At 44.3% G+C, this 288,358-nt stretch overlaps 1 long non-coding RNA gene across 2 annotated transcripts; it reads left to right on the top strand.

The window, feature by feature from the left end:
• Positions 1–19,857: 19,857 nt before the first annotated feature.
• Positions 19,858–226,513, top strand: LOC144770107 (uncharacterized). Of its 2 annotated transcripts, XR_013598797.1 has the most exons (4): positions 19,858–19,957; positions 198,735–198,808; positions 225,819–225,916; positions 226,280–226,513. It is a non-coding gene; the product is annotated as an uncharacterized LOC144770107 (long non-coding RNA). The 2 variants fall into 2 exon arrangements; XR_013598799.1 differs by lacking the exons at positions 19,858–19,957; positions 198,735–198,808 and adding an exon at positions 225,654–225,732.
• The last annotated feature ends 61,845 nt before the right edge of the window (positions 226,514–288,358 follow it).

The following is a 288,358-nucleotide window of genomic DNA, read 5'->3' on the forward strand; positions in this document are numbered from 1 at the left end:
CACGCAGTCACAGCACCAAGGGAGGGGGGAGGGATACAAGTGTATGGAGAAAAGGAAAATCGGAGGATCGTCAAGGGGGAAACGAGGGAAAAGGGTAAAGGACAAGGGAATGGACATAACTCCACTCTATAGAAGTCTTTAACACCTTTATAGAAAAGTGGCAGCGCAAGAAATGTTTTTATTATGGTAAACAGAATCACAGACCAGAGTTCAACTTAGGAGTCCTGTATTACTGCAGGCCTTTGGATTTTCTCCTTAACTCTATTCAAGCATTTCACGAGCCTAAAGTTTAGCTGAATGCCAGAAGAGTCGAATCAGGCAATGCCTGTCTGTCTACAATTGTGCAGCCATCTGATGTTAAATGATGGCTTTAGCAAGGCTTTACGGTCCTCTAAATGCAAATTTACAAATGCAAATTTGGTGAGTTATTGTTTCCGGTGTCGCAGTGAGTCTACGGTGGTACATGTGGAAGCGATGGAAGGCAGCCCAATCGATATTTTAGAAAAGGCCTTTTGATATGGTCATTGGTGCCTTTGCCTGGATAGGGCGGTGGTGTTAAGGTTTTGTTGGTGGCTATGCTTAGCTATGCATCTCTTCACTTGGAGAAGGCATCTGTATTCGCTTATTTGCTTTGGTGACAAAAGTATTAACTTGAGAATAACTTTCTACTTGGTCTCACTGCCGCTAACTAACGCTAACGCCAGTTAGCAGCAGTTTTCTCAACCCAACCTATCTCCAAAAGCTAACGCCCTGTTAGCGATGTATTTACAATACGTCGCTACATGGCGATAGTTTCGGGTACCCGCAGTGAAATCTAGTGTGAAGGCGATACAAATTCTGGTGTTAGCTGGTGAAAACTGACGAAAGACCCATTAGCGGCAAAAAAAGTCATGTTAGTCAGCCAACGCGACTTTTTTTGCCTCTAAAGGCAAAAATAGCTGATAAGTCAACCTCCAATGAAAAATAAGAAACAAAACCAATGGAATGCAGAACGGAGCATCCAGGGCCAAATGCAGCAAAGATAAAAAAAACACCCCTACCCCCCACCCCCCAGCAGCCAGGATGACCAGCCAGAGTCCCAGGGGAAGAGGAAACTCAGGGCTACAATCCTAAAAAGAGGTGCATCTCTGGGCAAAACCAGTGATGTATCACTTATCATTGCGCACTCCTTGAAACACCATGGAAGATAGTAGTAGTTCAGTGTGCCTGGAAGTGTGTTTCTTAGATTGTAGTGGAGATTTGTAAATGCCTCTTGTCTTGCCAGGGTTTCTTTGATCAGGCCACATTTCTGTGTCAGCTGGGCTGGTGACAAATAAATTGGGAGATGGAAACTACCTTATATAGCCTAATTACCAGTTTGTCCAGGTGGATGGTGTTTCTGCCTCTTAGTGCTTCACTGCCGAAGGCTATACTAGGGACAAGTTGGGCTTGAGTAATCTCCAATAGGGGTATATATAATGATGTCAAAATTGTCGACTTTAGGCGCTGAAAAGCGGCTGTGACAGAGTCAGTCACATTCGCTCCATATACTGCTTGAAGGAGCCCTGTCTGTCTAGTAAGAGACTGAGATATCTATATTCAGTCGCAATATCAATTTCTTTGTTTCCTGAATACCACTTTGGGGAGCCAGGTGGAAGCTTGCCCATAATCATGATTTTTGTTTTACCTAGATTGATCTCCATAGTGGCTGTGACATAAAAAAATATGATGAAGACTGACTTTTGTCCAGCTGAGTAGGACTAGGTAATCTGCATACATTAGGCATGGGTGCTCCCCAGCTTAGGGGCGTGTGCATTGATTTGGCTTAGAATGGGTGGAAGATCAGCCAGGAATATATTGAAAAGCGTGGGGGCCAGCCGCATCCCATGCAGGTAAGAGCGGTGGGGCAGTGGGGCTGGGTGGGGGGGGGGGGATTTTGATAGACAATGATGAGGGAAAATTAAATTTTTATTTAATATTCCCTTCTCATTGTCCATTAAAATCCCACCCGGCCCTACCGCTCTTACCTGCATGGGCCATGGCTGGCAGGGGCTAAAACACATCATGTCTCAGTCCTTGATAGGTTTTAATCTTTCTAGACAAATGGGTGCTGTCTTCCAGCTTTATATTTTAACCAGGTGCCCATATGCAGGAGTATCAGGGCTTGCAGTAAGGAGTGAGGCATGTTCCAGCTTGATAGTTTTCCTCATAGTTTACTCCGGTCAACTCGGTCAAATGCCACCTTCCAGTCAATAAAACAGATGTAGAGGGACTGGCAATTGATCTTGTGTTGGTCAAAAAGGAGCAATACAGTTAGTATATTTGATGCTGTGCCCAAGCCCTTTGCAAACAGTGTTTGATTGAAGGGTATTCAGTGCTCTATGGTAACCCATACTGTTAGTCCCTCAAGGAGACAGACGGCAAAGTATTTTGGTCGTTGACAGGGGTGGCATTGTTGCTTCCCTTGAATATTGGAGAAATAATTGATCCTTAACAGGAGGCTGGGGTGATGGGTAAATTTGTAATACTGGCAAAGACTGACATTAGATTGTTGATCCAGAATGATTTGTCTTCTTTAAAAATAGCTGACGGGAGGTAATTAGGAATAGCCAGGAACCTGTAGCTGATGGTGAAGCAGGAGGCGTTGTGGGAGAAATAGAGAGTGGAGTCTACATAAGGGATGTGCCACGAGCACCGAGGTGGCCACTAGAAATGCTGATCAGGTCAGATCATAAATTATTTGTAACCTACCGGTTTGTATATCTGAAACCATTTTCTATGTGACCACATGAAAGCCATCTTGTTATTTTATTCAGAAGCTTCCAATATCCTTACAATTGCTAGGGACAGAAGTCCTAATCTCAGACACTTATTAAACTCATAAATAGCCTCTATTCTATTTTGAAAGTCACAAGACATATATTCCCTGATGGACTATGGGCAAAGAAGACACAAATTCTGGAGGTACAAGGACAGAATGAGACATTAATATCAATACAACTCAATTGGCGGTATCTAATTACAGAAATCTGCAAGTCCCTAGTAACACATTCAAGGATTTTAAAAAAGCAAGGCCTTACACAAAGGTAGCTTAATATTCTCAGTAATTTATATGTGTAACTTTACTCTTACATTTTATTTAACGTTGCTCCTTTTGGCTATTTACAAAATCAGAGTTTAAAGTTACTCTAAGTGTAGATTTACACATCTCCAACTCCTAAAAAAGGTTATTACAGCCAAAAAGGAAAAAAACAATAGTAAGTCCGGTACCACACATGTCCAACCGCTGATATTGCAACACTCTATCATAGAAAATAATGGAGACATGGACGCAAAATAAAACTTCATCGGAAATAATGTTAAATTAAATACAATTATTTAGAATACTTACAAACATAAATAAATACAATTTCATGTTAAAGAAATTTGGGAATAAAACATAATAGTGTTTAATTAAGTGTATCACTCTTTTTGTATAAATTAATGTAGCATTATGTTTTATTAAAATATAATTGAACTATACATCACTGTTAATAATTATCAATGGTTCTTAAAAATATTTTTGCTTTACTTTTTAATTACAATTAGGAACTTATATTTAAAATATTGATATTAATTAAAGATGCCATTCAAAATTAAGTTAATAGTGCTCGAGCATTTTATTTCTTCTACATTAAAAATTATATATATTTATCTTACATAAACATTTAACATAAATATATTTTACACATTCATTCAAATAATGTAATACACTTTTTTTTTACATTTCCTATGCTTTATAGTAGGGAGATTTCCACCCTGACTCTGGAGTCGTTAAAGTATAGGGACATATAAACAATTTATTTCTATCAATACCAAGGGTGAAGGCATAGACAGGAATTAACAAGTTTGATAAACGTATGATTCATATTTTTGTGGGAGCAAGTTAATATTTGTTTTTATAATTACAGGACAAAATAAAACTAAAGTGGGAATCAGGGATTTACCTGAATCAGGGATTTGCCCATAATAGCAATGAGTGAAAATGAGATTGGTTAAACGGTATTATCAGTATGTCTATTCATGCAATACTTGGGAAAAACACAGCAGTGTTAGTATTAACCACTTGGCTGCTCAGGATTTTCCTCTAGAATGCTAAGCTCTGTTTTGACATTGTGGATATTTAATGCTCAAACCTTCATGTCTTTTTTCCAACAAAAGGCATCAGACCAAATGTGTGTCCTTTTATCCCACATGCTGGGAACTCCAAAGATATCCAAGTACCCAAAATACAGGTAATTGTTTTTTTGTTTTTTTTTTGGGGGGGAGAATGGGAAGGAAATAAGTGTAAATATGTTTCTGAAAAATGGCATCAACAGTACGTTTGCTGTACTAAGATCACCATCTTCTCAGTTTTCAAGAAACAGCTGAGTTGTTTCAAGGGACCATGTTTTTACCACTGTGTTTGCATTTTTTTCAGTGGAATTCCATTTTCCTACATTTTGTGGTTTCAAATACTTGCAGTTTGCGGAAGAAACAGATGTGAAACCACTGGATGAACTCAGAAAACTATACATGTCTGAAACCTAGACAACATTTTAAATTCAGTAAGCAGACGCGTGCTCACACCGACCTGAGCCATTTCCAAACCCTAGGGACACTAAGCCCAGAGGCCACATATCCACTTTTAATGGGAGGGAGTGCAAGACCTGCTCCCCAAGCCTTTTCATGCCCCAGGCATGCCTACCAATGGGCCGCACTTCAACTTGAAAAGAGAGGAGACATGGGCGTCCCCTCCATGGGCCTTATCAAGGCCACAAGGAACCCATTCCAAAGTGCCGTTTTAAGTTTCTTTGACGGTGTGTGCCATTTTCATACACGGGTGGGCACCATTACAATTTTCCTGAGACGCCATCTCCCAGGACACAGTCTGTTCCCTGGCTGCAGGAGAAAGGGTAGGGAAGTTATTTGTGCTGCCACCCGATGGGAGCAGAAAGGTGCTCGGAATGGGTGGGAACACAAATGTTTCTCCAAACCCACCCAAGTTCTCAGGGCAGGAAAACATAGAATTGCTCCTGCCTGATAGGAGCAGAAAGAAAGGTTGGTCCCACCAGGAGTGAGCAATGCATGCCGTCTCCCATCACACACAGGATGCATGCTGGCAGGGGACTTAGCAGGGCTGCTGGTGCCATGGGCCTCCCCCTCAGCTCCCAGGTGACTAATGTTGTGGGGTGCCCTGGGTGGGCACAGAGGGCATCTCACTGTGAAATAAAATGTGTCTGGCTCCTGCATGCCTATCATGTGGCCTACAGTAGGAAAAATGTTGTGAAGTGAACCATGTGGGCTCCGGAAAACACCAAGTTAAACATAATAATGAAAAAAGGATGGGCTGGCATCTGCACAACCTCATTAAATGAAGCAGCTTGCATGGAGGCAGCGAGACACAAGGACCCTGAGCCTCTCCTCACAGTCCACTACAAAAAAACCTGTGGGTGACCCAGTTGGGAGTGGGACACCCATACAAAGAAAAACAGAATAAAAAAAGAAGAAGAATAAATAGGTATCTGGAGCCGCTCATTTATTATTGACTACTCCTGGCAAGGAGCATTTCAGAATGCCATTCATGGGCTAATTTGCATACTTTGGCTGCATGATGGTGCCCCAAATAAGCCAGTAGCTCCATTTTATGTTTTTCAATGCTATGGGGGCCGCAGGCAGTGCAGCAGCCTCTTACAAATACCATAAATAATATTAACCCTGTTTTTTCTGGTGTCCATAGAACATGACTCCAGGAACAGTTGATCATTAATGTAGGCATTCCCAAAGCTGGAGCTTTTGTTCTTCAGCTCGGGAATGTATGGATCCTGTCTGGGTTGCTGTATGGTGGCATTATGTGACCTAAGGAGTGTAAACGAAACGCACTGCAACTTGTTTAATGTTGATTTGGTTATAAATGCTTTATTTGACTGTTTATTCGCAGATATTGCTATGACTCCTTGACAAAACTAATAGGCATGTCTTTGATATACAAAACCACTGAAATGTACCACTTTTAGGTATCTCTAGTAACTAAACTAACTACAAATTGTGCCCTTGCCATGAAAAGTGTTTTTTTTTGTGGTTCATATAGCACAAACGTGACCCGTTTTGCGACAGAAGCAAGCATCATAACACACTCATGAGTTTAAACATTACACCCAGTGGTCAGGAAAAGATATGTGCGCTTATAATAATATCTGAACCTTAAAGAATACGTTGCATTACATTTTTTTTTCCACAAGCGACTGAACACCAAAAACAAAGAACTCAATTTTACAGTTTGGCTGAGCATCCACCTCTGTGTGTTACATGATTGGGGTCTCTGAAAGAGGTTGTATAGATCACAATGAGCTTCATTTAGGAAGTCTTGAGGGGTTAACGGATTATATACCCATAGGGCACAGTTGATGATAAATAATCAAATGATTAGGTGATTGCTCTGTAGGGAGTTATTGAAGAAATTTACCCATTAGGAAGATCTTAGCTTCCTTCTTAAATCTTGATGAGGACTTTATTCTTCTAATGTGTGGCTGTAGCAAATTCCAGATTCAAGGAGCAGCACCTGAGAAAGCTCTGTCTCATGTTTTCTTCTTCAGGAAGAACAGCAGTTTCAGAAATAGTTAATTGGCACTCCAGGAGTACCTTTCTCCTCCAGATATCACAATTTTCTGAGCTAGATATGAAAGTGTTTTAGAGTATAACGCCTTGTGCGTGATACAAGCCAATTTGAGTTGTATTCTGCCTTCATATGGTAGCTAGTTCAGAGCCTTTCAGTGCTGAGAGATGGGATCACATTTTCCAGAGCCTGTTATGATTCTTACAGTTGGGTTGAAACAGGCTTTTGGCAGGGCTGTTGAGCTCTTGGCCAGATTAGATAGAGTTGTACTCCCATATTTGATCCTCGAGATGACCTAAGTCTGAACTGTCATTTTAAGGTCTGATGTGTCTAAGAATGGTTTCAGTTTTCTAAGACAGCTCAGATGAAACCAGGCGTTTTTAGCCAAGGAGTTGATGTAGGTTTGCCTGTTGAGCTTCTTGTTCAGCACGATTCCTAGTGATTTGGTTGAGTTCACTAAGATCGGGTGCAGTTAAGCACGATGACCAATTTGGTCCATTCCTTTATGTCAGAAGAGCTTTTTTTGGGGGGGAGGAGTATTAGTAATAATTCTATTTTTCTTTGCACGTTTAGTTTAAGCTGATTACTTGTTATCCACTGAATGTTCATCTTTAGTGCTTCGTTCATGTGTTGACTTAGGGGGCGTGGCTTGGCCAAGCTGCGGAATGGCTGCTTGCTAGAACAGCTCCGACGGCCGACCGAAAAATCCGCTTATAATACGCTCATAGGCATGCTGGACCGGCCCTAACTTGGCGAAAGCAAAGCAGACGACATCCTGAAGTGCTGTTGGGGACAAACCGGGCACCCGACTGACCGCTGATAGTGCGGGTGCGCTCGATCTCCGTAATCGCCTGAGGCCTGGAGCGTGGAGGTGGAGCCGGGCCCTACATTTTGGCGACGTTCGGAGGCTATTGAGGTCCGTTGCGGACCGGGACCCGTGAAAAGCAGCCGGAGGCTGAGGGGACGTCTGATCTCAAAGCCCGGCGCTCCGGGAGCGGGGCCAAGCAAATCTACGGCTGGGAGTGTCGCGCTGAGGGCGCAGCCTCCGAGACGGTGCGGGAATCGGCAGCAGTGCCGCGAATCAACACCGGCGGTTGCCCTCGGGGCTGTAAACTCCGGGGCCGGACTGTCTGAAGAAGCGAATCACTCGGGCTGCCGGGCGGCTGCACCATCGAGACCGGCAAGAAAGTAAGGAGGCGTATAGCTTTGGTCCCCCCCTAGCGCTGTGAGCCCTTCATCTGGGAACAGGGGGACCGGCCGCCATTTTGTTTACCGTGGTTGGTGGCCTGAGATACTTGGGTGGATTGACTGGGGGCTGCTGCAGGTGTAAGAGGCATGAGGATACGGCGGACTGCCCAACAGGTTGCGGTGATTCAGCCGGCAGCCCTAGCTGGGAGGGCTCCTGGGGGCCCTTCAGGTGTGCTAGCCACTGATGGTTGGGTGCTGCTGCACGGAACAGATCGCGCCTGAGCCGAGTAGACCTCGCCGAATTCGAGATATATATGGTGGCAGTACCCCACATTGTCCTGCTGGGACGCAAGGTCTGGAGCCCGCGCTGAAGCTAAACTGGCCACAATCCCGTTGATCCCTGTAGAGCATGGTATTCGAGGGTTTGCATGGGCCACATGTGAACGGCTGCATTTTCTGTGGAGATTGGACTTGCATGGTTTGTTTGGCTGTCACTGAATCCTGGAACCTCTGGTGGACTGCCGGTGGTCGCAAATGAATGACGCCTGTGTATCGCATAGTTCCCTGATGGAGGCCTAGCCGTGCCAAAGCATCGATGTTATACCAGTGCCCACAGTCTAGCGGACAGTGCCCCGGCTGCACCGGAATAAAACCCTAGTGAAACCTGCACAAGCCCGGTTGGGGGGAGAGCGGTGGCACGAAGTGAATAGGCCGAGGCAGTTGGTGCCGCCCACGACAAGACAGCTTGGTCGTGCCGCGGAGGGGAATATCGCGACGCTCTTCGCGACGACTGCATTGTGCCTTGCGGACTGGGCACCTGGTGCAAATATGGGTAAACCAGAAACGCAGCAACCGAAAATAACCTTCGAAAAGAAATCAACCAAGACTGGAGACACAGATAGTAGCCAACAGGAGCAACCTATGGGCTCCACAGCGCCGTTACCACCTGAGGATGATATCCGCTCCATGTTCAAAGACCTAAAGACCAGCCTACAAGGCCTAGACACCAAAATGGACTCACTGGCTAAGAGAATGGATCGTATCACTCAGCGTATGGACAAACAAGAGGGACGAGTGAGTGTACTCGAGACGAGGGTCACCGAAACGGAAGAAGGTCAGACAGAATTAGACAAAAAATTGCGTGGCATGGATGGAGTGCTCCAGCTTATCAAACAAAAGAACGAGGATTTGGAAGCGAGATCGCGCAGGAACAAAATACACATTACGGGGATTGCGGAATCAACGGACATACAGAATATGGAAAAATACGTAAAGGAGATGATGAAGGAGCATTTTGGTCAGGAACTGTCAGCGATGTTCCTGATAGAGCGCGCGCACAGATCACTGGATCCGCGACCAAAGCCAGGTGCTCCGGCACGACCGATACTGGCGAGAGTACTAAACTACAGGGATCGAGACATAATATTGAAACTTGCCAGGGAAAAGGGTGATATACAATATAAAGGTAACAACTTGGCCCTATATCCGAATTTTACAATGCAAATTCAAAACGCCCGCAGGGAATTTCTCCCTGCTAAGAAAATCTTTCAACAGATTGGCACCCGCTACTCTTTGATATATCCTGCTAAGCTCAGAATACAGGGACAAGGCAAACCTATGTTCTTCACGGACGCCAAGGCTGCCCTTGCATACGCGAAGCAAATGGCAAAAGAACACAAGCAACGAGAGGCGATGCCGGACTCCCAGCTGGAGAAATCCCTTAGTGACATTGAGTGACGTCTAGAGGCACGGCACATTGAACAATCAGATAAGTGAATGTTGTAGATACCTGATGTGTATGTGGGGGGTGCGGATGCGGGTCGGAGCTCCCGTAGTTCTCAACACAGTTGATTCCATATATTTGTGCGGTCCAATGGTTGGGTGTGAGGTTGCCCAGCACTCTGAACTTCATACATGGGCTAGGTGTGGGCCATGGGCCGCATGCCGCATGTTCGGCCACCCTGCCATAAGTGCAGGGGAGTATAGCTGATTGGCTCATGTACCCCGAAGGGAAGATTCCCAAGAGTTCACAACCCTTGTTAGAATGGTATTGGGGAGCTGTGGGGGGGAGGGTACGGAACCAACCTAATTAGGGGGTTGGTGTGGGAGGGGAGGTTGGTTAATTTTTTCAAGTTTCAATTGTCACACATTGCACTGCCGTATTTGCATCCAACGATACAGTGGACTAGGCCATGGTCATACAAGAGATATTATACAAGAGCCGTAGATGCCTGATCCTAATGATGTAAATGAGAACGCTGTGCATATGGCGCCACTTAAATGTCTATCCTGGAATTTGAGGGGTCTTAATGACCGAAGGAAGGTGAGGTTGATACAGTCGTACCTGTCGAGGAAAGAGGTAGATATTTGCCTACTGCAAGAGACCCATTTACGGGAAGGTGCGCAGATACCCTCAAGAGTGCACGATGGGGCGAGATTGTGGCGGCTGGATATTCGTCCTACTCTAGGGGGGTTGCTGTCCTCATCCGTAGAGGGATCCCATGGAAATCAAACACAACCATATTAGACCGGGAGGGCAGCTTTATTTTATTACACGGTACGCTCTATGGCACTCCCACAGTGATTGTGAATGTATATGGCCCAAAAATCTGATAGCCCAGAATTCTTCTATGGTGTCGTTAATGCCAGTGTCGCTTTTTTGGGGCGGGGATTTCAATGTGGTACTATCTTCGGTGCTTGACAGGGAAGGGGCGACACGTGAACATCACCCTAGGGCTGCTCAGGCGTTGAGGAACATCATGCAAGATCTACACTTAGTGGATACATGGAGGGCATTGCATCCCACAGACAGGACAGGCACATGCATCACACACATCATAGAAATTCCTGGTCACGGCTAGATTACTGGCTAATGTAGAGGAGAATGCTTGTGGAGAAGTGTGGCTCACTGGTTAGAGGAGGCAGATCCTGAAGCAGAGGTCAGACCCGGGACCAGGGTTCAATTCCCGACGCAGCAGGGTCTTGAGCCCAAATATCCACGGACTCGATAATTCTCGTTTCGGTGCCTACTCGAATCATGGGTTCACACTCTGCAGTTCTGGGCATTAGCCTGCTTAATCTCCACTACGGCCCCCCCGCGGCGGGATGCCTGGCTTTCACCTTGGGGGAAGCCAGGACGGGTTCCCAAGGCAAGCGCCGAGATGCCTACGGGTAATCGAGCGCTATATAAGAACTAATAATAATAATAATAATAATAATAATGTCGAAGGACATTCACACACAAGTTACAGGCGCGGAGCACCCTCCGCGCACTTTTTCGGATCATGCTCCTGCGGTGGTAAAAATACGCATCCCTACATACAACCATTCACTTGGAGATTTCCATCAGGAGCCTTGCTTGATCAGGTCAGGTCTTCAGGGAGAGCCTTAGAGAAAAGGTGGAAGATTATTTCACGCTAAATGAGGGTACGATAGACACCCCCGGTACACTCTGGGAGGCATTCAAGGTGGTTATTAGGGGGGACTGTATAGCCTTGAAGACATGAGTGTTAAAAGACATATGTGCCACGCTTGGGAGGCTGGAGACGGAAATTGGTGCGCTGGAAAGAGATTTCCAGATTCACCCTTCTGCGACCACAGTAGCATTGATCAGAACCAAATTGACAGAATTCCAGGGCGAAGCGGAGAGGGAAACGGCGTATTTACATAAATATGCGCAGGCTAGGCGATATGGTGAGGGAGATAGGGCTGGGAAGACGCTAGCGGGGCTGTTACGTGCACCGAAAGGCACTGACTTTATCACAGAGTTGCAAACAGAGGATGGGGATGCCGCTCGCACACCGCGGCATATACTGTCCACAATGGCTACCTACTATGAACAACTTTATTCAACCTCTGTAAGCCCATCAGAAGAGGATATAGTGGCGTGCTTAGACACACTTGTGCTTGCATGGTTTAATGATGGAGCTTGTACAAATATGCATCTGCCAATAACAATTGATGACATACGACAGGTGATCAGTAGTATGCCGGCAGGCAAGGCCCCGGGGGCGGATGGCCTGACCGCCGCATTTTATAAAGAATATGTTGATCTCCTGGCTCCCCGATTATAGCATGTATACATGGAAGCAATAGACACAGGGAGCTACCGCCTACTTTAAGAGAAGCCATGATTGTTGCGCTATTAAAACCAGAGAAGGACCTCACTTCCCCTGACTCATACAGGCCTCTATCGCTCATTAACCTTGACGTGAAAATCTACGCCAAACTATTGGCGAATAGACTGCAGCCCATGCTCCTGCAATAACGTTACCAAATCAGTCTGGTTTTATACCTGGCAGGGCTACATTCCACAACCTGCGGATGCTGTTCGGAGTCTTACATTACCTGGCACCACAGGTGCAGGCAGTGGCGACCACCAAGGCATTCGATTCTTTAGAACAGAAATTTCTGTTTGTTTTATTGACTCGCATGGGCCTGAGTCTCCCTTTTATACAACAAATCCAGGTTCTATACAATAAGCCACGAACCAGAGTACGGATCAATGGTCAGGTGTCGGACCCTTTTTCCATAACACGTGGAACGAGGCAGGGGTGCCCACTGTCCCCGCTACTATTCGCTATCGCCACTGAGCCTCTAGCAGCAAGATTGCATCAACACCATACGCACAGAAGTATTGGCTTCACATCCAGAGGCCTCCTGATCTCTATGTATTCGGACGACATGTCCATCTACATGATGGATCCTGTAGACAACTTCAATCCACTAATGCGTGAAATTATCAAATATGGAGGTCTCACGGGCATTCAAATAAATTGGGCAAAGTCCACTATTCTCGCACTCACGGACGAGACGACACCCTGTGACACAGACTATCCACTACAGTGGGCGGAGTCCGGGATTCTTTATCTCGGCATTGTCATAAGCAGATCCGTACACGAATTGTGGCTTGATAACTGGCAAAGTGATGGATTGGATTGAATCCAAAGTGCAAAGTTGGAGGCGCCTCCCCCTGTCGCTGTTAGGGCGCATAGCGCTTACAAAAATGATCCTACTTCCCAAACTATTATATCTCTTCGAAAATATACCAATGCCACTTACAGTGCCCTTCTTTAGACGTTTGCGAACGGTGGTTCTAGAATTGGTGTGGGCGGGATGACAACCTCTGGTGTCCTGGAACTTACTGATGCTCCCTTTTGACCAGGGCGGGCTAGGACCCCTGACTTTGAATTATATGCCTACAGTGCGCAGGCGCAGTTCCTTCACTTCTGGCAACACCCGACGCCATTTCAGCCGCATGTCGCAAATGAGATTGACAGGTCTGTGCTGACTCCCTTACATGCGGCGGTGTACCAGCGGTATAAACGTCCACAAGGTGAAATCGACACAGTGGCAGCAACCAGATGGGCCTGGAAGGGTATTGCGAAGAGAGTGGGAGTAACAGAATTGTACACTCCCTCTATGCCGCTAGATGGAAATCCGTTGCTAACACCCATGACGGACAGGGCCACTACTTTGCGAGCTAAGGCGCATGGGCTGGAGAAGGGGGGAGACCTTTTTCCTGAAGCCACATTCCTGACGCTACAATATATGAGCCGGGGAGATACGGTTGGCTCTCGCAAATTGGTGGCGATGCTGCTGCTCTTGGCTAAGCGACAGGTGGCAGTGCACTGGAAGAAGGAGAGGCCGCCAACCGTTGCTAGCTGGCTACAGACTGTCACATATTGTAGGGATCAGCTGACCCGCTACTGGGAACTGCAGCCCTGTCGCTCCAGACCAGCTGACATCTGGGAACCGTATGTGTTGTGGTTGACGGTGGGAGGCGCAGATATAGCTGCTGGTATCGATGTCTGATATGTGCACTGTGGAGTATTTGCTGTAGAGGGGATGTCAGATTGGGTATATACACTGCTCAGGGAGACACCTGATATATGTGCCCTGTTCACTGACAGTCGAGTCCTGGTAGTTATAAATGGATGTAATGTGTATAGGCAGATGTGTTTAGTTAAGGGGTTGGGGGGAAGTTAGGAAATCTTCACATTAAGACATGACAATTGGGCAACAGCTTATCGTATTTTATATATTCATTTGCTTCATCCCAGTTGTTTCACAACTACCATTTGTATGAAGCTCTGTTTATTTATACACTACGCTGCCGAACCCCTGGGATGTCGGCGTACCAGCTGTGTAAAGTATTGCAGTATACCATCTTCAACGCTGCTGGCCCCCAGGTTGTAGGCATATTGCAGCTGTGTACATTTGCAACCACAATAAACATTGTTAAAAACTAAAAAAAAGAGATGTGTTGACTTAGTTGTTGTTGCACACATTTTTATAGCACATTCGCTAATAAGGCAAGATTGGATACTGGCCTGAAATTATTTGGGTCAGAAGAGTTCATTGTCATTTTTTTTTGTAATGGGGATAACTTGCCCTGTTTTTTGGCAGTTTGGTATGGAACGTTAAGACACAGAGGTGTTGATTATCGCAGGCCAGATGGTGATAACAAATCTAACGTAGAGGATCATAGAAGTGGTTATTTGGTTTTGTGGACGAAAGGATTTTGGAGATGTTGTCATCATATAAACTGAAGGTAGTCCATTGAGCTTCAAATTTGGACAATGCTTGATATGAGTGTGTTGATTAATCGATTTGTGAAGCCTTCAGGGGAGATAGGTTGATAGCGGCTGTTCTAAGCCCATTTCCCAAAAAACTGACTTTGGCTGTGAAGAAAGACAAGACTTCCTCACAGCTTATTAGGGGTTTTGCAGCTTCTTTAGAGGTTTTGCCAATGTATTCAACTATAGTTTTTACATTTCAAAGAGTTTCCAGGGTGTAATTTGAGCGTTCTCCAGTTCCATTCTAAAAAATGATTTTTTTGATTTGAGAATTCTTTTATTGGGGTAATGATGGGCGTTCTCTCCAATTCTGTTCAGTTAGTCTTAGATTTCCCCTTTCCTCATTTAGGGATCTGCTAAACCATGGTTTTTGTCTCTATCCGTGATTCTTCTCAGTTGTAAAGGAGATAATGAATCGATTACATCTGACATCGACGCATTGTAGTTGTATGTAAGTTTGCTGACGTTTATTAAATTAGAGGGTGGAGGAAGATCCTTCTTGCAATGTGCTAGCAGTTTCTCATAGACTGAAGACCTCCTAACCTTCAGAAGACTCCTCAAGACCTGGCTCTTCAAGCAGTAGCAGCGTTCCACCCCATAGCGCCTTGAGACCCTCGCGGGTATGTAGTGCACTTTACAAATGCTATGATTGATTGATATTGTATCCCTAATCCGTCACTTTAGTTTGTATCTCTATCCTTTATTACGCCTGGAATTTGGAAGGTAATAATATGGTGGTCTGACCAAAACCATGGAGAGTTTGAGATTAAATTGACTGCCTTTTCCTTTGAGATGATCCAATCTAGTGTAGATCCTTTAATGTAAGTTGGGAGATTGCAGGCTTGAGTGTGTGTTTTTTGGTCGGCTAGGAATTCTTTAAAGATATTCATCTGATTATCATTAAGATCATCCCAGTGCAGATTGAAGTCCCCCAGTAATATATTAGATTGGAAGAGTTTGCAGTGATGATTTCCATTAGGTGGTCTATGAAAGTGTCATTATTACCTGGGGCATGGTAAAAGGTGTTTAAAATGTACAGTTTATTTGTTTTGTTTCTAATGGAAAGTGTGAAATATTCACCGGAGTCAAGTAGATCAAAGTGTGATGGGGTAACTGAGAGATGGGGGCAGTTAATGCAAGCAATACCTCCCCCTTTTTTTAGTCTGTCTAGCTTCACGATGCTGTAATTTGAGGGAACTAATAGATCTAAGAATGCAGACGATGTTTTGGTGAGCCATGATTTTGTTAGGATCTCCTTGTCTACTTCTTGGCTAGAAAAATTAGTTTGCCAATGTCAGAGGCATGCTCAATGCTGATCAGCAGTTGAGTAGAAGGCCTACAAGGACTTCCCAGGATTTGAGTCTTGATTTAAGGTGGTTAGCTAAACTCTCTTCAGGATTTTGATGTTAACTTTCTACTTTTGGGAATGGCAGTTCTATTTATGTTGATTTTGACCATTCCAATATTGTTTTTGTCTTCCTTGCAGGGGAGGTTAAAGGCTTTGGGTGTTCACTCGTAGGATAGTAGTAAGGCTAAAGTTTCATCTTCTGATAAATACTTAAGTTGTTGGCAAGGGCAATATTGCCTGTTTGACAGCAACACGGCTAGGCAATGTGGCTTGCTTTGTAGAATGGCAAAACACACAAGATGATGGACGGAATGTTGCACAATGGCAAAACATTCATCCCCCAGTCACAGATCTGGGTTTAATCCATCGTTATTTTGCTCACTAAGCCACCCCAGTTCAGACATGGCCATATGCAAATCAATCTTAACCCTGTGCCTCATGGGAACAGTCCAGCCCGAACTGCCAAGCCATATCTTCCCTGGACCGGAATCAAGCATCCTAGGACCAGTTTCTGGATATATGCCGTCTTCAGCCAGGATAGCTTGACTCCAGTGGCTTAGTGAGCACGGGACCCATGTCTGGGCATACCCTTCCCACATAGGGTGAACAGCAAAACACACAAGATGATAGATGGAATGTTGCACAATGGCAAAACATTCACCCCCAGTCACAGATCTGGGTTTAATCCATCGTTATTTTGCTCACCAAGACACCCCAGTTCAGACATGGCCATATGCAAATCAGTCTTGACCCTGTGCCTCATGGGAACAGTCCAGCCCGAACTGCCAAGTCATATCTTCCCTGGACCGGAATCAATCATCCTAGGACCGGTTTCTGGCTATCAGCCGTCTTCAGCCAGGATAGCTTGACTCCAGTGGCTTAGTGAGCATGGGACCCACGTCTGGGCATACCCTTCCCACATAGGGTGAACAGCAAAACACACAAGATGATGGATGGAATGTTGCACAATGGCAAAACATTCACCCCCAGTCACAGATCTGGGTTTAATCCATCGTTATTTTGCTCACCAAGACACCCCAGTTCAGACATGGCCATATGCAAATCAGTCTTGACCCTGTGCCTCATGGGAACAGTCCAGCCCGAACTGCCAAGTCATATCTTCCCTGGACCGGAATCAATCATCCTAGGACCGGTTTCTGGCTATCAGCCGTCTTCAGCCAGGATAGCTTGACTCCAGTGGCTTAGTGAGCATGGGACCCACGTCTGGGCATACCCTTCCCACATAGGGTGAACAGCAAAACACACAAGATGATGGATGGAATGTTGCACAATGGCAAAACATTCACCCCCAGTCACAGATCTGGGTTTAATCCATCGTTATTTTGCTCACCAAGCCACCCCAGTTCAGACATGGCCATATGCAAACCAATCTTAACCCTGTGCCTCATGGGAACAGTCCAGCCCGAACTGCCAAGCCATATCTTCCCTGGACCGGAATCAAGCATCCTAGGACCGGTTTCTGGCTATCAGCCGTCTTCAGCCAGGATAGCTTGACTCCAGTGGCTTAGTGAGCATGGGCCCACGTCTGGGCATACCCTTTTCACATAGGGTGAACAGCAAAACACACAAGATGATGGACGGAATGTTGCACAATGGCAAAACATTCACCCCAGTCACAGATCTGAGTTTAATCCATCGTCATTTTGCTCACCAAGCCACCCCAGTTCAGACATGGCCATATGCAAATCAATCTTGACCCTTGACCTCATGGGAACAGTCCAGCCCGAACTGCCAAGCCATATCTTCCCTGGACCGGAATCAAGCATCCTAGGACCGTTTTTTGGCTATCAGCCATCTTTAGCCAGGATAGCTTGACTCCAGTGGCTTAGTGAGCACGGGACCCACGTCTGGGCATACCATTCCCACATAGGGTGAACAGCAAAACATACAAGATGATGGACGGAATGTTGCACAATGGCAAAACATTCACCCCAGTCACAGATCTGGGTTTAATCCATCGTTATTTTGCTCACCAAGCCACCCCAGTTCAGACATGGCCATATGCAAATCAATCTTGACCCTGTGCCTCATGGGAACAGTCCAGCCCGAACTGCCAAGCCATATCTTCCCTGGACCGGAATCAAGCATCCTAGGACCGGTTTCTGGCCATCAGACGTCTTCAGCCAGGATAGCTTGACTCCAGTGGCTTAGTGAGCACGGGACCCACGTCTGGGCATACCCTTCCCACATAGGGTGAACAGCAAAACACACAAGATGATGGACGGAATGTTGCACAATGGCAAAACATTCACCCCCAGTCACAGATCTGGGTTTAATCCATCGTTATTTTGCTCACCAAGCCACCCCAGTTCAGACATGGCCATATGCAAATCAGTCTTGACCCTGTGCCTCATGGGAAAAGTCCAGCTCGAATTGCTCTGACGTGAGTCCCATGCTCTCCACACCACTGGAGTCAAGCTATCCTGGCTGAAGACGGCTGACAGCCAGAAACCGGTCCTAGGATGCTTGATTCCGGTCCAGGAAAGACATGGCTTGGCAATTCGGGCTGGACTGTTCCCATGAGGCATAGGGTCAAGGCTGATTTGCATATGGCCATGTCTAAACTGGGGTGGTGTGGAGTGCAAAACAAACAATGGATTTAGGCCCAGATCTCTGTACTGGGGTGAATGTATGACATTGTTCTGCATTCTGTGCATTCTGTCCATCAACTGTTGTTTTTGCATTTGCTTTGTAGAATGAGCACTGATTTTTGAATGAGCTTGATTTTTGACAGAGAGTCTTCTGTGAGCTGTAATTTTCTCTTCATTTCGAGAATAGCATTTTGAATGCTCTAATATAGTTGGTTTGGAGTTTCAGAGATTCTAGCTCCATTGGTGTTCCCAGCAATGGATAGAGAAGTCCCCGGATCCTGAGCTTGTTTTGCTAGATAGCTCGATGCCCTTGTGAGAAGGGCTAGCTTAACCCTTCCAGTAGTTATTTTTCTATTCGGAGGAGTGACAGAGGGACCATTTCTATTATGGGGGCGGTGTCCAAGGAGCCTTTGGTGAAGTTCCATGATGCACTCTGAGTATCCTTGGTACCTGATGCTGAGGAGGTAGTATGCAGAAATTGTGTGGTTGATGAGGTTAGTGGTGCTGGTTTGCTGTGATGTTTAGAAGATGGCTGACCATTAACCTATTAGCTTTTTGGTGGTTGCTACCCTATGCCATGTGTTGAATGGGCATCACAATTGAGGGTATAGGGATGGACTTTCTTTGAGCACTGGTGATAAGCAGCTTTTGCTAAAACACGGTTGATTGGCCTCTGAGTGCGGGTGGTCACTATCCTGTGACTCTAACCTTGTAGAAGTGAACTAAGTGCTGGGGTTCTTGTGCTGTATTAGGGTCTGTTCTAGAGGGAAGACTGCTTAGAGGTGTATTTGTAAGACTTGTGGGAGAATTTTTATGTACCTGCTCTTTCAGGGTGGTAAAGTAGTCATCAAATTTCTTTAGATCCTTGTTAGCCGATTGAATAAGTACATTGCCATTTTATAGATATTTAGATCTGCTCTTAGGCCTTATGAGGCAGTGATCCGCAACTTGGTGCCATACGGAATGTTTCTAGTTTCATGTGTGTTTAATAATTTTGGTGTTGTTGCCTGCCATATCGCTATTTTTCTAATGAAGAATATTAGGTAATTTACTATGATGTCTTTTTTATGTTAAAGGACTGGTCGGAAATCAGTGTCTCTGAGTCCTTTCTCAAAAAATTGCATTTAAAGATTTTAGTTGCAGTCCTGGTGAGGATAGCGGGTATCATTTAGTGTAGAAGTTTCTGCCTGCTGTTTCCAAACATGATCCTGCCATATTGGGGAATGCTCTTTCACCTATTTTATATATATTTCTTTACCCTTGCCTTTCCAATCTGTCTTCTCAAAAAAGTGGTCTGAATGCAAAAGATACAAGAAACTAATAGGCTTTCTAAAAATTGCTAAGGATAATGCAGCAGACTCTCCAATAAATTCTGGACAATCTATTGGCAGTTGTTTCAATATGGCCTCTCTTTGCACATAGCCACCACTCTAGTCCTCTTTTCGTTTCCAGCCTAGGCTGGCAGTCCTCTTTTCCTTTTTATTTTCTAAGTGTTGGTCCTTTTTCTCTTGCGATTGCCTGAGGGCTAGCTCAGAGTTCGGCCATTTGGTCCTGGGCAGATCAGAAAAATTAAGAAAATGGCAAAGGAAAAAGGGGGTAGTGCAACAAAAGCAGATCGGTAAGAGTACTCCTTTGGCTCCATTGGTGGTTCTTGCAGTTTTATGGTAGCAGTGCAACATGCTTTATTGCTGTGGGAGCGCATGCTGAATCTGGAAGGAAAGAAGGAGAGGAGTGGTAGCTCAATGTCCCTTACGAAATGAGGCACAGACAATGTGCTCTGCCTCCCTGCTGTTTGTCTCTCAGGGGGCGGGGGAGCACAGCAGACAGCCGGGATCATCTCAGCAGTCTCTGCAGTCTCGGCTGGAACTCAGCTCCCTGTCTGCTGCAGTAGTGACAAGGCCCAAGAGCGTTTCTGGGCCTCGTGTTTTCGAGAGCCCCTAGGGAGTCAGTGGGGGAGAGCCCAGCATGCACTACGGATGCATCAGCAGTGAACTATGTGATTCCCCCCTCGGTCGGTATGCAGGTGTTAGGAAGGCTCAAAACGGCACACTCACTGGACTTGGAGCATGCCCTTGTGACTCTCAAAGAGTCTCTGTGGGTCAGATTTCTCTGGCTCTGCCACGTTTCGTAGTTCCTCGCGGCAGGGGAGGATGACCTTTAGGGGCGGCTGGTCTTCTGACTATGCTCTGATGAGAGAAAGTCATCGATATTGCACGTGAGTAGAGCGTGGGAATCTTACTTAAGTGATGTTCTAAGCTGGGGTGGTAGATAGTGGGGGAAACACAGGGATAACTACCGATTGGTTATGCAGAATCTGGGGGCTTCCTTGAGTCGCTCCTGTTTGGCAGCTATCTTTTTCATTATTGTTGTCATCAATGATGTCATTTCAGATGTGGAGTGATGTCATATGCCCCCCCGACGGCAGATTGGATGTTAAGACCCCAATAATTCATCAGAAGTTATACATGCTTTATTTAAACGTTTATTGGCAGATATTGCAACGATTCCTTGACAAAACCATTAGGCTGCCGAGGCCCAAGTGGGGACACATCCTAATGGCTGGGTGTGCCACCTTTAACTTTTCTTTTCTTTTTAGGCCTTTTTTCCTCTGGTGTCTAGTGAGTTTTCTGTCTCCCCTGGTGAGCAGATTGATGCAACGACACCCAATCTGCCCAAAGGGAGGCAGCATGACTGTTGCCCCATTCTGGGGAGAGAGTGCAACCTGATGCCTGGGTGGGCAGCATCACAACCCTTCTTTTATCTTCGGGCATATTATTTCTATTGTGTTTACTGGGCTTTCCATCACACAGAGAGCAGATTGTGGGTAAACTCCCCCAATCCACCCCTGGAGTGGATAAACACCATATGCCCTTTCTAGGGTGGGTGCACGGCATGAGGCCTGTCTGGTATGAGGAGGCAGAATGAGGAAAAAAAACAGGGGATGCAAAATCATGTGGTGTGGGTATGCCCGGTGCCTGAAATGACTGCCTCCAAGACTTCTCTTATTTAAAAAAAATCCCTAGTGTCTAGTGGGCATCTTGTCCCAGGGACCGATTGGGGATAAGCACCCCTTATTCATCTGCCAGGGCAGAGGCGGAAAGACTGTTGCACAATTGGTGGTAGCAGAAGTCCATGCCTAGTGAGTCCACTCCCCCCACAAAAATCAAACTTCCCTGGTTTTAGTGGTCTTTTTGCCCAACAGGGGAAGATTTATGATGAATCCCCAATTCTCCCCAGGGGGCAAAACACTGTTACTCCCATTTTGGGGTGGGAGCTATGCCCACTATCTGGTCAGGCCTCCAAAACCTTGCTGTTTTTTGGCACATTTTTCAGCTTTGTCCAGTGGCTTTTAGCCACTCATAGATCAGATTGGAATAAACACCCAAATCTACCCCCTGATGGGGCAGAAAGATGGTTTTACCCATTCTTGTGTTAAGTCATGGCCTGATATCTGGGTGGGCTGCCCCAAACCCTTTTTTGGGGCCGTTTTTACCTGGTGTCATATGAATAGTTCTCTGTTGTCTAGTGAGCTTTCTATGTCTCTGAGGGGCAGATTGCCGGTTCAAACCAGGCACAAAGAATAATATGCCTGTTTTGAGATGGGGTGTGGATCAGTGCCTGGATACGTCACACCCTACCTTCTTCAATAAAAAAATCCCTGATGAATAGTGGCTTGTCTAGGGCAGATGGAGAGTAAGCACCCCTTAACCATCCGCCACGGCAGAGATAGAATGGCGGTTGTGCCGGTTGACGGGTTGGGGAATGACACAATGCTTTGGTGGAATTTTATCCCAGGTTTCTAATGGCCTTTCTACCTCTTCTCCTACTAAGGGGTAGAAATACTGTTGCACCCATTCTTGGATGGAGGCATGCCATGGTACCGCTGGAGGCTCCTGTGCCCCTTCCTTTTTTAGGGCCTATTTGTATCTTGCTGTCTCATGGGCATTTTACACCCTGGTGAACAGATTGAGGTTAAAAAGCCATTACACCCATGGAGGGGGCACAGTGTGGCACATTATGGGGAGGGGGCTTGGCCCGATGTTTGAACAGGTTCCCCTATTGCTTCTTCTTTCAAACAAACATTTTTGGTATTTAGTAGGTTCCCAGCTCCCCTCCCATCTGGGCTGTTTACGTATATGCCCCAAAGTTCACCCACATGGGTGGCTGAAAGACTGTTTAGCCTCTTTGGGGAGTGGGGGCATGGTGCAATGACTTGGTGGTCTCATCTTTTTTAATGCCATACAAACCTTTTCTTGGTAACCAGTGGCCTTTCTGCCCCACCTGGTGCAGACTAGGGGTAAAGCCCCACTTTCTGACCCCCGGGCGGGGAAGAAAGCGTTTGTTGCCTATTTTGGGATGGGAGCTTAGCCAAACTTTTGGGTGGGCCCCCCACTCCTTTTTTACAACATTGAAAGAAATCCCTGATATCTAGTGGGCTTTCTGTCCCTCTGAGGAACAGATTAGGGATACAAAAAAACAGGCAGAGAGACTGCTGTGCCCCAGGGAGGGAGATGCACTAGCCCATTGCCAGGGATGCTGCTCCCCAATCAAAAAGAAATCTCTGCTGCGTAGCCGGTAGATCTCTGCTTGGGGATTGCCTTTCTGTGCTTATCCCCAAACAGTAATGCACTAGGGAGAAATATCACTGGATACAGAATATTCTTCCTTTTTCAATTTACCCTTTTCTTGAAATTGGTGTATTGATGGAAGTGAAAAGGAAATGAGTCCAATATGTCAGTGCCAGCATACTGATGGTTACTTTCAAGAAGAAAAAAACCAGCCTCAGCCTTCATGGGAATCTCTTTCTCAGCAACCTAAGCAGAAAACAAAATGAGAAATCCGTCTGGTATGATAACCAAAGGGTTTCCAGCCTCTAGTGTCAGAAATTGCTGGTCCTGCCCTTATAATAACTTGAGAGGCAGTGTGAAGGACGTGTCCATCACATCCTTCGCATTCAAAAGGTTCATAGTTTTTACTGGTCTCCTTCTCTACTGTTCCTTACCCCTGTCCCTATCACCTCATCTGGTCACATCAATACCCTGCTTATCTGTGAAAATAGAGGTGGTGCTGTCTTGAGGTAGGCCTTGCAGAGCATTATATGATTTTGAGTATAATGGAAAATCTGACAATGGTATGTTATATATTCCTATAAAGTGTGCATACGCCCATGGGCATCTTGGTGCTGGCAACTGTCAAACTGGATCATAGGTCTATAAAGACTCCGTATTTGTTTAAAAACAGCCATATTTGTAGATTATTCAGAAGTTTCAAGAGCAATGGAAGGCTATTCCATAGTTTGGCGGTGCAGTGGATAAAACTTCTGCCAGCCCACGATGAGCGTTTGAATAATTTAGGAACAAGTACATTTGCAGTAAATGTAGAGTGGATCATCCTAATCTGAGTGTACCATTTGAAACTCTGTTTGAGATATTCAGGGCCTACCTCATAACGATCCTTATGGGTAATACACAGAGCCTGAAAACAATATACTTTTTGATTGGCAGCCAGTGAAGCTTGTATAAGGGTTGGGATGCCAACTGGAATTTGGGAATGCCTAGGAGTACACAAGCTGCTGCATTCTGAAGAGTCTGAAGTCTGTTCAGCAAAGGTCAGTTTGTTATCAACCATAATACCTAGGATTCTTACCTTCCTGATGGGCATTGGAAGCGATCCTGGGTCTTGTGGCCACCACCTGGGAGACCAGAAGGAAGTGTCATTGCCAAACAGTAAGAGCTCTATCCAGAATTAAGTTTACGGCTATTGTTTTCCATCCAATTGCCCAATTTTATCTTACAGTCATGGAACCTATGGACTACCTCATGGACATCACTGGAAATGGAGAAAACAATTTGCCTGTCATCAGAATAAAACAGTAAAGAAAAAACAAACATCTTAATCAAACTAGCTAGAGGCAACACACATATATTAAAAAAGCATAGGGCTTAGCGACACACTCTAGGGAACACAATCAATCAGGGGTTTATAGAGTGCACTACTCACCAGTGAGGGTCTCAAGGCGCTGAGTGTGCAGGGGTGCAGGCAACTCCATGGACGTCCAAAGAGCCAGGTTTTGAGGTCCTTTCTGAATAGAAGCAGTGTCGGAATTCGTCAGATGCTGACGGGGAGTTCCCTTTAGGTCTTTGTCACGATGTAGGAGAAGGATCTGCCACTCGTTCTGGCCCTGTGGATGTGGGTGGCCGTGGTTAGGTCAGTGAAGGACAGGTTTCTCTTAGGGGCGTGGACGGAGATTCTGTTGTTGAGGCATTGGGGTCCTGTGTTATGGAGGGCTTTGTAGGCGTATGTGAGCAGTTTGAAGATTATTCATTTTTTGACGGGGAGCCAGTGGAGAATGTGGAGGTGCTGGGTGATGTGGTCAGGTCTTGGGATGTTGAGGACGAGTCTGGCTACGGTGTTCTGGATAGTCTGGAGTTTGCGAAGGACTGTTTTTTTTATTCCGGTGCTGAGCGCATTTCTGCAGTCCAGACTGCTGGTGATGAGTGCGTGGGTAATGGTCTACCTGGAGTCGGCGGATCCATTGGAAGGTCTTGCAGGGTATGCCGAGGATGTTGAAGCATGTGGAGGACACGGGATTGATCTGGTGGCTCATGGTGAGTCAAGAGTTGAGTAGGATCCCGAGGCAGCGTGCGTGGTCAATAGTGGTGGGTGGGTTTCCGAGGTGGCGGTCCATCAGGTGTTGTCCCATTTTGACCCAAGGATGAAGACTTCTGTTTTCTTGAAGTTGAGGTTCAGGCAGCTGCTGTTCATCCAGGAAGTGACGTTCTTTATTTCATCTTGGAAACTGTGCCTGGTGATGTTGAGTTCATTTGTAAGGGAGAGGATGTGCTGGGTGTCATTGGCGTCTGATACTATTTTGAGTCCATGCTTTGGATGATGGTTGCAAGTGGGGCCATGTAGACATTGAGGAGCATGGAGCTGAGGGAGGATCCTTAGGGTATTCTGCATCTGATCTCTGTGGGTTCTAAGAGGAAGGGCAGGAGTCTTATTCTTTGTGTACTGCCTGAGAGAAAACATCAAATCTAGTCTAAGCCAGTCCCCTGGATACTGGCATCGTAGAGTCTGGTGGCTAGTCTGCGGTGGAAGATGTTTTGAAGGCTGCTGAAATGTCTAGTAGTATGAGGGCTGCAGTGTGTCTTTGATCGAGTAGGGTGCGGCTGTTATCAGTGGTGGCTATGAGGGTGGTCTCGGTGTTGTGGTTGCTGTAGAATCTGTATTGAGAGGAGTCGAGGATGTTGTTGATTTCTATGAAGTACGTTAGCTGGGTGATGCTGACTTTCTCGATGATTGGTGGCGAAGCAGAGAAGAGAGATGGACCTGTAGTTTTTAGGTCTCGCGACCTATCGATGCGCACATGCGCATCGAGCGGAGCGAGAATTCATGTCGGCAAAATCCTCTTCAAACTAAGGGCTTTCAGCCCGGCGTTTTCTTGCAGTTCACGTGAATATGCACGAGCATTCACGGCCAGGGCTTCTCCTCCCCTAGCAGCACTCCTCCCACACCAGCAACTCCCCCCTCCCACACCAGCACCTCCCCTCTCTCTCCCCGCAAACACAGCCTTGCCGTAGCAGCACTCCTCCCACACCAGCACCTCCCCCCTCCCACACCAGCACCTCCCCTCTCTCTCCCCGCAAACACAGCCTTTCCTTTCATTTCTCCTCCCCCTCCCCAGCCCATAGCAGTTGCCGTAGCAGCACTCCTCCCACACCAGCACCTCCCCCCTCCCACACCAGCACCACCCCTCTCTCTCCCCGCAAACACATCCTTTCCTTTCATTTCTCCTCCCCCTCCCCAGCCCGTAGCAGCACTCCTCCTTTTGTTTGCCTTTTCCCACCTATCTATGCCTGTCCCTGTCTTACTGTCCGTGTGTCGCCACAAGCTAACTCCTCTCTGGTGTCTGAAATGTGACTCGCTCTCTTGTGGGCTTCTGCGTCAGCCCCTCTGTCATACACGGGGCTTGTGTGGTGGGGGCCTCAGGATCACCGTGTTCTCTTGCCGCTCTGCAGTTTCGACAGGATAGGCGCGCAGCTGCCCAGCGCGGCTTCCAGGGGTCCTCAATTGTATCCGGCAGAGTCAGCATATACCGGCTGGAATTGCATCCTGCATCGGTGCAAGCTGAGGCTGGAGCTGCAGAGGGGAGGGGGAGTCGAGCTCTAGGCAGAGGAGCCAAACGGTGGCGAAGCCCTCCAGCTCAACGGGGAGAGCTGGGACTAAAAAACAAGCATTGGCATAGCCAATAGGTCTCGCTTGTGGGACCTTATAAGTATTTTGTTTTGCAGCACAATATCCTTGTAACTAAATACTTATAAGGTCCCACAAGCGAGACCTATTGGCTATGCCAATGCTTGTTTAGGTAAGTTGGGTCTGCGGAGGGTTTCTTGAGGAGGGGTTTGACTTTGATGAGTTTCCAGTCGCCGAGGAACATGGCTGTTTCAAGGGTCAGTTGATTGAACGTAATAATTCTGTCACGATTGCAGACCTGTGGAAGATGTGCATTGGGCAGGGGTTAGTGAGTGCTCCGGAGTGGATGCTTTTCACAGTCTTTGCAGTGTCTTCTGTAGCAACAGGGTTCAGGTGGGGAGGGTCAGCTGGGTGGTTTTGCTGATGTTGTGTTGTCTGGTGGAGTTCTGGAGGGGGGTGAGAGTGTTGGCGATACATTAGTGAAGGTTGTTTGCTGCTCTGTTGGCATCTGGAGTGCAGCTTAGGGCAGAGGTGAGGTGTTCTTCGGTGATTTTGCTCCAGTTTCTGCATGGGAGGCATGGTGTGAGCTTGTGTCTGGTGGGTTTTGAGAAGGATAAATGGACGCAGTGGTGGTCTGTCCAGAGAGGTTGAGTGGTGCGACTGAAGCAAATGTTGTTTCCTACAGCGAAGATGGTGTGGGTGGGGTGCAGACGAGTTGCTTCAGTCCAATGTTAGCGAGATTCCCTAGGAGGGTGGTGGTGCTGGGGTCACTGATGTTATCTAGGTGGAAGTTCAGGTCTTCGAGAAGTAAGAAGTCTGTGGAGGCTAGGGCATAGGGAGCAATGTAATCTGCAATGGCATTGGTGAACGGAGAGCACGGTCTGGGCGGTATGTAGGTGAGTGCTCCGCAGAGTGTCATTCTGGGGTTAGGCTGGATCTGTAAGTGAATGTGTTCCATGGGGGGGCGAAGCTTCGGCCGAGTTGGAGTTTGTCAGTCGGAACGAGCTTTTGTGAACGATGGCAAGGCCTACTCTGGGGTGGTCTTTCCTTAGGATCTTGTATCCATCGGGGATAGCGATTACGATGTCAGGAGTGGAGCTGGCATTGGTTCAGGTCTCTGTGAGGCAGGTGATGTTGGGTAAGTGAGTGTTGAGGAGGTCCCAAACTTCTACTGAGTGACTGTGCAGGGAGCATACGTTGTGTTGAGTTTTAACGGGGTTAACCCATAAAACTACGCGACCTGGGTCATAATAGCACTACGTTCAAGAAAAGGGTTGTGGTAGTTCAGATTAAAACATATAAAGATAGACGAATCACCACAAAATAGTTTAAATTCTATTTAACAGAAAAAAAGATTTTGAATTCTTAATTCCATAAGAGAAACATTCATTAGATGCTCTTATAGTTCAAAGCATTAATGTTATTCAAAAAACCACTTAGGTATATTTCTAGTACATGTATTATTAACAGTGCTCACAATGTGATAAGGAGAAAAAAGGTTTTTGGGGTAATGGGGGTGATTGGATGAGTGAGGGACAGGGTAAAGCTATAGTGACATAGACACATTTGCATTTATATACAGTAGAACCTTTACAGCCTAATATTGGTCCATAGTTCCCCTATATTCATGACACATAGGTACATATGAATTGGTTGGTTCTATTCCTATGGGTCTGAGAGTCTGTAGTAGTCTACGTTTTGACCCATGTTATTGGGAGGGTAGTTTAGTTCCTCAGTATGGGATCTTCTTCAGGACAAGGTTGTGTGGGGAGCACTTGTAATAGAATGGAACTGTCAATCAACGTTCCTAGTTGGCTTTCAATGGCTCCTCTGTATTTAGCTGGACATTAGTCATCTGGGGTAGTGGATCTCCCGATGCGTGTTGCCTATTGTCAACAGGACAAAGTCTCGCTCTCGTCTTGCTTTCAAATGACAAAATGTCCAGCTAAATACCGAGGAGCCATTGAAAGCCCACTAGGATCATAGAAATAGGCTGACAGAGCGGAACGGCAGAAGAGCAGGCTCTTCCACTGGACCACCAGGGATGAGGCGCAGTCAATAGCCTGCAGGTGGAGGCTGGTCTCAAGCACCTACCTGGGTCACCAGAAGGTTCTTGGGGCAGAGCCTTAAAGACGAAGCTACAAGAGGGGAGAGTACTTACCCTAACAAAGAGGTCGGAAGTCTTGCTCACCTTGTCCTGCAGTGGCTGCCATTGAGTAGGGGTCGAGAGAGGGAGAGCAGCTGGCAGGCAGGAGCTGGAACATGCACAGGGGAGGGTTAATTGGGGCAGCAGTGGCGGGAAGAAGGTAAAAGGCAAGGAAAAAACAGAGCCAAACAGATATACAGGCAAAAAGTCAATGCCAGAAAGCAAAACAGAATAAACAGCAAATAGAAAAAGGCTGGCAGAGCAGACAGGCAGAAGAGCAGGCTCTTCCATTGGGCCACAAGAGGTGCAGGCAGAAGCCTGTAGGTAAAGGAGGGCCTCGAACACCTACCTGGGTCATTAGAAGGCACTGAGGGCAGTGCCTTAGTGACAGAGCTGTGCAAGGGGAGACCAGTTACCCTGACCAGGTGGACAGAGGTCTTGCTCACCTTGTCATGCAGTGGCAGCCATTAAGTAGGTGTCGGGGGAGGGAGAGCAGCTGGGAGGCAGGAGGAGGGATCGGGAACATGCTGGTGGGTAGAGGATGTGGGGGCAGCAGCGGAAGGAAGAAGTAAAAAGGCAAGGAAAAAATAGAGGCAATCAGAGAAATAGGCAAAAAGACAAAGTCAGAACAACAAATCAGAAAAAGACAGAATAAACAGCAAATAGAAAAAGATAGAGCTCCACTAGGAAGCGAAAAAGTGGTAAATAGAAACCCATTGAGGGCAACAGATTGTTCTCTGTCTGAGAGAAGGTGTTTAAGATGGGGATCCAGGAGCACAGTTTTGTTTACCATTCTGAAAGCAGCCAATAAATCAAGTAGGATAAGTGTGGTATTCCTGCGCCTGTCCAGTATTGCCCTAATTTCCTCCGAGGTCACAATCAGTGCCCATTCAGTACTATGGCTACTTCTGAAACTGAACTAAGATGAATCTAGGAGATGGTTGTTGTTTAAAAAAGATGATAGTTCCAGATTCATAGCTTTATCAACACTTTCATCAGGAAACAAAGGTCAAGAAATGGGGCAATAGCTACTGGATTCCTGATTCCTGAAGACCAGGCGCAGATTTCTTTTTTAAGGGTAGAATGGAGGCTTTTTTCCAAGGTTTAGGAAAATATCCAGATCTAAACATCTTATTGAAGATGTTAATAAGATGAGGAGAAATCGTCTCTGGGCAAAAATGTATTAGTGCTAGAGGACAGGGGTCAGATGGGGAGCCCTCTTTTACTGGTTCTATTAGTTTAAGTACCTGCTCAACAGTAAGATGTGTGAATTCATTTAATGTCTCTGTTGTTTTTGAGAGTGTCCCATCATTAGTGATGACTTAAACTAGATGCTTTTTAAGAAAAATGAATAGTAAACGTCTCCAACTTTAGTTAATTAATCTGTTTATCACAAAAGAATTGATCACTACCTGATATGTTTTTGTAATCTAAGTAAGCTAGGGTGTTGACTTCTGGAAAAGTGTGTGAGCTGAGTTTGTGGCTGATTCAATTTTATCAAGGAAGTAGGTTTATTTCTCTGCTTGTATCATCACCTTATAATCCCTGATATTTTGCTTGTATTTCTCTCTCTCATTTATGACGCAATTTTTCTCAATTTTTTGTCCTTGTCGAGCTGTTTTAGTGATCTTAGTTTATCAGTAAACTACATAGCGGAGGGTTTGTTTCTATAGGGACTAAGTGATTCTTAAGGAGCTAGTTGGTCCACCGCAGAGTCAACCCAATTAGTGTAGTTTCACACTGAGAAGTCAATATCACTTGTGTGTTCTGGTTGGGTTTCCAGTAAAATCTACTGTATCTTAGCTGCTTCAATTTTGTGTCAGGCCAGAGTTTCTGAGGTATGTCATGAGATGCTGCTGGGGTATGGTCTAACCAGTACCCTCAGCAAGAATATAACCGCCTTATGATATGACCAAGTCAATGGCAGGATGGTTATATCTGTCAATAGGGGGTTATTAGAAAAAATCCCATCTAACTGGGGAAGACCCAGGCTCATCAAAGTTTCAACTAAATGGTTAATGTCCCCACCTGTTTATGCTTCTGAATTAAAGATAAAATCCCCTAGTAGGGTGAAATTAGATGAAAAAGAAAAGATTCCATCAGAGTACTCAATGATTGAACAAAGGTGGTTCTCGAACCAAGGGGGTGGTACATTCCCATCCCTTTGAATGACTTATTCTTAGATATATCTATGCTAAAAGAAAATGCCTCACAAGCATTGGAGAACACCTGCAAAAATTTTGCTGCCATCTGGTTGCCGTGTATAATTGCAAAACCCCTCCCCGCTTCAGTATTTATTCTAATCTGAAAAATGAATATCCTGTTTGGATAGCAGAAACTAAATCCGGACCTGAGGTGGGATCTGACCTGGTTTTAGTCACAGAAGCTATTACCGGTGCATAATGTTCAATAAACTCTGTCAAAGTTTTGACAAGGCAAACAGTGACCTCACTTTCCGAAATTATACTATCATTATTCTTTACAATGGGGAAGGTGGCTTCCAGCCTAAGTAATTGGGTTAATATTTGTGGTGGGTGGCTTTCCAACTCAGGAAATAATCACAACTATTTATAGGATGCCCCCTCAAAGTCACTAAATTAACCTGATCTCAATCTCATGATAGTTACTGCATAGAGCAGATAGGTTTTACTTAGGACAATGTGTAAAGTGTGTTTGCAGAAACAAAAGAGTTATATAGTCACAACACCAAGATCTAAAAGCCCCAAATCCAATTAGAAGAATAGAGTAACCTTTAATAAGTACATTTACATAAAAGTGATAGAAATCCAATAAGGGGAACCTGAGATATGAATTATTACATTTTTAAGAAAAATAGTGGCAAAAAGCACAAAGTGCCAATGGTAGTCAATACAGATGGGAAGCAGGAAACTAGGTGTAATTTGAGGTTGACAGCAATGGAGCCTGGCTAGTATACACCAACCAGATTTGGCCTGATTTTACCTTGGCACTCACAGCCTGAAATATATATTGGAAGGAAGCATATTCCTTCACAACAGGGAAATGCCATATGACCGCCTGCCTGATTTAGATGGGCGGACAGAAAGGCTTTTTTACGGCCTGTCAACTCCAGGAAAACACATGTGGTAACGGACAGTAAAAAACAAACAATTACTTCCTTGTCATTGGAGATAGCTCCCTGCTTCCAGACTTTCTGTTTCGCAAGTAACAAAATATATAGGTTTTAAAGACAGCTATGTCGACTCGATGAACCTGTTCATCAAGCTTTGAAAAAGCATTGGCAGAAACTGCTGTTACAGCTGTTCCTGCCAGTGCTTCAGAATAAACACCAGCTTGGTGGTCATTTCTAAATTTGGCTGTCACTCCATCGCTATGACTGGGTAAACTCCTTTCATCAAAATACAAATTTCCCCCTTGATCTTTTTTCTGAAAGGCAAAATATTTCAGTAGCGAAAGGCAGCAGACTGTATCTGAGGAACTCACAACTTTTGGGAACAGAAACATTAGGTGGTGATCCAACATGAGAGGTTTGCTTTCTTATAAATAACTCAAAGGAGGCAATTTCAAAATAGCTATGAGTGCCTCAAACAATTTTCTGTGGTCTATGGAGGTCAATTTCAAATTGGTTCTGGTTTAGTTAAAAGCCAGGTCAGCAAGGATAGGATGGGGAAATATGATAAAATGTCCTTGTGCCCGACATCAAAATTACAGCTGCATGCATGTAGTGCTGCTTTAATGAGAGCATGTGGAGTTTAAGAATTCCACCTGGGATGGACTTTCCATAGTAAAGTCTTGAGAGGACAAGCACCTATGTGATTTCTTTAATGTTTTGTTCTGGAATTTCTTTCAACTCCTAATAGAGAGCTGAGTTATAGTTGAGCTAATGTTTCAGAATTTATGACGTGTGCTTGCCGGTTTAGGTGTGTGTCCAGGCAGAATCCAAGTGAATTCACAGAGTGCATGATATTTGGATTGGAAATCTTTGAGACATTCTTTTATTGGAATGCTGCTGTGGGAATGTGGGAAGGGGGGGGTGAAATGAAGACAATTCCATTTTTATTGAGGTAAGTTTCAAGTGATCAGCAGTGGACCAAGCTTGGATCATGTTAAAGTTTTTAGATAGATTTTCTACATTTTAGACTACCTGATTATCATCTGAATAATAGCTGATTCTTGGTGTTGGATAGGCTCCAACATGTAAACAACCGGATGATGTAGATGTTGGAAAGGGTGGGAGGGATTAGGAGCCTGGGGGAACTCCTTGTCACAGGGGTGATTTGTCAAAGACAAATATATTGATCTGCGTTGGCTCAGATTTCCAGATATGATGTGCACTAAACTACTAATGCCTTGACAGTAGTAAGAAGGGAAGTCATGCTTTGTTGTGTAGAAGATTACCTACATATTCAGGAAGAGTAGAAGGCAATATACTCTTTAGTCTAAGATGCACAGGATGCGTTTCATTACCTTTAGAGTCATTCTGTGCTGCACTAAGCTTGGAAGCCCGACAGGAGCTCATACAGTAGCTCATTTTCCAATGTGAAAAACTAAGCTGCCTTTTAATACAACATTCTTACACTGTAACAAAGAAGGGAAGGAGGGAATGTTTGTTATGGTTTGCAAGACGTTTGGGTCTTCTTGCAAGATCTCTGTTTTTATTAATAACAGAGAGACTTGAACAACTTTGAGTGTCTCCGAGATGATTTTTTGGACAGAGATGATTTAATGATATTGAGTGAGGTTGAGGCTATCAATTCCTTGCTTTGTTTCACAATGGAGAACGTTTTAGGTTGCCAAATGGAGGAGTAGGGACAGGGTTTGCTGATCTTGAAAATAACTCTCCTTTTCTGATTTCAGGTCAATTTAAAGCTGTGTTGAGCATAAAGCAAGTTGTCTAGTGATTGTTCTTTCTTTTGTCCTGGACACATTTGCAGAATTATTTGCATTTTATTTTGATAGAATTTTCTATTGTGGAGTTGGCTATCTCAAAAAGCTTTTTGGGTTGGTTCTTTACCCGGTCTGGTTCATTTCCAATTAATCAAAATTTAGTTTTGAAAATGTTTTGTTTGTAGATTGTTTGTAGATTATTCTTTTTGATTTCAGTGAAGCCAGGCTAGTAGTTGATGAGTTTTTCCTCCATCTTCTTTGATCATGCCCCAGTGTTATACCCTTTGTTTAGTTTTTTTCAAGAATCCTGTCACTGGAATTTTAGTATTTCCTCCATTCAGGATAGGAGCTAGCACATCTACTATATCTGTCATAGCATATCAGTAGATAAGGGCATTGGTGTCAGAGAAGGAGTGCAAGAGTTGACATTTGAATTTGAATTCTGAGGCTAGTCCATCTTCTTTTAAGTTTTTAAGTCTCTAATCCAAATATTTGGTATTTTGGGTTGACAGCTCGTAGTGGGTACAGGTGAGTTAATTAATAAGAGAATGGTCTGACTAGTAATATGGGGTTGATGTTCACTTTTACCGAGACTATTGCTGCCCCAGACCGCTTCACCACCGGCAGGGAACATGGTTTCCTAGTATTTGCAGTGGTCCCAAAACGATCCCACTGCCCTACTTATAATATCACGGTCAGACCACTGGTGCGGTGGTCCACAATCATCACCGCACCTCCACCACTGGTTCGGACAGCTGAATTCGAAATCAACCCTTTTAGTCTATTTTTCAGGGTTCAGACTCCTCCAAAAGAACAAGGGACCCACAAGGCTGGCCACCTTCTTCTCAAGGTCCATCTGAAATACATTTACTGCTGCAGAGATACTCAAATCTTTCTCTCAGCTTGACAGATTTGTCCTGGTCCTCCAGAGGTCTCTTTCAAGTCCCATGTTCCAGAGGTTTTAGGAAAAGTCCAGTTATACATAGCCAAGAGTACCAGGAACTCAGCAACAACACCCAGCTATGAAACCTGCACATCTTTTACCACCCAGCAGGCATGAACGACCCTTTCACTGACCACCTCATAGAAATTATCACAGCTAAGAGCTCCTCCAACACCAAAGACATTTTCTCGGAGATTTTAACCTGCACTGGAACGATCTCTAGGATCCTCATGTCAACGCCATTAAAGACCTCCTGGCCGATCAAGCTCTAACTCAAGCTTGCTCACTCCCAACCCATTCGAAAGGGGACACTCTTGACTAGATTATCTATAAGGAGGCAACCATCAAGCTTATCTCTATAGACCCCTGTGACTGGTTTGACCACCACGCCATCGCCTTCCTTCTACCTGGCACCCACAAGATAAGAACACCACAACCGGTGCTTCCTAAAAGTTGGGTCAGAGACACAAAGAACATGGACCACAAGGAACTTGAGATCCGCTGCAAATCCGACCCCCCCCCACATATCACATCGGTCAGTGGCCTCAATGATCACTACTCTGCAACGATGTTAAGCATTCTGGATGACTTAGCCCCTCTTAAACTAAAAAGAACTCAAGTCAAAGATAGAAACCCATGGTTCACTGGTTCCCTCAACAACGAGAGGAGAGCCCTCCTACAAGCCGAAAGAATCGGGAGACAGCACCCCTCGGCCGCTCACCTAAAACTACTCCGCCAGGCCAGAAATACATACAACAAGAACATCCTCAACTCAAAAAAAGTTCTTCAGAGCTGGTCAAACACCAATCGAACAAATTGACCAAAACAGTGAAAGAAAACCCCAAGTCTCTCATCTCATCTGAGGAATTCTCCTCGTTTTTCGCAAACAAAATCAAAACCTTAGGTAATGAACTTAGTGCTGCCTCACTCTCTCTACCAACCCCTGACCTTCCGCCTCCACAGTCCTCACCTAAGAATCTAGCACACTGGACCGACTTCTCACTCTACGACGAAGACTCTGTAGCCAAAATCCTTTCCTCCTTAAACCCGAACAACCATTTCAATGACCCGCTCCCTTCAAACTGTCTTGCAACCGCCGCCCAATCCATTATTCCTAGCTGGACTGCAATAATGAACGCCTCTCTCCGGCAGGGATCAATTCCGGACTCTCTGAAAGCGGGCCAAGTCCTTCCCATTCTGAAAATGCTGTCGCTGGATTCAGCCTCCCCAGACAATTTTAGACCGATTTCCAACATTCTTCTCTTGGCTAAAGTGCTGCAGAAGTGTGTGCAACTGCAGCTAAGTCACCACATTAACAGCTTCCATCTACTCGGTGACTGCCAATCTGGTTTCTGACCTGGACACAGCACGGAAACCACCATGCTCCACATCGTTGATGATGCCCTACAAGCCCTTGACCAAGACAAAGCCTGTCTCCTAATCCTCCTGGATCTATCTCGGCCTTTGACACGGTCAACCACGAGATGCTACTTGAACGCCTCAAACTTAGGATGGGATTAGATGGCCTTTTCCTTGACTGGTTTAGTTCCCACCTCCGAAACCGATCTCAGAGATTCCTAATCAACGGCAACCTGTCCGCTCCCTCCTTGGTCACGGTGGGAGTCCCTCAAGAATCAACGTTGTCCCTGTAGTAGGGGAAGTAACGAGGTCCATAAAGATGTAAATGAAATGTATAAATGATTTAATAAGATCCACAGAGAAAAGCTGGTGTCCCCATCAAGGCTAGCAGGTAACTACCCACAGAAGCCCAGACATGGAACACCGTCAAACAAGGAATCTAAATGGAACAATAGTTTAAAGAGAAAGTACACAGAGAATACAACAGTCCCCCACCCTTTTCAACCTCTATTTAGAACCTCTTGCCAAATACAACATATCCTCTTACCTTCACTCATCCATTAAGAAAAAAAAAACTAAAATTCACAAAGCAGAACACCTACAACAAATGGTTTGAGCAAGAGGAAAAAAAAAGAACAAGGAAAATATTAAAACAAACTAATATCATACATCGTCACAGAAATAATCTTGCAAATAAGCAGGAGGTCTCCTAAGCCTTCGATTAGAAGCGTTGACGTCAACACCAGGGTCAACACGTACAACATCCTTCCCCTTTATAACCATCCCACCATCGTCATGTTGTTTAAACTTCTTGGACAAGGCCACTCTCCTGAGATTCCAATGTTCTCCATTGCTCAAAGTTATGAACCTGTTATGAACAGATTTTACTTTGAATGGACCTCTTAATTTTGTTAAACCCCCAGTAAAACGTCCAGGCTTCACTTTCACCAAGTCATTAACCGAAATGTTGTTCCTCCCACACGTGACTTCTCCACCACTCGTGCTTGCCCCACTCAAATTAGCCAAACCAATGCAATCCTTCATCCAAGCAGGAATGAGTTTGGTACCAGCCACACGTCTCCTCGCGAAATCCATCTCGAAGTCTCTATCTGCTCAATTACACCTTGCTCCAGCATTTCACACAACATTTTCTTAACCTCACTCCTAGCTATTATTGGTACCTTCCTAACCTTGTGCTGCAAGGGTACAGCATCCGGTTTTAGCATGATCTTGTGCACATATCCCTTTAATTCACCAATCTCTTCTTTAAACAACTCCGACATACCATAGACAATAGACTCAGTAGATATCTTATTTACCACCATCACTTGCTCATTCACCCTTGGATTTATTATTATATGAAGATCATATTGGTGTCCCCACCCTAAAATCCGAGGTCCATATTGTGCCACATAGACCTTACCCTTCACAGATCTACTCTTAAATATAATGTCAGTAAGCATGTACCCAATAATATCAATCCTCTCACCCTGGTACCCACTCGGATGCATGTCCTATGGTCCTAAAATGATCCCTGGCCACTTCTCTCGAAACAAGCACTCCGGGATGATAGTCCAAAATGAACCAGAATCCACCATTAACTCTGTTTCCTTCCCCACAATCCCAAACACAGCTTTCTCACCCTTCTTCCTGGTTCCATATCAGATTCATCATCGCTCACACACAGAATTTTCTTTGCTCCATCCACACCGCCATCCGAGTTAACACAGACACTTTCATCATGTACAACGGCCACCTTCCCTTTGTTTCCAAACTTGCACATCTTGTAAAAGTGTCCTCTCCTCCCCACTTTTTACATTCTTTATCCAATGCAAAACATTTCTTATAATCCGCCGTGTGGTAAGTGCTTCCACACCTCGTACACATTCTCTCCATACTCTTGAACTGTTCCGAATTATTGGAGACACCGCTATAATATTTCCTACCACCCCTCTCACTCTTCTCACTATTCTTTTTACTTTCCACCGCAGCAACTCCTTCAACGAGCTCTAGACAAGATACATTCTCCTTCAAACTTTCCTTGCGCTCCATCTCCCTCGTACATGCACTTGACTCCTCTACCACCTTCGCAATATCAATTGCATTTTGAAGCGAAGGATTCTTTGCAGCCCACAATTTTTCCTGCATCTTCTTATTCCTGTACTGCACAATCAGTTGATCTCTTATCATCTCATCTCTGATATTTCCAAAATTACACTTAATTGACAATTCCCGCAGACGAGTAACAAATTGATCAACTGATTCTTCCTGTCTTTGTGGCTGTGTATAAAACTTATGTCTAGCCATGACAATATTCACCTCTTTTGATTACTGTTTTTTTAACCGTGCCTTTGCTTCTAAATACACATTGGTGATTACTCTACCCTCCGCATTTTACCCTGTCGGCAAAAATTTAAAGGCATGTTGCCCTTCTTTCCCCAAAGTGCTCAACAGTAGCGCCTTCTTCCTGGCTGCACTGAAGTCCTTTCCATCCAATGCTTCAATATAGTTTTCGAATATATCGATCCATTCATCCCATTCTATGGGTGGATTCCCACTCTGCTGCAAAAATAATGGAGGCATCATTACATTCTGACTCTCCATGACACCAATTGATAATACTCAAAATCAACACCAAATTGTCTTAAGCAGCGAGAAAAGAAAAACCTTTAAAAAATTGAAAAAAATTAAATAGATAGATAAATAAATAAATGAATAAAAGACTAGTAACAGATGATGAAATACTCAGTCTCTCTTCGTGGATGCCGACAGAACTATGACTTCTTTCTAGTATTCGACGTCCTGCTAACGACTCTGCTCTTCCTTTATGTGTCCTCAGTCTCTTTGTGGATGCCGGCAAAACTATGGCTTCGTTCTAATATTAAACATTCTGCTAACAACTCTGCTCCTCCTTTATGTGTCCGCAGTCCCAAATCCTCCTTTAACTACACCGCTTGCAGGCTGACTCCTCTTCCACTCGCATCTATTCCATTCTCCTAAATCTGGTGTAGCACGGCGTTGCTTAGCAACTGAAAATTACATCAAGATGGCTGCCACGTACCGCGTTACCACCTTGTCATTACGCACGCAAACCACTTGCCGCGTTACCCTCTGTTCTCGATCAAGTGCGTCTTCACGTTTACTCCACTGCGCGTCACACAGGCATGGAACAGACCTCCAGCCGTCCTCGCTCTCAACTGAGACGCTCGGTAAGCTTCTTTTAAATTTTCAAATCACGCACATCAGACCCACAATTAGTCTGAACTCCCAGTCAATTTTTGAGCCATTCTACTCACAGTTTTTAATAACACCTCAATCGATGTTCGAAACAACCTTCCTGGTAACTCTCCACTTCCCAGGGGTGCAATTTTCTTCCCCGTGAGCTCTTCTGAACAGATTCTCCTTTTAACATTAGATGTTACTTCTAATAAAGTATGCTACTATTCTGTCCAGCTTCACATTTGCGCTGTGAGTGCACACCAATTTCTTTGTCTTCTTTCTCTCCAGCCGAGTCCAAATATATTTCAAAACACAAGGTTCTTTTCACCAGCCGAGTTCGATAACTCACTCTGTGATCTCAATAATCTGCTAACCAATCGTCACAATCTGTTGTAGGGGAAGTAACGAGGTCCACAAAGATGTATATGAAATGTATAAATGATTTATTAAGATCCACAGAGAAAAGCTGGTGTCACCATCAATGCTAGTAGGTAACTGACCACAGAAGCCCAGACATAGACCACCTTCAAACAAGGAATCTAAATGGAACAATAGTTTAACGAGAAAGTACACAGAGAATACAACAGTCCCCCACCCTTTTCAACCTCTATTTATAACCCCTTGCCAAAGTCCTTCGTACTGCAAATATCTTCTACCATATGTATGCCGACGACACTCAGATCTACATAAAAATCTCATCTCTTGAGGAGATCCTCACCTTGAATGAGGCCCTGAAGCTGACCGTCCAATGGCTCTCCTACAACCAACTCAAACTCAATGCAAAGAAATCTGAGTTCCTCCTAATTTCCCCTTCTAAACACAACTCAGAGATCCAGACATGGATTACAGCTATCCCAGCCTTAAACTGTCCCCCGACCATTGTAGACTCGGCCAAATCTCTGGGAATTACCTTGGATTACAACCTAAACATGCGAGACCACATCAACTCAATGGCCAAATCTGCCAGATTCCACCTGAGCTACCTATGGAAACTGAAACCCTTTCTTGACGCTCCCGACCTAAAACTGGCAGTGCAATCACTAGTTATTTCTCCACCCTCTCTGGTTTACCCAAGATCTCCCTAGCACCCTCAAAAGCCTTCCTCAATGCAGACGCCAGACTACTTACCGGCACAAGGAAATTTGATCACATCACTCCTCATCTGAAAGCGTTGACCTCTCGAGGCTAGGATTCATCTCAAGCTGGCATGCATCATGCACAAGGTCCTACACTCAAACTCCACTGCGTATCTGGCACAGAAACTTGTGATATCCGGAGGAAGCAGAAACTCACGATCGGCCAGTGCCCTCCTACTCCAACCTGCATGCTTTCGAAAAAGAAAAAAAACTATAATAGGGCATTCGCTCAGGCTGCACCAAGAATATGGAACTCCTTCGCACCCGCCATCAGAAGAATCCCCTCTCTGGCACGCTTCAAAAAGGAGGCTAAATCCTTTCTCATGGGTGAATTCCTAGGCTAAACCCGTTCCACAACCACCTCAGAGACTACTGCCCTCATCCTGTGACCTCGCCCCACCAAGAATCCAGGGGTCTGTCCTCAGCAACTGTATTATTGACTATCCTTGTATACTCTCATCCCTCTTGTATCCAGCTCCCCCTCCTCCCTAATTTACAGTACTCTTGTGATATCCTGCCTATTGTATGACTCTTTGACTCTGTAAAGCGCTCTGATACCCTAACGGGTCAAGTTCGCGCTCTATAAAACACTGAAATAAATTTATAAAATAAATACATGAAGGTCTATACTCACTCCAACAGAGGCCACCAGCAGTGTTCAGGTCAGGTCCCGTTGGTACTGGTCAGCTGAGCACTCAGGAAAATGGCCTCTTGCGGCAATTTGTATCCTTAAAGCCACAGGTGCAATCAGCAAACTGATCCTTGGAATACACTTCTTTGTCTTGGGTACAAATGGGAGCAGGTCCAGCCATTCAGGTCTCCTCACAGGTCTCAAACAGCAGGTGCAGTGCTTATTCTGTTCTTCCACCATTCCAGAGTGCTATGAAGAAGATGTCTTGGGGTGTTACTTTAATCTACGGTGCTAGCTTGTGCATTGGGATGACTCCTCGCTGTTCCCTACATAATAGGGTGAACTACCCACTTTTCTGCAGACAATCCTACGGTGCCCATTACTCTCTAAATCCTAGACAGAGAAACCCTGCTCCCCTTGTGCAGAGCCTGTCTTACCATTCACTGTTCTGGGCAGGGTAATAAGCAGCTTCTTCTCTTTGGTCACTAAATACCAGTTCTTTGGACAGTTTTCCTTCTTGGGTTTGTGTTCCCACGATTTTTTCTTGGTACAAGGATGTGAAAATGTGTTACACTGCTACAATGCAACAATTCTTCTCTTCAGCAATTAAACAATATGGTTGTACAGGCTTTTCAATTAGTTTGCATGAATGTAGCCAAATGTTTACCTAGATCAATACGGAATAGGGAAAGCCGGGAGATAAGATTGTTTAGTGCCGAGTGCTCAAGAGCCCAAAAGGATCTCAAAAATGCACTGCAAGGAATTCCGTGTCATAAAATCCAAAATAAAAATGTGAGACAGGTATATAAACATACCATTAATCAAAGGAAAGACGAACTAAGGAGGTTAGCCTGGGAAGATCTCAAAACAGTTAGCGCGCTTAAAGACACCAAGAGCTTTTGGGAGGTCATTAATTGCCCCTTATTTTTCACGGATTGCAGGGGCATGGACTCGATGATACTCTGGGAAGTTTGGGAATTTCATTTCTCAAACATATTTATCCCAAATGGCAGTTAAGAGAAGAGGCACCAATAGATCCAATTATGGCTCACCAAGTTCAGGTCAGGTCCCTTTGGTACTGGTCAGCTGAGCACTCAGGAAAATGGCCTCTTGCAGCAATTTGTATCATTAAAGCCAAAGGTGCCATCAGCAAACTGATCCTTGGAATACACTTCTTTGTCTTGGGTACAAATGGGAGCAGGTCCAGCCATTCAGGTCTCCTCACAGGTCTCAAACAGCAGGTGCAGTGCTTATTCTGTTCTTCCACCATTGGACTCAATGATACTGGGGGAAGTTGGGGAATTTCATTTCTCAAACATATTTATCCCAAATGGCATTTCACTCTAGGAGTTAAGAGAAGAGGCACCAATAGATCCAATCATGGCTCACCAACTCATCTCTTCCCTTACAGTGATTCAGGTTGAGGACGCACTGGCAAAGGGCATCTGTTTTAAAGCCCCAGGCCCAGATGGGGTACCTTTAGGCCTATTCAAAAGCAATCCCAGCTTTGGGTGCCCCGTATGACAAGCGTCTTCAGGGCAATGATAACTGGCCCAATCCCAACACCCTGGAAGGAGGTCATAGTGGTACCAGTATATAAAAAGGGAAATAGGAAACGACCCTGCCTGCTATAGGCCTATTTCCTTAATTGATGCCACCGTAAAGGTGTTGGGGAGAGTTATTCTTGTGCGTCTCATGACTTGGGCAGGTAATTCTGGGATTATGTCCCAAATGCAATATGGTTTTAGGAGGAGGATGGGGATAGATGAACAGTGTCTTATTTTGTCCTTGATTATGGGGAAGTACATGAAGGCCAGGAAGGGGTCTAGCCACCTGGACTTCATGGATTTATCCAGCACCTTCAATACTGTCAATAAAGAGAAATTGTGGGGTCAGATGGAGAAAATGGGCATTGAAGAAGAAGCTCTTCTCTCCCTCCTGCGTAGGTTGCATGCGTCCACCAGTTTTGTCATACGCTATGGCTCCAGGGGGGAAAAAGACTAAACCCTTTGCCTCCACAGAAGGTGTTCAGCAGGGGTGCCTCCTGTCCCCTTTCCTTTTTTATAATACACAAATGGCCTAGAGGTATTTTTAACAGAGAAGGCACTTGTCTTTCCCAGAATAGGAGGCAACCTGGCCCCTTTGCTGTCATATGTGGAAAATACTGTTTTAATGGCTTTAACAGCCAATAGTCTTCAAAAATCATTGAATGCTTTTACTGAGTTTATGTCTGCACTGAACCTAAAAGTTAACTTTAGTAAGTCTTATATCATGATGGGTGGCCCTAATCAAACGAAAACAAGAACATTTACTGTAAAGGGTAAGACCATCGACAAGGTGTCTAATTTTATATATTTGGGGAATTAATAAACTAAATTGGGACCCCCTTTTTACAGTTAGGGCACAGCTTACTAGCCGCGTAGTGGAGGGTCTATTCCGCTTTGCCTGTAAATTATGTCATAAGCCAGTTACGGAATTGATTACCTTATATAAATCAAAATTCCTATCTGTTGCATCCTATGGGGCTGGAGTGTGGCTACATCACAAAAGCACTCAATTGCAAATTTTAGAAAATACATTTATAAAAAGACTGTTGATGACCCCAAAAAGCGCCCCCACAGCCTTCTGTCATTCTAAGTTAGGGCTGGATTATATAGAGGACCGAATTACTATCGCCCCATTGGTTCTTTGGTCTAAAAGCTGGACATCTGGAGGACTTAACATTTTCAAGATAAATCATCCGGGACTGGATGAATCTTGATAATTCCCTGGCGATACCATGGCTTTGTTTTGTTAAAGAAAAACTCAATGCGATTGGTCTGGGGGGCTATTATGACGACCCTGCAAACATTCATACAAATATAAAAATTATTATAAAAGAAGCATATTTTGCCAATGCAAATATGTGTTGTTGGCACTTGAGAACGCAATATCCCTGATGTTCTGTCCCCCAAACAACAGCACTTTTATTTACTTTTTACTAATAATGTACAGATTAGTTTCCTTATGACTAGATTTTGTCTTTGCACATTGCCCTTTCCAGTGGCTTTCCCCAAACAGTCAGGCTGGAGTGATAAACTCACTGCCTGTCCATGTGACAACTTATCTGCACAGAGCACAGTGCACTTTATGTTGTTTTGCACACTCTATAAAGAGCCAAGGGCGCGATTCCTAAACAAAAGCTTGAGAGAAATTTGACCTTGTAGTTATCAGGAGGGTTTTAATTTCTTACCCTGCTTGTCTACCATTTCTATTTGTACTGCTGTATGTAATTATATCAGAATTGCATTGACAAAAAGAAAACGTTATGAACTGTAATAGATCAATTGGTGTCTTAACTGGTTTCAAATTTTTATCAAGTATTGATATGATGGAATGCGGCAGGAGGAACTAAAGCCTGTAGTATAGAACTGTGAGCATGCAGGAGCTAGACATTTAGCTTTTTAAGAAAATCGTACATCGAATCAAATATTTTATTGATTTTAGTTATTTTATTAAATAAATTGGATATGAAATTCTTTTACAGTTCTATGTAAATATGTGCAGTGATGTGGAATTTACTGAAATATCTACTTGTCCATGGAGCAAGTTGCTTCATAAATCTACTTGTCCTGTAAGAAAATCCACTTGTCCCTTTGATGCCATGTGGTTCGGCGACAAATTATGGCAGCAATCTCATTATATAAGAGCTCTCATATAGCCTCTCTGATTATGCTAGGACTCATACCGTAGTAGTTTTTGAATACTAGCAATCCCTTTATGTTGCCACGTTTCTGAAGATCTACATACTGGGACTGAAGGTAGTGATAAGCAATAGTTGCAGGGTTGGAATGCCCTTTAAGTCTGTGTAAATCTACTAACTTGCATGTTTTAAAGGTTTTCAACAACTCTTCTCTAATCTTTTCCCATACTGAGAAGTGTTGGAAATTTACTCCTGACAATGACAGACTTAAACCTTCTTCCAGGGTTGGGAAAAAAGTGGTTGATGGGAAAATTACCTTGCAAGCACTCAGGTTTTCGCATGAGCAAATCTACACATGCATATTTGATCATGTTAAACTGCAGTTCACAAATATTTTCCAGGAGTACATTTCTTGCCCTACTTCTATAAATTCTTGTAAATTTACGAAAGCCATATAGCTGCACTTAATGCAAAGATATATACCAAGGGTACCCTTTTGAGACTTTCTTTAATAATGGGGCCCTTAATTTGGTCTGGCGTTAACCACAACCTTTTGTGTTCATTAAAATTCTCTCTTCCTCTCTCTGTATCGGCTGGCTTTACTGTGAGTGATGGCTTTAAGCTCTTTCACAAGGAGTATATTGGCACACAAAGTAGTTTTGTTCAATGGCAGAAACTAATGTGGCAGTGTGTGCTTTTTTTAGAACAATTTTTTTTTGTTTTTGCCAATGTTTGTTATAATGGTGAGGGCCTGGCAGCTCTCACATCAAGAAGGCTTTACAAAAACTATGCCAAAACAAGTCACATATTGGCAAAACTAAAAAGCTGACCACTAATTTCAGACCTACTGGCTTTGCCAATGCTTGTTTATTTTTTGTTACTCATAATCTTATTGAAACTGGTTACACTGATTTTCCAATATGAATATTTTAGCGAAATACTAGCATGCATCAACACATCTTACTAAATGATGCTGCAAAGAAACGGTACCTGAAATTTCACAGTAGTGTAGCAAATGTTTTTTTCCTACTTTCTTTTTTTTAGGAACATTTTATATTGAAAGCAAAGAGTCATTAATCTTGCTCTCAAGCTTCTACAAATATTTGCATCTAATCAGAGAGCATTCTGGGAGCATTATGCATAGCCTCATATTGCTAAACTTTAAAACCGTAAGTACACATTTTTATAGTGTAACCACTGTCAATAGTGCAGTTAGAACTTACATTTACTTAGAGCGCGCACCCTAATAATAAAGGCTTTCAATTAATGAACCATGAATACAAGTTTGAACAGCATTAACATAGGCACACAAATAATAACTTAACTTCAGGCAGTGCCCTTCCCTGGCCCTTAATGTGCTACTGCAAACTGGCAGCCAAAGGGTATGTGCTGCAGGGGGTTGGGCCTACTTGTCCCAAGGACAAAATACACATTAAAACTTGTTGCCCTTGACCCCAAACAATATGTCCGGGGCATCGGGCTATAGGAATTCTACATCCCTGATGTGAAACTTTTCTGGTCCATATGAACTGAATAAAGTTATTCTGATGATGATGATAATACAAAATTGCAGTCCTTTACAATTAGACCTGTGACATACTGTAAAAAAACAGTTATTGGTTGGGGTTTTGGGTAGTGGAAGCCCTACTCAAGTAACAACCACAATCCTTGTCAGGGTGAACCAAAAAAGTCACAAAATTATTCTGTGCTATTGGTAGCTTGGCACAAAAACAGGTTTAACTTTGAGGTACTGTGTAAAGTATTTATAAAGCACACAAACAGTAATAAAGTGATAAAAAACACAAGAAAAATCCTGAAATCATTTTGAAAAATAGAGTATGTTTTAATAAATAAAATGAATTAAATCCAATCAGTAGATCCAAAGTAATGAATTTTTAAAGATTTTAGTGAAATCTAGTGACTTAAAGCTCAAAATGCTAACCGCAGGTATCAGGCAACATGTGACCGGGGCAAAGTCAAAAGTTTAGGCTGAACGCGATATAGCATGGGCTGGATACACGGGTGTATTAGGTTCGGACTTAGAAATATTTCTGAAGGAAAGTCCTGGAGAAGGTAGAGATATGTGTGGCAGGGCAGCAAGCTGTGTCCGAGGAGGAATTGTCGTCATCAGGGAGCCATGTTGGTGAAGCCATCGAGATAGGTGGGAAAAACTCTGATTGGGAAAAGCTGGATTTCCAGGGCAAAGTGGTGGTCTTCATCGTTGGGAAGCCAGTTCCTGTTGAGCCCAGGAGATTTTTACCTCCGAAAAAAGATACATTTTTGGATGTCGAAAAACTTCAGCAGGTCAAAGCTGCAGACTGTAGCCAAAGAAGGCTTCAATAGGCCTGATATTGTTGCTGAGATGTCGAGCTGAAAGGGGTTTGCTGCTGCAGAGAAGAATGTAGCGGGAGATACCAGAATGTATCTTGGGCAGAGCAGCTGGCAGGTAGGTCCCGGTCTTCTGTCAGTTCTCCTAAAAGATTTTTTTTGAAAAATGTTGTAAGTCACAAGTTTTCGAGCTAGGTAGAACCATAACTGCCAACACCGCTTCCAAGGGTCCAGGATCTGGAGGGCACCACTCGAGGGGTTAGGACACACCCAGCAGTAGCCAGGTACACTGTCTAGGGACTCAGGAGGTTGTTATGTCCCTGCAACTCACCCTGGAGGCCACCCAACTAGCCATTGGATTCACTTCTGGTGGTCCTGGGGTCAAGGAGATGGTCCAGTTCTGTTTCAAGCAGCAAGGTAATCCTTCAATCAGCAGACCACTCCTCTGGTAGCAGCAGAGTAGCCCTCTGGTGGCTGGGCAGTCCTTCTGAAGTCCCCCGGGCGAGAAGTGTACTGAAGATGTGCTCTGAGGTTCCATTTTTGATACCTGGTTCCAGCCTTTGAAATGGGGGTACTCACTATACTACCCCCACACCAACTTTCGGAAGGCACCAGCCTTCCCCTTTCAAGGGTACAAGACGTCTGAGGTTACAAAAGGCTGGTGCATGCTTAATGCATGTCTATGTGTTAGTGGGGCAGGTAAAAGCTATGTCACTTTCTGGGAAGAATACATGAACGTTAATAGCAGAGCTATTCACAGGCATGTAAACCAGACTGCACAAATAGTTACAACGAGAAAATGCAAAAATAAGAATTGATTGATGGAATGTTGAACAATGTTGAACAATGTCAAACATTCACACCAAGTGCACTGTGCTGCTGGATTCAAGCTAGCCTGGCTGATATGGGGTTGTCCCAGCATGCTTGTTTCTGGTCCAAGGAGGACCTGGCTTGGCAGTTCAGTCTGGACTGTACTCATGGGAGCAGGGTCAAGACTGATTTGCATATGGCTGTGGTGAGCAATATAACAATTAATTAAACCCAGATCTGTGACTGAGGTGAGTGTTTGAAAAGTTTCAACACTCCGCCCATCACTTTATTTTGAGATTTTGCTAAGTGCCTCCTATTTGACTAAGGATATGCCCAGACGTGGGTCCCTTGCTTGCTGCACCACAAGAATCAAGCTAGCCTGGTTGTGAGGAGTGATACTCCAAAACCAATCCCAGGATGCTTGTTTCCCGTCTGGGGAGGACCAGGCTTGGCAGTTCGGCATGGACTGTTCCCAGGGGGAGCAGGGTCAAGATTAATATGCAAATGGCTGGGTCCAAATTGTAGGGATGTGGCGAGCAAAGTAACGATTGATCAAACCCACATCTATGACTGGGGGTGGAAAAGTTTCAACACTCTGTCCATCATTTTATTTTGTGATGTTGCTACATACTCCCGAAATGGCTAAGGGGATGACCAGACATCGGTCCTTTGCTTACTGCACCACTAGATCCATGCTAGCCTGGCTGATGATAGATGATACCCAAAAACCAGTCCCAGGATGCTTGTTTCCAGTTGAAAGAGGACATGGCTTGGCAATTGAGGCTGGACTGTTCCCTTGGGAAGCAGGGTCAAGGCTGATTTGCATTTGCCTGGGTCGAAAGTGAGGACGATGTGGTGATCAAAAGAACAACGGATTAAAACCAGATCTATGCCTTGGTGTGAGTGTTTGAAAGGTTTCAACACCATTGTATTTTGTGATGTTGCTAGAACAAGAAAATGCCAATTTTCTAAAAGCTTATCAAATACAAAAGTGGGGTACCTCACTCCTTCAATACTTATGCTTTATCTCTTCATAACATTAATCAAACCACTGCCTTTTTTGTTTGATTGGGTTATCTATTAAACCATTCCATTTTCATATATTTTTTACGAAATTCAAAAGTATGAAAAGATGAGACACATAAGTTTCAGATGACATAAACAAACAATACATTGAACAATTCACAAATTGTATTCATGAACAAAACATTGAAATGTACCATCACTTATGTACAACAATTCAAGAAGACATTATTTTTTTACACAATTTCATTTAACACACGGCAACCCTTGGGGCTTTCAATTAAACCAAACTCAAGGAAATGCCTAACAAGGGAAACTACTTTCTGCATATAGGTAGGGAATACATTTTTCAGTCCGGTTCCCTCAACAGCAAAAGTATAGTTTTTTACAGTTCCTCAGTGTTTTAGAATGCCAACGCATTTCAAGGTACAGGCTCAAGATACTGTGTCCCTCATCAGGGCTTCTTATTCAGGATATTCACAAAATTCTGCAAAAAAAAAGATGCAAAAAAAGAATATAAGTGAGTGCTGAACTAATCTATGTGACCTTGTTAAAAGCAACTCTCCGGTTCTCCAACAGGATCTGGCACTTGTTGGACATGAATTACCTGATGAAACTTAGTTGAAATCATCAGTCTGTGTCTACTTAGAGATCGGGCAATGGGGCTTGAAAGTCATCACATATTTATCTGTAACTACAACCAAAAGTCGAGCGCCAGTGGTTACTTGTTGCGGCTCAATTTACATTTTGACTGTGCTGTTTAAATTTAAAATTTTAAAAGGATCGACATATACCTTAGCAAGCGCGGAAATGTTGCGCGCCTCGTGGGCATCAATCCAAACCCGTCCTGATATCCTGAAAGATTTTATGTTTTTCAGTTATCCATTAGAACAGACTGCGTGCAACAGCCCGAGCAGCTAATGCTTGATTTAACAAGACTTAATTCCACCAACTTGAATGAATCACTCAGAAATCATTCAACCAGCATGTTAGGTGGCTGGGGGCATTTCTCATCAGAACATATAACGCACGTAACCCTGCTCATGGCTTCCTGGGAAATGTAGTTTAGACAAAAACAACCAATGGTAATACTGGCAGGGGGAAAGCTTTCTATCTCCACAACAGGTGCATTCTGGGACTGGTAGTTTGATGAATGAAACATTATGCTCTAGGCAGTTCTGACTTTCAGTTTAGACCTGTAAGGGCACTATTGTATTTTAATATATGATAAGCCTCCTTTTGAATTAAAGCAGTGTCAATGTCAATTAACCGTGTTGTTGTGTTCAAGACAAACAAAACCATTCACTTTAAATCCTTTTCACTGTGAGATTTTTCAATAAAGTGCTCAACCATGGGTGCTGTTAACACTTTCTTTTTTATTCTGGAATGATGTTTTGTGATATGTTGGTTAATCTGCTGGTTTGTCTTGCCTATGTATAACTTCAAACATGGCCAGAGAACAGCACAGACCACACTTTTGGTTTTGCAATTTGAAAACTTTGAATGACGCCATCTGATGGCATTATGTACAAATTCAGACCCTTCAATTACATTGTCACACACGGAGCAGTTTCCACATTTATGATGGCCCACGACTGGTTTAAATTGCCATTGCAATCATATGTTACCTTTGGGTTGTGTAGGAAAAGTATCTGCCCTTTTTCTTCATACCAAATAAAGGCTTCTGAAAAGGACAATCCAAGTTTTCTAGCAAGTGCCAGTTCTTTAGTACGATTTGCTTGAATTTATTGGTATCTGTGCCAAACGTGACACAAACCAGTCTTTCCAATAGTGGTTTCTCCTTCTTTTGTAGAAGTTCTTCGCAAGGTGTGTACCATGCTCTTTATATGACGGTGTTTTAACATTTTATTTGGGTATTCCCACATGATCATTTGTTCACGAAAGATGGGTGCATGCTGTTCATAGTCAGTTTTTCTTGAACAATTCTGTCTGATCCGCAAAAGCTGACCATAGGGAAGGTTTCATTTCAGACTTCTGGGGTGAGCACTCTTGTGGTGTAAGATGGTAGTTTTGTCAGTAGGTTTGCAGCACAGTGAAGTAGTCAATGTATTCTCATGTGGGGAAACCTCCACATCCAGGAATGTCACATGGGTCTTACTTGAGTTCAAATTGAATTTTATATCTTCATGGCATAGACACCAAACATTGTCTATATTGCATAGCCGCTGTAGGATGTTTTCTTCAAACGGATTGATGTTAAAAATGAATTTGTCTTCATATTTGGCCATTAAGAGAACTGCCATTTCTGGAGTAAAGGGACAACTCATGGCGGTCCCTTTCATCTGGATAAAGAACGAGTCTTCAAACTTAAAGTAGTTTTTTCTAAGTGCAACCTCAGCTAGTTGTACAATGAATGTAGTTGGCACCCTGAGAGGACGTGGTCTATCTTCCAAATATGCCTCAGCCTCATCTTGAGGTACCTGCGTGTACAGCAAGGTTACATCAAATGAAACCATCCATTGTGTTTGATCATCCAACTCTTGGCCTTCCACTTTGATGATAAAATCAGTGGTATCTCTTTAATATGATGGCACATCCGTCAAAAAAGGCTTCAAGAAAAAATCGACGTATTTTGAAATGGGCTCCAAAAGGGAATCAGTTCATCACACAATCGGTCTCCAGGGTGGGGGGGGGAATCATTGATCTCATTGATATGGATCTTCGGCAAAAATTTAATTACCTGAGTCCTTGGAAATATTTTAAAAAGATAATCAAACTCTTTAGGTCCCAAAAAGCCACTGTCCAAGCCAAACTTTAGTATTCCGACTATCAGTTCTTGTGTAGGTCTTGTGGGATCTTCTCTGACTTTACGGTACCATTCTTGATGGTGCACTTGGTTCCTGCCTTCTTTTAGATACAGCTCTCTAGACCAGATCACTAGGCCTCCACCCTTATTGGCCTGTTTGATGACTACAGTTGCATCATTCTTCAGCTCATTAATGGCCATTTGTTGTCTCACAGATATATTTCATTTAAGAAAACTGTTCCTTTTCTACAATTGATTGCGCACAGGGGGGCCTGCGTGCCACAGGTCCCAGGAGCCAACGCGCCAGCGAGGGAGAACCAAGCCCCTCCTTCACATCACCTGCTGCCCATAAAGCTCCTCGCGCCTCCCGCTTCGCGGGAGACGCATCGTCGCGCAGGGGGACTCTTAGCTGCACCATAGGTCCCAGGAGCCAACGCGCCAGCGAGGGAGAACCAAGCCCCTCCTTCACATCACCTGCTGACCATAAAGCTACTCGCGCCTCCCGCTCCGCGGGAGATGTATCGTCGGGCCGGGGGACTCTAAGGTGCACCACAGGTCCCAGGAGCCAACGCGCCAGCGAGGGAGAACCAAGCCCCTCCTTCACATCACCTGCTGCCCATAAAGCTCCTCGCGCCTCCCGCTTCGCAGGAGACGCATCGTCGCGCAGGGGGACTCTAAGCTGCACCACAGGTCCCAGGAGCCAACGCGCCAGCGAGGGAGAACCAAGCCCCTCCTTCACTTCACCTGCTGCCATAAAGCTACTCGCGCCTCCCGCTTCGCGGGACACGCGTGGGCGTGTGCCGGGCTAAGCCCCGGCAAAGGGCGGGCCATCTGTGGCCAGAAGAGGCCGGGACGGGCCACCCCTCTGTTATCTGCGATGGGTAAGCGAAAACATCAGTGCTATGGGGAGCAAGAGGGTAAACAAGCCAAGGTTCCAAGGAGAACGGAATCAATAATATCATATTTGACTTCAGCAGTGGGGGTTCTCTCTAAGGAAATCGCGAACGCAGAGATAGAACTGGGAATGGGAATGCCTAATAAAGAAACTGAGTCAGAGAAGTCTGGATCGGACCGGACAGTAGCTATTCCATTGGAGCCAAACATTGTGATTCTAAAACCTTCTACAGTGTTTGCGTCCCACCAAGTATCGCCTGTTGCACTGGGGGAGCCAGAGGAACAAGGGGATGACACTGCTGAAGTTCCCCCTTAAAATTCGCTGCGTAAGTGCAGGCCGACTAAGAAACCCCACAAGAGACAAAAACTCGCTAATGATGTTCGATGTCTGGACCCTAGTAGCAGGGACTTTGTGGTAGAAGTAGTGGAGGAATTGTTCACAGCACGGTTGCAGCCTGCTTTAACAGCTATCGCTAAAAATATTCTGGACACACTTAATAAACGTGTTGCAGGTTTGTTGAAGAAATGTGAAAAAATTGATTTTTTTTATCAAACAGCAGACAGGCAAACCAGGGAGCCCCACTCAGGTACAAGAAAACCACCCTGATAAATCTAGGGTGGAAACTTTGCAGAGGGATTTTCAGGCCTTAAAGGGGATCACCCCTAAATTGCTCCTAGGAAGTCCAGCCGGTTCCCGTAGTATGGTAGGTGCAGGGATTACCAACTGTGGAGCTAGTAATATCAGGAGACCTTCCCCCCAATACTAGACAAGAGAACCCACAAGGTATTATCTTGAATTTGCCACCAGCCGCCACCCCTTTAGTGGCCGTTTTTACGTGGGTCCCTCCATTAAGGGAAGGTACAAATGAATCAACACACGATCTCCTGAGGTTAGCCAGCCAATGGTGTGCACAACACAGTAGTGGGGGTCTAGATGTCTCTAAATCAATCATTATGGCAAGGAGAGTTGCTTGGATTGTTCGCCGCCCTAAGTGTATCCCAGGAGATTGTGTGGTGGTGAATTTCAATTCACGATCAATCGGCGATAGATTATTCTGGGATGCCTCAGAACTGGATAATACGGGTATAAGACCTGTCCCCCTGGGCAATTTCTACCCTCCAACTAGGCCTTTTATAAATCCCTCGCCCAGACATCAGCCAGTGAGTAATCGTGGTGCTTTGCCTGTCAAGTCTTATAGAGGGGTTGTTGATACACAGAATAGAGTAGCAGGGGGGATATCGCAGAGGGTAGAAATGGTGCCCCCAGCCATAATTGCATGTAGTACTCTTCCGACCCAGGTAAACATGGATATAGGTTTGTCAAATCGTTTCTCGCCACTGACACATTGGGACCTAAATGATTGACACGATGTTATTATTATTATTATTATTAAAAATATTTATAACGCGCACTATCACCATCGGTTTCTTGGCGCTCATTGACAGGTAGCGTGGACCAGAGGCAGAAGGGTTAGTCATATGCGGCTTGGAAGAGCAAGGTTTTTAAAAGTCTGCGAAAGCAGTCGTACTTAGGACAAAGACGAAGAGAGAGTGGAAGGGAGTTCCAAGTGGTGGGGGCCAGGACGGAGAAGCTCAGGCCACCGTGCTTTTTCCTTTTGAATCTAGGGACCTCAAGAAAATTTAATGAGGCTGAACGAAGAGCTCTAATAGGGATATGACGGGACAAGGCCGCCGTAATGAAAGCGGGGGCTGCGCCCGACAGGGCCTTGAAGGTAGTGCAGGCCAATTTAAACGTGCAGCGTTTAGAAACAGGAAGCCAGTGCAGACTACGGAGGAGGGGAGTGACATGCTGATGTTTGGGCTGGTGGAAAATCAGGCGGGCAGCCTGATTCTGCACCAGCTGCAGACGTTGGAGATGACATGCAGGAATACCTGCATATAGAATGTTCGCATAATCGAGCCTGGAGGTGATGAGCGCAATAACCACTTGGGTCAGGGCTTCTTTACTAAGATACCTGCTGATCTTACGGATCCGCCTGAGGTGGAAAAAACAGGCAGAGGTGACCGCGTTGATATGCGGTCTCATTGATAGGTCTTCAGAAATGATCACCCCCAGGCTTTTGACTGAACTCACGGGGGAGGGTGCAAGCCCCGAGGATGTTGGCCAAAAGGTAGAATTATGTTACCACTCAAAGTCTGGGTGGCCCGTAGGAGGGGCCAAAACATACAGCAACTTGCAAATTCCTTAGTTGGAATGTGGCAGGAGTTAGGCCTAAAAGGTTAGATGAGTTGTGGGTGGAGTTTGTGAAACAGTATGATAGCATAGCCTTGCAGGAAACATGGGATGTTACAAGCAGTTTTAGTATGAACGGATATTTAGGTTTCGCCGTCCCAGCTGTGGCAGGGCATGCAGGAAGACCGAAGGGTGGTTTGATTTTTTTAATCTCACTTAACCTGAAAGGTGTGTTTAAAATGCTGGATTTAGTATCCAGTAACATTATGATACTTGAATGGAGTAGTGTAAATTCACATAAGTATCTTTTAATTAATTGTTATAATTCCAAAGCTGGTTCACATTATAATAAACATTTAGGTGCATTGGAAAATGTTTTGTCAGACTATAAACTTAATCAGAACACTGTGTTTGAGATGATCCTTATGGGAGATTTTAATATTCATCCATGCAAATGGGATTGTAACATGGGAGACACTTGCAGGCCTCCTAGTGCAGTGGTCCCTCACTTTGAGCACAGTATTCAGGGTGAGGCACTTGAGGAATTTTTAGCAAATATGAACCTATTTGAGTTAGGTGGACAGGAAGGGGTCGAGAGGGTCCCCACCTTTATAGGAAGAGGATCTACTACAGTCATTGACTACATCTTTTTATTTCCTGGGGTACTGGATAAGACCGTAGCATATAGAGCGGTGTTTTCAACATTCAGTGACCATAACCCGATTGTCCTGGAGGTTGATCTGGGGGAATGGAGTGGACCAAGAGGGGCAGAGAGGGGGGAGTCAGTAAGTCTGACTACAACAGACCAAGGGAGAAGGATCAAATGGGACAGGGTGGTGCCGGCAGTTTTCTTCGAGGAGCTGCCCAGCGAGGCCGATGCCAATTTGGCAATCTGCCTTGATAGCTCGGCTCCGAGTTCTGAGATCATAGGTGCTTATGTGGCCGTATGTGGACAGATTGTGAAGAAACTAGAGGCAGAAAACAGAGGCAAACCAAATAAGGCGCAAAGATGGTTCAATAGCAGTTGATAGGGGCCCACATGGGGCCCTTTTACAAGTATTGAAAATAAAACCAAGAGATAGGGCCCTGGTTGTGAAGTATCGCAAGAACCATAAATTAGCCATTGCTATACGTAAACAACAAATCAAAGAAGAGGCGTGGGATAACCTCCTTTCAATTGATGTTTTGCGGGATAGCAAGAAATTTATATGGTTTTTACCCTAAATTTTGGGCCAAGATTCTGAACAACGTTTTTAATGCCTCTAGTACAGCAGGCTTTCCGCCATCCTTGGCTAGTTCGATCATTGTCCCTATATTTAAAAAAGGGGATAGAGGTGACCCCACCTGCTACAGGCGAATCTCTTTCTTGGACTCTGTTGTGAAAATCTTGGGAAGAGTGAATTGACACAGACTGAGTGATTGGCTAGAGGGTGGAGGGGTCCTCTCAAACCTCCAATATGGTTTCAGAGAACATAGGAGTACCCTTGACAAATGCCTGAAACTCCATCTCCTCATAAGCAAGTACACATTAGCCAAGGAAGGTCTTATAAATATGGGTTTTATGGACCTTTCGTCTGCTTTTGACCTAGTCAACCGCTCGAAACTGTGGGCAATTTTATATGAAATAGGTTTAGATCCACCATTGGTAAATTTTTTAAGTGACCTGCATCGGGAACTCTTAGCAGTAGCTAGGGTGACTAGCCACTTTAGCTCAAAGAAGTGTGTCAGACAGGGATGTATTTTGGCCCGCTTCTTTTTACCATATATATCAACGCTTTGGAGAAGTCCCTGGGAGTGGCTGCTCTGGATGTTCCGCGTATAGGGGAATTGGTTATTCCTGTTCTCCTGTACGCGGACGACGCAGTATTACTGTCACGCACGGGCATGGGTCTCCAGAGGCTGCTGGACCATTTCGGCGGCTTTATGGATTCCTTAGATCTAAAAATTAACACCAAAAAGTCGCACGTAATGGTGGCCAGAACAAGAGGTAGAAAGGTTAAGTCAAAATCTTTTATTGGTAACGGGGCTGAACTATCGAAGGTCCCAGTTTTTACCTATCTTGGGGTCCTTTTTGACGAAAAAGGCACATGGGGACCTCAACACAAGCTTAAGAGCAATGCGGTTGGTAGGTCAACTGCGGCTCTCCTGGGTTTCGCTAAGAGGCTGGGAGCAAGACCAATGGAGGCAATCCTGAAGATTTACAATTCTAAATGTTTGGTGATTGCTTCCTATGGTGCTTCCATATGGGGGTATACGTCCCTGAACAAAATACAAGTTGTGGAAAATAGGTTCCTCAGATCCCTTCTGGCAGTCCCCCAGTCAACCCCAACTTATTCTTTGCATACAGAACTGGGTTTGGGCTATATTTCAGACCAATTAAAAATGGCTCCGTTAATTGCTTGGGTGAAAACATGGTTAAACGAGGAAATTACCCTGAATCACCAGATCCTCAGTGATTGTGTAGCATTAGATAAGGCAAATAGGCTGCCCTGGTTGATGTACGTTAAGCGGTGTGCACCAAGCTAGGACGTCCTGAATTGTACAATGCACCTGAACGTTTAAAAAAAGAGGACATAAGCTGGATTAAGTATAATTACCGGAATATGTTAGAACTGGAACGGGAAAACCGGGAGCTAGAGAAGCCATGTGTCAAAGCTAATTATGTTTTGTTAACCTCCCCCTCTATTGAACCATACTTAAAAATTGTAACCAAGCCATTTCACCGCTATTTATTGGTCAGATTTCGGTTCAACTTAATACACCTCACCCTAGGAGCCTTCCCAACATGGGGAAAACCAGAAACTTCGAGACCATGTTCTTGTGACAATTTCTCAACACAAGATACTATGCAACTGGTTATGTTATGTTTTGTGAATTTTATTCTGAGTTACGAAAAAAAATTTTAAACCCGATACTGAGAGAGGCAGGTTTTGCACAAGTAAGGCCGGCCCTGCTCTATTTGCAAATGCTTAGGAGCACGCGTGATATTTGTAGCGTGGCTAGCTTCTTGGTGGCCGCCGGCTCAATAAGAAAAGGAATGTCTGTGTATAATACTCGTGATGGTCCATCACCCAGATAAATTGCTCTGCACTACCTGTTAGAACGCACGCGGATTGTCATAATGATATATATATCAATTGTAAAAAAAAAAATCTTTACATTTTTTTTACTTTAAAAAAATATATATATATTTTCAAATGTATCCTGTTTTTTACTGTGTTTTATGATTTTAATTAATCAAATAAAGTGTTTTGACTGACTACAATTGATTGATTGCGGACAAGATAATCTGTTCATAGGCCACAATTTGTTTTGGGACAGTCTGAGTCGGTGGAACAAACTTTGATGTATTAGACAAACCAGATACTTTCCTGGTAGTTAGAGAGGGCTCGGTGAGATTCAGTTGAGGTATAAAATTTGTCTTTTAGAAATCAATATACCTTGTCTATATTTAGAGATTTAGTGTCTCGCTCGAACTTTGATGCTTTAAAGTTAATAGTGTTGTCTTTAAATGTAAGTATCTCCTTTTCAATTTTGTCTAAAAGGGTCTTTGCTTCTGAGACTGTATGATTATCCTTAGTTTCCTGAACTAGGTGTTCAAGTTCATCAGCTTCTTTTTTACACAATCTTTGAGCTGTTTCTATCGTATGGACCATTAAATCACAACTACATTTGGTATTTATAAAGCTAAAACCCTTTCTATACTCAGGGTCGTCTGTGAATATGACGGGTAGGTTCTTAACCTGGAGGTCTCAAAAGAAAGTGGGACCAATGAACAGGTTATCTTGTCCGCAATCAATCAATTGGAGATAAAGAACACTTTTCTTAAACGAAATATATCTTTGAGACAAAAATGGCCATTAATGAGCTGAAGAATGATATGACTGTAGTCATCAAACAGGCCAAAAAAGGGCGGGCCCTAGTGAACGGGCCTAGAGAGATGTATTTAAAAGAAGGCAGGAACCAAGAATATAATAAAGAATCCTACCGTCAAGTCAGGGAAGACCCCACACGACCTACACAAGAACTGATAGCCAGAAAACTAAAGGTTGGTTTGGACAGTGGCTTTTTGGGACCTAAAGAGTTTGATTATCTATTTTGAAAAATTCCAAGGACTCTGGTAATTTATTTTTTGCCAAAGATCCATAAGAGACTCAATAACCTCCTCGGGAGACTGATTGTGTAGGGAAGTGATTCCCTTTTGAAACTCATTTCAAAATACGTCGATTTTTTCTTGAACTCTTTTTTGACAGATGTGCAATCACATCTAAGAGATACCACTCATTTTATCATTAAAGTGGAAGGCCAAGAGTTTGATGATCGAACACAATGGATGGTTTAATTTGATGTAACCTCGTCGTACATGCAGATACTTCAAGATAAGGCTCTAAAAGTGATTGAGGCATATTTGGAAGATAGACCACGTCCTCACAGGGTGCCAACTACATTCATTATACAACTAGCTGAGCTTGCACTTAGTAAGAACTACTTTAAGTTTAAAGAATCATTATTTATCCAGGTGGAAGGGATTGCCATGGGTTTTCCCTCTGCCCCAGAAATGGTGGTTCTCTTCATGGCCAAATATGAAGAAACAACAATCCATTGAAAGAAAAAATCCTACAGTGGTTAAGCTATATAGACGAAGTCTGGTGTCTCTGGCGAGGCACCCAAGAAGAATTGGAAATTTTCCATGGTTGGTTGAATACTAGCCATTAAGATATAAAATTCAGTTTGAACTCAAGTAAGACCTGTATGACATTCCTGGATGTGGAGGTTTCCCCACATGAGAATAGGTTGACTACTTCACTGCACCGCAAACCTACTGACATACCATCTAACACCACAAGAGTGCTCACCCCAGAAGTCTGAAAAAAAAAACATCCCTATGGTCAGCTTTTGCGGATCAGACGGAATTGTTCAAGAAAAACTGACTATGAGCAGCATGCAGCCATCTATCGTGAACAAATGATCATGAGGGGATGTTAAAACACGCAACATAAAGAGCATGGTACACACCTCTCGAAGAACCTCTACAAAAGAAGGAGAAACCACCATTGGAAAGACTGGTTTGTGCCACAATGTTTGGCCCAGATACCAATAAATTCAAGCACATTGTACTAAAGAACTGGCACCTGTTATAAAACGTGGATTGTCCTCATCAGAAGCCTTTATTTGCTATGAAGAAATATCAGAGTATTGGGCAACAAATAGTAATGGCAGATATTTTTCCTACACAACCCAAAGGTACTCTTCGATCGCAATGGCAACCTAAACCAGTTGTGGGCCATCACAAACGTGGAAACTGCTCCATGTGTGACAATGTAATTGAAGAGTCCGAATTTATAAATATTGCCATCAGATAGCATCATTCAGAGTTTTCAAATTGCAAAACCAAAAATGTGATTGATGCTGTTCTCTGCCCTTGTTTGAAGTTAAACATAGGCAAGACAAAACAGCAGATTAACCAACGTATCACACAACATTGTTCCAGAATAAAAAAGAAAGTGTTAACAGAACCCATGGTTGAGCACTTTATTGAAAAATCTCACAGTGAAAAGGATTTAAAGTGGATAGTTTCGTTGGTCTTAAACACAACAAAACGGTTAATTGACATTGCCACTGCTTTAATTCAAAAGGAGGCTTATCTTATATTAAAATACAATAGTGCAGTTACAGGTCTAAACGGAATGACAGAACTGTCTAGAGCATAATGCTTCATTCATGCGGCGTGGGGAGTGACCCCAGATCACTCCCCATGCCGCTCGACCCTCTGGGACCCGAGGGCTGACGAGGGTTCGCCGCTGGTGTGCCCCGGGTCTTTGCATTCCATTCGGTAAATTGTTGTTGCTCCTGTATTGTCTATTTTTTATAGTTTTCCTATTTCTTGGTTTCTTGGCGCTCCCTTTGCGCCCTGCCCCTCTGTGCCCCCCCGCTTCCCGCTGCTGCTCCCCCACGGCCCACCTCCTTTCTCCTTCTGTACCCCCCTTGGCCGCCCCGCTCCCGCCTCCCAGCTGCCCCCCTCCCACTTGGCCTCTTAAGGAGGTCCCACGGCGCAGGTGAGTGTGACCTGACCCCAGGTCACTCCCCACGCCGCTCGACCCTCTGGGACCCGAGGGTTGACCAGGGTTCGCCGCTGGTGTGCCCCGGGTCTTTGCATTCCATTTGGTAAATTGTTGTTGCTCCTGTATTGTCTATTTTTTACTGTTTTCCTATTTCTTGGTTTCTTGGCGCTCCCTGTGCGCCCCTGCCCCTCTGTGCCCCCCTGCTCCCCGCTGCTGCTCCCCCGCGGCCCTGCCCCCTTTTTCCTTCTGTACCCTTGCCCGCCTATTGGCCGCCCGCTCCTGCCTCCCAGCTGCCCCTCCCTCCCACTTGGCCTCTTAAGAGGTGGCGCGGCGCAGGTGAGCATGACCTGACCCCAGGTCACTCCCCACGCCGCTCGACCCTCTGGGACCCGAGGGCTGACAAGGGTTCACCGCTGTTGTGCCCCGGGTGTTTGCATTCCATTCGGTAAATTGTTGTTGCTCCTGTATTGTCTATTATTTACAGTTTTCCTATTTCTTGGTGCTCCCTGTGTGCCCCTGCCCCTCTGTGTCCCCCCGCTCCCCGACCGCTGCTCCAACGCGGCCCGCCCCCTTTTTCATTCTGTACCCCTGCCCACCCATTGGCCGCCCTGCTCCCGCCTCCCAGCTGCCCCTCCCTCCCACTTGGCCTCCTAGGGAGGTAGCGCAGCGCAGGTGAGCGTGACCTGACCCCAGGTCACTCCCCACGCCGCTCGACCCTCTGGGACCCGAGGGCTGACGAGGGTTCGCCGTTGGTGTCCCCCGGGTCTTTGCATTCCATTCAGTAAATTATTGTTGCTCCTGTATTGTCTATTTTTTACTGTTTTCCTATTTCTTGGTTTCTTGGCGCTCCCTGTGCGCCCCTGCACTTCTGTGCCCCCCGCTCCCCGCATCCCGCCGCTGCTCCCCCACGGCCTGCCCCCTTTTTCCTTCTGTACCCCTGCCCGCCCATTGGCTGCCCCGCTCCCGCCTCCCAGCTGCCCCTCCCTCCCACTTCACCTCTTATGGAGGCCGCGCAGCAACTGCTCAGCGAGTGTGCCTCTGGCGCACCAAAGGCAAGCCTGTCTGCGCCCGACCGCGCCCAGCGCCGGAACCACTGGCCCCAGCCGAGGCCAGGGCACCCGACTGAGATATGTCACCGCCACCCTCGTCACACTCAACACCGGACGACCTGCCGCCTGCCACCGAGCCACCCCGAGGCGCATCCACGGACCCTTCACCAGCCAAGCCTGCAAATTCACCTGCCTCTGAACCGGCACCCCGCCCACCGAACACAGCAACGAGAAGAACAACCACCTCAAGTACATCCTCCTCAACGCCCGCTCCGTCCACAAACACGCCGTCGAACTCTGGGAACTCCTTGATACAACAGCACCAGACGTCGATTTCCTCGCGGAAACCTGGATGAACGCCACCTCGGCCCCCAACATCGCCATAGCCATCCCAGACGGCTACAAAATCACCCGGAAGGACCGAGTCAACAAAACTGGAGGAGGAATCCCCATCGTCTACAGGAACATCATCAGCATCACGACCAACGCCGAAGACACACTCACCGCCGCCGAACACCTACACTTCCAGATTAACACCGACCCCCAGACCACCCTCAGAGGAACGCTCATCTACAGACCCCCAGGCCCACGGACACAATTCAGCAAAACCATCGCCGACTTCATCAGCCCGCACGCCCTAGCCTCACCAGAGTACAGCCTCCTAGGGGACCTGAACTTCCACCTGGAGAAAAACACCGGTAACAACCCCTCCACCCTGCTCGCCAACCTCACCAACCTCGGACTCAAGCAACTGGTGGATACGCTCGACCCCATCTTCTCCGCCAGCAACCACGTCTCCTTCAGCCACTCCACCGGACTATACTGGACCAACCACAGCTGCATCCACTTCACCTTCAAGAAAACCACATCCCACCACCACACGCTACAGATCCCCCCTAGATGCTGGAGCAAAGTCACCACAGACCAGCTGACCACATCGCTGAGCCAGAACCCACCTGTCGACACCCCTGACACCAACAATGCAGCACACAATCTCGCACAGTGGATCACCAACTGCGCCGACGACCTCGCTCCACTAAAGAAACGCCCAGGCAAGACTAGCAACAGAAAAAACTCATGGTTCACAGACGCCCTCAAAATCGCAAAGAAATCATGCCGAACCCTTGAAAAAGCTTGGCACCACAAATGGACATCAGAAAACATGACAGCCCTCAAGAGCGCCACCCGCGAATACCGCCAGATGAGCCGCACCACCAAAAGGACATCGTTCAAAGAGCGGCTGGACAACAACACCCACAACAGCAAGGAACTCTTCAGCATCGTCAAAGAGCTCTCCAACCCCAACGACAGCAACAACCACTTCACACCGTCACAAGACCTCTGCACCTCCCTCGTCACTTTCTTCCACCGCAAGATTGCAGATATACACGACAGCTTCGGGCTCCAGACTCCGCCTCCAGCCACCAAACCAACGACCCCCACCACCAGCCTCAGCGCATGGACCCCCATCAGCACTGAAGACACCACCCACGTCATGAACACCATCCACTCTGGCTCCCCTTGCGACCCATGCCCTCATCATATCTTCAACAAAGCCCACACCATCATCGCACCCCACCTCCGGAACGTCATCAACAGCTCCTTCACGTCAGCCACATTCCCTGAAAGCTGGAAACATGCAGAAATCAAAACCCTTCTGAAGAAACCAACAGCGGACCCTAAAGACCTCAAGAACTTCCGCCCCATCTCTCTTCTCCCCTTCCCAGCTAAAGTTATCGAGAAGACCGTCAATAAACAGCTGACTGCATTCCTCGAAGCAAACAACTCGCTCGACCCTTCCCAGTCTGGATTTCGGGCCAACCACAGCACCGAGACCGCCCTCATCGCAGCCACCAATGACATCAGGACCCTGATGGACAACGGAGAGACAGCCGCTCTCATCCTCCTGGACCTCTCGGCAGCCTTTGATATCGTCTGCCACCGCACCCTAATGACCCGACTCTACAACACTGGGATCCAAGGAAAGGCCCTGGACTGGATCACATCGTTCCTCTCCGACAGAGCCCAGAGAGTCCGCCTCCCTCCCTTCCGCTCCGAGGCCACCAAGATCATCTGCGGCGTACCCCCAGGCCCAACCCTCTTCAATATCTACATGAGCCCCCTCGCCACCATCGCACGCAAATACAACATCAACATCATCTCCTACGCCGACGACACTCAACTGATATAATCCCTCACCAAAGACCCATTCACCGCCAAAACCAACTTCCAGGATGGAATGAAAGATGTCGCAGAATGGATGAAGCACAGCCGTCTGAAGCTCAACTTGGACAAGACGGAGGTCCTCATCCTCGGACAATCCCCATCTGCTCTGGGACGACTCCTGGTGGCCCACGATGCTGGGTGCCGCACCAACACCCACGAACTACGCACGCAACCTGGGATTCATCCTGGACTTCTCCCTCACGATGACCAAGCAAGTCAATGCAGTCTCGTCCTCATGTTTCAACACCCTGCGCATGCTCTGAAAGATCTTCCGGTGGATCCCCACCGAAACCAGAAAAACGGTCACCCAGGCCCACGGGAATGCCCTATACGCAGGAACCACAGCCAAACTGCAGAAACGCCTTCAGTGCATACAGAACGCCTCCGCACGACTAATCCTCGACATCCCTCGCCACAGCCACATATCCGCCCAACTGAGAAACCTGCACTGGCTCCCCGTCAACAAGAGGATCACGTTCAGGCTGCTCACCCATGCACATAAAGCGCTCCACAACATGGGCCCCGAATACCTCAACAACCGCCTCTCGTTCTACACCCCCACCCGCCAGCTCCGATCCACCAGCCTCGCCCTCGCCACCGTCCCACGGATTCGCAGAACCACCACCGGAGGAAGATCGCTCTCCTACCTGGCAGCCAAGACATGGAACTCCCTCCCTGCACACCTACGACTGACCCAGGACCATCTCACCTTCAGGAAACACCTCAAGACCTGGCTATTCGAGCAATAGCGGTACCTTCCCCTCCCTATGGCACCTGGAGACCCTCACAGGTGAGTAGCGCGCTCTACAAATATATTGATTGATTGATTCATTCATTCATCAAACTACCAGTCCCAGAATGCACCTGTTGTGGTGATAGAAGGCTTTCCCCTGCCAGTATTGCCATTGGTTGTTTTTGTTTAACCTACATTTCCCAGGACGCCACACGCAGCGTTACGCGTGTTATATGTTCTGATGAGAAATGCCCCCAGCCACCTAACATGCCGGTAAAATGATTTTGAAGTGATTTACTCAAGTTGTTGGTAGTAAGTCTTGTTGAATCAAACATTATCCGCTTGCCCTGTAGCTACCGGTCTGTTCAAATGGGTAACTGACAAACATAAAATCTTTCAGGAAATTGGGACGCATTTGGATTGATGCCCGCGAGGCGCATGACATTTCTGCGTTTGCTAAGGTATATGTTGATCCTTTTGAAATTTAAAATGTAAGCTAAACAGTTGAAATGTAAGTTGAGCCGCAATAAGTAACCATTGGCGATCGACTTTTGGTTGTCGTAACCGATAAATATGTGATGACTTTCAAGTTCAGTTTATGCAACAAGCCCCATTGCCCGATCTCTAAGTAGACACAGACCTGCTACATTGTTGCCTCGATGAAGGCGAACTGATGATTTCAACCAAGTTTCATCAGGTAATTCATGTCCAACAAGTGCCAGATCCTGTTGGAGAACAGGTGAGTTGTTTTTAACAAGGTCACATAGATTAGTTATACACTCACTTATCTTTGTTTTTTGCATCATTTATTTTGCAGAATTTTGTGAATATCCGTGAATAAGATGCCCTGATGAGAGACACAGTATCTTGAGCCTGTGCCTTGAAACGCGTTGGCATTCTGAAACACTGAGGAACTGTAAAAAACGATACTTTTGCTGTTGAGGGAACTAGACTGAAAAATTAATTCCCTACCTATATGCAGAAAGTAGTTCCCCTTGTTAGGTATTTCCTTGAGTTTGGTTTAATTGAAAGCCCCAAGGGTTGCCGTGTGTTAATTGAAATGGTGTAAAAAATAGTGCCTTCTTGAATTGTTGTACATAAGTGATGGCAACTTTCGAAGTTTTGTACATGAACATAATTTGTGAATTCTTCAATGTATTGTTTGTTTATGTCATCTGAAATATATGTGTCTTCTTTTCATAGTTTTGAATTTTGTAAAAATATATGAAAATAATCTCAAATGGAATGGTTTAATAAATAACCCAATCAAACAAAAAAGGCAGTGGTTTGATTGATGCTATAAAAAGATAAAGCAGGAGTATAGTAGTGTAGTTAGGTACCCTCCTTTTGTATTTGATAAGCATTAAGGCCCTACTTAACACTTGTCCTATGGGCCTAACCCCTCCAGTGGTTCCAACTTTTTTAAAGTGTCATTTTCTGAATTGTGACATCAGAATATGACTTTAACTTTAAAGAGGATTTTAAAATACAATGAATTGGAGTCTAAAAAAGACATCTCTACAGCACTTATTAAATATAATAATGTAACCCATTGTTAGTCATTGAGAGAAATAGGTCTTATAGTAGTGAACATTTTTCATAGTTTTTATCTTCGAGGACATTCAATGCACCATGCCCTAGGAGCCTTTAGGATTTATCTTAGGTGTGCCATATGTATTAAAAAGGAAGGTATAGATCTGCCAAAAGGGTTATTTTGTCAGGTCGAAATGGCAGTTTAAAACTTCACTACAGGCTGCAGTGGTAAGTTTAAGACATGTTTTAAAAGGCTACTGTAGTGGGTGTCTCAACGAGTGCTGCAGGCCCACTTGTAGAATATATTTTACAGGCCCTGACTACTTGTGGTAGCATCTACCAGAGACATAAAGGAAATTTAAATGTATCAATCAGAAGTAAGCCAGTTTTACCATGTTTTAGGGAGGGAGCACAAGCACATTAGCACTGGTTAGCAGTGGGAAAGTGCACAGAGTACTAACATCAACAACAAAAAATCCAGTAACACAGGAAGGATGAAGGCAACATGTTAGGGGGGAAATACCATAGCAGGGATGTCAGGTCTAACACATAAAATTGCAATTGAATCTGTTAGACCTGGCATATTTTGGCATGTTTCCCCTGTCTTTCCTTTTGTAGTGTTTTCACTGTATTACTGTATGTTATGTGAAAATGCTTTACACACTGCCTCTGAGATAAGCCTGACTGCTCGTGCCAAGCTACCAAGGGGATGTGCGAGGGTTATTTTAGAAGTGTCACTCCCTAACCCTGATGAGGAAGAAGGGTTCTTACTTGGACAGTGTAACAACCTGCCAACTAGAGACCCTAATATCTAACAGTAACCAACAGCTTGGATGTTTTTGATAGTAGAAAAATACAATGGCTTACATTCATATGACAACTAGTCATATTAGTGAGTCTGTAGTACACTTAAAAGATCAACAATATCAATAATAACAACAACTGCAGTGCTCCAACTAATAGTCTCTTAATAAGAGCATAAAGGTTATGTGAATACAACTCAGTAAGGATAGCTCAGGACCATGGGCATAATGAAATATAACCAAGTAGAGAGGAGACTAGTGGAGAAAAGAGAATGTGAAGAAAGAGATTGGGGATAAAAGGAAAAGAACAAGGAAAGGCAAGTAACTGAAAGCTAATGTGTCAGAGGTGGCGTGAGGAGTATGGGGGAAAAGCAGAAAAGAAGAGATTCTCTATGAATTGCGACCATGTCTGTGTAGAGATTGCTTTACTGTCCTGTTGCTTATAAATAAGTCATTCATACATTTCACCATTTGTAGGTCTCTGAGGTGAACACCAATACCACAGGATACATATTTTTGTGGGAGTTATAGCCGTAGCCAACAGTCGTCTTATATGACATGTTTGGCTTAGGAGAGACGCCACATCATGTGACCAAACTATTGTTTCTTAAAGCATGCTGTATTGAGGGCCACTATTGGCACAGGTCCAGACAGTCATACATGATGCAGCATGTGTTTCAGGCTGGCTGGTTGAACCTCCAACAGTTAGTTTGATGCAGCAGGCCTGATGTCATTAGCTTTCAAGGAGTCCAATACCAGCCCAGGAGTAATTTTGAAAGATTGAACTTGATTCTGTCTTTTCTGACCCCTTATCTAGATTCCTGGTTTGTGCCCAATCTTCCTCTGTAGTAGTCTTTGATATTTGGTTTGAAGCGGTAGCCAAACATTTTGAGTTGAAGTGATGCATTATTAAATATTAGAACCTAGACGTTTTCAGATATTGTAAAAACCTATTTCCCTTAGTGACCTACTAACCAACTGTGAGTGGGGTATTGCAGTTGTAGGTATTTCCCATTTCTGCTGTTGGTGTAAATGATATTGTTCTTGTTGTGTATCAAACAATTAAGTCCCCACTGTGACAGCAGTTGTTTAAGTGTGAGGATATCTGTCCTCCCCCAGGCCTCCCAGGATATGACTTGCTCCCCTATATACATACTAGTATTGTGCCAGATAGGTGAACATGTATGCAGTTGAGCATCTCTCTTGCAGATTGTATGTCAATTGAGCCGGATTTCCTTCATGGTTTGGGTGATGGGGCTCAAGGTTCATGAATCTTGTGCATGAATCTGGGGTGCTATGAATATAAAGTAATTGAAGGCCCGGTCCATGGTGTGCGTTGCCCACTCAATATTAACCTATAAGGGGATGTTACTCTGTCTTTGCCATATATCAATCAATTGGATCAGGAGGAGCACTGTGCAATGCAAGGCAGGCTCATGCCTTGCAATTTTTGAGATTTTTAGCCTTGGTTTCATGTTTGCCCACATGAAGTTCTTTATTAGCTTCTCAATCATCCACATTATGGAGGTCTTAACTGTAGGTGGAAGCATTCCTAACTCATAACTAAATCTGGGTACCATTACCAATTTCATGGCTTGCACTCTGCCCCATAGTGATACATTTAGCTCTGTCCATTTTGTGTAAAGCAATGAGAAGCTCTAAATTATTCAATACCATTTTCTCCTGGCCCCTGTTAATATTTTCACCCATTTATTTGAGGCATTCAGGTTTCCATTGGAATTTGTAGTGTGTTATGGCTACTTTTGTTGTCGCATGGGATAAAGGTAGGGCCTCACTATTGTCCCATCTCACTGTTCATTATCAATAGGGTTATGGCTTAGGATGTCAGGAAGCTAAGCAATCTTAGATAGTGACCTTCAGAGCTAGCAGGATTGTGTTTAGGTCAGCGAGAGGACCCCGAGGATCCTCCCTCAGCCCCACGCTCTTCAACTTCTACGCGGCCCCCCTCGTGACCATCGTCAGAATACACAAACTCAACATAATCTCATATGTTGAGGACACCCAGCTCATCCTCTCCCTCACCAACGAACCTGACATCACCAAGCACACCTTTCAAGAAGGGATGAAGTATGTCGCATCCTAGATGAGCAGCCGCTGCCTTAAGCTCAACTCGAAGAAAACTGATGTCCTCATTCTCGGGTCCACCCCCTCCGCATGGGACAACACCTGGTTGCTCCTCGTCCTCTGAAACCCACCCACCCCTATGGCCCCTGCCCACAACCTCGGCATTACACTCAATTCCTCACTCACCATGAATCGCCAGATCAACGTCATGTCCTCCAAATGCTTCAACACGGTCCACATACTCCACAAGACAGTCAAATGGATCCCCGACTCCAGGAAGACCATCACCCATGCACTCATCACCAGCAGACTGGACTATGGAAACACGCTCATCGCCTGAATCAACAAAACTCTCCTCTGCAAACTCCAGACACCTAGAATGCCACAGCCAGACTCGTCCTCAGCATCCCCAAAAATTATCATATCAACTATCTCCTCCGTGACCTCCACTGCTCACACACGCCTACAAAGCCATAACACAGGACCCCAATACCTCAATGAAATAATCCACTTCCATGTCCCCAAGAGAAACCTCCAATCCGTCGACCTAGCCCTAGCCACGGTCACCCGCATCCACAGGACCAGAAAGGGTGGCATATTGTTCTCCCACATCATGGCCAAGCCCTGGAATGAACTCCCCCTTTACATCAGATGAAACCCAATACTGCACCTATTCAGGAAAGATCTGGCTCTGCGGATGACCACAGGGCTGCCCGTACACCCCCAGAGCCTCAAGACCTCACGTTTGAGTAGTGTTCTCTATAAATCCCCTGATTGATTGATTGAAAGGAAGTAAGATGCAGTCTGAATACAAGAGGGTTTTGGAGGGGTATGCTGGTCTTGGTATTTCTACAAATCTTACATCCTGAGGGATGGTCACTGGAGGAGATTCCAAAGCCAAAAGGAATAATAGTGGTGATGTGGGGCATCCCAATGAGTTTCTCTTAAGAACAGGAAAGGTCATGGCAAGAACCCCCCACACAGATAACCTAAGCTGTGGGTACCTTCTACAGCCATATGACTTTGATGATGATGTCATTGACTAGTTCCAGTCTTTGAAAGGTACGGAACGGAACATGTATTCTCACTCAATCCTATTGAATGGCTTTGCAGAGTGAAGAGATAATGTCACAATGTCATCTTGGGCATCTTTTGATAGCCACATCACATGGGACAAAGTACTTTGAAGGGTACGGATCATTTTTATTCACACTTAATCCTATTGAATGGCTTTGCAGAGTAAAGAGATAATGTCACCATGTCATCTTGGGCGTCTTTTGATATCCACAGCACATGGAACAAAGTACTTGTATGGTTGCAGTAGGCCCTGCCTTGTATAAACCCTACCTTGTGATTGATGAATGAGAGTAGAGGTTACCTTTTTAAAACAGGTGCCCGGATCCTTTTCAGGATCTTGATCTCTTCGTTAAGCAAAGAGATCCAGCGATAACATTGATATAGTAATGCTTTTTCACAGTTTTAGGAAGGACCATTATGAATGCCCTTTTGAAGAGATATGATAAGCGTCCCATCTCTCCTGCCTCTTTGTGGGCTTCGTTTAAGGAGTCTACAGGTTTGTTTTTGATCCATTTGTGAAATTTTCATTGGAAAACATCCTCAATGGGCCCTTTATTATGTTGGACGGTGGCAATTGCCTTGGCAATTATTTCCACTTCCAGAAGTGCTCTACCTCTCTTGTTAAGGGGCGGGAGTGCTCGACCCTCAAATAAATTGTTCTTGTGAGCCCCATCCTGTCTGAGTTCAGAGCTGTAGAGCTCCTTGTAATAATCTGCAAAGGCAATGGCTATACCTTGCGGTTCTGTGATCATTTGCCCTTTGCGGACAGAAATTGCCAGGATGGCTGTCAGAACCTCTCTTTGTCTATGTGCCCAACTACTAGCCAGCAGGCTTTTTCTCCCTGCTCATAGTGGGAGGCTTAGAGATTATGAAGCATATATTCCTTTTAAAATTGAATAGGGATTGTAATTCCATGTTTGCTCTTTCAAGGTTTTATCCAGCACTGTTCCTGAGGGTCGGTAACATATGTCCATGTTATTGACTCAGAGCCTCATTATGATCTTGGGAAACAGGGTTACTCTGTCACAAACGTGACAGAAATCCAGTCAGTCAACTTACAATTCCATAATATCCTATGAAACGTTTATTATGGTAGATGGGATAGCCATCATGCTTGTGATGGAGTAACCCTGTCCGCCAAGATCATTATCAAGCCCTGAATTTCTCATTCTAAGACTGCTTACCTTTCTGTTTTATGTCTGTTAGCAGTTGGAGATTCCCTCATTATTTTCCCCTTATGTGGCTTTGGAAGCTGCCCATAAGATTTGTGGCAATTGTACTGATCCCTTATTTTGTTTTCCAATTTCCAGTCAATCTCTATGCATGTAGGCACATCATAAGAGAGGGAAACCTCTAATATATCACGGTTTAGTACCAACGGTAGAATGGTAGTGGATGTCAGAAGGATCTGCTATATACTCATCTGGTTGTGTCAGCCAGCCCTGGAAAGTTGCAGGTCAGTCTTGCATTCTGACAGTGGTGGAGGTTCTATAGGTGACTGTTAGACCTGGGGGTCCCTAGTTCGCTGAGGTAGTTACCTTTGGCCAAATAGGGACCCTTGCTTCCATGTAAGTTTAAGGAAGGACACCTTCTCAGATAGACCACGCTCACCCCCTCAGTAGCTTGGCATGAGCAGCCAAGCTTATTTTCAAGGCAGGTGTGTAAAGTATTCGGAACCATTCTCTCAGCAATCCAATGATGACACCACAAATGGACTCCACACGAGCTTCATAAAAACAAGTATACATTTATACAAAAAGATATACGATGAGACCACACAATCTAAATGTAACATTTGCATATTTGTAATATTCCTCCTGGCCGGTTGTTAGGCCAGTCGGTCCTTGTAAGTTCTGGCGATAATAATGAGCAATTCTAAATGATCCACTGCAGTACTAATACAATGCTATGCAGTTCGTAATGCAAGAATCAGACACTTTGCAATGTAAAAATAATGCAGTTCGTTATACAAGAATCATGCAGTTCGTAATGCCAAAATAATGCAATGTGTAATGCAACAATCAGGTGGTGTTATGCAACCTAACGTAATGCGTAATACAACAAGCAGGTAGATCGTTATGCAAAAATACAGCGATGCGTAATGCAACAATAAGGCAGTTCGTAATGCTAAAATAATGCAATGCGTAATACTCTAATCAGGTAGTAAGTAATGCAGAAATAGTGCAAAGCGTAATATGACAATCCGGTAGTTTGTATTGCAGAAATAATGCAATGTGTAATACACTCCAGCACTGATCACGGTGCCTTAGGCAGTCTCTCCGCCACTAGTACTGACTCGCGATCAGCTTCCGTCAACAGATTCCACCACACAGGTATGGTGTAAACCAAAGTGCAGCTCCCGGTACTGCCACTCCTTGGCCGCGATACGAGCCGAAGCAGGGGCTCACGCTGCAGGAATGGGAGAGGCAGAGAGCGTCTCTCTCGGAGCCCCATCCGGCCCGAGGAGGCCAAACACGTTACCTGGGGGGTGTGACCTCTCCCTCTTCTCCTCTTTCCGCGATTTGGACCTATGATGCAACTTTGTGGGCAGTGGAACTCGGGCCCTCCCTCGACAGGGTTGGTTGGAGGTCCCACTCTGGCAAAAGCGGGCTCGGGCCGGCGACTCAGCTCCTCTGGGACTGCCCGTCCAGGCCGCTGCGAAGATCTTAGGCTGCAAAAGGACACACAACGTTGCTGAGACACACTTGAGCTTCGGTGGTGCAAGATCACAGGGCACTCCTCATGAAGGTCTCAGGTTGCACAAAGCACATGCACACAGTGTCGCTGAGACTCACTTGAACTCCTGGTGCACGATAATAGGGCAATCCTCATGAAGGTTTCAGGCTGCATGAAGCACATGCACACAGCGTTGCTGAGACTCACTTGGACTCCCAGTGCACGATAACAGGGCTATCCTCATGAAGGTCTCAGGCTGCACAAAGCACACACACTCAGTGTCACTGAGACTCACTTGGAGTCCGGTGCACACAATCACAGGACAATCCTCACGAAGGGCTCAGGCTTCAAAAAGCACACGCACATATCATCGCTGAGACTCGCTTGGACTCCAGGTGCCCATGATCACAGGGCAATTCTTATAAGGGTGTCAGGCTGCAAAAAGCACATGCACACAGCGTTGCTGAGACTCTCCTGGAAACTTTTGTGTTCCTGAGTTTCCACAACAGGGAGCCAGCTTATCTTGTGCCCTTGGGGATAAGTTATTTCCGGACACAGCACACCACAAAGTCCTTTCAAGCAGAGGGACTCAGCACATAGCAAAGACCCTATAGCCTCTCCTTGGTTAGAGCAACAAACTGCAGACCAGCCCCAGAACACACAACAAGGGTCAGTCCTTTCCTTCAGTCTCTTCACCTGTTTCTTCCTTGGCAGAGGTTCCTTTTGACCATGAAGTTTATTCAATCCTTTCCAGTCTTGATCAATCAATTTCTCCCAAATTCAGAGGCTTCAGCTCTCATAGTTATACCCCTAAATGGCTTTGAAGTCTTTGTGTTCAGGGGCACTGAACCCTGTTCAAAGCAGTTTGGGGTGCCTCCCTGCCAGTGACACTTTCTTCCTTTGATTAGTGGGGATCTGGATTCTCAATCACTCAGCAGGAGATTGGACCATTGTTTTATGACAGCAACCCAGGCCTCTTCACCTCTAGGGGCAACTCCTCCCCCCTACATTTCAGATGCAGGTCAGCTTGTTGCTGTCTCACCTCCTCCCCTGGGTCAAGACATTCTGCAGATCCAATCTCTTTCAAATCCAGACAGTCAATCCACAACCAGGCAGAGACACACAGAACTGTTAGAGCACAAAATCCCAGCCACTTCTAAAAGAGTGGTTTTTAAACACTCAATGCAAAAAACACCTTCATAAAAAGATGTGTTATTACATTGTGAGTTCAGGCACACTAAATTCACCTTTCCATCTTAAGCCTTTGGGAAGATAGGCTGGAAAACATATTACACAACCTCCCCATTCTGTCCTGTGGGCAAGATGGCCTTCAACAGTGAAAAACAAAGTGGAGATTGTTTCAGTCTCAAGACATGGTACACACCTTAGGACATGTCCTACCTTTCACATGCATTGCACTCTGCACCCTGCATGGGCGGTACTTTGGACCTACCATAGGGGTGTCTGATGTGCATAGAAAGGGAAGGGTAAGGCCTGGCATGTGGGTGCACTTGTCAGGACACCATGGCAGTTTAAAAAACTGCATGCAGGCACTACAGTGGCAGGCCTGAGCTCTCCCTTTAAGGCTACTTGTGTGGGTGGCACGCTTAGTGCTGCAGGACCACTAGTAGCATTTGCATCACCAGCCCTGGCACACATAGTGCATTTTACTAGGGACTATACTAGTAAGGCAAACATTACAATCATGGACAACCAATCACCATTACACTTTACACTGGGAGCACTTGCACTTTGGCACTGATCAGCAGTGGCAAAGCGCCCAAAGCATCTAAGTTGGCAACTCCATGTCAGAAAAAAGGTCTAGGTGGAAAGCAAAAAAGTTTAGGGAACTTTAGCCAAAAACGGCCAAGTCCAACAGTGACTTAGATTAGTCTCAAACATTTCCTGGGTGAGTTCTTACACAGTTCTGATTACTTTTTCTCTTTCCATCTGCTTCCTGAAGGTGCGGTAATGTGCCTTCCCAGGATGAAGAGTGTGCGCTCCATCATGTTGCTAGGGTATAATGGCTGCTGACCATTGCAGAAGCGGGGATATAGATGGAATAGGGGACATGCTTTATCCAAATGTGTGTAGAAGAAGCATGCTGAAGGGAGCTCATTATGATATAGGCTACTATGTAGGTAATCATACTTATACAATGAAGCTACAATAGCAGTCATTGCTTGGAAAAGAACAATATCTGATCAGGTGGAAGTCTATTTATTCTAGCTATGTCTCCCTCATGGCCTTCGGTCTTGTGGTGGGTCTGATGGCAGGGCCCAGTTCATTGTCCAGGGCTGTTTTCTGCACTCCATGGTTGGGCATTATCCACCAGTCGGTGTCAAAGCATGCAAGGTGGTTCTTGGGAGTCAATAACAAGGGCAAATGGAAGGGAGGGGGTATTTGGCATCTCGGAGTCTATGGAAGGGTTAGATATCAAGTATATTTAGGTGGGTGAATCCTCATCTGGGGGCAGACTGCACCCTTAGCCTGGGTCAGTGATATATTATATATTGGGTCATAGGAGGAACTTCCACTTTGAAAGGTCCTACTGTGGTAGATTTAAGGTTGCCAAGCCTAGCTGTGAGACCCGCAGAGTGGTTTCAAGTTGAATTTGTTCATGTGTGCAGTTATGGCGTGGGGTCCTGTCCCATATGTCTCATGAGGGGACTTCAGCTACAAGCATGTCACATGGGCAGTGGAGAATGTAATTTCTTGTATCTCTAAGGGTCCTTGGAATTGAGGTTATATGCATGACTTCCTTCATTGTGTTTGATGGCCATAGGTTATCTGAGGACTGCTACTGTTTTCTCCAGGCTGCATTCATCACAATCCGAGATCTAGGCGCAGGTGGCAATGCTTGGTGACCCCATTCCATCATAGGCCCACCGGGTCCTAATCAAGGGAGACCAGACTCAGGCCCCCAAATCCCTCAACACTGAGTATTGTGCTTGCTGACCGGGAGGAGAAAGGAAGGGGTCTATCCGCGTGTTTCAAATGAAATCTACTCGTGACAGGAGAGACCAAATAAAGTTCCTGGATGCAACCTAACTGTCAGCTTTCACACCTCATCAAGGTTATTCCTCACGTTGTTCACAGTTAGCGGGCTAATGCAGTTTTAAATTTGCAGCATCTAGGCAAAAGTAGTAGGTCTGGAGTCATATTTATCTTGTCACGCTAGTGAATGGTACAGCAGTGATGTAGTCCATAGGTGATATTTAACTGTCCACACCATAAACTGTAGAATTATAGGAAAGTTAGAAATGCCAATTTCTATTCACAAGGATGGTGGTCCTCTAGATCCAATAGACTATAATGCCTGTGATTGCATTTAAAATAAGTAAAAACTTTTTTAATGTATTTTATTTTCCTTAAGGGAAACATGAGTACAATTAGAGAAAAGAAGGGTACTTTTCTAAAAAGTTTGGAAGTTGGCAGTGGTCCCTTGGGCAACTGCCTACACCCCAACAAACTTTTTTTTAACATTCACAAAATGGAACTCCTTTGGGATTGAGTTAACACCTCCTTTGAGAAATCAGAAATTTCCAAATACTTGTGCAGCCAAAATTGCAGTCGAAAACCATTGAAACATTGCATTGCAAATTTAAATTTAGAAGGGATACTCTAAACATTTCACTTCCACATTGCGATTTGTAATGCATTTATAAACCCATGTTGCAATTTTCTAACAATTTAGGGCAAATTACACAAAGCTTTTTTAGATTCGCAGAATTGGGTCATTTGAAAACATAAAAGGTATTTTTCAATGTACAAAGGCTCAGTTTGCAATTCGCTAACCTATTACCAAATCGCAAATTGAGTCTGCAATTCGGTATTAGGACAGGCGTGTTTAGAGCATCCTTTCCTAATACCCAATCGCAGTGGTATGTGTGAAAGTTTTGTGACCAAAATGTGGCCCCAAAATATTCACATTTTACCAACTACTTTAAGTTGGTGCTAATCCATTTGCAAATGGGAAGGGTTCACCAAGGGTCCCCTTCAACTTTATGAATGTTTGTAAGAAATGTTTTTAGGAACAGGCAGTAGTTCCACGGACGACTGCCTATTCTTAAAAATTATAAGAATATTCTTTCTTTTTGAAATGCATCCAATTTTCCTTAAAGGAAAATGGACTGCATTTCAAAAATAGAAAATGCTTTATTGAGAAGCAGTCACAAACAAAATGGCCTGCTGACCAAAGCAGGCCAACATCCCTGAGAATTTTGCGATTCCCAATAGGTCGAAAACCGAGATCTCGAGATCTACCGCATGAATATTAATGAGGTAGGTCTATTTACAACCAACTAAGAATTGCAAAATGTGTCAAAGACACACTTGTATATTGGTGTTTGCATTACCAAACAGTGAATCACAAAAAATCGCTATTTGGTAATCGCAAATGATTTCCTACTTTTATCAAGCCCTTTCTGAATTGCAAAATTAGTTTAGTACATGGTAAAGACATTTAGAGGTCAGAAATCCTGTGTTTTAGCAAGTGTCAGGGTTTGAGAATGCTAAACGACTTAGGGCCAGATGTAAAAGGCATTTTTCCAGTGGCAAACAGCCCTAAATGCAGGCTTTCTGCAAGCAGAAAAAATATTTTTCAGATGTACAAAATGCAAAATGGGATTCTGCAACTTGTTACCGAATTGCAATTTGCAATTGTATTTGGAAGGGGTGTGTTTTGGGCATCCCTACTAAATCGGTATGGTATGTATTACTGTTTTGCATAATAAATTCTGGTCTCAAAACAGTAATACTTTACCAACATTTTGAAAGTGGCGGCAACCCATTCGCACATGAGAAGGGTTCCCATCCCCTCTGAGAATGTTGAAAACATTTTTGGGGAAGAGCTGGCAGTGGTCCATGAGACTTAAATGTTTCATTTTTTTCAATTAAGCACATTTGATTTTCCTTTAAGGAAAACAGGGTGCATATGAAAAAAATATGTATTGCTTTATTTAATAGTAATCACAGACATGGTGGTCTGATGATCCCAGCAGGCCACCATCCCTGTGTTGGCTGTGCTTCAAATTGCCACCTAACTCATTAATATGCATGAGGTAGGTCTATTTGCAACCTACTGGGTCTCTAATCTCTAATGAGACTTAAAAGAGTTTCATGGATTAGGAATACCAATTTTGTAATTTTGATTCAGAGTTAATTATGAAATGGGTATTCCTAATGTGTGTACATCTGGCCCTATGTTCATTTGATTTGATCCTAACTGATTTACCTTTAAAGGAATTTCCAAAACATTTTGTGCAAAAACGGAAAAGAAAACCGACAATAGGAAACACTATTCAAATGGCAATTTTCAATAATAAGACCTTCATGCGTGACCCAAAACTAGCACTTTCACTGGAAGGTTAACTGTCTAAAGTGTTTCAATTGTCAAGACTTGTGATGTTCGTTCTGGCTCTGGTGTGTTGGAGAGACTTTGGGTCTTAAGGGTTCTGGTCTGCCCAAGGGAAAGACGACCCCTTCTGGTAGCCATGGTGCAGCTGACAATGAAATAGCCAAAGCAGACTGTGTCCACCAGAAGTGGAAGTGGGAACTCCAGGAATTAAGAGGAAGGAAAGAAACCTCCTGAAGGCCAGAAATCTTAACCAGAATAGAAGTCCAAATCAGGAACAAAGTAGACCACAGAAATCACATATACACCATGCAGGAGCACAGGATACCAACAGGAGAGAGAACACACCAGCAGGAGTGAAGAGTGCTGCAATGCAAGGAAATGAACGACCTAGCCCTTTAAATACCGATGAACAGGAAGCAACCAAACCGTACTAGGAAGTAACCAAACAGGAAGTAAGTGACCACCATCTTGGATAAGGACACGGATAATGGACAGAATAGGAAGGTCGCCAACGTGAATTAGTAGAGCAGATACTTCTCAAGGCCTTCTGGGAAGAAGATTATAGAATGATGGGAAGGTAAGATGGCCCCAAGATGACATGAAAAACGAAATATATATCCAGTGAAAAGGAAGGTAAAAATATAATGCCCCATCATGTGAAAATAAGACGTGGCAGCTCCAAACTGGAGCTGCTGCATTTCTTTTTTTTTATTTTTTTAAATCTTTTTATTATCATTTTACACTTATTTTTTGCAAGCTCTACAGGATTACTTCAATAAAACCAATACATCAAAATATATACACAAATACATTAGATTAATGGCCAAAAGGAAGAAGAAGAAGAAAGACATCGGGAAAAAACAAGCGAGTATATACATAGTGCATCATAGAATATATACAATGGCAAATTATAATAATAATCAACTCAACTCCCCCTGAATCCATTGCCGAACAGGGTCCCAGATTTTCATCCCCAGGGATCTTTTCCTTCTGCCTTTTGTTCTGTATATAGCTTCCTCTATATTGTATGAGGCTAAAAGACGTGCTCTCCGTGCTTCAAATGAAGGAGGGGAGGAGCTGATCCATTCTTGAGTAATACAAGCTCTCATTATGGCCATAGATATAAATATAAACGCTTTTTGACCCTCTGGTAAAGCATCCGAAGTTACTCCAATTAAGACATGTTCCCCCGTTAGATTGACAGAATACCCTAGAACTGCAGTAAGAAATGTCTGCATTGCCTCTATGAAGGGAGCTAACAGTGGACATGCAAAAAACATATGTAACTAATCAGCAGCATGACAACCACACCTATTACATGTTATGCCCACCGTAGCACCCCATTTTAAGATTGTTAAAGGCGTATAGTATAGGTCATATAAGGTCATATAATGCTGGGTGCGAGCTCTACCAGTCACCAACACGGTGTTGGCTAGTGCAATTGATTCTTCTAGGCAGATGGTTTCAACACCTAGCATCTCGGCCCATCTTGCTACATATATCTCTAGGTCATCTGGACATGAGGTCAAAAGAGCTCTATAATAATACCCGATCCTTTTTTTAGTAAACAGATCATCGATCAGTGGGATCCTAATAATGCCTGAAGCTTCCAAGGGTGACAAGGAGTTGAAAAAGCTATGGATCTGTAAATATTTAAAATAGTCCTGATTTGAAAGATTATATCTGGTTGTTAGTTTTGAAAAAGTAAGTAGCCGACTATTCTGCCATGGATCATTCACCCATTGTATTCCTTTATTGCGCCACCGAGACATGGCCAAGTCTTGAAACACAGATGGAAATATTTTATGGGCAGTAAAGGGTGAATAAATCGAGAGTTTCCTAATTCCCAGCTGCTGCCTGACTATCTTCCATACTCCAAAGGCTGCTTTCAACGTCTTAAATTTAGTTTTTTTATAATAACTTGGCTCTGTATTTTTTAGAAAGTAGCCGCGACACTCTTCTCCCATTATAAGTTCATATATGGAAGGAAACTGACTCTGTGGGATGCTTACTTTTTCCCCAATAATCAAAGGGGAAATGAACTGTAGGACAGACGCAACATAATAGTAGAGAAAATATGGAATACCCCATCCCCCCCTAGATTTTGGTAGGATCATCTTTTTATAGGATCTACTGTGTTTTTTATAACTCCATATAAATCTAGATGTCATCCTTTCCAGTTGTTTAAAAAAGGTCATTGGGAACTCAAGTGGAATAGACCGGAACATGTAGAGAAACATAGGGAGTATAGTCATTTTTAATACATTATTCCGGCCAACTAGGGATAAATGAAAATGATCGATCCGTTCAAGTGTAGTATTTTCTTTTCGGAGGATCGGGTTAAAATTTATGGCTGGGATATGTGATACAGGAGAAGTAATTTTAATGCCCAGATACGTCGCCACCGGTACTAACGGAATCGATGAGGGGGGAGTCTGACCTACACATAAGTTTTGAGTCTTAGCTATATTCAGCTTATAGCCAGAGAAAGCCCCAAAGCGAGCAGCAAGGTCCTCTATCACTGGCAAAGCTTCCTAAAGACTAGTTGTAAGCACTAATATATCGTCAGCATAGGCGAGTGCTCTATAATTAGTATTAGCTACCGAGACTGGTGGGATTCCCGACGCTGAATTCAATTTATTTAAAAATATATCTAAATAAAGAGCAAACAAAAGTGGGGAAGAAGGGCAGCCCTGACGGGTACCTCTAGAAATGGAAAAAAAATCCGATTTTTTTTTAGCCAAGTTTTATACAAGATATAGGTGATATATATAGAGCTTTTAGCCAAGATGATCTGGGGACCAAATCCTTTAATTGCTTACATCTCCCATAGGGATGTACGTTGTTACAACGCATGCTTTTAGCACGCATGCTGTAACAACGCGGTTTTTATAACGCATTCTTTTACAACGCATAACAGAAAAGGGTGTTGGATAGTGAATATTTTAATTTACTATTCCAACACCAGTCTCCGTTGACACTAGGGAAGGTGTTGGATAGTAAATTAAAAGTATTCCCTATCCTTGAGCGCCCCCAGAGTCATGCGTTGTAATAGAATGCGATTTAAAGACCGCGTTGTAATAGCACTGCGTGCTAAAAGTTGCGTCGTAAACGTTGTTCCCCCTCCCACAGATATGGCCAGGCTACCCTGTCGAATGCCTTCTCGGCATCCAACAGGGTAATGCCGAGGTCACTGCTCATCGCTTCGGCCCTATCCATTAAAGTAATTACACGCCTAACATGATCTGAAGTGCCCCGGCCAGGAATGAAACCATGCTGCACCGGCGAGACTATTGTGGAAATTACCCCCGATATGCGAGATGCTAAGATCTTCGAGAAGAACTTGCTATCCGCATTTATAAGTGAGATCGGTCTAAACGATGAGGGAAGAAGAGGGGGTTTGTCCTTCTTTAGAAAGGCCATAATTGTAGAATGACTTCATGAGGGAGGAGCTACCGCATTTTGAGCCTCTACGCAGGTTTGAAGGAGATCTTGTTTTAAGAGATGTCTAAACACCCTATAGAACTCTAAGGGTATACCATCTGGCCCCGTAGCTTTCCCGGTGGCCAGGGAGAGAATAGCCAGCTCTATTTCCTCCCATGAAATTTCGGCATCTAAAGCTGCTGCTTGAGGATCAGTTAGCTTTGAGACATTATCAGACCCACAAAAATTTAGCAAAGTCTCCGGAGAATATGATAGATTTTCCTCCGTGTAGAGTTTGCTGTAGAATAAGCGAAAGATCTCCAGAATTTCTTCAGGTTGACTATAAATCTGGCCCGAATCATCCTAAATATCCTTCACATTGTTAAATGTTTCCTGCTGCCTGAGTCTCTTAGCCAATATCCTCCCTGTCATTTCCCCCATCTCATAAATTTGGGAGCGAAACACTGCAGCCTGTTCAGCTAGTTTCCTTGCAAAAACCTCATACAACCTGGATTTATGTATGGCCAATCTTGATTTAATGTGCTCCGTATCTTGAGCTGCACCGATAGCAGAGATTAATTTAGCTTCCCACTCTTGTACCGCCTTATAGTAGGAGGCGAGTTTAGCTCGAGAGGCCCTTTGTTTATTGTTTATTGATAGAATATGACAAACTTTCTCCCCGAACTGCTGCCTTAAAAGTTTCCCAGACCATTTGGGTAGTAGCTGTACCTTGATTAATGTAAAAAAATTCCTTAATCCATGTGGACATATGTTCAATATACAAAGGGTCTGCCAAAAGTTTACGTTCGAATGTTCAGGGATTTGTATTAGGGGATATGATCTGAGATTATTCTCGGGAATATCTCAAAAGTGATTTTGTTTAACAATGTCGAGGAGCTAAAGAAATAATCTAGACGTACCATCTTCTGGTGTGGGGCAGATTAGAATGTATACCCAGGTGACCCATCTCTCTTAATATGTCCTACATCGGCCAACCCAAACTCTATGACTAAACCTCTTAATGCCTTGTAGATCTTATTCTTAAGGCCAGAGTAGAGATTCTCTGAGGTTATATCGAAGTCTCTATCAATATGAATATTGAAATCCCCACATATTACTAAAGGAGTAGGCCATCCTGCTAGTTCTATACTTAGGAAGTTTAAAAGGTCGGGGTCATCAGAATTCGGACTATAAATTGAACAAATAGTTAAACATTTGCCATCAATAGATAATTCTAATATGACCCATCTTCCGTACTGATCAGCTTTAATACGGTTACAAGATCCTAACCCTTTTCTAATAAGTACTGCCACTCCCCTAGTGGTAGTTCCTTGACTAGTACATCCCAATAGATACATACCCAGATCATTAAACCATTTTCTATTGTTCCAGCTCAGATGCGTTTCTTGCAAACACAGAATGTCAATTTTCATACTTTTAGTGATTTGAGCACACATACCCCTTTTTTGCTTGTTATTCAAACCACAAATGTTCCAGGAACAAATCCTTAATTTAGCAATTTACTCTTCTGTTGTTTTTGGGGCAAGATGGCGGATGCGTCTGCATCGGAGTGAGCAGCGGACCTGTGCTCGCTGTTACACGCTCACATCTGCAGTTGTTTCTCGGCGCTCTCCTGCTACAGAAATGGATAGAGACTCCTGCTAGATCACGTCTTCTCTGTGTACCTTACCTTCCTACTTGTGCCATAAGTAGTATGCGGCAGGACCTTTGTTGCAAGTATCGCCGATACCTGCAAGCTGTCTGGCGTTCGGCGGCTGACTTCGTGAGGCAGCCTCAGGTGGGGATCCATCTGGGCGTTGGACGACTGTTGTGACGGACTTGGGAATCCTCGGTGAAACCCGGTGGATGTATCGGCCAGTCTAGCGTTGAAGCAGCATTGGGGAGCCAGTCATGCCGGCCTCGTAAATCTTTGGCGAGACCTGGAATTGCAGGCAGCTTGTTGAAACACGAAGAAGCGCTGGGGAGACGGTATCGGAAACGAGGACCGGTGATGGGTCTTAAACCAAAAACACGGGCTGTGACCTCCGCAGCAAATGCTACCGGTAAGCCAGGTAGTCTTGGAACTGCTCAGAGTATGGCAATTAATTAATTGGGACCCGTGCAGGGGGGTAATACTGCGACAACTCTGGTTTCATCTTTGCCTGAAGCTGTCCTAATGCATGCTGGGAATTGTAGTGGTGCAGTTCCCAATAAAATACCTGGCATGTTTGAAAAGGGAAATAAGGCATCAAATAGGGAGAAGGAGAAGGAAAAGAATACTGTTGAACTATTGGGGAATCCTGAATCTCAGCTAAATGATAACTGTCCGAAGGCTATTAGTGGCAATGTAACTATGGAAGCCTCTCACGCCGACTCCGGAACTTATTCAATTCAACCAGCATTGAATCCTTGTGACAATACGCTGCCTTCTCATGGACTAAATTCTCAAGATGGGTTAAACTCTTGAGATGGGTCTTTAGATGTCGTAACTGACAACAATCTACATATTAATCCCCATGAGGAGGTTGACATTACAGGGGATACACAATCAGTTGATTCGGCTGGAAATTTTTATTCGATGTCGGATTTATCTACTGCATTAGACTCAGAAAGCTTGGGTGTGGAGTCGGGGGATGAGGCTAGCACCTCTAGTTTAACTGGTGGTGTTCAAGAAAGATCCATCTCTTCCATTGAAGATGGTTTAGATAATGTTGATTCCCCTCCTGATCGAATGGAGTGGGGGCTGCTGAGAACACAGTACTTAGGGGAGGGGCTGCAGCCAGCGGGACCTTACAATTGGAAATTGAAGATGCCTTAACTCAACAGGGTACTCAGCTTACCACGCTGGCTAATATAAAGGAGGATTTCAACTGGAAGCTGGTTTATTTCGAGAATAGGTCCAGGCGCAACAACTTGCGCGTTTTGGGTATTCCCGAAGGAGACGAGGGATCTAATGTCAGGCAGTTTATTATTGAGCTCTTCATCAAGGCTTTTCCGGAGCTAACCCAGTGGCAGTGGGACCGGGAGCTTCTGAGAGCTCACAGATTCCCTTTTCAGCGCAATAAAAACTCTGGTGGTGCTTCTAAGGATCAACCAAGAGCCATTTTGATATCTTTGAATAACTTTCTGGCACGTGAAGCATTGTACGACTTAGCCTGCCCTGACCGCAAACGAAGGGGGAAGGGCTTGGTTTTCTTTGTTGGGCCTGACTATTGTCATTATACTGTTCAACAACGGTGGCAGTTCCGCCAACTTATTCCTTCATTTCAGGCAAAAGGCGCCCAAGCCTTCCTTCTTAATCCTTCGAAGCTTAAAGTTATATTTAAGGAAAGAACCCATTTTCTTACCTCGGAGAGTGCAGCAAAGGACTTACTATCTAAAATGTGATGAGCTGACTTAATCTATGCTGCCTTTCCTTTTTTTTCCTCTTTTTCTTCTTTTTTTTCTGACTCTAAGACTGTAAGGCTGAAAACATCGGGCCATAATGTTCTTATTGAGCTGTTAGGATTGATGAGCTGTTAGGATTTATAATTTTTGGTTTTCTAGTGGGTAGGCCCTTTTCATTTTTCTCTAATTAGATGACTGTTTAGCAGATGAGAGTACACAGCGAGACGCATTATGCTTCTCAGACCATTACTTTTAGGGACTGTTCAGTCCCTTTGCCTTCTTTGGGTGGGGGGTGGGAGGGGGGGTCAGGGGGAGGGGGGGGTGTGGTGGTGGGGCAAGCAAGTACAGGATTATTGTAAACTGCTATTGTAAGTTAGATGAAGAAGACATGCTTTCTTTTCAATCTTGGATAAAGTGGGGGCTGTTAAACGAAACTGTGATATATTTGAGGTGGGGAGAACAAGGCGGAAAAAAAGGAGCTGCTGCATTCCTATCATGCAAATTGGTAGATAACGGTCCGTTGTGTAGGTAGGCACTTGCACAACACAAAAAGAGAGCAGGCGCTGTAGGATGCACCTGCGACACAAAAACAGCAACAGCAGGCCACCATTCAGCACTGCAACACACCCGAAGAGTGCCGCAGTGCAACAGTAGGTCCCCCTCCCAAAGCCCCTGGTTTGACAGGGAAAAGCCGAAAAAAACGGCAGACAAATACCGGGGCATGGACTGAGTCAGCATGCTCCCAGGAGCTAATACTGGGAGGATAGCCTTTCCAATGGATAAGGAATTGCAGGCAGTTCCTAAGAAAAAGGGAGTCACAAATCTCATGGACCTCGTTTTCTGGAACACTGTCGACCAAGACAGGAGGTGGGCGAGAAAAAAACTCTTGAGTACAGATCTGAAACATAGGGTTTCAGCTGTGAAGTATGAAAAACAGGGTGTATCTTCCATGCACGTTGTAGCTGTAGACGGAAAGACACAGGGTTTACCACTTGAGTGATTTTGAATGATCCATAAAAGCTTGGTTTGAATTTGCTACGTGACAAGTAGTGAGGCAAAAACTTAGAGGAAAGCCAAACCTTACTATCAAGCTGGTATGATGGAGACTGACGTTGATGGAGGTCAGCAGTGTCTTTCATCTTCTTTGAAGATTAACATGTACCTTTTGTCTGATCTCTCGGATGTGTCATATAAAAGAGGCTGCTGCCAGACTTGAAGTGAAAACAGGTAAAACAGATTGAAAGGTTCTAGGATGGTAACCATACAAGCTGAAAAATGGGGTGGTCTTGGAGGCACTATGAACTGTGTTGTTATAGGAATACTCTGCTAATGGTAGATATGAGGACCAATCACTTTGTGCAGAGTTACAAAAATAACAGAGGTATTGTTCTAGAACTTGATTAAGGCGTTCAGCTTGACCATTAGTCTGGGGATGAAACCCTGAGGATAAGACTATTTCAATATTAAGGGACTTGCAAAAGTGTTTCCAGAACCAAGATATATACTGAGGATCTCGGTCTGATATAATGAACCATGGAAGACCAGGAAGGCAGTAAATCTCTTGTATGAAGATCTTTCTGAGTTCTTTGGCAGTAGGTAATTTCCTTAAACAGTGAAATGCCATCTTGGAAAAGGAGTCTACTGTCACCATAATCGCTTGGTTACCTGCAGAAGGAGGTCGAGAGGATATGAAATCATTTTATCTGGTATGCCATGGAGCTGGTGGAATAGGTAAGGGCTAAAGTAAACCCACAGGTTCAGTGTGAAGTATCTTGGCTTGGGAACAGACAGGGTATTCCTAAACTCCTAATATGATTGGGTGAGGCTATCAGGTCAAAGGATAAATACTATTAGTGTCTTCCAAAAGTCAATTGTAGTGACTGTGTAATTTCTTTGACCGGTCTGGAAACAAGAGGAATGCGTCTACTGTATGTACTTGTTCTGGAGTCTCCTTCGGAATATGGCATATTTGTTATTGTATAGCCCATCTTTTGTCCAAATAAATACAGCTGGCTCCACAATCTAACAGTGCCAATATGCTTTCTTTAGTGCCATCAGGCAACCATAGGAACATTGGTAGAAGAAAAAGAGAATTTGAGGGTTGTTTTGATGTGCAGATTAAAGGTATTGCATACCATCTTGTCCTCTCCCTTTTTACCAAGGACGGGATCTGGCGTTTTCCAACTGTCTCGGTGGATGTGTTGGACAATTGTGGATCATATGACCAGAAGCACCACAATATAGACACAGTCATTGTCTTCTCCTATGTTCTCGTTTGGCATCGGACAGCGGTCCTCTGGGCATGCTTATTTGCATTGGTTCTTCTCCTGATGAAGTGAGTGTTTTGGATGCATGAACTTCTGTTCTACGAGCACTAGGTCATGTCATTCCTGTATGTGGATGGACAGGTGCTTTTTGTCTTTCTGATCGATGTTCATTGAGACGATTTTCAACAGACAGCGCAAGATGCATCAGTGCAGTCATGATTTTAGCACGGGGAGAATGCACAAACTTGTCCTTGATGTCTTCTCGTAGACCTCTGCGAAAAACGGTGACTGATGTTCATTCCACCCAAATGGTTTCTGCACCTAGTTGTCTAAAGTGTGTGATGTATTGCAGGACATCCTGGTTCCCCTGTTATATGTCACACAGGGCTTCTTCTGCTGAGGTTTCCAAGCTGGGTCTTTGAAACATTTGTTTAAAGGCAGCAAGAAAGGACATGTAATTTGATAAATGAGGATCGTCTGAGGCTACCAAAGGAGTCGCCCATGCCAATGAAGGACCAGACAAGGCACTGATCAGTTACCCAACCTTAGTTCTATCCGATGAAAACTGGGCTGGGCGGAAGGCAAAAAATACTGTTAAAACAGGATAGAAATGGGTTTTTGGTTGTTGCAATCTGTCAAGAATTGTGAAGTTCTTACCCACTCTGACGCGATGGAGAGTTTCTTGACTTCGGTTCTTGAGGGTTATGGTCTGCCCCAGGTAAGGATGACCCCTTCTGGTCGCAACGGTGCCCCTGACAATGAAATAGCCATAGCAGACCATGCCCTCCAAAAGGAGTCCCAAAAAACACCAGTAGGGAAAATCTCTGGTGGAAGTGGGAGCTCAAGGAATTAAGAGGAAGTAAAGAAACCTCCAGAAGGAGAAAAAGAAGGCCAGGATCTGGAACCGGAATAGAAGGCCAAATCAGGAACATGGTAGGCCACAGGAATCACAGATACACCATGCAGGAGCACAGGATACCAACAGGGGCGAGGACACACCAGCAGTAGCGAAGAGTGTTGCAATGCAAGGAAATGAAGGATCCAGCCCTTTAAGTATTTAAATACCCATGAACAAGAAGTGACCAAACAGGAAGTGACCAAAAAGAAACAGGAAGTGACCAAACAGGAAGTAAGTGGCCACCATCTTGGATAGGAAAAGGATAGAGGACTGAATAGGAGGATCGCCATCATGAATTGGTAGAGCAGATACTTCCCAAGGCCTTCTGGGAAGAAGACTATGGAATCATGGAATGCAAGATGGCCCAAAGAAGACATGAAGAAAGAAATATATATCCAGTGAAAAGGAAAGTAAGAATATAGTGCACCAATATTTGAAAATAAGAAGCTGCGACTCCAAACTGGAGCTGTGGCATTCCCATCATGCAAATTGTTAGATAAGGGTCCGTCGCGTAGGTAGGCGGTGTGCCTGACACAAAAAGAGTGCGGGTGCCACAGGATGCGCCCACAATGCCAAAACAGCAACAGCAGGCCGCCGTGCAGCACCGCAACATGCCCAAAGAAAGGGAGGCGCATCGGGCTCAATCGCGGCCCGCAAGGAAGAAACGGGTGGCACCGTGGGCAGAATCTCGGTCCGCGGTGCAACATCAATATCTACGAAATACGGTAGAGGTGGCTTGTATTCCAGAGAAGATGTGATTGTTAAACAGGCAATATCACTGCAGAAACAAAGCCTATTGACTGTGCGGCTATACTGTAAACACAGATTTGCACCAACCCTGGCTTGTAATTGGCAGCACAAGAGGACAGTGTAACATTAAAATAATGTGAAGCATGTTCATTTATCCGAACAATACTATGAACGTGGCTGCTTTCTATTCATTGTTGGCTGATAGTTGAACTTCATTCAAAAATGTCTGCATGATTTCTGAGATGAAGTAGTCAGATTGAATATCTGGTAACAAAACTTTGCGATGAAAGTCTAGCTAAAATATGTGAGGCTGATAGTATGAAGGACTTGACCATCCGAAACCTAGTGTTCGCCAAGAAGAAAATACTGTGTTCTAATTTTAAAGAAAAGTTATTCAGAGAAGGTCAGGTGTCCCACACAGACGTTCGGAAGTTACTGTTCGATTTTTCCTGTGTGTGATGCAGCATGTAATGAAATGATTAGCCAAATTCTATATTGAATAGTTTCCATCAATATTAGTATATATCATAATTTTTTCTAATCCAATAAACTCCACTGGCATTAATTTTCAGAGCCTATTATAACAACGATTTCTTGCTTTAGGATTTACTCGAGATGTGCATGAGGCTATATTTCATGGCTCAAGAGATGCATTTTGTCTGACAATTTGGGTGACTACCGTTAGTTACTACGGTGGTTTTCTTCCTGCTGAAGGCAATACCTTTTACTTCAAGTATGGACTTTTCGGTTTCATCTTTGTTTAAGCTGTGAAAAATACCACTTAACATATATGAACCTTCTTATAACGGTTTCCTATACAGAACACACAGACCCCAGTTAAATCTGCTATTTTGAAAAGATATGTTTTGGATGGCATATTTTTTATTTTGCTCCTGGTCTACAATTTAAGAATGTCCCCCAGCCCCTTGTGCGCCCCTGGGCCCCAACCACTTCATCATATTTTTCACTTTTGATATCTTCTGTGCACCTCAGCCTATTGAGCACGACATGGCCTGCTATAGGCTCGTTTAGTGCTAACCTTCCCACCGATACAAGGCTTTTTTTTAACACAGGGTTTGTCTGACACGGTTATTAATTATATTTTTTCAAAATATTCAGTTTGATTGCATTTTGTTCAACATTTATTTTTCGTTTTTTTTACTGGCTTTGTGATGATTTTATCTATCCAGCATCAGGTTTCACTTATCGTAAAATGTTAACAAGTTAGGAGAATGAACAGGTTAGGAGAATGAACTGGGTGACTGATTCATGAAAGAACCAAAAATATGCAGTGAGTGATATAAGCCACCTTCTCTTTTGCTAGTTGTTTTTTGGGTTCACTTTCTAAGCTGTTATATTAGTTAATGTCTTTCACACAGATTCAACTAGTGCTCTTCGAAATACATAAAACAGTTTTTATTAGACAGGTGTAAAATGATACGCTAGAACGAACTCTAATTGGGATGTTTGTGACCGCATTTTTTTTTTTACAAGGCACAAAAGGTCAATTGTGACTACTGAATCACAATTTGCATTTGCTACCAAATACCGGTTTGGTATGTGGAAGGGGCGTCCCATTGAAATGCCGAATCCGAGTGGTATGTATTAATGATTTGCAACAAAACGCTGGACGCAACCAGTAATACTTTACCATCAGTAAAAAATGGTAGTAACCCATTTGCAAATGGGTAGGGGGTTTGAGAGAGCACAAATCTGAAAAATGTATAAGTGCACCATATTTACAAGCACGTAGTTAGTTTAAATATACTTTGCACAAGAGTGTCTTATACCCAGTAGTGAAATGTATAGAATGTTCAAGTAGGGTAACAATAATCATAGTAATGTGAAGAATAATATAGAAATGTTAGAATGAATATGGAAACCTCACGTTCTCATGTTAAAGTGATCATGTAAGAGGAAAATAGAGTCTTGCAAACCAGTTGAAATGTGTAGGCCTTATGGCAATTCACAAGTAAATCTAAACGTGCTGCTAAAATAATGTGAGGTGGGGTTGACATTGTTCATCTAAAGGTATTATTGAATTTAGTACTGAAATATGTTTTATAGATGTGAGGCATTATAGAAACGTGTGTTAGTTAAGAATACTGTTTAAATCAAGTTAAATGTTTTCAGAGTGCAGGGACCCGCTTCATGTAAATCAAGTAGGCCCGAACAGATAATGTCGTTCCTTTGATCTGAAATGTGCTCGTTAGAGAAGAAGTCGAGAGGCGCCAAGTACTGTGCTTTGCATATGTTTTACGACCTATAGATATGGTGGAGCCTGTAGGATGGCCTGTATGCAGGTGCGAGGGGTCTTAATCAGTTGAAATGAATGGGGCTTTGTTCAGTGGCGCTTGGCGCAGGCCTGTAGGAGTCTTCAGGAATTTCAGGGGGTACCGGCGCGCTGGAGAAGAAGCCTGGGAACCAAGGTCAACTTTAACGAGGGTCTTGAAGAGTACCATCATGGAGTCTACCGCCAAATTTGATACCACGTGAGGGGCGTCCCGAGGGGCGTTCCTATTGGAAATGTGATTTTGTATTAGGGAAAGCGACCCGGGAGGAGGGTAGAGCAGATGATATTGGAAGCCTAAGAGAGCGGTTGGGTAGGCAGATAGGCTGATCACAAGAGACCGATTTACAGAAGAGACAAGGAGAAGTGAGTGATCTTCTTAGGAAGTCACCACAGCTGACACCTTTTGGGGTAAAGATCTTGTTAAGTAGGGATGTCACTTAGTTCAGTGCAGGGACAGACTAACCTGAATTTTCTTTTCTGTAATGACTCTTAAGTTGCAACTTGTATCCATTTTGGCAACACTAATAATTTTCGAACTTGTACTTATTATTCTGTTTTGTAGACTTAGATTATTCAAAGAATTTATGTTTATAGTGATTCCAGTATACCTTTTAAACCTTATCTTGAGAAGTTTGTATCTTCAATTATCTTTGACTTTATATTAAATCTTTAAACTTTATCACTGGTCAGTGGTTATTTAGAGTGGTGTAAGTTCTTAATTGACTAACCTAGTAGTAGATTATCTTTTACTCAATGACAGGTACCAACGATTCAGTCGACATGATTTGGGATCTGGTAAGGTAAATATAGACCAGAAACCCCGCGTTAACAGTTGGTAGCAGTTAGGATGGTTATCTTCTTGAGGAAGGTAATCTAGAGAGGTTAGTTTACCCCAAGGCCCCGAGACATCGAGACACGAGCAGCGGAAGAATCGTGCGCCGAAGGTGCAGACGGGGCGAGAAAAGCAGCAGTATCGGAGGAGAGTGAGTATAACAAGGGTCATGCGTGAACAGATTGCGGTGTTTTGTGTTGTAATTGTAGTGTAATGTCTTGCGGAGTTGAATGCCTGTAGCGTGATTGTGAGAAGGTTGTGAGCGCGCGCAACCTGGTGAACTGGTTACCTGGTAAACGGGTGAACTGGCGAATCTTAAGTTCAGGCCAGAGCTTAAGTGGTTTTGGGTGTATCGAACATCCAGAGTAGTTGTCGACCATATTACGGAAGTCATGAGGTACCATTGACCGCCGTGGGACCGAGATAGGGGGAGTGTAAGAGTGAGCGTATGAGTAACGGACGCTGGTCGGAAGTTACTGTGTGTGAGTAACCTATCAGAGAAGGCGATTGTCTGGAAGTAAACGGAAAGACATTTCGTCAAGTTAAGGGGACAACTACAGAAAGACTGTGGGCGTACAGTCAAGAAAGGTGATCACTTGGACAGAAGTAATCATTTTTCGGAGTATGAATGGGATGCACGCATGACCGAGGAGACGAGCTGAAAAAGGAGGGGAACTGCTGCGAAGGGGGACGAGTGACGTCAGAAAGAGCCGCGCTGAGATAGGGTGGCGAGTGAAGAGCCGCGACGCGATAGGACGGTTGGTGTGACGTCGGCAAGAGCCGCGACGCGATTGGGCGGTTGGTGCGACGTCAGTGAGAAGTCGCGATCGGATAGGCCAGTTAGCGAGAACAGCGCGGTGATTGGTAGATTGTCATTAGGAAGTAAACAAACGCGGAGAAAAGAGAAATCATGAAGTGCTTTAAGTGTTTGAAAGGGATTTTTAAAAGAAAAAGAAGTGAACATTATTACGGGGAAGAGGCACCGCCGGAGGGTACACCAGCTCATTATATGGCAGCGAATGTGGGGCTGCATACGATATTATGGATTGGGGCTTGGAATAAGCTTACGGAAGGAAATGAGGAAATGCAGTTCCCGAAGTACGGGACGTTTAAGCTAGAGGTGTTACATCGGCTAAAAGCAACCATGTCCTCATTGAAACCCTCACCTAGACCAACCCAGTTTGAGGCCCTTAATGCATGGATTAGGGCGGCACACGATAGAAATTTGAACAGGCGTCAACAAAGATTGACTCGATCGGTAAGAGCGGTGCGAGATTCTAAATGGGGTGAGGAAGCAAAGAGATGGAGGGTACAGGCTATCGAGGTAGAGAAGTTGTATCCAATGAGGAAGGTGGTAGGGGGGAAGAACCTCATGGAAGAGGATGAGAAGAGCGAGTCGGAGGACAATGTGATAAACAGATTGTTGATAGACAGACCTCCTCCGAGAGTTGGGGAAATTGAAGATAGAGGGCTCGCAAGGGAAGATGGGACTGCCATAGAGGGGTTTACACCACTCCCTATATCGGAATGGACACCTATCAAAGGCGAGGAGACACCTCAAAACAACACGGTACAGAGTGTAGTGGGAAGGTTTGTGGTACAAAAGACGCCAAACACCGAAAAGGTTGAGTCTTTTGGATTACCGGATGCTCTTCAAGTACCTGTTACCATAGGACCCATAGTATCGATTTACAACTCAGAGAATGGGAGAGAGGAAGAACAGATACGGTTAGATAGAGAAAGGATTGAGATGGAAAGGAGGAATAACAAGACAAATGCATGGAAGCAATTGCCAGGATCGGTAACGTGGAACACCCCATTCGATACAACTGGGGGTCCCAACACAGGACAGGGAGGTCAGAGAGGACCGATGGACCTGAGGGGACCACGGCCAAAACCCTATACGGAATTAAGGGCTGACTTGAGAGAATGGGATGGGTCCGCAGTAACCCCGAGTAATAGGTCAAGAACAGAACCCGAGTGGGAAAGTCGAGGTAACGGGACTGTATCTCATTGCGGGGCTAGCGAAAGCAGTCAGGGCCGAGAAGGTCAAAGTCAGGAGAATAGAGGAGTTACATGTCCTATGAATGAGAGGGGACAGCAGGAGCAGAATGGTAGAAGTATGGAGTGTGAGGAGATGTCTCGTCTCATGCAAACCGAGGGAGACCGAAGAACACAAGAGTACAGGGATAGATTTAGGTGCACTCATCACGCACCTGGGGAAAGTGTACAGCACTGGCAAAGAGGGAACAGTGAAAGGTCACGTCATACATCGAGCGATCTGAGGTCACAGAAGCATGAGGAAGAAGGAGGGAGTAACGGAATATCTTACCATGTATCCCGTGAAACTGGACAGGATGGGGAACGCGGGGCTATGAGGCGCGAAGGAGTGTTTCACCATACACCTCGAGAAGATGGAAAGGCATGGGACCTAGAGAGATGGGAGCATGGGAGGACTCCCCATAACTCACCAGTGCCTAGGCGCAGGACTAGGAGCTGGGATGGGAGAGATGCGGAAGGAGCACCTGGAGCCGAAGTACTAAAAGCTGCGATAAAGGTTAAAAGGCTTGATGTCTCCAGCCTAAAATCCGATCTGGACGAGATTATAGAAGGGACGGTGCCTTTAGAAAGGATTGAGTTGTACGAACAAGATGAGCTGCTGTTCATAGCGAAGGATACTACTAGGAAGGCTAGAGCGATTCATGAGAAACTGACTAATTTGGCAGACAGGTATGACGTAGATTTATCTAGGACAAGGGCATTGCAGAGTAACCACAGATTGCAGTACTCAGACCAAGATCTAGATGAGAAGAGAACTACTGGATTAAAAACACACATAAGAGAGTTGGTATCAGGAATAAGAGTGTGGAGAGAACTGGACAAATGGGAAGAAAGGTGGTCGAAAAAGGGCACCGTTAGACAAAGTACAAATGTGATGACCCCCGAGGGAAGGGTAATGCAGATGGAGGCATTCCCTTTGCGAGAAATATCAAATGGGAACTATGTACATGTACCATGGAGTAGGGGAGATTTGGCTGCATTTACCAACTCGTTTCCGAAACTGAGGGAAAACCCAGTTGAGTGGTATAAGCAGGTAGAAAGATTTGTAAAGATCTCCAAAGTATTGTGGATTGATTTGAACACCTTGTTCGACATTGTGGTTCCAGGGGATTTGTGGGTAACATGCAAGATTAGTGTCCAGTGGCCAAATGCAGAGCCTGAGAGGAATGCTAGAACTAATGGACCATCGGACAGTGTCATGGAGAAGTACGAAAGGGTAATAGCCTGGTTAAAGGATAAAGTGCCTCCACAAGATATAGATTGGGTGAAAATAGACCGAACAAGGCAGGAACCCAAAGAGACAGTTCACAAGTTTTATGAGAGATTACTGAAAATATTCAAACAGTATAGTGGACTCGATGTAATGGATCCCAAAGACATAGGGCAGTTTGTGTCAAAGTTCGTTTTGGGGCTGAGACCAGATATTTGTTTGATGATTCAACAACATTTAATCTGTTGGCAAAACAAACCACTAGATGAGATCCTGCGATATGCGAGATACTGCAGTGACGAAATAGATTCTAAAGCAAAGAATCTAAAGGAGAAGTTGATGGTAGTGCAGATGCAGTCAGCAGGGAAGGGTGGACAACAGAAGCAGGGGATGGGACGAAAGCCAAATGGTCAGAACAAGGATAATGAAGAAGGCCAGAGACCTAGGGTAGACCTTGCCACTTTAAAGAAAATGACAAAGTGCCATTTGTGTCACCAGGTGGGACATTGGCGACGCGAGTGTCCCTTTAACCCTGAAAATGGAGAGCTGGAATTAGAGGAGCAAGTTCAAGAGGTTCCAGCTCAAAAGGCAACAGTCCCAGGAAGTAAGGGGGTCAAAGGGGGGACTTCGGCTCCGAGAGCTCAGTTCCCACAGGCCCCGAAAATAGCGTCAGGGGGAAAGGTCTTTAAACAAATGCTTCTCTTTATCGAGGAAGAAAAGAGTTATTATGTTGACCCATTGACAGGACAGCGTGTGAGTAAGGAAGAGGACTGTACCCTCGGGGCAGTCCTAGAGGTGGATCAAAGGGGGCCATTTGTTGAGGCTGAAGTGGCAGGATGCCCTACAACGTTCTTGGTGGATACTGGAGCTACTCGATCAACGTTGAGATCAGTGGTGGTTCCAGATTTACCGATGTCGGGGGAAACAATTCAAGTGGTAGGAGTTGCAAACAAAAGGATGACTAGTCCTCTGACTGAACCAGTGTCTGTGAAAATAGGAAACTATATGAATGAACATCAGTTTGTGGTATGTGATTCGAGTCCGGTATGTCTGTTAGGGAGGGATCTGTTGTGCAAATTGAACTGCACAATATACTGCACCCCACAAGGGGTGGAGGTACAGACTACAGATGATGACGCTACCTTTAAGGTAGCCAATTCCAAATCTTGCATAGAACTATATCCTACTCTGACTGGGGAAGATCTTCCCCAGGACCTGCGAGATGCAGTGGCGTCAGAAGTATGGGATTTCACAGGTGAGGAAATAGGATTGATTAAAGGGGTAGAACCAGTAAAAATCATGGTAAAGCCAAGTGCCGAGTTTCCCAGAACACCGCAATACAAATTGTCCCAGGAAACGATTGCAGGAATAAAGCCTGTGATCGAGTCAATGATTCAGCAGGGAATACTAAAAGAAATCATGGGAAGTCCTTGTAACTCCCCGATTATGGGTTTGCAGAAACCTAGTGGGAAATTTAGAATAGTTCAGGACCTCCGGAAAATTAACAATATAGTTGTTTCATGTTGTCCAGTGGTACCGAATCCATCAGTGATACTGTTTCAGATACCATGCCAAGCAGAATGGTTCACAGTGATAGATCTTTGCCAGGCCTTCTTTTCAATCCCATTGGATGAAGAGAGCAGGTACCTTTTCGCTTTTAAAATGGAAGATCGCGTCTTAACATGGTGTCGAATCCCACAAGGATTCACAGACAGTCCATCAATCTTCAACCAGTTGTTGAAGAAGAATCTCGAAAATCTAGTACTGCCGCAGAATTCGGTTCTGGTTCAGTACATAGATGACCTACTTGTTGCGTCAGAAACTGAGGAAGCTTGTAAAACAGATTCCATTGCCTTATTGAACCACTTAGCTGAAAATGGACATAAGGTATCTTGAGCAAGTTGCAGTACTGTCTGACCGAAGTGCAGTATTTGGGACACCGGTTAGAAAAGGGAAAACGTAAGGTGTCTCCAGATAGGATTGAGGCGATAATGAAAATGAATGCGCCTACGACTCAGAGAGAAGTTAGGATGTTTCTAGGAATGGTTGGTTATTGTCGACAGTGGATAGTTAACTTTTCACTGAAAGCAAAACCCTTTACAGAAACTGACGCACAAGGAGGTGAGTGATCCGGTACCATGGGACGATGAATGCCTAGTGGCATTCCTGCAGCTGAGAGACGATTTGTGTCGTGCTCCGGCTCTGGGGATGCCCGATTACGAGAAGTCTTTTTCACTTTACTGCTGTGAGAGAGAGGGATGTGCTTTGTCAGTCTTGGCACAGACCCATGGAAATGCCCGTAGACCAGTTGCCTACTTTTCGGCTACATTAGATCCAGTAGCCGCAGCGTTGCCCGGATGTCTCAAATCCGTTGCTGCAACGGGTGTCAGCATTGAGAGGTGTGAGAGTATTGTGATGGGACACCAGTTAGTGGTGTATGTACCACATTCTATAGAATTGTTAATGACCAGGACCAAGACGCAGCATCTGACCAATAGCAGGCTCACGCGCTACGAGCAAGTTATTCTTGCTGCGGAGAACGTGACCCTTAAGAGATGCTCTGTTTTGAATCCTGCTACATTGATGCCACTACCTACTGTAATAGAAGGCGAAGAATGTGAAGACCACGATTGCCTTGATGTGACTGAACTATGCACGAAGCCCAGACCAGATATTGTGGATGAGCCGTTGTCTGACCCTGATGAGATTTACTTTGTCGATGGCTCATGTTTAAGAGATGATACTGGTCGGTTGAGAGCAGCTTATGCTGTTTGCACCATTACTGGAGTTGTGGAAGCCGCTTGCCTGGAAGGAGTACATTCCGCACAGGTAGCAGAAATCATTGCCCTAACTCGTGCCTGCATAGCAGGAAATGGAAAGAGAGTCACCATATACACTGACAGCCAATATGGTTTCGGTGTGGTTCATGATTTCGGGCAATTGTGGTCTCAGAGAGGTTACATGACCTCTTCTGGTTCGCCCATTCGAAATGGAGAATTTGTGCGGCTGTTGTTGGAAGCATTGCAAGGTCCAGCCGCCATTGCGATTGTAAAGTGTGTAGCTCATACTAAGAATACAGATTTCGTGTCACAAGGTAACCGATATGCTGATGAAGTTGCCCGCTATTGTGCGGAGCAGGACTATTTCTTCTCAAAGGTAGAAATAGATGGGGCGAAAGAGAAGACAGAATTGAGTATGATGTTGGAAACTGTAGACACTTGGGAGGATTTAAGAGTGATGCAGGAGAACGCACCTGAAGCAGAGAAAAAGGCATGGGAGATAGCAGGTTGCGTGAGAAGCGAGATGGATTTTTGGATTTCAGCAGATGGGAGGGCTGTGTTACCTGAGGAACTAGCGAATCCCATGGCAAGGCAAATACATGGTCCAGTACACCTAGGAAGAGACGCTATGCTGAGAGTGTTTAGGCAGACTTGGTATTGCCCTAAATTTAGGATAGCAGCAGAATCAGTGTGTAAGCGATGTGTTACCTGCCAACAATTAAACATAGGGAAAAGAACACCAGTTACACTGAGTCACATTGGGAGGTCTGGGGGGCCTTTCAATAGAATGCAATTGGACTTTATTGAAATGCCAAAAATCAACCGCCTTCGGTATGTTTTGGTGGTTGTATGCATATTTTCCAGGTGGGTTGAAGCATACCCTACACGCAGGTGCGATACACTCACAGTAGCCAAACTGTTGCTCAGGGAGTTAATACCACGCTTCGGGGTGCCTGCCTCTCTGGAATCGGACAGAGGAAAACATTTTAACAGCGAAATTGTGAAGATGTTGTGCTCTGCATTAAAGATCGATCAAAAACTGCATTGTAGTTATCGACCAGAAGCCTCAGGGATTGTGGAACAAGTAAATGGCACTCTGAAGAGTCGAACAGCTAAAGTCTGTTCATCCACATCTTTGAGTTGGCCAGATGCTCTTCCTTTAGTGCTCATGAGTATGCGCAGCACACCTGACAGGAGGACAGGTCTCTCTCCTCACGAGATTCTGATGGGGAGGGCCATGAGACTTCCTACAGTTCCAACTGCTGCCCTATTGAATATCACAGATGATCTGATCTTGGATTATTGTAAGGGACTGTCTGACGCCATCCATTCTGTGTCCCTTCAGGTGCAGGCGGCTGAAGTTCCATCATCAAGGAATCTGTGTCATGATCTGAGCCCAGGGGATTGGGTGCTGGTCAAGAAGCACGTCCGGAAGAACTGCCTAGATGTACGTTGGCGTGGGCCCTTTCAGGTAATCCTGATCACGAATACCGCGGTGAAGTGCGGAGGGCTGCCCAATTGGATCCATGCATCCCATACTCGAAGAGTTCCAGCACCTCTAGAAGAAACAGCTCCTCTCCCAGACGAAAGTCCAGCAGTGGAGGAAGAATCCCAAGGGGGGACCAGTCAAGCTGTGGGGGTGTCGGAAGAAGTTGGGAACGCATCTGATCCAGAAGAGGAAGGAAGGCAGGACGGCAGTGAGACCGAAGACGCAACTGAAGGGGACAGCTGCAGTGAATACGACTCAGACACAGATCAGTACCAGAGCGAACAAGAATCGAGTGTGAGGACGAGAAATAGGAGAGCAAGGCGTGGAGCAGCCACCTGGCAAGAAAGAAAGAGGAGGTTGAGCTTGAGGTCTGCTCGAGAAGAAACGCTTGCTCCTATATCTGAAGACTCAGATCCAGAAGAAGATACTCAGGACCAAGCCCAGGAGGGTCCCAGAAGATCAAGGAGGGTGCGAGTGCCTAGCAGAAGGTACTCTACTCCTGATTGGACCTACCTCGTTGCAGATGTCCGTGGGACACAGAACCGGGAGGGTCAGGGAAGTGAACCTGATCAGAACTGATCCGATCATCACAGTGCAAATAAGGTTCCTGCTACCAGGAGCGGAGACCGAAAGGTTGCTGACACTCAACATCGTCTATCCTCCTCTCCTGAGCGGAATAAGAAAATTGATTTTAGAGACATTTGATTTTCCGGTTTGCTGTTCACGATATCCAGTATTGGAGGGAACTCTTCTTCGTTTGGAAATGCTTGAACGAGTAGTGGAAGTTCTTGGAACACTCATTGTCTTGGATTAATACCTTGTTGCGGATGTCTTCAAAGGGGCGCAGAACCGGGAAGGTGAAGAAAGTGATCTTGGTCAGAACGGACCCCTTTGCAACTGTGGATGTAGAATTGATAGTACCAGGAGTGGAGATTGAAAAGACCTTAACTCTTCACTTTGTTCGTCCACTTGTCCAGAGCGAAATAAGGAGAATAATCCTAGAGACAGTCGAATTTCCATGTTGTTGTAAGAACTGCCCAATACTTGAGGGAATCCTTCTTCGTATGGACATCTATGAAGACGTAGTGTCACTTCTTGGAACACTTATAGCTTCAGATTAATAAAAGACTTTTGAAAAGAACTTTGTAAATATTGCTGCAAGATAACCTAGCGCCGAGTGGAAGAAGAAAAATGGTAGGGACCTCCTTTTAGAGGATGGAGAAGGGCTAGGGTTGTCTATTTCTACAGGACTTCAGAACTGTTTTGCGGAGTAAATTGTCAACTTCCAGGTGTTCAAAAGAGAGACATTTTTCGGAGAACAGGAGACGTTGGAGATAGAAGAACACCAAAGCTACACTGTTTGAGATCATGGAGGCTGGCAACCCGAACCGCAGGGCAAAATGTATAGTTGGCACACTTTTAGGGGTGGTGATTTCACTTATAATTTTAGTGGTTACTGTCTCATACATAGTGGGACATGAGAGAGATGCAACTGCAGTCAAGGAAGTCAAGGGAGTGTCAACACAGAGAACAATCACTGTTAATCATAAGGGAAACATCAATGATAAAGACAAAGCTTTGTTAGAGGCGGAAATTAAAAGGTTACATACGGATGAATCACAGGGGAACTTCAGGTCAAATGCTTATGCCAAATTGCTTTACGAATACATTGATGTCATGGAGGCGACGAATTGCTACGTTTGTATGCAATTACCAGCTTCGGTGGAGGAGGGTATCAGATACCATCATCTTCCATTGACATATGGAATTACATGTAGTTTGTTGTTAAGCATATTCTATGGACGAGAGGGGTTCGAGTATTATTTCTCGAATTTTGACTCGACATTGCCAGAGGTCCCAAATTACAAGCATCTGAACAAGTGGGACTATTACAAGAGCGAAGACAGACTACACAAATGGTTCATTCCATGGAAAACGTTAGATACTTCACATGCCCGAAGAAATAATCTGACTTGTCAAGTGTCAGAAATTGAGAAAAAGTTTATAGGGCAGGTGGATACTAGATACAGGAGGCAGAAGATTCTAAAGGCTTCAGGACAATGGGAAACAGATTGGACCAAGGAAGAAAGGATACAGCAAAGAAAGGGTAGCTTTGGTCCAATTGCTTTAGACAAGGAGAAAAGGGGGAAACTGTGCATTCACAGGAGTTACTCCTATTATGAGAATCTGTATGTAGGTCAAGTCAGTTGTGAACATGCTTTCCAATTGGAGTACTACTCCAAAGATTTTCTGAAAGAGATGCCAGCAATTCCAAATGTATATTTTGTATGTGGAAGAAATGCATATGTGAAGCTACCAGATAATTGGTACGGATCATGCTATTTAGCAATTGTCTTCCCCAAAATATATCATGTTGAGAATTTAGAAACGACAAAGAGGGAAATACCAACAAGAGGGAAGAGAGGGTTAGGTGCTGAAGAAGTAATTGGGGATGTATTTGGTGCTGCATTCCCTATCTTGGGAGTGATACTGAATGACATCAAAATTAGGAGATTGGCTACAGTCGTAGATAGGTTATCTGCCAGTACTGCTAGATCATTAATGCTGGTGGAGGGTTAGATGCAATCGATAAGGGCAATGGTTCTTCAGAACCGTCTTGCTCTAGACGTTCTGTTAGCTAAAGAGGGAGGAGTTTGCAAGGCTTTGAAGGTCCAGGAATGCTGCACTTACATTCCGGACAATTCAAAACCTTTAGAAAAGTATATACGAAACATCACTGCAATTCACCACTAAATTGAGGATCTGACAAAAGTAAACGTGTGGGAAAAAGTAGGTCATGGAATGGGTAAAGTTGGAGGTTGGTTTGCTAACCTAGGAAAGGGTATCGTTTGGTACATACTGAAACCCATCATCATAATTGTGATTTGTGTAATCACTTTGTGGGGATTGGTGCGTTTGTATCAATGGTATAAAGCAAACAGGTTGCAGAGATCTATGAGAGAACAGGAGAAAAGGTTGACAGCGATGCAAGATACGCAATATAAGAGTCTGAAGGCATTGGAGATGATGAAAAGAAGTGGTACTGCCATGACTTCCCTTTGAAGGGTCCTACATTTTAGAGATGGTGTCTTGATGGTGATGACTCCTGAAAGTCATCAAAGGGGGGACTGAGAGAGCACAAATCTGAAAAATGTATAAGTGCACCATATTTACAAGCACGTAGTTAGTTTAAATATACTTTGCACAAGAGTGTCTTATACCCAGTAGTGAAATGTATAGAATGTTCAAGTAGGGTAACAATAATCATAGTAATGTGAAGACTAATATAGAAATGTTAGAATGAATATGGAAACCTCACGTTCTCATGTTAAAGTGATCATGTAAGAGGAAAATAGAGTCTTGCAAACCAGTTGAAATGTGTAGGCCTTATGGCAATTCACAAGTAAATCTAAACGTCCTGCTAAAATAATGTGAGGTGGGGTTGACATTGTTCATCTAAAGGTATTATTGAATTTAGTACTGAAATATATGTTTTATAGATGTGAGGCATTATAGAAACGTGTGTTAGTTAAGAATACTGTTTAAATCAAGTTAAATGTTTTCAGAGTGCAGGGACCCGCTTCATGTAAATCAAGTAGGCCCGAACATATAATGTTGTTCCTTTGATCTGAAATGTGCTCGTTAGAGAAGAAGTCGAGAGGCGCCAAGTACTGTGCTTTGCATATGTTTTACGACCTATAGATATGGTGGAGCCTGGAATTTGAGGCCCACTGTAGGATGGCCTGTATGCAGGTGCGAGGGGTCTTAATCAGTTGAAATGAATGGGGCTTTGTTCAGTGGCGCTTGGCGCAGGCCTGTAGGAGTCTTCAGGAATTTCAGGGGGTACCGGCGCGCTGGAGAAGAAGCCTGGGAACCAAGGTCAACTTTAACGAGGGTCTTGAAGAGTACCATCATGGAGTCTACCGCCAAATTTGATACCACGTGAGGGGCGTCCCGAGGGGCGTTCCTATTGGAAATGTGATTTTGTATTAGGGAAAGCGACCCGGGAGGAGGGTAGAGCAGATGATATTGGAAGCCTAAGAGAGCGGGTGGGTAGGCAGATAGGCTGATCACAAGAGACCGATTTACAGAAGAGACAAGGAGAAGTGAGTGATCTTCTTAGGAAGTCACCACAGCTGACACCTTTTGGGGTAAAGATCTTGTTAAGTAGGGATGTCACTTAGTTCAGTGCAGGGACAGACTAACCTGAATTTTCTTTTCTGTAATGACTCTTAAGTTGCAACTTGTATCCATTTTGGCAACACTAATGATTTTCGAACTTGTACTTATTATTCTGTTTTGTAGACTTAGATTATTCAAAGAATTTATGTTTATAGTGATTCCAGTATACCTTTTAAACCTTATCTTGAGAAGTTTGTATCTTCAGTTATCTTTGACTTTATATTAAATCTTTAAACTTTATCACTGATCAGTGGTTATTTAGAGTGGTGTAAGTTCTTAATTGACTAACCTAGTAGTAGATTATCTTTTACTCAATGACAGGTACCAACGATTCAGTCGACATGATTTGGGATCTGGTAAGGTAAATATAGACCAGAAACCCCGCGTTAACAGGTTCCTTGGGGACCCTTTACCCTTTGAGAATATTATAAAAAACAAAATTAAGGGCAGGCAGTGGTTCATAGGACTCTTAAAATATTGAATGGAAAAGTGTCATTATTTCTTTTTCAATGCATCCCATTTTCTTAAGGAAAACGGGCTGCATTTATTAAAAAAATGCTTTAATGATAGGCAATCACAGAAATGGTGGTCTGCTGACCTCAGCAAGCTCCCATACCTGTGATAGCTGTGATTCCTAATGCATAGCAAATTTTGAATTACCCCGTTAATATGCATGAGGTAGGTCTATTCACGTACAACTAGGAATCGACATTCCTAATGGTTGTACATCTGGGCCAAGGGAACCAAACCTACATGGTCTATTCGCAAAGATAAATTTACTCATGCCTATTTACTCATGGATAAAAGTACTACTGCATATAGTAATATCTACAATAGTTTGCTATTCACCATTTAAAAGAGTATATTTACGGCTAATCGCTGCCTCATATGTTTCCACCCCCTTAAAAACTGGGTGTTGAGCCTGCTAGGATGGAATTTACGAGTGTACAAGTACTGCTAGTAACTTTGAAAACATAGGCAAAGATCTCTATCACTGGGTTAGACTTTTTAAAATATAAGAAAAATAATTATGTTTAATATTTAAAAGTACTAAGAATAGTTTAGTGTAATATAAAAATGCAAAAGAACTTAGAATGATTAATATTAACTTTGATTAACAAAATAAAATATAACAGCCCAATAGCTCATCAAATTAAATGTTATTAAATAATTAAATGAATAAAATATATTAATTTAATTTATAAATATTAACATTAGGTAACAAAATACGTTAAGAAATCACACATTCACTATAATTTTTACATTACTTATTTTTTATGTTTTTTAGTATTAATGTATTACCATTTTTAACCCCTTGCGTGCTGCCATCGGCCGACGGCAGCACTACCTCCCTAACGCTGCAGTCGGCCATCGGCCGACGCAGCCCGCCCACTCTTCAGAACGCCTGCACCACCACGGAAAGACCGCCGTGGTTAAGGCATTAATAAACATTTAATTTATATTTAGAATATAAATATAACTGTATTTAATGAAAGAAATAACAACGTAAATATATAATTCATTTCATTTAACATTTTTCCTGCAGGGTAATAATTTAAGACCCTGCATTTATTCTGACCTATTGGAGTGGTTAGCAGAATCTGTGAGTGACCATGTACGGTCCTTGACTCTCTCCAAGGCTGGGCTGGAAAACATTTACAACTGCTTTTGGTCCTTTTTGGGTGTAGTATCCTTATAAGTGCAGTTTGTGAATAGTAATTGGCTTCCTCTTTTATGTGTGGGTGTTTGCATATCGCTCTCTAAACCCCTCCTTACTCCACTAAAACCCCTCTCATTTAGTAGTGAGCGTGAGAAATTGGGTTGTTGGTTGAGAGGGGTGTGAGCCCTTCTCAAGCAACAGCCCCAATCCTCAACAGTGTGACGCACAAAAGTCACTATATTAATCTGTGCATAATCCTCTGGTAGTTTGGCACCAGAGCAGTCAGGCCTAACTAAGAGGCAAAGTATTTAGGCAGCGCAATAAATAGCAATGAAGTGAAAACACATCACAAGAAAAATCCCTCAACAATTTAGAAAATTATAGTAAAATGTAATAAATTATTTGACACCAAACAACAAAAATCCCATGAGTAGGATCTAAGATATGTAGTTTCAAAGATTTAAGGTAAGAATAGCGCCTTAAATCACAAAGCACCACACCTGGTTATCTGGTCATGCAAGATCAGGTGAAAGTCACAAGTTCAGGCTGGTTGTGATGCAGAGAGGTCAGGATACAGGGACCAGGTTAATCCAGCTGAAAATGTTACCTTCCAAAGTCCAGCGCAAAGAGTTTAGTTTGCAGTGGAGGAGGCCGTGAGGAGCAGGTAGAGTGTCCTGGATGGTCGTTGCTGTAGCGCGAAGACCATGCCAAGCATCGCGGACAGTCATTGCTGTAGCATAAAGATCCTGTCAGACATTGCGGACGATCATTGCTAGAGCTTCGCATTGACAGTCGCCATGGGCTGTCGATGGTGTAGCTCGAAGTGCAGATCTCACATTGTCGGTTGTTGCTAATGGTAGCTGTAGCACAAAGAATCAGGTTCAGAGGAGCTTTATGTTGCGGTCAGCATGTGTGGCAAGATCTTGGCACGAAAGGACCTGTTCCTGGTATCAAAGAGCCCAAACCCGCAGGATTCCTACTTTTCTTTAAGGAGTAACTCAACTGAAGACATATCAAGGGTCCAGGACCTCGGAGGCACTTCTTCAGGATCAAGAACTCACACCTGACACACCAAGTGTCCAGGCCCTGGGAGGCACCTCTTCAGGATCAAGAACTCATACCAGCAGTGGATACCAGGGCTCAGGCAGGTCCAGTTGCAGGTCAAGACAGGTCTAGTGCAGTAGGTCAGCTGGGCAGTTGCGGGGAGATCCCTAAAGTTTTTTGTGTCCCTGTAACCTTGAACAGGAGGTCAGTCAGCTGAGCCTTGGAGTCACTTTAGCCTTGGATGAAGGGTGCAGATCCAGTCTTTCTTCTCAGATAGCAGGATAGACCCAGGCAGGTACAGTTGCAGGTCCAGGTAAGTCCAGTGCAGCAGGTCACCTGCACAATCCTTTTTCTGTAGTATCAACAGGTCCAGGAGTATACTGAAGAGTGGGTCTGAGGGTCCCATTTACATATGTGATGCCAGCTTTAAAGTGAGAGAAGCTTCTGGAGTTTCCTCCCACAGAAGAGTCTCGAATTTACTTCCTACCTGCTCTAGTCAAAGTCTGTCTGAAAGCACAATAGGCTAGTGTGAAGTATTTTGTTTGTAAGCTGAATCAGAGTGTGACAAGTGACAGCTCCGCCCCTCTCATCAAGTCAGCATGGCCCATCCTGACAACATCCATACCCTCTACTGTGAAGTTGATACGGAGGAATACACAGAGGCCAACTGCCAGCTACACCTAGTCATACGACCCAGGAAACGGGATGCAGACACCAAGGGGCACATTAGGATGGCGGGTGGATTGCCCCCGCCAGGCTGGCGGTAGCCACCGCCGGCCTGGCGGGGGCAATCCGCCCGCCATCCTATCCAGAATGACCCCCGCCTTATTAGCATGGCTGGAGGGTCCGCGGCGGACGGAAAGACCATCTAATATGGTGGCGGTATCTAATACACACCGCCAGCCATATAAGCATGGGCTTGCAGACGTGCCTTTCCATGGCGGGGATGCCGCCACGGAAAGGCATGCGGTCTTCACTTTGGTGACCCACTGCGGGCCCCCGGACTGAAGGAGAGATGGGGGGTGCACACTGGGGGTACCTGTGGTACCCCCCTGCATTTGCATAAACAAATGCCTGCCGCTTTGTGTATGCAAATGCATGCAAGCATTTTTAGCATTGTGGGGGGCGGTGGCGGTCCCTCCACACGACAGTCCGCCCGTCATCCTAATGGGCCCCCAAATGTTTGAGCCAAGAAAGTACCAACTTTCTAAAAGTGGCATTTTCAGAATGACGACTTTACCATTAAAGAGGATTTTAAATGAAAATCCCTCAGACACCAAAAAATACTTTTTGATCTGCTTCCAAACAAATGTTATCTCTTTTATCTCTTATCAAATGTAATAAGGTAACCCACTGTTAACCTATGGGAGAGATAGGTTTCACAACAGTGAAAAACGAATTTGGGAGCTTTTCACTACCAGTAAATGTAAACCTTAAAATTATGTGTCCAACTTTTTAAATACACTACACCCTGCTCTATGGGCTGTTTTTGCATTACCCTATGGATGACATATGTATTAAAAAGGAAGGTTTAGGCCTGGTAAAAGGTTTATTTTGCCAGGTCAAAATGACAGTTGAGAACTGGAGACACAGGAAGGATTTCCAGTTCCAAAATCGGCAGCTCTGGACATTGCATTACATCCTCTCTCCATTAAAGAGGCATTTAAATAACAATTCATTTAAGACCAAGCTACATTCCTCCAAATCAAAGATTATCGCTTATTAAATGCTTTTCACTACCAGGGCATGTAAAACTTAAAACCACATGTACACACGGCTGTTTGGGGCCTACCTTAGGGGTGACTAATACACATGAAAAAGAGAGGTTGAAGCCTGGCAAGAGGGCTATTTTGGCAAGTCAAAATGGAAGTTTAAAACTGCACATAGGCTGCAATGGCAGGCTTGAGACATGTTTAAAAAGGCTAGTTAAGCAAGTGTCACAATAAGTGGTTTAGGCCCACTTATTTATTTCGTATCATTTAATTTACAGGCCATGGGTAATAATAATACTACGTTTTTGTTCAACTTACACAATTGCCTACAGTATATGCAATCCTTCATCTGAAAGAATGAGGAATGTTTGGACATTGCCATTCACAACAGGGACTCTCCCATAATTGCCATCTAGCAGTACCACTTTTAAGGGGACTTACACGTGACTGTGCCAATTGAGTGTGTAGTGTGTTTCCTATATTCCCAATAGGCTCTGCGCATTGGAATAATATATCCTATAGAATTGACATAGAACTTAGGTCGACTAGGTCTCTATCGTATATATTAGACTTAATTGTGAGTGCCAGCTAGCTCGGAGGTCACTAGAAACTTTCTCGAATAAACAAGAAGGGATTAGTTTCTGACAACCGCATAAACATGAAAACTTTGTTTCCCCAAGATAAAACTGATCTTCAGAGTCGTGGAAACAATAGATAGATATTTTACTCAGTCAATCGTGCATGCTTCGTTTCACCAGAGGTGCAGAGAAATAGAGAGACGGGCATTTTCAATAAAAGTATTTTATTGAACAGTTTTCTTTCTCATGCAGAAGAAATGAACTGCTACAATCGTAATACTAGCTGTAAAGTATAATGCCTACAGCAAGAAGAGTATTATGAAATAATACTGTAAAAGCATGGTATGGTTTCTAAGCCATAAAATACATAGAATACATACATTAAATAAATAAGGACTAAAAGTACTCAACTGGTGATTCTAAAATACGCCTACCCCGATGTACCTAACCTAAGTCTAGTACGAGGGAAGAAGTAGGTGTGGTGAAGCATAAGTTTAGTTTCTTTTTGCCAGGAATCTATCCACGATTTCTCTTAGGGTCTAATTAGCTCCATACCTTGGTTTAGAATGAAGGAGGTCTGGTATCTCTCTGTCTCAGGGCTCGATTTCCCAACAACCCGCAAGGGTAGCTTGGAAACACCGGAGCTGGATTTCTCGGCAAGAGAAAAGACAGCTTCTCTCTCAGCGCGTCTACTGGAGGGTCGGCTTCCTTCGGCACTTGCTGCAGCGAGATGGGTCAGGCAAGTAGATAGTCAAACTGCTTGAAACCACTGTGTGTTTGCTTGGACAAGTGTGGGCATATTTATACCTTGAAGGTGACGAATTTGACGTAAGGTTGAGCACAATAATGTCATCAAAGAGTCTCAGTTCTTTGAAAACTCCTTGAGTTCTTGGATAAATCAATATTCAAGCAAGGGGAAGTCCCTAGCTGCTGAAGGTGAGTTTTCCAAGAAATTGTTGTGGATTTTCGGAACTAGTGGAAGTAGCCATGCCTTATTTGGACTGCATGAGCTATGTCTAAATATGGTTATGATTTCTATGCCTATATAAGGATAGGCGGATAGGGTGATTTATACCTATATAAGGGCATGAATTGGGAAATTTACACTAGGGTCTCAAAATGCTATACAACAAGTATAAGCCAAATTTCATGTTTAATGGAGAGAGCACAAGCAATATAGCACTGGTTGGCAGTGGTAAAGTGCAGAGTCCTGAAACCCAACAAAAATGTGTTCAGAAAACTGGAGTGGTGAAGGTAAAAAGGGGTTGATCCTGCAGTGAGGGACAGGTACAACAGTGAGTATTCCAAAATTCCAGCCACTCCTCTAAATTCTGCCAAATCATGGCACATGAATATGTACTGGTTGCTCATCTGGCCCAGATATCTCTATCAGAGGAAACTCTGGTTCAACTTAACTTATTCAAGTAAATATATCGCTGGAATATCACTTTTGTCATTAGACTCTGTTGCTTGATCCTCGGAGGCCCCTTACTCCATTCCTTCTTCCATCCTTCCACATCATCCTACTTTATTATCTTCTCGAACAGATCTTCAAACCAATGCCGAAACGTTGATAACTTGTTCTTCCTTATTTCTTCTTTGTTCAATTTAAAGAAGTATATCCTCATTTTCTGCACACATATCTAATTTTTCTGTCTTAGTGTTAAGTCGTTGTTACGGCATCCGGGTCTAGTCACTAGCCTGTACTTTAAATTCAACAAATACCTCTCCACTTAAAACTTCACATGCCAGCTTTTTATTCTGACATTTGACATAATACTCTAAAGGTTTATTTTTCTTTATCAGCAATTTTTTCATTGACCTTTTGTGCACATAGGAAGGATGTGGAGGACAAAGATTAGACCAATTTTTAACAAGATAGACTTCATCTTCCTCTTCCTCAGGCGCCAAAGATGCCGTCAAGGAAGGAAACAATCCAGTTTCTCCAACAACATCCGCTTGCCAACACTCCTGTCACTTCACGATGGGATGATTTGTGTGACTGGAGAAGTAAGTTCACTTTTTTACTTGCTGTGTCCATTTAAATATAGCTTCCATTTATCAGCATACCCAGAGTTATTACCAGAGCTAACCAAAGTAGAAAGAAGAATATTCCCAAAGTAATCCATAGTTCAATCCATGGTGAAACCAGATAAGTATTTTTCAGGAGATGAAAAAAGGTCTGTTGCTTGCTCTTTGAAAGTTCTTTGTGCTGGCGTTGTTTCAGGTTTGCTGGGATCCTCAGAAAATGCATCAAAGTCAATGAAATAGCCAGAGGCAGTTCTATCAATGGATGGAATTTCATCCGTATTTGTTGAAATCGCTGGAACTACTTGATCACTTGTTACTTTGTTGTAGAAAGGTGATTCAGGACAAACTGTTATTTGGGACTTAAGAGAACGAGTTCAATAGCCTTATTGCATAGTTCTTCTTTTCTCACTGTAGAATCTTCAAAGGTGATGAGTCTCTCAGTTTGAACCTCTTGGATTGTAGCTAGAGGAGTGTGTCTGCTACTTTGTCTGAGTCCACTTGGCCTACTGCTTAGTATCGGCCACATAGTGTGGTTTAATCAGGTCTATGGACACAAATCTTTTCTCCTTTTTACCAGCAAAGGGCGGCAGTAGTACTGTTCTTGATCCGTGGATTTCTAGGACAGGTACTGGTTGTCTGTAAGAAGGCCCAAATTCCTTCAAGTCCGCGAGCTTTTCTCTGACTAGATCACCAAGCTTTGGGATCCAGACAGGGCTTGCTGGGACAGTTGATTTTTCCCCAGTGGAGGTTGGCTTCAGGAGCACGTTGCTTTGTTTCGATCTTAGTTCATTTAAGTCCTGTAAAACAGTCAAACCATCTTTGATATCAAATTACTTCATTTCCACCACTGTTCCATAACAATCAAGATCCAGAACCAACATCCTAGTCCCAAATAGGACCTCATATGGAGTGACACCCCCTAGAGAATCTTTTGGCAACTTGTTTAATGCACTTTGGACCCCATAAAGATGTTTGACCCACCCATCACTCGAACCTAGTTCCCTAGCTGTTATAGACTGTTTTATATCCTGTTTTTTTCTTTCCACAACAGAATTTCCCTTAGGATGGAATGGAGAAGAATACTGCAATGCTATGCCCAAATTGGCCTTGGCTTCTTTGTAAGCTCGAGAGCTAAACGCAGGGCACTGGTCAGAGTGTAGTGTGCCTATTGCGTATGTGTCGATAAAGACTCGCACATCTTTTATAACAGTTTGAGTGTCAGCCGAGCGCTGAGGCGACATCCAAAGGAACCTTGAACACAAGTCCACTGCAACCATTATATTTATAGTTACCATCCCTTTGTAAGGACCCGCAGTGGTCCAGGTAAACACAACCTAATGGTTCTTCTAAAATTAACAGGGATGTCTGCGCAGGATGATTCACAGTAGAGACTTTCATCTTTTGGCATATTTCACAGTCCAGGACATAGTTTCTGGTCTGTTTCCTAATTCTGGGCCACCAGTATAGCTGTTTTAATAACGACACAGTTGCGAAAACACCTGCATGAGCAGAGGCGAGCCCTTCATGTGCTGCTAGGATTAGTCCTAATCTATGTTCCATGTTTGGTATTATCCTATCCTCCACTCCAGGGATTCGAACAAACAGAACATTGTTCGCATCAATTGTATATGAGTATTTGAGTGGAAACTTTTTAGGTAACTCTGCGCCGCTCACTTTGCTTGAAGCATTGACAGCCAGTATTATTTCAATGTCTATTTTCATTTTTGAATGATTGATTGCAGCTACGGGAGCCGGTTGCACAGCCCCCTTCACAGCTTCATCAGCCAATGAATTCCATTCAACGTGAACGCCATCATGTTGATGACTCAGCGAGTGTTTTGTAGTCCATTCCGCAACTGAACTACTTGTTCGCAAAGCGATTTATGCATGATTGTGCCACCTTTTGCATCTTTGAAACGATTTTGTAGCCAATTCTGTAAATATTCATTATATGATTAAACACAGTAAAAAGAATCGCACACTATGAGTGTGGGGAATTCGCAATCCGCATTTTCAAATGCCATTATGAATGCTTGTAGTTCAGCTCGCAGAGCTGTACAATCTCCTAGAGATTGCGTATTTGTGTCCATAGGTCTGAATTTGCCATCGCACATACGAATTTTAACGATTGAGCATGCTGCACTATAAGCTTGCTTACCCTCCGTAGCGGATTGTGCAGAACCGTCAGTATAAATTATACATTAATACTGGTCTAGAGGTAGAATTTCAGTAGGCAGAGGACATTCATGTTAGTATTGCAGGAATGCTTGTGTTTTTAAATAAGGATCAAAAACATATTCAACATCAGTTGCAGCAAGAGAATTAACCCATTGTATCCATCTGTGATGTAAAGCTTTTGCATTCGGAATGCTAGCTTTTGTAACTGCCTCTAAGGCTGATACAGGAGTTACGACCATAATGCGTTTCCCCTGTGCTAGGGCTCTTTCCTTTGCTACAGCGGTTTGAACAGCTGTCAGAATTTGATTTGTATGCAAATGGTACTTTTTCACCTTCATTAACCTGGAATTTTTTTGATCACTAAGTTGCGTACGTTTACGCATGTTTGTAAATGTTTTGTTGCTAACATTTCAGCTTGAAGTGAATACAGGATATCTGTGTGTTTCTGTGTCCAATGTGTGATTTTAAAATCAGGTTTGGTTAATTCATAGAGAGGTTTATCTCTTTCTGTGTAGTTTAGAATTTAAGTTCTTCCAAAACTCAGGAAACCTAGAATCAACTGTAAGTTTTTCAGCATTTTTGGGAGTTGGAGCAGCACACACTTTTCTAAAAGGTTGGCTGCCAGGCTTTTGCCTTCACTTGATAGTTCATATCCTAGGAAGAGATAGGCAATTCTTGATTTTTTTAAAATTGAACTTATAACCCTTAGAGGCGAAGCCCAGTATAATGGTGTTCACCCTGTTCAGGTCATCGTCTGTCAGATAGATATCATCGACATATGACAATGCCTCATCATCATAAGTTTGTATTAACTCTGTTACCCTTCCTGAGAATAACCCCGGATTATTCTTGAATCCTTGAGGGAGAACACAGAATTGACGCTGGCTCCCCATTATTGAGAAAGCGGTCAAATAACTACTTCCTGGTGCAATATTTTGACAAAAGAAACCATTTGAAATATCTAATGTTTTTTTTTAACTCACAATATTATTTATTAATACTGTACTGTGTGCATTTTGCACTGCAAATGTTTTACAACAAGAGTTTAGGTGTCTGTTATCCAAAACTAGACAACCGCAATAGAGTAAGACAATCAGTGTGGAAAGAGCCAGGTCTTAAGCCCTTACGGAAGGTGAAGTGGTCTGATTCTTTATGTACCCCTTGTTATTCTGGTTGATCTAAGATCTCCCTGACCTGTTTTTTAGCTTCTTGCTTAATTGGATACTGCCCTTGTGCAATTGGTTGATTTTTTAACTGGATCTTATGGTGAGGTGAGTCCTCATCCCATCCTACATGATTTTTGTATAATGCTGGGGCTTGGGCAACTGCCCATTTCCTGGCATATGTATTTTTTAAATGTACTTGAACTTGGTTGGAGAAGGCTGGCATAATGATGTCTTCACCATGTGGGCACTCCCTAACAAATTCTGGTGGCCAGTCCTGTTCTGCTAGAAGTATATTATAACCCTTTACAAGTCACTCCCAAAAGAGTGCTTTCACTTTTCTTGGCATGTCTCCCTCCATCCGGAGTGTTATTTCATATAACATTTGCGGAGAACTAACCCTGGTGTCTGCAGTCTCAACTTGAATGGCTTCATTCAGGTTCACTATCTCCAGAAGTCCCTTCAGGTTTTGGCGAACTATTGTTACTGCTGCTGCGCTGTCCAACATTGTCTGAGTCCAGTCTCCGTTCTTGAGCTGTCTTCTCAGGATCCTCGGCATGTCTGATCTTCAGAACTGCTACCTTCTTCTTGGAGAATTGAAGTTTTTTTTCTTCTTCTGAACGTGTTGATCATCTTTGGACTTCACACGTTCTTCTTTTTGATCTGACCGTCCTCTTCTTTCGAATGTCTGTAACGATATCTGAAAGGTACGAGCTGAACGTGTATCAGTATCTTGATGCCTGTCAGGTTTTCTCAAATTATCCCGATTCCTGAGGTTTACATCCTTTCAGAGGGCTCCTTTTAAGGAGACCTACCTCGGGATTGAGAATCTTTCTCTTTTAAATGTTGTTTGTTATTTCCCACTTCTTTTTAAAAGATGTAGGATTATTTTTAGTACAGGCCTTTTCAGGACTTTCGGACTGTTGTGGTTTAACTGTGTAGTTATATTAATTGTTGATTGTTCCTAAGTAATTCCTTGTCTGACATTGATTCAATGTCAGGGTTAGGTGTGCAGCCGGCTAAAATCGGCCATGTTGCTCCTGGTCTACCTAGTGTACTGAGCCTGGTAATGTGATTTAAATGTTTAGGGCACCTTTAAACCAGATATCATGCTCCTGGTATGTGAGTTGAATTTCTGTATCCTCGAAAGGAATATATTCCTCACGTGGTTCATCTTCTTTGTAGAAGTGAAACACTCTTGTTATTGAATTTGATTCAAGGAATACTATCCATGAGTAAAATACCTCTGTCCGGTGATATTCATGCGCCTTTATCAAAAAAACTGCTCTACCACCTCTTGGTGTTAGGCCATGTTTTATAAGTTTTAGAGTGATAGCTCTCCTTAAATTTGGAGGAATGATTATAGCATTCTCATCGGTTTCATTAAAACCTGTATTATCAAAAAGTACAGCAACATTGTCGGGTACATCCTCGTTGTTAATGGTGTCGTCGGCCATTGTTCAATGAAAGTTGTAAAGCAAGTTTCAAGGGAACAAAGACAAGGTACACAATATTTTGGAACACAGTATCCTTCAACGTTGAACAAACCAAACAGCTAATACATAGGATTTTTGTCCTACTCAACTATGGCGGATATTATCCCTTCCCACTCCAGAAGTCTTATGGAGTTTTATGAGTAGGGGTCTTAGAGAAAAGCACAACTGAGTTACTTCAGTATCTAGCGTTAAATTAGTGCCTTACCAAACCGTTGGGCGCCATGTAGTGTAGTTCCTACATCCCTGATAGGCTCTGAGCATTGGAATAGTATACACTATAGTTTTGACATAGGACTGAGGTCAGTATGTCTCTGTCGAGTACATTAAAGATAATTACTTGTGTGTGCCAGCTAACTCAGAGGTCACTAGAAACTTCTCGAATGAACAAGAAGGGATTAGTTTCTGATAACCACATAAACATGACAGCTTTGTTTCCCTTTGGATCGGAACAATCTCAGAATCGTGTAAACCATAGTTAACCGTTTCATTCAGTCAATCGTGCATGCTTCGTTTCTACAGAGTTTACAACGAAATATGTAGACGAGCTTTTCAATAAAAAGAGTTTATTGAACAGTCTTATTTCTCATGCAAGAGATATGAACTGCTACACTCGTAAAACAGAATGTGAAGTATAATACGTACAGCGTTTGCAGTAAGATAAAATAATACTGTAATAGCATGGTTTGTAGCTATGACATATATTCATAAAAATACATACATAAATAACACAGGCTAAAATACTCATCTGGTGCTTCTCAAATAATCCTACCCCAATGTACCTAACCTAAGTGTAGTATGAGGGAAGAAATAGGTGCTGTTTAGCTATAGTTGCCAAGAATTGCCAAAGTTCTCTCTAGGTTCTAGTCCGCTCCATACCTAAGAATGAGTGAGTTTGGAGTCTTTTTCCTGGGTCTCGATCTCTAACATCCCGCAAGGGGAGTCAGAAACACTGGAGCTGGATTCTCTGCAAGGAGAATGGCAGCATCTGGTCAGTGGTCAGTTGGGGACTCGACTTCCTTCCGAACTTGCCGTGGCGAACCGCGTTGTGCAAGTATGCAGCCAAACCGTGGCCCGTACAGTGATTTGCCATGGCAAGTGAAGGTATATTTATACCTTGAAGGTTTTTAGGAATGCCAGTATTGACGTAAAAGTCGGGCATAAGAATGTCATGAATTAACCCCTAAGGAATAGATGTTCATGCATAATAGATGAATTTTTGTAGAAATCAATATCCAAGCAAGGGGAAGTCCTAAAGGCTTAAGAGTCTGGTTTTACAAGAACTCGTTGTGACGTAGCTGAACGGATGTAGGTGACCATGCCTGTATTTGGTTAGCATGGAGAATGCCTAAATAAGGGCTGGCTTTCTATGCCTAGATACGAGCAATGTGAATTATACCTATATAAGGGCATGAATCGTGAAATCTGCATACGGTATCTAAATTGACACACAACACTAGTTTTACCATGCCGTCATTAGCACAACTCTGCAAAAATATTATTCTAATTGTGTATTTACTGATGCCTATGCGTGTGTTGGTGCTGCAGCAAAGCAATCACGATTTAAACAAATGGAACCAGTTATGTTTCATATTTGTTGTTTATCCACATGCTCACATTATCACAATACAAATACTGTAAGACTATGAGAATATGTGTATGTTAGGCAGTGATGACACACCCACAGAATCAAGTCGTGTGTGACGGCTACTTGGAAAAAATGTGTCGGTGAGAGTGAGCTATTAACATAATGTGAGAGAGTGTTGAGTACTGGAACAAAGGACATATCGCCTATGATTGAACAAAATAGGAAACTAGATGGATTACATGTATCATAGGAGACATATACATATACTTACCAATGAAGAAGTGAAAATGAAGGATGTATTTTGTTACATAATGGCAAGTGTAGGTGAAACAAATTAAACATTGAGCTCTTATTGTGTTATTGAGATACATTTTCACCACCTTTTCATGTATTAGGAGGGAGAGATGAATACATTATCAATTGATATGGATGTTGACTTAAAAGGTTCTGCCCCTGCCTGTTATCTGAGTTTATTCCGAATCATGTCTTAGAGTCTAAGGCATGTAATAATTACTTTCCTCCATTCCGTCATATGTCTGAGTTTACTACCCCCATCCTGCTCCTCCCCCACCATGCCCCACTGCCCCGCAGCACACCCTATGGGAGCCGCCACTGTCTTAGACAATGCAGCATCTGTGGAGGTGGTGGCAGGTGGTTGAGGTGCTGACAATACAGGATCTTCAAAGAAGAAATTACATGACAGGGATGAGTACATTCGAAGCAAAAGCAATTACAGATGAACGATTTGTGTTGCACATTGGGCATATAAATATAAGGGGCTGACATACGTGCCAGGACTTTTTCTGAGACATGAGCATGTTACGTATATCAGCCTAATTGTATGGTAAACATGCCTGCAATATTTAGGACCTAACAAACAAATAATTTGAATTACTATAATAGCTATTAGAATGTGCGAGATCACCACATCCTAAGCAGGCTTGATTTAGTCATGCTAACAAAAATAACAAATATACAGCAAAGATTAGGATTTTTCTCAGTTTAGGAGCAGTAAAGTTAACTTTACTATTCCTAAACTGAGAAAAATCCTAACTTTACGAATTTAGGTATTCACAGAAGGCATTTAGGAGTCCTAAAGTTAGGAGTCCTAACTTTACTACTACTAAACTTAGAAAAATTCTAATTTTAAGACTTTCGGTATTCACAGAAGGCATTTAGGAGTCCTAAAGTTAGGAGTGGTAACTTTACTACTACTAAACTGAGAAAAATCCTAATTTTAAGACTTTCGGTATTCACAGAAGGCATTTAGGAGTCCTAAAGTTAGGAGTCCTAACTTCTATGAATACCAAAATGCGTAAGTGTCTTCTGTGAATACCAAAATGGTAGTAAGTTTTGGATTTTGTCTTAAGGTAGTTCTGTGAATCGGGCCCAAGGTTTATAGGCTGTTTATACATAACAAATAAATAACCAATCACTATAAACACCAAGTGTTGTGTGCGTCTACTCTACTGTATTTAGGGGCACAGTGATAATCCACACATCTACAATAACCCTTGTAAATAAGAGCTTTTCTGGCATGGCTGAATGACTCATTGCACTATAGAACGAGCTGAGCCTAACTCATTATAGAGAAGAGTGAGAGAAATCTGTTTTCCTTTTCTCTAACGGGGGGTCAATAAGCAAGATCCCTTTGGGTCTGAGGGCATCTTTCCAGGTGTGCCCTATGATTTGGAGGGTGGGGTCTCAAACAATACATTTATGGAAGAAATGAAATGAAATGAAGTAGCATTTATAAACCGCATGGTTACCCGAAGGCATCTCAGCGCTTGGGTCGAACCGCAATAGAGTAAGACAATCAGTGTGGAAAGAGCCAGGTCTTAAGCCCTTACGGAAGGTGAAGTGGTCTGATTCTTTATGTAGATGCTGCAGCAAGGTATTCCAAAGTTTGGTAGCATTATAGGAAAAAAGAAGTCCGCAGCTTCTGGACCTCCTAATTCTGGGAACAGACGCTAGATGAAGATCATTAGAGCGTAACTGTCTATGCACTTTATAGGATTGGACAAAAAATGGAATAGTTACCGGTCCCTTTCCCCCAAACATTTTATGGGTGGTGCAGAGAGATTTAAAATGAACCCTCTCCTGAATAGGGAGCCAAAGTAAAGATCTGAGGGCGGGTTTGGCTGATTGACGACTAGGGACACCCTCAAGAGTGAGCTACTACAATAATAGATGTACACTTCACAAGATTGTGTTTCTGATATTGTTATTATGAGGCATAAATAGCTGGGTGGTGGGTATTCCTAAAGCTTCTGGACCTATTTGCACCCTGCTACAGGAGGGGCTTTTGCTGATTTAGCTATTACCAGTAAACCACCAGACATGGGGGTTGTAGAAAGGAAAGTTAGAATGAGTCAAGAATAATGTAATATTTATAAAATCTGTAGGAGATAAAGCTTTGTGTGAGAGACATTTGTGGGATGTGCACTAATGTATGGATAGGGCTGTGTGCCTTTTGAACACTGCATGGCATAAGTAGGAGTTTGAATCCAATTAAAAGATAGAGTTTTTTTTATCTGGACCCTTGGCATGACATTATGGCTTCCACAATGTCATGCAGAACAACGTAATGAGAGGAGAGATCAGGAATTGGCCTGTATATATGAGCTTCCAAGGCTCATTTTTGTCAAATGCGTGTGATTTCATTCAGGCGAATAATATTTTCCTAATTCTTTTCAAGTCTTAGTTCTAAATGGCATAGGCGCAGATATCTCAGACACAAAGGGTAACTGGAATGTTTAAAGTGTTTTTAAAGGCGCCTGTTAACTGACAATTTATCAGAATAGGTTTCAAGGGTAACATCTTGAATATTCAAAGATATTGAGGTAGAAGCCTCACTCGCTTATCGTGACTTGCTTCGTCATCGGCGCCTATCCACACCCTGGTAGAATGATACAACCAGGTTGGACTCAACCAAGGATTGTAGTGGGAGTTCTTAAAGTAAATCTAACTGGATAAGCAGGGATCCAGGTGAAACTTTTGCTGTTAAAAATACCTACAGGTATACCCAAAGGTTTCCTTTATTCATCGGGTACCTGACGTATGAATAAAAACTTCTTCTGAGGTTTTTTATTTAATGTAACCGTTCAATTAAACCTTTTGTATTTGTGCTAAGGCAGAGATCTGTCAGGGCTTGTAGTGTGTCGCCTATAGACATGCACACCATTTTTTCCCCTGAAGGTATTAGCTCTAACTCAGTGTGATAACTAAAGTTGTATGCATCCCCACCCCCCCTCATTTAAAGAGCTGAAGCCAAATACTCTTTCTACTGAGCTGAAAATTCCAACCAGATTTGGATGAATGGTATCCACTCAGAGATTTCAATCCAGGTATAAGCAGAAATCTAGGTGCTTAGAGATCTTTTCAGTATCTTTCAATAAACAGTTACTCACTGTGAAAAATATTTAAATATATTTGAATGAGTATGGACATCCTTCAGTTTTAAAATAGAGTGTAGGCTCAAAATTAATAAGCCATGATTTAAGGCTGATATTTAAACAATAAGGCCCTCAATACGAGTAATTGTAAGAATTTCACCACCCCGAGAGTTACAAGTATCTGGAGTGCAGCAAACTCCTGAGGGGAGGATGGTGTTTAGGGAGGATGGTGTTTAGGGGGGATCCAGTTCACTTTGATCCTGACCGTCCACTAAGAAATGAGAGGAAACAATTCCGGGTCTGATTCCCCCAGTAAAACAAGGGGCATATAAAAGTTGTAAACTCTGTGTGAAAGTCTAGGGGGCATATTATCAATAAAAGGGGTTAACATTATCGCCGATTTAGCGGCAGAAAACTGCAGCTAAAGCGGCGATAATGGGTTTGATAATACGCCCTTGTGAATTCCCATAGAAGCCCATGTTCTGGTGTAAACATGGGCTTCTATGGGAATTCTCTACGGCGTATTATCAAGCCCATTAATGCCGCTTTAGCGGCAGTTTTCTGCCGCTAAAGCAGCGATAATGTTAACGCATTTTCTTGATAATATGCCCCCTAGTCTTTCACACAGAGATTACAACTTTTTTAGCCTCAGAAATGACCTTGTCAAATAAAAAATATAAAAAACTAAGATGGGGCCACTAAATACTGTTACTGATCACTCTTATTGACGGTGTTTGGCAAAGTGAACAGCCATAAACACTGGGGGAGAATCAGACTTCCTCAGTTACTTCTCAGATTCAACAAAGCTCAATCACAGCTCTCAGAATTACTTTGCCCATGAAATGTCTTAACAAGCACTGCTTTAATGGCAAACAAGAGGAGTCGAAGATCAGTGCTCACAAAAGAGGATCGACAGATGACAATGATTAATGGTGCTAGATATATTGATCTGTCTGCATTCCAGACAGGAACAGCAACTTCCAAACATAATATTGTTGCAACAGTTCATAAAATAAACTGAGTGAAACAAAGAAAAGGGATGCGCTGCAGACGTCTTTGTTGATGTATCGTTGTTCTTGTCAAATGCCTGACAGCTGATTGAATGTGTTTGTAGTATGACAACTGTTCTCTGCAGCTTGACACATATATTATGTTTGACCAAATACGTGGATGAACTGAAAAGTGCAATTGTCTGAATATTAATTTTGAAAAACCAAAATATGTTTCAGCAATTTATATTAAACAATTAGTATTTAATTGAATAACTGGATAACTGTAATAGTGTATTCATTTGAAATTATGTACTAATAACGTTTTTGTACTACTATGACGACTACGACACCTACAACTAAACTGATGATATCATTAATAACAGAAGTTATGTAAATAATAAAATCCTATAGCGAAGACTACTATCACTCTTACTGGCACTGCCATTAACAGCAACAATATCGGTAGTAGAAGTCATGGTCTTAGAAACAATGATAATTAAAATACTAATAATATTAAAAATGGTAATATAAACAGGAACAGAGATAGAACGTTAATGAGCCACTTAAAGGGTTTTTCGGTAAAACACTGAACATCAGCAGTGAATACCTTTCATTCAACATCTTTAATAATATAATACTCAGTTTAAAGGGTCCCATATTTGAAAGTTTGCCTATAACATCATTCCGCTTTTCTATTTAATTAAGGAAGCAGCCGAAAATTAATTGGTCTTGACAGATAGGTGTAAGCAGTTAGTTAAAGAAAGGACTAGACCCAGGTGGAATTTTAATCATGCTGGATTAATCAGAGAAATTCTGTTAATTCCGTATTACTCTTTGATGCGAAATTACCAATAATAATTCAGCTACGCCAAATGTAGTAATTGGGAGTAATCTTTGGAGAAAAAACACACAGTGAGAGCCCATTTATAGAGTGCGAGTGCCTGCTAGCGCAGCTGTTTATGTTCAGTTGCATTAAGTGTTTTTTTTTTATCAAAATGCATTCTCATGTCTATTTTGGATAGAAATGGGCATTTTTACGTTAGGAAAATATCTCTATATGTAGAATTACTCTTGCATAATTATGTGTAATTGCAGTGAATATTTGGGTAATTCTTTCTGATCACGCTACATGGAATTGGGCGAGTTACGCCCATCCCTCGAAAGGACACCTTTTTTTAACACATCTGTTTTAAGAGGAGGTGTTCACATATGATACTAGGCAGGCCATTGCACCTGCGCCAGGCTGCTGTCCTAGTAAGTCTCCTTTCACCACATTCTCTCTTTTTTACTATGAAATGTCATTTACTCCAAGTAAAGAAAGTTTACAATGTCTGGGTGCCGATTCTAGAAGGCCATGTGGATGCCTTTTTATGTAAAGGGCAATGGTTAGTGGGATCCAATGAATATATTCTGCTCACATTAAGCATGAGGAGTGAAGGGTAACACAAGACACGCCGATTAGTCCTTGCACAGCAATGTACCAAATGCTTTGTGTAGTACACAAACAATGATGCGTAGTCCAGGTGTAGTAGTAGATCCCTCTTTATTGGTAGGTAGTAAGGTGGCAAGTTACAGGATAGTAAGTTACAAGGAGAAAACCCCACCAGGAGAGAGCTACCAGCTCCTCAGCCTCAGATGACCAACTGACAATCTCAACACAGGGAGGCACACTAACATTCCATGATGTCAGAGGACATTCTGATAAAGTGGTAGAGAGGGAAATTACATAGAACCATTTACCACACATCCTCTTCCGTTAATAAACAACAGCAAGTAAGAAGTCAAGACGGAGCAGAAGGATTCAGAGGAGACTGTAGACACAAGAGCTAGTCAAAGAGACAAATTGAAAAGCAAGGGACTCAAGCGTGAAAGTAGAAACAAAGGACAATAAAAAGAGGCATGTAGAAAGATAAACATAAGATGCATAAATGGTCATGATTAGACAAAACACAAGAATGCAAATTACATAACATGCCCATCCACCCTTCTTAACAAAACAAGGTAGCGATCCTGGCAAATCAAGCAGGGTGTAACAACTGAATGACAAAATGAGTGCAGATGGAAATAAGCACAATAAGATGAACTATCAACCTACACAGAAAAAGGTATGCTTTGTAATAAAGACTTGCGCATGACATGCACTAACAACTTCCCTTCTAAGGGTACACTTAGAAGAGTAACCTTTAAACTGTGGAACACAACAACTCCCCAGGAAAGGGTACACCAGAGGAAACTAACGCCCCTGGAACATAATACATAGTAGCCACACACTAACAAAAGTGGCGGAATTACACCAAGAGGTAGCGCTGACAACGCACCTCGACTATCCACAAAGAGCGATGCAATTTAGACCAACACAGACAACCTCCCCTAACTAAAGGGTACACCATTGAACAATGTAGTAATTGTTCAAGATAACATCACTAAATGAACGCACCTCGACTATCCACAAAGAGCGATGCAATTTAGACCAACATAGACAACCTCCCCTAACTAAAGGGTACACCATTGAACAATGTAGTAATTGTTCAAGATAACATCACTAAATGGCGGCGCTGACAACGCACACCACTTTCCCCAGAAAAGGGTACACAAAGATACTAATCTTTGAAACTTTCGAACAAATTAGTTACATGCAGACAACCTCCCCTAATAAAAGGGTACACCACGTGAAAGTGCGCAACGTAACTTCTCCAAAGGGTAACAACAAGACCCTAGGAAACAAAATGTAGGCACTGACTGGCACCACAACCCCGCAACATCCCCTGAGTAAGGGTACAGCATAAGTACTAACCCTAAGTACATGGATGGGGAATTAATAAGACTTAAACAGTCTAACTGCACAAGCAGAGTGAAACACAGTATACCCATCCTGTGAGACCAAAACTACAACATTCCCTATATAAAGATATACAGGGTACTCCATAGGTACAACATCACCCTAGTTTCAAGATATGGCATTGACTGGCCACACACCCACACTTAAATAAGGGTACACCGTAGGGTAAGATGTTGCCTTAGGAAACTAAACTCCCCACAAAAGAGAACAACAAAAGGTACTAAATCAACCAGAGAGAAGTTATGCTCAAAACATACACCCACCCATAACATGCGTGGAGAAACTAAAAAGTTCACCACAATGATATACTACAATCTCTCAAAGGTAAATAGAGCATTCAATTATGCCCAACACACACATCAACCTACAACATACACTGAAATACAAATAATGTAAAGCATAGGCAAATGAAGAGAAAAAAAACAAGAGTTTTTAGCTCCGGTGAGCGATTTCTCACCCGAGATCTTCATAGCCAGGATTGTCCATAAACTCCAGTGAGTGACTTGACTCCCGGAGACGTGTAGGCAAGTCCAGAAAAGTAGTCCACACACCCTCCGCTCAAGGAAACAAAACATCCAATGTTGAGACATCGACCGCTCCAGTGCCAGCATTGGAAAGGAGGAGAAACTGAGTGATGTGTGAGAACTACACCGTGACTCCGATAGTGCCAGAAGAGGAGTTCGTGAAAAATTAAAATATCCACAGTCTCTGCGCAGACTCTGCAAAGGACAGTTGAGCCATATAGGAGGCAGAGCGATAGACGTCCGCGAGGGAAAACGACCACGTTGCTCAAAGGTTGTAGCTTCATAGAACCAAAACTGCTGTCGCCTGTGTGAGAATAATAGTACTCAAAGCTGGCGCAGACTGACATGTAAACCCACGAAGGCGGTCTGACAGCATGACGCTCCACCTGGCGCTCACCGAATGGCTCAAGGCACGCTGCTGCACCAAAACTCGTCGAGGCAGCAGAAGCAGTGCAAACGAAGACAGACGTCATAGAGTCAAGACGGTTGCTGCTAGAGGAGAGGTGAGAAGTACGTGCCTTGTGGAGATTTTCAAAATGAAATATGTCGGTTTAACGGTGATGAAGGGGCAGACACACTAGTTTTTATCTGAAAGACTAGGCAACCAACGACTGTAGAAGCAGTGAGGGAGCACTTCAAATAAACGAAGTTGAAAGGACACTCACCACATAATGCAATCCGTCTTTCAAGACGTAGGCTCATAGCGAGGACACTGTTCTCGAGTACACTCAAATAACACTCAACGAAATTGGCAAAAGTGAGGAGTAGTGCCAGCGCTGGGCATCCGTAAAAGGACACTCACTGGTGTTTGCAGTTGTGAAAACTGCTAGCGCTGGGCGAACTGTCAAGGTGCAAAAGCCATAGAGAAACAGTAGGGTGATCAGGCCAGATGAATCTCATACGCTTTTGGGGCTGGAGAAATTAAATTTCCAGAAGACAGCAAGGTCGCAGTGGACTCCTTCACCTATCAAACGCCCAGGGTGCAGACTGTCCAGGGTGAAGAGGACACTGGTGGGGTTTGCTGGGCGTTTCTCCAATTACAAAAGAAAATAAACTTACTTCTGTTTTAATTTAGACTGGATCCCAAAACAGTCCATGGTTTCCTTATTCTAACTCCTGTAGTTACTTAAACTGGGTCCCAGAACAGTCTTTGGTTTCCTTTGTGCTCAGTTACAGTCTTCTTTATGTGCAGCATAGGTTAGTCCAAGAAACGTCGCCAAATTGTAGTACACAAACAATGATGCGTAGTCCAGGTGTAGTAGTAGATCCCTCTTTATTGGTAGGTAGTAAGGTGGCAAGTTACAGGATAGTAAGTTACAAGGAGAAAACCCCACCAGGAGAGAGCTACCAGCTCCTCAGCCTCAGATGACCAACTGACAATCTCAACACAGGGAGGCACACTAACATTCCATGATGTCAGAGGACATTCTGATAAAGTGATACAGAGGGAAATTACATAGAACCATTTACCACACTTTGCCTCTTGTTCTTGCATGTATAGGTGCCAGTCTTGCTAGGGTCTGAACCACGGCCCATATAGGGCTCAACTAACTGTTGCTCATCTGCATTTGGAAACCTTGGAAGCTTAAGAAGGGATTGGAGCTTGAACCACTGCTTACATTTTTGTAGAATCTTGGGGCCTCATTTATGAGCCCTTGCGTCACTTTTACACCGCCGGTGCGTCACTTTTTGTGAAGCACCAGTGGCGTAAACAATGCGCCTTGTTGCGCCATATTTACAAAGTGACGCATCGAGGTAGAAGCGTCACTTTGTAAACCCCTGCGCCACATTATACCTGCGCCAGGTATAATGTATGCAGAGGGGGCGTTCCCCCGCAAAAAGCCTCGTAATAGTGACGCAGTGAAATCTATGAGATTTCACTGCGTCAAAATCTTGCGCCTGACTCACAGCAGGCGTAAGACTGACGCAAGCCCTTTCACATGGGGCTTTCCCCATGTGAAAGGACGCATTGCTGGAGTTGCGTCACTTTTGTGACACACTCCAGCAATGCGTCACTTTTGTGCTTACAGATACGTCAGAAATACTGAAGTATCTGTAACTCCTTGCGCAATGATGCGTCATATTGTAAATATGACGCATCATTGGGGTCGCAAGGAGGGCGCAATGAAAAGTGACGCACCGCTGTTTTCTCGCAGCGATGCGTCACTTTTCATAAATGAGGCCCCATGTCTTTTAAAGATTGTGGGGTTTTTGCTCAGTTTGCCATCCTTCATTGCGCATCCACTTCCTTCCTCATTCATTTGGTTTTCGCCTTTAGCACTAGCAGTATCCTTGCCTTTAAAACAAAAGAAGATAAAGGTGCATGGCTACTCCTCATGGCACAAATTCCTTTTGGAATAATTTTTCTTTCTCAAGAGCATCTCTGACTTGCGCACATTACCATCTGTATTACTGGGCCTTTATTGATGTAGACATAGAGAGCATCTACTATTCCTGTGGCTAGGCTAATGCTATGTAGCTGTCTATATATTTTAGCCTAATTTGCATGTCTCCAAACCCCGACCTGTTACACTGCCAGGCACTGGGTCTAATATTGAGATAACTTCATCTCCCTGGTCATCATGCATGACACATACTACATATGCTGAGGACAAAAAATACTTTATTTACTGTGATTTGACCTATTATAAAATTATTTATAATAAAAGTATGAAATATTGAAACACATAAATGTTGCAATATTGATTAATCATAAGAAGGAAGACATATGTATACTGCTCTAACACTGACAAAGAACTCTTCAACATTGTCAAGTAATTCACCAACCCACAGACCCTCAGCGACAATCTCTCAGACTTCTTTCACAACAAAATCCTTAAGAGCCACTCCAACTTGGTGCCAAGAAATCTTATGTATTGATTGTAAAAGCTCCTGGGATAAAGATGAAGGGAAATGCTTAAGATCTTTACTCTCTCTCCCCAGCTCAGCAATGATCCAGGCAATTAGACTGGAACTTGGCCTGACTCGGTGGAACATTCAGGTGCAACTAAGTTTACTTAGATTTTGGAATTGTTTGGGTCTTGGGGAGGTCACAAAGGTGTCTCAGTGGTGCATGAAAGAGATCCAATCTAGTGAGTGAAAGAGGGCTAAAGCCACAAGATGCAAACTTCAGACCATTTGTGATCACCTGAACGTGGAAACAGAACCGAAGACGTTGCAAATCAACATGACAAAGAGTGTACTTAGAATGCAGGGTAAAGAATTGTCACGAGCAGTAGACAGAGAATGTTTGAGTATGAAAGACTCTGTAAAATGTATGAGTAACAGCTGGGAGAAAGATAAAAGCTATCCCTACCGAGACACATTACAGAATCGTTGGTTAAGAATGGATGTACTAAGGATTAGAATCGATATTAACCCGGCAGTAATAAATAGTGCAGTAAAATCTGGTCTAATTCAACAAGATGGCAATTGTATGTGTAATATAGGGATGAAATGTAACATTTTACATATTTTATTGGACTGCCGGAAATTTTTATATTTACGTAAATTAATACTTTGTCCGATCTTTTTAAAGTATGATGTTAGGGCGCCTTCACAAGCATGGGAGCGTCTCGCTGATATGGAACATTTAGATATCGCGATAGCTATTGGGAAATTTATGCAGGGTGTCTAATGGTTCCCTGGTCCTATAGAGACTTAAGAGACGCGAGATGCCTTGCAATCTAAAATGAAATTAGTGGTTTTAAAATTGGTAGGAATTAAGTTTTAAGGTTAGTATGGTTTTTATTGCTTAAGAAAATTACTTTGTAATGTGTAGACTTTTTTCAATGATAATGTATGTGTTGTGGTTTAAAGACCAGATGGTTTAAATAAACTTTATTTTTGCCTTTACTTGACACTCCAAACCCTAACTGCTACCTGGTGCTCCCACTCCCTAACAAACTAGAGCTCAATCATCACAGAGGACATCACCAGGATCAAGCAGACCATCCACTCAGGGTCCCCCTCACACCCCTGTCCTAACCAGATGCACAAACTGGGAAATAAAATGATCAATGGCAACCTCACCACCATCATCAACTCCTCCATCCGCAGCAGAAACCGGATACTTCCTGGACAAATGGAAACACACGGAGGTCACCGCTTTGCTAAAGTAACCCTTGGCTAATTCTAAAGATCTCAGCAACTAGAGGCCCATCTCACTCTTAACCTGCCCAACCAAAGTCCTGGAAAAAGAGATCAACAAGCAGCTCTCTGCCCATCTTGAAGAGCATCACTTCCTGGACTCCACCCAATCAGGTTTCAGCCGCAACCACAGCATGGAGACTGCCCTTCTAGCACCAACAGATAATATACACTCAATCGCGGACATAGGAGAAACTGCTGGCCTCATCCTGCTCAACCTTTTGGTGGCATTCAACACCGTCTCTCATGGTACCCTCATCACCAGAGTTCAGGAATCAGGAGTCCAATGACTCACCCTAAGTTGGAGCTACTCCTTCCTCTCAAGCAGGCCACAATGGTTCGGACTCTCCACATTCACCTACGAACCCAAGAAGATCATCTGCGGAGTCCCCAGGGGCTCCTCACTCAGCCTGTCCCTGGTCAACATTTACATGGCACCTCTTGCCACATCATAAGAACCCACAACATCAACATTGTCTCCTACTCTGAGGTCACTCAGCTCATCCTCATACTCTCCGTCACCAATGCAAAGAACAACACCAGGAACAAATTCAATGATCTGCATATATGATGTAGAAAACTGGATACAAGAGAACTGACTAAATCTCAACATAGATTAAACAGAGGTTCTAAAGTTCAGAAATAAGAACTCCCCCTGGGACGCCTCCTGGTGGCCACCTGGCGGCCACCTGGCCTGAGTCCTATGCTCACCCCCATAACCATGACAGAAAACTCTGCCATCATCCTTGACAACAAATTCTCAATGAACAAACAAGTCAACACTGCGATCTGATCTTCCTGCCACCTCAGAATGCTTTGCAAAATCTTCAAATGGCTCCCCACACACATTAGACACAAAGTCACCCAGGCCTTTATCGCCAGCAGTGCACAATATGTCAGCATCTCCAGTCAAGTCATTCAAAGACTCCAAACCATTTAAAACACCACACCCAGTCTTGTCCTAGACATCCCCAGAAGTGCACACATCACACAATACCTCACAAAACTGCAATGACTGCCCATCCAGAAATGCTGTATATTAAATCTTCTCATCCATGCCTACAAAGCCCTCCCCAATGTTCAGCAACTGACTCCAACTTTACCAACCCTTCAGACATCTACGGTCCACTTCTCTCTGCCTCTCACGAGTCCCCTGCGTCCACCGAAGCAAGATAGGGGGTTGTGCTTTCTACTTCACCGAAGTCAGAAACTGGAACCAACTCCCTCTACACATCAGGACCAACACTCCACTTTTGAACTTCTGCAGGAAGCTGAAGACCTGGATGTTCTATTAGGAGCACCTCAAGACCTACGCTTCTCCTCTGGCACATGGATACCCTCATGTGTGATAAGCTGTGCCATAGAAATCTACATAACATATTTTGAAGCAAACCCAGATTTACAAAGATTGGTAAACCTACAATTGCGCACAAATGGTACACCCATCTAACAAAGGTGTTTATTTCACTCTTAGAACCCCTTTCAGAGGGCCATGAGGCATGCAGGGGTTGCATGACCCAATCATGGTGGTTGAGGCATTTTATCCTGATGTCCCAGGGAATTACTATGGATCCTGGACAACTGGGCCAAGTACTCCTTTTGCATTTGACTCTCAGTGGTAGCTGTTGACAAGCAGTGAAAGACTTCCTCAGAGGGTTGGGGAGTGTGAATATAGATTATTTAACATTACTCACCATAACTCAAAGAGCGTACAGCAGTATCAATAAATCAATCTCTAGTCAAATACTTATTTTTATAGTAATAAGAAGTATTTTAATTCTAACTCTAAGCATTGAAAGGCACATTATGACATTTGTAGACAATGACACATGCCCCTCTTGAGGTCGGGGATTGTGGGAAATTGTGTTACTGGTTGAGGAGTGTATAGCCCTACTCAAGCAGCAACCATAATTCTTGTCAGGTTGAAATGCAAGGAAAACTCCAAATTAACCTGTGCAAAATCCTCTGGTAGCTTGGCACAAGAGCAGTCAAGATTAAGTTAGCGCAGTATGTAAAGTATTCACGCTGCACACAAATAGTAATAATGTGAAAAAACAACCAAAGTAAATACATTACTTGACATAAAAATGACAAAAATCCAAACCAGCAGAACCAGAGATATACAATTTTGAAATGTAATTCAAAATCACAAAGTGGCAACTGTGGTTATCTCGTGGCACCAGACCAGGACGAAGTCACAAGTTCACGCAGACTGCAATGCTGCATGGGCCATATACAGGGACCAAACTATTCACGCTGAGAAATGTACGTTAAATCATGGTTGTGGAGCATCGAACCACGCATCGACGGTCCCAAGGAGCGATGGCAGGTCTGCATCAAGGATCTGACATGAAGTGGCAGTTTCAATGGGCTGTGATGGAGAATTGCATTGAGGCTGCACCGGTTTTAATGAGGATCTGTGAGGTCCATGTTGAGGATGCATCCTCCAGCGACAGTTCTGAGAGCTGCAAGGGCTGTGATGTAGGTTTTTTATTGAGGTTGAGTTTTGCGGCGTTGGAACAAATGAGGTGCTGCAAAGAGCTGTGTCTGGGTCTCGACTGGAGTGGCACCCCTTGGAGGGTTTAATGACTCACAGTAGGCAGAGTCTAAGTGCAGGGGGAAAGATGGTTGGAGTTTTTTCTGTCCTTGGGGCTCTGATCAGGAAGCAAGACAATTACACCTTGGAATCGCTGTGGTGGTCCCAGGTTCATGATGAAGTTCTAGTCCTTCTAACTCATGCAGCAGGCCAGCAGGAATGGCACCATGTGCATCTAATGAGGGCGCAGCTTTTTTCTGCTGCTCAAGTATATATTCTACTTGAGCAGCAGCATCTTCAACATGAGTGGCAGATTTCTCAACGCGAGGTGTAGCAACCTTCTGGGTTGAGATAGTTCAACAGGAGGCGGTCTGGCATATGATTTTCCTCACTCGATTTAAGTTGGCGAGCCACAAAATAGGAAAAACTCCACTCCACGCCACTATACGTTTTTCGGAAGTCTGCGCTCTACGTAGAGAGTGGAGTGGGAAAAACTCTGCAAATGCTGCCAGCGGATAACAGTTTAATTGCAGGCCTAATTTATAACTGTTGCACACTTTCAGAGCAATACATAGGTACCAACTTCCAGCTACAACTAGTCATGTGATCCAGGATGCAGGCACCAATTGGTTAGGACTTAAAATCCAACTTTACCATTAAGTTACAATTATTTAGACACCAAAAGTTACTTTCACACCGGCTCCCAATAGAAAGTTATAAGATAACCCAATGTTAACTTATCAGAGCGAAATGCCTTTGACGAAGTGAAAAACGAATTTAAGAGTTTTTCACTTCCAGGTCATTTAAAAGTTAAAAGTACATGTCCAACTTTTCAAATACCTGCACTATGAGCTGATTAGGGAATACCCTAGGGGTGACTAATATGTATTAAAAAGGTTTGGAGCTGGCAAAAGGTTTTTTTGGCGATCTCAAAAAGGTACTCTATGATTGCACACACTGGTGGCAGAGGCAGCCCTGAGATATGTTTAAAATGCTACTTATGTGGGTGGCACAATGAGACCTGCAGGCCCGTTAGAAGCATTTATGTTTTAGGCTCTGGGTACAGGCAGTACTTCTTTACTAGAGGCTTACAAGTAAATTAAATGTGTAACCCTATTTCACCATATTTAAAGGAGAGAGCACAAACCCTCTAGCATTGGTTAGTATTCCTAAGGCCACAAAACTGGATTTGGCGAAAACAGGAGTAGCAAGGCAAAATGTTTGGGAGAAGACTACCGTAAGACTGACAGGTCTAACAGGGCTCTGGTGTTTCTTGAGCAAATACCTGATCCACCCACTCCTCGCAATGTGGTTGGGGTTATTTCCCATTCACTGGTGACAGCATTCAGAAATGCTAACTAGCAAGCCTTAACTCAAGAGTTCACTACGACTCTTAGAAAATAGTCAAAAGTGTCTTGGCACCACATCGCTCTTACCAGTGAGTCCCTGGGCGCCCGGTATACCTGTTACCAGTCTGACCTGCTCCAGCTGAGAGGAAGCATACACCATTTCAGTATGGGCACCCCATCTGTAGGCACTCACAAGGCCACGGTCCTGCTTGGTAAGTCAACTGCACTTGTGAGGCACAGTAGCAGACACCTCTCCTCTGCGTCCATGCAGTTGTCTCCGACAGCTATTAGAGGTGTTAATGTGCTCCTCTTGCAAGAAAGTTCTATGCTCCCCAACAGTGGGGAGGTTAATATCAATGCTCCTGATCTTGGTCCCAGGGAGGTGATGATGTGTCCACAACATCCTCAATCAGTCCAAAGGGTATGCTCATGTGCAGTCCGCGGTGCTCCTTATGACCTATGGATCATCACTCCTTCACAGTTCTCTGCCTTCGGCCCAAACCTCACAGCATGAACATTTCTGGTAGCCCCTCCTGGTATAAGGGATTACTGCACCACTGCCTTCCAATTGCCAATGCTCACTGCACTACAGTCTGTACCAAGATGGCCCCTCCTGATCACTGCGATCCAGCCCAGGCTTCAGACCTCATTATCAGGCAGCAACTTCCATTGTAGCCCCTCCTTGCACACATTGTCGCCACAATGGTGCTGTACAGGCTTTGCTCTAATATCACAGTACACTTTCAATGGCTATCTTCATGACGGCCATCTCCTGACATACAGGGGTTTCCAACTTGAATCTGCACATGGGAAGCAACCTGATTGGTGCATCAGCCATCTCCTCTCACCTCACAACAAGAGTCCAATTGACAGATCTCCCCATAGGACTTCGCTCCCTCCAATATTCTCCTCTTCATCACAGGGCAAACAGGTCTTTGCAAGCAGGCAGGTGCTGGTGCTCCAGGTTCCAGAACAGATGGGCTTGGTTTCTCTGTGTGATGTCTCCTCACCTAACAGGGAGACTAGCAGGCCTTGGCCCCCAGTTCTGGTGATAAATGTAAAATAGGAACCAACAATTTGAAGATAAAAAGTAGTGGTTTATTAGAAGAAAGATCCCAGCCACAGGTGAGCATCCAGCCAGCATCAGGATATGACTATAACTGCTTCTAGGTCAAAGCATAACATTCCATATCAGGTTCCAGTGCTCCATGACATCAGCGCAGCTGTGTCATGAAGAGCATAGAGAACTACGATGCTACACATCTCCCTTCTTAACAACAGTAACAAAATTACAAAAGGAAATGAGTTAACATTTAGGCTTAAATCAGAAACGAAATAGGAGGAAAAAATTAACATAAAAGAGTCTAGAAATGAAAATGGTGCAAGCAAAATTCCCTATAAAAAGAAGGAGAACAGTCTTGATTTCTCCCAAGTAAGATGTTATAGGTGTGGTAAAATGGGACATTTTGCTACGGATAGACAATGTCAAGGTTGGAAGGCATATTGTGGTAAATGTAAAAGGAAGGGACATGTTACCTCATGTTGTAGAGGGGGAAACTACAAAAGTAGAGTGAGTGAGATATTTTATGACTTTGAAAATGAATGTAATTCTGATGAAAATCTAGATTGTAGCCAAATTTGTATACAAACTGTAAGTGCTGAAGAAGCAAAGAATTCGCCTTCTGACGAAATTCTAATAGAAGGTTTCCCCACAAAAGTTTTATTTGATTCTGGAGCAAAAATCACTATTGTTGCAAAAGATTTTTTCTTGAATAAGTTAGGCCAAAAGCTTAAGTTGTCTCGCCCTGACATAAGACCTTTCGGCTATGCGGGACAACCCATTAAACTACTTGGAGTGTGTGAAGGAGTAATCAATTATAAGAATAGGTTGACCAAAGCAAAAATTTATGTTTCTCAAAAGGGAGATAGCATAATAAGTTGGTTTGCTCTCAAAGATTTGGGGGTTATTCTTGATCCAAATTCGACCCCTCCTATCGTGTTAAAAGAGCCTTTTCCCTCTACCTCCCATACTATTTCTCTGGTTTCTCAAGATTTCACCACTGAGTTGAAAATGAAGTTTCCTAAAGTATTTTCTGAAGACTTGGGATGCCTTAATGATTATTGTCATCGTATCATTTTGAAAAAAGATGCTGTACCTGTTTGCTGCAAAGTACGAAATGTACCTGTGGCTGTCAGAGAGCAAGTTAAAGCTGAACTTGAGAAACTTATCAAAGGAGGCATAATTGAAACAGTAGAGGGAACAGAATGGGTTGCCCCGATTGTTGCAGCTAAAAAATCGGACAACTCTCTTCGTCTCTGTGTCGATTTAAGGGAGCTCAATAAGTGTGTAGTCACTGATCATTACCCTTTACCCAAGATTGCTGACATGCTTATGCTACTCAAGGGTGCTAAGATTTTTAGCACCATTGATCTACGGTCCGCATACCATCAGATTAGGTTGGAAGAAGGTTCGAAAAATTTAACCTCTTTTGTGACACCTTATGGCACCTTTAGGTTTGTCAGACTACCATTTGGTTTAGTGTCAGCCGCATCGGTTTTCCAAAGGGCATTGGAAAGGGTCTTAAAAGGTCTACAAGGTGTCAGAGTATACCAAGATGATATTCTTGTATTTGGCGTGGATAATTCGCAGCATGATTTGAGGCTTTTTGCAGTCTTAGAAAGACTATGTACTGCAGGTTTGACTGTTAAGATTGAGAAATGCAAGTTTAGAAAGACTTCCATTGACTATCTAGGTCACACAATTACTGAAGGAGGAATTTTACCTAAGAAAAACTTAATCTCTACCATTTCTAAGTTGTCTTCCCCACAAAATAAGGAAGAATTGATGAGTTTTTTAGGACTTGCTGAATATTACAGTAAATTTGTGAAAGATTTTGCCTCTTTGTGTGCTAACATGAGACAATTATTGATGAAAGGAGTGGATTTTGTTTGGGGAGAAAAATGTCAACATGAATTTGAAGTCATCAAGAAGAAGTTAGCTTCTGCACCTAAACTGAGCAGTTTTGATCCTTCTGAGAGATCTATTTTGATTACTGATGCAAGTTTGAAGGGCTTAGGTGCAGTACTGATACAGAAGTTTGAGGGCACCGAGAGGGTCATTCTTTTCTTGTCAAGGAGTTTAAAGGGAGCTGAAACTAGATACTCAGTTATTGAGCGTGAAGCTCTCGCTGTTTACTGGTCTATCAAGAAGCTTAAAAATCTATTATGGGGAACCACCTTTGAGGTTAGGACGGATCACAAGCCGCTTTGTGAAATTTTAAAAAAGAAAGGTATTGATGCTGTGTCTGGAAGGATCACTAAGTGGGTTGTTGGGTTGCAAGATTATGATTTTGATGTAAAATATTTACCAGGGGTAGAAAACAAGGTAGCAGATGCCTTATCCCGCCTTGTTCCTAGTTCTGAGACTAATGATGAAGAAGATTGTGATGAAGACGATGAGATGGTTTGTGTTGTAGAGGAGGCTGTCATAGATAAGGTGAGGTGGTTGAAGATGGTTCAAGAGGATTTAGTTCTCATGGAAGTTCTTAAACTATTAACGACAGGATGGAAAGTCAAACCCAAATCTAATGAAGGCCTCGAGAAATTTTGGCATGTCAAAGATCAGCTTTCAGAACAGGATGGCTTACTTTTTAGAGGAACTAGATTGGTTCCACCTCTAGCTCTGAGGGATGAGCTTATGTCTTTAGCACATATTGGCCATTTAGGAGTCTCTAAAACCAAAGAGATATTGAGGAGGTCATATTGGTGGCCTAATATGGATTTAGAAGTGGAACGTAAAGTTAGAGATTGCATTGACTGTGCCCTTAGTGAAAAGGTAGCTAAACCTAAGGTTCAACCTATGGTGATCAGAGACAGACCGAGTGCACCCTGGAAAGAAGTTGGTTTGGATATTTTGGGGCCCGTTGTGTCTGCTGGTTGTGAGTGGTATGTTTTGGTCCTTGTTGACTTCTTTTCCAGATGGCCAGAAATTGCCATTACTCGTGGCATCGAGACTAAACATGTAGTAGCCTTTTTAACCAAACTTTTCGCAAGGGAGGGCATTCCCAACACCATTCTCACGGATAATGGTCCCCAATTAGTATCTAACGAGATGGAGCATTTTCTATTAGACCAAGGTGTAAAACACAAAAAGTCCTCTTTGTACCACCCAGAAACCAATGGTATGGTTGAGAGGTTCAACCGTGTTCTCAAAGAAACCATCAGAATGGCCAAGTCTGCTGGTACAGATTGGAGGACAGATGTCTTTAAGAAGGTCAAGGTTTACAGGATATCTCCCCATGCTGTTACTGGGAAGACTCCGTTTGAACTTTTTAGATCACGCATTCCCAATACCCTAGTGGTACCTGCATGGGTCAATGATCTACAACCAAGTCCTCATGATGTTCGTGATGACTGGATGTTGCGTGAATCTTCTAGAGTTGAAAATAGAAAAAGAGATTTTGATGCAAAATATTCTGTGAAGGTCACACCAGTTAAAGTGGGAGATTGGGTAATCATTAAAAATCCCTGTAAAAACAATAAGGCTACCTTTAAGAAGCCCATTCGTTCTGTTTCCCTTTTTTATGAAAAAAAACGTTTCTCCTTACCCTGAAAAGATGAAAATGAAGTTCTCTTTTGAAGTCCAAAGTCAGTGAAGTATTTCCAAATCTTCACAGTTGAATGCCACGTAGTATCTCATTAATTTTGTTCAGAAAAGTCCACGAGTTTCCAAAGGAAACATTTTTTTTTTTTTTTTTGAGATAGGTGTTGAGATCTTCTCTTCTTATCCCATCCTCGTCGCCAAATGTAAAATAGGAACCAACAATTTGAAGATAAAAAGTAGTGGTTTATTAGAAGAAAGATCCCAGCCACAGGTGAGCATCCAGCCAGCATCAGGATATGACTATAACTGCTTCTAGGTCAAAGCATAACATTCCATATCAGGTTCCAGTGCTCCATGACATCAGCGCAGCTGTGTCATGAAGAGCATAGAGAACTACGATGCTACACAAGGCAGAAGTGTTTCATAGCTCCGCCTCCTCACACAGGCTGTCTGGTTGCTTGGAAGATGAAACTTTTGGGTTTACAACCTCCCCTTCTTATAGACTATTTCCAGGCACCAAATGTGATTTAGGGTCTGGGTCTTTTAAGTTTTTAAGTTGGTGTTCTGCTACTTTTGAAACACATACTTCATCTTTCCCTCTTTCACTTGAAAAGCCGTCTATCACAGACGGAGAAATTCCAAAGCTGATAGAAAAGCAACACAGGTCATGATAGTGACTAGAGTTTACCCCTGGATCACAGCACCACTGATATATGCATCAAAAGTTGTATCCCTGGATCCCAGCCCTATCCTTTATGAATCCCTGATCAGCCCCATCTCCTTCCTGAGATGTGTCCAGGCTGCTTCCTTGTGATCTCTCACTAAATCAAAGAGCACACTTTGAAATGTACAGGGCGGCCTCTCTCTCCCTTCTCTAGTGTGTCCCATCCAGCACACAGGAATGAAGCAATACACAAGTCTGTCTGGGAGGGATTCCACTATCTCCTCATTTCTTCACCAGGCATGCCTAGACTTCCCAAAATGTAACCCATGGTCCTCCATGTAATGTACCATTGCAGGTACACTTGTACTCAGTGTGTGAAAATAGCACACATACATTCCAGTACTGTGACCTCTGTATTGTGGCACCCCAGGTACAGATTGTTAGACCCGTCTGCTTCTGAGAGTCCCCTCACCACTATGATTTCTTTTGTTCCCCCGTACCTCCCAAAATTTGTCATTTTTCTTTGTCTGCCAGGACTTTTTATGTGCTGTTTCATGGGGCTAGATGTTCCTTGATGCCCAGTTGCTCACAAGGATTTTGGCACCTATTTACAAGGTGCCTGGTGGAACCTGTGGCATTACAAACTGGGGTTGTCAACCTGTATGAGTGGCCCTAAAATGGTGGACACCCTTTTCCCTCATGTGAGTGACTCCCATTGGAGCCTCCCTGAACTCTGGCCTTTTGAGGTTTTGGCGCCCTTTGTTTGACGCACATTCCTGATAGGAATCCCTTTGTTTTCCTCAGATACACAAAATGGCTGCTCTAGAGCCACAGTACGGTGGCTGCTAGTGACCTAGATATACCTCAAAAGTGCCAAGGCATTGTCACAGCCAGAGAAGATTCTAGAACCTTCTGGCTCGTGCCAGCACCCCAGGGCACTGGCTATAAAAGGCCCAGTCCCTGGCGGCCATTTTAGAAAGAAGAAAAGAAGAAGGAGATTCCAGACTTGACACCAGATTGACACCTGCCCTGTTGACCCCCTGAGGTGGCTGGTAGCGTAGGTAGTAGAGTAGCAAAGGTTGCTGGCGTTGTTTCCGACTGGCGTTCCAGTCAGCTGCGTGAGTGGTGACCTTGCGCCTACAGCGCCTGCCCAGCAAGTGCCTCATTGCCCCAAAGACTGTGGCCATACTTGTAGTGCCTCCCCGCCCCCCTCGGTGGTGATATCGTGACTGATACTGCGTGTCGCGAGGCGAGAGCAAGTTCGCCGCGACCGCGATCTTCAGAAGTGCCCCCTTCGCGACAGGCGCCTCCAGGGGGGAACTCGGACGTCTCCCAGCCCCACCGCCGTAGAGCGCTTCCTGTGCGGACTGAAGGTGAGGTGGTGCGCCGGGGCGGGGAAAGGCCGGCCTTCATTGGTCGAGACTAGCGTCTCTGCCCCTTCCCCAGTGAGCCGGAAGCTGAAGCTGTGGGCGGGATCCACCCCGTATGAGGAAGTCGGAGGGAGGACCGTGGAGCCCCTGAAAACCCTGTCGCTGGCGTGAGAAGTGCTGTGCCCTGACTGAATCGCTTTCCGATTGCAGCCAATGCGAGGTGGGCCCGTTTCTTCAGGTGGGGTGCAGCGTTGTGAAGGAACTGTGAACCGGCATTCATTTGACTGAGCGCGAAGGTTGTGTGACCCCTCCGGCAGCCTGTTCGTCAGTCTAAAGACTTTGAACTGGTGCCGCCTGTGTGCTAGCAGTGTCAAAGCCTGTAGGTGCGCATAGACTCCACCGGCAAGCAGAGATCTTATCCCGGTGGCAGCGGAGTGCAAATGCTGTATTCACTGTGTTTCCTTGCCTTCTAGATACACGCGCATTACTCCCTGAGTGAACCCTAAAGAGTCTAAAGCTTATTTTGTGCCTAGGGAAGCCCGTACTCGTTATCCTTGAAACCAACGTGAACTGTAAGAGTTATCTTTCCAAGCTGAAACGTATTGCAAGTGTAATCTTCCTAAAGCATTTAATTGGTGGCAGCGATACCAGAATGAACATGTGGTTATTTAGTTAAATGAACCAGTATTTATTCTGCTATATAAAAGTGATATTTATTTGTGATATTTATTCCTGATATTTATTCTATTTATCTTGCTATTTATTCCTGAAGATCTATTTACAGTATTTATTTCAGCAACTGAATCCCAGGGGTTTGTGACTAAAGAAATGCGAATGTGCTTTCCCAACTGAACCCTATTTACAACAGAGAACTTTTACATAAAGGAATCGTATTTTTCTACAGCAGTGGTGTGGTGTCCTTCTTTTTGGTGTGACTGCGCAGGGAGTTATTATTGGGTCAGAGCCGGCTTAACACTAAAGCCTTCACTTGCCTTGTCACTTGAGCCAAGCTACCCCCTTTGTGCTGGGCTTGCCCATCGCAGGTCCAACATAAAATTGGTGCTCAGCGGTTGGGATTACGAGCCGTGCTTGTTTTGTACCCCATAATAATTCAGTGTGCACCACAGGTACACACCCGGAGTTTTCTCCCAGCGGCCCTCTAATATAACATTTTGCTTTTTCTAAATTCTTTTCTGGAGGTGGGTGGAGGGGACCCTCAGAGTTTCCTATCCTTGTAACCTACGTCGGGGTGGTTGTCCACACTTTTCACTGACAAGATGGAATTCGAAATGTCAGAGCTGGAGACCTATACTGTGGCACAGCTCAAGGATTTCTGTCAGGAAAGGGGAGTGTTCGTTAGGCGAGGGGCCAAAAGAGAGGAGCGCCGTACAAGTCTGCGAGCCTGGGTGGAAGCGCACACGGAGGGAACGGTGGAGGAGGAGGAGTCAGATAGAGGTACTGTCATTGAGGGGACTGCGGAATGCCCCCCGGGGGTGGGTGAAATGTCAATCAGCCCCAAGGTAGCCTCACGGGAGGGCAGCAGTGTGTCATCGAGAGGGTTGTCAGAGACCGAGTTAGCCGACAGGAGAGAGGAAAGACAGTTAAGGTGGGAGTTGGTCAAGCTGGAGATGGAAGGGAGGAGGATGGAACACGAGTTCAAGCTACGAGAACTCGACCTCAAGGCCCATAACATTACTCCGGAGGGTGTTGAGTCAAAGGAATGTGCCAGGGAGCCCAGGCCCCATTTACCAAAGGACGTGGTCGCCAGTTATACCGCTGGAGACGACATAGCCAAGTGGCTGGCAGCCTATGAGGTCTCCTTAAGAGCCCATGGGATCCATGAGAAGCATTGGGGTGGTTGAATGTACCGGTACATGCCTCCGACAGGTAAGGATGCCCTATTGGCCCTAGACCGGGAGGAGCAGGTAGATTACCCCGCCATGAAGGTGGCGCTCTTCAGGAAGTTTGGGTTGACCCCAGAGAAATACCGGCAAAGGTTTAGGGGCAGCCACAAACTGAGCTCACAGAATTGGGTTGACTTCCTGGATTATGCCAAGAATGCCCTGGATGGGTGGGTCCAAGGTAGTGAGGTGGAGGACTATCGAGGGTTGTACGACCTAATACTCAAGGAACATCTACTCGAGAAATGTCTTCCCGAGCTGAGGCAACACCTGGTAGACAGCAAACTTACTTGCCCCCGTAAGCTTGCTGAGGAGGCGGACATTTGGGCAAGTACCCGAGTGTCCACGAAGGGGACGGGAGGAGATTCTCAGAAGTCCGGACAGGGCGCTCCCCAGAAGAAAGAGGGGGGAGATAACAAGAAACAGGAGTTCTCCAAAGGCCCCCAAAAGAACTTTAAGGGGAAAAGTTTCTTTTCTAATTCTAAGGCTAACCTGCAGAAGAACCCTAATCCTGGCCAGAGTCAGCAGCCAAGGGTTATCCATTGCTTTGAGTGCGGTGGTGTTGGACATTATAAGGGATACGTGAAATGCCCAAAGAGACCACCCCCTCCCACTGGAGGAAAGGCCCCGGGAGTCGCTAGTGTAGCGCTCGGGGAGGAGATGCCCTTAGTTAAAGGAAGGGATTGGGTGGGTGTCACCTTAGTGTCCCTGGGTGATCGGGAGATGGTTCCAAAGATCCAGGTGCCCTCAAATACTACCAAGTATGGGCAATGGGTCACCATCAATGGCCATAGAGGGGAAGCTCTGAGAGATACAGGAGCCAGTATGACTATGGTAAGGAGTCATCGGGTGTCCTCAGAGCAGGCGATTCCAGGCGTACTTCATCCAGCCACAATGGCTGATGGCAGAATGGGCCACTATCCTGTGGCCGAGGTTCCCTTTGAGTGGGGAGGGGTTGCAGGTTCACTTCGAGTTGCCGTAAGCCCCGCCGTGCCAGTCGATTGTCTGCTGGGTAATGACATGGAGCACAATGCTTGGAAGGAGGTGGAATACCGGACTCATTCTGAGATGCTGGGTACACCTGATTGGGCCTGTGTGAGTACCAGGTCTGCAGCTGCTCGGGAGGAGAAGTCGCGTGGGTTGGAGCCTGGAACAATGGCCCACCCAGCTGCTGATGAGGGAGCATCTCGAGGACAGGAAGAGCCTGCCTCGATGTCCGTGCCCCGTGAGACGGATAGGCCACCTGCGGAGGTGGACCCGGAGTCCGCGGAGGAGGACATGGTTCCGTTGGAGGATTTGCCTGTCCCCGCTGAGTGGCGAGTGGAGGGAGGACCATCCAGGGAGGAACTGAGCTAGGGACAGAGGGATTGTCCCACCCTCGAGGGTCTGAGGCAACAGGCTGAAGCCCAGGCAGCAGGTAACGAGTCTGGGAACTATCGTGTTTACTGGGAGGATGGTCTCCTCTACAGTGAGCCCAGGGCGCCAGTGCACGGGTTGTCACGGGCCCTGGTAGTCCCACAGTGTTACCGAGCCTTCCTATTAGAGTTGGCTCACGAGATTCCCTTGGCAGGACACTTGGGTCAGGACAAGACCTTTGCCCGGCTGGTCCCCCACTTTTATTGGCCTCGAATGAGGGTGGCGTCCGACACATACTGTTGGTCGTGCGTGTCATGCCAAGCCAGTGGGAAAACAGGGATGAAGCTGAAGGCTCCCCTGGAACCACTTCCCGTCGTTGGCACCCCCTTTGAAAGGGTGGGCATCAACATTGCTGGGCCCCTAGATCCACCGACATCATCCGGTCACAGGTTTATCCTGGTACTGGTGGATCACGCCACAAGGTATCCAGAGGCAGTTCCTCTGAGAACCATTACTGCACCAGTAGTGGCAAAGGCCCTGATGGGGATCTTTACCAGAGTGGGATTCCCCAAAGAAGTTGTGTCTGACAGGGGGACCAACTTCATGTTAGCATATATGCGGGCAATGTGGAAGGAGTGTGGAGTGACCTACCGGTTCACCACTCCTTATCACCCACAGACCAATGGTCTCGTGGAAAGGTTCAACCAAACCTTGAAGGGTATGATCAGAAGTCGACCCGAAAGCCTGCGGAGGAAATGGGACGTCCTCCTACCCTGTTTGCTCTTTTCCTACAGGGAAGTGCCACAGAAGGGAGTGGGCTTCAGCCCCTTCGAGCTTTTGTACGGGCACCCTGTACGCGGACCTCTCAGCCTGGTGAGGGACTCCTGGGAAAAGTCTCCCCGGAAAGTTCCCCCGGATGTGGTGAGCTACATGCTGGCCTTCCGGAGCCAAATGGCTAAGTTGTGGAAGCAAGCTTCTGACAACTTGGAAGCCAGTCAGGCAGTCATGAAAGCGTGGTATGACCACAATGCTCACCCAGTGGAGTTGGAGCCTGGCCAGAAGGTGTGGGTGATGGAGCCTGGAGAGCTGAGTGCCCTCCAGGACCGTTGGACAGGCCCCTATGAGGTGTTGGAGAAGATGGGCAAGACTACCTATCTGGTGGACGTAAAGACCCCTCGGCATCCTCATCGGGTGTTACATGCCAATCGCCTCAAGCCCCACTACGAGAGGCCCGAAGTCATGCTGGTTATGGTGACTGACGGATCGGAGGAAGAGGACACTGAACCTCTCCCCGACCTCTTCGCGTCTCAAGAAAAGGATGGGTCCGTGGAGGGAGTGAAACTCTCGCCATCCCTGACTCCTGAGCAGCAGGGGGAATGTCGCCAGGTCTTGGGGTGATTCGCTCCTCTGTTCTTCCTTGTCCCGGGTAAGACCCACCTGTGTACCCATGACGTGGACACAGGGGACATCCCATCTGTGAAGTCAAAGTCTTACCGGCTGTCTGACAAGGTGAAGGCCAGCATCCGAAGCGAAGTAGCTAAGATGCTGGAGCTAGGAGTCATCGAACCTTCAAGTAGCCCTTGGTCTAGCCCGGTGGTTTTGGTTCCCAAAGCTGCCCCACCTGGCGCCACACCAGAATTGCGATTCTGTGTGGACTACCGAGGACTACATTCGGTAACCAAGACGGATGCTCATCCGATCCCTCGGGCGGATGAACTGATTGACCGTTTGGGAGCTGCCCAATATCTCAGTACCATTGACCTCACTGCAGGGTACTGGCAGATTCCCATGACTGATGGAGCCAAGGAAAGGTCAGCCTTCTCCACGCCTGATGGACACTACCAGTTCTGCGTCATGCCCTTCGGGCTCAAGAACGCTCCTGCCACTTTTCAGCGGCTGGTGAACACGATCCTCACCGGGATGGAGTCATTCTCTGCTGCTTACTTGGATGACATAGCTGTCTTCAGTAGCAATTGGGAGGATCACTTGCAGCACTTGCAAGCCGTTCTCCAGGCCCTGGAACGGGCTGGCTTGACGATCAAGGCCAGCAAATGTCAGATTGGACAGGGGTCGGTAGTGTACTTAGGCCACTTGGTGGGCAGGGGAACGGTGCAGCCCCTTCAGGCGAAGATTGAGGCAATCATGGCCTGGAACCCCACCAAGACCCAGACTGAGGTCCGAGCCTTCCTGGGCCTCACAGGTTACTACAGACGGTTCGTGAAGGGGTATGGCACTATCGTGGCACCCCTTACAGAACTCACGGCCAAGAAGCAACCCAGGAGAGTCATCTGGACTGAGGCTTGTCAGCGAGCCTTCGACACTATGAAACAAGCATTGTGTAAAGCTCCAGTCCTGAAGACTCCAGATTTCACGAAGGAATTCATTGTCCAGACAGATGCATCCGACATTGGCATTGGGGCGGTGCTATCGCAACTCAATGAAGAGGGTCTGGATCAACCCGTGGTCTTTCTGTCACGGAGACTGCTTCCCCGGGAACAGAGGTGGAGTACCATCAAGCGGGAAGCCTTTGCGGTGGTCTGGGCACTGAAGAAGCTGCGACCATACTTGTTTGGTTCACACTTCCTTGTTCAGACAGACCACCGACCCCTTCGTTGGCTCATGCAAATGAAGGGGGAAAACCCCAAACTGTTGAGGTGGTCTATCTCCCTACAGGGAATGGACTTCCGGGTGGAACACCGGCCCGGAGTTGACCACGCCAATGCAGACGGTCTCTCCAGGTATTTCCGCCTTAGTGTTGAGAACTCCCAAGGGGTTGGGTAGCTCTCCCCACTTTCATCTGGGGGGACGCGTGTTAGACCCGTCTGCTTCTGAGAGTCCCCTCACCACTATGATTTCTTTTGTTCCCCCGTACCTCCCAAAACTTGTCATTTTTCTTTGTCTGCCAGGACTTTTTATGTGCTGTTTCATGGGGCTAGATGTTCCTTGACGCCCAGTTGCTCACAAGGTTTTTGGCACCTATTTACAAGGTGCCTGGTGGAACCTGTGGCATTACAAACTGGGATTGTCAACCTGTATGAGTGGCCCTAAAATGGTGGACGCCCTTTTCCCCTCATGTGAGTGACTCCCATTGGAGCCTCCCTGAACTCTGGCCTTTTGAGGTTTTGGCGCCCTTTGTTTGACGCACATTCCTGATAGGAATCCCTTTGTTTTCCTCAGATACACAAAATGGCTGCTCTAGAGCCACAGTACGGTGGCTGCTAGTGACCTAGATATACCTCAAAAGTGCCAAGGCATTGTCACAGCCAGAGAAGGTTCTAGAACCTTCTGACTCGTGCCAGCACCCCTGGCGGCCATTTTAGAAAGAAGAAAAGAAGGAGATTCCAGACTTGACACCAGATTGACACCTGCCCTGTTGACCCCCTGAGGTGGCTGGTAGCGTAGGCAGTAGAGTAGCAAAGGTTGCTGGCGTTGTTTCCGACTGGCGTTCCAGTCAGCTGCGTGAGTGGTGACCTTGCGCCTACAGCGCCTGCCCAGCAAGTGCCTCATTGCCCCAAAGACTGTGGCCATACTTGTAGTGCCTCCCCGCCCCCCTCGGTGGTGATATCGTGAATGATACTGCGTGTCGCGAGGCGAGAGCAAGTTCGCCGCGACAGCGATCTTCAGAAGTGCCCCCTTCGCGACAGGCGCCTCCAGGGGGGAGCTCGGACGTCTCCGAGCCCCAACGCCGTAGAGCGCTTCCTGTGCGGACTGAAGGTGAGGTGGTGCGCCAGGGCGGGGAAAGGCCGGCCTTCATTGGTCGAGACTAGCGTCTCTGCCCCTTCCCCAGTGAGCCGGAAGCTGAAGCTGTGGGCGGGATCCACCCCGTATGAGGAAGTCGGAGGGAGGACCGTGGAGCCCCTGAAAACCCTGTCGCTGGCGTGAGAAGTGCTGTGCCCTGACTGAATCGCTTTCCGATTGCAGCCGATGCGAGGTGGGCCCGTTTCTTCAGGTGGGGTGCAGCGTTGTGAAGGAACTGTGAACCGGCATTCATTTGACTGAGCGCGAAGGTTGTGTGACCCCTCCGGCAGCCCGTTCGTCAGTCTAAAGACTTTGAACTGGTGCCGCCTGTGTGCTAGCGGTGTCAAAGCCTGTAGGCGCGCATAGACTCCACCGGCAAGCAGAGATCTTATCCCGGTGGCAGCGAAGTGCAAATGCTGTATTCACTGTGTTTCCTTGCCTTCTAGATACACGCCCATTACTCCCTGAGTGAACCCTAAAGAGTCTAAAGCTTATTTTGTGCCTAGGGCAGCCCGTACTCGTTATCCTTGAAACCAACGTGAACTGTAAGAGTTATCTTTCTAAGCTGAAACGTATTGCAAGTGTAATCTTCCTAAAGCATTTAATTGGTGGCAGCGATACCAGAATGAACATGTGGTTATTTAGTTAAATGAACCAGTATTTATTCTGCTATATAAAAGTGATATTTATTTGTGATATTTATTCCTGATATTTATTCTATTTATCTTGCTATTTATTCCTCAAGATCTATTTACAGTATTTATTTCAGCAACTGAATCCCAGGGGTTTGTGACTAAAGAAATGCGAATGTGCTTTCCCAACTGAACCCTATTTACAACAGAGAACTTTTACATAAAGGAATTGTATTTTTCTGCAGCAGTGGTGTGGTGTCCTTCTTTTTGGTGTGACTGCGCAGGGAGTTATTATTGGGTCAGAGCCGGCTTAACACTAAAGCCTTCACTTGCCTTGTCACTTGAGCCAAGCTACCCCCTTTGTGCTGTGCTTGCCCATCGCAGGTCCAACACAGATACATTCTGCAAACACACTCCTACTCAGTACTGTACCCTTTCTACATTGTGTGACGTGCTGGCACACATACAGTGCACACATTCACCATGTGCATGCTACAAAACACAACGCCCGTCATGTATCGCACCCCTCTTAGGTACACATACCACCAGTACATGTACTCACCGTGCACACACTACCTAGCACTACATCTCTTGTATACTGTACTCCTCAAAGGTACACATATACCCAGTGCATGCAGGGCACAGTACTGCTCTATCCCTGCACTGTAACCTTGCAAGGCACACATACAACCAGTGCAGAGTCACAACTCCTACACTGTGCAGCACTCCACATCTAATAGATGTATGCCAAGGTGAGGTGAGCACACAGCAGTGGAACTTTAAAAAGATGAGTGAGCCTTTAGGCTTCACTCTGGTGGCACAGGTTAAAATGAACCTGTTCACTCCTACTGATCACTGTACTGTCACAACTGCGCTTGTGCTGCTTAACTCCTGGTGAAGGCAGTAGCCTTCCACCACTTTAAAAGTATCGCTCTGCCCACCCTCCACAGTTCATGAGACAGGCCTATGTCATGACGCACATGCATGATCCAAGTTTGCCATGACAACACAAATTTGAATTAGGGATCCAGACATCAGTACAGTTGGGCACTCAGGAAATTGGTATAGGTCCATTCCCATACAGAGGACGTTTCCATCCCAATATTCTCCTCATTACTTCCTCTTTCCATGTATGCCCCATTCTGCCTCTAAGGAACATGCCTCTAAGGTCTGTTTTTGCTCAGGAAAAATTCCTTCCTGAACAAAAACTATCGTTCCTGCAATGCAGGTACCCTTGCATCATGGTGCATGGGTGCCTGCATTGGTGCTTAGCATCACACAGTTGGGCCGCACTGGAAGACCTGTCTAAAAAATACTCCTTATAATAATGCCACACGTAGGATCTAGGGGAGAGCCAAAGGGAACATATCACTCCCTGTCTAGATCTATAAACTCACTAAAGATATGTTCTACTAGGGATAGAGTTGATATACTGTGTATGTGAGAAAGAAATGTCCTTAACGGACAAGAACCCTCATTCATCCAAAGGTGACATTCTTCATCATTGGGCTCCCTCTGCACATCAGGGCCAGCCGGTCCCCAAATATGGGCTACAACTTCCCACCTAGTGAAGTGGTGTGGGGAGGCGCTGAGGTGTTTTAAGGCAAAGGGATGCCACACAGTATTTGTGGTGAGTGAGGGGCAGAGTGCAAAGAATAAGTCCAGGGTAATAAAACTATCTCAAGGGCTCAAATAATTTTATTAGGTTGTGTCCTTGGATAGGATTAAAAGAGCAGAGGAACAAGGGTTCAAAACAAATATACCCCCTGAGAGATCAACATGTTTCTGCCATTTGTCGACTCCAGAATGAGTTCTGAGGCATTCATAAGGACCAAATGTGATTAGTCTCTCTGTACATATATATATATTTGTGGTGAGTGAGGGGCAGAGTGCAAAGAATAAGTCCAGGGTAATAAAACTATCTCAAGGGCTCAAATAATTTGATTAGGTTGTGTCCTTGTATAGGATTAAAAGAGCAGAGGAACAAGGGTTCAAAACAAATATACCCCCTGAGAGATCAACATGTTTCTGCCATTTGTCGACTCCAGAATGCGTTCTGAGGCATTCATAAGGACCAAATGTAATTAGTCTCTCTGTACATATATATACAACACTCATCTAAGAAAAAGGAAGATGGCTATACTGGCCGTATCCAAACGTACTGATCAGTAATCCACCATCTCTATCTGTAACACAAAAAGAACAGAATACATTACGCCTTTCTGTATGGTATGTTACAAATCTTACCTCACAAACACTGGTACAACTCTTCAAAGTTAAGTTTTAATAAAGTGCAAAGAAATGCATACAGTTCAGTAATGTCAGGCATAAGGTTACCTGTGGGAGAGGGGCAGAGTTATACTCTCTCTCTATAGCCAATAGGTACCCTTCAGCCACCTCGGCACACTGAACTACAATCAGGGAAAAAGATAAAGAAAAAACAAACTATAATGGCAGAGGTAGAAAAGACTAAACAGCTTCTTTCCTTATATGCTTGGAATAAATCCACAATATGTGATGTATGGAATTAGAGATCCAAAAAAACAATCATTCTCTGATCAACCATATTTGAAAGGAAGATTGGAGATAGATCTCTTTCAGACGCCAAACCTCAGAGAAGGGGATTTTGGCTGACAGTAGGATCAAATGAAAATGAGCTTGAACAATGGGTCGCGTTGAGTGGTATCCCGTAAAGTTAGTTATAATCCTGTCAGGGCAAGAAACGTAGCAAAGTACGTACTACAGTCCTCAGCCAAGTGTACTGTGAAGTCGGGGTCCTGGCGAGAGTGGTGATACAAAATAGAACGCCGGCACCGTGCGACCAGCGGACGTGATGGTGATGTAATTTCCGGCCTCAACGCAGGGAATTGGAATTATAGTTCACATCAATCGCAATCTGGTAGCTGCGTCCATCAGTGGATCTACTGACAGCTACCAGATCCCTGTGTTTGCCATGTCTTTGTCAATGTTTAACTACAGACATGATTGCACAATACTAAGCACATTGCAGACAGATCACAATTGATGCCAACTACAATTCCCATCATTTCCCTGCCTAAAGCCTTTGTGGAAAAATTAGCATTGGACTGCCTGAATCTACCCTGTCAGTGCTGCTTTGATGAGGTGCGAAATACAGTTCTCAGAACAGAGACAATGGATTGGCTCTTGCAGTATGGCTTGGTGTAGGACCGTGACCCAGTTTAACCCAGTCAGGGCAGTCTAGGAGTGTCTAAGAACTTCCCTAAATTAAAGAGATAGACCTGTACGTTTATAGTATAGTGATAAGGGAAGCCTGGAGAAGATGGTATTTTTGATCCCAAAACTCATATTAGCCTCCTGGTATTAGTTTCCATGGAAGCTGGCCCCAGAACTAGTTTAGATTGGTTGGTTGGGAGGGGACTGGTCAATACTGTAAACACACCCCTAGGTATGCTACAAAATCACCGCCTAGGGGAAGAAAGATATTGCCATCTTGAATTTTATTGAAAATGTTTAACTGATGGACAGTTTTGAGTGAGGCAAACATGATATGCAGCAAACTTGGGAAGGTTTGTCCTTGGAACTTTTAGCCCATTTTTCAAACAGTGTACAGGAGTACTCTTAACCACTGGCTAGTGAATTGATCAAAAGTAGAATCTTAATCACAGCGCCTCACAACACTTTTTGACAGTACAGAAGAGGACTGGACCTGCTATTTGTAACCTGTGTGGCGGGAGACCTGAAGGGCAGGACCTGCACCACATCGTAAAAAGATGTATACAGCATGGGTCAGATGGCTGACTGCTTATGTGGCTACAGGGACATCATAAACTGCAAGGGTTCTTTTACTAGGGGTAGCCAGTGGACCAGTTACAACTGAAACTGGACTGGATCTTGCTGGTGGCCTTTGCTGGGGTGTGTCTTGGCCCCTAAGTTGCAATTTTCTAAAAAGGGTGTAAACAAACAGTCATTAGACAATCATCCCCTACCTGGTGATTGCAAACTTACAGCAGTATACCGTGGCACAGTGTAAAACTAAGTGTCTTACACTTATAACTTTAATAGTTCTTCGCCAATTTAGTCCTAATACCAAAAATGACCCTTTCTACCCCATAATATATATTCCTGCCATGTTTTTGGGTTCAGCCAGGTTAGGTTTAGCCACTGTAATACTGCGGCTCTTTAAACTACACTCCGATACACCACATGCCATTTCAGTTTATGCCACTACTCTCTACGCCACTCTACTCTACACTATTCAACTCTACACAAGTCCACTTCATGAGACTCTAGTCTACATCATACCACTCTACAACACTCCTCTGTACACCACTTGACTCTAAGATATGCCACTACACACCACTCAACTCTATGCCACTCCACTCTACACCACTCAACTTTACAGCACTCTACTCTATGACACTATGCTATGCCACTCCGGTCTACGCCAGTCAAGCCTATTCTATTGACTGTTCACCATCCACTTTGCACCACTCTATTGTTCGCCAATGATCTATATGCCTCTCTACTCTATGCCACTGCACTCTATCATATTCCACTCCACGCCACTCAGCACTACACCACTGTAGCCACGTCATTGTTCTGTAGTCCACCCTACGCCACTTCATGTGGCCACTCTACTTTAAGTTAGTCTACTGTACATCAATCCCCTTTATGTCACTTTCCTATATGCCATTTTACTCTGTCCAAATCTACTCTACACCACTCCACTCCATGATATTCTATTCTATGGCACTTGACTCTACGCCATTCTACTCTCCGCTACTCCACTCTAAACCACTTGACTATAGGCCATTCCACGACACGACAATCTATGCTATTTCACTCTACAGAACTCTACTCTACACCACTCCACCATACACTAGTCTACTCTACTCTCCTCCACTGTATGCCACTCCACTCTATGATGCTCCACGCTACACTATTTCACACTTTGCCACTCAACTATACATCACTCTTTTCTATTCTATGCCACTCCAGTCTAATTTATTCCACTCCATGCCATTTCACTCTATGCCACTTCACTCCACTCTATGCCACTCCACTCTATTCCTCTACACACTATGCTATTCCAATTTAGGCTCTACACTATGCCACTGTACACCACTCTACTCTATCCCACTCTGTTTTACGCTATTCGACTGCATGCCAATTCTTTGTATGCCACTCCACTCTACACTATTCCACTCTATGCTACTCCAATGTAAGTCACTCCGCTCTACTCCATTCTACAGCTCTCTACTGTACAACCCAACCTTGTATGACAATGTGCTCTACTTTACTCTTTAACGCTACTCTTAAAATCACTCCATTCTATGAGAGCACACTCTTCAATTTGAAACACTTTTTTTCAAAAAAATAAAAACCTTTCAAATTCAATGAAAGAACGAAGGCTAAAACTTAGTTATTGTTAGGAAGTATGTTTATTCGTACTATAGGAACCAAACTTAAACTACCCATACATTACAAATTCTAAAGTTATAGTTAGTCCTCAAATTCATAATTTACGCACCACTTACATTAATATAACTTTATTTATTCTTTCAATAGAAACCAAAATAAAACCACATACACATTACACATTCCAAAGTCATAGTTATAATTTACATACCACCTTAAAATTATAACAACTTGTGCACCTCAATGCACAGTATAGTGAACTTGGTAGCCACACTACATTAACTACAACTCATGACCGCACCTTTCACTTATGGCATCTGAAATGATAGCATTCATAGTAATATATATGACATGTCAAATCACATCATTTTTGAGGACACAGTGCTTGCTAGAGTGTTATAGTGAGCTAACAGCCATAGAGCAGAGGCAAGGGGATAAACATATTGAGCTACAATACCTTCCATGTTAGTATTAAACTTTCTTTACATTTAGCACCTCCTACACTAATTTCCGAAATGTAAATCTGGAGTTTACGGTGTGGTGGATAGTTTTCAATCAATCAATCATAGTATTTATAGAGCGCACTACATACCCATGAGGGTCTCAAGGTGCTGGGGGGGGGAATGCTGCTACTGTTCGAAGAGCCAGGTCTTGAGAAGTCTCCTGAAGGTTAGGAGGTCTTCGGTCTGCCGCAGGTGGATGGGGAGGGTGTTCCATGTCTTGGCGGCAAGGTGGGAGAATGATCTGCTGCCGGCAGTCACTCTTCGGATGCGGGGGAAGGTGGCGAGGGCGCGGTCTGCGGAGCTGGCGGGTGGGGATGTAGAGGCTGAGTCTTCTGCTGAGGTACGCTGGTCCAGTGTTGTGGAGTGCCTTGTGTGCGTGGGTGAGGAGCTTGAATGTTGTTATCTTGTTGATGGGGAGCCAGTGCAGGTCTCTAAGGTGGGGTGTGATGTGGCTGCGGCGAAGGATGTCGAGGATCAGGAGGGCCGAGGCGTTCTAGATGCGTTGGAGCCGTTTCAGGAGTTTGGCCGGGGCTCCTGCATAGAGTGCGTTGCCGTAGTCCAGTCTACTGCTGACGAGGGCCTGGGTGACCGTCCTCATTTCGGTGGGGATCCACTTGAAGATCCTGCGAAGCATGCTAAGGGTGTTGAAATAGGAGGAGGAGACGGCGTTGACCTGCTTCTGCATGGAGAGGGTGGAGTCGAGGATGACCCCCAGGGTTTGTGCGTGGTCGGTGGGTGCAGGGGGTGCTCCTGATGCAGTTGGCCACCAGGAGTCGTCCCAGGCCGAGGGGGTGGGTACGAGGATGAGGACCTCCGTCTTGTTCGAGATCAGCTTCAGTCAGCTGTTTCTCATCCAGTCGGCCATGGCCTGCATCTCTTCGTGGAGGTTGGTTTTGGTGGTGTGGGGGTCTTTGGTGAGGGAGAGGATCAGCTGGGTGTTATCGACGTACGAGATGATGTTGCGGTTGTGTCGTCGTGCTACGTGAGTGAGCGGTGCCATGTAGATGTTGAACAGTGTTGGGCTGAAGGATGAGCCTTAGGGGACGCCGCAGATGATCCCGGTGGCTTCGGATCGGATGGGGGCGGACACTCTGAGTTCTGCCGGAGAGGAAGGAGGTGGTCCAGTCCAAGACCTTCTCTTGGATTCCGGCATCGTGGAGGCGTGTTCTTAGTGTGCGATGGCAGCCCATGTCGAAGACTGCTGACAGGTTCAGGAGGATGAGGGCCGTGGTTTCTCCGTTGTCAAGCAGGGTACTGATGTCATCGGTGGCGCAGATGAGGGCAGTTTCGTTGCTGTGGTTGCTGCGGAAACCGCACTGGGACGGGTCCAGGATATTGCTTTCCTTGAGGAAGCTGGTCAGTTGTTTGTTGATGGCCTTTTCGATGACCTTCGCTGGGAACGGGAGCAGGGAGATGGGTCGGAAGTTCTTGAGGTTCTTGGGGTCCGCCTTGGTTTTTTTGAGTAAGGCGTTGATCTCTGCGTGCTTCCAGCTCTCAGGAAAGTTGCTGTCTCGAAGGAAATGTTGATGGTTTTCCGGAGGTGGGGTGTGCGATGGTGCTGCTGGCTTTGTTGAAGATGTGGTGTGGGCAGGGGTCTTCCGGGCATTCGGAGTGGACGGTGTTCATGATCTTGATAGTTTCGTTGGTGTTGGTCCAGGCCAGCCGGTGGGTGGTGGTCGTGGGAGCGGGGGTCTCAGCGGTTGCTGGGGTGGTGACGGTGTTGAAGCTGTCGTGGATGTCTGCGATCTTGCGACGGAAGACGTTGGCCAGTGCGTCGCATAGATCTTGAGACGGTGGGATGTCTTTGGTGTTGGAGCTGGGGTTGGACAGTTCCTTCACGATGCTGAAGAGCTCTTTGCTGTTGTGTGCGTTGTTGTCTAGGCGGTCTTCGAAGGAGGTCTTTTTGGTGGATCTGATGAGGTGGTGGTGTCTGCGGGTGGCGTTTTGTGAGCTGTGTAGCTTTCCGGTGTTTGCTCACGGGTCCAGGTCTTCGGTGAACCAACTGGCTCTCTTCCTGGTGTGGGTGTTGGGGGGTTTCTTGAGCAGGGCGAGGGTGTTGGTGCAGTCATCGATCCACTGTCTGAGGCTGTGGGCTGTGGCATCAGGGTTGGTTGGGTCTGCGGGTGGGCTCTGGGCAAGGGCGGTGGTAAGCTGGTCCTCGCTGATCTTGCTCCAATTGTGGTGAGGCATCTGTTGGGTGTGGTGGTGTGTGGTTGGTTTTCAGATGGTGAAGTGGATGCAGTGGTGGTAGGTCCAGTGGAGTTTGGTGGTGTGGTTGAAGGAGACGTGGGTGCTTGGTGAGAAGATGGGGTCAAGTGTGTGGCCGGTGGAGTGGGTGGGTGTTGTGACGAGTTGTCTGAGTCCAAGGTTGATGAGGTTGGTTATCAGGGTGGAAGAGTTGGGGTCAATGTTGTTCTCGAGGTGGAAGTTCAGGTCTCTGAGGAGAATGTAGTCCGTGGAGGCGAGGGCTTGTGTGTTGATGAAGTCGGTGATGGCGTCGCTGAACTGCGGTCAGGGTCCGGGGGGTCTGTAGATGAGGGTGCCTCTGAGGGTAGTGTTGGGGTCGGTGTGGATCTGGAAGTGCAGGTGGTGATTCTTCCTCCTACTCCATTGGTGCGGTCCTTGCGGGTGATCTTGAAGACTTCCGGGATGGCTATGGCGATGTTGGGTGCCGGGGAGGGGTTCAGCCAGGTTTCCGTCAGGAAGGCGACATCTGGGGCGTTGGTGTTGAGTAGGTTCCAGAGTTCGACGGTGTGCTTGCGGGCAGAGCGGGTGTTGAGCAGGATGCATCTGAGGAAGTTGGGTTCCTTTATGGGCGGGTTGGCGGGCTGGATGCTGGTGAAGCTGCAGATCCAGCAGGAGAAGGGTCCTTGGGTGCGTTTCGGGGCAGCCTGGTAGCAGGTGCAAGATCGTCCGACGTAGCGGAGGCGGGGGCGTCATGGTGTGTGCGGGGGCCAGGGGTCCTGGTGCTGGGCACGGTCCAGGCACAGACGGGCTTGCATTAGGCGCGCCTTCGACGTGCCGGCGGCGCGGCTGCTGCGCTCGTCCCCTGCTCGGCCTCCATATAAGGGGCTGTGGGAGGGAGGAGCAGGTGGGAGCGGGTTGGCGAATGGGTTTGGGGGGGCTGGCCGCAAGGGAGCAGCAGCGGGATGCTGATGGGGGAGCGGGTGGGGGTCACAGAAGGCAAAGGACAACAGGAGAAGGGAGCACACAGGAGAAAACACAGGCACAAAATACCACCAGTGGGAGCACAGAAACATAGTCAAGAAAAACGAGGCAGGCAGTACAGAGGCAAGTGAAATAAAGCAAATAGCAGGCGGGATACTGGTCAACTGGCAGCAGCGGTGCTCAGGTCACACAGAGGGCTGCGTGGCGGTGAGGGGAGCGACATGCCTGGTGACACAGTTTTGATACCTTTTCGAACATCATGCATATCTCATTAACCTTATTCAAGAGGCATAGGATCTATTGCAGGAGACAGGTGACATCTAACACGTTTGTGAGGGACTAATACTTTTCGTCTTTTTACTTGTTTGTGTATCTATATATTGAAGCACATAGAGTATTCAAAACTGAAGGAACTCTATTTAAAATAGTTATTGCAACAAACTTTGTAAATTACTTTAGAGTTTGTTACCTTTTCCCAAAGTGAACAATCTCACTTCCACTTTACTACAAATGCATGAAGATACATTGCATTTGCAATAATGCAGAAAGTGTATGTGACACATTTGGACAGATTCACAGTCCACCTAAATATATATCTAAAACATAGTCCTTGCAGTCAGAGAACAGATATGTCAGATTGGAAATGTGGTACATACAGTAAGACTATTGAATTATTTTTGGGTGCCTCATCTCAAGGAATAATAACAACCCTAGTTAGGGTGAACCCTCAACATCCCTAAATTAAACTGAGCTTAATTCCTTGGTAGCTATGGCACAGAGCAGTCATGCATAGCTTAGGGCACTGTGTACACTATTTATATAGTACTAACATGGTTAAAAAGTCAAAACACCAAACAATAAACATCCTAAACTGAATTAGAAAGCCTCACATCGAGCCTAGATCCCAGTCTTTTTGTCACCTTATGTTTTTTCGTGATATAGCTATCTAACATTTTAAAAGTTCATATCTCTAGGTGCTCTTATCAAAGTTGTTTTGTTATGTTGTCCTTTTCTGTATTAAAATTTACTCTATATTTCGAATTTGATTTGGGATTGTTGTTTATCCTTTTAACTTTGTAAGAAATGGGATTAATGTTTAAGGTGGGCGAATATTCACTTTAACGAATAATCACAAACCTTGTTGGAGAAACCCTCAAAGGCATTAAATTAATGTGAGCTCCACTCCATATAGCTACGGCACAGAATAGGCAGCCTTAGCTTGGAGCATTGCATAAAGTATTGATGCAGTACCACAATAGTAATAAAGTTAAAACACCATGCTAATAAAATCCTAAAGAAAATTTTAAACGTAGAGTATTTTTGAATAAATAAAACAACAACAAAAAGACAAACAAACAATAAAGGAAACTGGAGCTATGAAGTTTTGAGGTACAAATAGCACCAAAAAGCACTAAGCTTCATAGCAGGTCAACTGTCCGAGGTAGAACAGGACCTAGGCACTATTTGTGGCTGGCCACAAAGTAGCATGGATCAGATACCAGAATCAGGTTTGACCTAATCAAAAGTTTTACCTTGGGACTTAAGGACTATATTATATGTTGGCAGAAAAGATGCTCCTTTGCAATGGTGATGGAGTACCCTTTCCGCCAAAACAAATGTCTCCCTCCTGAAATTAAATGCGGGTGTACCTTTGGTGTAACCACGGCTACACAAAAGGTTACACTCTTCTGATGACCTAATGGAGTAAGGGCCATCATGGGTTGCACTGTATGTCCGCCCACCTAATTTAGATGGGCGAACAAACGGGTCAATAATGTATGGGTAAAATATTTGTTGTTTGTGGATTATTTTGTGTATACACAAGAAATTCTTGAGCTAGAGGTGTTTAATTGCACTCAAGATTTACCTCTTCATAGTTTCTGACACAGACTAGTGAACACAATGAAGGTGTTGAGATTGCACATTGGGGATATTAGCTTACAAGTGGATGAACCCTGACAATTTGCTTTCCAACTTTCAGATGATACTTCTTTAAAATGAGCATCTGGACTACTATGAACGTTTTCTCAGGAGGAGTAAATTGTTTCTGTGCGGTGAAATTTATGTGTGAATGTATGCAATTGGGGTCACCTGTACCACATGTCAAACTGGATATGTGTAGCATGAAGAGTTAGGAACAACTTTTATTAAGACATTTGTCTTGTTCCCCCGTCTGTAATTGGTATGTCTCTTAACATGTCTGCTTGCGATCAATGTAAGATGACAGTCTATGCTTTTGTCAATGTTTTTCCAGAAAATGCAGAAGTAACACATTAATATAATGGCTTAAACCACTTAGAATAATATGACAAGTAAGCTTTTCCAAAGTTCAACAAACCATCAAGGTGTGTAACTTTCTCACGGTATTTGGAGTTTGTAACGTAGCACACTCTTGAAGGAAGTCTAGTGCCAGCCCATTAGCCTCACTGCATAATTCATATCCATGTAAAATCACATTAAATTCCTTATTATGAGTTTGGGGATCTTCCAATGGGACCGCCACCATGGCAGTCCCAGGAAGACTGCCATGCCTGTGGTGAGCCCGCCTGCTGCATTATGACTTGAGTCCAGGGTGGGTGGTGCGGTGGCAGTGTCATGGCGGGAATCTGTTAGGGTCATAGGAGAGTATTATAAGCAGACCACCGCCGTGAGAGTGCCTACTGCATTTTCCTGCATGGTGTGTTATGCACTATGTCGTGTGTTGGACTTGCACCTTTTTGCAGGGTCATCCCTAAACCTTTTGCCTTTCTCCTAGCCTTTTATCTGACATGGTGTTGGTAGCTTTAGGACTCTGGGCACTTTAGCACTGCTGTCCAGTGTAAAGTGCATGAGCTCTCTGTGTTAAATATGGTAAGATTGGTCTACACCTGTTTAGCCTATTTAATTTACGTGTCAGTCCCTTGTAAAGTGGTATCTCAGATACCAAGGGCTGGTAAATTAAATGCTACTGGTGGGCTTGCAGCGCTGATTGAGCCACCCACCAAAGTAGCCTTGCATTTTATCTCAGGCCTGTCACTGCTGCTGGGAGTTGGCACCTAAAGTGTGTGCCATGTCCGTGACCCCCTTTTACTACATGTCAGTCACCCCTAAGTTAGGCCCTAGCTAGCCCTATTGGCAAGGTGCAATGTAGGTAAAAGATACCAGGACATGTACCTTAAGTGCGTGACATGTCCTGGTAGTGACACAGGTCAGTTTTGGTTTCTCACTACTGTGGGGCTGCCCTCCCATTGGAATGTATTGGGGATTCCCTGATAAGTGTTTCAGTGGTAATTCCTGATATGAGAGGGGCAGTGTGGTCAAGTTTGGTATGTTTGAAATAGTAATAATAAATGCTATGCAGTGGTGTGTGCAGATGTATTATGACTATTTTAGAAATGCCACTTTTAGAATGTGGCATTTCTGTGTGCCATGTGTCTGGCTGCCTGATGTGGATTGCATGTCTGGCTGTTGAGTGGCAGGGGCTGGTGAGGTGTGTGCAGCTCCAGGAGGGGCAGGGTGAGTCAGCACTAGGCTGAATGGGCCATCTGCATTTGGAGTAGTGGGAGGAGAGGTTCCTGGTCCCTGAATAGGATTGCGCCTGCCCTAATGAATGCTGGCTCTGCCCCCTGTGGTTTGTCTGATGACAAGCCCCCACCTAACAATGGAGAAGCGGATCCCTATCAATAGAGTGCTCCAAATCCCCCCTGAACCAGTTGCATCTGGCTCCCCAAAGCCCTGTCCTGCAGACAAAGGAAAAGGTGATCTAAATATAGGGGCTGTGACCCCATGAAAGGTGTGCTGTTCATGGACTTGCGGGGGCTTGCTGCTGCTGGGGGCCCAGGAGGAACCACCACGAGGGGTTGCCTCCCTGCTGGAGGGCCCTGTGTGCTGGCCTCCATGGGCCCATCTTTGCCCCCCCTGAAACTGTGGACTCTAGTGCCTCGTGAGCGCTGTATTTCCTTGTCTTCAAAGAAGAGCGTGAGGGCTGTGCAGCACTGCGCTGTGAAGCCTTCTTCAGGGAGAGTCCCAGTGTGGGGACTCCCAGGTGCTGCTGGCATTTGGCCAAGAAGAGTGGGTGCCTACCACACTTTGATGCGACTATACCACGGGAGCCCACCCCACATTGCTGAAGCATGATGTTGGGGAGTCCACCCCGCTCTCCTGCCAGTGAGTTAAGCGGGAGCCTACCCCACATGGATGCTTCATTGTGGCTGGATCCCACCCACACTTTCAATTTACGCAAAGAAGTGGGCCGCCGCTGAGATGGGCAGCGGCCCGTAAGCCTGGCTAGAGCCGCCTGACTGTGGGCGGAGATGAGGGAAGCCCAGGAAGTGTCCCAGTGATGCGAGAAGAGGTAGCGTAATGACCGGGAAGCCGGCAAACCTGCGCCTGTCTGCGCAGGGCTCCTGTGAGGAAAGTGAGAGCCCCGCGTGTGATGAGGAGTCTCCAAGTAAGAGCCTCCAGGGCTCGAGTGGCTGCAAGAGAGAGCAGGGCCAATCTGAAGAGGCCCTGGGAACGCAACCTGTCGAGGACCATTACGTTGCCTGAGGCCCGGCAGTGAAGTTGAAGAAAGGTCCTCGGAGCGGACCTATCGGGACACATTGTCGGTGCCCAGAGATTGTCCTGCAGAGTCCCCCCAGAGAGCCCAGTGAGTGGGGCTCCTTTGTGAACTTAGTGGGGGTAGTGAGTCGGGGCACATAGTCGGTGCCCGCCCCCGTGGGCGCTCTTAGGGCACCGCGAGTGCCTGGGCTGTTGTCACAGCTGTCCCACATTACAGTGGGCAGCTGCAATGTGGGGCAAATTATTTACAGAGTCCCAGTGGGGCTCAAAAGGCACAGCGGTGCCAGTACCATTTCCAGCTGCCCTGCGAGAGTGCAGGCAGCTGACATGAGGGGACAGTGGTTTTTGGCTAACGGAGCGGTGAGTGCACCCCAGGCCCCAGTGCACTGCGCACTTTTTGTTTGCTGCATTGGCAACCAGAGGACTAGTAGACGCCTGACTTTCTGAACATAGGGCAATTGAGCCCAGTGTAAGGCCAGTTGGCCTGGAGGCAGGTGGTACCTGTGTGTACCAGAAGGGCGCAAGGCCCTAGAGTAAGGAGTTATGTACACCTGGTCAGTGTACTGTGGTCCACTACTGTTTTATTGCATAATGTGTTTTATGCCTACAGTGATAATGCATGATATGTTTATGCTCATGATTTATACATAATGCTTTTCCCTTAGGTGTGCCCGCTGAGAGTGGGTATGGTGGGGCACTGTTGCTAATGATTTATGCACAGGATGGTGACCCCGGATGTGATGCCTAAGGTGATGATAATGCTAATGTGATTTAGGCGTAATATGGTTTGGGCCTAATGAGATGTATAATGTGATTTATGCTTGTGATGCCTATGACATAATGTGTTTATGTTTAGGCTGTTTATGCATAATGTGTTTATACTGGTGTGGCCTAATGCATAATGTGTTTATGCTACTGAGGGTTGTGCCTAATGTTGTTATGGCTAATGTCATGCTATGATATTTTAGGATGGTGTCTAATGCTAATGTGATAATGCTTAGGTAATTATAGTACCAGCGATTAATGGTTGTGTTTTGCAGTTACTTACCTGTTCTGATGGTTCTGACCATGGCCCAATTGACCTGGTCCTGTATATTATCCCCTGTGAATATTGCCAGTTCCAGTTGGTGCACTGTAAATGTGTGATTATATTTCTAATGTGTTTATGATAATACAAAGGCTATTTTTGATATAACCTTGTGTGGAGTTCCTTTTGTGGTGTGTTGCTGCTGTGTGTGTGTTGTGCAAAAGCTTCACACATTGCCTCTAGGATAAGCCTGACTGCTTGTCCCAAGCTACCAAGGGAGTGAGCAGGGGTGATCTTCAGTGTGTAACTCCCTTGCCCTGACTAGAGTGAAGATTTCGGCCTGGCTTTGGCGCACACCTTAGCCAAGCAGAAATCCCTTTTCTAACATCATACATACCATACCTTGCAGGAACGAGGGTGCAATTCCAGGGGGCACAACATATGCCCCCTCTGCAGGTACCCTCCAGGCCCAGACTCGGCCCAGATGTCGGCCATGCTTTTGATGGCGGGATCCGTGCCCAAAAAAGGGCGGTGGATATGCAGGTCGTAATATTCTCAGTGGTACTGGCATCTGCACCACCAGCATACTAAGGCCGTTTGGAGACCGCCACCACAGAGGGATCCTTGATCCCGGCAGAGGTAGTGGTCTTGTGGTGGTCCCACTGCCACACTCATAATATGGTAGGTGGACTCACCATGGTGGTGGTTGTCAGACCACTATCGCAAGTACGGCGTTCACAGGACTGGCATGTTCCAAAAAAGGCCATAAGATATGCAATCTTAGATATTTCTTTAAGGTTGATGTACCCATGCCGGGCTCAAAGATTCTGTGGATCCTATCTAAGTGTTGTATTAAATTATCATCAAATATACATATATATATATATATATATCTATATATATATATATATATATATATATAGATATATATATATATATATTACCTACTGGCGGTCGCCAGTAGGTATATATAGTTAGGATTTTTTCTCTATGGGATTTTTGAAAATTCTATGTCTAATAACTTTGGCGTTTGTGGACGGAATTGGCTGAAATTTTCAGGAAAATGGCACATTTTGTTTCTGAGCAGCCCTTGAAAATTTGGGGGGCCGAGAAAAAAGGGGGGTCCCAAAACGTGTTTTTAACATTGAGTTTTCCATAGGGCGGTTGGCCTCACTTTTAGCCCGAACGGCTGAATGGATTTGCACGAAACTTGGCAAAATTGTAGGGACTGGTAGCCCGATGTGCCTTTGCTAGGTCTCAATATATGTGCTTCAGTGGATTTTGAGAAATTAACGTTCAAAAAAAGATATATATCTGTAACAGCGGACCGGGCAGCGCTCCGGTTCGCGGACTTTTCGCGGTACGGAGCTTTGTGAAGCGAAGCTGATTGGTTCTCCGGCGTCTGTGAACATTCCAAACAGTCCGTAGTGGCCGCCATCTTGTCTCTCGGTAGGATCGAGAGACAAGAGGAGGCCAAAGCGAAGGGGCAAATGACCATAAGGGGGCATAGTAGATCCTCGAAACTTGGTAAAATATTAGGGACTGGTAGCCCGATGTGCCTTTGCTAGGTCTCAATATATGTGCTCCAGTGGATTTTGAGAAATTAACGTTCAAAAAAAGATATATATCTGTAACAGCGCTCCGCTTCGCGTAACGGAGGTTTGCGAAGCTGATTGGTTCTCCGGCGTCTGTAAGCATTGCAAACAGTCCGTAGCGGCCGCCATCTTGTCTCTCGGTAGGATCGAGAGACAAGAGGAGGCCAAAGCGAAGGGGCAAATGACCATAAGGGGGCATAGTAGATCCTCCTTGACCTCTTAGGTTTGATGTGGAGGTTTTAAAAGGGCCCCGCGGGGCAAAAAAAATAATAATAATAATAATCGAACGGCTGAATGGATTTGCACGAAACTTGGCAAAATTGTAGGGACTGGTAGCTCGATGTGCCTTTGCTAGGTCTCAATATATGTGCTTCAGTGGATTTTGAGAAATTAACGTTCAAAAACAAGATATATATCTGTAACAGCGCTCCGCTTCGCGGAGATAAAATTATCTCTGTATTACCTAGCTGTTGCTAACACCAGTTAGCGACGGCTAGTAGGAGATAGCGACCATCTTGGGCCCCACTTTGCATGTGAGTGATATTTATCACTAATGACATGCAAAGTGGGCATGCCAAGATGTTAGCGACTGGAAACAGTCGCTAACATCGCTATCTCCTATTACCAACTTTTGGAAATATTTGCGATAAGCGCGAATATCTCCAAAAGCTACCACCTGCCCTGAGCAGTTCTTAGCCATGTTATCCAATGGGAGGTGGATAACATGGCTAGGAGCATTAGCTCGGTAATGCATGAATATCGCTGAGTTTTCAGCGATATTAATGCATTGCGGTCGTTTTTTATCGTATTTGCGATAAACCTTGATAATAGCAAGGTTTATCTGCGATAATTTCTGAAGATGCTTAGCGGTAAAAAATTCGTTGCTAAGCATCGTTAGGGATAAATATCGCTTAACTTTGGTAATATGCCCCAACGTCTGTTAACGTTCGATTCGAAGGAAATCAGGAAGTGTTGAAAAACATTGTCTGCGCCATCTTGCCTTTTTTCAAATGCCACACTTTTGTCGTGCACGGCAGTCATTTTAGATGCCTTGACCAGACCCACTCTCTGCACGCTGTCGATCCTTAGGATGGCTCCCCACCCTCGCAAGCATCTCCCCCAGGCAGTGGTCACCCCCGCTCTCTGTCTTATGCATGGGTAATAAACCACCCCCCATCTGCGCTGCTCTTCCCTGAGAATCACACCCTGTGCCCGCCCGACACCTCCCTTTCGCCCTATTCACTACCGCACCCTCTGACACTCCTTTTCCTCTGTGTCCGATTGTCCAGGCCGGTCCTAGGGTATCAGCTAGCCCTGCAGATGTAGTTTATGGCCCCAGCTGTAAAGAATCACCCCTCTTCAAAGGAGTTATAGTAGATCAAGGCCCACACTCGATGAGATCCGTCACAGCAGACGCGTTCCTATTATCTGAAAACCATCCTGTATTGTGATTGGGGAGGGGACCGAGCCTGAAGCGGAAGATTCCAGGGATGACTCTTTGTACATCAAAGTTTTTACAATTATGTGTCACATTAAAAATATATAGCACTCCAACAAAGTAGTAAGATTATAAAACTTTAATAACTTATAAATATATACAAGAAAACAAAAACAGTAATAACATATAAACATTTTTAGGGAAAAACAACGAAGTAGCGGTCGGCTGTGCGAATAGTCCCAACGCAGCACAACGTCCAGATTTCACTGATTTCGGAATCCGGCGTGGGGCGTCGCGGGGGGTGGGTCATCAGTAGCAAACTGTTGTGCGAATAGTTCCATGGCAGCAGAACGATGGCACCAAGGTGATGTCCAGTAAGTTGCCGCACTGGTTTTGGTATCCTACAATGCTGCTCCGAATAACGGCGTGGGGCGCCCCGGGGGAGGCGGCGTGAACGGGCCTCTCCAGGTGGAGTCTCGTCTGTTGTAGTGGGGCGCCCCTTTACCGTTTCAGTTGCCATTCCGTCCGCTTTTGGTCCACTGTGTCAAAAGCCGCAATTCAGCTGAGTTGCGCCCACTCTTGCAGTGCAGCGATAGGCGGCTGTCACAGGACTCTCAAAATGGCGGCAGGCTGTTTCCTTTTTGGGCCTGGTCCACTGAAATGGCCCTGGGACACCTTGGAAATCGGACGCTTGTCTGCTAGGTCTTGGACCCCATTCTCGAAAGCGTCCCCTCCGCCTTGAGGATTCATCAAAAGTTTTGGGGGCCCCCGACTCCTGCAGGCTTCTGATGGGGAGCGGCTGCCATGATTGCTCGCGGAATGACTACGACGGAGCCACGAGATGGTGGTGCTTTCATGGTGACGCCAGCTTCAGTCTGAAACATCCAGAAACAAGGTGGGGCTTTCATCGTTTGGGGAAAAAAAAAAGTTTTCATCCAATGAAAAGTGTTGTTTTTAGGTCATATGATCAAGCCTTCCATCATTAGGAAACCAAAAGTAAAATGAACCAATGAAAAGTTTTATAAACAAGTCACATGACCTGTTATGCGGCATAGGGTATAATATGCGGAGAAAATACGTTGGCACGTGAGGCGGCGTCAGTAGCGGACCGATGTGCGAATAGGCCAAAGGCAACACAACGCGCCAAGATCCAGATGGCACCGAGGTGGTGTCCAGCAAGTTGCAGCACTGGTGTGGCCATCCTACAATGCTGAAAGTCGGCGTGGGGCGCCCTGTTGGCCTGTGAGTTTGCGTCAGTAACGGACCGATGTGCGAATAGGCCGAAGGCAGCACAACGCGCCAAGATCCGGATGGCACCGAGGTGGTGTCTAGCAAGTTGTCGCACTGGTGTGGCCATCCTACAATGTTGAAAGTCGGCGTGGGGCGCCCCGTTGGCCTGTGAGATGGCGTCAGTAGCGGACCGATGTGCGAATGGGGCCAAAGGCAGCGCAACAATATTTTCTGAATAGAAGACACCACAAGGCGCTGAGATGCCAAGATCCGGATGGCACCGAGGTGGTGTCTAGCAAGTTGTGGCACTGGTGTGGCCATCCTACAATGGTAAAAGTCGGCGTGGGGCGCCCTGTTGGCCTGTGAGATGACGTCAGTAGCGGACCGATGTGCGAATGGGGCCAAAGGCAGCGCAACAATATTTTCTAACTAGAAGACACCACAAGGCGCTGAGATGCCAAGATCCGGATGGCACCGAGGTGGTGTCTAGCAAGTTGCCGCACTGGTGTGGCCATCCTACAATGTTGAAAGTCGGCGTGGGGCGCCCCGTTGGCCTGTGAGATGGCGTCAGTAGCGGACCGATGTGCGAATGGGGCCAAAGGCAGCGCAACAATATTTTCTGAATAGAAGACACCACAAGGCGCTGAGATGCCAAGATCCGGATGGCACCGAGGTGGTGTCTAGTAAGGTGCACAGGTGTGGCTATCCTACAATGCTGAAAGTCGGCGTGGGGCGCCCTGTTGGCCTGTGAGATGGTGTCAGTAGCGGACCGATGTGCGAATGGGGCCAAAGGCAGCGCAACAATATTTTCTGTATGGAAGATACCACTAGGCGTTGAGATGCGAAGATCCGGATGGCACCGAGGTGATGTCTAGCAAGTTGCTGTACTGGTGTGGTCATCCTACAATGCTGAAACTCGGCGTGGGGCGCCCCATTAGCCTGTGAGATGGCGTCAGTAGCGGACCGATGTGCGAATGGGGCCAAAGGCAGCGCAACAATATTTTCTGAAGAGAAGACACCAAAAGGCGCTGAGATTCGGTTACCACCGAGGTGATGTCTAGCAAGTTGCCGCACTGGTGTGGCCATCCAACAATACTGCTCCGAATAACGGCGTGGGGTGCCCGAAGGGGGGGGGGGAGGCGGCGTGAACGGGCCTTCCTAGGTGGAGGCTCGTCTGCTGTAGTGGGGCGCCCCTTTACCGTTTCAGTTGCCATTCAGCTGAGTTTTGGCTGCTCTTGATGCTACAGCGACAGGCGGCTGCAACAGGACTCTCAAAATGGCGGCTTGTTCTTTGGATTTGGGCCTGGTCTACTAAAATGGCCCTGGGACACTTTAGAACTCGGACGCTCGATTTTTTTTTTTCCTTTCCTGTACATGCAAAAAAAGGTAAATGCCCGGTACGTTACACGCTTCATCTGCCACGATGTACTCTCCAGAGGAACCGAAAAAAAATATAGTTATGGTAACTATACCATGCATCGTCATATGGAGAGGTGGCACCAATTAATTATAGTGCTGCATAAAAGAGAGATTTGGAGGAGAACCCCCGACCTGCCAGTACATTCATCAAAGAAGCGGCACTGACAGCATCAGAGGCAAGGGAAATGGTCCCAAATATTTAGAACTTTGGAAAGATTAAAATGACATGTTTAGATTGTGGCAAATTAATTTCATGTGGACAGATGAGTGTTACTCTAATAAATACAGCATATGAACATCATCATAGTCGATGGTTGGTAGAGACATTTTGACTATATCCTGGACCTGCCCGTCCTCGCCCAAAATGGCGCCGGAATAAATGGGACTCGTAACTCCTTGTTGTGTACTGGTTGCAGATCCTTGAAATCACGAGATTCGTATGCAGTTTTGAAGCATATGGCGGGCGGGGACGAGAATTGATTGAATATTTCGACATCCCTATTGATATTAAGTTCTGATGTGTTATTGATTACTGTACTATTGAAAGTTCGAATTAACGTCACCCATGGTACTTGCCCGCAAATGTATATCTAGATAATTTTATTGTAACTGGCCCTGTCGTATTTTAATTATAAAATGTACGTCCACCGATTCCGCAACTGTTAGACACCTTAGTTCTTGCAACCTAATGGCCCGCCCATTACGTTCCTCTACAGTGTAAATGTCTACTCATCATATACGATTACAGTTTGCTCCGTGGCCAGCCCACGTGGTTATAGGCTCGTATTTGTATAATGAAATTTTCACAATAAAGGTTTTTAAAAGAAAACATGGTAGTAGTATATACATTGGTAAAGTTTTTAATAATAGTCACTGTTTTAAAATCATTAAAAGGCAAGTGAAATAAAGCAGACCAATTACATGAAGGGTAAAAGGTATAATACGCAGGAACGCAGTAAAGATAAATGGTCAAGGGCTGTTGTGTTTTCTACTCCTGCAACATAAAGTGATCGATAAGAATCTCATATTCAGGCGTATCGGCGACTAAGACAGCAGGTCGACCCTCTTTTGCTCAACGGCTCCGTCATGGGACGAAGAAACGCTCTTTTTCTCGAAAAAAGAATATATTTTACTTGCAGGACAGTTGTAAATTTTCCGGGAAAGTACATTAGCCTGGAACATTATAACATATATTTAAGAAAAAATAATGTTCGGAAGTAATAAAAAGCGTAATTTTTAGGTCATATGACCAAGCCTTTCATCATTAGAATAAGAAAAGTAAAATGAACCAATGAAAAGTTTTATTAACAAGTCACATGACTTGTTATGCTTACGTTACGCGCTGCGCGTCGCGCCCCGGATGACTTCCGGATGCGCTAACGCGGCGCGTCATATGACGCATTACGCGACAACGCAGGTCCAGAATATAGTCAAAATGTCTCCACCAACCAGCGGTCGGAACACAACCCCTTTCAGCAGGCTAAATAGTTCTGTTAAATGACAACAGAAGGGACAGGCAACAAGAACCATCAGTCAAAGAGGGGAGGGCTAGTTCTTCTCTACCGGGTTACATTGGGGCGCTACCGGAACTGATCGAATTGGTAGTCTACAGTGTTTCTGGATGTTTCAGACTGAAGCTGGGGTTAGCATGAGAGCACCACCATTTCGTAGCTCCGTCGTGGCCATTCCGCAACCAATCATGGCAGCCGCTCTTTATCGTTATTTTGGGCGGGGTGGGTGGCGGAGCCGAGCTGTTTTGCAGCCATCATTGTGTGGAGTTCAGTTCATCTCACTAGTTTTGTATTTGTCATGAGGGGTTGTTCCTAATGTTTCTATTTTAGCGAGGTGAAAAAAAAGATCCCATTAGTGGCCTACTGATTTTGCTCGATTCCTTTTCTTTTTTTTTACATGATTTTTCGTTATCTGCAAAGACTAAACAGAGTATTGCGACTCTGTGTCTGTTTGTAAATAGAGAATGAACCAAAGAGAACCAATTCTAAAACAGTAAATGCTTGGATAACAATCAATCAAATGGAGAGAGAAGCAGGCACGACGTATTACAACGGGGGCAAAGGCCTGCGTTAACTACCTTTCACTATCTGCAAAGAGAGAGTACTCCTAATAGAAATGAGGGGGGGGGGCACCATTCAAAGCAGATCAGTGTGCATAAACACGAAAATGTTTTCACTTACCACGTACTTGACATTCGACAGCTTATGATATTTGCTATTAAAAAACCATTGAAATTCACTGAAAAAACCATAGGTTATAGACCATATATAGTTAGGAATTAGCATTTACAAAACCTTGAAAATTCACTGAAAAAACCATAGGTTATAGACCATATATAGTTAGGAATTAGCATTTAAAAAACCTTATTTTACTCACACAAAACCATTGAAATTCCATATATAGTTAGTTGCACTAACTATATATCGTGCACCCGCAATCCACTGCTGATGATGTCACATATTACATCATTCATGACATGGTCAGTGACATCACTGATGACATCACTGATGACATCTCAAATGACATCACTGATGACATCACTGATGACATCTCATTTGACATCAATGACCACATCACTGATGATATCATTCATGTGACAATACAATGCATCTCCTCACATTTTAATATAACCTCTGTTTCACCCAGTGTTAAATACAGAGTATAATTTTTGAAACCATTGACACACCAATACTAGTTACTACATACGCACTCACTGATTCCTACGTCTACACACACATTCACTCATTCACCCATACAATCATTCATACATACAATCACTCATCTTTACAACACTATCATATGCACTCATACACCTATACAGACACTCACACTCTGCCACTCATCCATGGAGTTACTCACACACCTAGTCAGTCCTGTAAAGAATCAATCACACTTCCATTTTCTTGTCTATACAGTTAAACATAGAGCACCTTACATTTTCAAACATATACTAACACATACTTACTTTCTTATACAATCATTGATACAAGTACACATTGATCTGCAGAGAGTCACACACCTCCCAGCCAGCCACACACACACTCAGTCTCCCATACAAATACTTGGACAATCAATCAATAACCCATATAGTTAATCATATAGCTACTGATCAACACATGCAGCAGTTTACAGAACAACAGACATAATGATGCACAAATTAAGACAGTTTAGTCACTAACCCATGCACTCAGTGAGACACATTTAATCACTCACTCATACATTCAGTCATGCACCTACTAAATCCTTCGTCCAGACACTTATACATCTACTCATTCTTCAATATGTAAAACATATTTAAACTTTACAGAAACACACAGTCACTGGATGATGTCATCAGTGATGTCATCAGTGATGTCATTTGAGATGTCATCAGTGATGTCATCAGTGATGTCACTGACCATGACATGAATGATGTAATATGTGACATCATCAGCAGTGGATTGCGGGTGCACGATATATAGTTAGTGCAACTAACTATATATGGAATTTCAATGGTTTTGTGTGAGTAAAATAAGGTTTTTTAAATGCTAATTCCTAACTATATATGGTCTATAACCTATGGTTTTTTCAGTGAATTTTCAAGGTTTTGTAAATGCTAATTCCTAACTATATATGGTCTATAACCTATGGTTTTTTCAGTGAATATATATATATATATATATAGATATATAGATATATATCTATATATATATATATATATATAGACATATATATTACCTACTGGCGGTCGCCAGTAGGTATATATAGTTAGGATTTTTTCTCTATGGGATTTTCGAAAATTCTATGTCTAATAACTTTGGCGTTTGTGGACGGAATTGGCTGAAAATTTGAGGGGTTTCGTCAAGGGGGGGCCGAGAAAAAAGGGGGGTCCCAAAACGTGTTTTTAACATTGAGTTTTCCATAGGGCGGTTGGCCTCACTTTTAGCCCGAACGGCTGAATGGATTTGCACGAAACTTGGCAAAATTGTAGGGACTGGTAGCCCGATGTGCCTTTGCTAGGTCTCAATATATGTGCTCCAGTGGATTTTGAGAAATTAACGTTCAAAAAAAGATATATATCTGTAACAGCGGACCAGGCAGCGCTCCAGTTCGCGTACTTTTCGCGTTACGGAGCTTTGTGAAGCGAAGCTGATTGGTTCTCCGGCGTCTGTAAACATTCCAAACAGTCCGTAGCGGCCGCCATCTTGTCTCTCGGTAGGATCGAGAGACAAGAGGAGGCCAAAGCGAAGGGGCAAATGACCATAAGGGGGCATAGTAGATCCTCACTGACCTCTTAGGTTTGATGTACCATTTTGCCAAGTTTGGTGTAATTCCGTTCAGCCATTCAGGCTGTAGACGTATCTAAATGTCCTATGGAAAATTGCATGGGGAAAACACATTTGAAAGTGTTGAAATTTACAAACCAATTAAAATGTTACTTTGGTTTTGTATTTGTGTGTGATGAAAGTTAATTGGATATGTATATATCAAAAATGAGAGGAAACCACAGCCATTTTGTGATACTACTGTCTGAGGTACATTTGTGAGGAATTTTTGGTGCTCAATTTCTGGTGTTTGATTTACACAGTACTAACACTTCTCCTACTTTCAAAAAGGTGAGTTGTTAATTTGTAAGGGGAACTATGTTGTACACTAAAAGATAATTAGAATTTTTTTTTCTGTTATTCATTTTCAGTCCTTCTGTTATACTAAATACTTGATAAAGTTAGTTTTATATTATGTATTACTAAAAACGATAAATGAAAGTGATTATTTTTTTCTGCAATTTACAGCAAGAAATTTCAAAATAAAATGTATCACAATGAAGAGACCGTGGCAATTTCTTTTGAATTATCCACTACATTTATTGAAATTGACAGCACCAATAATGAAATATTCTCACAAGGAGGAGATGACTTGAATGATTTTTTTGATCAATCTCTTGACGGCGAATTTATCGAATGTTTGGAGACCATAGAGTTACAAGAATCATCATTGCAGACTTTTCATGAGGAGATTTCTGATGAGATGATTGAAGAGGAAATTCCTGATGAGGACATGTTACTAGTTCTTTCAAATTATGAAAATTCAGAAGAATAAATTTATATTTAGAAATCAAAAATTGTTTGAGACATTATTCATTTTTATTTTTAATTTATGAGGTTGTAGCGAAGTGATTGTAGTATAAAAAAAGACTTATAGTATAGAGTGCAAAAATTGGTTCTTTTTGGAGGGGCAAAAAAAAAATCGTTTTTTTGGTGGGGTGCGCCCGGTTAGCGTAACGGGAAGTGGACTGGGGAGCGTACTACAAGGAAAGAAGAATGATTGACTTTTAACTTATTGTATGTTTATAGACTTGTTTTTCTGCTGAGTGACGTGTTGGCCTATCTCCACGGGATGCAGTCCCTACCATCTCGGCGTTTAAGCCTAGGGGGACCGGTAGTGTGGGAGAGATAACGGGGCATATTATCAAGGGGGTTTATCTCCGCTTTTTTGGCTTTAAAAGCCAAGAAAGCGGAGATAAAATTATCTCCGTATTACGTAGCTGTCGGTAACACCAGTAAGCGACCGCTAGTAGGAGATAGCGACCATCTTGGGCTCCACTTTGCATGTCAGTGATATTTATCACTAATGACATGCAAAGTGGGCATGCCAAGATGTTAGCGACTGGAAACAGTCGCTAACATCGCTATCTCCTATTACCAACTTTTGGAGATATTCGCGCTAAGCGCGAATATCTCCAAAAAGTAACACCTGTCCTGAGCAGTTCTTAGCCATGTCATCCAATGGGAGGTGGATAACATGGCTAAGAGCATTAGCTCGGTAATGCATGAATATCGCTGACTTTTCAGCGATATTAATGCATTGCGGCCGTTTTTTATGGCATTTGCGATAAACCTTGATAATAGCAAGGTTTATCTGCGATAATTTCTGACGATGCTTAGCGGTAAAAAATTCGTTGCTAAGCATCGTTAGGGATAAATATCGCTTAACTTTGGTAATATGCCCCAACGTCTGTTAACGTTCGATTCGAAGGAAATGAGGAAGTGTTGAAAAACATTGTCTGCGCCATCTTGCCTTTTTTCAAATGCCACACTTTTGTCGTGCACGGCAGCCATTTTAGATGCCTTGACCAGACCCACTCTCTGCACGCTGTCGATCCATAGCATGGCTCCCCACCCTCGCAAGCATCTTCCCCAGGCACTGGTCACCCCCGCTCTCTGTCTTATGCATGGGCAATAAACCTCCCCCCATCTGCGCTGCTCTTCCCTGAGAATCACACCCTGTGCCCGCCCGACACCTCCCTTTCGCCCTATTCACTACCGCACCCTCTGACACTCCTCTTCCTCTGTGTCCGATTGTCCAGGCCGGTCCCAGGCTATCAGCTAGCCCTGCAGATGTAGTTTATGGCCCCAGCTGTAAAGAATCACCCCTCTTCAAAGGAGTTATAGTAGATCAAGGCCCACACCCGATGAGATCCGTCACACCACACACGTTCCTACTATCTGAAAACCATCCTGTATTGTGATTGGGGAGGGGACCGAGCCTGAAGCGGAAGATTCCAGGGATGACTCTTTGTACATCAAAGTTTTTACAATTATGTGTCACATTAAAAATATATAGCACTCCAACAAAGTAGTAGGAATATAAAACTTTAATAACTTATAAATATATACAACAAAACAAAAACAGTAAAAACATTTAAACAATGAAGAGACCGTGGTAATTTCTTTTGAATTATCCACTACATTTATTGAAATTGACAGCACCAATAATGAAATATTCTCACAAGGAGGAGATGACTTGAATGATTTTTTTGATCAATCTCTTGATGGCGAATTTATCGAATGTTTGGAGACCATAGAGTTACAAGAATCATCATTGCAGACTTTTCATGAGGAGATTCCTTATGAGATGATTGAAGAGGAAATTCCTGATGAGGACATGTTACTAGTTCTTTCAAATTATGAAAATTCAGAAGATGTTGCCTGGGTGCCGCACTGATTTGGGTATCCGGCGTGGGGCGTCCCGGGGGATGGGTCGTCAGTAGCGGTCTGTTGTGCGAATAGTTCCAAGGCAGCAGAACGCGCTGAAATCTGGATGGCACCAAGGTGATGTCCAGTAAGTTGCCGCCCACCAAATAACGGCGTGGGGCGCCGCGGGGGGGGTGGGGGAGGCAGTCCAAAGTTCCGTTAAAAGGGCAAAGGAAAGGATCGGTGGTTTGAACCATCAGTCAAAAAGGGGAGGAGGTGCAACAATTTTTCCTACCGGGTCACACTGTGCTTTCACCGGAACTGAGGTCTGCAGGATTCTAGTCATTCAAACTGAGGCTGGCGCCAGCATGGGAGCGCCGACGTCCCGCGGCTACAGTTTCGTCACTCCACGGGCGATCATGGCAGTCATTCCCCATCGGGGGTGTCTGCGGGGGTCGGGGACTCCCGCGGCTCCTCTAGAATCTTCAAGGTCGTGGAGGACTACGGTGGTGGAGTCAACCAGTGACGGGCCATTTCTTTATGCTGGGCCCGCTCTTGCCAGGTCGACCGCCATTTTGAGAGTTCGGTAGCTACCGGCGATCGCGGGGTCAAATGAGCGGACGGGCTCCACCCTGCCGGGCGAGACGTTGCAGCATCGCCACAGTGGAAGAACCCTTTTCCGGGCGCCTGGAGCGCTGAGGGTGCAGCTGGGAAGCCTCCACCTGGGGAGGCGGGAGAGGCCTGTTCGCACCGTCTCTCCCACCCAGTGCACCCCACGGCGTCTCGCTTGACATTTGTTATGGCCGGACCAGGCGATGAGGACGAGGGGGGGGGGTCGGAGGCATGTGCAAGACATCCCCCCCCAGTGTTGTCGCAGCCATTATAAAAGAAAGAAGAAATGTCCCGTCCGTCTTTGGGCCGGACCTCCGGTGGATGGCGGCCGGACGCCCTTTGCTCTGGCCCCATGAACGGGTTCCTTGGCTCATCCGGTGGGGCAGGCCTTGGCGTGTGGTGCCTCTCCTGGGCCTTTCGTGCAGTGGCCTCTCCACTCCCAGGCCCTCCATGGATGCTGGCCCAGACTGGGAGAGAGAGGGTCTAACCTGCAATTCTCCAGGGTTACCGCCACCGCGGCCGGATCCCGTCGGCCTCGGCCTCTGGTTGATGGTGGCCGGACTGGGAGAGAGAGGGGAGGGTCGAGGACACAGACATTCCCCCCCTTGCAACTCTCCAGGGTGGTCGTAGCAATCCCCCTGGACGGGTGCCATTGGCCTCGGCCTTTCCTCCGGCTACACCCTACGTGATGATCTTCTGCCGACGGTTGGCAGCAGGACCCGCCTTATATGTGTTGCTTCCGGCTGGGCATAGCCGGAAACCTGTTGCACTTTGGAAGTTTCCAGAATGGGGCGGATGTCTGCTGACATGTATCTTTCCCAGTTTGCCGTTATTTGGCCGTGGCAGGCGGTGGGACAGACACGTTTTGGGGCAGTGAGGGGCGATGAAGCCTCGTTGCCTTGTGGCCGTTGCAATGTCACACTTGGTTTCTCTTACTGTTTTCAGGTTTCTTATTACGGGCTTACTTCTAACGTTTCTTGTTTGTAGGACAATAATAGGTTTTATCATTACGTATTGTTATCGTTTCTTTGTTTGTTATTTAATAAAAAGTTCATCAGTGGCCTACTGATTTTCGTTTTCCTATTCCTTTCTTTCCAGGTTGTTTCATGCTAAAGTTTCTGTTAACAGGATACAGTGATCACTTCGTTATTATTGCATATGTCCTTTTCACTAGGGGTGCTCTCTGGTCGGGCCAGATGACCTATCTCTAGTAAATGGTCCGGGTGAAACAGGTGCATCAATCAGTGGGGAGTAGATAGGCATGACAGATTACAACGGGGGACAAAGGTCCGCATTACCTACCCTTTCACTACTTGCAAAGATTTTCCTACGTTTATTTGCAAACAGGGAATACCTCCAAAAAGAACCAATTCCCAAACAGTCAATGTTCGGGCAAACAATCAATCAATGAGGAACGAAATAGGCACGATGTGTTAAAGGTTTGCGTTACCTACCCTTCACTATCTGCAAAGGGAGAGAGAATATTCCTATTCTTCCCCGTTTGCAGGCAGAGAAGATCCTTAAGAGAACCAACTTCGAACAATTCAATGCTCGATTCAATCAATCAATCAATGGGGAGAAAAATAGGTATGACGGATTACAATGGGGACAAAAGTCTGCATTTACCTATCCTTCACTATCTGCAAAGACTAAACAGAGTATGGCGATTCTGTGCTTGTTTGCAAATGCTTGGATAACAATCAATCAAATGGAGAGAGAAGCAGGCACGACAGATTACAACGGGGGCAAAGGCCTGCGTTAACTAACCTTCACTATCTGGGAAGAGAGAGTACTCCTAATAGAAATGAGGGGGGGGGCAGCATTGAAAGCAGATCAGTGTGCATAAACACGAAAATGTTTTTTCTTACCACGTACTTGACAATCGACAGCTTATGATATTTGCTATTAAAAAACCATTGAAATTCACTGAAAAAACCATAGGTTATAGACCATATATAGTTAGGAATTAGCATTTACAAAACCTTGAAAATTCACTGAAAAAACCATAGGTTATAGACCATATATAGTTAGGAATTAGCATTTAAAAAACCTTATTTTACTCACACAAAACCATTGAAATTCCATATATAGTTAGTTGTACTAACTATATATCGCGCACCCGCAATCCACTGCTGATCATGTCACATATTACATCATTCATGACATGGTCAGTGACATCACTGATGACATCACTGATGACATCTCAAATTACATCACTGATGACATCACTGATGACATCTCAAATGACATCACTGATGACATCACTGATGACATCATCCAGTGACTGTGTGTTTCTGTAAAGTTTAAATATGTTTTACATATTGAAGAATGAGTAGATGTAGAAGTGTCTGGATGAAGGATTTAGTAGGTGCGTGACTGACTGTATGAGTGAGTGATTAAATGTGTCTCACTGAATGAATGGGTTAGTGACTAAACTGTCTTAATTTGTGCATCATTATGTCTGTTGTTCTGTAAACTGCTGCATGTGTTGATCAGTAGCTATATGAGTAACTATATGGGTTATTGATTGGTTGCCCAAGCATTTGTATGGGAGACTGAGTGTGTGTGTGGGTGGCTGGGAGGTGTATGACTCTGTGCATATATGTGTGAGCAGTTGATTCACTAGATGTATGGGTTCAAAAGTGCATGTGGAAACAGCTGTATGGGCGGTTGACTGTGTGCATGAGTGTATTGGTGAGTGAATGGATATCTCAGTGCTACATGTCAAAGTAAGTACATATGTAAAATACAGTACATGTGAGAGTTGACATATATAAATAACTGTGCATAGGAGCCAGTGAATGTGTGAGTGGCTGTATGCATCATTGTGAACTTGTATCCAGGATTGTATAAGAGAGTAAATATGTTTTAGTATATGTTTGAATAAGTAAGGTGTGTATAACTGTATAGTTGAGAAAATGGAGGTGTGATTGATTCTTTGCATGACTGACTAGGTGTCTGAGTAACTCCATGGATGAGTGACAGTCTGTGAGTGTATGTTTACACTGAGTGTATCTAAGGTTATATTAGAGTCTGAAGAGGTTCATTGTATTATCACATGAATGATGTCATCAGTGATGTGATCAGTAATGTCAAATGAGATGTCATCAGTGATGTCATCAGTGATGTCATTTGAGATGTCATCAGTGATGTCATCAGTGATGTCATTTGAGATGTCATCAGTGATGTCATTTGAGATGTCATCAGTGATGTCATCAGTGATGTCACTGACCATGTCATGAATGATGTAATATGTGACATGATCAGCAGTGGATTGCGGGTGCGCGATATATAGTTAGTACAACTAACTATATATGGAATTTCAATGGTTTTGTGTGAGTAAAATAAGGTTTTTTAAATGCTAATTCCTAACTATATATGGTCTATAACCTATGGTTTTTTCAGTGAATTTTCAAGGTTTTGTAAATGCTAATTCCTAACTATATATGGTCTATAACCTATGGTTTTTTCAGTGAATTTCATTGGTTTTTTAAAAGCTAATATCTATAGCTGTAAAATGTATTCTTCTTTAAATCCAAAAATATATTTTATATGTTTATTAATAATTTTTTTTTTAAATATTTTTTTTGTTTCGCTCCCGGTTCGCGAACCGGGAAGCTTTCCGTTAGCTCAATTTGATGGCGCGACCCGGTCCGCGAACCGGTAAACGTTCCGTTAGCGCAACTGCCGCGTTAGAAATCAACATCGTGACGCGTCGCGGAAGCGCGACGTATCACGTTGTCGCGTAATGCGTCTTATGACGCGCCGCGTTAGCGCACCCGGAAGTGCTCCGGTACGCGAACTGAGACGCGAAGCGCAGCTCCCCGGAAGCGATCCGCGGCGCGTCGCGAAAGCGCCACGTATCGCGTTGCCGCGTAATGCATCTTATGACGCGCCGCGTTAGCGCACCCGGAAGTGCTCCGGAGCGCGAACCGAGGCGCGAAGCGCAGCGACCCGGAAGCGATCCGGGGCGCCTTCCGCAGCGCGTAACATAAGCGTGAGAGGTCATGTGACTTGTTAATAAAACTTTTCATTGGTTCATTTAACTTTTGGTTTCATAATCATGTAAGGCTAGGTCAGGTGACCTAAAAATAACACTTTTCATTGGTTTAGAACTATTGTTTTTCCCAAATGATGAAAACCCCTCCTTCTTTCCTCACTCTGACTTTCATCATTGTGAGAGGAAGACCTTTATTCATAGTAGAGCAATGGCTTCAGTAGTTGCTTCAGCTGGTGCACCCCCACCACCACCTCCACCTCCTCATGGGAAGAGAGGACCACCTCCCCAGGTCATCACCAACACAGAGGAGGAAGAGGAAGAACTAGAGGAAGAGGAGAGAGAAGGACCACAGTTCTTGGAAGAGATGCCCCGGGTTTCCCATAGGAAAGCCAGTTTCATTTGGCAGTTTTTTTCAATCCCTCCAGGGCAGAAAAAAGTAAATGCGAGGTATGTCACCTGCCTCATTTGCAAAGAGAAATTATCAAGAGGGACTGATAAAAAGTATAGCTACGGGAACTATACCATGCATCGGCACATGAACAGGTGGCATCCATTGAATTACAGCCGGGCGGAGATACGTGACATGGAAGAAAACCCAACAGCAACTCCTGTGGCCAGGTCAACATCGTTAATATCGTTGACAGCAGCAGAGGCACGGGAAACCGTGCTAAACATCCAGGAGAATTTTGGGCATATGAAATATACTTGTCTGCACTGCGGTGCATTGATATCATGTGGTAACATGAGCATTAATTCAATCAACCTAGCTTATAACAATCACAATTGTCCTAACCGCCCCAGACAGTAATTTTTTTTTTGGTCCTGTTGAGCCCTTTTCAATGCCTGTTTTTTGTTGTTTCCCCCCCAAAAAAAACAAAACAAATATAAAATTGTTCAAAAAATACAAAAAAAAAAAATATAAAACAACAAAAACATTTAAAAAAAAGTTCTTTTCAGAACTACCTCCCCTTTCAAAAAAAATTGCTAGAATGTTTAGCACTCTGGCAAGCTCTATTTCTTTTAGTTCGCTTCCCAGTTCGCGAACCGGTTCGCGAACCGGGAGCTAACCAAAAAAAAAAAAAAAAAAAAAAAAGAAGAGTAAGTATAGGGAAAGTAAACAGAGAGTGATTTTAAACGAAAGACAGCTATAGGGAGTAAACCAGAGATACTGTTTAATAGATCTATTTACCGAAGAAAAGACGGAAGAGGGTATAATTGTGAAAAACAAAATAGATAAGGAAGTGAAAGAAAAAAAAGAGAGTAGAACAATAACAAAGAAGACTTTCTTGGAGAATGTGAGTGAATGTTCAAAATAAGATTAAAACATGGGGAATAACAGAGAGAAAAAATAGAAAACAGAAAAGAAGAAGTAACAGAAAAAGATTAATTGAAACAGCAAAGAAATGTAAATAACATAGAGCCATATCATCAACATAGGCAATAACAGTTTTGCAGCTTTTATCGGCAGAAATATGTCACCAAAGCCGCTTTTGCAGCAGAAAACTGCCGCTAAAACCACTTTTGCACCAGTTTTCTGCCAATAAAAACAGCAATAATTTTATTGGCTGTGTTCATAATATGCCCCTTAGTGTGCTTCAACTACACAGAGAAAGCATTATGAACAAGTAGTGAAAGAGTGATCAGTCAAAGACACTAAGAGTAATAGAGACGGAGTGAGTGAACAAGAGTGAGGAACTATGAGAAGAGAGGGACTGAGAAAAAGAGTGGAAGGAGTTGAGTAAGTAGGTAATAGAGAAAGGAATGAGGAAAGTAGCAAAGGCAGGAAACTGAGGGTTAAAGAAATGAAGCTGTGGAACTAATAGTAGGTGAATGTGATAGAAATGTAACGAAAAGAATACAAAACATTTACCTTATAATTGTCGTTAAATTACTCACTTTTTGTTTTTATACTTTCAATCTGTGAAAGACAGAACAAACATTTGAAAAATATTAAAACATGTATTTAAAAATTACAAAAGACAAGGGAAAAGATTGAAGGACAAACAGTTTTTCAACAACTTTGACACTGACAGAAGCTTCTGCTTCTCCAGGACCCCTACACAGTCCTAAAGATATACATTTTAAACTAACAGTATCTTGATGCAGATGAAGTGAGGCCTATCTTAAAACATGGTGCATCTTTTGCACTGCTGTTGTCTCAGAAAAGTGTCACAAGACACTAACATTTTAAATGATTGCTTCAGGATGCCAATAAGATGTGTCCTATCCAGAGGTTTGTTTGAGGTGAGACCTACTCAGGGTTCCAAATGAAATTTCGAGTTGTTTGAAGAGAACAGAGGACATAATACATGTGAAGGCCTACCAATGAAGTAAGTCATGTCCACTTCACTCTTGAACAAAGGCCAGACCTCTTCTGTGTCCGTGAACAGACCTAAACTTCATCTGCACAATGTCATTCATAAACTTAGGAAACACAGGTGATGTAATTGAAAAATGTGGAGTTTCTTTTCCTCATTTCACAATCACATCACCTGTGTTGCCTTTGCTTAGGTATCTCATAGTGCAGATGTAGTCCAGCATATTAAACAGTACCTAGAAGTGCATCACTGCATGCAACAACTTTGACACTTATAAAAGCTTTTGCTTCTGCATGCCCCCTACACAATGCTAATTATATACATTTTAAACTGATGGTATCTTGCTGGAGATGAACTGAAACCTATCTTGAAACATGGTGCATCTTTTACACAAAAGTGACCCACAATGGAGCAAAAGAGGCGCACGGCCACCATAAATCTGACCCTAACATTTTAAATGATTGTTTCAAGATGCCAATAAGGTGTAACCTATCCACAGATTTGTTTCAGGTAAGTCCTACTCAGGGTTGCAGATGGAATTTAGGTTTGTTGAAGAATACAGAGAAGATAATACATGTGGAGGCCTACCAACGAAGTGAGTAATGTCCACTGCACTCTTGAACAAATGTCAGACCTCCTCTGTCTCCAGGAACAGGCCTAAACCTCATCTACACAATGTGGTGTGTAATGTTAGGAAACACAGGTAATATAATTGAAAAACGTGCAAATTTTTTTGCTCATTCCACAATCATATGACCTGTGTTTCCTTTGCTTAGGTATCTCATTGTGGAAATGTAGTCTATCATATGAAAGACTACGTAGAATATGAGCACTGTATGCAAGAACTTTGACACTTACAGAAGCCTCTCCTTCTCCATGCCTCCTACACAGTTCTAAATGTACATCATAAATGGAAACAGTACAGAATTAATTATACATGTTAAATGGTTTATTTTTGCTGTTCTCAGAATGTATCAAATTTCACTAAAAACAGTGACTTGAAGGTATTCATCATATAACAGCGGGGAAAAAAAACCACAATCAAAATGATTGTGTTTAAAAAACCCATACAACATAACAAATCAGAATTCAGAACTCCTTAAAGTTAACTTACTTTCAATGACGGCGAAGGATGTCCTATGAACAGCTTACACTCTGTTGTGCTGTTATTACTTTCAGCCCGCCACTTTCTGAAAGAAAACCTCCATCGTTTTGAAAAACATGTTACATACAATAAATGACTTCTTGCTCTCTACCACAAGTTTCCACAAGGCCAAATCTTGTCGGAGCCATTTATAACTCTTGGATTTCTTGTAAGCCAATCCCGTCATTTGGCATTTCCGCAACTTTCAGAATTAAAATGTTGAAGATCATTTTCACAATCCTGGACTAGTAATATCTTCCCCTTCTTCCTCAGTCATGTTCTACATTTCCTATGACACTGATACTGCTTACTATGAAGCAGACTTACACTACCTCTATGACTACTACAATTATTTAATTCTCTACATCACTTTTAATCACAAAGCAATGTAAAACAGTAGACAGCATTGCAGACTTACATTCCCTCTACTCTATGTTTTGATTGGCTGCTTCAATTAGCTTATAAAAAGAAATAGTTTTTCTGAACTCATTCAAAGTGCACTTATTTCTCCATGACGTCCAGTCTTATGGTTAGAAGTTATGTCTCTGAACTACACTTATCCTCAAGGCCAAATCGTGTAGGAGCCATTAGAACTTCTTGAAATTCCTCAGAGCACATCCCGAGATTCTTTCCCTAAAATTTTGGTTTTAAAAACACCAGGTAAGAGTTTTTAAGGTCATACGGCAATTTTTTTTTGAAAATTAAAACAGAATCATTGCAGAATGACCAGCCATTTCTAGACTTTAAATAAGCTGTGTAATGTCCTGATGTTATTGAAGGACCGTCATGATACATAATTGCTTTAGTTACAAAAGTCCTTCCTGATATTGACAACTGCGAAGCCACAAAATTTTTAATTAAAGTTGTCAATTTTGTTCCATCAGGCCTACATCGTTGGAACATTAAAATGACATACTGGCCATATGTTCATATAAATAATGTGGACATCATTTCAGATTTACATTGGCTACACTCCATGTTGTGATCAGCTGCTTTTACTAGCTTATTAAAGGAGACTGATTTACTGTCTGGCAAAGTTAAATATATAAATCTTTCTGAGTCTACACTAGTAGTACTTGATACCCTACAGTTCTCGCAGTCATGCTGCCATTGATAAGAAAGCCCAAACAGCTGATCTACATCTACACCTTCAGCATGCAATACATCAAGCATATACATTAAAAACTCCTGACAATCTTGCTGAATATTTTGAGAGAATTGTGTTTGGCCTGAACATCTGTCTAACAGATTTCGAATTTCAGACACACTTTCTATGTTTGTTCTATCAGTGCTACATTTTTCTAAGACAGAATTTAACAAACTGCAAAATCTTTGATCAGAATTGACCACAATCTCTTCTTTTACATTTTCTAGAGAAAACAAAACATTAACCACTACATTAGCATAGCAGTTGACACCAGAACTGTTTTCAAATTGAAAACCAACAACATCTTCAACAGAATCCTTTTTGTTTCTGCTTATAATTTCAGGTTCATCGACTTTTCGTCTTTTTGCTACAACCTCCCCAGTATTGGTCACATTTCTTCGTTTCCGGCCTACCACACGTTTCTCAAACAAAGGATATTGAGGCAAATGTGGCGCATACTCTCTTCTTAACCTATTGTATTCCTTAACACAATCTAGATCCGCACAAATGCTTGTGACATCACATTCAATCAAGTACAATCCCGATAAAGTTCTAACTCGTGACAATGCCACATATGCCATACCCTCCTTGAACACAGAACTGCCAATATTCACCAATGCACTGTCTACACTTAAACCTTGCGATTTATGGATTGTCACCGCATATGCCAAGCAAACAGGAAACTGCTTACGGCGAACATATAAGTCTTTTACAAGCAAAAATCTAGCAGAACAACGACCAATTAGCTGTACTTCCTCAATGCCATCAAATTTAATTTTTAAAAATTCAATTCCATCTCTATTTCTGTATTTTACAAAATCAACAACATTACCCATTGATCCATTTACCAGACCTCTTTCAACATGTAAATTCCTTCTTAAAATTATACGGCAGTTCAAGCACACATTCAGAGTCTTTTCAAAACCTGCAGTTTTAGATATACTCTTCTCTAATGAATCCAATTTTGTTTTCAGATTCTCAGACAAAATAATTGTTGATCCCATATGCTCTACTCTGTCAATAGCTTCCAGTTTCACAATCTCTTGCTTTTCTAAATGCAACATTTTGTTGTTGAATTTGGCACATTCTGCAAGAGTTGGCATCAAACATATTCCAGATTTCTTCTCAGTAATTTTCTGAAAAATATTCTCAGGCACAACATCTTGTTCTGCATATAAATTTGACAGTAATCGTGCATGTAAAGCTTCTTTCCCATGCTCGGTCACTTTTCCAATTCTAACATCTTGTAGAATAGTCTTGTAAACTTCATCCTTCGCCTGACACATATTTTCATGCAGTTCAGCATAATTGAAGTTTAACCATATATTGACGTTGCCAATGCTGCCTAGGCACTTCCTGGTATCTTCATGCGTGAGCATTTTGAACACAGGTTGCCCTTTCACTGGTGTCAGCTGCAGAAGATCTCCGAAAACAATGATGTGTTTGCCACCAAATAACACATCATACTCTGTTTTGAGAACTTCTTGCATTCTCAAATGCACAAAGGCAAGCATGACATTGGAAACCATGCTTACTTCGTCAATGATAAAAAGTTTCATTTTCCTCAAGATTCTTGAAACTTCAAAACAAGCATCTCCAGATAGCTTGTGATATTGTAATTTGTTGTCATGCTCCACTGGCAGCATCAGTAAACGATGTAAAGTAATCCCTTTAATGTTATGTGCTGCCAGTCCAGTTGGAGCGGTGACAACACAAGACAGCGATGACTCTGTCCTTTCCTGCAAATAACATGAAATTGCTTTAATAAGGAAACTTTTTCCAGTTCCCGCTTCTCCACTCACGTACAGTCGGACAGGCTTCAACGACGTACATGAGCACTCTTTCTTGTCATGACTTAATCCATGATCAATTTGCATGGTAACTTCGTCATATATTTTCCTCTGCTCAACGTTGAGTTGTCTTTCCAACTCTTCTAAGTTAACCGCATCCTCCTGAGCATGTGCCATGGCTCTTTCCACTTCATTCATAGCAGTGGCAGCTTCATTTTCGATAACAGGTCCTCCTAGTAGATCCTGACTCAATGAAGCAGAACTCTGACTGTCCTGAGAACTGTCTCTGGCAATCTCGGCTGCAATCATTGCTTCCTGCTCAATTTCCGCATTCAACATTTCTACATATTTGGGAAAAGCAGGACATTCTATGGTCTCCTTGGCGGCATTGAAAGAGTCTTCGTAACAGAGAAAATCTCCAAGCAGTTCCTCTTCTGCACGCCAAGGCTTGAAAAGTTGCAAAAGTGCTAAATAGAAAAACTCCTTTTTTTCAGGAGATTCGCCACTCAATTTTCGATGGTTTACCAAGTGGCATTTTCTTTGCTTGACCAGACATCCCTCACTTCCTATTACAGCATACACTCCTTTCTCAGTATCTTCTTTGATGTTCCTCTTGAATATGTAATTTTGAAGAACCTCATACAGACAAACATTCTCGAGGTGTTTGCTTCAATTTGGATAATATGTATCCAACATGTTGGTCTTCAAAATGTCGGTACTGTTTGGCTCCTTTTCCGCCAAATACTCAATTTCCCGCACAGGTTTGAGAACTCGATTACGCGTTGCAGCAAGACCAAGACTCGCCCAAACAATACTCCTGGACTTGGCATAGAGACTTGCTGAAGACAACCGGTCAGAACATTCGTACGCTCCGATTTCTCGATGCGACAACATCTTCAGACTGAAACTGTACAACTTCTTGCTGAGGCTCTTTTCATGGGAAATGTCCTCCCACATATCCTTCAATTCTGTCTTCTCTTTTTTGGTGATGTAAGATGTCACATACCGAGCCACAGCCATACAGTTATCAGCCACAAACTGTATATCCATGTTAGCATTCCACATGGACAAAATCACCGGGTTGTAGTCGTTGATGTACTTGGACTCTTCGTTCCTCTTCAAATTGTATGTGTTTTTAGGTGATTTCTTCATCACATTATGTCGCAGCGAAGACATCAAACTGTTTACTCTTCCTTTAGAAATCACCGGTCCTGGAAAGCCGAAACGACATTTGGTGTAGAACTTGTCCTTGTTTCGGAATTTACGACGACAGTACTTTCCACATCGATGGCTTTGGAAACGCAGAACTTTTTCTCTTAGGCTTTTCTTCTCCTTTGCGTTTGGAACAGCACACGTAGAATACTGTTGTATAAAACTCATCACTGAGTCTTCTGGATCCGTTCCAAATTTAGGTGCATCCTTGATCCACAGCAACATATGTATATGAGGAGCACCTCTTGCTTGGTACTCCTTTCTCCAGAAGAAATCCAACACCTCTCCAAGAGGTGGATTCTTCTTATTCATGATGAAAGACATCATAGCTTCAAATCTATGATTGAAGTACCTACATACATTGACTGGATCCAAAGAGCACAGTTCTCCGGGTGTCTTGAATTCGATGTTTTCTACGTTAGCATTTGCCTCTCGTAGAAATTCAAGTAAGTCTTCCCAGCCATACTCGGCACAGCTCAGAGTGAGGAACCATGTGGGAGTTCCTAAGTTCCTCAGCATACATTTTAAATCACCATGACGACGGTACCAGTACTCATTAGTACCACGCTGACACGCCATGAGATTAATCAGGTGAGAATCCAAAATACTGTCTTGGACATTGACTTTATCCATAAAGTCACTTGCCGAGATGTTTTGCATGTGTATACCACTTTTCAAGATGTGGTTCACTGCATATGACAGTCCAGACAGATCGCTTTCAAACAGGAGATGAAACAAATAAGGAATGCATTGTCGAAACCTAGCATCTCCTGCATACAATCGCAAAGTCCGGTATTCAGAAGCAGGAATTTGATGAGGTCGCTCATCATATCTTCCTCCCTGACCTGTTGGAAAAAGCTGTGGGAAACACCGAGCTTCCAAACTTTCCTCCCAAACACTAATGGGACTCCCTTTGGCTTGTTTCATTTGAAACAACTCAATAGCATTCCCCATGACTTCCTTGGAATGCAAAGGATGAACACTATAATGTTCATATATTTCTTCACTAGTAGAGGGTTCTACTTTCTCAATTTGACCAGCACACAAATCGCTATCCTCTTCCTCACTTACTTCCTCTTCTGCAACATATACATTCTTATAGTATTTATTATTTTTTTTCAAATACAATGTTGCCTTTTTAAATTTCCTAACATCCAATAAATCTTGCCATATTTTCTTATTCTTTGTTGGAACCCCATTAACTAAGATAACCAGAGGTTCCTCTTCCACTTTTTCTACTCCAATTGTGTTAATGTTTTTCTTCAAATCTAGAGACAAATAAACAACTCTTCCCTTTAATCCTCTCTGTAAATCTGATGGAGGCAATTTCCCTGTCTTTGGCTCCATTCTTACAATAGCCTGAAAGGGATGGATACTTTGAATCAAAATAGATTCATAAGTATTTAAATCCTTCAATTCAGAAGGAATCTCAACCAATTCCAGATTATTATGAACTGCTCTAGCAGGCATCTGGTTTTGATTTAATTTGCAACAACAATAAGTACACACACGTTGATCCAATCCCAAATCAAAACAATTTTCTGCCATCAAGTATGTTGTGAAATCCTTCCATTCACTATTATTTTCCCTTTCACTTTTTGCATATAAATCCACTAACTTAGTCTGATTCTTATAATAAGTGCGCCGACAACACACACAAGTGACATTTGGCCTCTCACTTGATTTGACCTGAAACGTCGCAATTTCCCTCTGGAAATTATCTGTACTGGAAACCTGTACACTATCTTCCACATTACCCGCTTCTTCTTGGTCAATTTCAACATTCTCCTCTTTACTTCCAAAGTAACAAAACTCAATTTCTTCACATATATTCTTCACATCTATTTCAGAACCATGCAAAAGAGCAGCACATAATTGTTTAAGCATAATTGCTGGACTCTTAGCATAATACAACATTCTAACTAATTTCCTCACTTTATTATGATGCACTGCTAGCATCCTGAAATGATGAAAAACACTCTGGCATACTCTCCTGGAAAGACAAGCCAGTGAATGACCATGCAAACCTGTCACTTCTCTCACTCTGCAAGGATCTAATTCTTGCAACAACCTCATTTTCTGCTTCAAACTTTTCTTATTAAATGACCGTACAAAATCACAAAGCAAATTGATGGAATCCTGTCGCACACTGCAAATACTACTACACTTCCAGGTGTACACAGGACCCTTAGCACGTCTTCCTAAAACCTCATTACCTAACACCTCTTCTGCCTCTGTTGTCACAAGTTTTTCTTTTTCAACTGGACAACCATCTTTCACTTCATAAGCACGACCACTGGTGTCAACTGCATGCACCAAATCATTATCCTGGAAATAACTCTCCTCATTAAAAAATGCCTCACAGCTTGAACTATGCATCCATTCTCCAGAAAAAACTTCACAAAAATTACTATGATTAACTATTCTCTTCCATCTACTATTTCTTTTGAAATCATAAATTGCCTTGTTTAGCTTCCTAATTCTATTGATTATCAAAATAAATAACTTACGTTTAATTTCAAATGCCTGATCAAAAACTTTCTCAACTTTTTTTTTCTCTTATAAAAAACCACTTTCTGTTGACCTTTCTTAATATTTTTTAACAAATTGCCAATTATCCTGTTGCGGAACATTCGTTTACGAATGTCCCTAAACTGTTGTTTCCTTCTAATATCATGCATAGAGTTATCTCTTGCTCTAGCAGTAACATTTTTCATTGGCCTTTCCTTTCCGTTTGAATTGCTTCTCTTTTTCTGGACTGAAACATTTTCTGTAGTAATATTTTTTTTACTACAAATATTTCTTATGAATGTTTTTGTACTCTTACCCGGTGCTTTCTTGGTGACTTGACAAATCTTTTTATTAGAGGACTGCTGCTTTTTTTCATTCACCTGCTGTCTTTGACGTTTTGCAGCCTTTCTCAGTCTTTCTTTCGTTGGCATGGTGAAATCTTGAAATGATCTGCAGTTGAATCTGTGGTAAAATATATTAAAAAATGTTATTAACCACTATTACCCAACAGTAAATCAATAACAGTAATCAAAAACTTAAAACACTACTTGACATTTTTACATAGAAGATTTTTTAGTGCTTGGCAAATTTAGAATACAGAAATAGCAGAAAAGATTACCTGTGCTATTTTATATGTGAATCTGATCTAATTTTATGAGCATATTTTAATATTTTATTGAAGACACTACACATAACCTGTTTTTGAAGGTGTCTTTATTTTTAAATTAAACGGTTTACATTTTTACTTTTTATTTATTATAAATTTTTAAAATAAATGTTTATAGTTCCATAGGCTCAAGCACGTCAGCTTCCCATCCTATGTCATATAATTCGGACAAATCTGCATCCTCATCACGTTCTTCTTCATCCTCAGGATTTAAATCATCCAAGGGATCAACATCCACTGATGTTTCAATTACGAGTTCAATGATGAGGTCAAAATCAACTGATTGCTGATTGTCGCTCATGTTGATGTTGTCTTTATCTTTAAAGAAAGATAACAACAATGAGATGTTGCAGAGTAAGAGACAAATCTCAGAGATTATAATAGTAAAATTGTTTAACAAGAGTAACATTTTGCAGCTATTATATAGCCATGTCCAGCGATGCTGAGCAGGTGAAGCCTATGTCTAATTTTTCAGTGAACAGGACTCATCTCTTCTTAACCTTGGATAAGCCTCACCGACTCTGTGTCCCCTGCACATACTTAAATGTAAAGGGGCAGATTTATGTTAAATGGCACATCCCCAGGCATGCACCAGTTAACGTGCACCGCTGCTCTGCCACCCATGGTGTGCCGCATTTACAATCAGATAGGAGAAAGCTACGTCAAAACCCTGCGCCTGCTTGAAGCAGGCATAGGTCTTGACGCAACATTGTGGAGATGGGGCACCCCTGAGCCTTGCTGGAGCTGCATCACACTTGCGATACAACTCCAGCAATGCGCCACCTTTACGGCACAGATGCGTCACGCATCTGTGCCATTTTTGCCCCATGCTGCGCCGCATTGTAAATGCAGCACACCATGGGTGGCGGAACAGCAGCGCAGGATGACTGGCACATCCCTGGTGATGCGCCAGTCATCATAAATCTATCCCTAAGCTTCTTATCTTGTTAGAGATGAACCGCCATATGTATCATCAAACTATTTTGCATTTCCTAAATAGCGAATTTTAAGGGATAAATAGCGATTCTTTACCATTCCTAATTTGCGATGAGCAAATTGCTAATTGCAAATTACTCATTCATTTCCATGGGCCAGGAGGCCCATAGGAATGAAGGTGCAATTTGCGATTAGCAATTAGCTCATCGCAAATTAGGAATTTTTCCAAGGGTGCATGGGTGTCTCAAGAACACCCTGCTGCACCCCCTGAAAAAGAAATTTGGGGGCATATGGCGCACATACATGCCCTAAGGGCATGTATGGGCGTCATATGTCACCTTTTGTTTTTTGGAAAAAAAGCTTTTTGAAAAGAATTCGCAAATTACCACCAACTAGAAGTTGGTGGTAATTTGCAAATCCTTAATGGCATTTTTTGCATATTTTTTGTTTGATAAATTGCATTTAAGAAATCACAAAATTTGCAAATCCTTCAGTGCAATCGCAAAATAAAGAATAGCAAATTTTGCTATTCCTTATTTTGCATCAAACTTGTTTGATACATACCATTTGTCTAATTAGCATTCGCAAAGGCCGAAATTCACAGAACTTCGGCCTTTGCAAATGCTAATTAGCTTCATACATATGGCCCCAAGTGAGGCCTGTCTTGCAACATGGTGCATCTTTTGCATCACTGCTGCATCAGTTTCATGTGGCACGGTGTTTTTTACACCATGACACATCTGCCTAAATGCATCAATTTGTAATTTTGTCGCCTCATAGCAAATCTTTTGCACCGCCGCTGCATCAGAAAAGTGACGCACAGTGGCGCAAAAGAGGCATACACCTATCATAAATCTGTCCCTAGCATTTTAAATGATTAATTCAGGATGACGATAAGGTGTGGCCTATCCAGAGGTTTATTTAAGGTGAGGCCTACTCAGGATTGCAGATCAAAGTTACACTTGATGAACAATACAGAGGAGATAATACATGTAAAGGCCTACCAATGAAGTAAGTTATGTCCACTTCATTGTGCCAGTCATCATAAATCTATCCCTATGCTTCTTATCTTGTTAGAGATGAACTGCCATATGTATCATCAAACTATTTTGCATTTCCTAAATAGCGAATTTTAAGGAATAAATAGCTATTCTTTACCATTCCTAATTTGCAATGAGCAAATTGCTAATTGCAAATTACTCATTCATTTCCATGGGCCAGGAGGCCCATAGGAATGAAGGTGCAATTTGCGATTAGCAATTAGCTCATCGCAAATTAGAAATTTTTCCAAGGGTGCATGGGTGTCTCAAGAACACCCTGCTGCACCCCCTGAAAAAGAAATTTGGGGGCATATGGCGCACATACATGCCCTAAGGGCATGTATGGGCGTCATATGTCACCTTTTGTTTTTTGAAAAAAAAGCTTTTTGAAAAGAATTCGCAAATTACCACCAACTAGAAGTTGGTGGTAATTTGCAAATCCTTAATGGCATTTTTTGCATATTTTTTGTTTGATACATTGCATTTAAGAAATCACAAAATTTGCAAATCCTTCAGTGCAATCGCAAAATAAAGAATAGCAAATTTTGCTATTCCTTATTTTGCATCAAACTTGTTTGATACATACCATTTGTCTAATTAGCATTCGCAAAGGCCGAAATTCACAGAACTTCGGCCTTTGCAAATGCTAATTAGCTTCATACATATGGCCCCAAGTGAGGCCTTGCTTGCAACATGGTGCATCTTTTGCATCACTGCTGCATCAGTTTCATGTGGCACGGTGTTTTTTACACCATGACACATCTGCCTAAATGCATCAATTTGTAATTTTGTCGCCTCATAGCAAATCTTTTGCACCGCCGCTGCATCACAAAGTGACGCACAGTGGCGCAAAAGAGGCATACACCTATCATAAATCTGTCCCTAGCATTTTAAATGATTAATTCAGGATGACGATAAGGTGTGCCCTATCCAGAGGTTTGTTTAAGGTGAGGCCTACTCAGGATTGCAGATGAAAGTTACGCTTGATGAAGAATACAGAGGAGATAATACATGTAAAGCTCTACCAATGAAGTAAGTGATGTCCACCTCATTGCGCCAGTCATCATAAATGTATCCCTAAGCTTCTTATCTTGTTAGAGATGAACCGCCATATGTATCATCAAACTATTTTGCATTTCCAAAATAGCGAATTTTAAGGAATAAATAGCGATTCTTTACCATTCCTAATTTGCGATGAGCAAATTGCTAATTGCAAATTACCCATTCATTTCCATGGGCCAGGAGGCCCATAGGAATGAAGGTGCAATTTGCGATTAGCAATTAGCTCATCGCAAATTAGGAATTTTTCCAAAGGTGCAGGGGTGTCTCAAGAACACCCTACTGCACCCCTGAAAAAGAAATTTGGGGGCATATGGCGCACATACATTTTAACAACATTCCTTTACCTCAAAAACGATTTTCAAGTCATAATTTGAAAACACTGCCCACGGGGAAATGACTTAAAATGTCCTTAAGACACATGAAAGTGTTTTTTTAAAGCCTTTGCAAGTTTTTGGGTCACTTTTAACATGGCTATGTAACTCAAACAGTCAAAATCTAAATTTACCATGCACAGGTGGGACCATATTTACAAGGAATGTGCCCCACGGGGAAAGGTCTTTTAATGTAATATGGGAAAAATGACATCAGAGACACTGAAATGCCTTATAAAGAAGCATACACCATTATATCCTTGTCAGAAATTTACAAACCATTCCTTTTCCCCAAAAACGATTTTCAAATCATAATTTGAAAACACTGCACATGGGGAAATGACTTAAAATGTCCTTAAGACACATGAAAGCGTTTTTTGATTGCCTTTCCAGCATGGTTGGGTCACTTTTGACATGGCTATGTAACACAAACATTCAAAATCTAAGTTTGCCATGCACAGGTGGGAGCATATTTACAAGGAATGTGCCCCACGGGGAAAGGTCTTTTAATGTAATATAGGAAAAATGACATCAGAGACACTGAAATGCCTTATAAAGAAGCATACACCATTATGTCCTTGTCATAAATTTAAAAACCATTCCTTTTCCCCAAAAACGATTTTCAAATCATAATTTCAAAACACTGTACATGGAGAAATGACTTAAAATGTCCTTAAGACACATGAAAGCGTTTTTTGATTGCCTTTCCAGCATGGTTGTGTCACTTTTAACATGGCTATGTAACGCAAACATTCAAAATCTAAATTTGCCATGCACAGGTGGGAGCATATTTACAAGCAATTTGCTCCACAGAGAAAGGTCTTACATTAAAATGGGAAAAATAACATCAGAGACACTCAATTGCCTTATAAAGAAGCATACACCATTATGTCCTTGTCATAAATATTATAACCATTCATTTTCCTCAAAAACGATTTTCAAGTCATAATTTGAAAAGACTCCACAGCTCCTATGCACAATAACACCCTGTCAGTACTAATACTTCACATTTTCTCCAATTACATTTTCTCAAAGAAACAAAATCTATTTGTAAAACACTTGAGACAAAGCAACATTTGAAAAACACAACTTTCTTCATAATTTTCTCCTTAAAGCACACTATTCTCTATCTAAATTAAAGAAATCTTTTCTCACCTTAGCAAATACTTTGAGTTTCAAAACAGTCTCAGAAACACACCAATTTGTCTTCAGCAGAGCAAAAAGTATGCACTCCAGAGTCTGCAGCTATCAAAAGCACAGAAATGCTGTAATTCTTCACACATATCTCTCATGTCACCCAATCAAAACTCTTCCCTCACTTTTTTCAAATCAAAACCCTTCCCCCCTCTGCCCTTTCTGCCTTTTCTGCATAGCAACCACCTCCTTAACTTTCTGTTTTCAGCAATCAAAATCCACCAATCACTGTTACTGCTTCATTAACACAGAAACTCCACAGTTTTTTTCATTTTAAACTCTTATTTTTTCAACTGCCATTTCATTGCCACACTTCATCTGACTGCAGGAGAACCTTCTCTCACCATGTTTTCTGTCTGGATTGTTGGACATAGTTACATCTATTGGGCTCAGAGGTATGCTGAGAACAGGAATTTACCTAACCTCAATTTACAAGATGTGGAAATTAAGTGGTTTGGCCACAGAGGATTAAAATGTCACCAATTGATACCATTGGTGAAAACCTTTATGCATTTGCCAAAACCTGACCTGTTAATTGTGCACTGTGGAGGTAATGATTTGGGCACTTTGACTGGGGTAGGTCTGGAAATGCTTTTAAAGGACACCTTTGAGCAATTAATGGCACTTTTTCCTCAGACTGCCTTGGTATATTCAAATATATGCCAAAGACAGAAATGGAGGTGGTCAAACCAATTTTGTCCACAAATTGAGAAGTCGAGGAAGCATGTAAACAAATCTGTTTCAGCTTACATGAGAGACCATGGAATGGGCTCCCTGTACAACAATAACTTGCGTTACTACATGCAAGATATCTACAGAGGAGATGGAGTTCACTTCTCAGATGAGGGCAACAGAATTTTCATTCTGAATTTAAGACTGTGCATTGGTACCTACTTATAAGTACCTAAATGTACCATAAACCCAAAAGCTCTTCTCAGAGCTACCCTACATCTGATCACTCACAATTATTATTTTACTCTAACATTTTTCACTAATTTTCAACAAAGTACGCTCCCTGGGGCGCTACCCGGTACGCGAACCGGGAGCTAACCTCGCTAAATTTTTAAAAAAATGTTTTTTTTCGCACATATGGGCCTCCTCAGCCACCCTCAGAAAACCTAGGGGGTCAAGATAAGTCTACCGTGCCCCCTTCTACCCATTCTGAACATTATTTGCCCTCCATCTTGTATCTTAACTCGACCGAAACACAAAATGGTGGACTCCCGTAACGCTTAAGGTTCGCGAACCGGGGCACTCGCCAGTTAGCGTACCGGGTCGCTCCCTGGGAAGCGCACCATCAAAAAAGGTGGGAAAGTAGTTTACAGAAAAGCGACTGGAGACAATTTCACCAAATATAGATTAGCTCATACTACATACCAATGCCTACCATTTTCACAAATTTGATTGAAATTCCATTTAACCATTTAGCCTGTAGACCTCTCTAAATACCCTGAGGTAAATTACTTCACAAAACACATCTGAAGTGTTGGAATTGACAACCAATTAAAATGTTACTTTCATTTTCTACTTTTTTTACCTGACATTTGATTGGCTATGTACCTGAATATATATAAAGGAAGAGAGAGAAACACAGCCATTTTGACTACTACTTCCTGAACTACATTGCAAGATCATTTTCACTCACAACTTAAACTTGTTTTTAGAAGGTGAGATATTATTTTATAAATTTGAAAAAATTTTCAGATAGTTATATACTATCCCTCTGTAAGAGTTAGACATTGAGAAAGGCTTCTTTATTATAATTATGGATTGATTTAGGTTTCTGTGGTATAATTATGAATTTACTTAGGCTTCTTCACAGGCACTTTTTAATAGTACTACTTCACGCCTGAAACCATACAGTGCCCATAGATTACTTCTCTGTTATAAACTCACAAGTACCTGTCTGAACTTAAACCCAACAGTGCCCTATCTCTACTGATATAATTATTTTTTATGCAAATTACAGCAATAAAATGGAAGGTGAGCAGAATATTTCCTTCGAAATTGTTCTGGAGAACAACACAGAAAAAGATATTGAGGATAATGATGACTCAGATTTCATGGATGAATCACGGGACCATGAATTAGTTCAATGTGTAGAATCTGTGGATCATTTACTTCATTATGATGACGGTCAAATGTGGGAAGTTATGTTCACTCAACAAGAGGACATATCTGACAGTCAAATGTTAGACATTCTATTAAATTTTGAAAAACAATCCGAAAAATAAAATTATATGTAATATTAGAAAATTATTTGAGTCTTTAATCATTTTTATATGTAATTCATAAACTAGTGAAATGTTAGAAATGTTATTAAATTTTGAAACACAATTACATTAATAAATAATTTTTAAAAAAATAAAAAAATTAAAAAATAATCAACAAAACCAACAATCAATTAACATACAGTATTTGAAAAGTCTATCATTCTTTTTTCCTTATAGTACGCTGCCCAGAACGCTTCCCGGTTCGCGAACCGGGCGCTACCCACGCAAAAAAACAAAAAAAAATGTTTTTCTTTTTTTGCCCCGCTGGGCCCTTTTAAAGCCTCCACATTAAACCTAGGGGGTCAGGGAGGATCTACTATGCCCCCTTATGGTCATTTCCCCCTTTGTTTTGGCCTCCTCTTGTCTCTCAATCCTACCGAGAGACAAGATGGCGGCCGCTCCGGACTGTTTAGAATGTTGACAGACACCGGAGAGCAATCAGCTTCGCTACGCGAAGTTCCGTTACGCGTAAAGTCCGCGAACCGGAGCGCTGCCCGGTCCGCTGTTACAGATATATATCTTTTTTTGAACGTTAATTTCTCAAAATCCACTGAAGCACATATATTGAGACCTAGCAAAGGCACATCGGGCTACCAGTCCCTACAATTTTGCCAAGTTTTGTGGAAATCCATTCAACCGTTCGGGCTAAAAGTGAGGCCAACCGCCCTATGGAAAACTCAATGTTAAAAACACGTTTTGGGACCCCCCTTTTTTCTCGGCCCCCCTTGACGAACCCCCCCCAAATTTCCAGGGGCTGCTCAGAAACAAAATGTTCCATTTTCCAGAAAATTTCAGCCAATTCCGTCCACAAACGCCAAAGTTATTAGACATAGAATTTTCAAAAATCCCATAGAGAAAAAATCCTAACTATATATACCTACTGGTGCCTGTGGTGGAACACTGACAAAGGAGCACTTCCGAAACGCGTCTGTATGAAATAAACCCACTGCTGTGTTGAAAAACAAACCCTGTGAGTGCTGGTATCCTTTTTGAAAAGAAGAAGGGCTTCCTGGAGCTGGATATATATATATATATATATATATATATATATATATATATTGCTACGACCTTGATCACATGACATGCTAGGACCCATTTCTTGTCAATATAGTGTCACAAAGTACCCTCCTCCCTTCTAAGCCAATAGCAGCACAAATGACACTAAACAACATACTGCCATAATCAGGAAAAATAACAAGTAAAAGAAACACTGACTATAATTAGCAGCGAATACATTCTAATGTCAGTTAAATTTATACACATTGTATATATATTACCTACTGGTGGCTACAAGTATGTAGTTATAGTTAGGACCATGTTTCGATAGAAAGATTGTTGTTTGGCTTTGCCTTTATCTTTGTACTCATTTGACGAATCTTCACTAGATTTTCCCAACAAATGTGTCCTAGAAAGTCTTGTTGTGCATTGACATTTTCGGGGTGATCTGTCAAGCGGGGGCAGAGAAAAAGGGGGATCAAACAAATATACTTTCCTATGTTAATTCCCATAGGAGCTTTGAACACAACTAAAGCCTGAATTGCTTGTTGTTGAGAAATTTAAGGGAAAGCAAACAAGGATATCTGGGTGGAGCCTACGCACATATCTGATTGGCTGTCAGGTTTTCAACCAGAAAGTGCTAGCAGCCATATTCTGACCAATATACATGATAACACCCCATTGAAATGCATTGTAGTAAATGGCAGGTTTTGAGGTTCACAAAAAGGAAAGTCAATTTGTTGATGGTACCATACTAATTTTAGAAATTGTGGTGTGTTCTAAGGTGATTTTGCCCTGTGTAAAATCCTTTTGCTGAGAGTGAAGCTATACAAACCCTACCAGGCACACATGGCATTTGCTTGACTTTCCTTGTGCTTTGATGGAGGTTTCCTGAGTCATTCCACCTCTTCCTGCAGAACCAAGTCCTTCGGTAGGTTTCTTACTTACCTGATTTCTATACTTGCACCCAATAGGTAAGACGAGTCTTCACATCTCCAGTACTTGTTCCAGTACTTGTTCCAGATCCTACATAAATCTCAACATGGCGGTAAGAGACAGAAAATCAAGGTTTGAGATTTGATTGAGAGATTATCTTGCAACGGGAATTATAGTAGTTGAGTGCTATAACCTGACAAGATTTTTTTACATGTGTCTTATGATTTCTTACGTTGTCTAAAAGAAATCTGGGAAAACCAAAGGTGCATTAAGTGAGAATCCCCAGGGACAGAGAAAAGCCTGGAAGTACAATTCAAGAGGAATTTTGAAGTACACCTGAAACCCCCACCCTCATCCCTCCGAAAAAGTGCCAACAATAAACAGACCATTATTTGCGTTGCTCCTGCGGCAGGCTCAGGAAACAAATTTAAACAAGTTAGTGAGCTTGACAACAGGAGGCCAGCCAGCTATCCTTTTTTGCCACTCTAGTGGTCCTGGGTTCAAGAAGCAATCCAGGCTTCTTTCTTCTGGCAGTAAGGTAGCAGAGCAGTCTTTTCAGCAGCAGGGCAGTCCATTTTCTGAGTTGTCTACAAATACATGAGTGACCTGATGAGGGGTTCAAGATGTCCAATACTTATAGCTGGTGACAGCCTTTGAATTGTAGGGACTCCCGGTACTTTCCCCACCTCTGGTTCTGGAAAGCTCCTTTCTTCCCCTACCAAGGCTCCAAGTAATCTAAGGTAACAAAGCATGTGTGTCAAGTTCCTTAATGTGTGTGCTGGAGGTAGCCCTTTGAAATGTAAGTGGGGCAGAGAACAACTCTGTCCCAAACATCGTAGCAGGATGGGCCATCCTGCCAACATCTAGTTCCCCTTTGTCTCAATGTCTGGCACCAAAATGCCAACTTTCTAAAAGTGGCATTTTCAGAATTGTGACTAAAGATTCTGATTTACCATTAAAGAGGGCTTCAGATTACAATTCATTTCAGTGCCACCATAATGTTCCTACATGCCCCCAAAACTGTGTTATCACTTATTAAGTGTAATATGGTGATCCCATGTTATCCTATGGGAGAGCTAGGCCTTGCAATGGTGAACAATTACTTTAGGAGTACATTTGTAATGTATGCCCACATATCCTACTTTTTAAACATAATACATCCTGCCCTATGTGCCTTTAGAGCCTATCTTAGGGGTGGTGTATGCATTAAAAAGAAGGTTTAGGCCTGGAAAAAGGTTTAGATTTCCAGGTTTCAAAGGCATTTTAACACTTCTATGCAGGCTGCAATGGCAAGCCTAGGACATGTTTAAAATTGCTACGTAAGTGGGTGGCACAATGAGTGCTGTAGGCCCTCTAGTAGTAAAATTAAATGAGACAATTAGGTGTAGACCAATTGTACTATGTTTGAGAGAGGGAGCACAAGAACTTTAGCACTGGTTAGCAGTGGTAAAGTACAGTGACCTAAAGCCAACAAAAAATAATTAGGCAAAACAAGACGGGTGAAGGCAAATGTTTTGGGGGACTACCACCCAAGGGTGCCAGGGCTAACAAAACCCTCCTAGAAAATGGTTATTATCTAATAGGAGCAAATGTAGGAGGTTGAAACCTGGCTACATTTACCTATTAACTTTTCAGTAAACATTTGTGGGTTTATCTCTAAAGAGGTTGTTTGAAAGTGTTCCTTACTCATAAATAGACATGTAAAAATGCAATTGAATTAAATAAGCGTGTTTAATCGAACACAGACAGAACTGCTTTAAAATGATTTACATGCCATTGGAGAAACCACCAGTAGTGGCCCTTAATAAGAGAAAAGTGGTTCATCCAATGAGAATGCATCAAGTGTATTGCTCCGCAATGCAATTAGAGATTGTTAGGAAATCCATACATGATGATTCACCAATGCTGACAGAGATGCTTACGGCACCTGCACTGTCACCATCAATTTTGATTCTGATGAGAGTTGGACTGCGTTCTGTGAGTCAACAGGTGTTGCCGTACAAAACATGCAAGCTTCATCCCTAACACCAATAAAATCTATGTTGTCAGATTCCTTGGATTGTGTTTTACAAGGTATTTATCTTCTACATCGGCACTGACACCATGATTTCAACTTCCTCGTCCTTCAAAAGATTGATGGAAACCTTACTGTCATCAACATCAAGAGAAAACTGATGTGATTGCACAGAATTGTGAAAATGTTTGATTCCTACCAAGTTTCATGAGAAATAAATCATCATGGGCCATATGTATCATTCAAAATTGCGATTTCAAATGCCGAAATCTTTGCGATTGCAATTGAGGTAAGTGGGATGTATGAATGGAAAACAGCCTCGCAAAATAAGGAATCTCAAATTTGCGATTCCCTATTTTACGATTGCATTTAGGGAATCGCAAATTGCTATTCCTTAAATGCAATGTAAGAGGCCCAGAAAAAGTGCAATTTGGCCATAAGGAATCCCAAATTACCACCAAATTCAAGTTGGTGGTAATTTGCGATTTCTTTGAAAAATTTACTTTTTTAGCATTTTTCAAAGTGCCATGTGGCACGCATAGATGCCCTTAGGGCATGTATGTGTGCCACATGTGCACACATGACCATTTCAGGGATACGACAGGGTGTCCTTTTGACACCCTGGCACCTTTGAAATTGCATTCTCAATTTGTGATTCTCTAATTGAGAATCGCAAATTTAGAATGTCTTCTCATTCATTCCTATGGGTCTTTAGGCCCATAGGAATGAATGGGGAGGTATTCCTTAATTGCGAATCGCAATTTGCAATTTGCAATTCGCAATTAAGGAATATGTAGGATTTGCAAAATTATTTGCAAAACCTACAGACATAGCGTTTTGCGATTCAGAAATAGCAATTCGCAAAAAATTGCTATTTGAGAATCGCAAAACCAAAGTTTCATACATATGGCCCCAAATCCGTAAAACAAAGACAGTTTAAAAAAGGCATTTTGCGCATTTTTAATTTTTCTTTTTAAATAGCTTTTCTGTTTTTAGACCAAGCACAATAATTAAGAAAATTAAATATGACTTTTTTTTATTCATCACTATGCATCTATGTATCTATCTATCTATCTATCTATCTATCTATCTATCTATCTATCTATCTATCTATCTATCTATCTATCTATCTATCTATCTATCTATCTATCTATCTATCTATCTATCTATCTCTCTATTTATTTATTTATTTTATATATTTATTTATTTTAGAGGTTTTATATAGTGCTGGTTGGACCCGGAGGTATCAGAGCGCTTTACATGATAGAGCTAGTTACGGTCAGAAACAAATTACAGCATCATGGAATAACAAAACATCAGAGCACTTATACGACCGAGCTAGTAACAGTAACACAAAATAACAACATCATGGAATAACAGCAGGTACAAAACAGAAGAAAGAGCGGCTTGAGATTATACAAATCATGTAAATAGCTAGACCGAGGAAAAAGTTAACGTCAACGTAGTCTTTTGCGATTTCTAAATAGCAATTTTTAAGGAATCGCTATTTAGGAATCGTAAAAGCCTATGCATGTAGGAATCGCTATAAAAATAGCGATTCCTATACATTCCTTAATTACTACTCTCAAATTTCTAGTCGCAATTAAGGAATGCTGTCCCATTCTTTCCTATTGGCCTACAGGCCCATAGGAATGAAGTAGAGATTGCATGAGCAATTTGCGAGTACCAGTAGGTACTCACAAATTTCTCATACAATTTCAAGGGTGCAAGGATGTCAACATGACACCCTGTTGCACCCCTGAAATTGATCTCTGCTCATATGTTGCACACACACATGCCCCAAGGGCATGTGTGTGCGCAACATAAAACTTTGAAAAATGCACTTCTGTGCATTTTTCAAAGTTTTAGCTAATTACCATGAAGTTCAACTTCATGGTAATTTGTTACTCCTATTAGCGAAATCGCAATTTTTTTAACTTTCATGCATTGCATTTAAGGAATCTCAATTTGGCATTCCTTAAATGCAATCGCAATTTAAGGAATCGCAATTTAGAGATTCCTTAAATTGCGATTTTTGCATTTGGGCTGATGCATCCCAAATGCAAAAATACTGTTGGCAAAGGGGCGGATTTTGAGAATCTGTCCATTTGCGACCGGTATTTTGTTTGATGCATGGGGCCCTAAGTACCTTGAGTTTAAGGTGCAGGTAAAGACCCCCAATATTAGTTGAGGTGGTGCATTTTGAAGTCTTTTTTAAAACTGGAGTAGGAGCGGTTACAATGTAGGTCTTTGGGGAGGACGTTCCACATGTAGGGGGCATTTCCAAAGAAGGAGCAGGATTGTGTAGACTTTTTTTTAGCAGGGGTGGGACAAGGAGGAGAGCGTTCGTGCTTCTCAGAGGTCGTGTGCTGCCCACTTTGCAGAGTTTATTGGCAAGGTAAGAGGGAGCATTTTGGTGGAGGACTTTGTGTGTGATGCATGCATTTTTGTTGTCGAATCTGCCTTCGATGGGAAGCCATTGGAGAGTTTTGAGGTCTGGGTAAATGTGGTTGACCCATTTACAGTCGGTTTGATCTTATAGTAGAGTTGGGTGTCGTCGGCATAAAGGTTGTAGTTGATTCTAGCTTGTTTAAGAATGAGGGTGAGGGGTTCCATAAAGAGGTTAAAGAGAGAGGGAGAGAGAATAGAACCCTCGGGGGTTTCTAGGGAAACTGGAGTGTGGTTAGATAGACAGTCTTGAATTTTAATTTGCTGGGTTCGATGTTGGAGATAGGAGACAAACCATTTGTGAGTAGTACCTTTGAGGCCGAAACGATCTTTGAGAACATTAAGTAGGGCAAAGTGGTTAACAGTGTCAAAAGCTGCAGAGAGATCATGGAGAATAAGTAGGCAGGTCTGGCCATTATCAAGGGAGTGGTGGATATCGTCAACAATGTTAAGCATGGCAGTTTCAGTGCTGCAGCCTTTTCTGAAGCCTGATTGTAAGGGGTCCAGAAGATTGAATTTCTCGATGTGTTTGTCTAATTGGAGCAAGACACATTTTTCGAGGGCTTTAGAAAGAAGGGGGAGGTCAGTGATGGGGCGGAGATTGTTTAAGTCATTAGGATCAGCATTAGTGTTTTTGATAATGGGGGAGATTTAACCCAGTTGAAGGGATTTAGGGACATTTCCAGTAGCTAGAGTGGTGTTGATGATTGTAGTCCAGGATAGGACAATGATGTGCTTTAGGTCTTGGACAAGGTTAGAAGGGAGGGGGTCTGTGGTATGGGAGGATGGTTTTAGTTTAGCAATGATGATGTGGACTTCATGCTCAGTCACAGGGAGGAAATTTTGCCTGGAGGCATTGTTTTTTAGTTGTGATTTTTGTTGCATGGGTACGAGAGGAGTAGTGGTGGAAGGGTGTAAAGGGTGGTTTAGGGTGGTAATAGGAGAAGGAATGTGAGAGGAGAGGTTAGGGTGAAGTGAGGAAGCGGGAGAGTGAGAGGGGGTATCGGGGATCAGGATTGTGGGGTGTGATTTAGAGGAGATGTCAGGAGTAAATAGGGGGTTGGGATCAGCATTGCGTGGAGGGATGGATATATTTTGGTGATTTTTTCGGCAAAGAAGAGGGCAATTTCATCACATCTAGCGATAGAGGCTGTCTGATTAGGTGGAGCTGGTTTGGTGATGGATAATGTTGAACAGTTCCATAGGTCTGTTTTTGGCTTGATCGAGTTGCATGTGAAGAAGGATGCCTTTTCATTAAAATGTGTTTTTTATATGTAGATTTAGCTGATCTGAGGAGTGTCAGGTTAGAGTGGGAGGGATGCTGTCTCCAGGTTCTTTCCATTAGTCTTAATGAGCGTCTTTCGCTGTTAAGTTCTAGGTTAAACCATGATTTTGAAGGCACGTTTCTTAGAGCTTTAAGTTTAGGAGGGGCCAATCGGTCTAGGACATCAGTGAAAGCTTGATTAAAGTGCTCAGTTAGCTCATTTGCGTTTTGTGAGGGAGGAATGAGAAGCGGTTGTGCATGGAATTTGGACTTAAGCTCATCAGGAGGGATACATTTTAGATTTCTGGTCCATTTCATGGTTTTAGTTTGTTTGGTGGGGAGGAGAGGGGGCGTGATAGCAATGGTGAACAATATGAGGTGGTGGTCGGACCAGTCAATGGGGGTGATGTTGGTCTGGAATGCCAAGTCATTGTTGGTAATGATGGGATCCAGGATGGCTCCTTTGGTGTGGGTAGGGGACTGACATATTTGTTTGAGGTCGTTGATCTCTAGAAGGTTGGTGAAGAGGGTGGTGGTGGGATCATTGGTGTCATTCAAGTGGAGGTTAGGGTCTCCTAGGACGAGATTTTTTGAGTTGGATGTTGAAGCTTGTGTCATCAAGTCAGAAAGTTTGTCAATAAAGGGGTGAGGATCACCAGGAGGGTGATAGATAGTATGTAAGTGAATAGGCTGGGCATCTTGTACTTTAAGTTCAGCTTCAAGGTATTCGAAGGTGGAGTGGCCAGAGTGGTTAACAAGGGAGAGCTGAAGTTCACTTTTGAAGATTATGTCCAGCCCCCCCTATTTCATCAGGTCTGTCTTTTCTGAGGCTGGAGTATCTAGGGGGGGGGGAGGTAGATCAAGCATGCTCGTTGAATTGTTATTGAGCCAGGTTTCCATAGGGAACGCAATGTCAATTGATTCACTAAGGATAGATTTGGAGATTTAAGTGGCAGGTTGAAAGGCAGAACAACAGTTAACAAGCATGCAAGTGAGTGGTTTGGGGTTATTTTGGGGGGAGGGCAGGGGTGGATGGTAGTGAGTTGTGGAGGGGGTCTAGGGGAGCCGGGAGAGGAGGAATTCTGTTAGTACCTAGAATGTAGGTGTACTTATATAGCGCAAACCTGTCACCCAAAGGGCATCCTGGCGCTTGCTTAGGGAACCCGTCCTGGTATTCCCCTGTGAGAAACCCCGGCAGGGTGTCCACAAGGTGAAAGCCAGGCATCCCGCCGCGAGGGGCCGAAGTGGAGATTAAGCAAGCTATTGCCCAGAGTTGCAGAGTGTGACCCCGTGATTCGAGTAGGCACCGGAGCGAGAATTGTCGAGTCCGTGGAATTTTTGAGCCCGAGACCCGCCGAGGCGGGGAATCGAACCCTGGTCCACGGTCAATCTCAGCTTCCGGGTCTGCCGCCTCTAACCACTGAGCCACGCTTCTCCACTAAACTAGAATGATGGGGATGTTGGAGTAGGGGGGAGGTGGGTTGTTGACTAAGGGATTGGGATGGTAAGAAGTGCATAGGTCGGAGAGGTCTGATGGGAGAGGTGGTTCGAGGTGCGGCGAGGTCTAGTCGTGGAGTGGGAAAGTATTCCAATGATGACGATTGATGTTGGTGGGGATTTTGCGGTTGGGGTGGGGTGAGTTTGCATGTGTGAGTCGGGTTCCAGAGCTGAGGGATTAAACATAATCTCTAAGTTATGACAGTTCATTCGTCAGTGAGGAGAGCTTGCGTTCAATGTTGTGTAGGGTCAGGGTTATAGGGGAGAGGGGGGTCTTAGAAGGGGAGGATGAGGGTGAGAAGGAATGGGTAGTATCTGTTGCAGACGGGGCAATTGTGTGTGGGGACGATGGAGGTGAAATGAGTAGAGATAGGGCTATTAGCCCTAGGTGATGGCATGATGGAGGACAAGAGATTAGAAAATTCAGATGATGTGGGTAGTGATAATATAAGGGCACAAAGAGTTTGAAGAAGGACTGCATCGGGGATTAACGGTGGCGAGAAATTTGGTGGGAGAGATGGAGGATTAGGCGAGGATGAGGGTAGGGGCAGAAGTGGGACGTAGGGGAGCCAGGGTGGAGGGGTAGGGATTCAGGTTGGGGGTAAAGGAGGGAAGAGAAGGGTTAGGTACTTTAGAAATGGTAGAGGGGGACAGGTCATTGGAGGAGGTGTGGAGTGGGGATGTAAGAAACAGGGAGGGTCATTGGAGGGGGAGAATATATGGGTGACTGTAATTGAGAGATGGAATTAGTTGTAGGAATCACAGGGGAGGGGGCGTGGGAGGTAGGTGTTTGGGCTATGGTGATGGTAGGAGAGAAGAGAGGGGAGGGGGAGAGTTGGGTAGGGAGAAGGGGAGAGAGCAGGGGGTGTTGATCGGTTAGGAATACGAAGGAATAGGGATCCATTTGTTTAGGTGGAGAGACAAGGTGCTGAAGTGGTGCTCAAAGATGGAGAGGTGTGATTTGGCAGCTTGTATGAGGATGTTGCCCATTTTGAAGATGGAGATGTAGATTTCACCAGGGAAGATTGGGGAGGGAGTAGTGGATAAGTTAAATCCATAGGGAATTTTGACTGAGTGTGTGACTGGGAGCTGTAGGAAAGTGCTTTTCCATTTGGAGGGGCATTTGGAATAAAAGATGTAGTTGGTTTTTATGGCGGAAGAGAGGCAGAAGAGAGGCTGAGGTAGTTATCGACGATAAGTGTTTCAGGGGTACGAATGAGTAGTTTGTGTTTGAAGTTTTTCTTAGCATTTTTAGACAGGTTGGGGGGGTATAGGATGGTCCAGGAGTTTGGGCCATGTTTGTAGTTATCTACGACAAGTGTTTCAGGGTTACCAATGAGTAGTTTGCGTTTGAAGTTTTTCTTAGCATTTTAGACAGGTTGGGGGGTAAAGGATGGTCCAGGAGTTTGGGCAATGTTTGGAGAGAGTGTAGTCACGGGGGATGTGTAAGTGATTGAAGGCGGGCATGTTAGGTCAGGGGTGAGAAGTAGAGAGTTAGAAGAAGGTCATGAGGGCAACTAGGGGTAAGGTAAAGGGGGATGTATCTATCTATCTGTCTGTATATCTGTCTGTCAGTCTATCTATCCCAGGACAGCTATACATAGCAAAAGGATTTTGCTAATAGCACCATTTGACAATTTTTCATGAAAATGTAAAATAAATATCTCATCCGCCTCTGTGTTGGACCCTGCTCAGCCCGCCCGAACACTGCAGGAGCGAAGCATGCACCAGTCCCCTTCTCGTATCCACCGAAAAACCCACTGATTAGATTCCACAGTGAGCCCTCCAGTGAACCCGAAAAGAGGGTGGATTGATACGAGACACCAAGTCTCCCACCCTGTAGAATAGCAGGACACGGCTCCCTCCTTCACGCCTCCGCACCTGTGGTAAAAGGGAGAGAACGTCTCTCAATATGCAATACACAATATAGCCTCTGTTTTCATGACCATGTTCCATCCACCAAAATACAAAATAACATATACCCCCTCCTTCTCCTTACCAGTGGTAAGTGCAGGCTTAGCTTCGTGTAGGAACTGGGTTCTCCACAAATTAAATAGTTTTCCAGGGAGAAAGAAACCCAGCCAGGGGCACTAAAATACAAGGTGTCCTGCAAGCATACAGGTGCATTAACTAGCACCGTACAAAAGGGGAAAAAGAAGGCTGGGGACAATTTGCGTACTACCAGCTACAAAAAACCCCTTTGATAAAGTAGGACTTGGGAAGGGTACAAGGAAAACAACTAGCGACTATCCTTCCTTACCGCCAGCGTCTTGTGTATACCAGAGAACCGCGGAATGACCCAAAACGTCACTTCCGCGTGTACAACGATGTGGAGGGGCGAAATGCGCTTCTGCCTGCGCCTGCGCGTTTGCCTGATAGTAACAAACAGCGCGTCAAACACCGCCGGCAAGAACAAGGTGAGAACGGGAGCCCCCGCTCTCGAATAAAGTGCACACAAAGACGGTATGCTGGCAATAAACAAGGAAGGGCTGAAATAACGAGGGAAAGGACCAAAAATGAAGGCAGGGAGAGGCACAAAGGGAGAGGAACTAACTAACTAACACGAAGGGATAAAACGGGAACAACTAAAAACGGGAAAAAACAGGAAACCCAAACGGACTGAAATCCCCCACGAGCCCGTGGGAGACCAAAGGAGCAAAAGGCAACAGAACTCCTCAGCAATGCAGGAACCAAGAAGCTGGATACCAAGGCCACAACGTTGGCGATATCGAGCAATGAACAAGGAGGTAGGACACAAATAAATACCTCAGCCCCTGGTCATGTGATGGTGGCCCATGGTCACAGAAACAGGACTAACAGCAAATCCCTAACAGTACCCCCCCCCCCTACAACCCTTCCTACGGGACGGGGCTTCAAGGGGTGCTGCCTATGAAACAAACGGACCAATCGAGGGGCATGAACACCTCCGGCTGGCTCCCAGGTCCTGTCTTCCCGTTTATATCCCTTCCAGTCAATCAAATAAAAAAGACGACCCCTAACCCGCTTGGAGTCACAGATGGCATTCACCTCAAACTCTTCCTGACCATTGATAGTCAAAGGAGGGGGTGGGGGCAACTCCAGTGCAGAAGGGGTATAAGGTTTCAATAGTGAAGCATGAAACACCGGATGGACCCCATAGTCCTGTGGTAACTCCAGCTTCATTGCAACCGGGTTAATGACCTGGATTATCGGAAAGGGGCCAACGTACCTGGGCTGCAATTTACGGGACCCTTGCAACCTCAGATTACGGGATGCCAACCACACCAAGTCGCCCACCTGATATGGGGGCGCTGGGACCCGATGTTTATCCGCTTGTGCCTTCATGGCAGCCTTGGCCTCCACCAGACCTTCCCGGGCCAAACCCCAGATATCACTCAATTGTCTACAGATCCCATCTATGGCTGGCATGCGTCCCGTGGGTTGAATAGCCACTGCCCTAGGGTGGTACCCAAGTGAACAATAGAACGGGGTCATGCCCAAAGCTGAGTGCAAGCTGTTATTATACGCAAACTCAGCAATGGGCAGAGCTGTCACCCAATCACATGACAAAGAGGTAATCAAACATCTCAGATACTGTTCCATTGTCTGGTTAGTTCGCTCAGTCTGTCCATCAGACTGAGGATGGTATGCCGATGAAAAACGTATTTCTGTCTTCAAAACCAGACATAGTTCGGACCAAAAATGAGATATGAATTGCGCCCCCCGGTCAGATATAATCACCTCTGGCAACCCATGTAAGCGTACTACAGAAGTCATAAAGACCACTGACATTTCTTTTGCCGTCGGGATCTTACGGAGTGGTATAAAATGTGCCATTTTGGTGAATGAATCCACCACCACCAATATGGCCGTATATCCCGAGACCAATGGTAATTCCGTTACAAAATCCATACTTATGGTATGCCAAGGGGATGGCGGCACCTCCAAAGGGCACAGGAGCCCAGAGGGCTTACAGTGCGATGGCTTATTAATGGCACATACAGGGCAAGATTTCACATATCCCTGGATGTCCTTGTTCATGGAGTCCCACCAAAACCACCGCTCACACAGCTCTCTCGTCTTTCTCATCCCCGGATGAGCCACCAGTGCAGACGAATGGCACCACTCCAAAACCTCATCCCTTAAAGAAGGAGGGATTACCATTCTGTCCCCATGATACAACAACCCCTCCTTCTCCCTTACCTCGGGCACAGATAGCAAAGAGCTTAGATCAAGAAGCTTCATTCGCTCCCGTACCAACCCAGGAAATTCATCCATCTCTGCGGCCCCCACTATCCGTTTACTCTCTATCATGGCTCTATTCTCTGTCACGGGTTCTTCCCCTTTAGGGTCATTATGGATTCGGGAAAGAGCATCAGACTTAACCTGCTGGGCCGCTGGCCTGTAGGTGATGACAAAATCGTATTCGTTGAAGAATAACACCCACCGCATCTGGCGAGGTGTCAATGCCCTGGCAGAACGGAAGAATTCGAGGTTTTTATGATCCGTATAGATGGTAATGACGTGTCTGGCCCCCCACAAGTAGTGTCGCCATTCCTCGAATGCCAGTTTTACAGCTAGCAGTTCTCGTTCGGCCACTGTATAATTCCGTTCGGCAGGCAACAAGGTCTTTGAAAAGAAGGCTATTGGATGCATATGGCCAGTAGATTCGTCGCGCTGGGATAACACCCCTCCCACTGCACACATGGATGCATCGGTCTCTACGAAGAACGGCAGGGCAGGATCAGGATGTACTAACACGGGGGCTGATGTAAAATGCTCCAATAAGGAGTGAAAAGCAGTCTGCGTCTCACTGGTCCACTCGAAAGGAACACCCTTTCGTAACAGGCGAGTCATTGGTGACACCACCTCAGAAAAATGCGATATAAAACGCCGATAAAAGTTGGCGAAACCCAGGAGCACCTGGATTTGTTTCACAGAGGTAGGCACAGGCCAGGTCACAATGGCCTTTATCTTCCCTGGATCCATTCTTATTCCCTGTGCTGAAATGATGAACCCAAGAAACTCTACCTCTTGAGTATCAAACTGGCATTTCTCTAGCTTGGCATATAGATGGTGCTCCCGAAGGGTCCGTAACACCTGAAGAACATGTTCTGAATGCTCTGCCCTTATCTCTGAAAACACAAGTATATCGTCCAGATTGACGATAACCGTGCGATCCAGGTATTCACTGAGCACCTCATTAATGAAGAACTGGAATGCCGCCGGCGCATTACACAGGCCGAACGGCATTACAGTGTATTCATATAGACCATACTTGGTCCTAAAAGCCGTCTTCCACTCATCTCCGGGTCTCATCCTGATCAGGTGGTAGGCTCCCCGCAAGTCCAACTTTGTAAAGATGGTAGCCTTGCGGAGCTGATCTAACAACACGGAGATGAGTGGAAGAGGGTACCTATTCTTCACCGTGGCCGCATTCAAGATCCTATAGTCCACACATGCCCTGAGGGTGCCTTCCTTCTTAGGAATAAAGAAAATAGCAGATGACACAGGGGAGGAAGATGGACGAATGAACCCGAGTCTCAGCATCTCATCGATGTACTCCTTCAAGTGTTCTTCCTCAGGTTCTGACAATGCGTACACCCGGCTACAAGGCAAAGAGACCCCCGGTATCAGATCGATCTTACAATCATAAGCCCTGTTTGGGGGAAGTTCCTGGGCATTCGTTTTATCAAAGACGTCCTTAAACTCCGAATACTGTGGAGGGACAGATCCCACGTCCGTCACAGCGCAGACCAAGGGGTCGATCGGTGCCCCTGCTACAGCATAACAATGCTTCAAACAGTGCGCTGAATCTAACGTTACCAACCTCTGCACCCAATCGATCCTAGGATTATGCTTCTGCAGCCATGGTACCCCCAACACTAAACCAAATGAAGGGGCATCGATTAAGTCGAAAACCACCATCTCAGAATGCCCATTCTCACATGATAAACCCAGAGGTGCAGTCCGACGGGTGATACACCCCGATGTTAGCTCAGTACCATCAATAGCCCTTACAGGCTCAGGTCGTTCTTTCAACTGCCAAGGAACCCCCAGTTTCTCTGCCATAGTAATATCCATAAAATTGCCAGTGGCACCTGAATCCAACAGCACCGACACGGAAACATATTCCTGAGTTCGTAACAGTAACTGAGCGTTAATAACAAAATGTCTAGGTGCTTGGTCTATAGATCCGACCACCTCATACTGTTGACCGCCGCTTTCACCTACCCTATGGTCTACCTGAACACAAGCCACCTTCTTACCAAATCCCACACCAGAGGGCTTCACCGGACATTCCCTGGCGAAATGACCACCTTGTCCACAATATAAGCATAGATTATTCTCCCTCCTTCTCTTCTTCTCCTCTGGTGCCAAAGGACCCCGTACCCCGCCTAGTTCCATGGGCTCAGGGGCCACCTTGTTATCCCCGGCACTCTTTACCTCCATCTTTGCGTAACTACTTCTGGTTGCCTGAAACCTGCTACGCTCACCTCGCCTCTCGGAAACCCTGTGGTTCAATTTAACCACCATATCTATGAACGCCGCACAATCCTCAGGTGGATCTACCACTTGTGACACAATGTCCTTTAGCTCTTCGCAGAGACCCTGGTAGAATATTGAAGTTCTCTTTTCAGTGGGCCAATGGGTCTCAGATATCAGTCTGTTAAAGGATGCAATATAGGACAACAGATCCTGTCTGCCCTGCCGAAGCTTCATCAATTCCGCATCACTAGCCTGCATAAACGCATGCTTGGCAAACAGCCCCCGCATCAGTTCTTTAAATGCGTTATAATTATATAATACCCGATCGTCGCTATCAACCAGAGGTATAGCCCATTGAGCAGCATTACCAGCCAAATAGGACATTGTAAAGGCCACTTTTGCGGAGTCGTCAGGGAAGGCACTTGGTCTGCACATGAAATGTAGCTGGCACTGGGTCATAAACATCCCGAATTTCTCGCTATCTCCCGTAAATCTCTCAGGAGGGGCTAACGGCACTGCTACCGGGGAAGACACTGTAACGTTAATAGGGTTACTGGAACTGCTGCCTCCCAATGTACTCTGACCCGTCCCCCCGCTATACTGGAAGGTCGCAGGGTGGAGAATGGAAGAGGCCCCCCTTTGATGCGACTGCTCTCTGGCCCTGACAGCCACTAATTCCTGTTTTAACCCAGCGTTTTCCTGCTGTAGCTCCTGAACCTGTGTCTGTAAAGTCTGCAATGCCCCCATAATGTCCTGCATTGAGGGACCTCCTGAACCATCCCCCACTGCATTCCCATCCACGTCCATGTTCGCTCAGGCAGTGCTAAATACGTGGGCTCGATATTCTGTTGGACCCTGCTCAGCCCGCCCGAACACTGCAGGAGCGAAGCATGCACCAGTCCCCTTCTCGTATCCACCGAAAAACCCACTGATTAGATTCCACAGTGAGCCCTCCAGTGAACCCGAAAAGAGGGTGGATTGATACGAGACACCAAGTCTCCCACCCTGTAGAATAGCAGGACACGGCTCCCTCCTTCACGCCTCCGCACCTGTGGTAAAAGGGAGAGAACGTCTCTCAATATGCAATACACAATATAGCCTCTGTTTTCATGACCATGTTCCATCCACCAAAATACAAAATAACATATACCCCCTCCTTCTCCTTACCAGTGGTAAGTGCAGGCTTAGCTTCGTGTAGGAACTGGGTTCTCCACAAATTAAATAGTTTTCCAGGGAGAAAGAAACCCAGCCAGGGGCACTAAAATACAAGGTGTCCTGCAAGCATACAGGTGCATTAACTAGCACCGTACAAAAGGGGAAAAAGAAGGCTGGGGACAATTTGCGTACTACCAGCTACAAAAAACCCCTTTGATAAAGTAGGACTTGGGAAGGGTACAAGGAAAACAACTAGCGACTATCCTTCCTTACCGCCAGCGTCTTGTGTATACCAGAGAACCGCGGAATGACCCAAAACGTCACTTCCGCGTGTACAACGATGTGGAGGGGCGAAATGCGCTTCTGCCTGCGCCTGCGCGTTTGCCTGATAGTAACAAACAGCGCGTCAAACACCGCCGGCAAGAACAAGGTGAGAACGGGAGCCCCCGCTCTCGAATAAAGTGCACACAAAGACGGTATGCTGGCAATAAACAAGGAAGGGCTGAAATAACGAGGGAAAGGACCAAAAATGAAGGCAGGGAGAGGCACAAAGGGAGAGGAACTAACTAACTAACACGAAGGGATAAAACGGGAACAACTAAAAACGGGAAAAAACAGGAAACCCAAACGGACTGAAATCCCCCACGAGCCCGTGGGAGACCAAAGGAGCAAAAGGCAACAGAACTCCTCAGCAATGCAGGAACCAAGAAGCTGGATACCAAGGCCACAACGTTGGCGATATCGAGCAATGAACAAGGAGGTAGGACACAAATAAATACCTCAGCCCCTGGTCATGTGATGGTGGCCCATGGTCACAGAAACAGGACTAACAGCAAATCCCTAACACTCTGCACCAGGAGGGTGTTTTGTCAAGCTCTAAATGCCTTTCCCAATCATTTCTCATAGGAAAATAAATTGGACCAAGCATGCTTTTTGTGATTTGGGTTAAATTAGTTAATTCGTTTTTGATAACTTCAGTCTAAAAAATTGTAGCCACATCACACGGAGGAGTATCGTGGTGGTGACAGATCTTGAGATAAGATCTTATTGGTTACAACCACATCAACAACAAAGATATGGTGGAAACCATTTTAGTACCTGTTGACTCAGTACCTGTGCTAGAAAAAAATTACAACAAAATAGCAGGGTGTGGGTTCCCAGCCCCCCTAGGCCACATGGTGGGTCCAGAAGGACCCCAGGGGGCCAAAAGTGTCATTTTTCTTTTTACTTGGCCAAGCAGATCTGCAGAGTATCTGCAGATCTGTAGTGTCAATTAAACAAAATATGGCAGCCTCCGTTTTTTTTATAATCCTCCAAGGATGAGCTGAAGCCCAGGGATGCACATTGCTATTTTTGGGAGGGGGCATGTGCTTTTCCTCTTTGAGCCTTCGTGAGGCCCCAGGAACACGATCTCCATATAATGGCAAAGGGGGTTTGTGACCCCCTTCCCGAGCCTGGTAGAAGCCCTTAAGACCTTATCCACTCTGCGTTCCTGAGCCCCTGGGGACTACATCCCCTGGGGACGGTACCTTTGTAATGAAATGTAGGGGCCATGCAGCCCCCCTCTATAAGCCTCAAAGAGGTCCCAGGAACCTTATCCCTTTAGGGGATGGGCGTGATTGGGAGCCCCCTCCATTAAGATCAGCTCCAGAGACCCCTTCTCCCGGAGCCAAATAGCAATGTTCTGGGAACCCCATTACCCGGGTATTTGAAAGTGGGTTATTGGTAGGGGTAAATGTAGGTCTGCCACTGGCAATAAGGCCACTAACACATGGTAGGACTAGGACTAGGACCCAGCAAAGGTCTTAAAAAATTATTCCTATGCTCAAACCTTGGTAACGTGGCTGCGAGCAGACAGGCTTAACTTCAAATACAGGTGTGTAAAGCATTTGCAAACACCATTTCAGGAAATAATCAAGACACAACACAAAATAAAAATCCAACACCAATTTATAAAAATAGGTAATATTTGTATCTTTTAAATGACACTAAAATGAAACAAATCCACTGTAAGGAACCAGAGATATCAATTTCTAAAGATTCGTCACTTTCTAGTGCTCAGAAACCAAAAGTGCCCCTTTAAGAAATTGCTCTGGAGGATCTCACCAAATGTGTTGTGCCTTCACCAGCAGGTGGGGTCCAGTTAGAACTCCTTCCTGAAGTTCTGCTTGCGGGTCCCAAAGTATGAAATGTGTGAAACATCAATTCCACAATCCCGCTTGATCAAAACCCTTACAAATCCACTGGTCCTCCAGGCTGGGAATTCTTTGTGGGGATTTCCAGGTGAGCTCTGTTAACCTGTAGCTTGCAGGGAGTCCACTCTTTAGTTCTTTTGCAGCAAGGTAATCCACAGGGCTGCAGTTTCAGTTGGTGCAGTCTTCAGAGGTCAGGCCTTAGAAATCTTTGCACAGCAAAATTTCTTAGCCTGGCGCTGCAGTAAGTTTCAAGCAGCAGATCTGGAGGGCTCTGCCCCTCTCAGATACTTATGCAAAATTCTCTGGGTCAAGCAGCAGGTCACTTCTGACCAAGGAGAGCAGGGTGACTCTTTATAGTTATGACCACATCCTGTAGAGTGTGGCATAATTTTGTCCCAGAGTGCATCAAATCTTCCAAATACATAATGGCTGATTTTCCAGCAAGGAGGTAGGAGCTGGCTAAACACACCCCCTAGGATTGCTTATTTCCATAGATTCTCCCCCTACCATCTGCACATATCTTCTTAAAGCCTAGCTCTGACTCTGGGTCAAGAGTGTAAAAGTGTAACTGACACTCAGGCCTCCCCTCTGCCTTTGAAGAGCATGGTTTACGACTCCACCCCCTGTCCTGGCATTCCTATGGACAAGCATACTGCCCTCCCAGCAGTGTTGGTAACCCCAGGGGCTCTTTATCACCTCTTCAAAGCATCCTGGCTAATCCATTTAACTCTGACCAATCAGGAAAGACCACTGGAAGGCTGAATTTGGACTTACAAACAAGAAAGTCTTATACCTTCTTGTATGTACACTTTAGGAGAAACTCAACAATATAATATTGTTGGATTTACTACATACCATTCTGGGAAGCCTTTGAACTGTCAGGCTAGTCCTCTCCTATCAATAGTTATTAATCAATAACTTCCTACCATGTTAACCTATGGGCCATGGGATTTGCAATGGGGGATATGACTTGTGCCAGTTTTCTAACACCAGGGTTTATAAAAACATATTTTATAAGTATTTCCCTAATTTCTACAGGACCCCCACCCCCAGTGCAAACAGGGGAGACTTTAGGGGTTCTGAATCTGCAGTTATATAACAGATCCTCCTTACCCAGTGCTCCTAGCAGCAATTTAACACAATGTGGAGAGTAGAATGTGAAATTTCACTTTACCCAGGCATTTAAAAACTAATTTTATAAGGGTGTACCTTATACATATCTGACCCCACACTCCTGGGATTACTTAGGAGAGATCCTGGGGGTCCCTAATATGCCGAAACATTGTAGGTTATCCATTTTTAAGTGCTCCTACCACCAAAGTCGAGTTTGAGCACAATTTATTTTTTAAAAGCAGTCCTGGCATCCAGGGCTGTTTTTAAACTGACCTCAGGCTTCAGCAGTGCACACATGCAAGTACAGAAAAAGCTGCTGATCTCTAAACTGCCATGCCCCAAGGTACTAGGGACTTCTAGGTAGTTTCAATCCCCTGTCCCATTATATACTAGGGGCTTAATGTATGGGTCATGCCAATTACAGGGGGTACCCCACCAAACCATAGTGTACCCAAGTATATGTTAGGTGTTTTAACTGTATTCTAATGTGTTCCTTTCAGCTCAACACTGGCCCTCGGCCTGGTTAGGCAATGCCCAGGGTCAGTAAAAATCAGTTACCACCAGCATCAGTTAGCAAAAAGTTGGGGGGTGGCCAGGGCACAGGATGACTTTGCAACACCGGGACACTGCTGTTTCCTGCCACGGAGGTTATTTGCAGAAAATAGAAATACATTCCCTGCCTACACTCTTAAGGGCCCACAACTTTGCTTACGCTCAGGCATGAGCAGAGAAAAAAAGTTGCTACCGTCTGGGAGGCAACAAAGTAATGGAGCCTGCTTCCGCCAGCATTCACAATGGTGCTGGCTGGGGAGTTGTCTATGGCCAAGGGGCCCACAAGGTTCCGTCCTTCGACCCCCCCAAATTGGGAGACATTGTAGGTGCTCACAAGTGAGGCATCATTTTTATAAGGAGACCTGGGGGGAGGGGGGGCAAGGAAATGTGTGCCGACCTGGTGATCTCAAAACTTTCCAATACAGAAATGTGAGGACAACATGATTTTATTAGCTACATTTCAGGTTTGCAAGGGGGTCCTGGTAATAAAAGTTGGGGGATCCATACAAGACACATCTCCCTGGACTTCTTGTGTCTAGTTTTCAGAAATGTCTGGGTTTGGTAGGTTTCCCTAGATGGCTGCTGAGATCGCGACTAAAAATGCAGGTGACCCCCATGCAATACCAGGTTGTTTTGTGATCGATAATTTTGATGCCTTCACAGTACATTTTGGGCTCTTCCCTGTCGCAGCCATTTGGCCTACCCACGTAAGTGAGGTAGAATTTTTACTGGGAGACCTGTGGGTACACTGGGTGGTAGGAAATTTGTGTTAGCCCTTTGAACACACAACTTCCTCACACAGAAATGTGAGCAAAAATTATGTTTTGGTCCATGAATCACATTTACAAGGTCTTCTGGGTAAGTACACCGTGTGGGATCCACACAAAACATACCACATATTATTCTCTTAGGGACCAGTTTCCAAAAGATGTGAGGGCAGAAGGTGTTTATTACAGAGAGAGTATGCACTGATAGCAAAAAGGAAAAGGTTCACCAAAATATTACTGCACACCCATCCACTATTCTGGTTGGTTGGAGTAAATGATTCATAAAAAAACTTTGTTCACCAATAACTTGATGAAATACAATCTGCAAAAGGCATTGTTATTAATTTCAACATTAGACCAAGGAACCGCTGACTTACAGTTCCTGAGCTGTAAAGCCATGTCAAGGTACCAATCGATTTACAGTCCTTTCACATGCCTTTCATGCATCAGACACAGAAAAACATTCACAATGACAGCTGCGGGCCCAGCATAATACAAGATATATATATACAAACAGCACCATTCAAAGGTCCATCACACTCATACACCAACAGGACTAACACATCAATCACACACCAAGAACCCAAACATCAGGCAACTGAAAAACACACCTCAAACAAGTCTATACATATACTGGCTACCAGCCACCAACACACCGCCAGTCCATGCACACTGCCAGCCAAGTGCCAGTCTGCATGCACCGTCCACCAAACAAGCACCACCCTAAACATACCATCAGCCAAGCGTGAGTCTACAAACTCCGCCAGCCAGACACCATTCTACATGCTACGCTAGCCAAACTCTAGTCTACATGCACCGCCAGCTAAGCGCGAGTCCACACACACCACGAGCCAAGCGCCAGTCTACACACATCACCAGCCAAATACAAGTACACACAGATCATCAGCTGAACTCCATTTCACATACACATACAAACGTTCCCTAGTGTCAAGTGGTTTTCTGATCACATTGGGGACAGATGGCTCTAAAACAATGGCTGATCTGCCAGGGGACACAGATTTGTCACAATATTGCCCAGATAATGAGGAGCAACCCTTGCCCAAAGGCCTGCTCCCTGACATATAGATAGAAAAATCCCTGGTGTCCAGTGGCTTTCTGCAGCCCTTGGGAACAGATGGGCCTAAAAATAAGACCGGCAGTAGAGCCCATAACTAAGGTTAAACCGGTTCTGGGTTGCTTATGTTCCGGTTCAGGGAAGACTTGGCTTGGAAGTTCAGGCTGGAATGTTTCTTTTGGAGCAGGGACAAGACTGATTTGCATATAGCTGTGTCCAAACTGAGGTAGCATGATGTGCAAAATAACAATGGATTAGGATGCCTCTCAAGTGATTACCAGCACCTGAGATTAATTCAAGCATTCCATCAGAATATTTTATATACTTTTTGTGTCACCCTATGTGGGACAGGTATACCCAGATATGGGTCCCATCCACACTGTGTCACTACTATACCCGGCTAAATTACCCCATGACTAGGTAAAACCGGTCCTGGGTTGCTTACATTCTGTTGTAGAGAGGAACTGGCTTGGCAGTTCAAGCTGGACTGTTCATACTGGAGCAAGGTTAAGACTGATTTCCATATAGCTGAGTCCAAACAGAGGTGGCATGGTGTACAAAATAACATTGGATTGGGATGTGGCCTGAGTGATCACCAGTGGCTGAGATTAATATAAGCATTGTGGAATGGTGTGGCTCACTGGTTAGAGGCGGCAGACCGGGAAGCAGAAGTCGGCCTGGGACCAGGGTTCGATTCCCGACGCGGCAGGGTCGTGGACCAGGGTCAGCGGACTCGATAATTCTCGCCTCGGTGCATACTCTAACCAGGGGTCCTACTCGGCAACTCTGGGCATTAGCTTGCCTAATCTCCACAACGGCCCCATCAACACCGGGGATGCCTGGCTCCTCCTTGGGGATTCCCAGCAGGGACCATCCCACAGGGAAAGCCAGGACGGGTTCCCCAGCGGTATACAGCGCCAGGACGCCGACTGGCAACAGTGCGCTTTACAAGTATACACATTACATTACATTCCACTCATCACTGTTTTGTATATTTATTGTGTCCCTGTTGGACCAGGCCCTTTTTGCAAGGTTATTCCCAAACTTTTTGCTTTCTTCCTCCGATTTTTCTGACCTATCTTTGTTGGGTTTAGGACTCTGAGCACTTTACCAGTGCTAATCAGAGATAAAGTGCATGTTCTCCCTTCCATAAAACATGGCATGATTGGCTTAAACCTGTTTGGCATATTTGATTTACTTGTAAGTCCATTGTAAAGTGGTATCTCATAAACCCTGCGCCTAAAAATTAAATGCTACTAGTAGGAGTGCTCCTATGCACGTCGACTTTTGCTTGCCACCCATTATGAACCTGCCTTCACGAGTGGCATGCCTGTCAATGCATTCTCCCACCACCACCTGACTCCATTCACTAACCCACTAGGGGTACAGCATGTATCGGTCTTAAACCCCAATTCTCACTGATACACTTGTTTTGATATGAAATACTCGCCACATCAAGTTATGCTGCTTTAGTTTTTAGATTGCACCAATAGGTTCCCTAATTCTATTTCCTTTTCCCTACCCTCTTTCTTCTTCCACAGGCAATTTCTTAATCGAATCAGGCATGTACTTATCATTGTCCTGACGATGATCCTATTATCTTGCTGAAAGGATCGAAACGTCATCGACCCATGTTAGACAGCTTTGCACATTAATCCACTGTGTAAACCAAGTGCACTGACTGTTTATACTAAGCTTGAAAGAATTTGCAATTTGACAAGCTATGTCTTTTTGTATGTTTTGTACCTGTCTTGTTTCATAGAGGATACAGGATTGTGTCCCACTGCATTGATGTTTAAACTACAGTTGTCCATTTGTTCACATTTTTAAAATTACTGTCTGGCTGGACATGTGAAATATAGCCCTGATTTCAGTCTATAATTATCCTGCTAAATATCTGATTGTTTAAGGACCACTGTTTATGTTTATAACTGATACCCAAGGTCCTTATTTACCTTGAGGATTCCCTTGTTATTTTGTACAACTAGTAGGATTACAGCATTACTTGTGCCACTCACAGACGTAGCCTTTCATACCTGTCTCAGCCCTGCTAAAGTAGGGCCTGCATGTGCAGTTTACTGCCACTTGAACTTGCCATTTAAAACTACTTGCCAAGCTTTATCTCTCCTTTTATGACACATAGGTCACCCCTAAGGCAGGCCCTAGGGAGCCATATGGCCATGGTGCTGTCTGAGGAAAAGGTAGGGCATGCCCCTTTATTGTGTAGCATGTCTCACTGCTGTGAGGCCTACTCTTCTCATAGGCTAGCATTGGGAATCCCCTTAGATATCTTTAAGTGGTAATTCCCAATCACAATGGTGTAGCGTTGCCATGTTTGTCAGTAAGCTGATAAATCCAGCGTTCTGGTGTACTCGGATTTTACATTACTATTTTTAGAAATGCCACTTTTAGAAGTTGAGCATCTCTCTCTTTTTATGACTCTTTGTTCTTTGCTACCTGACTCCAATCCACATCTAGGGCGGCTGGGTGACAGTTACACTTGGTGCATACTTCCTACACAGCCATCACACAGGAAGGGTTGGGTGTGACAGGGTTGCATCTGCATTCATCAGTTTACTGATGGTCTACCTGGGCTGTAAGAGAGAGGGGCATTCACACTTGACATTAGTATAGGCTGTGTCCTGCCATCACACAAAGGACTTATTTAACCCCTACTGATGTCTGAAGCCAGGGCTAGGGTTGAAAGGGAGTGTTGTGGACTTCTGAGATTTCCACTGAAGTTCCCCCTTGAATAAATACAATTTTGAGTATAAGTACAGGGCACTGACCCCATGTCCCCAGAACACTTTTGGAACTGGAACTGAAGCTTTGTCAGAAAGACTGCAGCGCTGCTCAAAGGACTCATTGGGACTGTACTTCTATTGTTACCCTGCTGCCTGCTACTTCCTGGGTGGCTTAAATGAGTCACTAGTTTGCTTTTCTTTTTGTTGCCCTTTTGCCAGTAGCTCCTTGTCTCTGTTCTACAAAGGCACGGTGGTGCTGTCAGCAGAAACCGCCATATGAACTTCTCGTTTTGTTGTGTGCTGGCCTGTCTGACTGTTAGGTTGCTGGAGAGACTGCTACCCTGCAATACGGACTCTTGTGCTGGCCTATCTTCTTGCCCTGTTTGCCCCCCCAAGTGTTCTCCAGGATCAGCCCCAGAATTGGCCATGGGACACTCCCCTGCAGTCCTTACAATTCAGCACGTGGTGAGCACATTTATTGTTTCAATAATAACTGGTACCTACAGATCTATGGGACTGCGATGGGTTCCAGATTTGCTCCGTCCTTTGCCTGTCTCCTTATGGGATGGTTTGAGGCAGGGCATATCTGGGGCCCATCGGGGGCAAGAATGCATGAGTTTATTGTGTATTACGGCCGTTATGTAGATGATTGCCTGTTAATTTGGACGGGTACTGATGAAGACTTGCAATATTTCTTTGCCCATGTGAATAACAACTCCAATAATATGACCTTCACAATGATGTCAGATCCGAACAGTATTGTTTTCCTAGATTTGGAATTATTTCACTTTGAGGGTAAAATACATAGTAGGATGTTCAGAAAGACTATGGCCTGTAATGCCCTATTACATGCTGATAGCACTCACCCAAAGAGCCAGATAAATGCTATACCGTACGGAGAGATGCTTCAAGCTCGTCGGAATTGTAGCTTAGATGAGGATTTTGTGACAAATATGGAGGATATTGAGAAGAGATTTAACAGTAGAGGATATTCGGGCACTGTAGTTATACGAGCTAGGGACAGAGCCTTGAAACTAAAACGTGCAGAGACTTTGAAGGTATCAGGTAAATCTCAAAAACGTGGAAACAATAAAGTACGTTTAGTGACCAACTATCATCCATGGTCACATAAACTCTTTATGATATTGAAAAGAAACTGGCCGTTACTAACGGCAGATAGGACACTTCAGAAATATATCCCCACCTCTCCAAGTATAACCTACAGAAGAGGTATGACGATACGGAGTATGATAAGTCCCAGCTATCCTAAACATCTGGATACTAAGAACATGTGGCTGAGAGATTGGAGTATTGGCTCTTACATGTGTGGAAACTGTAGCATGTGTAGAATGACATTAAAAGGAGTGAAGGAATTCAGATATAATGGTCCAAGGACCTTTCAGATTCGTCAACACATAGATTGCACCACAAAGTATGTGGTATATGTTATTATCTGCAAGTGCAGAAAAATCTATGTTGGCCGTACCATTCGCCAACTAAAAGAAAGAATGACTGAACATTTAAATGCTTTGAAGAACCTGGATCAAAAATACCCAATAGGCTATCACGCAGCTATTTGCCCGGAACAAAAGCATAAATTAGGGTTTCAGTACCATGGGATAGAGGTAGTCCCCATGGACCCCAGGGGGGGTAACCAAGAGTTAAAACTCTGACAGGTTGAGGCAAAATGAATCCTTAGGCTTCGGGCAGTGGAATATTGAATTAATGTTGACCATGAACTACATTACTGTCTTTGATTGAATGTATACCCTCTAACGTGTTTCAATATTATATATCTTGACTGTTGAGCACAAGAAAATATACCCATTGGATGAAATGTATTCTCTGCAATAGAAAATATGGAACATATTGTATTTGAAAGTTTAGATTGCAAGAATATGTGACTAGTGGATCTAATGTATGTTTTATCTGTTACAGAGAATATGTAGTCTATCATATCTGGCTTGTATAACCAATATTTGGTAGACTACAATAGCGAATTGAGGCTTCAGTTCGGTAGAATTCTCAATTGTATCTGTGGATTTGTGTCAAATTGAAACATGTACCATATATAACTTGAAAAGTTCGGCTAATGAATGGCTCGCCTCTATGGGATTTTTGGAATGAAAGATGTCTCTAACTTTTGGTCTTTAGATTACCTGTATATATATTATATATACTTTCTGTGTATCACTGCACTATTTAATCACATACTAATAACTTGCTTCCTCGAAATTTTGGTTATTTGCTCTTTATTCTTCGCTTCCCCTTGTTTTCTCCTCTTTCGTTTTAGTGAGGATTAGATCATTTATTGATGTTACAATTCGGTTATTTCATATAAATACAAGTCTGGACAATTTTTAGTAATATATATGTTATTTTCGACGTTATATTTATGTCGAAATAATATACTTTTAAAATACCGGGGTTAAAAGTTGAATATAAAAGAAGAATTTTCTCATATGTGATAGTTGGGTTTGAACCCCCTTCGTATGATGACGAGATAACTATAATAAGATGGCGCCCAATAGTCTTGATACGGGCTGGCGTTTGGGAATAGATAATATCTGTGCCTTTTATTTAATTAGGATATATGCATTATACGGACGCCTTGTATGCGTGCAATTATTTCGAATGATAAGACGTTCACATATCCTTTATTGTTATAATCTAGCTGGACGCCGCTTAGAGAAATTAAACATTGCATATTCCAAGAGGGTGCATGGGTTTTTGGAATATATCAAGGGTTAGTTCCCTTGTTTATGTTTACCACACACCTGCGTCTTTTGGCGCCGACTATTTAAATGCATGTTCAGATGAGCTTCGGTTTCATTATGGACTGTGAGGCTAAAAGAAAGATGCCGGGCGTACTCGCCGAGGTAAGAATCCTTACGGGGTATAATTTCGGTAAAAATACTGTGCACGACGTATTAATTTGTAGACTTTTGATAAGTGTCGATAATATATGATCGAGGGTTTTAGGATATGTTGCCTAGAACATGGTAAGCTTATTTTAAACTTAACGAGTGTTATAAAGCTACAGTGAGAGTAGTATATGTTAAGTTCCACGTTGGCTTGCTCATATAGCTGTTATTATTAATAATTATGACATTTTATAGAGACATAAGAACATTATGGACCTGAAGGAGGATTGGAAACACCACGGACGTTCCCTTGGGGGTAATTCCTCATTTTTATCAGTTGCCTTAGTAGCGTAGCTACTGACTTATATCCGTCTGAGTAACCACTAAAGATGGTATGTGACTATTGTGTCTTTAGGATATGTCTGTGATACTCTAGTATATCTTTCTGAGCATAGATATACGTATAAGGAAAGCGTGGCAGTATGCTTATTTAATATTGTGTTAAAATAGATAAAATGGTGAGATAAATATAATGGAGATATGCTCTATCTATTTTCTCTCTGGTATTTTACAGAATGACATATACCCTTATCCCCTTGGATTACTGAATAACTGAAGGTAATTTGTGGCATTATGATGGGCAATTTTGTGTGTTTGGGCTATAGCACTGTCATCTCGGATAGTCTAGAGGCTCGCAAATAGCGGCCTATTTTGCCCCTTTGAGTTATCGGTCTGAGTTAGGTGACTAGTAATAATAAATGGATACGAATATGTACATCAAGATAATGTTTCTCTTTTATTAGATTTTGCACCGATTAGTTAAGGATAAGTGGACCTCATATTTGGAGAAATAGTGAAAAATAAGGATAACGCCATTTAGGTATGGATAGAGCATTTAATAGGATCGTTCTGTTAAATTACCCCGAATAGGCTTAATATAACTCTTTTATGTTGTGCTTTCCTTAGATCAGTAGTACATGACGTTGAATAGTACAACTGACAGTCCTTCTGGAACCAAAAAAAGAAGAAATACTTTTTTCTTACTCTTTGAGGAATTGTCCTTGGTGAGTGATTGCGTGCAGTTCTATAATTATTATCTAATCTTGGGTGATAAGGTACTAACTGGTGTAGTTATATGAAGCTATTGGCTTTTTTTATCTATTTTTCTTAAATGTAGCTTATCTTCCCCTTGTTTGCTCTCTCTATTATTTAAGCTTATCACGATAGAGAATTTATTTTACTACAAACACAATTCATATATATATTAATATAAGGATTAATGGTGCAGTTCCAACCTTCTCCTCCTTTCTTTCCTTTCAAAACATCTTGCTCAAACTTTCCCCTAATTGACATTGGTGATGGTGAAGGGGAAACAGAGCTGTGACATATGAATCTGTAAATATTATGGGTTTATTATTCTGTTGTAGCCCTGAAGAAGTCATTGGGTGAATGTCCCGAGACGAAACACGTGTCGGCTTTGTGCATTTTCTGGCTACACCTGTATGAATATTTGAAGCCTGACTGGAAGGTTTGACTATTTGAGAAGAAGAAAAAGAATGAAGAGAAAAAAAGAAAAAATAAAGAAATAAATGGAACAGATTTTTCAACAACTTGATATGTGAAGATTTCAAATCTTTTTTCTCTTAAGACTATTATTGGTGTGATCTTTGCTCGGGACATTGTTTTGATCCTTTACTCCTTGAGTTTCGCATAGGAGAACCACTGGGGGTGTTAGTGACCGACTTCCCGTTGTCCCTCTGAGCAGTTTATTGTGAAATCTACTTCCTCTTGGCCTTGCGCAATTTTATATCCAGCCACCGGTTTTGTATGTCACATTTATTGTTTGGCTCAACTCACAGCTGTTGAGCGCTGTAGTGTCGCCGAGTGCCTTGGTGGAGAGCTGCTGAATGCTGTGGTGAGGCACCAGCCCTACACAGATTTACTGCCGACATCGCCCAGAGAGCGGATCCTAAAGAAAGTCATGGGCAGATGCACCTGCATTCTGACAACAGCGTCAGTGCTGACCGGAGTGTCATGACCCTCCTTATATACTGTAATGCTCAGAGTGATGGGTGTGAGAGCAATGGCGAGGCACCCACTCTTCAATCAGTGACTGCAGACATGCCCACATTCTGACAGCAACATCTGTGCTATCTGCAGCCACGCCACATGTTTGCGTGCATCTACCTTCTCACAAATCCACACGGGGACCCAGTGAGGTCCCCCCATCAGCCACAGTGTGGGTGCCTTCTTCACTTCGTTAGGATGTACCTGGGGCCACTTTTTCCCTGGTTCAGCATTACGGGGTGGATCTGCTATAGTGATCCCATTGCAGGGGAAGTTGTTGTAGTAGGAAAACTGCCATTTGCCGCAAACAGCTAGCCAGAAGGGAATGTGTGTTCTTCCCTCTTAGCCAGGGGGTGATTACTGTATTAAGGGTAATAGGCGCATATGTGGTTCTGTGCCCTACATTTCTGTGCCTGTTTACCGCATAACGCCTAATGAGTGGGCAGGTGCGCTGTGTCATATGTTTCACCTACAATTCTTGTGTTTTATCTCCAACCCAGTTTACATTACTCGCACTCATGTGTGATTCATGTACTTATGGTGACATGGTGATTCTCGTATTTATGGTGGCATATGGTGATTCATGTACTATTGGTGATGTTGGGGGACTTATGTACCTTTCCTCTAACCAAACTGCTAAATTTCATGTCCTGATGGTATAATAGATGTCGTTTTAAAACTTGCCTTTTCAGGATTGGTACAATATGCACAATATTACTCATTTGTGTAGCTCCTTAAACACTGCTACATTTCATGGCCTGATCAGAATGTACGGCGTTGTGATTCTTACATTGTCAGGATAACAAGTACTATTTCAGTATTGGCATAGTGTGCAGAGAATTTATGATTCATGTCATTTTGGTCTGCATACCATAATGTATATGTTTATATCATCTTGTGCGGAGGGATGTATGACGCTACAACGCATACTTTTACAACGCCTACCTTTACATCGCAAGTTTTACAACGCATACCTTTACAACGCATAGTGTTTTAGGCGCTGGATAGTGAATAGTTTAATTTACTATTCCAACTCCAGTCCCCATGGATAGTAGGGAAGGTGTTAGATAGTACATTAAACCTATTCCCTATCCTAGAGCGCCCCCCAGCGCAATGCATTGTAATAGTTTGCGTTGTAAAAGTTGCGTCGTAAAGGCACTGTGTGGTAAAAGTTACGTTGTAAAGGATGTTTACCTGTGCAGAGGCTCTTTTGTGGTGTATTCAATGTGTTTCTCTATTAGTATGTTGCACAAACACATTACACATTGCATCTGATGTTAAGCTACAAACTGCCAGAGGGAAAGCGCAGGTTATCTTTAGTGTATAACTGACTTTCCCTGACTAGAGCGGTGGTTTCTGCCTGACTTAGATACATACCCTAGCTAACCAGAAACCACATTTTTTACAGTCATCCTAAGTGGGACGGGTATGCTCAAACATAGGTCCTGAGCTCACAGTGTCACTGGAACCAAGCTGTACCCGGCTGAAGGGCACATATCTAGGGAAAAACTGGTCTGAGTTGTTTGTGTTCTGGTTTAGGGAGGACCAGGCTTTCAGCTCAGGCTGGACTGTTCCTATTGGAGCAGGGTCAAGACTGATTTTCATATTATGGGTCCAAACTGAGGTGGCATGGTGTGCAAAATAACAATGGATTGGGATGCGGACAGAGTGATTACCAGTGGCTGAGATTATTTTAAAATTTCCATCTATTACTGTTTTGTATACCCATAAGGCAATAATGGATTAACTGGTCTGACAGATCAGTGTGTGGGCTAGTTTATTAGCAGTGGCGGCTTGGTTTTATGAGCACGTGGGCCACTTTTCACTGTTTATTTCCCTGATATTACCACTTTCATTGCTCTCTCCTAAACTAATAAGGGTCACATTTATTTTGGTACCCGGGCCTATTATTGTCCCAATCCGACCCTACAATAGGAGCTAGCAATAACACAAACTTAAAACACTGGCCCCCTACACAGGTTGAAAGTATATGTACAATATACAATGTCAAATACAACAGTCTTCTTCTTTTGATTCTGTTGTTACTTTATTTTTTAAGCTTCTTTGGATGGTGTCATTGCACACCCCAATCAATGTTCTTCGTTCCTAGCCAAGACGGGTTTTGTCACTTACAGGGATGAACCTGCAACTTCATCAGGGCTAAGGAAGTATATAAATATAACTGTTGTAGCATGGTCAGCGACTAGCTGCCGCCTCCCCCCCAATCCGGCACCCAACACCAAGGAACGTGGACACGAGACGTGTTTTACTTTTTGGAAGGCGGGCGCTAGTCGCCCGGCCGTATTTATTAAAGTATGAAATTAAAAAATGGTTTTAATTGCATAATCAACAATGAAATACAAAAATCAGCAGGACATTCAGTTATACAATCGTTATCAACAAGTTTGAGAGCCTGACCTTAACAAAACTCTAATACAAGTTGTTCCTAGCTTAACTAAACATCCTACCTTGATTTTTGTACATTTCTGGCCATATGGCAGGGTCACTACCGGTGTCAGGTCCTACAAGCTGCGCCTTCCCCTTAGAAGTGCGCATGCGCAGTGTTACCCCGGGAATTGCCCGGTCTACGCCCCAAACTCCATTTACCCACTAAAGGAGGGCCCTTACTCTGCGCCGGTGGCGTCATGAGTCCACGCGCGCGGGGTGGCTACCAGCCTAAGGAAAGCGTGAACTACTCCTACCCGCGCTCCTTTGCATATTACCTTGCCCCTGGAGTACTGGGAGTGGCCCGCAGGCCCCTCCCCCCGGGCGGGAACCTCCATAGGATGATGCCCGCCCCCTCAGACCTCAAATATGTGCTCACCGATAATGACCTTACCGCATGCCCCATACCTAATAAATACGACGACCTATGGAAAAAAGTCTAAAGGACAACTACACTGGCTAATAAATAACAGTATCCACGCATAGCTAAAGGGGAAAAAAGGCCTAACGACACATGGCATAAATTACAATTCGGTTCACGCATGTTGCTCATAATCACAATATCAACGTATATCTACAAAGGGAAAAAAGGCCTAAAGACACATATCTTCAAATATAGTTCACTTCACACATCACTCTTCTACAAAGGGAAAAAAGTCCTGACAACAGATCACAAAATACAACAACAGCCTACTCTCTCCCGCGGTCTATACCTATGAAACTTACCATTAGACCGGACATAACGCTACTTAAACTTTGTACCAAGGGATGGTGGGTGGGAAACAAAGAAGCCCCGAACGCGGGGCACAACGTTCAGCGAGGGAGCGTCCAGGGACAAGGGGGTCTCCTGGGCGCTCCCTACCTCTTATTCCCGAGGGGCCGGGTGGCCCCTCCTAACACCCGCCCCCCCCGACCCGGAACCAGTCCATTGATTCCGGGTCAGGAGGGGCGCCGGCCAATCGGCGGTGGGCCGCGCCCTCAGGGCACGCCCCCACCGTCGAAGGACCCGAGGGGAGAGGGGGTGAGGCGGTCGCCGCGCCGCCATGCGTGCGGGGGGGCCGAGGGCCCCCCCTTTTCATACATGAGGTGGGGAAAGGTATGTACATGTGCACCCTAGTAGTTATGTGACAACAAACTATTTTGCTAAGACATTTCATAGTGGAACTCTGTGAAAACCCTTCCGTACATTCATCAGATTGTTTGTGACAGTATTATATCAAAACAAATGGTGGATAGGAGAATATAACGCAAATTCCTTAATACATTTTACCGCTGATCCCCTAGTTGAGCTAATTTCCTTTGAAGATTTTAAATGCACTGGCAGTGAATAAAATCTACCTAATCCCATTAGTTGGTGTGTTGTTTCACAGTGCACCCTCATGCTGCCAGGTTTGTGACCCTAACAGGTATATTTATACAGTTTATCCCGTGTGATAAAAGTAGATGTGTGTGTATTTAAGCAGGAATACAGTACCTATTCTGTTGACTTGCGAGTCCCTGTGAGTAAAGAGGGATAAAAGTGAGCTACAAAGTAAAGTAGAAATTCCTTGTTAGAAAGTATCTGTCACGCAAGGCGACTTAACATACCTTGTTTACGGTGATAATTCCAACCCGGAAACTGAAGCTTATTTCTCATCTATATTAAATATGATCATAATGTTCCATCAGCCAAATGCGAGCTTACAAATGTCGTGACGCTCCAAATCTTTGTGGAGCTCTAGAATTGTGCCCGATCCTTAAAGTGAAGTAAAAATCAATATGTTAATGAGACCCCATACATTTGAATCCATTACTACAGTAATGTCTTAAGATACAACCGTGACCGGGAGAGTGATCTGCTTAGCGGCACAATTCTCGTCCAAGATACTGCTCCAACACCTCACGAGTACACTGTGTGTGCACCGTGGAGCAGCCCAACATGTCTTAACAGGATGGGACGACCCACCAAACCGACACTGGACTACAGGAATCCCTCAGAGTACTGTTCGCAGCAGCCACCATTTTGTTAATGTTTTTTTTGTGCTGGTTATTCACATCGGAATACAAGAGTTCTAACATCCCCTCATGACGTGCATGGCAATTATAATCGCTTATTGACCTCATTGTTTATTGGTCAGCAGACTATAAGATAGTGGAGTAACTAAGTGTTTGTATAATAATTTTATAGTTAAAAGAAATATTATAGCAATCTTAGTTATTCACATTAGATGCAGTATATAGACGGAAGACAGACATGTGGAATGATACACATATTACTAAACTGTGGGTAAGTTAGAGCAATGCTAGTGTTATTGAAATCAATAAACAAACAGAGGATAGGCATATAATAAGGTACAGGCATAGTTCAGTGTGATAAGGAAAGGATTATGCCTACCCTGATCAGTCGAAATAGTTACAGACATCTGGGAATAAAAAACCGTATGAATAGCATAACATTGCAACTTACTATTTCACCACAACTATACAGGTACATTTGTAAAAAAATAGCATCAGGCCTACAAATGTGGTACATATCGGAAAGCTATGCAATCAGTAAGTTGGTGATGATTATTGGTGTCATCATGAGTGCATTCCTTATGACTAAGTGAGGCGTCAAATTTACTCGTGCCAATACAGTACTCAAGCCCGCATCTTATTCGTCACCCAGAAAATAGTGACGTTTGTTAAAGGTGTTCAGAACTAGTTCAACACTCCTAAGTCTAATCCATAGTGCCTCTCTCCTTGTCAATTCCCTGTTGCCAACTCTGGGGTCAATGGGTATAACATCGAGTCATAGAATATAAATGCTCTTTGAGTGTCTTGGGCTCTGCATTCAGCTATGTGTATGGCTATTGGATATCTGGTGTCCCCCTGCTTAACAGCCCTCATATGTTCCCCAACCCTCTCCTTCGGACTCCTGATGGTGCTGCCAATATATCTCAATTGACATTTACATTTGATGGAGTAGACTGCATACTTTGTATATCCAGTAGTCTAACCTCTGGGCTTGTGGGGCTTGCTAAAAAGCTCTCAATGTAATATGCCAAGCCCTAAAACCAAAAAGCAGTCTGGATGCTGAAGCAATAAATCGCAGAGGACCACCAAACTTACAGCCTGATTCATCAAGCTGATTTGCGCTCGCAAAGGGCCAGATTCTGAGAATCTGGCCCTTTGCAAGTGCAATTTTTGCATTTGGGATTCATCATCCCAAATGCAAAAATCTCTATTACCGAAATCGCATATTTGCGAGGAATTGGATTTGAGGAATCTCTAATAGAGATTCCTTAAATGCAGTTCATCAACCAAATAGAAATAGCGAAATCGCAATATTTGGTCTCAATTTACCACCAGGTCTGACTTGGTGGTAAATTGCGTAAACAGTGTAAAAAGCACTTTAGTGCATTTTTTTCTTTTGCATGTTACACACACACATGTCCTTTGGACATGTGTGTGCGCAACACCTGTTCAAATGTGCATTTTAGGGGTGCTACAGGGTGTCCTTTGGACACCCCTGGCACCCTTAAAATCGCTCTCTGATTTGCGAGTAGCAAATTGCTACTCGCAAATAAGGGATACTCCCCATTCATTCCTATGGGCCTTTTGGCCCATAGGAATGAATGGGGAGGTATTCCTTTTTTTGCGAGTAGCAAATTGCTACTCGCAAATAGAGAACATGTAGGAATCGCTATTTATTTAGCAATTCCTACATGAATACCATTTTGCGAGTCCTCAATAGCGAATCGCTATGATTCGCTATTAGGGGCTCGCAAAACGGCCCCTTGATGAATCAGGCTGTTAGTTCTGTACATGAGGGAACCATATTTCTCTCAATCTTATTGTAGCGGTGATAGCCACTAGAAAGGCAAGTAAAGAAACAAAGTCCAAAGGCTGAGACAGACAGTGTAATAGGTACATAAGGGCCAATGGAATAGCTCATGAAGAAAACTTAGATCTATTTGTGGAACTAACACAGAATATACTAACTCGTAACAGTAACAATAGGGTTAACATCTTTTGTATAAACGGTCCAAATCACAAAGCTAACAGAGGCCCTACATTGCTGCCCAACTGAAAGCAGAAGGTTGCAATAGACATACCACTCGCAAACCTATACAGCCAGACTGTCTAGGAGCTACAGTAGAATCTGGAAAACTGATATTCTGGTATCATCCTGGGCAAATGCTGCAGGCGACACAAACAATTAGGTTTACAATCCATCAGCACCTCATATCGTGTGGGCTCATCAACTAACCTCCCTATGTCATCATTTAATCCCATGAGGCCCGCATAATATTAATACCCATGCCCAGTAAAGGTAACTTTGAGATGGGGAAGTAAGACCAATACCAGCACAGACCATACATTGAAGCCACATATCTACAAAGGGGGAGAGGAACTACACGAATTGTAGCAGACCACAACAAAGCAACCTTAAAAAGTGCCTCAGAAGGTGTTTGTCATATTAGTAAGGTCGTGGGCAAGAAAGAGTCACACAATTTAAGAGATGTTGTTGCAGATATTTTGCCCAAACAGAAATATGAGCAGGATTATGGTACCTTGGTGTATAGGGACCGGGTCTTCCTACCATCTTATTACCAACGAGCCCAGGACCGACTAACAATAGTGTCTCACTTGCTCTCATACTCATTCACAGAGAAAACAATCATTAGACACCCCAGAACACAACACTCCCTGATATCTCTGGAATTTTGGTAACAAAACACACCCTTTCGCTCTCACTCTTGTACTTGTCCACAATAAGATTTGACAGAGGCACGGAATAGTTTCAAATATTTATTTTAACTAATGTGCCCTAACATGCAGTATACGTGCCACAGCAAGCAGGAAACTACATAGTACAAATACAGTCAGCATAGCAGCTAGTCCATATATCATGAAGGGAGATGTCATCATATAAAGACAATGGAGAAAATACTATAGTGTCTAACCTCTCTCGCCTTGCTAAGAAGTAGTACTATAATTGGGGTATTGGAATTTACTTATATCATTAATGACGCATTATTAGTTAATTATTTTGATAGAAAACTCTTAAAATTAAGTTGGAACTCGGCCCGGCCAATAGCAAGACTTTGAATAGTAGTAATACCTCTTATGATGAATCACACTGAATAGATAAATTATTGATGATATGACTTGCAGTACATGTTTTTGCATTCTGTAAAATGGAGCAATGTTTGTGTTATTTCATTTAATATGACGCTTGTTATGTGCTAACTCTTGTTTATTAAATGCTCTGCTGGGTGAAAATTCACAACCCTAACCCTATTATTTCTTCAAACTTTAACGGTTAAAATAAATGTTATTTTTAAAACAGAAGATTGAAATAACGGATTTGGTGCTACCGAAAGACATGTATATGTGCATTTTATACTCCGATTTAAATGTAATTGTTTGATGTCATAAAATGTTAATATCAATTTAAAGCACCTTTCTTTTGAACTGTCTGCCAGCGTTTTTTAACACTTTAATCACTTTTCATATGGTTTTCCTGTTAATTTAAATAGCTTTGGTTCATTCTTACTAACATCTAAGAAGACACAATATGAGATTATCAGTAAAGCTTAGGAAACGTATCTCATTGCTTTTAGTTCAGCTTGGCCTCTGGCTTTAATGCCTTTTTTAATAGCAGAAACTAAAAAATATGATTTCACCTGTTAACAAACTGCATTTCTCTTACATAAATCTTTATCCAAGACATCCATTAACTTTGCATGACTCTGCACCATTAATTTCTTCCAGAGTGACATTCTGATGTGAAAATGAACAGATGGAATTGCGGGATTGTTCTAGCAAATTTATCATAAAAAATGCATCCGACACCTGTGTAATTTGCCTAATCATTTTCCTAATAAGCTCCTACCATTAATTATGCACGATTTCCACAATGCAATCAAGATAAAAGTAAATCTGATGACTTAATACCCTTCACAATAATTGGCTCACCCAACACAGGGCCTGCCTTGCTTTTTGCTGCAATGGGAGTTAATTGGAAAAGGGTGCAGCCTGTGAGAGCCAGCCGAGTGGGGTACGAGGTAGGGGGCAGACCTGCTGTGTTTTTGGGCAGGAGTCAAGGCGATATTAACTCATGAATGAAAGAAAGGGATTGTCTCATCCCCTCCTTGCTTGGCCCAGTCATAAACAGATGTGATTAGTGTTCGTCAGCCATCAAGAAATGACGGCAGGGCTCTGCAGGCCTAATGAGACTCAACTTTTTCGAAGTCTGCTGTCTTGTGGTGCAGCCCACCTGTCACATCATTAGGGGCAGCATGTGCCTTGAATTCACTTTGTTAAATTAGATCTGCAGACCCCAGTGAAACTCATGCAGCAGCATCTTGCTTCAATTAGCAAAAGATTAATTGTCTGAGAAGGGAATGGAAGTTTTACTTCAAGTGACCTGGAAAAAAAACAGCAAAACTGTGTGGTTCAGGTGTTCAGCACAGGCCTCGGGCAATGTGGAAAAACGTGATGATTTAAAGGTGCTGCAAATTTCCTACACCTCCCTTGGATGAGTGAAATTAACTAGCACTAAAAGCTGTCAAATTAAAGGTTGGCTTTGCGATATTAACGCTTTAAATGTCACAGGCAATTCTTTTCTCTCTTTTTCTCCCCTTTGGCAAAGATTTGCACCTGCACACCTGTGCATGAGCACAAACATTACCAAACCGCTCCACCTAATAACTGCCTGCGTGTGCCCGCGGTACGTACAACGAAACAGTAGAAATCGAAGACGTAACCATGGCTACCGAACAATGGGCAATTACAGCATTTCCTCCATTTTTAATGGTACTCTAATTATGCTTGAATTTCTTTTAATGGATGAAAGAGTTAGGAGGTGAAGCGATGCCTGATTAGCAAAGCGGGTGGAGGGATAAAGATCGCAGTCTAATGGATTTTGGATGCGGAGAGGGCACAGAGAAAGGGTGTAAACATACCCTGGACAGCAGCCAAAAGCAAACCACAAAACGGCATAGTTTCAAGAATGTTGCTTTTTTATCAAATGAAAGCATATGTTTTAAGTAAATTTGGCTACCGTGATACAGTTTCTAAGGCAAAGAGGTAAATTCGCAGACTTCTCAAAGTGCAGGTTGCAAGTCTTCCTAGACCTGAAGGACTATTCTCAGCCAGATGCCGTTAACTAATACTCATATAAAGAGCAAATATAGCAGATAGTCACAACTTTAATTCGGCTATCAAAATTATTATTTTGCATGCTTTCCGAATTTATATCTCAGGGAGGTGTGAAAATGAGATTTAAAAACAATTGAACATACTCTCGGCAGATGCACGCTTTCCTGAGTACGTGTGACCACAGAAGGAATTTCTGACTCTTACCTCACGCCACCACTGCTTAATGAGACAGAGCAAATGAATGCACAGTTCAGTTGAGATAATCTCGAGCTCAATAAAAGAATCAACCATCTCTGCAGCACCATATGGCTTTTCATGTGCAACGTGAAAGCATCCCCCAACCCAGGCCTTCCACAAAAGAAGGACAGAACAGCGATGCAAGATGCTGTGCGTTTGGACTTCCCTATGAACGACTCAATGCCGGAGACAGTGCCAGCTACGTGCTATGCTATTCTTCTAGTTTGCCAAATTCATATAAAAGCCATGAAGTCCAGGACCAGGAGTATCACCAGTTACATGTTAGTTTCACTTCTGAGAGGCCAGCGATGATGGGCAAAGCCAGACATATTTTTGCTGAGGAACTGTAACAATGTTCTGATGACTTTTGGCCGGGTTTGTTTTACACAAATATCATATCTAAAAACCAGAAGATGAGAATGCATTCTCAGACACTGTGATCAGTGTACACAACATATTGTCCCATTGCTATTTCATATTCGGAAACCACCCTTCCAACTATGGCTCTGCACCTCCTGAATCTGTTCTTATGACAACTTAAGAGAGATTTGCTGGACCTGTGGCTACAGACAATTAAGATGACTGTTGTACACCCGACATCCTCCCAAAAAGGACTGCTTGAGAATCTAACATCATACAATTCCAGAGGAGGCAACCTCAAAAGTGTCTACCACCGAGAAGCACACTCCATAATCACACTAAAAGATGATCTGCTAGACACTGTAGTGTACCATTAGGATGGACTAGCTACCTTAATACTGATGGTTCCCATGCACTTAATATAAAGCACGAGGTTCAGCCAAGCCATATTAAACAAACAAGACTCTGAATGCTGCAGAAAACTTCACATGTTAAAATGCCCAAGTACCTGTTCCTACCAAGAATTAAATGATAGGGCGCAGACCACTCAGTCCTGCAATCTGCAAGTTTCCAAGACATTAACACAAATTGGGTTGTACTCCATTAAAGTGTCACATTACTTATCACAAGTGCATTCCTTCAGTTAGATATCATAGCACGGTATTAGATGTAGCCCTTGAATTTTAAATGTCCTTTATCAATAATTTTATCAGTGCCATTTTCACTGAAGTTAATCTCCGTATATGATGCTTCGATATAAAGCTGTCAGAGGAGTTAAACTTTGTTATGATGATATTAAATGTTGTAGCACTTTTCACATGGTAAAATAGTCAGGCAAACTATTTCTCTAAATGGACGAATCCACCAGCGCAGAACAAAGGTCCTGAAAGCTTCAGGTTCCAAGGATGTCTACACAGACTGTGACAGTAGCTAGAAAAAGCAAAGTGGAACTCATCGCTGGTGGGTGCAGCCAATAAATCCCCACAGCATTGTACATAGCATTGCAGGAGAATCAGCCAATGCATGTTTGACTTCTCTTTAAAGTCTTATACCATAGAGTTCACTGGACTCAACATTTGGTTGTTCATAGCTAGCAAATTATGCAAAACCTGAGCTTTGGCTGTACTATGCCCTTTGCACCACTTTCCTCAGAGGTGACTGTAAAGCACAGCGTGGAGCGTTTAGCTTTATACAAGTCCATGGACTCTGCTCTTGACTCTCTGCTATGAAGGAGAAACCTTTATCATCAACCTATGGGTACTCAACCTGGCCTTTAGTTAGAATCTTATTTCCGAACCCTCATTGATACTCTACGGAACATTGATGCTGGTCATGTTAAGCATTCTTTAGATACTTGGTCTGGCCATCGGCTATGTCCAGTGCTCAGTTTGGCCAACAGAATGTAATCTTTCAACATTTACATATACATGTAGAAGAGGCTTTATAGAAACAATACTAAGTGTATCCAGCCAATCAATATCAAATACATGCCATGTGAGAATTCACTGATGTAATACATTATGTCATTTATGAAATGATGTGGAGTGCATTGAGGCATGTCTGTTTACATCGTTTAACAAACCATACCTATGACACATATTTAACAGATTTTTTTAATTGAATGTTTCAGGGGGTTATACTGTATTTGATTTTGTGATGTCTTCGCGGACTGCTTTAGTTTTCTAATAATGTACTTGTTCTCTGGCATATAGTATTAAATAGTCTGACCACAGTGGGTAGAGTTCAGCTATGTCCTGCCTCATAAACGCCATCCCAGAAGCACCAAACAGCCCCTTCATCTAGCTCCTTTGCCCAGTGTCTTTGGGAAATGTTCTTTGAATAAGACTAGATAAACATGGGCACAAGGCATGTGGTGTTTAACTATGTCCTACACAAACCACAAAACCTACATACTGTCTGGGCTCAGCCTTCAGCAGTTCTCAGCTAGCTCTGGGAAAATGTGTAGCCTTCATTTCCAGTGACAGCCCTCCTTCTCCTGAGAGCATTCAAACCCTTTGCCCATGTCAAGTTGGCTTTGGCCTAGATAATTCGACTGTGCTACTCCTGGCACCCTTCTCTCAGTAACCACAGTTCTGAAAGCATTGTTATTCCCAGTGGGTTCTGAGCACTGGATGAAGCTTCAAATTTTCCCAGCCACCCCTGCCTCCATAGTCTGAAGCATGAAGCCTTTGATTGTGCCACTAAGCCTTAGGAAGCAGACATGACATTTAGTCAAGGTCTGTGACCAGCAGACTTGTGCAGCCCGCTTATACAGGTTTCAGTCATGCCCAGGAGACTTCTGATACAGATATGGCCCTTACATCACATCTCGTGCTCACTCATCCTAACCTCAGTGTTAATTTTCAATTCATTAAGTTGGTTTTTATGGTCATCTTGTCAATTTTGTGTATTATTTACGAACAGAAAATGCTTTATGCACTTATCTTGAACGATTGGAATTGAAGTGTGTTACTCAGTTAACAAAACATCCATAATCAGTTTCTATGTCATTAACATCCTGTGGATCCACAACTCTCCTGTCTCGGTCTGTTTACCCTGTAGTGCAATTGTAAGGCACCTGGAAACTCTCTTTGAAAGCCCCTCCCATTTTTTCACTTTCAGACCTTAGTTTTTTAACTTCAGTTATGGTGTGAGACCGCCCTAATTGAGTCTCACTTACAGTAATGTTCTGTTTAAAAAGTGTTATGTTGTAACATGCAATGGTGTATTTCTAAAACAAGGTTAGGTTCTCTGTACAGCTATGGTAAGGGATTTAGTTAATGTTGTGAGTAACATGTTCACATGCTTGGGACACATGAAGGCTGGGCAAAATATATTGCTGTATTACTCAGCCTGATATATATGCACAGATAGAACTGTGGCAGCTGAAACCCAATGTAATTTGATCCAATAAAGTTGGGCGTAAAAGGAACTGAATAACTCATTTGGCTAAAGTATATACTCTGTAGTGTGGTTTGACATTGTGGAATTTATGTTTAATAAATAATGTTTTGACTTGGAGCACAGTAGAAAGATTAGAGTCACTGCCTTATTTGCATTTACATAGGAAGAAATCCAGATCTAGGGTTATAAATGCATAACATACATATTTCCCACTAAAGATATTAAAGGTCATATTCTGTAAGAGTCCTATTACTGTGTTCCTGGCAAATCAATGGATATGGTAGATAATAGGCATGTTCCAGCAGGATTAAAAATGTCCTGTTGGTATAAGGAGGCATAGTGGGATTTCCATAGCTGAGCACCAGCAACAACTTATTAGGGAAAGGGCAGCCTTCTGTCTCTGCTGGCCTGCCGTGAGACCTCTTGAAGATTTTGAAAGGAAGAGGCCAGGTCTGCATAGTTAGAGATAGGCTCAAATAATAATCCGCCCTGATTTTGGGGAGGGATTGAAATTTGTAATTTACCCAGTATACTGTACAGATGTGGAACAGACAGGGAATTGGTCGGAGAGGAGGGATATTGTTGCACTGTTGCTTCACCAATCACAGAATCATTCATCTCTATTCCCAACATTTGCAAACAATAATAGGACAAAGAAGAAGCCTAAACAAGCTTGAGAAATGAACAGCAACATGGGAACCCATGTCAGGAGCCTTGTAAGTGTGCACCCTGCTGAACTGTACTCATAGACTCTGTAGTTCTACAGAGCCAGAGCAGGCGGAAGATCCTTCTCCTACATTGCGGCCAAGACCTGGAGCGAGCTCCCAGCAGACATCAGAGATGCCCCCTCCTTGAAAACCTTCAGGAAGACTCTCAAGACCTGGCCCTTCAGCTAAACAGATCTGCTGATTGTCCCCCCCAGGAAGGTCTCATTGGCGGTCAGATGGAGTTCCATGTAGGTCTTGTTGAAGTTCACTCATGTTCGCGAGAAGACTATAGGAGGTTCTTTTCGACACAAAGTTTCCACAACCTGTGATTTTCCACCCGGAGTCCAGTTCTTGCAGTTTTGGGGTTAGAGTAATACACTATAACAACAGTCAAAGGTCCTCTTTTGGGTTAAGACTCACTACAGCAGAGAATAGCAGCCGGTCTCAGGCAGGTCCTGTTGGTGCTGGTCAGCTGGACAGTTGTAAAGACATACTCTGAAAGCTTGTAATGTCCCTGTAGTCCATGCAGTAGGTCAGCCAAGTTATCCTTGGAGTCACTTCTGGGACCTGCATCAAGTAGGGCAGTCCTTCTTTTGAATATTCTTAGGCCCATGAGTGATCTGATGAGACGTTTTGAGGGTTTCACTTTTTTACCCAGAGCCCATCTGTGTGTGGAGGGTCACCCCATTGTCTAACTGCAACTGGTTCTGGTCAGTGTTTCCTCTTTCTCTGGCTCTAATCTGTCTAGGTTAACAAATGGCAGGCCAGCCCAGGTGTGGGCTGCATTTGCCAGGGACAGGGCAGGCATCTTCAGAAGTTAGGAAGGGGTAGGCATGACCCTCAGGCTGCTCTTTAGAGCTCAGAAAGGACCAACTTCAACACCCCAGACCACACCCAAGCCTCTTTTGTCCCTTGTCTGGAAGGATTACACATCACACCACAGGAGAGCCATTAACAGTCATGTGACCCTGGACACTGGCAGAAAGGCACATTTGGTTTAGTAAGAAAATGGCAGCTTCTATATACGTGGCACTGATTCATTCACTTGTCGGCAGAGCTGTTTGTTGGTAAACGAAACAGATGTGAAATGAATACATAATGTATATATATGTGTTGTAGAATTGTTTTGTATATATGTGTAAAATTGTGTAGAATGTACAGTGTTTTTCTCATACATGAAAGATAAAAATGATGAAATAAAAAATATTAAAGGTTAAGAATAAAGGATACCCAACAAACTCAAGATTAATATTGGTTTGTTGCTCACAATTCATAGAAAAGAAAGAAGTGTGGAGTTGGTAATCTTTATATTTTTGAGAATTTGATGGTCCAACCAACTTCACGTCCCAGGACCTAACTCCTTACTGTAGCAGAGCTTTTAAGCCACAACACATCTCTAAGGGAATTCTACTAAAATACAGTGTTTAAAAATCAAGGTAAGTATATTTTGATAAGTATAGACATACTATTTGCAACTCCAAATCCATATATCTTTTTTAAACCGATTTTTTTTACTTTTATTGTATGCACATCATGGCTGGTTTCCAGCTGTACCAAGTTAGCCCTTTACATCCCAATTTGTTTCCTTCTGCATAACTTGTGGTCACATTGTTAATTTGTAACTGAACTACATCCCTCTCTCCCTCCCCCTTCCCGCTCACCCTTGATGAGTCAGTTATCAGTAGTTCATATGTGTTGAATGCTTGTTGGGTATTGTTAGTCTCCATGTTGGATGTGGCAGTTACTTCAAGATCTTTCTAGTAATCTATGCTTTATGGTGTGAGAAAGCCTGTGCCTCAATATCTTGAACATAGTGTGATGCACATTCCAAAGAATGCCCATTATTCTCTCGCAGGGGTTCCCTTTGGGGTCTCCGGGTCAGGGTGAGATGAGGCATCCATCAGGGCTTCCCAGGCTCAGTCCTCTCTTGGCCTCCTTAATTAGTATTTCCCCATCCTAGATCATCCACTTTGTCAACTCCTTCCTCCATGTGGTCGGTTTAATATCTGCTGCTGTTTTTCAGTTTCTAGCTATTTTGTGCTTGGCTAGGATAAATGCTAGGTCTGATAATTGCTAGTCACTTTGGACTTTGAGCTTTGGGGGAACCATCCCAGCAGGCAATGGGCTAGAGTGTGGGGGTCCTCTTTTTCAAGGATTTCTTCTAGGAGGTGCAAAATCTCCTCCCAGAACGCCCACAGTCCCAGGCAGGACCAGAACATATGTAGGATACGCACCCTATCTTCATTACATCTGGGGCAGGCCACCTCCTCCACCCAGAAGTATCTGTGTATTCTCTCTGGGGTCATATTTGATCTCTGGAATACATCATAGTTAATACGTGTAAAGTGTGCATGTCTTGATACCCTGGGCATTCCGCTGGATTGGAATCCCAAGATCTGTCTCCCATTGTAAATAAAATGTAAATGTAGTGCTTATATAGCGCACGTATCACCCCCAAAGGGGTCTTAAGGCACTGTACACATACCGCTGTGGAACCCTTCCTGGCTTTTCCCTGTGAAGTGCCCACTCCTGGGTACCCCCAAGGTGAAGCCAGGCGTCCTAGCGCTGTTGGGTCCGTTGTGGAGCTTAAGCAAGCTATTGCCCAGAGTTGCAGGGTGGGACCCAATCCTTGGAATAGGTACCAAGGCGAGAATTATCAGGTCCGGGGAAATTGAGCCCAAGACCCACTGAGGCGGAATTGAACCCTGGTCCGGGCCAGACCTCTGCATCAGGGTCTGCCACTCTAACCATTGTGCCACATTTCTCCATTGGACTCGTTGCCTCTGCAACTGGCTCTGCTGGTCTTCCCATAGAGCCTTGTGCAGGCAGGGTACAACCTTAATAGTGCCTGCTGAAAGGACCATGCAGTAGCAACTGCGTTGCGGTGGGTGCTCTGCAGCACCTGTCTGCCAGTGCTAACGAACTGTTGATGTACCCGCTCTATGCAGCAGGAGATGTCCACGGGCCAGGTTGAATTATTTGCGGAACTCCTCAAAGGGGAACAAAATGATGCTCCTGTTCAGATCTCCATCTTTGTCACCCTAGCCTATTTCTACTCTTCCAGGTCCCATCAGTTACCTCTGTACGGCAGTGCCTTCAGCATTTCCAACAGTATGTCCGGGGAGTATGGAGCTGTGACCATCAATTTCTGCAAAGCTCGGTGCCAGCACCCCCATTGTACTTTAAATTCAAGCGAGCTTCTCTGGGGTGCCCTCGCTATCCCAAGGAGTACTCTCAAAAGATCAGGAAGCAGCGGCGCTGCTATATGCATGTTGACCTCAGGTTTCTGTCTTTGCACCCTCTGACCAGCCATTGTAACTGCGCTGCTATGTAATAGGTCTCAAAATCGGGGACTGCTGGAACGCCCTCTCTTATCAGCCGTTGTGTTAATGTAGGTGCCTTTCTGCATCGCCCATCCCCATATCAAAGTCCAGATCAGTGCTTCTAATTGCTTGAAGAATGTAGCAGGGATCCAGAGGGAGAGAGTGTTAAAATAATATAATAGGCGAGGCACTGCCACCATCTTGAGAAGCATGATCTTGCCAATCACTGAGAGCAAGAATGTCTGCCAAAAGGCTATGGATGCCCTTAAACCCCATAGCACTCGGCCTATATTCCTGGGAAGGTCTCTGAAGGAGTGGTACTTTCTGACTCCCAGGTAGAGCAAACATTCCGGCTCCCAATGCAGCTGCACTAGGTCAATTGGAGGTTGTCATATGGCTGTCACCGGGAAGAGCTGTGACTTCTGCCAGCTCACCTTTAGTCCAGAAACAGAGCTGAACTCCTCCAGTACTAAGAGGGCTCCCGGCAGATTCCCCCTCCCTTCTTTAAGCAGGAAAAGCAATAGGTTGTCTGCATAGCGTGCTATTTGATGAGTAATAGGTCATGTGCCAGTCCCCCTGTAATGTTGCCCCGTCCGGGCCGCAATCAAGAATGGCTTCATGCAATCGCAGATTATAGCGGGGAGAACAGGCATCCCTGCCTGGTGCCTTGCTCCACTGGCCATCCCCGCAAGATAGTTAACCCCGTGCGAACTCTAGCAGTAACCTTTGTGTATAATATTCAGGTCCATCTAATAACATTTTCACCCAGTCTTACACCTGCCATTACTTTGCTCAAATATTCCCATTCTACGCTGTCAAAAACCTTTTCTATGTCTACTGGGAGTATCGCTGCGCTTCCGCGATCCTCTCTGTCTGTCACCATGATATGTATCAGTCGCCTAATGTTTCCGGCAGTAATGTGGCTTGGGAGAACCCCGGCCTAGTCCGGGTGCATAAGGGTGGTCATATGAGGTAGCAGTCTGGTAGCTAGAATTCGGCTTAATATTTTATAGTCCATGGTGAGGATCGAGAGTGGGGGTATCTGTTCTGTCCTGGGCTGGCTTTAAAGGTTTTTGAGGACTATGACTGCTTCCCTCATGGTGTTCGGGAGATAGCCAGTGCCTTTGGCTGCCTTGTTTAGCCCTGCAAATTGTGGTGTCCACTCAGCAAAATATGTAGCATAAAGGTCCATCTGTACCCAGAGTTTTCGATTCGCCATGTGTTTAATGGTGGCCATTATCTTGTGCATCACAATATCACTTCCTAGTCCCTTCACAGCATCCTCTGTCATTTGCGGTAGGGGGAGAACTGAAAAATAACCTTGTGTCTCCTGTAGGTCTCTAGAGGGGAAGCTAGTATAGAGTTCTGAGTAGCAGCTAGCAAACATGTCACTGATCCCCTCTTGTGTATACACCCAAACTCCATCCCCATCTTCTAATTCTATGATTGTTGAACCCCACTTCTCCAGTTTAGTCAGCCAAGCCATTAAAGAGCCTGATTTTTCCCTCTCTCCATGTGTCTTGTCAATATAGCGTTTTTTAATCAAAAACATTGCAGCCATTCTACCTGTGTTGCTACTGCCGCTTTAGATTTTTAGGAGGGCAGGTTGGAAGTCAGAGCAGTCTGGTCTTTGGAGCTCTATGGTCCTTAGATGGATTTCAGCTATGTCTATATCTCGTAACAGTGTTTGCCTAACTCCCTTAGCCTTGGATATACAATATCCTAGTGTCACTAACTTAAAGGCATTCCACTTTATCTGAGCATTGGTTGCCATGCCTGTGTTGTCAACAAAATATTGGGTGATATTTGTTCTGATGGACTCCCAGAAGTCCTGGTCCTCCAATAACTTTGGTAGGAGCCTCCACATACGTATTAAGGGTCTAGGCTGGGCCGATTGTAACTGCAGTAAAACATGGTTATGATCTAAAGTAGTGTGTTAGAGATATTTTGTAGTTGTTCTCTGCCTGTGTACTTCAGTAGTTAGAAGAAAAAAGTCCAATCGGATATGAACCTTGTGGAGGCCCGAGTAAAAGGAGTAGTCTTGCATGTGCAGGTTTAGGCGTCTCGAGGAGTCTATGATACCCCACTGCTGCTCCAAGCTTGTAAACATTTTTGCCATGCGGGCTGTTTGGGAAGCCCCAAGAGAGGATGCAAGCGATCCAGTAAGACCTTGGCTATGCAGTTAAAGTCTCCTCCAATGATAGTCGCTGCTGTTAGAAAGGGTGATCATTTTTATGATAACTTCTGTCTCCCAGTACAATACCCCTTATGCACTCCTCAACCTAGTCTCATAAAGCGTGAGTCATCATACCCAGCTTTAGAACTAATCCCGAACAACCCCAACACCCCCTCCCCAAGATGAGTAGAAGATCCCCACCCATCCAAACCACATTAACAGGTAATTACTTTTGTGTAACTGGGAGAGAGTTGAGAGGAAAGGATGGAACGTTCTCCGAGCCCCGAGCATGCAGGCCCAAACCCAGCTTTAATAAGTACAGATATAATGCACAGCATGGTAGCCATGCTTAGTATTAGGAGCGATACTTAGCCCTCATGTCTCGACATGCTGCTCCATCGCTCCCTGCCACACTCCTAATGTCTCAAATGATGTCATCAGCTGTTCGTGGCATGATTTGGGCAATTCCAAGCTCGAGGCCTCTGATGCATTAGTCTTCAGATCCGAATCTGAGCTCGGGTAGAGGGGCCCCAGCTCCAGAGATGCCGGACTTGTCTTGCTTCCACTGAGTTGAGCCACCATCTCTATCACCCCTGCGCCACCCCAGTTGTGTCTTGGCCTGTGAGGCTCTGCCGTGATGGCCCACACCTTGAGCCTTGTCGTTGTTGCTGCCACCTCTTACTGTCTGTAGCTTCTCCTGGTTCGGGTTGACTCTCCTGCCAGTCCATTGCAGTAGCTTCTTCTTGACCTCCTTATTGTCTCTGGACTGCCCATGAGAAATCCGGAAATATTTGCACAGTGGCATTATCCACTCGGAGTGCATCTTATTTCCATGCTTGTTCCTTTATCTTGGTCTTTATAATACAGCAATCTTGCTATCGTTGGTCTTGGAGGGACTCCAGGCTGGGAGGCCTTGCTAGCACTCGGTGCACTCTTTCTAGTGCAAAGAATCCAGAAAGTCACTCAGGAGCTACTTCCGTTTGCAGCCAGTGCTTCATCTATTTTACAGCATCCAGACCCTAGCTCTTCTCCGGAAGGCCCACTACATGTATGTTGTTGCGCCATGAGCAATTTTCAACATCTTCCTCCCTGATCAAGTGTTCTCACTTTGGCTTCCATTGCTTGTAGTCGTTTTTCGGTTGCTGTCATGGCTGGGTGGAGTTCTTCCAAGGAGCGTTCTTTGGCTGTTACACACTCCGCCAATTTCCTATGGTCATCTCTAAGGAGATTGAGGTCGGTGCCAATGGTATTCATTTCTGTGGCACCGCACCCCCTCAGTAGGGCTCTATGCTCCAGATGTTACTTTTCTTGGGGGGGTGGGTTGTTTCAGCAATTTCTTCACTGGGCTCTAAGCCAGGGGGCCCAGATTGAGAAGTTATAGCTCTCTGTATCGTTCATATAGCCTCAAAGTTTATGAGCAGAGGGCATATCCCACCCCATAGCTTCATGCCATGTCTTTTCCAGCCAAGGATTGTATTAGTAGAAGTTGTGCCTCCTCTGACAAACAGCCCACTCCGGTGGGTAATCAAGGTGATGTGCAGCACCCTGTGCTCCCTGAGTGTTAATTCTGGGGAGCACTGGTGCCACGATCAGTCGTGCAGCGATCAAGGGTGGCGCCTCCCTCTGAATCTAGGGATATCCTCCCTCTCACCTGCGGATACAGTTGCTGCTAGGGGTCCATCCTTTATCTCGCCATCTCCATCTCCTGTGCAGGTGGGGCTCTGGACTTGTACACTCCCCTGCCTCACCTGTTTCCTCCAAAATGTTTGCAATGGCCTTCTTGATCCACCAGCAGGCATCTCCGGTGTTGCAGTTCACCAGGGGGGCCAGTATAGTGGCATCCTCCTCTTGCAGCGCTCCCTTCAGGCAATCACCTGGTCCTGACCTCCGAGTCTGGTAGCTCTGGATACCGTGCCCCACAGCTGCTCACCCTGGTCTGCAATCCTCTCTCTGGCCCCTCGTGTGGTCCTGCTGGCTGCAGGTGTCAATTTGGGCCAACCTAGGGGCCGAGTCCCAAGCTCGCTGCCCACTTCTTCTCTACTGCCTTGCAGCTCCAGGCCCGTTCTGGCCCGGTGCTGCCATCTTGGAAATTAGTCCTCCCGATCGGCTCAGGGCTCGTCTGCAATAAGGCAATGCCACTGTCGGGCACTGCTCTGCTTCATTGTAGTCTCTGGGCAGTGTTCTTTCATGATTTGGGCCCCCAGGCTGCCGTGTAGGTGTCCGGATGGCGGTACGTCAGGCCCAGCCGAGCAGAGCTCAAAAGAACGCAGCCTATGCCATCGGCATCAGGCCACGCCCCTCTCCAAATCCATATATCTTGATGATTTATTTGTATATTTTTCCAAATTACATAGATATATCAGAATAGCAAATTTAAACTTACCTGTGTAATCTTACCTTTACAATATTGTAGTAACCTATATTCTAGGTACAAAGTTTTAGTTGGGTAATATTTCAGTATACTGTATTGCAGGATACAGTCCTCCCTGAGTCAGCCTTTTATGGCACTGCTTTGCAATCCTAAAAATCAAATCCTGAAAGGGGTACTTGGTTCCTAAGTTGAGAGTCCACGGCACAAAGATGCCACCAGACAACAGTAGTAAAAGCTTCCAATTAAAGTAACTAGGGCCAGTAACCTTTAATTGTCCTGAGACCCCGATCCTCATACTGAATTTCTCACAGCAAAATCTGGAACTGTTGGCCCTAAATTCATACAATGGGTCCGGTTGCTGTACACCGACCTAATGGGACAGGTACAAGTTAACAACCATACCTCCAGGGAATTTCCGCTACATAGAGGGAGCAGACAGGGCTGACCCTTGTTGCCGCTGCTGTTTGCCCTCACTTTGGAACCGCTGGCTCACTGGATCCGTTCCGACACCTCCATACGGGGCCTTAAATGGAACGACGATGTCACTGACAAAATCTCCCTCTATCCTAATGACATTTTAGTTTACATGGCGTCTCCGACATCCTCCATTAATAACCTATTTCATGTCATTACAAACTTCGGGAAATATTCTGGCTACTCCATTAACTGGTCAAAGTCGGTCCTATACTTATTACATGGCCCCCCACCCGTTCTGCCCCGAGGTTATTCTATTCCCCTGGTACCCGATCATTTCAAATACCTTGGGATCTTCATTACTCCAGACCCAAAACTATTCTAGACCATAACCTAAAAGGTCCACTGCAATGACTGCATGATGATATCTCTCACTGGAGTTCACTGCCGCTGTTCCTCCCCGGTAGAGCTGCCCTATTTAAAATGCTAGCCCTCCCGCACTTTTTATACGCTTTCCAAAACTGCCCCTTTCCTATTGTGGATTCCTTTTTTTACATGCGCCTGCTATTGTGGGACGGAAGGGCTCCTCTCATCGCTCTTCGTAAACTCACCAAGGGATGGTATAACGGTGGCATTGCCCTGCCCGACATGCTCCTGTATTACTGGCCATCCCAGTTGGTGGCCACCAATTCTTGGATCCACGGATCACCCACAAACCCAGCATTCCATTTGGAGCGATACCAGAGGGGACGTGAAGGTTACTTGGGGGTACTATACAGTAAACCCGTTCGTAACCGCTATGTAGGTCCGATGCGCCAGACGACGGCCATATGGCACCGAGCTACAAAAAGTCTGGGATGGTCCGATAGGTTTACCAAAGCCAGTCCCCTCTGGTCCTCTCAGGCCCTTGGCTCCCTGTATCTCCTACTGGGTTTCGACAAATGGGACACCATAGGCATATCCACCTTGGGAGACTTGCTACACAAGGGGACGCTCCTATCCTTCTCTGATCTCCAGAAGAAACATGCACTTGCCCAAGGGGAGGCCTTTCGATATCTCCAGATCAAACATGCCATCCTCATGACTGTACCCGACCTCCCTTCCCTCCCTGAGGCCTCAACCCTCGAAGACAGGTTACTCTTCTGACGAAGGCTATCTCCTGCACTTACCGCAAGCTTTGTAACAATCTACCTGACTCTTTCCAAGCCCTGCGCGACAAATGGGAGGGGGATGTGGAACACTTAGAAGAGGAAGACTGGCAGACGGCGCTGATGTCCCCAAGGGAATCGACAATTAGTCACCGTTTCCGCCTGATACAACTCAAAATCCTTCACAGGACATAGATGTCCGGTCCCCTACTGGCTAAACATGGCAGACGCCCAAACGACTTATGTCTGCGGGGCTGCGGCTTAACTGGTACTTTCTATCACACCTTGTGGGATTGCTCCATAATTCAACTCCTGTGGACCAGGGCAACCCAGAAAATGGCAGAGGCGCTGGGAAAGCAGTCCCCAATGACACCTAGAGGAGGGCTACTATTCACAAAAAGGAGGTCCCAGGGGTAATTTTAAAGACTCTGGCTGTTGAATCCCCTGAACAGAATTGACACCAACAAAAACCAACAGAGAGTCTGCACACACTAACAAAGTACCCAACAACAAATACAAGATATTACGGAAAAATTTCTCATAAATGAGTTCCCATCAGTACACCATCGAGACCGCCCTTCATCATCTGGGATCTCTTTTGACACTTATGCCTACTGCTGTTAGAGGTGAAAAAACCTGCACTGGCCTGTTAACAAGCCATGTGCCAGGAAAAACCACAGCAGTTGTATAAGATGTGAAAGAAGGCGTGTCTGGTGGAATACTGAATAGCAGTGCAGTGAAAAGGTGTGGGTGAAAAGAATAAGAAGAGGGGTTCTAAAATTAGGTAGTGTTCAGGGACAACAAATTTAATAACCACCGTCACACTCCTAAATCAATAAAAACAGTGCAAATAAATGGCGTAACAAATAACCACTTAATAGATGTATAAGGTCGACATGTTTCTGCAGTCTAAAAGAGTCTCGAGATCTCGTGCTGCTTCCTCAGGACCAAATAGTGCTACTGCTAAATAACCAAAATAAAATGAACCATATCACCTGAATAGTGTAGGTAACTGTGTAACCATCTTCCCATCCTAAATATAAGAAGAAAACGTATAAGTATTCAAAAATAACTGGGTACAGTGTGAGGTATATACATAGCATGCAAATTGTGCATACAGTAACATATAGAGCCAGTCACGTATAATTATTGACCGGCACAGGGACTGTCTGAATCAGTCACCACTCAACAAATTGAGTATCTAACAAAGGTTCACTCACCCACTCGATGGGAAGGAAAAGCCCCACCTCACCTGGCGCGAGCTCAGGTAGATGGATGCACCGCACTATAAAGAAGATCACATAGATAATCATTAATGTAAATAACACCTGCTGGTACTCCCGGGCAAACCAGTCCAAGCCTGCGCCACCTCTAGCGCCAAACAACACAACCCAAGCAGTCAACAATCTGGCTGATTACATCTCAGTACACAAAGAGTGTGTTCAAGGGAGCTGTAAGCTACAGCCTCCCATTCAGGTTAAAGCATTTTATAATTTATGCGCGGTAGCAGCGTAGTTATGCTCACCACTGTCAACCCTGGTGCTGCACCCTACAACAATAGCCATACTCCCCATAAGTCTTAGGGCAGAGATGCTTCAATATATTGAAATGTGAGGGCTACAAGCACTCTTTTCTGTCCCTAGCCGTTTCTGTGAACAGACGGCGAGATTGCGCTAACTAGTTCAATCCCTCCCACTGCGCACCCAGTTCGCCTTATTCTCTTTCTCCAATGAAGGTTACCACCAAGTAAATACATTAAATTAAATCAAGGCTGGACTGCTCACCTATCCGTCGGTACACCGGTCGTCCCTCCGAGCTCTGTCTGGGGGAGGAACTGACTCGGTGTACCGGGAGGTCTAGTTGTAAACAACCTGCTTCCGCGTCAGGCTGGGGGCGTGTGCAAACGTCCGCCTGCCGCGGTGACATCACCCGCTGCGCGACGCGCGCTATGCCATAAAGGAAATGTAGTTCCACACACATTTTGGAGGCATAATAGACGGTTCGAATCCCGGCCGGGATCCATATTACAGCATGGTACAATTGGTCTAAATAAATTATGCTTTTGTGGTCATATTAGCCCAATATTAAGCGCTGTTATTTTCAAGGAGTGAAAACGAAATCTGCCATCCTTAATTAGAGGAGCAGGGCAGGTAGTCCCCACAGCAAGTACAACCCATGGCTAAACTCGCAGAACTACACCACTACAATTGTAGAGAGTGTGCAAGTGAGAGCAATGAGTCTAAAAACAATGAGTAAAAATGAGTAAAAAACTGAGCTGCTAACCCACCTTTGATTACATGGTTCCTCAATGTCTGGAGGGCAACGGATCTGACAGAGATAGAAATCAATGGCTGGCCCTCGGCTGTCTCCTTATAAAACGTTCAATAGCGATGAAGTGGGGCTCTCCTGACCGTCCTCTGGTGGTGGTTTGGATCGCAGAAATGGATAGAGCTATGGTCACTGAAAAAACAGTTTACACACTCAGAGGGTGCCCCAAGAAATGGGACAAGAAGTGGGGTAAGTGGAATGCATATAGGGGTGAGATCTGTAGCTCTCCCACTACGAACATGGCTATGGACAGGTTGAGAAACTTGCATTGCGACCCAAACTGATAAGTATGATTATTGTATTATTGTGTGTATTGTCCTCTTTGTCATCGGAAGTTTTGTATGATTGTATGTGGTTTGATTTTTTATCGCGTCCTTGATTACCAGAAATGATTCTGAATTGTCCCGATGTTTGTACCATGGTCACCTCTTGTTTTTGTGCTTTTATATTGCTAAATGTGCTCTGACTTGTGTTTTCAATAAAAATGTAATAAAAATAAAAAATATCTGGAACTGTGATAGGTTTCACTTGTCCCAACTTGACCTTTTGAATTTGTGTCTTTAATATGGCGTTCACAGTTTTTTTACAAACTGTCTCATATCATTAAATGGATGAGAATGCTAAAAAATTATTTTTATGAACCATAAAAATACTAAAATGGCAGTGCATTGATTTTCTGCAGTGGATTACAGCCACGGTCTCAGCTTTTCTCTCCAAAAGCAGAATGACCCCAAGTTGCTGTGGTGAGAAATGTCACTTGCCAACGCAAAAGGCATAGAGAGAATAAGTAAAGTTCCATGAATGAGATTAGCCACTTGTACTAAATTCGAAATGCTCTGATCAGAGGTAATCTAAAATAGTTTCACACAGTTTCCTTTCATCTTTTCCAAACTCATTAGCTCCAGGTTTCTAAATGCTTCTTGTTTAAAAATTGCTGCATTTTTTATTAAATATACCATAGTCTTGTCCCTGTTTTATTAATGACAGCACTCAAAAATATACCTCTTCTTGAACACAATGGGGACTATTAGGATGGTGGTCGGAAAACCACCCGACCACCATGGTAGCAGATATAAACTGTCCACCAGCAACGCGACAAAAAAGGCGGACCCATTGGGATCAACCGTCCCAAAAATCTGACTGCGGCGGAACAAGGCCACCAAAGACCGCCCGTAGCAGGCGGAGCGAGCGAAAATCCGTCAGCGGTGGTCGCATTCGAGGCGGAAACACACCAACTCGCCGCCAGGGCAGCAGAGAGACCGCAGGGAAAATTAGGATATCCCCGATGTGACCGCGGTACGTTCCGCTGATTCTGACCTCCGCAGTCGCAAACATTGATGAAGGGGAGATCTGGCGGTAGGGCTGTAGCATAGCCATCGCTACGGATGATCCATGAACAAAATGGTGACTGACTAAAAAACAATCACAACAAGGTCACCAAGTGCACACAGCTCACTAGCCCTGCCCCAAAAAACTCCTAACACATCCCAATGACACACCCCAATGGCAAATTAAAAAATACAAATTCCAGCACAACCCACACAACACACCTGACAGCAATACTCTATCTTGAAACACCCACATAACTGAGCATGAAACCAGGCCTTTCCCTGATCAGAATCCTTTCCAATACTACACAACTGAAGGGCCCAACACCAGAGCACAAAGGAGAGGCAAACCTGCACACATCACACCCGCACAACAACACACACACACACCACGTACACCACGTACACCACCCCATCACCCTCACAACTGCACCCCAAAACATTAGCATATCACACACCATGGTACCACAGAAAATGCCCAAATTCACAGAGAGTGAGTTGTGAGTCATGGTAGATGAGATAATCAGAGTAGAACCACATCTGTTTGGTAGGCTGGTCCAACAGACACCATGAGCCACAAGAGCACAAATGTGGGCAAGGATAGTTGACAAGGTCAATGCAGTAGGGACCACCCCAAACTCCAAAAATTAAATCATGAAGCGGTGGCATGACCTGAAGAGGGTTGTCAAACAGAAGAAAAACAAGAACCGTGAGCTGGCTCAGAGGACTGGTGATGGCCCTCTAATCTCAGCAAAAACATTCACTGCATGGGAGGAGAATGTGCTTGCCATACTACATCTAGAGAGTCTCACAGGAATAGCTGGGGGAGTGCAGGCTGGTAAGGACAAACAAATGTACACCATCACACTGCCATGGACTGTATTGCACAGCTACAAAGCTACACCTCCTAGGCCCAAGTACATTCATATGCACCACAATACTCAACACCGGTACCACAGATGTAACATTCACTCCATTTAAACACCCCAAAGGTAGCCTTCAACATTCCCAGAGTTGCATGTGTACAGGCAGCCAACACAACAACTCCCACCAGGCAGCTCTGCCCCACCCCTGAGCAGGATGGAGCAAACCCTCCCATCCAGAAGCATGTGGCAGCCGTTGCATTGTACACTTCAAACTAACAGGTAGGAAGCCATTTTCCAAGGTTGTTCTGTTTGTGGGTGGGAGGCCTGCACTACCAATCCCACAATGTCCCCTTGTCCCCCAGCTCAGCAAGATGGAGCCCTCCCCGCCCACTATGAAGCATGTGGAAGTCATTGCATTGTTCACTTCAAACTAACAGGTAGGTAGCCATTTTCAAAGGTTGTACTGTTTGTGGTTGGGAGGCCGGCACTACTACTTCCACCCTGCCCCCCTATTCCCCAGCTCATCAAGATGGAGCAATCCTTCCCACCCAGATGCATTTGTCAGCCATTGCATTGCTCACTGCAAATTAACAGGTAGGTAGCCATTTACCAAGGTTGTCCTGTTTGTAGGTGGGAGGCCTGCACTACCAATCCCACAATGCCCACATGTCCCCCTGCTCAGCAAGATGGGGCACTACCCACACACCATGAAGCATGTTGTAGCCATTGTATTGTTCACCTCCACCTAACAGGTAGGTAGCCATCCTAACATCTATTATCCATCTTAACAGGGAGGTGTGTGCGAGGCCAGCATTACATCTCCCAACAGTCCCCCTTGATCCACCCATGAGCAGAATGGAACACTCCCTCCCACCCAGAAGCACGTGGCAGCCATTGTAATGTTTACCTTCACCTAACAGGTAGGTAGCCATCTTAACAGGCAGGTGTGTGTGTGACAACAGAACAGGTAAATAGACAGTGCAAGCACCCAGCCATTCTTTTCAAAAAGCATGGTGCCATATGACAACACAAGCCCTCTCATCCCACAAAAATACACACAGATCTGGATGCCACTTACAGTGCGCAGACAGGTAAGCGAATGTAACTTTCACAACAACCAAAGTGTGACTCACTAATTCACATGTCGAAGAAATTCTGTGCACAATCATGCACAGCACTGAATGCTATGTGTAAGTGCCATGGGGCAGAGCATCAAAGACCATATGAAAACAAAGCATTCATGGTCTGTAGTACAAATTAAGATTTGCACATGACATGACAAAGGTATGCATGAGATAACAATGGCTAATCCATGGTCAGATGTTACATCTGCCAGGCAGAGTAATCAACAAAGATGCATCACATAAATTTGTTGTGGCACTATTTGTTAGGTGACAACATGTCCTTGAAATCACAAAATATGTGATGCACGTGGCACATGGTATGTATTGACATGAGCCAATGGGGGGTTTAACTGCATGGGTGCGTCAGGATCTTCAATTGTCAAAGAATTACCATCTGGGAGTAAGGACATCCAAGCATTAAGACTAGATTTGTGTTCTTTGGGACGCTTGGACATCTACAATGTGTATGTGAGGGGGTTCGCGGGGGGTAGATCACAGGTTATAGCGGCCTTGGACTCCCTCATCGAGCTTCACTCACAAGAGACTAATGTGATTGTTGCTGGAGATCTAAACACCACCTTCGAGCCCCTACTAGTTACTGAGTGGGATTCTACAGACGATGATGAAGATAGTCAATGGGCGGGTACCAAAAGTTTAGCTTGAACCTGTTAAAAAGTGGACAGAGGTAGTGTTACAGATTAACACAGTCTGTTCTGAAAGGGGGCTTAGAGCACTTAATGGGGTTGTAACATTTAATAATGGGCGAAGCAAGAGTCAAATTGATTATGTTCTCTGTAGCTTGAATTTCTGGCGCACGATTATAGATATGGAGGTTAAAGACCGTATGGAAAGTGATCATAACCCCCTGTGTGTCACACATGGATGGTGGGATCGGGATTTACCTCATCAAGAAAGGGCTGAGCCATTTTTTAGCTTCTGGTAATACCAAGCAAAAAGGTACCCCTAAAACATTAAGGTGGTACAACGAAGATTGCAGAAAAGTCAGAGTAGATCTGGGTAGGGCCATAAAGGGTGGCAATCTGGATGCAGTCTGTTGTGGCAGACAGACCTATAAAAGAGCCATTCTCAAGGCCAAAAGACTTTGGGAAGAGCGTCGATGGCAGGAGTTTAAGGAAGCAAGCGAGAAAAAGAATTCTAGAATATTCTGGAATCTTATTAAGTGGGGTAGAGGGGGGAAGGCTGACCAACCCTTCGAACCACGTCACTCAAGAAGGCTGGATTGATTATTTTAAACCATGTAGGAGCCCAAGTGGAGGATAAAAGTTTTGTATTTTTTAAAGATTTTGCTTTTAACAGTAATGATGTTTTAATTGCTCTTAATGTTGTGTCAAGAGGTAGAGCTCCAGGGTTCGATGGTGTCACTGCAGATGTCTTTCTGTATGACATGGCTCGCTGGGGTAAATATATCTTGCTACTGGCAAATGCTATAGCTAAAGGTGCCCCGGTCCCGGTTTCTTGGAAAGGAGCAATAATAATCCCTGTTTATAAAAAGGGCGACAAGACCCAACCCGGAAATTATAGACCTATCAGTCTGATTGATACCATCCAAAAAACAATTGGGAGGATGATTTTAAATAAAATTATAGACTGGATCGAAGAAAACAACGTAATGTCCCCCTTTCAGGCTGGTTTTAGATCATATACCAGCACAATTGATCAAGTCTTTCGATTTACTCTCCTCCATTGGAAGACTGTGATTCTGGGTAAAGGCAGCCTTTATGCTGCCTTTGTCGACCTGCGTGCAGCCTTCGACCTAGTCCCTCGTCCACAGTTGTGGATGACACTACAGCAACTAGGTCTCCCTGCAGAGATTTTAACTATGGTGATGCAGCTGCACGAGGCAAACTATGCTAAAATTCAATGGGGCGGTTACGGCAGGGTCACTACTCAATTTCCGGTTGAGCGTGGAGTGAGGTACGGTTGCTCTATGGCTCCAACTCTCTTTTCCTTGTATATTAATGGTATAGTGGATTGTTTGGCACCTGTAAACACAGACGCTCCCTCACTAGCTGATATTAAGGTTCCGATTTTAATGTTTGCGGATGACACGCTAATTATATCTAAAACTCCTAGTGGCCTGCAGCGTGCTTTAGACATTTTTGAAAAGTTTTGTTTCACGAAGGGCCTAGAAATTAACGTGGCTAAAACTAAAATGATGATTTTTAAGGGGAATGTTTTTATGATTGGGAAGCCACTTGAATTGATCAAGGCTTTTACTTATTTGGGTGCCCATTTGGGCAAGGACCTCAAATGGGAGCATCATATAAATTTGGCAGCTATTAAACATCGCCAAATTGCACTTGCTCTCTCTTTGGAACATAAAAAGTCGTTGTCCAAACCAATCCTGCCTGTACTAGAAGTTTATGAATGTAAAGCAGTTAGCTCTGTCCACTACGGTGCTGAACTTTGGGGCTTTGACAAGTTGGCAACATTGGCCCTCTCCGAAAACAAGATTTTTCGTAACATCATTAGCCTCCCGCAGAGTTTACCGTTAGTACCACTAAGATATGATCTGGGAAGGAAAGCTATTGTTGATAGTGCCAGGTTACGTCCTATTCTATACTGGCGTAGGCTTTGGACGACACCTGAGCTTTCCGCATACGCTGCAGGGTTTTTAGATGTCATGAAATCTGATTAATTTCATAAGATTCATTGGCTTGCCCACTTAAGAAACAGCTTGGCAGCTCTGGGCATGCAAACTCTTTGGGATAGCCCTACGGAAGCTGCATTTCCTTCGAAAACAATTTTGAAGGAAAGATACTGGGAGCAGATTGCGTATCAGACATGGAGTGGTGCTGATTCTTCCACCATCTCTTCACAGGGGAAATACCTGGGATCCAACTTATTTTATAGAAAAGACCACACCATATGCCTTTTGTGGTACGGGTTATTTACTTACCCTCTTTTTTCTTTTTTCATTGTTTTTTATCACTTCAAAAGGGAAACTCTCTTATTTCCAAGAGAAACATTAAAAAGTTAAACCAAAATCAACATTAATCATGTCCACATATATACAATACATTAGAGAAAACTCAATCTTAATTAAATGACAAACATACATTCAAAATTGCACAATATCTCCTGTAAATCATGAATAAATCATGTGTGTTCATGTAATCCTTTTCAATTTATAGATGAGCTTCTATATACAACCCAACAAAGGCCCAATTTACAACATTCATTCAATATAAGTGTCCTGATTTACCAGTTCAACTGATTCCTATCATTAAAGAATATGCCGACGCATTTCTAGCCACGATTAATTCCTTTACGGGCTTTCATGAGGGCTTCTTATTAAAAGCAAATTGAGGCAATCTATAAAACAAAAGAAATATGTACATCACTACTGGTGCTCTAACTTGCCTTTGGCATTTTCTAACTATTTGATTTCTCCTTAATTCATACCTTCTGACATGCTCTTAGCAGAAGAATTAGTGCGACTTCAATTATTCTTGGGGTGACAAAGCTGCGGTTTCTGTATAAAAAACAAGCCGGTTGTAAAAGTGGGCTGTTAAACATCACTTGTTATGAACACACGACATTCACGTCGCTGTACTAGCATGAGGCATACCTTACTCCTGTGTATGTATCTCTCGTTCTTTGATGCACTGGAATTTTCCCACGATGTATAATCTGTGGAGAGGAAGCAATCGTATATTACACGATGCCTCTCACAAAATGCATTCATGTAGTGCTCGGGCTCTATTGGGCGGTTCATACCTGTATTATGAATCCTGATTTTTTTAGGTATCCCATCTCTTTTTGAAATCATCCGTTTTTGTTTTTCAGGCTCTGCACCATGGCAGGGGTCTTCATAGTGGCAAAAGTATTGCCCAAATTTGAACCTTATTGGAACATTATTACTAAGCCTGCAGACAGGAAGCTCTATTTTCAGCTCAGAGCTGGTTCTTTACCCCTGGAGGCTTCAACCTCTAGATGGTCTGCTGTAAATACCACTAATATTTGCCCGGTATGTGAGAACTCTGTAGAAACTCTTGCACATTTTCTTTTTGCCTGCCCATTGTATGCAACCCCGGGGCGTGTTTGGCTCGCACCAATGTGTAAGCAACTGGGTACCAACAAAAGCTCTGTTGCTGAGAGATTGATCTGCACTTGCACCACGCCGTTTATCTCAATAGCTGTAGCCAAATACTTGGGATGGGCATGGGTTTTACGGCAGAATTTTATTCGAGGTCAATTGACTGTTTCAAAATCATGTGTGATTTTCTTTGACCATGTATTGATTCTTTTTTAATCGCTTTTATTATTCTCTTGCAAATTCACATCAAATGTTTTTATCTATTCTACTTTATGAAATATGCTGCTTATCTCCTCCTCTAGGGAACAGTGTATGTACATATCTTTCTATTTGGTGTTCCAATAATGCTGTTTTAAATTTAGTTTTATGTAATCCTGTATGAACCATGGATAAATTGTACTTGGCTAGCTTTTATGAGGTTTATCTCGAATAAAGCGATTTTGACTGACTGACTGACATGTCACACCATGGACAAGTAATGCATCTACCTCCACTTCATGCCATGCTGCACAGTAGTGTGCAGACATACAATGTGATAACTAGTAAACTGTGTGGTGTATAACCAGTGAATAAGATACATTTAACACCTAGCTTGAGAGGTACACTTCAATGACCATTTCCCCTATGTCCCACAGGTGACCAAGAACTGACTGCATAGGATGACAACAGCAACCAGCAGAGCCAGCCCCCTCCCCCCCGGAACATGGACTCTCGGATGATGACTCCCAGGATTCTGAGGATGCGGAGTTCGAAGTCGGCCCATCTGGTGTGCCAGGGCGCAACAGGTCCCAGGACATCATTGTCCCCCCACCACATCTGCAGCAACACCAAAATCTACACAGACCCCTGATATAACAGCCTGTGCGGCCTCCACCACCAGTGCTGCTTGCAACACTTTCCCTGTCCCAGAAGATGACCAGCCCACCTCACCAACTGAGGAGGTCAGGGAGAGGAAGAGGGTGCCTACAGGTGAGGCAACAGGTCCGTGACAGCAGGGCACGTGGGAGGGCAAGGGGTAGTTGAAGCCAACAGGATACTGGGACCGAAGCCCTAGACCACATCAACAGAGTCCTTAGGTCCTATTAACAGGCCCAGGGAGGAACGGGCCAGGCTGAGGAAGATTTATGTGAGCTCCGCCTGCTGCTGAGGTCCATCGGCACACGCATGGGCCAAATTGTGGACCTCTTGGGCCAGCTAGTGGCAGTACTGAGGGACAGGCCTGCACCTCAACCAACACCTCTTGTAGCCCGCAGGGTGTCAATTCACCATCCAACCCTGCGACCACAGAGAGGGGAGAGACATCAGACCCCACTGGCCCGTAGCAGAGGCTCCCTGGCTAAACAATCAAGTGGATGTCCCCACAAAAAACAGGGAGGATCCCGTGGCAAACCACCTGCCAAATGCCAGTCACAGAGCCAGCCATGATGGCAACCCTCTTCCCTACTGCATTGACTGCTTTGGACTGTCCTTCCCCACACTGCCTTGTGAATGGCATCCGTCTGTTAGACTGGATCACCACATCAATGTGGTGACTACTCGATTGTCTCATGTACCATCACTGACAACTCACTGCTTCACTAATCACCTTATTGTAAATATTCACCCACCTGTCACAGGTCCCCATTGTAAATAAACACTCCTTACACACACATGTCGTTGTGTCTGCTCCGTGTTTATTCCAGGATGTGCAGTCTTCACCATGATTATAATGTACCTGGGGTATGGATTGTATGTAGGCAATGCAAGGCTGAAGGAACCTAGGTAAACACAACAGAACAAGATTCACTAGTCAGGTTTTGGCATCACAGCCATCACACGCCACTTGTCATCAAGGTACTTTAATCTCCACATATTATAATGAGCAACAGTACTGACATAAACATCCTGTAGATATGAAAAACAACCCTGTCCCAGAAAGATTTGCTCCCAGCAGAGTCAACAACAGTCTGCAGTCACAAAGCTCACATACACCTTGCCAACAATGACATCAGCAGACAATGGCTCTGTTGTACATTGTCACTCACCTTCAAGTTAAGTAGCGGTTTATGAGCTGTTGAAGCAGGTCGACACCTTCTTACTCTCCACTATCCTTGTCACTGGAGATGGGTTGGTTTGCTGGCGGGGTCCTTGGTTGCTTATCAGCATCCAGGAGCAGGGGGATCTCCATGCGCAAGGCCAGGTTGTGGAGCATGCAGCATGCAACTATAATCTGACACACCTTATTTGGCAAGTACATCAGTGCCCCTCCTGCCTCGTCCAAGCAATGGAAAAGTGACTTCAGGAGCCCGAAAGTACGCTCCACCACAAAACGTATCCTCCCATGGGCATCATTGTAGGGGACATCACTTGGGGTCCTGGGATTCCGTAGTGGGCTCAGCAACCAAGGACTGTTGGGATATGCTGAATCACCTAGCTGTGAGATACACCTAGCAACTTTGTAATGTAACTGTGGCAGAGGACAGCATGTCACACACACAGCATGCTACAGGACTATTCGAACTCACCCGCAATCCATGCATGCTCCTTAGGCAGATTATCCCTCAGTCATGGCATAATGCTCTTACGCATGATCTACCAGTCATGGGCCGATTCCGCTTCCTGTTCCTGTAGATGAGCTCACATGCCTGTGGTGGAACCAGGCCAACATGTGTGCAGTCAATGGCACCAACAACAGTGGGGATGTGCCCAAGTGCATAAAAATCTCCCTTCACAGCCGCCAATTCATGCCTCCTGGGGAAATGGATATATCTGTCCTTGTAGATCATCATAGCGGACAGGACATCACGTAGCCCCATGCTAAACATAAGTTGCGAAATCCCACCTGCGCTGGACACCGTGTACTGGAAAGATCCTGAAGCAAAAAAATGCAGGGCCGCCATCACCTTAGATGTTGGTGTGAAAGCAGCCGGATATGTCATGCGAGACAGCAGGTGGGGCTCCAACATAGCACATAGGTCTTGTAGGGTTGCTCGATCCAGACAAAATTTCTGTATCCCCTCCACGTCTGGCAGCACTGTAAAGGGACGATGCACATTTGTCATCCTCCTAGGTGAGATTAAAGAGGACAATAGTCAATGCTATCCACCTGGAGATGTGTCCAACATCTTAAATTTTGATACACACAACAGAAACAATGACTAGCATCACAGTTCAGCTTACAGCACAACTTACATGTAGGGACACCCTTAGCTACACCATCCGTACACATGTCCACTTTTCACACCGCTAGCACCTCACAAACAATATCCGACTATGTGAATGCGCAAATATGGCCACATCTTGCATTGGCAGCCCGGAGAGTAGTACCAACTGCATGTGTGAGACTGCCACACTACTGTCTCCTACCTAGCTGCTGTACGTGCCACACCTTCTTGCGTAAGTCAAACCATGCACACATCAAGAACACAATGAGCCCAGTCAGTGTGTATACAACAAGTCTGTGCATGAGCCACGACAAGTAGACAGTCAAATATGCACAATGGCTAGTCAGACATTCATCACTGTGAGTTGCTCTGCCCTTTCACGCATTAACATGTGTACCCATTGTAGAGTTAATCACAATACTGTTCTGTGTACATGCCCAGCAATATCACTAGTGACATGTGAGGGAGTTCATGCCAATGTTTAAAATCATATACACAAACATGGCATGTGTAGTCATCAGTGGGGTAAATGTTACATTGGCATTGTGTGCACAATCATGTGCCATTAATCATGTGGCCACTGTGCACTGTTGAGAACTGTCCATTGGCCATTGACACAGCATGATGTGTCCACAGGTGCTGTCAAAGTACTCTGACAGCCAAATCACGGTCATTCTCACAATGTATAACACCAATATCGCGGTTGCGACCGCCTGGCCCCTGCGGTGTGTCAATGCCAATGCCCAAGCCACAATCGTAGTAGTGATAGTCATATGGTGGTTGGCATGCTTTCGCCACCCAAATCACGGTAATTCTTAGCAATGTATGGCACAAATATCGCTGTTGTGACCACCTGGCTCCTGGGTGTGTCACTGCCAATGCCAAAGCCACACTTGCTGTAGTGATAGGCATATACCCATGGTCAAATGCCGGTTGGCATGCTCGGCCGCCCAACTCACGATCATTCTTAGCAATGTATGTCACACATATCACGGTAGCTACCACCGGACCCCTGCGGTGTGTCACTGCCAATGCCAACGCCACACTTGCGCTAGTGAGAGGCGGATACCCATGGTCAAATGGCAGCTGGCAAGCTCCGCCACCCAAATCACGGTCATTCTTAGCAATGTATGGCACTCATATCGCGGTTGCGACCACCTTCCCCCTGTGGTGTGTCACAGCCAATGCCCAAGCCACAATTGCGGTAGTGATAGTGATATGTGTATTGCCAAATGGCGGTTTGCATGCTCTACCATCCAAATCACGGTCAGTCTTAGCAATGTAAGGCACACATAGTGCGCTAGCTACCACCTGATCCCTGCCGTATGTCACCGCCAATGCCCATGCCCTTACAGCCAGTGAGAACCGCAATCGTGGTAGACTAATGCAATTTCGAAAATCAAAATAGGCGTGCTCCGCCACCGCAGAGCCGGTCATTGGATGCAATTGAAAAATGTTCAATCGCGGTAGCGACCGCCTGGCCCTGGTGATGTGTCACTGCCATGGTCCATGCTCTACAGCCAAAGGGAACAGCAATTGCAGTAGACTAAAACCATTTTGAAAATTGTGGTAGGCGTGCTCAGCCACCGCGGAGCAGGTCATTGGACGCATTTGAAAAATGCTGACCTGGAACACCAATTGCAGCAGCTTAGTACCACTGAAACTGCCCCAGGGGGCTATATATATATGTGGGAGAGAGCCTCACATTTCCACAGTTTCCAGAGCCTGCTGCCTGACACCCCTCACCACCACCTGCTGCTGCTGCGGATCCTGTCTCCAGAGCCTGTTGCCTGACACCCTTCACCACCACCTGCTGCTGCTGCTCCTGTCTCCAGTGCCTGCTGCGTGTCACCCCTCAATACCACCTGCTGCTGCTGCTCCTGTATCCAGAGCCTGCTGCCTGACAACCATCACCACCTCCTGCTGCTCCTGTCCCCAGAGCCTGCTGTCTGACAACCCTCACCACCACCTGCTGCTGCTCCTCTCTCCAGAGCCTGCTGCCTTACAACCCTCAACACTAACTGCTTCTGCTGCTGTTCCTGCCTCCCGGGCCTGCTGCCTGACAACCATCACCACCACCTGCTGCTCCTGTCCCCAGAGCCTGCTGCCTGACAACCCTCACCACCAAATGCTGCTGCACCTGTCTCCAGAGCCTGCTGCCAGACAACCATCACCACCACCTGCTGCTCCTGTCCCCAGAGCCTGCAGCCTGACAACCCTCTCCACCACCTGCTGCTGCTCTTCTCTCCAGAGCCTGCAGACTTACAACCCTCAACACCAACTGCTTCTGCTGCTGTTCCTATCTCCCGGGCCTGCTGCATGACTCCCCTCACCACCACCTGTTGCTGCTCCTGTCTCCTGGACCGAGTGGTGTCAAGGACTGAGAAGCTCTGTGCCCGTCTGTTCACCACCGATGAGCTGGAGGTCCTGGTGGACGAGGTGATCACACAGTATGGGAGGGTATATGGTGCTCCAAATGTCGTTGTTAGTGTCTCAGTGTGGAAGTGAGAGTGCAGGGAGTGCACACATGACATTGCTCTGCTGCAGTATGACCCTGTCAGTTTGGGGTTGTGTCATGCACTGCCTGGCATGCTGTCCCCAGGGGAAACGGGTGTGTAGCCTATTTCACACGTTTTCCTGCCTGCACATCTGAATGGGAGGAACATGTATTGTTTCTTCAGCCATACAGTGACGAAGCGAGTTGGTGATCCAGGAGTCAGAACAGAAATTGCCTGTGGGAATGGATGCGTGGGTCCCTGATGTTCTTCACAGGCGCATCTGTGGCCTTAGCAAGGGTTCACATCCAGAGCGTACTTTTGGAATTGTGTCGGAGTTAAAATTAGCATCATGTATAGATGAGCACTATGCTCAGTACTTTGATACCAGAGGGTGACACTCTTGGTGATAAATCACCTATGACATAGCAGATTGTAGTACTTTGGTGCACAGCCCCTTTCATTTCCACAAGCATGTGTACTGACTTGCATCTGTGGGCACTGTTTGCGCTATCAATTTCTCTCATCATGCGACATTTCTGATGGCCCACGTTAGACCTCAGTGTGATCCCACCTGGCCTGCACAGTCACTGCCCAATCTGACAAGTACACATCACTGAATGTATAGAGTGAAACATGTGTATTGTTTGCTAGACTATCCTTCAAAGAGCCATCTCGGCCCTGTAGATTGCACACACCAGGCTTGATAAAGGGTGTAAGTTTGTAAGATCATGTCCCTCAATGTGACCTCCATGACACAGTGAGCCATTTACAGGGCAAAGACATTGATGGCTGCGCAGTGTTGGGCACAGTGAGTCTGCCCATATACATGAATACCAATGTGACAGTGGTGGCTCCTCTATAGGGGCGTTTGGGTGCCGCCCCCCTGTTTTCGCGCTATGCGAGAAGGCAGAAACATAAATGGTAATAACAACCATTTATTTCTGCCTACTCGCATGGCGAGAAAGCAGAAGTTCCTGGTTGGGGGTGGGCGGTCCTGCTCGAGGGCAGGGGGAGTGGCTTGTCCACTGTTGTTCATACTGACTCTTTGGGCAGCCTGAGGACACCCAAACAGTCAGTATGAACCACAGTGAGCAAGCCACTCCCCCTGCCCTCGAGCAACACGGCCCACTCTCCCTGTTCTCTATGTATGCTGCAGCAATCAATGTCACCAGCCGCCACTGCAATGTGATGTATGTCTTGCTCACCCACAAACTGTATAGTAGATGTGGGCAGCCAACACATTGCTTTCTGTACTGATAGATAGTGGTACATAACTCAATGTCACAGATTGTCACCCCTCGAGTCTCCCATGCCTGCAGCTCAAAGTACAACAGTGTAAGGCCGTGTGGAGGGCCACTTGTCACGATCGCACTCCAGCCGGAACTACAACTCCCATGATCCTCCGCGAGTCGGGTTAGACATCGCGAGAGGAAACATAAAAGCGGAAGCAATGTCCGGGCTCGGCGTCGGGGATTCCTTCTCCGTTCCCTCTGAGTCTACAGTCTTCTTCTGACAACTTCTGATGGTGGCGGTAAGGGTGCTCTGCACCAGTCTTGTTTATCAACAAAGGCGCTGATCATTGTTTGTCTTACAATTCGGCAAGGTTGCTGGGCGCGCAATTATTCAGTCGGTATTGTCAGCCGACGGGGGAGTAGATATTTAGAGATCCACGAGATTCCCCTATCATTTTGTTTTCTTCTGAGGAGTAACTATTTGCTGCCTCTGTTCCCCCTCTCCCTGAGATTGTATCAGGAATCTAGAGGAATACGAGAGAGTGAAATTTGGCCTCAGTCCGTTTATTTACCTTGGATACAAACCATATTCAAGACATTAAGCATTATACTCTGATCAGGAGCATCCAGTACAAAGAGTGTTTATTTGATAAGAGGCATATCATTAGCCTACCTCCTGTTTAACAGTATTTCAAATGGAAAGAAAGGCCAGTAACGTGTGTGTTTATGATTGATGGTTAACCTTTATGTCTCTGGCTCCCTTTGTTAACAGGGGTTTTCCAAGAGTGGTAGAGGGCTACGCTCTACCCCTGTGATTCGCAAAGGTGTCTAGACAAGGGTATGTTCTATTGCTCAATAACCTGCTGAGTGATCTCATATCACCTTGTGGATTGTGTCTCTATGTTATATTTGTTTTGTATTTATGCAGTGATACCACAATACGGTCCTCTGCACTGACAGGCACTACTGCCTATATCCAGAACTCGTATTTTGCTTTTCAGGTATTTCGAGCAATAGGGGTTCATATCACAAGTATATATGTATTTGCTAAATATAGAGAAATAGCTCTGTTTACTTATCATTGTACGTTTCTTTGTGTTTTACAGATCTCCCTCCCCGCTGTCCCCTTCCTTTCGCTCCCTTCTCCCCACTGTCCCTCACTTGATCCTTCTGATGTCCTGTGCCATCACGGCTATCCAGGCATTGGTTAGATCTAGAGGTGGACCATACTAACATCAAACCGATCCTGAGGACCGTCTACGTGACACCACTGCACGCAAGGTGCGTGCTCTGGGTGTCTCCAACCGATGGCGCACACACTGTCACAAGAGGTGGGACACCCCCATGCCACGCGGCCCTCCAGCTGCAGGCGATTCTGTGCCCCAGCACCTCAGGTCCGCCCTTGACCTAGGTGCCCCCTCGCTGCTGCTGCTCGTTCTTCCTTCCGTTTTGTTTTGCCCTCCTGTGCCTCTATTGTAATTTTGTTTGGTATTTCACTGTATTTCACTGTATTTCCCTTATTTGTCTGTAGGGTTAGCGATGCTGCCGCTGACTCCCCTGGTGTGACCCCCCTCCGACACCCGCTTCCCGCCGCTGCTCCATCGCGGCCCCACCTCCTTTTTCTCATGTGTCCCCACTGGCCGCCCCGCTCCCGCCTCCCAGCTGATCCTCCCTCCCACTTGGCCTTAAATGGAGACTGCGCGGTGCAGGTGAGTGTGACCTGACCACAGGACACTCCCACGCCGCGCGGCCCTCCAGCTGCAGGCGATTCTGTGCCCCAGCACCTCAGGTCCGCCCATGACCTCGGTGCCCCCTCGCTGCTGCTGCTCGTTCTTCCTTCCATTTCGTTTTGCCCTCCTGTTCCTCTATTGTATTTTTGATTGGTATTTCACTGTATTTCACTGTATCTCCCTTATTTGTCTATAGGATTAGCGATTCTGCCGCTGACTCCCCTGGTATGACCCCCCTCCGACTCCCACTTCCCGCCGCTGCTCCATTGCGGCCCCACCTCTTTTTCTCCTGTGTCCCCACTGGCCGCCCCGCTCCCGCCTCCCAGCTGATCCTCCCTCCCACTTCGCCTTAAATGGAGACCGCACGGACGCGCCGAAGGCGCGCCAAAGGCAAGCCCGTCTGCGCCCGTCCGCGCCTGGACCGCGCCCAGCGCCAGGACCCCCGGTCCCCGACAATGCCAACACACCCGACAAACATACGACGCCGCCGCCCTCAACGCACTCAATGCCGACCGGAACCCCGCCTGCTACAGATCCAGCCCGAAACGCACCCACGGACCCTTCACCTGCCACGCCTGCTGATTCACCTGCCTCCGGACCTGCACCGCTCCCGCAAAGCCGGGCACCAGCAGCAACCACCTGAAGTGCATCCTGCTCAACACCCGCTCCGTCCACAGACACACCGTGGAACTCTGGAACCTGCTCGACACAACATCACCGGATGTTGCCTTCCTCACGGAAACCTGGATGAACACCTCCTCAGCCCCTGACATCGCCATAGCCATCCCGGATGGCTACAAGATCGCCCGGAGGGACCACGTAAACCAGACTGGAGGAGGCATCGCCATCGTACACAATCGACCCCAAGGGGCACCCTCATCTACAGACCCCCGGGACCACGCACACAATTCAGCAAAGACATCGCCAACTTCAGCCCGCACGCCCTCCCCTCCGCTGACTACATCCTCCTAGGGGACCTCAACTTCCACCTGGAGAACAACAAGGACAGCAACACCACCACCCTGCTGGACAACCTCGCCAACCTCGGACTCAAGCAACTGGTGTACACTCCCACCCACTATGCCGGTCACACGCTTGACCCAGTCTTCTCCTCCAGCAAATACATCTCCTTCTGACACTCCACCGAACTTCATTGGACTGACCACAGCTGCATCCACTTCAGCTTCAGAAGAACCACGAGCCACCACCACCCACAACAGGTTCCTCGCAGGAGTTGGAACAAGATCACCGCCGACCAGCTCACCACCTCCCTCTGCCAGAACCCTCCAGCCAGCACAACGGACCCCAATGAAGCAGCCAGCAACCTCACACAGTGGATCACCAACTGCGCAGATGACCTTGCACCACTGAAGACCCCTCCCTCCCAGCAGACCCGGCAGCAAGAAAGCCTCTTGGTTCACTGACGAACTTAAGAACTCCAAGAAGAAGTGCCGCACCCTTGAGAAAGCCTGGCGCAACGACCAATCCACAGACAACATGACTGCCCTCAAGCACGCCACCCGCAAACGCCACCAGCTGATCCGCACCACCAAGAAGACAGCATTCACAGAACGACTGGACAACAACGCCCACAACAGCAAGGAACTCTTCAGCATCATCAAAGAGCTCTCCAACCCCAGCGCCGGAAACAACGACATCACCCCTTCGCAAGACCTCTGCGACTCGCTCGCCACCTTCTTCCACCGCAAGATCGCCGACATACACAACAGCTTCGGCGCACAGACCACGTACCCAACCACCGATCCAACGCCCCCACCACCACCCTCTGCGCCTGGGCCCTGGTCAGCACCGAAGACACCACACGCACGATGAACACCATCCACTCCGGAGCACCTACCGACCCCTGCCCCCACCACGTCTTCAACAAAGCCGACTCCATCATCGCACCCCAACTCCGAGACATCATCAACACCTCCTTCGACTCTGCCACCTTCCCGGAGAGCAGGAAGCACGCCGAGATCAGCGCCCTACTGAAGAAACCAACAGCGGACCCCACCGACCTCAAGAACTACTGCCCCATCTCGCTCCTCCCTTTTCCTGCCAAATTCATCGAGAAGACCGTCAACAGACAGCTTGCCGCCTTCCTCGAGACGATTGGATCCCTTGACCACTCGCAGTCCGGTTTCCGAGCCAACCACAGCACCGAGACCGCCCTCATCGCAGCCACTGACGACATCCGATCCCTGCTCAACAACCGGTAAACAGCGGCCCTCTTCCTCCTGGACCTCTCCGCAGTGTTCGACACTGTCTGCCACAGCACCCTAGTGCAGCACCTCAGCAACATCGGAATCAAAGAGAAGGCACTGGAGTGGATCATCTCGTTCCTAGCCGGAAGAACCCAGAGAGTCCGCCTTCCCCCATTCAGATCCGCGGCCACCGAAGTCATCTGCGGCGTACCACAAGGATCATCACTCAGCCCCACCCTCTTCAACATCTACTTGAGCGCCCTCGCAGCCATCGCACGCCAACACAACCTCAACATCATCTCCTACACTGACGACACCCAGCTGATCCCCTCACTCACCAACGACCCCGCCACCGCCAGAACCAGCCTACACGAACGGATGAAAGACGTCGCCGAGTGGATGAAGAACAGCCGCCTGAAACTGAACACAGATAAGACGGAAGTCCTCATCCTGGGATCATCGCCCTCCGCCTGGGACGACTCCTGGTGGCCCTCTGCCCTGGGCACCACTCCCAAGCCAACAGACCACGCACGCAACCTGGGCTTCATCCTGGACTCCTCCCTCTCGTTGACCAGACAAGTCAACGCCGTCTCATCATCATGCTTCAACACCCTGCGCATGCTCCGAAACCAGGAAGACGGTCACCTAGGCCCTCGTCACCAGCCGTCTGGACTACGGGAACACCCTCTACGCCGGAACCACAGCCAAGCTCCAGAAAAGACTCCAGCGCATCCAGAACGCCTCAGCCCGACTCATCCTGGGCGTCCTGCGCCGCAGCCACATCTCTGCCCACCTGTTAGACCTGCACAGGCTCCCCGTCAACAAGAGGATCACGTTCAGACTCCTCACCCACGCACACAAGGCTCTCCACGACATAGGACCAAAGTACCTCAACTTCCGCCTCACCTTCTACACACCCACCCGCCAGCTCCGATCCACCAGCCTCGCCATGGCCTCCGTCCCAAGAATTCGGAAATCCACCATCGGAGGAAGATCCTTCTCCTACCTGGCAGCCAAGACATGGAACTCCCTCCCCACTCACCTACGGCTGACCCAGGCTCACCTCTCCTTCAGGAAACAACTCAAGACCTGGCTGTTCAAGCAGTAGCGACCCCCCCTCAGCTCCTTGAGACCCTTAAGGGTGAGTAGCACGCTATACAAATTTTACTGATTGATTGATTGATTGATTGATTGGATGACAACTGCTGGCTGAGCAAAAACGTGGCAGAGATGATGCTGGGGCTGCTCCCTCGGACTGGCAGGTTGGCGCGCAGGAGCATGACACCACTAATGGCATGCATCTTAGCTGTGACTTAGCCTGAGATGGATGCATGTTTGAAGGAGCATCAGCAGCAAGCTGGGGTGTGTATTCTGGAACAGGTGAATTTGGTTGTGAGTGACTGCATGTGTAACATGCCTGGGCCATTGCTGAGCTCTGTGATGTTGCTAGTGTGATGCAACGACTTGTAAGTGGCCTCTGTGTTGGGTGCAGCTGACATGCATTTTCACTACTTGTACTTTCTCATGTCATTGGAGTAATGGGCTTTGACAATGCATTCTTAGTCGTGGCCTTCTGGCATCATCTGCATTGGGCTAGTCAGGGACATCCCATGGAAGGGAACAGCAGTGTGCATCATCTGAGTGTGCTTTCATCAATGTGTGCATTGTCTGACGTCTGAATTGAGAGAACTACACATCTGGCACCAATGTGCAACAGTAGTTGTGGCCCAAAGAACAAAATGGTGGATGGTCACTGCTGTGTGCCCCTTCACGGTGCAGGATCCCATGTATCTACTCTGCACCTTGTACTGGCCACTGGCCTTGATGCTCACTGCTGTTTTCCCCTTCCCTGCGCATGATCTCATTTACCTACTCTGCACCTTGGACTGACCACAGGCCTTGATGTTCACTGCTGTTTGCCCCTTCCCTGTGCAGGATCCCATGTACCTACTTTGCACCTTGTACCAGTCACTGGCCTTGATGTTCACTGCTGTTTGCCCTTTCCCTGTGCAGGATCTCATGCATCTACTCTGCACCTTGTACTGGCCACTGGCCTTGATGTTTGCCCATTGCTTGTGTAGGATCCCATGTAACTCACTGCACTTTGTACTGGCCACTGGCCTTGCTCTTGTCTAATTTTGGTGCCTATCTGTGTAGTATGTGAATGTAAATAAAGGGTTTTCTGGGTGGGTATGGTTCAATGTGACACATGCAATGTATGCCACTTCAACCTTACCAATGGCTTGTTCCGCTTTTTCAGGTTTTTGCAGGGGTGACAGGCACTTCAGTTCTTATTGACTCTGAGGCTTGTGGGTGCGATGATTGTGGTTTGTGATGAACTACTGTTGTCATGATCATTCTTTGGTCAGGTTGGCTAAATTGTACACATCTCATGTTTGGATGCCTGCCAGCATAAAGTGCCATGGCCATTATGTCTGTGTGTTCTTTCTTGATGCATGACCAGCAGTGTTGGTGTATGGTCATATTGTGATGGCCTAGTCACATGAGTAACTTTGAATCTGTGCACTTCGGTGGTCAAGAAGTGTCCGGTTTGAAGGGGGTGACTTTGTCAGTTGTGTTGATGTGTGTGTGCCCCTGCAACGGCAACTGCACATGTGTTCCCCAGGAGTTGAGTGCCTGTAAGTCTGATTAGTGAGCCCTGTAATTATGTGCACATGTGGGAGTTGTAGGTTGTGCACTGTACAGTGTGGTGGTGTGTCCTTGCACTTCTTGGGGACACCCACTTGTTGTTGGTGGCAATTGTGAGTTTGCAGAGTGTGTGACTGGCAAGTCAGGGTTGTGTATTGTTTTTCAGCCATGTGTCTTGATACTGTTTGTGCTCACAGTGCAGACCTGCTCCGCCACACTGACATTATGGGTGTGTTTTCTCCTGCATTGCTGACACTTGAGGCTTTTTTGGCTCCAGTATTGCATGTGGGTTGTGGAGTCATAGCATCCCCTATCTGAGCTTCAGATGTCTACCCATTGTGAGTCTGCACTCCATCTATTTGTGTATGGGCACTCCAGACCTTTTCACTACTAATGTACACAACACTTTACTCTCATGTCAGTTGTCCCCTTGGTGTGCCAGTGTGTGTGCCCCCCAGCACTTTGTTTGTTACACTTTGTTGTGTGGTGCTGATCTGTGCACAGAACCTATGTGCCACTCAGAACTGTTTCCCAATTGGTTATTTGTGGTTTTCTTGTACTATTTTGCAGTCATGGTTGCTCATATGCAGTTCAACTGTTTGTGCTGCACAGTCCTCTGGTCATGTTGTTTTTACCTGGGTGTCCCAGACTTGTGCATCTGTGGGTGATGGGTGAGCTGTATGTGTGTTTGCTGAGCTACTACTTCCCTTCATGAGTGTGATGTTGTGTATTCCTGTTCTGTCTGGGCTTCCATTGCCTTTCCCCAGTTTTACTGCACAGGTCTGTGCTTGTTGTACTTCTGTGCATGTTGTTTGTGAGTTTTGTGTTTGGCTGTTGTGTTTGTGCCAGCATTGGCTCAGGCATTCCTGAGTGTGTGTGTGATGTTTGTGGATGTCCCTCAGGGAGTGTGATTGATGTCAGTGTATGACTGGACATTCTTGGCACCATTCTGTGTGATTGACACTGGTGTTGAGTGCTACAGATGTGAGGTTGTGGGGGGGTATGTGTGAAGGATCCAACTGGTGCTTGACAGTCATAGTGTGTTAAAATGGGCCCTGTGTGTTGTGCTGCTGACATACACCTGTCCAGTAGCTGGATACAGATGTGTGGCTGTACACTGTTTGACTGCAGAGGCTTCCTTTCATCCTTCTGCCTATGCATGGGTTGTCTTGCTGTCTCCCTGTATTGTTGCACAGAGGTGACCGTGGTTTCATTTGACTCACTGTGCCAGCCATGTGCGATTTGAATGGCTAAGGGTGTTGTTATATGTTCCTTCTCTTGCATGTGATGTACACATGCTCAGTGGCCAGCTCCTTTGGCCTTCTATTTGTGTCCACCTCACTTTAGCTTTCCCATTTCTTGTCCTCCATTGCTGCTGACGTCTGGTCTGTGTATGTGGCAGTGTGTCAGTGTGGGGTGTGTCTAGTTGTGTGATTGTTCCTATTCATTGTGAGTGTTCATTTTGTGATTGTACTCAGTTTTCTTGCCAGTTGCCATGAGTGTAGTGTATGTGTGGTGTGTGATTGCCCTGGCCCAGATCATATGTGCTGTTTGTTCCTGTGCAGCACTACCTGCTATGACTGTCTCCATGGTTGTTTGGTGTTTGGTGCTGGGTGTAGGTCCACCTGGCTAGTTGTTGTGCATGGGGGTGCACAGGAGGGGCACATAGCATGTCCCATAATGGGGAGGGGCTGGTGTTTGGAGGGGTGTCCCTATGATCTTTGTGTGCTGCCCATGCCTGGTGCAGGCCCTGCCTTCAACATCGTGTGCATGTTTTTTCACGTCTTTACTGCTGCAGTGACGTGACCGGGACATTGCATTGATACCGCGGTTGATGGGTGACATGGATGCAGAGGGGTTGTTTGGTGACATGTAGGACATGTATGGGTACACTTGTGGATGTGTTCCTGTCCCCACCAGGGTGTCTGGTGTTTACAGAAACTGTATGTCTGCCCATGAGTTGTGTGTTGTGGTTGTGTGCGTAGTTGTGTGATTGCGTACCTGCAGCATCATCCGCGACGGTGCATAACTTGTTGGTAGTGTATCAGGTACAGCACCGGGAACACGTGTAGAGCTGGATCCATTGCGGTGCGGTCCGGACTGGGTGGTTTGGACCGGGAATCGTGCAGTCGTGCTACCGCCGTCTCTGGCTGGGCGGTTTGTCCACCGACCCTGATTTGTACACCGGTCAGGACTTCATTTGACATGGGAGTGGGTCTCCATTGGCTCCCACCGCTGCAGTGGCGGGCGCATTTTGATGGTGGTTCGCGTCGCACAGCAGCAGATGGGAAATGGGCTATTTTTGGCCATACTAACATGGCAGGACTGAGGACCGCTGCTCGCATACCGAAAATTGCATTTTCTGCCACCGCCAGCACCGCGGTGGTGCCTCTGCCCGCTATAATAATGGGCCCCAGTGATCCTGTTATAAATCCAGATTTTTCATAGATGAGTTGGGAGAGCTTTCAGGGTGCAGGATATCATCTTCTGGAATAATATCCCTGTTATTATCTTCTTGCTGTGGCTCTTCATGAAATCTCTAAATGCAGGGGTATTTAGCGAGAGATCTCTCTCAGGTGCGTGCACCAAGTGACTCCAATGGAGTCATAGACAGCTGTATACGAATCCCAATAAATACCTAGTTTCATAAATAAATAATTAAATACATACAAAATATATATATATATATATATATATATATATATCCTTCGAGAGAAAGCTCCTTCCGTGATACTGGGACCCGAGAGGGGTGGCGCACATTCCGGCGGAGCGTGCCGGTAATCACAATTCCAAGTTTCAAAACCAAAGTTTGTGCGCTCTCAGGAAAAAGAGTCAGAAAACACCAGTTGGTACGAACACAGGATTAAACCTGTGTTCGTACCAACTGGTGTTTTCTGACTCTTTTTCCTGAGAGCGCACGAACTTTGTTTTTGAAACTTGGAAAAATATATATATATTTATATATATATATATATATATATATATATATATATATTACCTACTGGCGGTCGCCAGTAGGTATATATAGTTAGGATTTTTTCTCTATGGGTTTTTTGAAAATTCTATGTCTAATAACTTTGGCGTTTGTGGACGGAATTGGCTGAAATTTTCAGGAAAATGGCACATTTTGTTTCTGAGCAGCCCTTGAAAATTTGGGGGGGTTCGTCCAGTGGGGGCCGAGAAAAAAGGGGGGTCCCAAAACGTGTTTTTAACATTGAGTTTTCCATAGGGCGGTTGGCCTCACTTTTAGCCCGAACGGCTGAATGGATTTGCACGAAACTTGGCAAAATTGTAGGGACTGGTAGCCCGATGTGCCTTTTGTAGGTCTCAATATATGTGCTCCAGTGGATTTTGAGAAATTAACGTTTAAAAAAAGATATATATCTGTAACAGCGGACCGGTTAGCGCTCTGGTTCGCGGACTTTTCGCGCAACGGAGCTTTGTGAAGCGAAGCTGATGGTTCTCCGGCGTCTGTCAACATTCCAAACAGTCCGTAGCGGCCGCCATCTTGTCTCTCGGTAGGATCGAGAGTCAAAACAAAGGGGGAAATAACTATAAGGGGGCATAGTAGATCCTCGCTGACCCCCTAGGTTTGATGTGGAGGTTTTAAAAGGGCCCCGCGGGGCAAAAAAAAATAATAAAAATAATAATTGAACGGCTGAATGGATTTGCACGAAACTTGGCAAAATATTAGGGACTGGTAGCCCGATGTGCCTTTGCTAGGTCTCAATATATGTGCTCCAGTGGATTTTGAGAAATTAACGTTCAAAAAAAGATATATATCTGTAACAGCGCTCCGCTTCGCGTAACGGAGGTTTGCGAAGCTGATTGGTCATTCTGTCACTGGGCTATAGTTGGGCTACATCTGGCTGATATTTGGGCTACATTTGTTTTTTTGTGTGTCTGGCGGCCATCTTTGGGCTACATTGGGCTACATTGGGCATCATTGGGCTACATTCGGCTAATTAGCAAATAGCTCATCGCAAACTAGGAATGGTAAAGAATCGCTATTTATTCCTTAAAGTTCGCTATTTAGGAAATGCAAATAACTTTGATGATACATATGGCGGTTCATCTCTAACAAGATAAGAAGCATAGGGATAGATTTATGATGACTGGCGCATCACCAGGGATGTGTTAGTCATTCTGTGCCGCTGTTCCGTCACCTATGGTGTGCTGCATTTACAATGCGGCGCATCATGGGGCAAAAACAGCACAGATGCGTGATGTATCTGTGCCGTAAAGGTGGCGCATTGCTGGAGTTGTATCGCAAGTGTGATGAAGCTCCAGCAAGGGTCGGGGGTGCCCCTGTCGCAGGGTTTCTGTTCTCACACAGAACTGTGGACAGAGGATTGGAACCTCGGCGAATTAGGGTGTCCCAAAACTCACGTTAGTAATCAAAAACTATTTAGCAAGCTAGGTACAGTGTCACATTGGATATAACAAACTCTCAATGTTTAGACAATCCAGAATATGAACTTATAGTACCTCAGGATACGTGGAACTCATGAACAGTCGGTCGTTATAGATTTCTTAGAAACCAGAACATGGAGTTAAGAAGAACAGATGTGTATTTGAAATGTTTATTTACTAATGCCGTCTTCTCAGGCGTAGTACCTTAGATAATAAAAGTACACATATTATCAGTAGCAAAATTACCAGCATAGTTACTAGTACATAAAAAGTGAATGGTGATAGTATGTTAACATGCTGTAAATGAATAAGAGTTAGCAACACTTATAAGCAGCCGCGGGCCGTGGAGGGAGTTACGGTGGGGCAGGGAGGCGGGGAGGGGGAGGGGCAAGGTAGAGAGGGCTCCACCCTGCTTCTCCCCCTCCCCGCCTCCCTGCCCCATCGTAACTCCCTCCACGGCCCGCGGCTGCTTATATCTCACCCTCCCTAATACACATATTATATTATTTGCTAAGAAGGTCTCTTTGTGTTGGTTTAGGGCGTGTCCATACTTTAGTGTCTTAGATTTGAAGGAATCACATCAGCATACACCAGCTCTCTCTTCATGTGAACCGCATCAACTGTTGTGTATGTGTGTTCGGCAAAGCAATATAAAACCCGCCTCATGCCCAGAATTGGCAGAAGTTGCACTTATGTTATGAGTATGAAGTCGTGGAGATCAGACCTCATGAAAATTCTGTATCGTGTTGTTCTTGAAACTTTAGCACTCGCTGTACAGATATAGTTTAACAAGTAAAGCAGATAGTAGACCAATAACATATTATTCTCATGTAAACCACGATGAACTACTAGGTGGAAAGCTAAAGCAACAACTAAGTGTCGTGTGCAGAAGTTGCAAAAAAGGAAAAATGGCGTTTAAACCGGTAATGAGCCCATGCTAACTTAACACGGTGTAAAGATATCCAGGACCTAGATGACACCTCCTCATGATCCGGAAACGAACTGAATAAGATAATAGAAGTGCCATCTCATGAGAGCAGATTGCAAGTTTATATGTGGACGGTCCGCAAGGTAAAGCATTAAAAACTAGGAAAATTCAATGCTAAAGAAAAATAAAACAGCCAAGTACTTTATCGAGTCTTAAGCCAATAGGCAAGGTAAATAATAAAAACTTGACAAATAAGTCAATGAATTGTCAATGAAATGCTAGTACTCAGCATATCAAACATGAAAAAGGTCTATGACATAACTGTGTATGCAAAATAAGCTGCAACAGCCTCCAATAGGAAGTCACCGTCTTCATCCGAAAACAGTTCAGCCATCCAATTTAAAAGCGGAAAAGAACATACGTGCTCTCCCAGCACCGGATCCTCTATCACCATCAGAGGACAGCTCGGTGGGTTTTCAAGAAAGCTGTGTTCCAAGAAAGACTGTGCTGCCGCCAGTAAATTCCAGGGACCAAGTAGTCCATGCATCAATGCCACAGCCATAATCCTTTCGCCAGGACAAATCAACTCGTGAGTAATGATAGGAGTCATCAGCTGATTAAAGTCGACGTCAGGAGAAACCGGTCCGCAGAGACACAAATCAATGGCCCAATCGAAATCACAGGTCAGGCAGTGAAATACAGGCTGGACACAGGTGAAGTAGGAGAACCGAAAAGATAATCCATATGCCGTGCTTAATATCGCCAACGGCATTGTGCCATAATATTCTAGCATGCGATTGCGGAACAGTGTCAGCAGCTGCAGGGTCGGAGGTTGCATAGGAGGGACATCCATATTTAAAAATGTAAAAAAGCACAAGAGCGTCCGCTGGTAATGCAAGTAAAAATGCCAATCCACGAACCAGAGTGCAGAAAATACAATGAAAGGGAGCAGGGATGACTCCAAAGATTTTCTCAAATGAAGTCACGAGACCACTGGTAACAACTTTAAAAAAGTGTGCCAGGGATTTTGTGGAGGATGCGTTAAAGATAGTCGGAAACATGTTGCTGAAATTGAAAGGCAAACCTGTGTACGGGTGTTCGCTATGTGAAGTACGAAAGTTTCACGGGCCGAACTCAAGCCCACCTCTCTCTGAGACAAAAGAGCTCTTATTCTTGTCATGCCGTTGAAACGTGTCCCAAGGTTGGTATTTGTGGCCAGATTGAAAACTCCCTATGTTCATGTGTGGGAGGAAATAGAACATTTCTGCAGCAAATAACCCGTTCACTTACTGTTACGATAAAAGGAATACTTTTAATTAACTCAGAACAATCTTCATTATTGAGCATCAAATAACTACCATTTTCCAACAACTTGAACGTGGGGATGATAGCAGGAACTGGCGTGCCTTGCAACACGCAAGCCATATTTGGTCGGTGTTTGTTGCATGAATCGTGTAACTGTATGTGCCTACACATTAGTGAATGATCTGGCGTCTCAGTGCATTCCTCTCCATTCAGATAAACTTCTTGATCATCTTTGAAGCATCTGTATGTGTATGGAAGCGACCAGACCTCATGAACAAAAGCACTACCTAAAGGTTCATAAAGACCTATTGGTATATATTTCATACAATTTGAAAACTTATATAAAGCAAAAGGCAGCGTTATTAAACCGTGGATAAGGCATGTTGCCAAAAAACCCGCAATCCTCTGCTGATGATGTCACTGAGCATGTCATGAATGATGTAATATGTGACATCATCAGTAGTGGATTATGGGTAATAGTATCTCTAGTTTACTCCCCTATAGCTGTCTTTCTTTTAACATAAGTGTGTGTTTCCTTCCCTTATACTTACTGTTTTTGGTTCGCTTCCAGTTCGCGTACCAGCGAGCGAACTAGGAAGCGAACTAAGAGAAATAGAGGTTGGCACAGTTCCAAATATTGTACCAATTTTTTAATAACGGGGAGGTAGTTCTGAAAAGAACTTTTTTTTTTATTTTTCTGAACATTTTTTTACTGTTTTTGAATTTTTCGGAACAGTTTTATATTTTTTTGGGTTTTTCTTGGAGGGGGCAATGAAAACGATTCATTGTAAAGGGCTCAACAGGAGCAACAAAACAAAAAAAAGAAGTATTTATTATTTTGGGCGTTTCGGACAAACTTGCATATGATAGTCAATAGCTCTGTTGATCAGAGTGATGCTTCTTTCTCCGTAGGAAATGAATCCATCGCAAAATACGCAGGTGTGTTTTACTTCACCAAATCTCATTTGTATATTTGGCACCATCTCCCTGCCCTCTGGTCCCGTTACTTCCGGTACAACAGATCTTCTGGCCATAATAGGGAGATTATCTAGGTCGTTCCGAAACTGTGCAGCACTGTAATTGTTAGGATGCCACCTAGTCATATGGCGATGCATTGTGTAGTTTCCGAAACTGTATTTTTTGTCGGTCCCTCTGGACAGTCTATCTTGACATATAAGGCAAGTTACGTATCTTGCATTTACTTTTTTCTGACCTTTGGGAATTTTAAAAAATTGCCAAATGAAGTTTTCTTTCCGGTGAGACGTCTTGGGCTGCTCAGGCAAAAACTGCCTCTCTTCGTGCTCGTCCTCCTGTTCCTCTTCTTCTTCTTCTTGTTGAATTACAACTTGAGCAGGTGGTCCACTCTTCCTTGGATGTGGTGGAGGTGGTGGGGAAGCACCAGCTGAAGCTACTAAAGAAGCCATTGCTCAGTGATCACAAAGGGTCTTTCTCTCACAATGATGAAAGTCAGAGTGAGGAAAGAAGGAGGGATTTTCATCATTTGGGAAAAACAAGAGTTCTCAACCAATCAAAAGTGTTCATTTTAGATTATATGACCTAGTCTTACATCATTAGGAAACCAAAAGTGAAATGAACCAATGAAAAGTGTTATTACCAAGTCACATGACTTGCTGTGTTTACGTTAAGCGCTTTGCAGGGCCTCCCGGTTTGCTTCCAGAAACCTGCGCTTTGGCACTCGCTTCGCGTACCAGTTCGCTAACGTAGCACGTCATATGACGTATCACGCGACAACGTGGAACGTCATGCGGACGGGAGGCGTCACGATGTTGTTTTCTAACGCGGCACTTGCGGTAAAGAAACGTTTACCGGCTCGCGGTCTATTTCGCGGCATCAAGGTCAGCTAACGGGAAGCTTCCCGATTCGCGAAGCGGGAACGAAGAAAAAAAAATATTTTAAAAAAAAAATTATTCATAAACATATAAAATATATTTTTGGATTTAAAGAAGAATACATTTTACAGCTACAGATATTAGCTGTTAAAAAACCAATGAAATTCACAGAAAAAACCATAGGTTATAGACCATATATAGTTAGGAATTAGCATTTACAAAACCTTGAAAATTCACTGAAAAAACCATAGGTTATAGACCATATATAGTTAGGAATTAGCATTTAGAAAACCTTATTTTACTCACACAAAACCATTGAAATTCCATATATAGTTAGTTGCACTAACTATATATCGCGCACCCGCAATCCACTGCTGATGATGTCACATATTACATCATTCATGACATGGTCAGTGACATCACTGATGACATCACTGATGACATCTCAAATGACATCACTGATGACATCACTGATGACAACATCCAGTGACTGTATGCTTCTGTAAAGTTAAAATATGTCTTACATATTGAAGAATGAGTGGATGTATAAGTGTCTGGATGAAGGATTTAGTAGGTGCATGACTGACTGTATAAGTGAGTGATTAAATGTGTCTCACTGAGTGCATGGGTTAGTGACTAAACTGTTTTAAATTGTGCATCATTGTGTCTGTTGTTTTGTAATCTGATGCATGTGTTGATCATTAGCTATATGACTAACTATATGGGTTATTGATTAGTTGCCCAAGTATTTGTATGGGAGACTGAGTGTGTGTGTGGGTGTCTGGGAGGTGTATGACTCTGTGCATAGATGTGTGAGCAGTTGATTCACTAGATGTATGGGTTCAAAAGTGCATGTGGAAACATCTGTATGGGCGGTTGACTGTGTGCATGAGTGTATTGGTGAGTGAATGGATATCTCAGTGCTACATGTCAAAGTAAGTACATATGTAAAACACAGTACATGTGATAGTTGACATATATAAATAACTGTGCATAAGAGCCAGTGAATGTGTGAGTGGCTGTATGGATTATTGTGAACTTGTATCAGGGATTGTATAACAGAGTAAATATGTGTTATTATATGTTCCAATAAGTAAGGTGTGTATAACTATATAGTTGAGGAAATCGAGGTGTGATTGATTCTTTGCAAGACTGACTAGGTGTGTGAGTAACTCCATGGATGAGTGACAGTCTGTGAGTGTCTGTTTACACTGAGTGTATCTAAGGTTATATTAGAGTCTGAAGAGGTTCATTGTATCATCACATGAATGATGTCATCAGTGATGTGATCAGTAATGTCAAATGAGATGTCATCAGTGATGTCATCAGTGATGTCATTTGAGATGTCATCAGTGATGTCATCAGTGATGTCACTGACCATGTCATGAATGATGTAATATGTGACATCATCAGCAGTGGATTGCGGGTGCGCGATATATAGTTAGTGCAACTAACTATATATGGAATTTCAATGGTTTTGTGTGAGTAAAATAAGGTTTTCTAAATGCTAATTCCTAACTATATATGGTCTATAACCTATGGTTTTTTCAGTGAATTTTCAAGGTTTTGTAAATGCTAATTCCTAACTATATATGGTCTATAACCTATGGTTTTTTCTGTGAATATATATATATATATATATATATATATATATATATATATATATATATATATATATATATATATATATATATATATTACCTACTGGCGGTCGCAGTAGGTATATATAGTTAGGATTTTTTCTCTATGGGATTTTTGAAAATTCTATGTCTAATAACTTTGGGGTTTGTGAACGGAATTGGCTGAAATTTTCAGGAAAATGGCACATTTTGTTTCTGAGCAGCCCCTGAAAATTTGGGGGGGTTTTGTCAAGGGGGGGCCGAGAAAAAAGGGGGGTCCCAAAACGTGTTTTTCCCATGCAATTTTCCATAGGGCGGTTGGCCTCACTTTTAGCTCGAACGGCTGAATGGATTTTCACGAAACTTGGCAAAATTGTAGGGACTGGTAGCCCGATGTGCCTTTGCTAGGTCTCAATATATGTGCTCCAGTGGATTTTGAGAAATTAACGTTCAAAAAAATATATATATCTGTAAGAGCGCTCCGGGCAGCGCCACGGTTCGCGTACCTGACGCGTAACGGAACTTCGGGAAGCGAAGCTGATTGGCTCTCCGGTATCTGTCAACATTCTAAACAGTCCGGAGCGGCCGCCATCTTGTCTCTCGGTAGAATCGAGAGACAAGAGGAGGCCAAAACAAAGGGGGAAATGACCATAAGGGGGCATAGAAGATCCTCTGTGACCCTCTAGGTTTGATGTGGAGGCTTTAAAAGGGCCCCGTGGGGCAAAAAAAAAAATTTTTTTTTTTTTTTTGGGGGGAGCGCTCGGTACGCGCACCGGGAAGCGGTCTGGGGAGCGTACTATAAGGAAAAAAGAATGATAGACTATGATATATTTTGAAATGTTGTATGTTTATTGATTGTTCTTTTTGTTGTGTTTTGTTTTTTGTTTTTTATTTATTTATTTATTTATTTATTTTGGTTGTACTTCATGAATTAGATATAAAAATGAATAATGTCTCAAACAATTTTTAATTATTAAATAAAAATGTATTGGTCAGAATTTTCATAGTTCAATAAAACTTCCAGCATTACATCATCTGGAATCTCCTCAAACATGCATGTTTCTATGTCTTCTAAGCATTCAATAAATTGTTCATCCAAAGACTGATCCATAAAATTTTCATCTAAAAATTCTTCATTTAGAATCTCCTCAGATGTAATGTCGAAGGAAACATTGATATTTTCGTGCTCCACTTCCATTTTTTTGCTGTAAATTGCATAAAAAATAACTATATCAGAAGAGTTAGGGCACTGTTGGGTTTAAGTTCAGACAGGTAGTTTGGATTTTTTAACAGTGAATTTATCTTTGGGTAGTGTATGGTATCAGACTGGAAGTAGAAATATAAAAAAGTGTATGTGATGAAGCCTAAGTAAATTCATAATTATACAAGAGAAGCCTAAATCCATCCATAACTATAACAGAGAAGTCTATCTAAATCTATAACTATTACAGAGTGATAGTATAAAACTATCAGAAAAAGTTTTCCAAATTAACTTTAAGTGCACAATATACTTCAGTTTTCAAAATAACAACTTACCTTTCAAAAAGCAGTTTAAGTTCTCAGTGAAAATTTACTTGAAATCTACTTCAGGAGGTGGTAGTCAAAATGGCTGTGTTTCTCTCTCTTTCTTTATATATATTCAGGTACATAACCAATCAAATGTCAGGTAAAAAAAGTAGAAAATGAAAGTAACATTTTAATTGGTTGTCAATTCCAACACTTCAGATGTGTTTTGTGAAGTAATTTACCTCAGGGTATTTAGAGAGGTCTACAGGCTAAATGGCTAAATGGAATTCCAATCAAATTTGTGAAAATGGTAGGGATTGGTATGTAGTATGAGATAATCTATATTTGGTGAAAGTGTCTCCAGTGGTTTTTCTGTGAATTACTTTCCCACCTTTTTTTGAGCGAGCGCTTCCCGGTGCGCGCCCCGGTACGCGAACCGGCAGCGTTACGGGAGTCCTCCATTTTGTGTTTCGGTAGAATTGAGATACAAGATGGAGGGCAAATAATGTTCAGAATGGGTAGAAGGGGGCACGGTAGACGTATCCTGACCCCCTAGGTTTTCTGATGGTAGCTGAGGAGGACCATATGTGCGGAAAAAAAACATTTTTTTTCAAAATTTCGCGCGGTTAGCGTCCGGTGCGCGTACCGGGTAGCGCTCCGGGGAGCGTACTTTGGTGAAAATTAGTGAAAAAAGTTAGAGTAAAATAATAATTGTGAGTCATAAGATGTAGGGTAGCTCTGAAAAGAGCTTTTGGGTCCTGTGGCTGATGTAGGTACCTACAAGTAGGTACCAATGCATAGTCTTAAATTGAGGATGAAAATTCTGTTCCCCTCATCTGAGAAGTGAACTCCATCTGCTCTGTAGATATCTTGCATGTAGTAACGCAAGTTATTGTTGTAGATGGAGCCCATTCCATGGTCTCTCATGTAAGCTGAAACAGACTTATTTACATGCTTCCTCGATTTCTCAATTTGTGGACAAAATTGGTTGGACCACTTCCATTTCTGTCTTTGGCATATATTTGAATATACCAAGGCAGTTTGAGGAAATAGTGCCATCAATTGCTCAAAGGTGTCCTTTAAAAGCATTTCCAGACCTACCCCAGTCAAAGTGCCCAAGTCATTTCCTCCACAGTGCACAATTAACAGGTCAGGTTTTGGCAAATGCAAAAAGGTTTTCACCAATGGTATCAATTGGTGACATTTTAATCCTCTGTGGCCAATCCACTTAATTTCCACATTTTGTTAATTGAGGTTGTGTAAATTTCTGTTATCAGCAAACCTTTGAGCCCAGTGGATATAACTATGTCCAACAATCCAGACAGAAAACATGGTGAGAGAAGGTTCTGCTGCAGTCAGATGAAGTGTGGCAATGAAATGGCAGTTGAAAAAATAAGAGTTTATAATGAAAAAAACTGTGGAGTTTCTGTGCTAATGAATCAGTAGCAGTGATTGGTGGATTTTGATTGCTGGAAACAGAAAGTTAGGGTGCATGGATGAGTTCTTTGAAATATGTAATTTGAATGGTCAAGAAAAAATCATTTTATGAAAGATTGCACTGGATACGCAGGTGTACTGAGAGTTCAGAGTTCAATTGAAACATTGTTGTGTGAAGTTGCAAACATGAGAGGTCTTTCAGGAGGTGGTTGCTATGCAAAAAAGGCAGAAAGGGCAGAGGGGGGAAGGGTGTTGATTTGAAAAAAGTGAGGGAAGAGTTTTGATTGGGTGACATGAGAGATATGTGTGATGAATTACAGCATTTCTGTGCCATTGATGGTTGCAGCCTCTGGAGTGCATACCCTTTGTTCTGCTGAAGACAAATTGGTGTGTGTCTGAGACTGTTTTGAAACTCATAAAGTATTTGCTAAGGTGAGAAAAGATTCATTTAATTTATATAGAGAATAGTATGCTTTAGGGAGAAAATTATGAAGAAAGTTGTGTATTTAAAATGTTGCTTTGTGTCAAGTGTTTTACAAATAGATTTTGTTTCTTTGAGTTACATAGGCATGTTAAAAGTGATGGAAAAATGGTGCAAGGGCCTTCAAAATACGCTTTCATGTGTGTTAGGGCATTTTAACTCACTTCCCCATGAATGTGGTTGAATAATTGCTTTACATGATGTATTTAAAAACGTTTTTTGAAATCAATTAGGTTTCTTGATATGTACTGCTAGAGTTTCATAGGTTGATTGGGGCATATTTACAAGGCTTTTGAGTTCATTTGATGTAATTTTTCCCATTTTATTTTAAGACATTTCCTTGTGGTGCAAGGTCCTTGTAAATACGCCCCCATGTGTGCTTGGCAAATTTAGATTTTGATTCTTTGAGTCACATAGCCATGTTAAAAGTAACGCAAACATGATGCAAGGGCCTTAAAAAAACGATTTCATGTGTCTTAGGGCATTTTAAGTCACTTCCTGATGAATGTAGGTATATAATTGCTTTACATGATGTGTTTAAAAACGTTTTTTGAAATCAATTAGATTTGTGGATATGTACTACTAGAGTTTCCTAGGTTGCTTGGGGCATATTTATAAGGCCTTTGAGTCTCTCTGATGTTATTTTTCCCATTTTAATTTAAGACCTTTCCCTGTGGTGCAAAGTCCTTGTAAATACGCCCCCATCTGTGCTTGGCAAATTTAGATTTTGATTCTTTGACTTACATAGCCATGTTAAAAGTGACCCAAAAATGGTGCAAGGGCCTTAAAAAACGCTTTCATGTGTCTTAGGGCATTTTAAGTCATTTACCGATGAATGTAGGTATATAATTGATTTAGATGATGTGTTTAAAAACGTTTTTTGAAATCAATTAGGTTTCTGGATATGTAGTGCTAGAGTTTCATAGGTTGCTTGGGGCATATTTATAAGGCCTTTGAGTCTCTCTGATGTTATTTTTCCCATTTTAATTTAAGACCTTTCCCCGTGGTGCAAGGTCCTTGTAAATATGCCCCCATCTGTGCTTGGCAAATTTAGATTTTAATTCTTTGAGTTACATAGCCATGTTAAAAGTGACCCAAAAATGGTGCAAGGGCCTTAAAAAACGCTTTCATGTGTCTTAGAGCATTTTAAGTCACTTCCCCATGAATGTAGGTATATAATTGCATTATGTCATATCGTCATCCTGAATCAATCATTTAAAATGTTAGGGACAGATTTATGATAGGTGTGTGCCTCTTTTGCGCCGCTGTGCGTCACTTTTGTGACGCAGCGGCGGTGCAAAAGATTTGCTATGTTGCGACATATTTACAACTTGATGCATCTAGGCAGATGTGTCATGCTGTAAAGTCCTGTGCCACATGAAACCAATGCAGCAGTGATGCAAAAGATGCACCACATGTTGCAAGACAGGCCTCACTTCATCTCCAACAAGATAAGAAGCTGAATCTTCTGTAAATGTCAAAATTGTTGTATACAGTGCTCAAAGTCTGTGTACTCTTTGAT

This window comes from Lissotriton helveticus, chromosome 1_1 (assembly GCF_964261635.1).
Source record: "Lissotriton helveticus chromosome 1_1, aLisHel1.1, whole genome shotgun sequence".
NCBI classification, from domain to species: Eukaryota; Metazoa; Chordata; class Amphibia; order Caudata; family Salamandridae; genus Lissotriton; species Lissotriton helveticus.